Raw genomic sequence first — 236,749 nt, 5'->3', positions numbered from 1 at the left:
GCTCAGGAACTATTCCTGACACATTCCCACTTTTGTTTCAAACCACATGCTGTAAAATGGAGTGACCCCATTCACTGCAAGACAGGTAAAAGGAAAAAGCATCATCTCTTCCCTAAGGGCTCATTGTGCCAAGCTTTAGTCGAGACAGATTTTTATATTTTTTCTGGGAAATAAACCTGTGAAAACAAAGATTTATAATGAAAATGCTGAAACAAGCTTAACTACAGTGGTGCGAAGTAGCTGCTATAAATCTTGGTGAATCCTGTTACTGGGAGATAAAGGCAGCTTCAGTTATCTTCTAAGAAAGCACATTTCCCTGTAACTGTTGATAGCTCTGATTTAGGATTTGGGAGTATCTGAGGCATCCCCAGCTGGGCCTGCACTCCCCAGAGATGCTGTTGGGAAGATGCACTGAGGTGGGGACAGGCAACTAACCAGCAGAAATCCTATTCCTACAAAGCTGAAGCAATCACAGAAGATGGATGGTCTCAAAATTTGGGTCAGATTCAGTGGCACTCATTGCTAAGATTTAACCTTTATTTCCCTGCCTAGAAAAGGAATTTATTTCTACATGACTGCTACAAACTAATGTTAAATACCCACCCGTACTCCTGCAGCCCATCCAGTCCTGTGAAAATGCCTGGAGAGCAGGAACAAGGAATTGCCAGGTTGTTTAATATTTTACTCTTTGCCACTCGACAGATGGTAACTCCCAACAATTACTGATCCAAAGGAAACACGGAAGGGGATCGGATAGAAATGGGCTTTGAGAAGTCTGTGCTCCCCAGCACTGAGCACATGTGAATTATCCAACAGGTGCCATTCCCAAAGGCAGGGAAGGTGCTGGGGTGGCACCAGAGGTGGGAATTGATGTGCTGGGAGATTAGGGACAATTACATGAAAAAAAATCTGTGCTAGAGCTGGAGATAAAGCATTTCCAATCCTATTTTATATTTTGTTTCCTGCCTCAGTTCCCTCATCAGTAACTCAGGAGGGGTGATCCTGATTCCTTCAGGTTCTTTCTGAGGGCTCAATTTATTTTGTGGCAGTCAGATTTTTACAAATGCTTTGTGAAAATGTGAAGGAAGAAACATTACCCCTGTTACAGGGACACTCGGCCCACCAGCCCCAGAAAGGACATCAAGAAATAAAAGCCAGGCACACACATGGTCAAAATTCTGAAGACAAATTCCAGTTTAGATATGCTTTATCAATCAACCTACTTTTATTATCTGGTAATATATCTTTATATTATGTTTAAAACACTTGGTAGTTGAACATTACCAATACTTTTCCAAAGGACCTTTCTTGACTGGCCAGAAAAGATGGCTGGCAGCTTATCTGAGCCTACCAGCTTGCAACTAACATCCTTTGCACTTAAAACACATAGCAGTGCCATAAATAAGTCAAGGTGAGGACTGCACGTGCCCCTGTGTCACATGAGGTCCCAGCTGGCAGCACCAGCCCTGCCACCAGTGCCAAGCCCTCTGAGCTCTTCAGCCATGTGGATGTGGCCACAGTTCACGTTTGATTCAGAATTCTTGGATTTTAACAGAGTTAGGAGACCCTTAAACAGTCTCAAGAGAGTGAATGCAGCTCCAAGCAATGGATTATTCTTCTGAGGCAGGTCAGTTCCTTGCGTGGAGGGTCCTTCTCTGCAATCTCTGCTGCAACAGGCACGACCCTGCCCTCCAAAAGGCTTTGCCATCCAAAAGGCATCACCCTGGGCCCAGGGACAGGAGATGGGGTGCCCTGAGCAATGGCACTGCCAGCACCCCGTGCCCAGGCTGCCCTGGAGCTGTGGCAGCTCCAGTGGGGGGAGGCTCCTGCCCTCACCCCATGAATCAGCTTGTTCTAGGGGCAGTTTTTACAAGCTCACAAAGCTCTGGTGGATAAAGGCTCCCGTTTCAGGTGCAGGCTGCTGCAAGTTCACACATCTTCCCAACCTTCTTTAAAAATAAAGAAAAAATAACTGTTTGCAAGTCGATGCTGGTTTAAAAATGCTGTTTAGCACCATCCCCATTTAATCTGAACGACTCATGGGGCTTTAAGAATAATCAGCATTTTTCCACCATGATTTAAGAACAAATAATTAAAGTCATCCCAGATGGGCTTGTAAAAATTAAAAGTACATCATCTAACTTAAATGCTTCACCCTGTTCTTTGTAATGACACCATCCAGCCTCCAGCCCAATGCATTTGTCAGAGCTTCTGTCCCAGCAGCGGGTGCTGCTCATCTGTGGGACATTTCCAGAAGACACTGTTGTTGATTTTGGCTCCTGTGCTCTGTCACTGATCAGCTTTTTCCCGCTTCTTTTTATGTTTTCCCTGGAGACACCTCAGACGGCTCCAGGATGAGTCTGGAACTGCGAGATCTCCCTTCGCTTCCTGGGTTTGCCATCAAATTTCAGGGAAATCCAAGGCTGCTCCCTGGGCTTCGGGCTCTGCAGTCATGGAAAGGGACCCACAGGAGCCCTGAGATCATCTGGGATCCTTGGACAAGCTGAAGGACACGGGCACATCAGTCTGCCATGGCTAGTCAGGGATTGTAACATAATTTCACTCAGTGCCAGACCAGAAGTCAGGCATTTGCCTGTGCAGTCATATTTAAATCTTTCCTTTTATTCCTCACTGCAACACTCCAGCCTCGTCACTTAGATCATTACAGTGCAGTGCTATGGATAAATTCATAAAATGTAATGGAAAAGCAAGAGCCATCTGAGAAATAAGTAACCTTAAGAGTCAAATGGTGTTCAAGACAACCTAAGGAAAAACAAAACAAAAAAAACTCCACAACTCCCCAAAGCTTTGTTAACTAAACAGTTGTCCAATAAAGAGTCCAAATATTTCACAGCATTAGTCTTTGGATTAATGTTAAATCGATACGCACTAACGCAATAGGGCAATAGTTACCATGGTGAATAATTCTATATTTATTTTCAAGCAAGCCTTATTTCTAACAATTCCAGACATGGTTTCCACTTTCTGGTGACTAACCTCTCAATTTAAGTTTATTTTTCTAACTGCTTGGTACCAGAAACTCAGGTTTTCTCCCCAACAATTAGAACAGGATCTCTGCTGCCATAGAGAACAATGCCACGGGGATGTGGATGCTCAGCAGCTTTAGTAAAGGGTCCCACTGAGGAGGTTTTGTTCCCAACCAGGAGGGATAAAAAGTCACTGAGTATTTGTTTGTAATGAAAATTTCTCACTGAAGCCACCAGAATGTAATTCTAACCCATTTTGTCTTATTTGGGGCCTGATATAACTCCGGCTGACATCACTGGGAAGACTCCATCATACCTTTACATTTTATTGAGGCACTGGTAGGAAATACATCACCCTCTGAATTCACAGCTCCCTGCCTGAGCACACTTCATTTCCTTGTGCTAGAGAAACCAGGATGGCACAGGTAAAATAAAACAGCGCCGGGGGAAGAGTTCTAACTGCACAAACATAAAACCATCCCTGACTTCTTAAGGGAACAGCAGGCATATGGGAGAGGCGAATGGCGCTCTGGAAAGCACACAGAGGTGACCCTGAGCTCTGCCACAGCCAGGTGAAGACTTCAGGCTGATCCGAGGAAGCACCTGAGTGATGCTGAAGGCAGCTCTGGGAGGGAGCAGCTGCGAGAGCTCATGGCTGGAACTGTCCCTGTCTGATGCCCATCGACGCCCACCCCGTGCTCTCCCGGCACAAACACTGCACACGCACAGCTCGTGTTTGTCACAACACATTTGCTGCGCTTCGGTGCTTTCGTTTCTTGCGGTAAAGGTGAGCTCAGAGCCGGGCTCTGCTCTGAGCGTTCCCGCCCTGTCACACAGGGCTGGGCCAGGGCAGGCCCCGCTCAATGCCCCGCTCCGGAGTCACCCCGGGAGCCCCTCCGCGCCTGCCACGGGGAACTCTGCGGGAGGAGGAGGAGGAGGCTCTGAAGATGCCCCTGCCCTAAGTCGCCATTCAGCGGCAGCACAGGGCGAGCCCGAGCCCTCCTCCCGCCATCACCATGACTCGCGGGGTACCATAAGGGTATCCCCAGGAAAGCACCCTCGGTCTCGCATGGAAACCCAGCGGGACCGGGCCCGCAGAACCGAACTCGCCTGGCCCGGCGGGCGCGGCCCCTTTAAATGGCGCGGAGGCCGCGGGGCAGCCCCAGATGGCCCCGGTGTCACGGGCAGGCTCTGCCCCGCCCCCGCCAGCAAAGGCCGCGCGGGCTCAGCCAATCAGAAGTGACGGCGGCGGCCGCGGGGCGCGAGGCGGCCAATCAGCGCAGGGGGCGTGGCGCGCGGCCATGCGGGCGGCGGCGCCACGTGGGGCGGGGCCGTGACCGCGCCGTGACCCGGGGCCGCGACAAAGGCGCAGAGCGCGCCTTCCCGCGCCGCCGCCTTAAAGGGACAGCGCGGGCCCCGCGCCGCCCGAGCCACCGGGACGGGCGGGGCCGGCCCGACCCCCGGCGCTGCCGCTGTGTGCGCCCTGGGTGTGCCGCGGCACCCGCCGCGCTGCCAGCGCTTCCTGCCCCGGTCATGAACCGGCTCAGCCGCCCGTACGCGCAGCAGGCAGGGACATATGGCATCAGCTCTGCGGGGCGTCGAGCGGTGACCGTGCCCTGCCCCGAGCTGGGCACAGCCGCCGTGCCCAGCCGGACGGACCGACGGACAGCCGGGGCTCTGCCTGCACCGGCCGGGCTGGACAGACAGCCATGGCTCAGGCCTGGCAGGACAGACGGACAGGCAGGGTTGGTCTGCATCCATCGGGCAGCACAGACGGACAGGCAGACAGGGCTGGACCATGAAGTCCCCCATTCCCTGCGCAGGCCGAGCCTGCCTGCTCCGTGCCCTTAAACTCCGCTTTCCTTCAGGCTCCGCTCATTTCGCACCCTCCGGTGCCTGTGCCGGGGCTGCCCGAGCCGGGGGCGCTGCTGGCGGTGACCGGAGCGCTGGGTGCGATGGCCCGGCCGGGGTTGCCGAGTCGAGCGGGCCCTGTCCCCATCGGGCCCTGTCCCCATCGGGCCCTGTCCCGGGCAGGGTGGGCAGCCCGAGCCCCTCTGCTCGTACGGGGCACGGCTGACACCGTCACATCAACCCTGCGAGAGGGGAACCTTCCGCACCAGCGAGACAGAAAAGCAAACAAACGGCAGGGCTAGGAAAGAGGGAGGATCCTGGAACACAAATGCTCCCATAAATGTCTTTTCCATAAGTCTATTTACTCAGCTGCTGAAATGATTTCAACTGAGTGATTAGTCTTACATGCTAAAACCAAGCCATCCATTCTCTTCTCCGATGGTCCAAAACCCTACATCTGGTACTTTATCTGCAGTCTATTTTCCCCCCTTTTGTTCCAAAGAGAGCGTTTCTGCAGTATTTGATCCCCAGATGCTCTGTATCATCACAGTTTGGGCTCAGGGGTGAATCACAGATATTAAAAGTGGTTGTTTCAGTCCCACTCGGCTGCAGAGAGCTGAAGCCTCTCTCACAAAGAGACAAAACTGATAATTTGAGAGCCTACTTTGCAAAGAGAATGAAGAGAGAGTGTTTTAATTTCAGATGAGAAGACCCTTAAAACCTACATTTGACCTCCTGTACTGCCTTGGAGTGTTGTAGCCCCAAACCTGACATGCTGTTTCTGGGGATCCTCTGGTTCCTAAAACCAGGAAAAATAGAGGTCTTGAAGACTTTGTGTGAGGGCAGATCATAATCATCATCATCATCATCATCAGTCTCAGTGATTCCCTGAGCTTGAAGCTGTCTCTGCAGTGTATATTGTACATCCAGGTGATGTACAATAAAACAACTAAACGCAGGATGTAGATAAAACATCACCCCCTGTCCATTACCAATAATCTCTAGTTTTACTGGAACATTTTAAAAAGCCAATTTTTTTGCACTTCTTTCTCAAATCACGTGGAGTCTTGCCTGAGCTTGGTACTGTTTGGCACAAAGAGAAGTTACAGGCACATCTAATTAAATCGTATGAATCAGGGATATTGAATTGTTGAAGGGTTTTTTTTTTTCCTTGTTGTTATTGCAGTTTTGGATTTCTAAGGATTCTGATAATCTATGAAATTACAAATTCTAAGGTTTAAGAGAAAACACAAAAAAGACACCATTTTGGGGCTCCAGGGAGCATGTGTGAATCTGATTTTCCAAATGAAAAGAGTTATAACATCAGTTAAAACCTAAAGGCTTCACTTTCTCAAATCTTTTATGCTAGATTTTATACAGCTAATACATCGCCAATGTTTCCAAGGAAACCAATATGCCCTGTTCTCTCTGAAACAAATCTCACTATTAAAACAATTGAAAACTTAATCTGCGTTCTCCTCCCTCCCTCTCCCTCTCTGCTTTTAGTATTATCGCATGCATTTTAATTAAAAACATGAGTGCAATAAATTTTTTACACATACGTAGTCTACAGTGTAAATTACCTGAAGGAACCTTGGCTCCAGAGCGTAATAATCAGGAACAAAATATATCACAACAATTGAGCAAAGCCCAATTAACAGGAGCCCTGACGAATCAATTACAGCCCCTGCTCATCTCTGAAGGCTGCCAGCTCTAGCTGATGGAGAGGAGTTTAAAACTCAGGTTCAGGTGTTGGACCTGGGGCACACAAACCCCTGAGTCGTAGCTGGTGGGACAGTCCTGGCTGCAGGAAGCTCTGCTCCTGATTTTTCGGGCTCAGAGGGGTCTCCTGTAAAAGATGTGTAAAAGTGGTGCTTAGGGAGAGGGTTTAGTGGTGGCCTTGGCAGCACTGGGGGAATGGTTGGACTTGATGACCTTAGAGAACTTTTCCAGCCTAATCCATTCTGTGATTCTACGAAATGAATCCAGTGGGAGCCCCAACACCTCCACCTGCACCCACTCACTGCACTGTGAGAGTGCCTGGAGAAAGAGGGGGCTTGAAAATCCATCACTGACAGCAAGCTTTGAAAATCTGACGGGGCTTTAGAGCAGCTGTCAGAGCACCTCCCTCCCAAGATGGGTGGCTTGGCACGGATGGGTCAATTCCCCTTCTTTTGAGGAAGTTCTGTGTTCTGCCAGGTTTCTTTGTGTGAGATTTGGGGTGTGCAGGCCTGAGCTGGCAGCCCAGGTCAGCGCTGGAGGCACCTTCCACCAGCACAGCCCAGTCCCAGGGATGGCAGCCCTTGGATAAGCTCTGCTGCACTGCCTGAAGCCTCTGCTGGTTTGTTTGTATTGACTTTGAGAGCACCATTGCTGTCCCCAGGAGTTGGAAAACAAACAGGAGCCCCCGGTGCCAGCACCAAGGAGCTTAAAGCCTGGCTGCAAACACACAGCTCGGGCTCTGTGCTCCGAGTGGTTCACGGTTTGATCTGAAGAGGCATTAGGATCCAGCCACGGGGCTTTGGGCTCTGAGCTGAGGAGAGGGAGCTGCAGGTCAAGAGGCTCCTGAAAAGAGGAAACAGGCTCCAAGAGGAGAAGTGAATGGCCCTGGGAAGGCAGCAAACACAGCCCCGCTCTTTGTTTCCCCCTCATTGTGCTCTCGGGCCCGGCCCCTCTGTTCCCCCGTGAGCGCCACTTCCACTCCCGTGAGGGAGCCCGGGCAGGGAGGAAGGGAGCAGTCGGCACAGGGGTGTTTCATGTGGATCCAAGAGCTAAATCTGGCCCTGCCTTGTGTGTGCTGCCCCGGCTCCCCAGGGAGCAGGAGGGAAATGCAGCCAGAGCCGCTTCCTGCACCATTGTCTGAGCACTGGGACATCCTTCTGCCAGGCCAGGCGCTGGGGATGGGGTGTCTGAGGAGCTTCCAGTTTGCCTCACGCCTCTGCACAGGGCTGGACTGGGAAACTGGAGTGGGGCCCAGGCTCTGTCCTCCCTCCCTGGGATTCCCTCGGGCATTGGGTTGCCCAGAAGATTTAGGGAAATGAATCCTGCTCACTCCTTCACACACATCTTTTAGGGTACTGCGTGTTGCTGTGTGCTCTTTGCAAATGCAGTTTCCTGTGAAAAAAAATCCCAGCCTTGCTAACATCCCACATGTAATGTGATACATTCCCATTCATACACACTTCCCACCACTCCGACATGCTGCACTGTACAACCAGAGAGACAGAGAGTGTACGGCACGTCTGCACTCAGAAATACCAAATTCCTCTGGCGTGCAGGGGGTGACTTGGGGTTATTTGGGTGTGTTCCCCCCTCCCTCCCCTGCCCCATCCTTTTCCAGAAGAGTTTGGAAAATTACTTTCCACCATCTGCCCTGCCAGAGCTAGGAAATATTTGGAATACGTTCCATTCTCCTAATGAACACGCAGCAGCAGGGGTGCTGCAAATGAGAGAGACAAAATCTTTCTAATGAACAACAAATGAACTAGAAATCACATCTACATAACTTCAGCTTTTGTTGCCTATAGCTTTAGGGTGATTCATGGAGACAAAAATCAATGCATGTGCTGTAGACCCAGGTCTAGCACGGCGTGCAGAAGTCTTGTCGTGACCTAAGCCATATTTGTTTTGGATACAAATGCAGACTCTCTCTAGCTTCCTTTTCCTTTAATTGACAAAAAAGTAGGGGAAGAATTTAAGTATGGTTCCTACAACTCTTGTTAACGCTCTTCTGAATGTGTTGAATTTATAGGATACCAACAAATGCATATTAGTATTCATGACACAAATCACATTGCTTCCAACTGGTGTATAGAGCTGTATCATGCTCTTTTGTTAAAAAAATAATGTGCTCCAACTGAAGAAATTAGTGGTTCTTTCTCAGAGGAAAAGGGCCAAAAAGTTCTGATTGATCCACATTCTTCAGAGGCTGGGGGTGGATGTTGCTGAGCATGGACAGGGACAGAATTTCCAGATCCACCACAGCAGAAATTAAGGGCTTTTCTCAAGTATGGGCCATTATGAATATGCAATTAGCTGTTCTTCCTTTAAGAGTTTTGCCTGCTGCCTACCAACCAGACACAAGCAAGTTTCCACCCAAGGCTTTTGGTGTCAGAAACTTGGACATATCAAGTGGAAACCTCAGTCTGAGGCTCAGATGCTGCACAAGGGACAGTGTGACCCATCCCAGCTGTCCTTAGCACAGGAGAAGTGTGAGAATAAGGCATTCCTAGAGCTGCAACTGATCCCATCCTTAATAGCAAACCCTCTGATCAGATACTGGGACTTTTCTTCAAGCCTCCTCAGAGGCGGATTTATTTTCTTACACCAGACCACAGGCTCTAGCCCAGAATACTCAAGGAGTGACAAGTGCCAGCAGAGAACTCAGCTCCAAAGCTGAGGCATCTCTCAGCTCCTCCCTTAAAGGAAAAGCCATGGGAGCCCAGGGAATGCTTCCAGCCTGCACTGCAAGTCATCCCACTGGCCCTGGCAGGGCAAAAGCAGCATTGCCAAGCCAGCAGATGTGAGTGCTGGAACAGCTTTCTGAAAGTCTGGGCAGAGCTGCACAGGGAACCCATCCCAGGGGATAAATTGGTGGCCAGGTAGGTGCTGCTGTGCAGGGACAGCAATACTGCTCCCCTCTGCAATCTCTGCGTCCTTCCTGGGCTGCAGGAAGATTGGGATAAAAGGCTTTGCACTGGCTTTCCTCTCTGCACCTGATCTTCTCACCTGCTTGTGTGCTGAGGTGCTGATTTTTTGGTGTGTGCCCTCGTTTTCCAGGAGCCTGACTCTGCAATTCCTTCAAGCATTTAACCTGCAAGAAAGTCAGCAGTTTCCCCAACAAGACCTTACATGACCAGGCCTCCTTATTTAATACCATCTTCCACACACCCCTTCACCTTCCTTGTCTCCCATTCCTTGCAGTTTCACCCTCTAAAAGAGCACTTGGATCCACCACCTCAGACTCATTAAATAGCCACTTGCTTTCCCCTTGTTCCTGGTCTCTCACATTAAAGCATGGATTAAAAGGGAAAAAAAATAGGAAAAAGAGAGAAACAGAACGTTCCTACAAAAAAGCAATTTCTTGGCTGGCCATTTTTTTTTAAACTCCCCTCAATATGGCAGGAGATATTTATGTCTGAACAAATCCTTCTCCCTCCCAATCAATCCAGCTTCCCTTGCTTCTGCAGTGCAGTCACACTGTTTCTACCAGTCTGTTACTGTGAAAATTAATGTGACAACACAAAACGCAGCATAATGACTAAAGGTGTGTGAAATAGTCCTGGAGAAACACAAAGTGACTTCAAATGCAAGGTATTTCCTCCTTCCCCTTTCTCCCATCCTACAAGCTGCTGCAGTTCTGAAAATGGGACAGTTTTCAAAGAGACTATATTTGCAGAGCAAAGATGGATGCTATTTTTATTGCAAATTAGCAGATTTTTTAGCAGATCCAACCTCATTTGCAAGTGAAAGTGACTCTACTTACCATGCAGATATAGGTCTTATGTTGGAAACTCATGGAAATTCATGTTTTGAACATACTTAGAGAAGAAAAAAATAGCCCCTGCCTTTATTTCTGGCTGTGACTTGCTCCAGTGAAGCAACACCAGTGGGGCAGCACGTCTTGGCTGAGCTACTACATTCTGTGAGCAAGTGGGAATGAACCTGAAACAGTTTTTAGCTGTGCTCTGTGAACTTCTGGGGGCTGGGGACTTCGAGGAGTCCGCAGAGAAATGAGAAAAGGTATTCAGCTGTTAGAGAGAGAAATTTTCTATCCAGGGATCCACAATTCCCTTGGAAAGTTTTGAATAGTCTGCATATATATATATATCTATATACACACATATATATATATGCCCAGCTGGGGTTGTCCATGGTCTCTGCACTGATGTGAAAAACTACAATTACAATGTAGTAAACAGTAACAGGAAAAAACAATCAGTCAACAGTTAGTCCTGCAAAAAATGCCCTTTCAGAATGCCAAAACTTTTCATTAAATTGGAAAAAAAAAATCTGGTGAGTCATTTAAGCCAAGAAAAACGGTTGAAAAAATAGGGAAATAAAGCATTGCATTTAAGTGCACTGAATCCAAAGATTTTCAGTGGGTTTTGATTCTAAATGGGATTTTTCAATTCAAAGTCAACCTACAACTTGAGAAAGGTAAGCAAAAGGTTAAACAACTCCCAAATAAACCAGGAGAAAAAGTCATTACATCCCAAATGATGCCAGTTGTGTCAGGTCCAAATCCACATCACAAAAATTACCAAGAAAAAAAAAATTGGGGGAGTGAGAGAAAAAACTGTGCACACCTTTACAACCCTCATACACCATTGGGGCTGGATTCCCAGAAGTGCCAGTTTGGATTTGGTTACAGCCCCACCACGAAAATGAATTAAGAAGATTAAATAAAAAGTTATAAAAATCTTCATTTTAATATGGGCATTGCATGAAGAAAGTGAAAAATAGAACAGCAGGCAGGAAAAGCAGAGAGCTCCTATTTCAAGAAGCGATTTGAAGGGAGCAATTCCTACCTGCCAAATTTGCACATGCATTCCTTCAAGCCCAGTTATGCAGCAGGTGTGAACCTGTTTGTTCCTCTCCTGACAGCAGCACGGGGGGAAGCAGCGGTGCAGGTATTCAGGGATGGAACAAATCCTTCTGGCAGCTGCCAGCTTTGCAGGGCTCTGCTGTACATGGAAAAGCAGAAGGTGAGTGTCAGCCCTGCTGCTGTGCTGCAGCCTGATGGGCTCAGCTCTTTCTCCTCACGTCCCTGGGTGGTTTTGGGGGATACAGCTCCCTTTTCCATCATGGCCATTTAAACAGACACATTCCTGAGCACTGGGACTGTGGGCTTCAGTGAGGTTGTTTTCACCACAAGCCAGTTCAAAGTCAGAGGTAAAACATGTTAAAACCACCTAAATTCATCCTACAAAAAGACACAAATATTTAAAGCTGAAGTTGTGAAAAAGGAAACAAAGAAAAAGTCTGAGGGACAGCATCCCAAAGCTCCTCTGTGAATACACATTTCACATCAGGTATTTTAATGGTCCATATACCTGTCCCAGACACTCATTCCCCTTGGATGAGGACACCTTTGGACTGGAACCATGCTGGTTGCACTTTTACCAACACAGGCTGTGCTGCTACACACAGAAATTACATTTTGAAAACTGAAAAACACATTTCACAGTTCTTACAGTCCTTATTTTCCTTAAGATAGGTACAGGGGATTTATTTCCTTATTCCTGACAAAAAGATCAGAGTATTTTTTGTGAGCACGAGGCAGCTGATCATTTGTAGCAGGCATGAATTATTGCAGTGTCTCCATCCAAACAAGTGAACATCTGTATCCCATTTTCACTGGCACCACGAGATACCTGGCACGGCCCCAAAAGGGAATGTTTAGCTACAAGGGTTTAAAATATGCATTAATTTGCTGTTGTGTTATCTTCTGGTATTCTCAGCTTTTGAAAAAAAAACCAAAAAACTTTATCAGTGTAGTCCTCCCACTGCCTATTTGCCTTGCTCTGGCCCAGAATGAAATGAATTAAGTAAAACAGTTTTGAAAGCCTCATTTGTTTTCCCTCCTGAGGAGCAATGCTTATGGAAGCCAGTTGGAGCAGGACTCTGGGGAAGATGGGACATTTCATGTCCCTCCCTCTGCTGCTGCCTCTCTGCAGAGGGGGACTGTTAGTTTATTCAACCCTCCCAAGGACAGTATTGCTGGGAGAGTGATTTTCAACAATCCAAGGGTGGGGGGGGGTCTATGGAAAGGAAGTCTGAAAGCTCTTTTAGTCCAGTGTTGCATCCTTGGCTTTTGTAAATATGTTTTTGTTGAAAGCAAGGTGTGTTTTCCCAGCAGATCATTATCTACAGCCACAATCAACTCGTGTAAAACTCCAGGGCAGGAAAGCTCCTTTCTGTGGCTGTCAGCTCAGCCATAACCTTATAGCCAGAACCTGCTTGGGATGAAAAAACCTTCTGTTAATGAAATTATGTTTTGCTTAGTTGCTTAAATTTCCCTGGTCCCTCCTCTCTGCAATCCCAGCTGAGTGTGCCCCACCTCAGGCAGAAGCTCTTCTGGGGTGATCCCTATTTCACCATGACTGCCACTGGAGGCAAGGGGAGTGGGGATCACCCCAGCAGTGTCCTCAGCTGCTGGTTCCAGCCTGTCCAGCTCAGAAACCATCCTTCACCTTCCACCCTACCCCAAACTTCAAAGAAATCACAGATACCTCCTTTAAATCCCTTCTTAGCACTCCACATTTCTAATGATTTCTGTTTAAAAGGGAAACACACAGCCTCAGCATCAGTGTGTGCTGTGACTGCTGCCTGTGCAGTATTCCTCACATTCCAACTTATATTCCTTGGCTGTTTACACCCATTTGTAGCTTCCCATCAGGGCTATGGGGAAGGGGATGCCCATTTCCCCTGCACTTGTACAAGCACTGAACAGCAGGACTTTACTCCAAGCTGCTGGAGCTCTTAGATGGTTACTACCAGTTGTACTACTGCTGCCTGGGTCAGTCACGGTGGCTGCACTGCCATGATGCCTCAGCTTTCAGCTTTTATATTTTCAAATTCTGTGCTGCTTTAGTGTGTGAGTCTGGGCTTCATATCAGGGGATGGTGAGCTCTGTGCACAGAGCAGGGAGACAAAACAATTCCTGCTCCAGCTGGGCACCAAGGACAAATGATCCAAATCTCGGGCCCAAGAGCACAAACCCCGTGGGCTGGAGAGAGAAAAACAAGGATGGGACTGCATGGGCTGGAGCTGTAATTGGACAATGAACTCCAAAATAGAACAGAACTGATCCCAGTGACAGACCCCGTGCCTGCTCGTGCATTTTGGGACCATTTTGGTTCATCTTGGGTGCAGCCCTGGCTGGGCTCTTGTGCTGCCCAAGGTGGATCCATGGAGGCCTCCTAATAAATCCCTGCTTTCTTCTTTAGCTGTCCAGCCTCTGTTCTAGGGCAGCCTTCACAAGGCATCACTGACTGCCTTTCTGCAGCCACCAGGTGCTCAGTCACCACCTCATTTGCTAGAGGGACTCCTGAAATCAGAGCCACTGTCACCTCCGTACTCAGTGACAGTTCCATTACCACCTCATATGTGACTCCTCTCCAGTTTAACTCCCTGGGACAGGTGAGTTAGGCAGACAGGGACATTTCCCCTGGTAGATTAAAAATATTCTGGGTCACTTCTCTAATATTTTGCTGCACATGGAAGTCACTCAATCCTTCAGTTACATTGAGAGTGACAAAATGTGCTTGGCACGGGCTGCAGAGCAGGGGGAGCAGGGTCCCTGCTGAGGCAGCTGTTCCTGCACATCCCTGCTGGGTACCCCCTGTGCTGGCCACTCAGGAGGAGCCTGCAGCAAACTCCTCCAAGTGGGAAGATGAGAAAAGTCCTTGAGTAACAACTTGGCCTTTCTCCATAGCTGGGAAACTGAGGCACCCAAGGCAGATGACTGCATCTAAGCCACAGATGGCCAGAGGGTTTCAGGCAAAGCTGGGCATCGAGTTTTGATCCAAACTATTTAGACCACGCATCACGTCTGATGACTGAAATGATGGTGTTAGTACTCTGCCTCAAACTCTGCTTGGCTCTGGAATAAGAGACAATTTAAAAATTTAGGAAAATTCCTGTTATTAAATGTCCGCAGAAAAGCTGATCTGACAAGAAACAAATTCACAAATATCAGTAAACAGCATGTTGGGCTATAGAAATAAAAAGGAAAGAAGTAAACAAGGCCATGTCTCCATAGAAAAATAGAGTTACACCAGTACAGCAATGACTGCCCTGGAAACCTCTCATCTCAGGGCAAGGAGGCCTTTTGGGCCATGGCTTCAGAAATTAGGGAGTCTGCAAATAGTCTTGCTTTTAAGTGTCTTTACTCAGGAGGATATTTAAAAAAAAAAAAAAAACAAAAAAAACAACAAACTGTATAATTTCGAGTCACCCCTCACTTAATACTGTGTATTTTCATAGGCAAAGTGGAAGCCTTGTCACAGCCCCTATTCAATAAACTCTCTCCACTTTTTGGAGGATTCTCCGTGCAGGATCCTCTCCAGTGCTGCTCCCCCAGTGTTTAGTGGTTGTTAACTGTGCTCCCTGACAGCCTCCAGTCTCGGAGAGCATCAAAGGGGAAGGAATGCCACTTGCCTAAACGTGATAGACTATTGCTGCAGGCAGGAGTAACTTGTGCTGTCAGTGTTCAATTAGCACCAAGTTAAACTAAATGTCTTGTGAATATTTCATAACGATCTGCCAGCATCGTATCTGAACTCTCTGGCTTTTACCAAGCCATTTCCCTTCCAAAGTGACATGATGTGGAATTAAAGAGGAATGATGAGCCAATCTCGCTTGTTTGAGTATCTGCTCAAGAATTACGCTGTATAACTAAAAAGTAGTAATAATTTTTAAAAAAGCACAAAATACCCCAGCAACAACTGTCACCTAAAATTATCCTTTGATAATAAACTGTCTTTGAACAAAGTGGGAGTTTACACACAGTTCTTTTTCTGACTGTAAATTTATTGCAGCTTTCCCATTCACTTTGTGAGTTGGAGGAGCTGATGTAAGCTTTTATATTTCCCATTTGTTTTTCACACAAAGCCGAGGAGTTAAATGGGTTGGAATAGACCTTAAAAGCCAGGGGTAACTTTAACTTGAAGTGCTGAATCTGTGGCAAGCACCAGGTGAGCTGCAGGAGTGAGCCAGCCTGGGCTGTGCTGCGTGAGAGGCAGCAGCTCCTCTGTGGGATCTGGGGCAGAAAAAACCCCACACAAATGCAAATAACTCGGTGCTGCAAAGCAGCCACTCTGCAGACACGCAAATCCCAGGCTGCAAAGTAGCTGTGGGATCTGCCTCCCCTGCCTGGGGGTCCTGGGCACTGTCCCCGGGGAGCTGAGTCAGCCTCACAGCAGGAATTGGAGTATCCACTGAGCCCTGGCACAGCAGGAAAGCTCCAGGAAGCAGAGGCAGCAAAATCTCAGAGGTCACTGTGCTGACTGCTCACAGTCCCCTCCGAAGGACAGAGGCCTTCTCCAAAAAGGAAAGGTGCCACAGGGCACCAAGAGTCTTTCCAGCTGGGGCTGCCAGCAAGGAGATCAGTTGGTTCCAACACTAATGGAGCAAAGCCACCAATTCACATCAGCTCATCCATCACAGCCCCAGATGATAAATGACCCTGGGTTTGCACCAGCCTGGGCTGATGATGCTCAGCAAAACACAGCCAAATTGTCCAGCTCTGCTTGCTGAGGAGATGGTCCCCTCAAGTGAGGAAGGGCAGGCTGAGCTAGAAACTTCTGCTGGCCTGGCTGCACAGGCTGGGGTGAATGTTCCAGAGCAGTTCCTAGGCATGAGCAGAACAAGTGCTGAGACAGGATTTTAGGTTAACTCAGCAAGTAAAGAGCAATGGTGAGTCTGAAATAACCACAGGGACTGAACCATTTCCCTTGGCCAGTGCCAAGTGACCCATGGCTACTCTCACCCAGCAGTGCTGCCTTTGGGTCTGGAGTCTCATCACCCCCAGATTTTACAGGAACATAGTTACCACTTAGTAGCTATCTGCCCACAAAGAAAAAAAAAATAAAACTCACATCTCTTTTGGTAGCGAAGGCTTGGTAAGAAAAGCCTCATGGGAGCTATTTTACAGCACTGAATGCAATAGTTACCTGTTGCTGCAGCTGTATTGATGTAACAGATGAAACTTGCTCCTAGGGGCAGGATCTGGGCTTTGCCACTTTCAGAATGGCATCACATATACCAATGTACAGCAGCTCTTCCCCTTGGAGCCCAGCCCTTGCCCAGTTTGATCACGCCCTTTGCTGGCACAGCCCCTGCAGGAGCATGGCACCCACGTTGCCCATGGCAAGGGGAGCTGCTGCTGGCCCTGCAGAGCCACTCCTGTCCCAGGCAGCCCAGCTGGGGCAGAGACCTCAGCCAGCCACAGCCTCCCTTCTCGCCAGGGCCCTGCAGGGGTGCACCCCATGGCCCAGCTCCCAAGGACATGGCCCAGCTTCTAGTGAAGGGTGCTACAGCAGAGAAACACAAGAACACCCTGGGAAGAGTGAGGGAGATGGAGGGAGGAGGGCCAGGGAACATCAGAGATACCAGAGACACCTGGAGAGAGAGACCCAGACCCAAGGGAGAAAACCAGACACAGCTCTGTCCTCAGGCCCAGGGCACTTCTTTTAAACCCTACACCAGGACATGCTAATTAATGCCCCTCCTTCCCAGATAATGAGGGAGTTGGCTCTGCTGGAGAGGGAGATTGGTAGGAAGCCCCATTCCCTCCTCTCCACTCACACCTGAGTGATCTGCATGCTGGCTGTGGGGGATGGGGCCCAGTGCAAAGATGTTTAAAGGCTCCCATAATTTGTTTAACACACCTGAGGACCTACCAGCATTTAACTGCTGCAGACATCGATGTATTACAAACAGCAAACCAAACCCAAGCGTGGCTGGGCTGGAATATTAATCCACCCCTCCAAGGGCAATGGAAACAGGGAAGATCCCCCAGATCACTGGGAAGGGGGGCTTGGGCTGTGGACAGGCAGCCTCGTTAACACTGAACACCCCAGCCCTTCCCAGCTACAAACACTGACATTTACCCTCCCCAAAAGGCTGAACTAATATCCTGATAGTGCTGCTGGCACCCTTCCAGCAGCTGGTTTTGTACATAGACCTGTTGGGGTTTTTGACACAGTCACTTGTCTGAGTGCCAATGTCTGAAAAATAACTCAGGAGGCCTTTTATGGCTCTAGATTTGAGGCTTTGGGGACTTTTTCCATTTTTTTCCTTCTTAGACCATCTCAAAGAATGCAAATACTGCTTAAAGTCATGGAATAGATTTCCCTGATTGTGTGTTCAGCTGTACAGCAGTTGCCAGGGTAAATTCAAGGATGTGCTTTAAAATGCCAAAATATATTAGTAACACTTGTCTATGAAAATAATGATTATAAGAAAGGGATTTATTTGTAAACCTTACAGAGAAAACACAATTCATCCCATATTTTGCTGTGAAAAAGTCCCACATGAACTGAACCTTCAGCTGGTGAGCTGAAAATTTCAGGAGCTGGAAAACCTCCAGGGGCTGGAACACTCCCAATGTCACCCGAGCATTTCCGACCCACCCAGTCCCACTGGCTTTTAGCAGGTTGTTAGAAATAATCAGAAGGCTGTAAAAATAATATTTCTGCCTTGATTAATGTGATGTTCCAGTCTGCTGTTGGGTTTTGTCCTTGATAATCAGAGGGCAGAAGCAGATGCTGAGTGTGCAATCACCAACCACCAGTCTGTGTGTCAGCCCCCAGCACAGACAGAGGGGGAAAAAGAAAGGAAGGGGATCCAAGGGGAGAGTCACAGGAGAAATAATGATAGCACTTTAAGAGGGAACAGCACATGTGTAAGTGCTGTGAAGAAGGGACAGGGAGTGAAGAAGGGCTTTGCTGCTCCCTCACCTGTCAGAGGTGCTCATCCATCCCCAGGCACAGCGAGGAGTGTGACACTCCCTGAATTAAGGGCCCTCAAAGCTTGAGCCTGTGCCATGGCATGGACACAGCAAAGGTGCCACAGCACCCACAGGGACACAAAGGGATTCCCAGGACTGCCATTGCCCAGGCAAGACCCCTGACCTTCAGCTGCACTTGGACTCCAGAGAGGACTGGCCAAGGATCAGCTCCTGCTCCTCTGCACAGGGAGGTCCCAGTGTCCCTGGTGTCCCTCAGCCACTGCAGAGGGTCCTACAGCAAACCCAGCTTTGCCTGCCAAACACATTCCCCTGGCTCCCTCTGGAGCAGGCACTGCCAGCAGGGTGAGGTGGGCACCCCCTGCATCTCCTTGCAGATCTCTGTGCTCGGAACCCATGAAAATCCCCTATTTTTTTTTTTTATTTTTAATTTTTTTTTTATAATTCACCTGGTACCTCCAGGTTTCTGTGAGATATTTTATTGCATTAGTGTTGTCAAATGGTGACATTTCTGAGTGTAAGTCATAGGGTTGTTGTTAATGCCAATTTAATGGTGCTAAAATGATTAAATATGGCAGGCTTTTAAATAATGAGGTACATAAAAGGTGTTAATAACCTCTTAAGTGCTTTAATAATATTCTGTGCTATCATAAAATGTTAGTAATTGGACCTCTTAACTTTCATCTGCCATAAAGTAATGAAAGAAAAAATCTCAACAGAGGCGCTGAATGGCTGAAGATTTTGCTTAAATAAAAGAAAAAAATTGAACAATGGTAAAACTGAGCCCTATTTGTTAAAAAAAAAAAAAAAAAGAAAGAAAGAAGAAAAAAAAAGAGAAAAGAATTAACTGGAAATCCCAGCGGAACATGCATTTTAATATCATGCAAATTCTTAGCATTTCCAAAAAACGTGTTTGGTGTAAGGTACTGCAAGAACAAAGGATCCCAATGAAAGCACCATGGCTCAGTGCTAAACCCAACATCCAAGGAGCTGCTGAGTCTGACGTGAGACAAACCTGTGTGTCACTTGTGCAGTTAGAAACAGCAGCTTTCTTGTGCAGAGGATCACAGAATCTCCTGATAACAGAGCTAAGCTCAGCCTGGGCTGCTCTTACAGCTGAGCAGAGCTTCTTACACAGAAGATCAGAGCTTCTTACCAGCAGATCTGCTCCTATGAAAGCTCTTCTGGGGCAGGCAGGGCTGCAAACCCCAGAATTTCAGAGGAAGTGCAAATGCTAAGGGCTGAAGGATCCTTCAGTGCCCCCACAGTAATGAATTCTCAGTGCTGAGCAGCACCCACTGAAGCACGAAACTGGATTGACCGTGTGTAGAACAGCCAAATGTAATTAAAATTCTAAACAGGGAGGCCAAATAGGAATATCTAAATAAAATTTGGACAGGATCCTGGGTAAGCAGCAGCTTCAACAGAAAAGGCCAGAGGTCTGTAAAATCCCCTCCAGGCTACTGCTTGAATCCCATCCAGCCAGCAGCTAGAGGAGCTGCAGCAGTGTCCATAAAATGTGCTGACACTGGGCTGGTGCTGCCTTAAAAGGCTCCCCAGGATAATGTCCAGGGATGTTCCTTAGGTCCCCTCCTCCCAAACAGCAACCCAACCCAATCAAATTATTGTGAGAAACCTGCATCAGCAAAATAACTTTCATTAATGGATATTTGCAGGTTCCTGGCTCAATGGCTCTCAGGGAAGCCTTTTAAGGTCTCTTTAGCTGCTGCCTGATGTGCTTTGCTTTTCTTTATTGCCTGTTAACATGTGCACCCAGTTCTTTTAAAGAACAGGTGCTTTGAACTGACTCTAAAATAAAGGGAATCAGAATTTTGGGGCTAACCATGTCAGAGTGGTGTAACAGAGCCCTTTTGAGCCATGAATCCCACCCTGTGGAACACAGGGCACTGTGATTTTCCCCAGCCTCTATTTATAACATTTCGTCACACAGCAAGGAGGGGGCACAGGCCCACGTGAGCCAGGCAACCAATGCTCAGCAGGAACAACAACAGTGAGCAACAGAAGCCAAGAGTTTGCCCATAGGCATTGAAAAATTATAACGAGCAAATCGATTTTGAGTAGTCTAAATTTGCTTGGAGATAAATCAGGAGCTGAACAAATGCTCTATCTAACAGAGAAATGATTCACCAAGTACAGTGTTCCTGGAGCCACAGAGAATGCTCTTGGCTGCTCTGAATGCTGGCTTTTTATTTATTTATTTATTTCTCAGACAAGATCATTATTATTTTCTTGTTACAGGATTCGTGCTGATCCCACTGCAGTCAATGACAAATTCTCCATTGGTTTCAATGAAGGACTTGGTCTCCTAAAAGCAATATTTTCATCAATACCTGAAATAACTTCCTTGACTCTCATATTTAAGGGTGAGCACTCGTCAGCACCTCTCCCCAGCACAGCTGCAATTTGCAAAGTCCCTCCATGTCCCACTGCAGGCCCCAGCATCCCAGAACAGGATCATATTTCTTCTTACAGAGATGCTCTCTGCTTCATTTGATGTGCCCATTACTTGAAAACTGTCTCTCCTTTTGTCCATTAGCTAAATTCTGGATGAGCTTATTATTCTGCTTTGGTTTGTAACAATCCCACTGGATCCATCTCTATGCTTATTAGGATTTTAGAAATGCAGTCTAATTTGTGCTAAAGCATACAAATTCGGCTCCCCTACGATGTGTGCTGTCCAACACCCCACTCCTCTGTCTGCAGCACAGCTCTGATCTCTGCACATCAGTGGAAGGAGCAGTGCTGGGGTACAGGCCAAGCAGGGACCCCCACTGAGAGAAATTCCTGAGCTCTGGTGAGCCTTGGGACCAGAAGTGAAACCAATTGGTTTATAGGTAGTTCTGTTAAATTCCTTTTCAACTCCCCAGGAAATACTAATTTCTTCAGCTTGACTGGAAATCATCAAGCTCCTTTGGGTGGCCCTGAGAGCAATCTGTTTTGAACAAAGTTCCTGGAATCAAAACATGGGCAAAGCCAAAGAGATGCTCATGTGCTTTTTACACTCATTCTCTTGTGGTTTTTTTGTCTCACACCAGTTCAGACTGCAGCCAGTGCACGTCCCAGCCCTGCTCTGAGCACATCTTCACCAGCACAGAGAAACACAGCCAAACAGCTGGCAGGGGCTGGCTGATGGTGTTGATTGGGTAAGTTAATTAAGAACAGAAGTTATTTTGAACTAGGATAGGTTAAAAAAAATACGCAGAGCAAGTGTTTCCTTTTGTGATTTGATAGCTTTGGTTTCTGGAGAAACATCTCCAGCCATTTCTCTGAGCTTCAGTGTGGCTGCAGCACAGCACAGACATGGCACAGGCACTTCCAGTTTCTTCCTGATTTCCCTGAGAAGTCCCTCAGGCCATCCCAATACCTGCAAAGAGTCACCTCCTCTGGTTTCCCACTGAGCTTTGTCCCATTTGATCAGGGATCACTCTCGCCCCACCAGAGAAGAGCCAGGACACAGGACATGGTGATGCCACCACAAACAAGGGAAAAGCTTTTTCTGTCTTCATGAGGTCAGAGTCCAGAGTGGGCTCTGCAGTGGGCAGGGAGAGCAGAGGGATGGCCACCAGCAGCTCCTGGGGCACTCCTGGAGCCACAAGAGCCACCATGGCAGGTCAGTGGCACTGCCACAATGACAGGGCCACCCTGGCCACCAACTTGGGCAGCCTGGCCTCTTCTCGTCAAGGCTGAGTAACAAATACTTGGCTTCTCCAAACTCCCTACTAACTTCAACTAGCCTTGTCCTCCTAAAGACTCTCTGAGTACCATTTAGTGTTTAATAAATGCCCTGCCTCATGAAAAAGTAGGAGATAAAATCAATAAAGTGCCTGCAAAGTTGCTTTGTACCGTCTCACATGCATATTTAGAAACCCTCTCTTCCCTGCCACTCACCTCATGGATCTATTCTTGGAGGATAAAAACTGGGATATACTTTGCAGCCAAAAGTAAAGTCATAAAGAAGTTTGCTCACGTTCCTCGACACATGAGATATAGAGTTAATTAAAAATTGTTCTCTGTACAACAGGTTTGTTTCACTGGAAAATGTCACTGATGTAAGGCTGTTCTACTCTTGTTGCCAACTACATTGAATTGACTCCATTATAAGCTTACTCCTCCCCCCTCCCCATTACTTTTCTTCCAATAATAAACCAGAGAGGTCGTAGAGCCCACTTTTTTATTGGAAAAAGTGCATTAGGATTAGCTGGGTTGGAGCAGTCATTTTACGCCCCTCCAGTCCCTGTTTATCTGTGGCTCTACAGAAGCAGCAAATACTTGCTCCAGTCCTGCACAGTATAAATGAGATTTTTGATCCTACAGGCATGGTGCTGTTAAAAGATTTTTAATTAGATAAATACATTTTATAAAAAGATTTTGCAGAATAGTTGCCTCTAGCAACTGTAACAATCTTGAAGCTTCATCGTCTAAAAGGAAAGAAAACTCTTGCAGGAGGCTGGTTGTGTTATATAAAAATGAAAGATGGTATTCCAGAATTAATAGGAAGGGGCCAATGGAAATGCAGTCCCACTCCTGGAAACGGGAGTTTGTTTCATTACTGACTTCAAAAAGCACATGGATTTGTGCTCTAATGTTTCCAGCCAGATTGCCAAGTGTCAGCCCTGGGCTGGAGGAGAAGCTGGCCCAGGCTGGAGGGAGATGTTTCCACAGCTGCTGAGCTCTCCCTGTGCTGCCCTGGCTGTGCCCTGCTGCTTCCCCAGCTCCGGCCATCCTCACCCAGGGGATGTCACCCTAACCCCCTCTGCAGCACAGAAATTGCTTTCCTTGCCTGCCAGCCATCCTGGAAGTGCCCATCAGCTCAGGGAATGCTCTGGTGGCTGTCCCTCCCTGCCTGAGCATGGAGAACAAGGGGCATCCCACAGGCACTGCATTCCCAGGGCGCCCTGCCTGGCAGGCACAGAGGAGGGGATCCCAGCCCTCCCGATCCCACCAGCTGTCAGGCCTCAGAAAGAGCAAGGTGAAGGGTAGACATGTGCCCAGGTCATGCCAAGGTGACAAGAACTGCTCCTATGCCCTTCTGCATCCAGCTCAAAGCCGTGGCTCTGAGCTGCTCCAGGATGCCACGGCCCCAAAGGCCTCATTGCTCTGGGGCAGGGACTGCACAGGACTTTCCCTCTTCCCCTTTCACATCCCAGTGAGTGAAGCCTCACAATATGCTGTCAAGGTGGGGAGTTTTATCCCTGCAGACTCGGTGCAGGATAGCAGCTGGAATGGGAACTTTTCCATGCTCACCCCCATAGTCGTATATTTAGCCCTGACCTAGAAAGACCATCCTTTCTAGGGCTGAGTTGTGATTCAGACAGTCTGCTTGCTGAGCAGAGACTGCCAACTGTGCCGAATCATAGCTGATTAGAGGTGGGAGAGAGCCTGAAAAACAATACACCCAGGCAAATGCAGTGGGTTTGGAGCATTTCATGGAAATTATATTTAACACCATTCTGGTGACTTAAAGAAAAGTTAAAACAAACAACCCTCGCACCTTCCAAAATAACCCTACCTGTCTCTGGTGGGAGAGGAGAGACTGGCAAAGGGTTGCTATTTTAAATCACAGTGGAACGGGGTAAAGAAAGAATATACATGGAGGTAGATCCATACGTAGGTATAGATACATGCACACACATCTCCAGATGAAGCAGGGGACTCATTGTCTGAGAAAGGAAGGGTGGACAGAGAAACAGATACTTTTTTTTTTGCATTTTAAGGGAAATTCTACCTTGAAGCAAAACAAATTCAATTGTGTCTAAAGGGAAACAAGAACAAAAGAAAAAAAAACAACATGAGAAGATGTCTGGAGACATCATGCCCATACAGAAATGTCTGCTGGCAGGTCAAAAAGTGTCCCATCAGCCCAGTGTGGGACTGGAGCTTGTATCCCACAGGCAATTATCCCCTGCCTGCAGACACTCTCAGGCCATCCCTGGGATTTGAAGGAGAAATCTTATCTGCAGGCCTGTGGGAAAGCAGAAGGAGGCACACGATGTACTTACACACCAGTAAAACAAGCAGGGAGTTAAACTGGAAAACACTGCACAGCCCAGCCTGGAGACAGCAGAACAGGAGACTAAACACAACAGTTTAACAAATAATTACAGGTTCTTTATACGGCCTAGAATTTGTAATCCACCTTCATCCACTTCTCTTTGCACAGTTTAGAATTACAATGCCAAAGGGATCACAGGGAATCATGAAATAATGTCCTGCATTTGAGTGCAGAGCAGACAGTCCCGGGATGGTTTTAGATACTCTTTTCATGAAACATTTACCATGTGGCACCCAAGTGTTCCCTCCATTGTACCTTGGCAAACACAGCGGACAGGCTGCTACAGGCACTCACACACACAGGATGTTTGCAGACATTAAAAGTGATGAGGGAAAAAAAAACCCAAAACCCTGACCTGGATAAGCTCTCCTCGATTTAAATTCAGTAAAGTGTGGGCATTGAATATTATCTCCATAATAAATTTGCCACACCATAAAACAGAGTGGGGAATCAAGAAGGAATATCTTGCATTTCAACAAACACTCAGTCTCTGAGGACCCCCACCATCCCTTGGTATGTAGGAGTACAATTTATCATCTGTATTTTTCATCTTAACTGCATGAAGAAGAGGGTATTATGGCAGTGGTGCTGGACTGGTGTTTGGGGAACTGTGAATCCATTACCTGCAACAGACTCCCTGACTCCTCAGTAAGTCCCAGCTGCTTGGTTTCGCATCTGCATTTCCATTTCAGAGAAACTTTAAATGACTGTCAAAAAAGAAACAGAAAATATCTTAAGTAAAAACAAAAGATACTGTTTGACTACAAATAAAAAGGGGATTTTATATTTTAAGTGGGTTTTAAACACTTATAAATAATTCTGGGAGACATTGCAAACAGGCAGCTTACTTAAAAACACCTTCAAAACCATTTCACCTTTTAAATTTTTTTTTTCTCCTTACACAACTATTTTGTTAAATTGACATCTGGTTTGGGAAATACTGCAGGATTTCCTACTCTCCATTTTTTGCCCCCATAAATGACCAACAGCATAGACTCAGATCTAATCATGAAGATTCTTTGAACAAAGTATGTAACAAAGGCTTTACTTTAGGCACAAGCTTAAATCATTTGGTTTTAGCGAGTTAAGCACAATTAAAAACTGCCAAGTGCTTTGCTGGGGGAGTCTGGAGTCAAGCACCGAGGGAGCACTCGGGCTGAGTGGGGTGAACGTGGTGAAAAGTGAAAATAAAGCATGAATAAACAGAAAATAAGCATGGCACTTGGAGACTGTGCGCTTTGCTGGTAGGGTATTTCTAAGGTGTGTTTTGTATGTTTGAAAAAATCCTGTTATTCAGGAGCCTGGAATTGCTCTTCCATCCCCATTGCTGATGAATAGCAGAGGCACAGCATGCAGCCCTTTATTCCAAGGGAACCTTAATCACTCCCCTCCCGAAACTGCTGCTCCATTTGACTGACAGAATTAGAAGCAATCCACATATTGGAGGGGAAAAAAAAGAAAAGCAGACCCATTTGGTTGTCAGACTGTGGGTACATACACAAAGCTTTTAGCAAAAAAAAAAAAAAAAAAAAAGAAGAAAAAAGAAGAGAAAGTTGTTGCCCTCCTAAATGACATCTATATTAATGACATGAATGACAGGCTTAAGGGGAAAATTATAAATCTTTCTTTCCAGCTTTTCTTTTATTGCCCAACCATATATTTCATCTTTCCAGGGAGCAGGGCCATTAAGCCCAGAGCTGACAGACCTGAGAGCTGTTGGGAAGCTGCAGCCAGGCCCCTCTGGAGCAAGGAGCAGCTCTGGGGCTCTCTGCCCCAGGGGAGACCATGGAGCAGCAACAGCACCAACCTAAGCCAGGCCAGCATCCCTGCATGGCAAAGGAGAGCACCAGGCACTCAGGAGGGGCTGGGCTGTGCATCCCTGGAACTCCCACGGCTTGGGACTCCCCACTCCTCCATACCCTGTTTCACAGGGATGTTCTGCCCGTTTTTATGGCAGAACAACTCTCTGGGGCTGCCAGCAGCAGCACCCAGGGTGACCCCAGAGCCCCCACAGGATGTTCTCTGTGTTGGCAGCAGTGGCTTTTCTGTGTCTGTGAAGGAGCTTTGGACTCCTGATGGAAAGAGGAATGTTGGCTCTCCTTTCCCATGCCATACACGAGGCTGCCTCTGTCTCCAGAGCAGCCACAGATTTCTGCATTTCTGCTTTGTTCATTTTCTTATGCAGTCTCCAGGGAAAACAAGAGGAAGACAAAGAAACCCCAGTGTCTTGCTGGATCACAGACACAGATGTAATCATCTTCAGTTAAAAATAATTCCTTTAAATGTCCCTAGAGCAAGTTCCATTTTCCCTGGAGGTGATACATAACTAATAAAACTGATAGACCCCCTCTGCAGTTGGGTGTTTGTGTGTATATTCATTTACACATACACATATTCATTTTTCTTTTTCCATAGGAGCCTCCTGTGAAAGATCATTATGGCCATGTGGAACTGCCGGTGCTCAGACACTCTGCAAAGATACTTCCTTGGGTTTTATTGTCTGTGACCACTGTACTTATATTTTATAGCAGCCTAATTACTGACAATCCCCTTTAAATGCTGACATGCAATGCTAAGTTATTCTGCAGGTGAATGAATAGATGTAACATTTCTTTGTGTTCTCTAGAATTGTGTAGTAGTATTAACTGGATTTGTCAACAGCAGGACTGTCTGGAGAAATGATTCCATTTAAACAAGGTCCTTGATTTCCCATCACCAGTAGCACTGAATCCACAGTGTCTGGGGAAGGGTTATGTCATGGAGGAAGTGGAGGATTAAAAAATTAAATGGGTTTGTTTGAAACCTCTCACACTGCTTAGTTTATAACAATAAAAGGCAATGATGGTTCCTTAAAAATCAATTGAGGGGACAGAATTAAAAAGAAAAAATTAATAATCCAAGTGAGGCTATGTCTGGCTCTCTGGCTTTACCTGTGCTGCACAGCCCTAACAGATACAGTCCCAATCTTTTTCCAAGCACTGCTACCATAGATAATAAAACTAATTTAATTTTCTGTCACTCTTTTCATTTTAATGGACACCCAGAGATTTCACAGCCGTAGGAGAACAGTGCACAAAACCACATCTTTTCTGGAACGAAGAGACACAGAAAAAGAAAAATCTTGTGTGGAAATGCCAGAAGAAACATTGTCATGAAAAACAGGCTTTAAATATTGAAAACATATAAAGGACAACATACAGCACAGGAGAAACAGGCTGAATAAAACATGCTGCTATTAAAGCCCTGGAGCTCAGTCCTGGAGGGATTTGCAATTTCCCGGCGCAGGCTGTGATTTTTCAGGGATTCTGAGTGCCACTGGAAGGGCTGCAGAGCAGTCCCCGTGCTGTGACAGGTAGCAGCTCCCTCCCAGGCTCAGTCTGGCACATTAAAACCCAACAGGATCTTTCTTTTTTCAGCTCAGTGCCTCGGAGGCTCTCACACGTTCCGTTACCCCCTGCTCATCCCACCCCGGCGATAAGCGCAGTATAAATAGCTACCAGTAGATGACAGATAGAACATGGACATGACAACAGTGTCCTCCCCCTGCCCCCACAGTCGGCACAGCAATTTCTGTCGTGATCCACTCCTTCCTGGGACTGTGGGAGCACAGTGGTGCTGGCAGGAGTCAGGCTGACTCCAGGCAAATTCCTCAGGCTGGCCCCGAAACCCCATCCGAGGTGAACGTGCAGGTGAATATTTAGCTGAGCAAAGTAATAACCTCAGGGTTAATGAGGACTTGGCATAATTTAAGAGATGGTCATAACTAGGAATCTATGTCATTTGTTCAGTGCTTCAGTGAGCTCCCACTTTGGCTCTTTTTTTCCCTAAACCCCTGCAGCACTGTTATCCAGCTCAGGGATAATGGAGGGGATTAAAAATCCTCCTCATCTCTTGCTAATTCTGCTTGCTTCACTGTCCTATATCCAAAGGAACAAAATAGGGGCAGGATGTCCAGCTTTGGGAGCCATCATTTGGTTTGACTGGCAAGAGGCCAGGGAAGAGCAGAAAGGAGTGATAAGACATGTGGAAAACATGACCTGTAAGGAAAGGTTGTAGGAATTGGGTTTGCTTAGTCTAGAGGAGAAAAGAATGAGGAAAGATTTGATAAGAGGAAAGATATGACAAAAGTCTTCCAACATGCAGAAGTTTGTTATAAAGAGAACAATGCTCTTCTTGTTCCTTCAGAAATCACCTTATTTGCAGCAAAGACTGGGGCTGAGGCATTAGGAAAACGTCTTTCCTACATGGAGGAGCAGGGAAATCCTGGACAGGCAGTTGTGCCCTGGGGGATTTCAGACCAGGTTATTGAGGCACGTTCCTCTGACAGGCTCCTCCTGGACACTCAGTCCAGGCTGTGCCTTTGGGGAGGTGACCATGTGCAGGTGCCACATTTTGGCAACTGCCTTCACGTGCACATGGACACCCAGAGCAATGGCAGTGTCCTGGTAAGGAGTGAGCCCTGGCCCGAAGTCAGAAGAGAACTGGCTTGCAGAAGTCAATCCCCAGTCCTGCAAAGCTGCAAATATTTCACGAGGCTCACACAGCCTCAGACTCCACAGGCTTGGCAAAGCCTGCCCGGCCACTCTCCTCACGAGCTGTAAAGAGTCTGGATGCAGCCCTGAGCTGGCAATGTGTTGAGGACACATGGGGCAGAAAAGAAACCAAACTTGCTCTGTTTAGACTGACATTGGCTCCCCACTGTTGACAGCAGTCCAGATTTGGGGTCTGGTCTTTCTTTCATTGAATTCCACAGGGAATTTTTCTGTTGGCATCAGTGGGGGCAGCAATAAGCCATTGTATCTGTCAGTGCAGATTGCCAGTGGAAGACAAACTAGAACTGCTAAGTGCTGTCTGTAATGAGAGATCATTTTTCCCCTCCCTCCTCCTCTCTCTCAAGTCCATTTTCAGACCATAACCACATTTTAATGAATAAAAAGTTGTTGTTTCAAATCCTTGCAGAACTGCAGTCTCTGCCAAGCCTGTTTTTCTTCTGGAAAGACAGATGCATGTGCTCACATTATGGTAGTAGTTTTTTGCATGCCATATATTTTCAATGATGTTCATGAAACTAGAATTAGTGACACTAATAATGACAAATCAGAGGGCTAATATTGTTTAACCCTGTTAAAGAGTGTTATTACATTTACATGTTCCCACAGAGTAAATGCTGTTCAACTCAGACATATGTCTTGCTATCTGTTTATTTTTATGAATCAGAAATGAATCAGCAGTCAAAGAGTGTCCTGTAGATTTATTTGTCTCATATAACATTTTAGAAGGGGAAAAAACCCCTCTACTAGGGCTCACAGAATCATTTTGTATTCAATAGGGGAATAATAGTACTATTAAATTAATTCTCATCAATAAGAGAGAATATTGCAGGTCTGCACAGACTAACCCCAAAATGCTGGGCCATTGAGGGGCCAGCCTGTGCTCCTGCTGGTGTAACACTCATTCCTAGAGTGAAGGCAAAACTACACCAGATCTGATCTCCTGTGTGCAGCTGTCTGGTTTTCACTGTTTGTGAGCAGATGCAGAACTGCCTTTCCCTCAAGCCAAAGAGTCTTTCAGGATGCAAAAGGCAAAGGCACAGTGTAGTCTGCAGCACTCAGGTTCTATTTGTGGACAAGACCTACAGTAATTTCAGAGCTGAAAAGTGATTCTCTCTCTGCACTGCACTCAGCAGATAAATAAAATAAAGTGACAGTCACTAATATGATGTTTCTATCCTTATCTTTCTTCGATACTCAGGGACTTTTGAGGAAAGTGTTAGGATTGTTGGATAAGACTTTGAGAAGAATTCCCTGCTCTTTGAATTGTTAGTTCTCCAGCCCTTATTTGTAAGAAACTGATAACAGGTTTGATAATCTCTACCTTAAAAAAAAAAAAAAGATACACTGCTTCAGAAATTTGACCAAAAAAAGTTACGTAAGAGGTAAGAAAAACATCACACTTTCTTAAAGCATTAGATATTCCAAGAATTACAGAAGGTAATTTAAATTCAACTCAGCCACTACTGTTGCAATATTGAGGTTTTAAAGTCAGTTTATTTATATTTTAACTTTGCAGTTTCCCATAAGGCATGGTCAAAGTCTTTAACAGAATCACTGACATTAGGAATTCTCATCCTCCTTTTCCCTTGCTCCTTATCAAGTGTACTTTGTTTCCTGCAATGGTTTATTGGGACCATCTGCATCTCCTCCTGTTTTCTCTCAGGCATGGAGATAAGATTTCACCTTTGGATGTCTGGTTGAAGTCCAGCTGGCAGTGGGGATGTGTTTGGTGGCGGTGGCTCCGTGCCTGTTGCATGCACGCGCCAGTCTCACATGGTGGCGACAGAAAATCCCACGTGAGAACCACCCTCCGTGTTCAGCACAGCTTCATTCCCTCCTCAAGGCCAGGGCCAAGAGCTTTGAATCCAAATACCTGAAAAATGAACTGCCCCAAGTCCTTATCCCAGTGAAAAACAAATGGCTGGGTTTTACAGAGACTGGGCCCTCAGTGAGTGCTGGCAAGGCCTGGTGGGATGGCCAGGGCACCCTTTGCCAAATCAACACCCAAACTGTTCTCCACACTTTTTAAAATGCTTTGGGGACAAATTGTGTCCTTGCAGCTGCCCCCCAGTCCTGTCATTGCTTTCCTCCTTTCTGATCCCACTGCCCAGCTGAGAGCAGCTGATTATCTCTGCATCCCCTCAGGATTTCCAGAGCACAAACCCACAGCAGCCATCACCAGGTAACAGCAAAAGCAACAGGGCACTACCCAAAGCTGCCCAAGAAGAGGAAATTGCCACAGGAAAAGCTTCCATCTATCCCACACAGCTTGGAGAGTTTTTGGATGTCTGGCCATCCTACCCTTTTCCCCTGTTATTGCCTCCTGCCCTATTCTGAACATGAAGTGAAAAACCTTGACTTCAGCCTTTGGCAGGGGTGATTGTCTTGCCAAGGCCAGTCCAGCTGGGAAATCTGGTTTCTTTGCAGCCAAGGCCTGGTAAAACACGCCACAGCAAATGGTTGGAAAGTGAAATCAGCCTCCAGCAGAAGGGGTGGAGGACAGGATGTCCTGGAGCAGGGGGAAGGATGGGAGAGCTCTCCTTCACCATTTATCAAGAAACACTGCAGAAATGTTACAGTCTTTGAAGATAATAGAAGCAAGGACAGCTACTTTCTTCTCCCTTGCCTCCTCCTTTCCTCCCTTCAGTTTGGAGACACATCCACACTGAGGGTCAAGTACCCAGCAAATGAAATATTTTTCAAAAGCTCAGTGCAAGCGTTTGCAATGCAGACAAACAATCTCGAGCCTCATTGCACATTCTCCCAAGAAACCAAAGGAACACCTTGTGCACTGTATCTTTTGTTTCTTTCTTTTGTTATTCTATAAATATTTTTATTCTTTTTTATTTAGTATTTCACAAAGCAGAAGAAACTCCTAATCTTTGTTCTGCCTGTTTGATGTTTAGAGAAGCCAAGGAGACAAATCTGTAAACAAGCTTTCTCTGTTTGTTAGATTTTTTTTTCCTTCTTAAATACAGGCTGCAAGTCTCAGAAAAAGTCAAGGACTCGAGTTTCTCTTTGTTTTGAGTGTCTGGCTGCATCTACTGTGCTAAAGTGTCAGCTCCAGATAAATAAGGGAATGAAAACAGAGAAGGTCTATTTAAGAAAAAACGTCTGTCCTTCAAAGTCTGGAGAGATAGAAGTGGATTTATTGTCCCCTGGGCAACATCCAGGGAATGTTTTGGAACCTTGAGGCAAATTGTGGACACTGAAGCCACAGTCTTTAGTGGTTTTGTGTGTCTTTAATACTGCAATGAGATCTGAACTGCTTCAGATCCAGAAAAGTGAAATAGTGGATTAAAACTATAAAGGAAGGGGATACAAGGAGATCCTTGCACTGTGGTATACCCCATCCCTTTTCTGGGATATACTGAGGAATGGATGTCTAATTTCTGGACCTTGGGCAGAAGTGGGCTTTTCTAAAGCACCTCTGCAGAAATATCACAGCTTTTATAATCATTTCAATTAGTGCAGTGCAGTCTTGCTTATTTGGACTCATGTGATTACCTGAGAACCAAGGCTGAATTAATTTAAAATGAAAAAAAAAGGAAAGTAGGTGTCTTAGAGCTGTGGAGAAAAGTTCAAGGGAAATGTGGACTTCTCCACTGATTTCCCACAGAAATAGTTCTGCTGTTCTCTTCCTTACCAGCTCTTTATTTTACCAACGTATGGTGAAGCAGCTCTGCCTCAGTGGGGATGTGCAGCTCTCACTGAGCTGTGCTGGCTCCCTGGGCTGGAGACAGCTCAGAGTATTTTAAAACAACAACATTCATAATTGCACTACATGAGGAATCAAGACTAATACAGAAGAGTTACCATAACAACAACACCTCGACGTGGTGCAAGCACAAATACCTTACACATCCCAGGGAATGATTCAGTCCCATGTTGGGTGAAAAACATTCATCCTTTGAAGAACAGACCACTGAAAATGGTGGGGCCTGAGTCATAATTCTGTAGCAGGAAATCTGTCTATGAGAAAAGGCCTCAGAAAATGAATTAATTGATTTTTATTGCTATTTCACCTACCAGTGGCTTGTTAGCTACTGTAAGAACTGTCATCCACTTGCTGGCTGATGAGTCCTACAACTCAGCACAGCACATGTAGAAGTGCTTCATCATACAATGTATGGGAACAGAACTGAGCTTTGAGGGGTTCAACACTCCACAGGCAGGAAAAGCAGCAGGAAGATTTAAAAAAAAAATCTTCTAGAGCTAAAGCTAAAGATGACCCTAATATACAGAAGGAAGGGAAAGAAAACACAAGTCATAGTGGCAAATAACAGATTATTTTCATAAACATGTGCTTTGTTTGAGGGAAAAGTGTAGCTATCAAAAATGATCCAACTGGAGAGAGATGTAGTGGGAACAGATTAGGGGGGAATAGGGCAGGGAGGAGAGGGCAGCAGGGATTTATGGAAAATGATGAGGGTGGACAAAGGGAGGTGACTCCACCAGATGATCTAAGACAGACCTGTTCTTCCATTCTCACACCCAGCAGGGGCAGCTGCCTTCACAAACCCCTTCCTGACTTCCATGCTCCAGAGTGGTTGCACTGCTCAGATAAAATACCACATTCCAAAAGACCGTTTGGCCTTTTGAGGTGTTTGGGGGGTAGGAATTCTTCCTTTTTTTTTTTTTTAATGTGAGACCTTTTGTTGATGTTCAACATTCTGCTGTTTTTAGAAAGCAGGTAGTCAAACACCACAAAGTTCCTTCCCCTTTCAAGTTTATCCTTCCACCTCCTGGGCTGTAACAAGGTGTGCTGCTCATCAACTGAGCTGCACCAAATATTGGCTTCCACTGAAGAATGACCCAAAAGGGCAAATTCCCCTCTCCAACCTCTGCGTCTTCATCATTCCTCTTCACTTTGCAAATTATCAGGCCCTAAGTTTCCTCTAAGTTTCTGTAAGTGTTGTTTTAATGCAGATCCTGCATTTTCATTTATCCCCAGAACAACAGTGCTTCATTTTGCTTACAGTCCCTCGCTGCTATCACAAAAAAGAGCTCAAGTGATTTCTGCTGTGCTTGCTTTGATAGTGATATTCAGCAACCACATTCTTTGTGTGAAAGAAACCCAGGAAAAGCAGTTTTTCCTAGCATTATAATTTGTTATAGTTAGGTGTTAAAGTTTTCAGCTGAGCTGCTGGTGATAAACACTGCATATGCTCTGGGCTGCGTAGGTTCCCACCAGATTTTCTTTGTCCAGGTTAGAAACACAGGAGTTTTAGGTTCCCACTGCAGTTAATGGAGAGGAAAAGGGTTTTTAGGAGCTGTTATTTATCCCACTTAAGCTGCAAATCACTGTGAGGTGTCTCTCTTCACCCCCAGTGCAAGGGTTCACAGGCAGGGCTGTGCCAGCTGACACAGGTACATTTTAGGTGGGGTGCTGCCTGCCCTGAGCTGCTCAACACCTCAACAGAAGAGAAATAAGTGAAGAGGAAAGAAATGCAAGAGCAGGCAAGGAGGCTTGGAGAGATGAGGCACTATCTGGAAATCACACAGGGCACTGGGATGGAAAGAGAACCCAAATCTCTTTATGGAACCCCCTTTTTGTGCACTTTGTACCATGGGGCTTTTCGCTCTGTCAGACAAAAAGAACGTGACCCTGTATTTCCTTTTTCTCTTTCCTTCCAGTAGTTGCATGTTAATTAAGCTCTTGCATTTTTCCAGCGCAACTGTAAGACCAGAAACCTCTTAAGTCAGATGGAAAGAACTAAACATTTCAGCCACTGTGAAGCAGCCAGAAAAACAAGCATGTGGGAGGAAAAAAAACATTGTGCAAATAAAATTGCTGAGGGGAATACAAAAATCACATGAGAAGGGCAGATAGGGGCATTGTGTGAAGGATAAGGAAGGGGAGTTAGGAACAAGGGAAGGCTTCTACTTTTGCTTTGTAAGCACAGTTGGTGAACCGTTGTCACTGCCACTCCTGCCCTGCTCCCAAGGTTTGTGACACAAACATTTTGTTTTGCACTCTCTGTGAGGGTCCCACAGCCTTGGGCAGCCAGGCAGGGGACAGGAGGGAAGATGGGGCTCAGGGGTGGGAGCCTTGCCAAATGGATCCGCCACAGACAATGAGCTCTCCTGCCCTACCTCAAGAGTTTCTTGCCTCTCTGTTCCTTTTGCTCTGGAGCTGGAAGTTTCTGCCGAATTCATTGTGCCAAAGGCCAGATGAACTCTTTGTGTGGCTATGGAGGCAGAAACCTCTAAAACAAAAATTATAATCAAGGGCTAAACTGATTATTTTATATGACCTGATCTGATTTTGAAAGTAGCCCTTTCCTGAGCAGACAGTCAGACTAGATGACCCCCACATGTCCTTTCCAGCCTAGTAAAAGCTGCAAAGATTCAGGAAAACAACTCTTTTGTCCTGTGGACAAAAACAGCATTTCCAACAGTTTTTCTTTCATTATGAAAAAAAGACCTAGACAACTCTCAGGGGCCCAGCAACCCTAAACAAAGAGAGGGTCTCTACAGACACCACCAAGCTCTTCAGAGCCAGCTCAGCCTTTCATTCTCTGCCCTTGCTGTGGGATGGCATCCCAGCTTCTCCTCTGAAGAAGAAAGCCAAAGCCAAGTGAAAGATGAGCTGTGAAGGTGCAGACCTTGCTGCTGCTGCTCTCCCACTGCAGTCAAGGAGTGCTGATTGCAACACCAGACCAGTAGAGTTTCTTCACTTGTTTTGAAACTGTCTCAGCTGGGAACACACCCCAGCCTGCTGTGTCATTCCTTGGCTGGGTTTATAAACTGCTCTGCTGGGACCTACAGGTGCTCAACACCTCCACACACTGAGCTGGAACACAGCAGATCTGTGCCAGCTTGTGCACTTGAGGTTGTTTTCCCTTCCAGCTGCTTTGTTTGAAACCCAACCAAGATGGCAATCCCCCAACCCAGCCACAGTGAGGTGACATCAAGGTCCCCCCTTAAATGCTGTCTAGTGAATTAAGTCCTTAATAACACCTGGGAAAGGATCTCTGCAGCACAGAAGAACAAACTTTGCTCCAAAGAGGTTATCAACAGGATCCCAGGAGAGCAGTCACTGTGAAGCTTTACTTCATTCCAGAAATGTTTTGGAAGCAATTACTTCATCTTGTTCTTTATTCACGGGATTCACTTAACTGATGACATTATAGCTCAGTCCATTAAGTAAATGGGTTATATATTTTCTCCAGGTTTTGAGGAAGTAATGGTGCAGCGTGTGTCACTATCATTGTCAGCAGTCAACAGGGACAGGGACTCTTCATTTGTTTCATGAGGTTTACTTCTGCTGAGATCTTAAATATGAAATATCTGGCTCAGGGTCTTTCATAACGTTTGAACAGGATTTTAAAAACATAAAAATAAAAACATAAGAAAGCAAGTGTTATTTTCACAAAAATTCCTGGCAGCTGTACCATTTATTATGAGAGGAAAACGGAGCAAGAAAAATTGGCATGTCATTTCTTAAATGAATTTATATCCTCATTTCCTTTAGAAAATGAATCCCTGCTCCATCTAGCCATTTTCCATCCGTCTGCAGGGGCAAAGTTTGCAGAGCACAATTGAACTGCTCCATTCTAGCCCAGGCCAGGGTGCCACATATGCCTTTGGTAACCAGATCCTTCCTCACCACTGCTGCTGGTAGCACTTATAAAGGTTTTATTTCCCATTGCAATGGGTCTTAAAAGTCAGCAGCAGCTCAGAAAATAATCAGGGACACATGACCAAAATTCTGGTCACTGGGGCCAAAATGCCCTTCTAGGAGGGCTGCAGGAGCCCATCCGCTGAGAACTGTCTCAAGCTGCATTTGTGTCCCCGTGCCACAGGGGGAACGTGCCAGGTGTTCCCTTTTCCTTTTGTTGGTTTTTCACAAATATCCCAAGGAGGAGAGGCAGCAGGATGGGGAGGAGATTTGCCAAAAGATAAGAGAATCTGGGAGCCAGTAAAAAGCACTGCTTTCAGGAACTGTCACAGAATGCTGTCACTCAAAAGAAGTTTCACACAAAATCTCCAAAACAACCTCTTCCTCCTCCACACTCATCCGCCTCCTCTGAGGGGTGGTGGTTAATATACTAAATACAACACAACCACTTGGAAAGCACTTTTCATTTTGAATCACCTCCTTGCTATTTTTGCAGCCGAAAATACAGACTGGTGGAGCTGATGTCATTAATCTGGTACGCACAGGAACAACCTGGGGAGCCGGGGTTGGAACTCTGAGGAAAAGGAGGCTCCTGGGAAGTGTCTGCTAGGGAAGTCAGGACTGCAAGCAGTGCAAATGCATCACAGCCAAGGAAAGGAAGGAAAAAGAGGGTAATAGCACTGTAACATCATTTCTGGTTGTCTCCAGTTTGTGTTTTAAACCAATATCCAATTAGGAAAAAGGAAAGGAGAGGAGGAAAAAAGGGGAAACATTTCATTTGCCCCCAACATAAAAGGTTTTGTTTTGGATACAGACTTTTTATTCTGTTTGTCTGAAATCTTAAAAATACCCAGGAAAGAAATTTAAACCCCCAGAGTTAATTCAAAATGAAAAATCAAAGGCTCCTGTTTCAGCAAAAAGCTCGCTGGGACTGGGTGGCAGACAGGGTGGGAACGCCAGACATCAGTGCCTGGAAGCCTGACAAGCACAAGGGAGGGCCTGAATGCAACAAAGCTGGGACACGAAACCCACAGAATCTCCTGATGATTTGGGTCAACATATGGCTCAACACAACATCTTTGGCCAACCTCGACGTGTTTCAGTCTCCAGGGGAGCGCATGCGATTTTCTCACATCAGAGAGGAGAGCACTGAGAGCACTGGGGAAGGAAAACCTGCTCTCACTGTACCTGTTTTGTGTTCTGTATAAATAGGGTGCTAAGGTGCTCTTTACCCAAGCAACACCTCACCCACAGCTCCCCTGGATCTGCTCAGAGCTCAGAGGGAGTGTCCTGATGGGTATTTCAGGTGCTGCAGGAGAAAGCAGCACCGCTGGTGGGTGTCAGGGGGTGCCCAGTCAGGACAGTGTGGGTGACACACTTCCCCTGCCAGCCTGCTGGCTCTGCACAGTGGCTGAGTGCAGCCTGGTGTCAATGGGGCTATTATGATTTCACCCAGCCTCGCTGCTCTGGCTGCAGTTTCCCTGATTCCCTGAACAGCAGGGAAGGTCTAGACTGGAGCTGCAAAGATTTCCACATGCACAACACACAGACAAACACTTTTTTTCCCCCCTGTCCTGCCAGTTTCACCAACCATGAGAGCAATCCACAAAGCACATGAAGGCTCTTTTCCCCGACCTGCTTGGCTGGCTTTTCTTAGCTGGTCTGAATGGCTCTGCAAACCTAAACATGAACACAGAGAAAACACGTTTGAGCCTCTTGTAGAAGAGTTAGATTCTGGGAGAGAAGAAATGTTGGTATCAAAAGAGCAGAGAAAAACAAATATGACTCTGCTAAGGAGGAGAGTGGGATGGAGAGGGACAGTTCAAGGCTGGGACTAGATATGCAGGAAGAGAAACTTGCCCAAATATCAGTTGTTTGGTTTTCCAAACAGGAGACAAATGTCTGCACTTGTATCTGAGCTCCCCTCCTGTCCCTCTCACGAGACAAGGGACAGACAAACACACCAGGGCCAAAGCCTCCAAACACAGGGCACTGCCAGGGCACACAGCCCCACACAGGCCCCAGAGCTCTGTGCTGCTGCTGCCCTGCCATCCCTGGAGCACAGGTTGGGAAGGAGCTGCACTCAGGGCAATGTATTCATCCAGAAGAGAATGCAGCACTGGCTCTGCTCTGTGCTGGGTTGGGACCCATCCCTTTTGCACCAGAGGAGCAGACAAAGATTATTCAAGCATTACAAGGCCTGCACAGTAGTCCCTGTAGGCAGATGTTCTCCCGCTGTGTACTTTGTGTCTGCACTGGTGAACCAGAAGCATTTGAGAGCTCTCAGTTGTGCTCTCAGCTCCCTCCTCACCCAGGGTCAGGACAAGCTCTGAGTCTGCACAGCATCTGCCTGCTCCAGGGAGGGAGCCACGGGGAAGACAAGCCACAGGGGAGAGGTGGGCCAGGTGGGAGCAGCACTGCTGCCCTCGGGCCCTTGAGCAAAGCATCTCAGTCTGGTGAGCTTCAGCTGGGCTCTGCACACAGAATGAGCACAGACAGATGTGGTAACAGACAGATGTGATAACCTGTGCCCTGGCACTGCTGGGCTGGATGTTCTGAACCATCAGGGAGCTGCTGAGGCTACTCCAGCATCCCTGTGAGAGGCCATGGAGCTGCTCTGCCAGAGGAACGAGGGTCCCAGGATCTGAGCCCTGCCTGGCACTGCACCCTCTGGGTACAAGGTGTGGGACTGGGCACCCAGCTTGGGTGACTGCTCCAGGGACCTGCTTCAAAACCCCAAAAGACAAACAGAACAAGCAGCAAGGTCAGAGGCAGCCAAAGAATCCTGCAATGGTTCCTGTACCCACAACAATCTAGGAAACACAGCCATGACCAGAGGCATTTTCAACAGATGATCCATGTCAGCAGACTTGGCTGCTTTTAAGATAATTTCCTTAGAAAGGATGATTTTGGTGTAGGCAACAACACAAGTAATTTGAAAATAATCTGACTTTTATCAACCTCAAGGTTTAAAAAGAAAATAAAACAAAGGAAAGGAACAAACACTCCGTGCACAGATGAGAGGACCTTCACGAGGACACAAACAACAGCTGCATTTGTTTGTGTTTGATTTTCAATTTTTCTTAAGAAAAAGTAGGCATGTAAGAGTGAATCTTATTAATGAAATATTAATCAAAAATAGTAATACACTGTAATAGGAATAAACCATTCAATCTCCTGTTGCCACTGCTTTTAATGAAGTACTTTCCTGTTTTCAGACTCTGAAGTACAAAAGCAGAAATCAAAGATTTCTTCTCCCTGCCCTACTTGGTGTGCCATTCCAGTCCAGTGCAGTTGTTCCAGTTATTCTTAAAATACCCTAAACAAATCAAAATCCCTTCAGGAAATGAAAGTTAAAAGAATACTTATTTCTTTTAATGATCCCTCCTCCCTGATAGGTTCAACGTATTTGTGTCAGGTGTTACAGTTGGCATCAGCTGCCATTGTATTGGTGAGTATTTGCTTTTCTATTTCAGTTTGCACAATCCCTATCTCACAATGGGCCATGCCAGCAATTTCCATGCTGGAAAGCACAGAAATAAACACAGGAACAACTGTTCTGCATTACTGCATAGCGACCAGAGAAAATTATTTTTCCCCCCTCTTCTTTCCTAATGACTCACACCTTCCAAAATCACATAATCTAAATTCCATGTAACCTGCTTTTTCTCTTGAAGTCACTTCTCTCTTTTTCCCTCTCCAACTAACCAGTGTAGTAAGAAAAAATTTGCATCTTGGTCCTTTTTATTCTCTTTGATAAAAATTATCTGATCTCCATGAGGTGCGATGGAGAAAACCTCCAAAGGTTTAAATTCATTTATTTGAAGCTTAGCTGAACCTTTAAACATCCCACCCTTCTGCCTAATCCCTCAACAAGCTCACATTTCCCCTTTGCCCTCCATGGGCTTGCCTGCAGGGAAATACCTTCCCAGAACAGCTGTACTAGAATAATTAATCCACTACAGATAGGCCAGTAAAATATCCTGCCTGGATATTACTCTGGAATAAAACTGATTTTCTGGAAGCAGATCTTTGTGCAGCTATGGCTTTTATTCCAGAATCTGTGGAGGGGTTTATCCAGGTGCAGATGGCACAGGGCAAATTGTGCCACAATTATGCTGGGACATTTCCCTGCACACTGGGAAGGACAATCCACCCAGTGAGGGTTTGGGAGAGTGAACTGCAAGAACATTCTGGGATTAGAACTGGGGTGTTCTCCTCCTGTCTGGATCCTGGGATTAGAACTGGGGCCATTCTCTTCCTCCATCACCTCTGCCTTTTGGCAAGCTCTTCTCACCCTCTTGCTTTGGTTTCCATTTTTTTAGTAGAAATCTAATACTGCTTTGGGGATTAATTAATTGATGAATATAGAGAGCCTGAAAAGTGTAAAGCACTACACAGGAGTTAAGTGTTATAATTAGGAGCAATTCTGATCTTGATTACAATGAGGTAAAGCTGGAAGTCCTATACCACAGAAAGATTTAAACTGAAAAAAAAAAAAAGATCAGAATCAGGGTCTTATGATTTTAAATGTAAACTTGGGCAGATTCCCTGCTGAGTTACATCTGCAACTGTAATAAGATCAAGGAACATGACAACTTGTCATTTCAGTAACAGATATAGGGAGAATGCCCTTTAAAAAAATTAAACAGGAAGGAAATTTTTAAAGTGTTTTCTTTGGCTCTGAAACATATGCCCAGGGAGAAACTGTTCTCAGCAATGCAGTGGATCTTGAAATATTTACTGGGTCTGGCATTTAACATAATCTTTCTTGTATAAACGATATAGAAAAAACACATATTATCTTAGACTGCAATCTAGTGTGAAGATGAGATGATATTTTAATAGAGCTGCATTCATCAACTGTAACAAGAGAGGAAATGTGCTCCAATCCAACATGCCCTGTGAGCAATGTAAATAGCAGGGACTTCGACCATCAGATAAGTGCAGCAAGGGGAGGCAAGCAGAGGGACAGAGACCTGCCAGGGAGGAAAGGCAGAGTGGGCAGGGGATCCTCCCCTGGCCAGGTGTGGCACCCAGTGCCCCTCACATCAGGACCCAGCCACTCACTCCACTCATCCCAAGGGTCCTCCTGGAAACCTGAATTTCTCACTTGGCTTGCAGTGGGATTTGCATGTCTAGCCAGTGACACCACTATTTTCAGAAGTAATTAAACTTTTAATTATGCTTCTTAACAGGCTGTAGCTACAGCTTTGCAGTTCTGTTTCTGTCCCTGTTGGATGCCCATGGAGCAGCCATGAAGCTCCAACTGCTCTTCCAAGAGGGTCAGGGTGTGCCCAGCTGAGTTTACAACACTGGAATCACACTGGGCAGTACCTTCCAGAGCCACAGGAACATCCCTTCAAGATTTTTCCAACACAAGTTTGGAGAGAGAAGAGTGAAGACTGAAAGGCTCAAGATACTCAACCATTTTCAAACTTGCAGACAGATTTATTCCTGGGAACAATATCCCAACTTTCCTTCAAACCAGGTCTTCAGGTACGCTGGTAATTGTAGGAAAAAAAGGGAAAGTCATGATATACAGGCAGTAAAACTGCAATATACACTCTCCAGAGAAGACTTGTGCTGGAGCACATGCTGTATTGACAATCAGCAAGTCAGAAAGACAGTGAATTATTTGTGACCTTGGGCAAGATGTTTAATGTCTTACTAGTTCAGACAGGCAGAGTCACACTCACACCAAAACTTCAACAGCCTCCCCCATCTCCCTCTGTGCAGAAGGGCACAGGGCTGTGAAAGAATGACTGAGTGTACATGTTTGGAACAGATTCTAAGGAAGAAGGGGTCTAAATAAAACATCAAGAAGTTAAAAGACAGCTTGTTGTTTGACTTGTCTTCAGACAGGACAACTGAGCAAGATGCAGCTGGATCTCTCAAGCTTTTGGCATTCAAAGGACCCCTGACCTTCCCAAAGCAGTCCCAAGACTCCCTTGCACCCATTTGCAGGGAAAACAAAAGACCCTGAATGCTGCCTGCTCATTGATTTGCATTTCTTTTCCTGGAGCTTGCCAGCTTGTCTTTCCCTTGAGTGGGAAGACAGGCAGGGTTTTTATTATTTTCCAGTCATTGCTTGATGCACCTGCTGCAGGGGCCATGGGCAGATGATGGAGCACAAGCTGAACATCACTGAGCTCTGATGTCCATCAGTGCCAGGATCTGTGGCTGCTCCCAATCCCCTCAATGTCATTCTCTCAGAGACAGCCTTCACTCAGCACATTTCAGATGTACAGCAAACACTGAACACCTACAGCAGGGCTGATACTGCCTTCCTGAACCTTCAGCAACCTAAATCTCCACCAGGCATCACAAACCTGCATGAGAGAGGCTGCCCCTGGGGCTGGGCTGTTCTGACCCAGGTGGGTCACAAGGGCTGAATGGGCTCAAAGGCATCTTCCCTTTTCCCAGCCTGGAACAGTCAGCAGCCAGAGCACTGCCAAGCATGGTTTAGCTTTAGCTTGAACATTAATCATCCACTTGGGACTGTCCTTCCCTCCTGGCACAGCAAAGCTCTGCCACGTGCCCGCCACCCTGTCCCCAGGCACTGCCACCCCTCAGCAGCTGGGATGCTGAAGTTCCACCTCTCCATCCCAGGACTTCTCCCTTGACCTGCACCCCCAACCAGGCACCACAATGCAGCACTGAGGGGCTGTGATTGGTCTTCCAGTGACCACCAGCACTTCAGCAACTCAGTCCCCATTTCAGATTGCTGATTGCTGCTAATGCCTGGACACTGCAGCCCAGCTGGATACACAGCCAGGGGACAGAGGGCAATGCCTCCATTTCATATCCTAAATTTATCTCGCTTTTTAAAGCAAGGTCTGAACCTCCAAGGTTTTGACTTCTTCAGATTCCCTTGTTATGAAGTTATGAGAAAACATTTGTGGTCGGGTGATTTCCTTTTGCCCTAGACAGCTGTCAAGAGCAGCAGAATGGCCCAAGGCAAAATGTGATGTGGGTGTAAGAAGTGTCTTAAGCCAATAAGTTAAAGCCATGGGTTAGAAAGCCTGGGGAAAAAATGAGCCAATAATTGCTGAAAATCTTCCTATTCTGCTACGTTTATTTAGTCAAATTCAGTGGCCCCTCTCCAGGCCTTCAGCCTTCTCCATGCCTTGGAAAAAGAACCTTATTAATCATTTTGCTTCTATTGTTTAATTATCCTGAGCATCAGCAGATCAGATCAACGCTTGGCTCTTGCACACAAATCCCAGCCCTCTCAGACTGCAGCATCCCAGCAGCTCCCACTCCATGGACAGCAGAGGCCAAAATACTGAAAGTGTTTGCTGCCCTTATGTTGTTTGGAGTAAAGAGGGATTAAAAATTACACCCTGCCAGGGCTGCTGGAAGACTCATTTGATGAGTAGTCTCCATCGAGAGTGGATGAAAACTCTCCACCAAATGTTAAAGGAAAAGGAGGTGGAAAAATGGATTAGCAACTCAGAAACAATCACCACAGATCGTGTTTGTTCTTTCTGAAAAAGAAAATTCAGTTTTAATGAACACATGCACATCTCATCTCCAAAAAAATATTACCAACTGAAGGAAAATCTGGTTGAACAGTCACTGCTTTTAGTGGTATTTGGGGGAGGAGAGGGGTGCTGGCTGCCAAATTGAAAAGTTGGGGGGCAACAGGACAGGAGGGAAGGGGCATTCGGAGTTAATCCAACATTTTTTCCAGCAGCAGAGCCAGTGAAGAGTCCCTGGCTCTGGGCAGAGCTCCATCCCTTGCTGTGCACAAACATGAGCCCACACAGTGTCACAGGGGCTGTATTTGGATTGACAGAGGCTGTGGTTCAGGGCTGCCCTGGGGGCCTGGGGTTCCAGTTTATTATTATTAGTTATAACAAGAGAAGATTTATTTTTTTTTATATCTACATAAAGACTCTTAAAATACAGCTTTTCCTTCTCCTGCTAAATGACTGTGCACTGACCTGTCTCTCTTTGGGGGCCTCAGTCTGAGTCTTTCATGAGGCATTCACTGAATAAGGCTGCTTGGTTATCAGGTAATATTTTATACCGAGATTGAATCTTTATTTAATAGGCAGAGTCTTCCATTGATTCATGCAGCCAGCAATGGTGACTAAGAGAGCTGTGAATCATTGACACCTGTTGGGTTTGAGGTTTCTTTTCACTCTTTACAACCTCTTCCTTCTGCTCCCCTTAAACACACACTTTTTTCTACTTTTTTTTTCTCAAATACAAAGGAATAGAACAAGAAGGCTACTTTTTGGCAGTATCTCTACAATTGTAGTAAAATTGGTGTCTTAATACACGTCATACGTGCAGCTATTTTGGACTTGTCTGCAAATCCCTAAAGCCATCCTATTTACCTTTGTTTTTTTTTAATCAGAGAGGATATATGAGGTGAAGTCAAGCATATGGGCTACAAGAAAACAGTGTATGACTCATGACAGCCACTCAAAATTTAGCTGTTCCTTGGCCACCTTGTACATATACAGCAAGATTCATCTCTACCTTTAGCAGGAGTCTCACCCTTTGATGACCCTTTAGGAGCTGTGTATGGCAGGCAATGAAAGCCCAGACCTCCCTCCCCCTGGGGAGCCTCCCTGGCCCTTCAAACCAGCTTTGTTGCTCTCACCTTCCCTAATCACCCTCCTGCCCAAGGAGATTATGAGCATCAGGCATGAAGCCATGGCCTCGTTAAATCAAACCTGACTTTTACTGTTGGTGTCAGTGGGGCCAGGGGTTCATTACAGATGCTGTTTCCCAGGCTGACTAACAACAGACAGCTTCACCTGGGATAAAGCTGGGTGATTCCAGGATTTAATTCATTAGTGAGTCATGATTCCCCACTGCTGATTGCTTCTGTGGAACTGTAGGACAAATAAAACCTAAATATTTGAAATTCAAGCTCTAAGGCCACTCTGACCAAAATCACTATTTCTTTTTTTTTTCCCTTTATCCTTTTCCTCACAATCCACCTTTAAAATCTTTTTCCCTTGCAGCCTGTGGAAGCTGCCTCCCCAGGGCTCTCCCCTATTGTGTCTGTCCTCATGCAGTCCCTTTGTAATAGCCAAGCTGTGCAGTTGATGCTCAGGCTGAATCAGAAAGCAGGTCTGTGTCTGATCTGCAAACACACCTCCAGCCTTATTTCTCCTAATGTATTCCAGTCTGTGCCTCATAGTTAAAATCTTCAATTCTACCACTCTCTCCTTTTTACATGCCTTTTTTGCATGTTTTATTTGCACAGTCATTTCACAGTCCAGTTGTTCTTTCTGGTCAGGTGGCCTATAAAATATTTCTATTGCCAGTTTACTCTCTGAAACATCTCCAACTGCAGCCCATAATGACACAGCAGCCCCATTCCAGTCTCTCTCAGATCCCCACTTTCAAAGGCTAATAAATCCTTTTCCTTCACAAATAGCTCTCTCTCCTCTTATTCTTTTCTCTTGCTCCCCAAACAATCTAAACAATCCCTACTCTTTAATGTTAATACCTCTGTTATCTTCTCAGGAAACTGCAGCTCCATCCATACCTATTTCCCAATGGGCAATGCCCACGTGCACAGCCCAGCTCCTGGCATCCTGTGATTGTCCTCCTCCTCCTCCCATTCCCTGCACAAATAAAACCTTTTCCTGACTCCATCTGGGACTGACACCTTGCTGTTCTGAGTTGGGCAAGCAGGGCTGGTTCTTATTTCTCTCCATCACCCTGCAAGTCTCCCCTTCACCAACTGCTTCCAATTTGTCGGGAAGATGATCTGGTTAGAGGCAGGGATTTCTACTTTTTAATGCATTTCTTCCACTGTATCCCATACATACATTTAACTGATTTCCCCACTCCTATCTGCATTGTGCTGGGAAGATAAACCCAGTGCTTGGGGTTGAAACTGTCCTTGAGGTTTTCACTCTGCACCTTGACCTCCAAAGCCTGAAATTCCTCCAGCTGCATTTCCTTAGCACACATTTCTGCCTCCTCCTGTGCAAACCCTGTGCAAGGACACTGCAGCACTGACCCTGAGCTGTGCACTGCCCTCCTGTTTGGCCTGCCAGGAGCTCCACATGGGGTGTCCTCAGCAAGGTTTTCTGAGGCAGCCAAATGAGGCACAGAGCTTCCCAAACGGAGCTCAGAACGTCCCTGGAAGCTGGGATGTCCATGTTCTTTTGTCATCACTGATATGTGAAACCATGGGAAACAGCAAATCCCCTCACACTGGGGAAAAAGAGGAGCCAGGAGTGGCTTAGGGTTTGCTCTCATGTGCCAAGGTGTTTTTAAGCATCAAGCCAAAATTTGAGGAAATTTACTCTACACTAAACTTAACTATGTTAGAAAGGAAATTTGGCCTCAAAATTATTTGGTCCTAAGGTGACTGTAAAATGGGATTTAAATGATCTTGAGAAGAGCTTGGGAGAGATGCAAAGGGATAGAGCCAGCACAGTTCACAGCACCCAGCAATCCACCCTGCTCCCTGCTCCAACTTTTCACTTGCCAAAAAGGAAGAGAAAAGCAATTTCCTTCTTTTTCTCTTCTGCAGCCCTGTGACTGGAATCTGCAAAGAGCCCTGTGGGACCCCCTGTAATCCAGGGAATCAGCTGCATTCAGCACCACAGGAAAGCTCTGGTAATGCAGTGGTTGTTACTGATCCAGGCACCCACACCCACACCCACCACTGTCCTACCACACACATCCAACCAAGCAGCCAAATGTCCCCACTGAGCCTGTGATGCTTCTAGAAAGCACAAATCCCAGGTGATACTGCAGGATCTCGAGGAGCATGGCCCTGCAGGAGATCTCTGAGACACCCTTGGCTGGAGCAGCTGTTCTGCAGTGCTGTGACTGGAGGCAGGACTGGAATTACCAGCCTCTTGGCCCACTTGTGAGCAGCTGGGAACATCCAGAGCACATCTCTTCCTGTAAATCTTGGGAAAAGTCCCGTTGTGGTTTCCCCATCCCTGGTGTTGACACATGTCCTTGGGACTTAGAGCAGTTGGACTTGGTCCTAACTGGGTCAGATGGATCCCACTTTTGCCCTAAGTCCATTAACGTAACACTTTAGTCTCTCCTCTTGCAACTTCCAGTTGACATTCCTGAAGTTCTGGGAATCTGTTTTCATTGTAAGCCCAAAAAAAGGCTTGGAAGAAATGTAGAAGTTTCAGTAGAAGTTGTCTTAGGTAAGGACTGATTTGTGCCTCCCACGGGCGCATATCTTGCATTAGGGGTCAAATACAAGGCTGGGAGTTAAGAACTCTTAAGGGTTTGATCCTGATCCTGACACTGATTTTGTATGTGACCAAAACCAATTAATTTAACTCTTTAGCTACAATTTTTGTCATCTGGAAACTTGACTACTAAAGATAATCCAAACCCACACATTCTCTGATATTGAATTTTCTAACAATCATGCAGTACTGTCAGGTAGAAGGGTGAGTTTATTAGCAGCTATCTTGTCAGCCAATAAAGTAGAATTATTAAAATGTGTTTCTTCTGTCCCAAACAGAAGTTTCTGCTGTCATTGACAAGAACAGAGGCAATACAGCAGGAGAGGTCATGGAGCTCCAGTGCCCTACAGTGTCCCCACAGCTTTGTGTGACAGGAGGGGGTGAACTCAGGCTGTTCCCAGACACAGCATCTCCCTTCCCAGCTCACTGCACAGCCTGTCTCCATTCCAGAGCACTGAACCACAGCTCAGCTGCTGGAAGGAGTCGCCCCAGGACACTGCCAGGAGGAGATGCAGGGCTGAGCATCTCTGCCCAATCTGTGCCCTGCTCTTTGCCCTTCTCTTGTGCAAGGGGTACAGTTTGCTGAAAAGCACAGCACGGTCCTGCTGGGCAGGAATTCTGTGCAGGGACCCCAGCATTTGTGGAACTTGTGATATAGACACAGCTTTACTAGGTAAATGATCCAGTTAAACAAGGTAAATCAACAATGAGGGAGAGGATGAGAAAATTATATTGACTGTAATGTTTACAAACAGTCGTCACCTTCCAACTCAGTGATGAATTGGTAATAGTTTTGCTGGAAGAAAAGATCCCTCTTGCTTTAAAGACAGCTATTTGATGAGACACGAGGGAGACAATTAAACACTTAATTCAGTTTGACCTGCTCTGTCATTACAGCTCTTTGTTTCCCATCTCCTTCTTTTCCTCTGATCTTTCGGATGTGATACTTGGGGGGGTTGTTTTTTACTTTTTTTATTTATTTTATTTTTGACCAGGTCAAATCAAACAGATCCTGTTTCCCAAAGATAACATGACCACAGAATATTAATGCAGCCTCCCCCTATTGTGTCCCTGTGCCTCCCTTCCCTCCCCCGCGTGCCCCCAGCCCACACCCCACACACCCCCTGCCTCACTCTCATTTGCACAAAAGCACACCGAGTCTCCTCTCAGCAGCCCACCTTGAACAAAACACTCCAGGACTCTCGAAACAGCAGAAGTGCTAATCAAGCAGGGCCCTGTGCTCTGTGCTTCTGCAGTGGTTGCCTGGCATAGAAATGGGCTGTCTGGCCGCAGCTATGAGGTAACGTCTGGCTTTTTTGCCAAGCTGCAGAACTAGTCAGACACTCCCTGGAACAACATTTCTTCAGGAAAAAAAAAAAAAAAAAAAGTTAGGCAAGAAATGATCTTCCAGAAACTTCCTTGCATCTTTCTGTGTGCGGGGATTTTTTTTTTCTTTTTGGAAAAGTTATATAACCAAATTACTTAGAATGCAACGGGTTTCATCAGCTGATTTTTGGGCAGTAATCTTATGAAACTGATTTCTCACACTTACTAGGCAAACTGGAAATTTGGAAAGGGGAAAGAACACACATACTCAAAATATATACACACACAGATGTACCCCACTCTTTTTCCTGCAACACTGTCTAGATCCACCAGCTATTTTTGGATGCAACCTGAAATAGAGCAATACAAATTCAAGCCAGGCAGCGCTAACCTGCATCTGCAGCATCTTTTTTGCAGTGACACTGATTAATCTAATTAACCACTTAGAGGAATTTTTTCACACTGCAGCAGCAGCAGCCCTTCTATTTCCTGTAAAAATTCCTTATTTACGGATGTTGCATAGTATTCTTGATTCAGTGTATTCTCCTTTTTATAGCAGCACTGACAATTTGATTTTTTTTTTTTCCTGAAGGGCAGAAAACACACAGTTCATTTTTCTGCAGTGAAGGTTGAGAAACAATCTGAAGAGACACGGCTGTTGCTCTGGAGGTTGAAGCAAACGACACCTCTTGTATTAAATACTGTCTACATGTATCAGTCAGAAATTTAGACTTGTCCCAAGGTGACACACTTGGAAGAGTTAATTCCTGAGAAGCAGCGGCTTTGGAAAGGTGCAGGAAGGAATGTCTTGTCCTCAGGGCAGGAGCAGCCAATGGAGCCGGGTGCTGGTGATGTAATGCCTCAAACCTGGTGCATCATTGGTTCTGCAGATATTAGACTTGATATGATTTTGGAGAGTTTGGCGAGAGGAATTTTTGCAGAGGAGCCTGTAAATTTCCCTGCACCAAGGACATTTCGATTCAATCTCTCAGTGCTCCTCGGCCGGGGAGAAGTTTGCTCTAACAACACTTCTGTCCTGTGTTTTCCTGGTGCAGTTCAGCTGTTCTGTATCCTGCTATCTGGGAGGCATTTCTCTGAAGTCAGACTGTGCTGGAATCACTTCTCCAGCCAGCCCATGAAATTGAACTGAATTTTTAATAAAAAGCAGTTGTTTTTTCTCTGACTCACCTCTGAACTCTTAATTGTTTCAGGCACCAACTTCCATTCCCCCAGCTTCTATTACCTTCCTGGGGTTTTCATCTGCCCAGTCTTATTTCTTTAGCTGACTGCTGCATGAGGAGATGGCTGATGATGTTTTAAATGAGTCTCACCAGTCTGGGCTTGCTCTGGAGGAATCTTGCTCAGAGCACCTCAGTGTCAGTGAGCTCAGAGCACGTTGGGCTCCTGCTGCAGGACTCGCTGCAGCTGCAGGACCACTCCAGCAGTTTGCTTGAACTTCAGCCATGATTCAGCCACAGAACCCTCTGAGAGCCTCATCCTTTTTCCTCATCCTCCCCTAAATGAAATAAAGATTCTCACAAAACCTACAGGGGCGATTAAAGCCTCTGTCCAAGCAGGGGTGAGGAAGCAGGAGCTGCAGGAGACGTTCAGAGCTGGAGATGCAGGAACGGGCGATGCTGAGGTCAAGGCAGCAGCACAGGAAGCCCAGTCCAGCCCCCAGAGCTCGGGAATCTCTGAGCAGAGCAGCTTCCCCTCCTTCCCCTGGGCACCCCGAGGAGCCCTGCCAGTTGCCAGAGGCCAAAGATCACACAAGAGCTGTGGAGAGCAGAGTTCTTCCAAGATACAAACGACTTAGCACTTCTGAGGTTTGCTCCTTTTCCAAACAAGAACAAAAACCTTAAAATCCTGAGATTCCCTGAAAACTATGGATAATTTTTTGGTCGGGTTTTTACATTTATTTCAGTAAGCCCAAAATGTATGTTTTGATGCAGGCTTTTTAAAACATGTAGAAAAAATATGTGATTTACTCTGGAGAACATTAAAAGGGAAATAATTAATTCCAGAAATGAAACTTTTCCTATTGCCTCCCATTTCTGCCTGAAATAAAACTTTCAATGAAACTGGGTCGGGTTAGTGGCTTGTTTGAATACACACCTTCCCTAGGCCAAATACCTCCATTTTTTGGACAAGAAGAGCACAAGGATGAACTGAAACAAACTTTGCACATTCTCTCCTTGTGCTGTGCAGTCTCAGTTACTTCTACACAGGATTATCCCTCATGTACCACTGTCTTCTGTGCCTATGTAACAGCTTTAGAAACCTTTCAGAGAATGAGATCTAAAACTAACCTGGAGAGTCTGTTCCACCACCTAACTCTCCTAATAAGCAGAAAGCTTTTCCTAATATCCAATCTAAATTTTTTTCCCAGCAAATTAAGCTGATTTCTTCCTAAACTCATGTACCAGCTCCAGTGGAGAAGGGAAATAACTAACCATCACCCTCTTTAAATCAACCTCCTTAGCACTAGGCTGTTATCATGCCCACCCTTAATCTTTTGTCCCACACAAAACCAATCTTTTTTTCAATCTTTTCTTCTTACTCTTACTGGCATTTAATTTCAGCTAATTCCTGTTGTGCCTTCCTTGGGCTACCTATTCATTTGGCTGTTCAGTATGGTGCAAAGTCTCTTAAATGTTGATAAGATTGTTGTCATTGCATGGTAAAGAAGGGAGAGATTTCATAGCAACCCAGGGAAACATGAGGAATGAAGAAGCTGAGCACTGTTCCAGTGCATTGCACACTGTGGCTGGGTGAAGTGCTACCAGGCAATTTCATTGTTCTGCATGCATGGGATGCAGTCTGTCCCTGCTCATCTCAATCATCCTTCCCAGCTGAAACCTCTGTTTGTATCTGTACCAAGTTGGTAGGAATCTGCTGCCACTGGAGAGCAATGATTTGTGATGACTTTCTTTGCTCTACTGAGCAAAAGGAGGTTTTGTTTTGCTGCCTTGATGGAAGCAGAGCTGTATCATTTCACTGCTGCCTCAGCACAGGTGTGTGAAGCTACTGTACAATCTGACAAGTTTGAATCTAAAAATGCCCCTAAAAAGCCCCACTGAGCAATTTGGTCTAACGCTGTGCTCATGGACTTTGACAAGGGACGTCAGAATGCAATGGCAGTGACATCTCAGTTCTGTGAGCCACACTCACCTCTCCAAGCAGCAGCAATGCCTTCTCCCTTCCAGACCTTTCCAGCTCTCAGAGACATTTTGTGCTGGCTTTGGAAAATCACTGCTGCCACAAAGACTGAGCTGTGCTGGAGCTCATGCTCTCCCTGGATGGGGTGACACACAAACCCTTCCTGCAGCAGCCCCTGGAGCTGGCCAGCCCCATCCTAAAATCCATTCCTGCACTTCTAGGTGTTGGCAGATCCAATCAGCCATCGACCAGCAGCCCCTCCAGGAGGACACCCCAATTTCAGATGTTGAGATCTTTCACTGCCACCATCTCTCTTTACAAATTGCTCACATTTGAGAATAGAAAAATTCCACTCCGCAGGACATAGAGTGTCAATTTAAGTGTTAATTATATTTGCATATCAGAACATAAGCTCCAGTTTGTAAGAACATGGGTGTCCTTAAAGTATGTTGTAATAAAAAATTGAAAACAGCTAGTGTTCTTGAATCAATTTTCACATTTATAACTTTAAAGAATAGTTCCCTCTTCTATCTCATTTTGTCAGCTCTGTATGGCTTTGTGCTTGCCTTGTCATTTCATCAAAAATATGTCAGTCTGTAATTTGCAAATGTTTCTTTCAATTAAAACCAAAATGCCCCAAAATAACAACAATGAAAACAACAACAACAAACCAGAAACAAAGTCTCAATTATGTATTAAACTATGTGGGAATAGCAATTTGAAAAAAATACATATAATTTATTGTGTCAACTATAAAGAAAACTGTAAAGATTCAAACTATAATTGTGAAGATAATATCCTACTGCTATTAATGGCTTCTTGTGGTGGCATATACATTACTTCTAATTTTCACAGCTCATTTGCATCATAAATGAAACACAGAGAGTCCTGTGGAAGATACTGTAGATAGCACATTTATCATAATATCTGAGGGGTTTCTCTGGAATCACAGAAATTGAACCTTACATATATATGATTTACTTGATTGGACTGCAAAATTTCAAATCTTTCCAAGGTCATTACGCTAATGGGAAGCACAAGGTTAAAAGATGCTGACTACAGACTTTGCAGAACCTTTCCAATACCTTCTAAGCACTCATTTCTAATTCCTAAAATTACTGACTTCTTATTTTTAAGCTTCTCCAAACTCCCACAAATCCCAGGAGCCTGTAGCAGTCTTCCAAACCTCTAGCAGTACATTTACTTTCTTCTGAGTTAACTACTAGACCTAATTAAACAACACTGTCTCATCTGAGTAGATGATATTCTTACAGTCTGAATACAAATTAAAATTCCAGTTCTGTTAACATTCAGGTCAGTTAATCAGAATAAACCTCTTTAAAAACTGGAAGACTAAAGTAGTTTCAAAGTCAATCAGGCTCTTGAATAATTTTTAAGGATGTCTTTTGTAATATTCTCTATTGGTTTCCTTTAAATAATAATAATATAAAATAAAAGAGATCCCAGTTCTCAGGTCAGCTTAATTCAATGAAAGAAAAATAGAGAATTTTACATGAAGGGCTGCTAAAGAGCTTTGGTTTCCAAAGGGCAGGCACGCAGTCCTGCATGTTCAAAATTGCACAGACAGTTGCCAAAACAGCATGTGCAAATTAGACATCGTTCACATAATGAACTTGTTAGAAGACTAATTCAAGATTTGCATGTGGAAATCCAAATGTGGAGCTACAATATTCCTGGTGAATGCAGATGTATCTATTAGCCTGTGTATTTTAGCAGATGTTATTTTGAAAACAAGATCTCAGGTCCTCACAGTACAGAAATTAATAACCAAAGACTGCAATTTTGTGGAGGGCTTTTCTCTTACACAGGACATGATACCAGAGAACCAGAAATGCTGAGCGCTCCTCTCACCCTCATGACAGATTTCCTGTGTGAGCTCAGGGAAATTATATTCCTTTTACCTACCCTTGTTTACCTATCAGTGAAATGGCTTTAATATTCTTTATCTGCCATCGCAGGCACACTGTCAGAGTCAATTAGTGTTTGTAATTCTCTTTAAGCTCTGCAAATGATCGTGTGTTTTGGAACAGAATTCAAACTTGAATTGTTTAACCCAACCATTTTCTTACGGCAAATGCAAATCACTTGGCAACATTATTCTAGTGTTAAAGAGGGGGGAAAGAGTGAGAAGGAAGCAGCCAGAGATCCAGGTGTCCTGGAAAGCTCAGGGGTAGGCTGGGCCTCCACAGCTGGATTGACACTTTGGTGGTGAGAGGCTTTAGGTGAGGGTGTACAGGAGAATGCAGAAAGCAGAAGCTGCCCTTTCATCCACTAAGCAAGAACACACATTTGGTTTGGTGTGGTTGGGAACATATCCCTCCCACTAATCCTTAAAATGGTGAGTTTCAAAATGGACATGCCATGGTGCTGGGTTTTGGCAATGCAGGGATGACAAATGCAAGGCTCTGCTCAGCATTCCCTTTGCATATTGCTAAAATCCATATACCTTGCTGCCCAGGGTTTAGGCCCTGTAATCACTCCTTTGAAAGTGCAGTGCTATTTTCAGCTTTATCTTAATTTTATTCTCATCAAAAATAATTGCTGTGATTTAGAGACTGTCTAATGCCCTGTCGTTATCTCCAAATCTCTAGTAGCATGCTGGCATCCAAGAGTGAACCTAAAAGGTGCAGATTTTCAAGTTGCAGCATGTTAATCTCTCTGAGTATGTAGAATGATCTCTCTAATTGAAAAGATTACTGCAGCCAGGTTTTATGTGTATGTTTGCATCTGAGATCCAGCAAATGCTGGGAAAGGGAAAAAAAACCCCACCACAACACCAAAATAACCCTGATGCAAGTATTGGTTTTGAACTCAACAACCACATTGGATTTGGCCTGCCCCAATGTGCTCCCTCCATAAAAACTGAATGTGAATATTATTTAAATCACCTTGTAGGGAAAGATATTTGCGTTCAGGGAGACTGGAGCGTAAGGCCAGTGAAATCTTGATTTTGTCTAAGACATTAGCAAGCATTTTGTTGACTTCATTAAGAATAAAACATCACTGCTGGGTGGTTTGTGCCTTAACTTGCTACACTGACACAGGAGATGTAAAGCAAGATGCTAAGCCTGACTCAACTCTTATTGAAAATTAACACAGACCTTAATTTCTGATGGGGCAGGCAGCAAGAAAAGCAAGAAGAAAATGTATTTTACAATGAAAACTGTAGGATGTCTTTGTGCCCATCAATAATTTATTTATTTCTTGCACCTGTTTAGTCAGCCCTTCCTATGCTTTTTGTACTCTCCCTTTCCCAGAAGATGTCTCCTAAAGGATGTGCAAAAAGTACAGCCTAACCCTTCCTGAGAGAAGCAGCCCAGTGCCCTGCACAAGTAACCTGGCACAATGCAGCCATTGGCAATAACACCCTGAGCCTGCTTGGTGGAACACCTGGAGATGTCTCTGTGCATCCCACTGACTTCTGCTTCTCACATCCAGCCAGGGAGGAACACATCCTCCCATCTCACATCCTTGGGAGATTCCCAAGAAATCTCGTATAAGCAGTAAAAGAGAAAAGCTGTAATATGGTTTTGGAATGGGGCTACACATCACACATTCATGTGTTTTCACTTTGCTCCTACTCTGCTTTCAGCTGGTTGGCAATACCCAAGGGTGTGGTTTGCGTGTGAGATTAGACAGGTTGAGAGGCAGGCTTTTATCATTGTTCCTGCAGTGCATATGATTTTTTTTAATGTGTTCCTACTTGTAATTTTATCACTTGGTTATTATTTCACAGTGGTTTTTATAGCACGTTTTACTACAGCAGTCTTGTGGGTATTGGTGCTAGCAATCAGAGAGCAGGATCCTGCCACTGCAGCCTGCCTGTGATAAACAGGCACGTAGGTGGCCAGTGGAAATTGGTATTTTCCATCTGTGGCGGTGAAATCTCAAAAGATGCCTGGTGGCATTTACTCAAGAGCCACCTGCATGGCTGGTGACTATTGGAGACTTCCTGAAGAAGTCTCTAACACCAGCCCAGGCAGGCGGCGAGCGCTGGAAAGCGCTTACAGGCAGGTTAGCTCTATTATCCGAATTGGGTCACTCATTCCTAATTATTTATAACCTCTATCTGCAGTGTACTGCACAGCATGAGGAGTGCTTTGAAACAGGAAACTTCTTGGACATCAAACTTGCGCTGTTTTGTCTCAGGAGGAGTCCCTACGCAGAGCCCCCTCGGGCACGCAGCAACTGCCGCTGGTCCGCTGGGCCCTGGGGCAAGTCAGCATTGTGGCTGTGCTCCCTCCTGACCTCCAGCAGCCCCAAGAATAACATTGCCAGGCTCCTTGTATAGCTCCCCATAATGAGGGCTCCCTCATTACCAAGTCTAATTATCAGAGAGTGATTGTAGAGGACACAACCTTAACATCCAGGCTTTCCTGACCCTTTTCTTTCCCTGGTTTCTCTGGATGCCTCACCAAGTCGAGCTGGCAGCGTGCAGTTAAACATCCTCACTGAGCATTTCCCTTCAGTCTCACACCAGCAGTCAGTTGAAATCAGTTTGATGAACCAGTGGGCCAGCAGGAGAGGAACACAGCATGTTAGTCCTAAAGCTTTCCTGGAGAAAACATCCCAGCAAACTCCAGCAAAAAGAAGAATCTGAGTGGGACACTGAAGTTAAGGGAGGGAAATTAATGGACATTTGCTGGGTTTACTTTAAGGAAATCAATGGACTTGCTGGAGACCTGGTGATGGAACACACAGCTGGAGGAATGGACAGCCAAAGATCACTATTTTTCTTTTAAGCAAATCAATGTGTTAATTGGGATTCTGGTGGGATTCTGAAGCTGCTAATGGAGGCTGGGGCCAGTGGAGGATCATTAGTCTTTATTGTAAGCAGTACAGTTACTTAATTGGGGTGTGACTGTGGTGCTGAAAGAGAGAGCAGAAGAATGAAAAGTGATTTTTAAAAGCTGTCACTTTAAACTTTCCCTAATTAAATGAATTTGTTTCAAAAGCTAAGGGGAGATACAAATTGTTACTCCTTCAGGTCTTTGAACTTGGGGAGATCTTCACTTTGATGAGACCATTTTTTATAAGGCAGGTTTTTCCAGCTTTCCAACCCATCCTAGGGAGAAATTAAGTCATGCTTGGAAAGTTACTATTTATCAGAGCCTTCTGACGCTGATGGCAAGATGAGCTTAGGTCTCCTCCAGACACCCATATGGACACAGACACAGCTCCATCCTGTATTCCAACTTGGATTTTTTTATAGTTGTGCAGTTTCATAGGGATATCAGGGCTGTGCCTCAGACCTAGATTTCCTGCCTAACTGACAGATATCCCTTTGTCCCACCCTATGGAGACCTTCAGCATAGATTGGGCAGTAAATTGTAGAGTGTGCAGAAAACCAGGACAGCATATTTGTGCCCCAGTGTGGAACAAAAGAGCTAGACCCAAAGCTTTATGAAACTTTCACACTAATTATAATTTTATGTCGACCTTTCTGAAATTTTACTTTGCAAAGAGAGAGTTTATTTGTCTCATTTCTAAAAATCCAGCCCCAGTTTAAGGACAGCACAAACTTTTGCTTGTAACTTCTCCCCTGGCTTATCTGGCTGTGAGAAGCTCTGAGCCTGTCCATGCTCAGGGAGTCACTCAGGGCACTGAACAGCACAAAGAGGAGCAGGTTCATGCCAGCCCTCAGCCTGCCCTCACAATTCCAGCAGCTGGAATGGGGAAGAGATGGTCTATTCTTACTGACAGAGAGAGATTTCCCTTGGAGAGCAGGTGGAGGAATGGTTGTTTCTGTGAATGCATTAAATTTGCAAAATTATACTGAAAAATTGTGGAAGAAAACATTTTATGGTAGATTCAAAATTGAATCCCCCCCTCTCCATTTTAATGAAATGAAGAGAATCATTTAGGCTGAGTAAAATCTGTCACTTAGCCTTAAGTAAAAAGTGTCATTTCACTTGTGAGCATTTAAAAACTAAACCCAGGTACATTTCTGAAAGGTGTACTGTTTCATGTTAAAATGTTGAAAGGGAACATTTTGACTTGCTTAAATTTTAAGAATGAAACAACTTGTTAAGCTGAACATGAATTCACAAAATGTTTCATTTGACCCAAATCTGTTTTCTTTAGAGCAGGATGTTCTATCAGAATGTATCTCCCAGTGCTTGCAGTAAATCCCAGAAGTGCCCTGTTCACCACACAGAATTAGACACCAGTTTTTCTCCAGCCACCTCCCTGATCCCTGCTCAGAGGGTATTTGCTTTTTGTTACTGTGCAAACCATCACTGGACTTCTCATGGATTCCCAGTTTTTAGGGCAGCTTTTTCTTTTCCCACTGAAGCATGCAGATCCACGTTTACCATGATGTGATTCCCTAATCGTCTTGTTGAATGTTGAAAGGAAAGCCGGCAGACTTTGTGGTGTTGCTAAAAGCCCTCAGGCCAGGCTGGCAGATAACAGCTCTCTTATTTATTTGTCTAAATAAGCATACAGCATGATGGATAAGCTGTCAAGGAAAAATCAAATCAGTGGGGACATAGCTTCAAGGGAATTACTCACTATCTCTGCCAGTTCTGCTGCACTACTCTTAAAAAATATAAAAATTAAAATAGTTGGTGGTAAGCGCCAGAAATTACATTTCAAGAATAACAGTGATATTTTCTATGGAACATTTCAGCTGGAAGGGTCCTGAACTACAGCACACAATAATCACACAGATAATTTTAGAGAGTTATTTAGCCCAGAAGTGAAAGTAGAGTATGTGTGTGAAACTGCAAATGACTCCAAGTAGGTGACTGACAGGGAGTGAAAGCAATTTAATTGTTCCAGATCATTATATACTCTTTATATTTGTGTCTGAGTGTTTGAGAAGAAAGTATGGGGATCCTGAGAACCTGAAAGCTTTTCACAAACTCATAAAACCAGACACTGTAGGAAATGAACTTGATCCAAAAAAGAAAAGCTACTTTTAGAAATAGAGCTCCATGTCTGGCCACAAAGTAATTAAGTTTCTTACAGCTTTCCTGTCCAGATGAGTGGCTGGCACAAAAATAATAATAACTACACAGTAATAACAGCAGTGACTTGACACTGAAGGGAACAGGCAGCAGTAAACAACTTCCAGAAGAAGGGTCACAGAAAGGAGTGGTGGGAGTGTGTGGGAGGGCAAGGGGTAGGAAGTGCATGTCCCTCTGAGTGGGTGGGTGTTGGAGGAAATGTAAGGGAGCAGAACAGAGACTTCTTAACAAAACAATGCAAAACATCTTGTCTTAGAGTTCAATTCATAAAAAGAATATAACTGAGTCATATTCTTTCCACTATTCAGTGTGTGCCTGTGACATAAGATGCAAATTCCATGTGTGATTCACAGAGTTAAATGTCAGTTTTACAAAAGTCTACATGAGCCTAGGAGCTGGTTCAGGTCAGAACTCAGCCACTGCAGGGAGGTGACTTTTCTCTTCTATCTTGTCCCTCCAAAGGCAGAACTCGGGGGCTGGCACAGAGCAGGGTCACCCACCTCCTGCAGCTTGTTTAGCACTTTCCATTCTTTCTGGCATGGAGGGAAGGAGCCCGTCACATTACAGAACCGGATCTGCAAAACTCATCCAGCTCCACTGGAGTTTTCCATGAACACTGATGGGCATTGGACCAAGCCACAGAGGACAAAAAACGCTTCAAATATGAGCAAAACTGCAGAACATCTTTTCCCAAACATCTGCCAAAATTCTGATGCCTCTGTTTAGTGAGTACGTGTGCCATGACTAAAACTCAGAGAAACTGCAAGTTCAAGTGAGGTGGCATCTCCCAAAAATCCAAAGTGTGAGACTGAAGTCCCTCAGTATAAATTATTTCTGGGCTGACATTCACCTCAAATTGGGTTGCAGTGCAGTTACACTGTGAGTGAAAACACATAAGAAATGCCTGCAGCCCTTGGATGGAGCACTTAGTGGCATTTTTCATAAATTTTAAGTTATTTCTAACTCTGATGCTGATTACAAAATACTCCCTTTTTTTTCAAGAAGATGGAAATAATTTTTCTTATAGTCATATTTTCTATTCAAATATTCATCTTTAAACACATTCACACATATGTATGTTTGTTGATTGAACATGCATTCTGTCTTGCCCTCATCATATTCCACATAATCCAGCCCTATCCTGGTGGCATGGGGAACTACTTTATCAAAACAACCAGTTAACAGCTACAAATTATATTAAAGGAAATTATAAAGTCACACAACCTCCCTGCTTTGGCAGTTTTGCCTTTGAAAGATCCTTTTTAGGAAAGCTCCTGCTAAGGCCATACACATCCATTCAGTGCCGAAGCTGATTCTGAATGGGGAGATTCAGAAACCCACAAACATCACGGTCCCAGCCAGGGGCTCAGGTTCTGCTGCATGTTTGGATCTCTCTGAATGGCTGAAGGACATGGAGAAAGGCTTGGAAGCCATGGAAGAAGGCCTGGAAGGACCTGAAAAATCATCAAGCACATCTGCTGCTGCTGGAGGTGAGGACAAAAGGTACATTCCAGCAGCAGCCAGGGCAGTGCTGGGAGGCTGCTCTGCTTGGAAACCTCGAGTTCATCTGCCTGGAATCACCCAGCAAACCTTCAAGGGTCACTTTGTTCCAGCCACTGAGAAGGAAACTATTTCAGGTTCAGGTCATGGGCTGCATTAGTGAAGGGCACCCTGAGGAACTCACAGTGCCTGGAGAAGCTGATCCACAGCCTCACTTCTCTCTCCTTTTGTTTTTGCTCCTGCAGCCCTTGCTTGGTTATGATTCACCCTCAGAGGAGGAAATGAAAGTGCAGTAACTGTTGACTTTTCAGCCTGGGAGGCATACAGTTTATGGAGCAAAAACTCCAGCAGGAACAGAAGTGGGCTGAACTATAAACTGACTTCAGATGGAATAAACAAAGGAACAAAAATATCAGCAGCAAAGAGCAACAGCAAGGTTGAGCTCCAGTTTGGTGTTTGGCCATCAGAGGGTCACAAGCCAAAGGAGTGTTTGTGTGAGGCTGCAGCAGGGACTGCAGTAGAAGTACATCTAGGAAAATACCCTGATGGCAAAATCTCCTTTATTTGTCTTTCACTTTGAGTCTGGACATAATGAGGATACTTCATCTCAAAAAGTGAAAAAGGAAGTAAAACTTGTAAAAGGGAGGCCTGCTGCAATCTGTGAAAGACCAGTAGACTACCAGAAGGGAAGAGGGCAAACTTTCAGAGGGTGCAGTGTTTTACCAGCACCTTGAAATATTTGCATGCCTCCACAGGCTTTTTTGTTCTATCAGCTTCAAATGGTGGCTAGAGAATCAAACACTTCTTACTGTGTATTCCCCCATTCCCAAGCTTTTACCAAGTTTTGACAGAATTGTTAACTCACTCTGTCCTCTCAGGTGTAAAGGGGAGCAATGGCACTATCACTGCTTTGAGATGCTGAGGAGCAAGAGGGCTGGCAGGGCAGGTCTCTTCACGTGAGGGCTGCCATCTCCAAATGAGCCCAGCAGAAATGAAAGGTGCTTCCTCCAGGAGGGTAGTTTGGCATCAAGTGTCCCTCCCACAGGTACAGTGAGGAAGCTGTCTGTGTGCTAGACAGCAGCTGTCAGGAACCTGAGAAGACAAAACAGCACAGGATGAATCAAACAAAATCACCTGCTGAGCTGAGATCAGCAGCTCTCAAACTGGCTGCCTCTGAGCCTTGAGGTAAGGGGGGAAATAACTTCTTGGGTGCCATCAATAGATATTTTATTTTTTAAAAGGAATGTAATGTACCTATCAAACTGAAAACTGCCCCACAGAATGATCTGGAATATCCTGTACAAGTTCAAATGCCCCTAAAGCAAGAAGTGGCGAGTCCATATCTAGTGCTGTCCACTATCAACACTGCCATCCAAGTGATGTCCACCTTGCAGGGCTGAACCAAGGAATGTCTGCCCACGCTCCTGTACTGCCCAAGGAATCACAGCAGAGTAACAGGAATCACTTGCTGTTATGCCTGAGAAGCACAACCTTGTGTTCTGTAATGTGTGACCCAGCAGCAGCTACAGGCCCCAAACACATCCCCAAACACAGCCCCAAGCACACCCCATCTCCAGAGCCCCCCACAATCACAAACACGTTGCTGGTCCCAGATCCTGCAGGCACTGAAGGCAGTATCTGCTCTCACAGCTGCTGGGTCTGTGTACAAACCAACCCATTCATCTCTCCCATGGAATTTAGGGGATATTACAGTTCCTCGTGGCACCACAGAGAAGTATGAAATCACTGTTTGCCCTGGCTTAGAGACAGAGAACTGAAACACAGGAGGATAAAGCGTCTGGAGGACGCTCAGGCGGGAAGTCCCTGGCAGGCCGAGGGACTGAACCCACTTCTTCCACCTCCTCCTCTGCTGCCTGACTTCTGGCTGCCTTCCTCACACAGAGGGAGGCTGTCCCAAACCCACCACAGATCCCTGGCAGAGCTGGAGGTGAGCTCAGGGGCCAGTGCTCAGCTGGATGCCCCCAAAAGTGAGCAGGGCTGAACCTCCCAGTCTCTGCCAAGGCAACAGGAAAACACTGCCTGCCTTTGGTTTGCTGCTGGCTAATTACAAATGGGAGAAGTGAAATGCACTCCTTTGCCCTTAGCATCTGATTTAGAGAGAGGAAGGTCATTAAAATCATGACTGCAGTAGATCAGCCCTGAGCACAGCAAGAGTTCTCTGACATGAAACCAAGCCAGCAGTGCTGCCCAGGTGGCTCCCCAGCAATGCTGAGCTGGGAGTGCTCTGCAGGCTCAGACAATGCCAGAGGCACATCTTGGCCTGGGGAGTGAAGGGGAAGAGAAGGATGAGATTTTTAATGCAGTCAGGAATAGGATTCTGGAAGATGCCTTAAGCAAGAGACAGGTAAATGATATGGCAGAGGGTCAGAGACATAGGTGGGTTGAAAAGACACTGACACCCTTAATTTTTCTGAGCATCCCTCCCACCCCCACAATTTCCTCTCCTTAAACCTCACTTCATTCCCTGCCTGATTGGGAGACACCATTCAGTTACAGAGCTCACAGCTCAGATGGGTATGAGAAGCTTTGAAATCCTGGGAATAATAACCTTATACCATCATCTGGAAGATTAGGGCAACTTTTGTTCTTGAGCCCACTCATTTAGAGTAAATAGGATAGTGGGAAAATCCTTTAGTTGTAGATCAACAGATCAGAGAAAGTACCTCTCTATTTAGTTTGTATTTTGGAAGGTGCTTCCATTAAAATCACCACGATTGCAGCAATCATAGAAAAACTATGCAAATACTATGAAAAAATACAGAATTAGTCATGGAAAAAAAGAAAGAAACTCTTTCTGGTCTAACTTAGCCTAAAATTTCAGCTTTGTAGAAGTCAGCTTTAACAAAACTTGTATTTCCATGACATTTTGTTGTAAATTCCAATGGGGGAGGGAGGAGAAAATGTAGAACAACGATTCTCTGTAGTCCTTGCTTTGTGAGCTGTGAAGCTGAGAATCTCACAGTGAGAGTGACTTAAAGGCAGCTGGGGTGGACATGGGCAGGAATTTCTGTTCCTCCAAAGGGATGCTGCTCCCACTGCTCCCTCCAGCACCTTCCTAGCAAAAGGCACTGAGCACTGCCAGCAAGTGGAGGATAAAAGCCTGGAGCAACAATTCCTCAGAGCTGGGTTCAAAGAGTTGATTGCCAGAGCCTGGGCACACTTGCCTGAACTCTGGTCAGCCGAGGGCCTGGGGCTGGAGCTCTCCAGGTGGCCAAGAGCCAGGACCTTGCTGGGGCCAGTCCAGGCTGCCCCAGCTCCACCTCGACTGGAGCCTGCTCCAGGGTCAGGAGCTCTTGTCCAGTGAGAGATTGGCCAGCAAAGAATTGCTCACAGTGCTCTGCTCAAAGAGCTGGGGGGAGATGGGAGAAAACTGAGACCTGTCCTCCAAAAATCAGCTGAAAATCCTGGGGGGTTTCTCTTCAGCAACAACATGCCCCTCCCTCTATGGGACCTGTGGCAGAGTTAGGGACATCTGGCAGAATTTTGGCAGCTCAGAAGGGATCTCCAGGCATAAGGAAAGCAGGCATAGTCCATGTGCTCACCTGTAAACCAGGAAAGAGGGTGGAAGGATTTTTTTCCAGTGAGGGTAGATTTCTTTTCCTCAGAAGTATTTATGCATAAATGTGAATTTATGGCACAAAAAGAGGAGAAAAATTCTAAGTACTTCTGCTGAACACACAGCAGCATACACACATAAATAATGGACCCTAACACAGATGCCTATCCCATCTTTCCCTACAGATCCCCTAGCTGGGTGACCTTTCCTATACTCTGTGTTGGAGCAATAACAAGGGGTGAGTTCCACGTGGTGTGAGGAAACCATAATTCTTGGAAGATAAAGTCAGGCTGACTGATGCAATGAAATGGGAACAGGAAACATGGGACCTAAAGCTCCCACCACACAGTTCACATTGTGTGCCTTGGTTTGGGAGACTTCTTCAAAGATCAAAAAAAGATTCTCATACCACATCCTTGCAGTCCCTCCAAAATATTTCAATTAATCCAACCCCATTTTTCTGTCCCAAAAAAAGATTTTTCATGAAGTCCTAGATAAGACAATATTGTGACATTAGGAAATCAATGGTGATATTGAATATAGAATGCAATACAACACTATTTTATAGTGAAGAGGATTCTTGCCTTTATGAAAACTCTGGTTATCTCCTACTGAATCAGACTGAGAACCTCATGGCTACAGTTTGGGTAAGAGAGCTGGAAGATTTTTTTCCACATAAAAACATCCTTGCAGTTGAGTTCCCCAAAAGACAACATCTCTAAAAGTGTTTCCAAGAAATACAGGGACACTGAGGTATTCAGCAGTAGCTTTACTTAACTTGAAGTATGATTTTGAAAGTACTTTTTAATACTTATTTGGCAGCAAAGCAAGGGGTTCTGATAAGCACCGTGTCAGAACCACCCCAGCAAAGGCTCAGCGTGGGCCCCACATTGGCATTTAGTTTAGTCTGGGGTTGGACCATCCAAAACCTGCCTGAACCTCTCAACAGAACATTTCAAGGACACTTTTAGGCAGATTTTTAATCACAAGGGGGGGAAAAAACCCAAAGTATTTGAATTATTTATCCCCGCCAGTGTATTTTTAGAGAGAAGAAGTTAAAATAAACTTTATCTGTAGGAAGCCTTAGCCTGATTGAAACCCTCTCCATCCATTTGGAGTCCTGCTAATAAGCCATCCAGACAGAGGGAGCATTCTTCTGGAAAGCCCGTTTGGCACAGCAGCCTGCAGCAAGAGCTGAGCAGGCAAATCCCACGGCAGGGGAGAGACAGCACTTTTTGACCCAAACAATGTCTAGACAGCCTGAAAACAGATAAATTAACAGGCAAGCAGCAGCAGCATCACCCAGCAGCAAAGCAGTGGATATTTGTCACCTCAGTGATGGGTTAAATGAAGACTCAAGGTCCCGGTATAGGCTTTATGAAACACAATGTGCTCCAGCTGTCTCCCTCCCTCCTCCTGAGCCATTTACTGCGTTAACAGCTCCATGCAGAAAGTTCACTGCCATAGGACACATTTCCCATCTCTTACAGACTGCCCTAATGAGGCAGCAGGATCAGAACAAATTAGTGGCAGAATTCCCCCGTCCCCTGGCTCTCAGTGAAGGAACAAACATCCTTCCCTCCTGCACATGCTGCAGAATCTGAACCTGGCCATTCAGGGCAGATGAGAGGATCTTGCTCAGCCTAATGGTGTAACAATATTTTTAAATGCAACTCCTGCTCGAGGATGCTGCGTTCGCTTTGCAGCCCAGCTCTCCTGTTGGAGAAAGCACATGGTTTGCTATATATAGTGGGACTTGAAAAATCACTTCCGTTACTAAACCAAGCACAAATAGTTTCAGATGACACTTTTGGTAGAGAAGATCCGTGATTTCATGCACTGTGTTTACTGAAAATTATGCACACACAAATTACCTTAATGAGATGCAAACCTTGTCGTCTGCATTTAGTGCACCAGGAAAAAAAATCTGGTAGCTGCAGTGATAGTATATTTAACATACAGAAAATAAATAGTTTGTTACATCAATGCTGTCAAAATGAAACAAGCCAAACTGTGATTAAAGCAGTTATCATTAAACCAGAGGCTGACTTCCAGAGCTGTTGTGAAAACAGCAAAAGAGCAATTTTCCTAAGTGCATTTCAAGTGATTGAGTAAAAATTGAACTTATGGTAGACTATGTTATAGAATACTGCTTAAAGTGTTTGGATGATGATACTTCATAACACAGAAGCCTTCATGCAGTACAGTTTTAATGCTTTTTTGTTGCTGAGCTTGAAAGCATATTAAAGATTGTGAGACTTTGTGTTAGTGAGACTCAGCCCCACCATTCCCTAATATGACAGCAAGGAAGTTTTGTCCCTGTGAGGTTCCTTGTGTATATAAAGGGATGGAAGGGAGAGAGGCAGAACTTCTTATACGATACAAGATGCATGTCTTGCCTCCTGCCAAGCAATATTCTGTGCATCTTCAGTATGGCAGGAGCTGTAAACATGTTGTATAATCACATAACTGGGCTGTGACCCATTTGTTAGCAGCGTAGGAAAAATACATCAAAGTCACAGAGAGTCTCTTCAGACAGGCCTCAACAGATACCCATCTGGTAATAACCCCAGACTGTGAAGGATGGATGATTTATAGAGGTGTTAAGGAATCCTTCTTTTTTTTGTATATATAAATCCCTGTTTAAACTCTGTACTATGATTAACTATGAAGTCAAGGAAAATATAAGGAAAAACAATGCAATGTTTTAGAAACAGTAGGGACTTGAGCAATGTGTAAGAAAAGACTGTGACCACATTAGAGCCACGTGTAGTGCTGAGTATTCTGAAGATCACAGAATCCTAGAGTGGCCTGGGTTAGAAGGGACCTTAAAAATCATCTTTTTCCACTCCCTGCCCTGTGCAGGGGCACTTCCCACTGTCCCAGGTTGCTCCAAGCCCCATCCAGCCTGGCCTTGGACACTTCCAGGGATCCAGGGGCAGCCACAGCTTCTCTGGGCACCCTGTGCCAGGGCTCCCCACTCACAGTGGCTTATTCAGTACAGAATGTGTCATTATCAGCCCATTTCATGCTGGACTATCCCATTCTTGTGCCAGGCACATACAAACACAGAATGGTAGCCCCTTTCTTTAAAAGTCTGCAATCTGAGTATCTCCTTAGTAATTTAAACAAGGGTGAATACTGAAAGCTGAGGGCACGTAGATATCTTTTCTTGCCATGACTCCAAACCCACAGCATGGATTTTCTTCATAGCACTATATCCTGTTTATGATAATTGCTTTGCTTGGGGCCCTTCCCTTTCCCAAAGCTCTTTTGGACTTGGGGAGGATACATTAGTGTTGGTATCTTCTGTAGTCTAGACTTGCAAGTTCCTACTCTGTTGTTACACTGCTCTGCTGGAAGGTTTGTAAGTCACACTACTTGTCAAAGTTATGAGGATGCTGAATCATTTTTATTAAGCATCAAAGTCTCCCCCCCACCTTTCATTTCTTTAGCTGAAAGCTTCATTAGATTGCAAAATGGCACCTCTGTGCTCAGACAGGGCTGTGGGCAAATCAGGTTCTTTCCTTTGTTAAATCTGATTGATTTATTGCACATATAAAATGAGCAGTAAATGTTGAAGTTCTAAAAAGTTATTTAACAAGTGTCTGAGTGGAATGAAAATAGCTTTCTAAAATAGTGCAAATACTTATCATAAGCATATTAAAGAGACTTTTCATTTTCAGACGTTACCAAATGCCCATAAATTCTTAGATATTCAAGCAGTCAGGCACCTGAGGAAGCTTAGGATAACAATTAATTATGAGACATGCTGCTCCAGAAGCTCTTTACAGCCCTGAGTTCTGCAGCACTCTAGGAAGAAAGAAGGCACCATTCTACTTATTTAGTAGCAGGAAACAAGAGGCAGACAAGGTTTGACTGGCATGAGATGGAATATCACCTCAAGTCTCCCTCCAGCCAAGTCAGAAGGCACATACTGGACATCCCTGGACCTCCAGACGACTCCAGAAGGACTCTGGACCCTTCTCCAGGCAATTGTCAGTGATCTCTCTGATTCAGGATTGTGCTCTCCCATTAAACCACTTGGCACTCAGTGCCTCCATCAGCTGGCTGAGCTCGTGGGGAAGAGAGGGCACCTCAGAGAGAATCCCATCCCTGTCTGCCCTCTGCAGGGTGCTGCCTCTGCTGGGACAAGCTCTGGGAGTTCAGAGTGCTGCCCCTTTCCTGGCCAGACCCCGAAGCAGGGAGCCTTCCCACAGGCAGGAAGGTGGGTGTGCACCTGGGGCTCAGCTGAGCCCTGGAGGGAGGGCAGGAGAAGAGGAGTCATGGAGTCACAGCTTGGGAAGGAGCAGAATGTGCCTAACAGAGACTGAAGGAGAAAAGCAAACATGAAGGTGCAGCTGAGCAAAGCTTAGTTCCTATTTCACATTAGTTTTGCTACTGGTGCCTTGTCCAACTTCAGAGTTACTGTGCTCACAACCAGTTTCTTTTCTAATTTCTACTGACTACATAATAGAAGAAGAGAAGCAAAACAAAAAGGGAGAGAAATGTGTCAGAGATGAGAAAAGATCGAAGAAAAGAGAAAAATTCAATTGAGAGGTGGCAGAGGACATCTAGGGATTATGCTCTGGAAAAAAAAAAAAAAGCTAAGAGCAGAGACTTTCATAGCAACTGAAGGAGAAAATAATAATAAAAAAAGGCACAACAAAAAACCCTGTCTCCTGTGGTGAAACTTCAGTGAAATGCTATTAAGGATAAATCTTTTATTGTATTGTCCTGCAGGCAGTCTGGTAAAAACTGTATTCTCAGCAGAAATGAACTCTCCCATTATAAAAAAGGAAAAACTGTCTGCTTTCAGGACTGGCTCCATGTAATGGCTGCTGAGGTACCCACAAGGGGATATCTGGGAACTGTAGCAAGGAGAAGCAGGTCCAGATATTTCCTGCTGAAATAAGGTCTTCTGACTGAGAAGAGACATCAGATGTGTTTGCCACCAGCTTCCCATGGGCTGTCAAAAGACTGCAGCTCACATAAAAGATTTAGCCCATGGAGAGCATTTGGAGAGGAAATAACTCCCTTTGCAGTGATTTGTCAAGACCTCTTTTAATTGGGTCTTTGGCTGAGAAATAGGGAAAAACACTGGCCAAATTAGCCTTGGTGGAGTTACAGAAAGGAGAGATTTGACCCCCAAGCTGTGGAAGGGAGAGAAAAGATTTTCCAAAGGAAAGGAAGACACAGAGCTTTTTAAAGTGTTGGTCCAGAACAAGAAGTCTCTGTTCCAACAAGAGATGATGCAGATTTAGCCCATCCTCCCCAGCAGAGGTACCCACACTAGCCAGCAGCCACCCAGCCACCCTCTCCCCCAAGCAGCACGTGGGCACAGGGATGGAGGCTCAGACAAACAGCACATGCAGCCAAAGGGGGAACCACAAAGTCATAAAATGCCAGAAGATCCAGGAGGGGCTCTCTGCAGGCCCATTTGCTCCAGTCAGGCTCCAGGCCAGCTCAGGGCTCTCTTCAGCTGAGTTGAGACAAACCTGAAGGGTGGAGATTTCCCTGCCCCTCTGGGAAGCCTGTCTGGGTGCTGCCCCACTCCCAGTGTGAGCCATCCCCAGCCTCCAGATTGCTGGTGGAGATATTCAACAGCACAGACCCATAAGAGACAACTTTATCAGAAAATCCCTTTTCCAGCTCAACAAGTTAGACTTTTAACCCTCACTGCTCCCGCTGAAAAGCAGCACATCTTACTGCCTTGTGGTCAAACACTTTTAATCACTTCATTCTAACTTCAAGCCCTCAAGACTTCATGACAAATATTCACCTGTTTGTACCAGTTTATGCCTGTGTCCTATAACAATCCTTATTTTCCCTGGGCCATGTGAATTCCAGGCCTACTGCTGTCAGAAAGTGGCACTTCCAGACTTCAAACAGCCCCTCTTAATCACCCATTCCAGGCCTTTTAAATACATTCTTCAAATTACAGGTTTTGCACTCTCAGACTTTGAACATGTGAGGAATTTACCTGAATCAGTTTTTATCCATTGCCTCATAGTTCCAAACCTTTCCATTATTTAGGTCAATGTAGCCTCTCTCCCTCCTTCCACTTAGATAAAAGATCCATTTTCTCACTGTATTTTTTTTAACATCTCATACCTGAGACACTTTTGCTGTTGCTATACTGAGCAAAGAATTGCTTTATCTTTTCAAGGGAATAAAGACCATTTTTAAAATCTTGTGTTCATTTGAAATTGTAGAACTGCTTTGTGTTTGTGTGCATTATTATTGCATTACAGAACAGGCTCAGATCATGACTGCAATCCCCCTGCAGTTGGAAATGTTCAATCTCAAGTTTTCACAATTCTGTGAACTTTCACATTTCTTTACATATGACATGGTCCTTAAACCTCCTTTGCTGATTATAAAATACTATTCTGATTGAATAAAATACTTTTCTGATTGAATCTTTCCATGTAGGTTTTGGTTGGGCTTTTTTTTTTTTTTTTTTTGGCTTTTCTCTCACCTTGGACAATAAAAGTCATTGTTACTTTTATAGCCTGTTTCATATTTAGGGGTGCAGCAGGGATTGCAAAGCAGAATGTTGGGTAAACTAGAATTCATAATTTATCCCAAAGTAGGTTCCCTGCTGGAGCTGGGTTTAAATGTATTTTTCTGTATTCAGTATGATTAATTCTGATGCCAGGGGATTCTTGGTACATTTCCTAAGGATAAATCCATGGGAATTGCAGTCACTTGCTTAAAGATGATTGTTCAAAGTGCAAAGTACTGGGAGAGAGGCCTAAAAGTAAAACATGATCAAAATTCTGCTGTAGTTGCAGCCTGCAGAGATTTAGGGGTCCTGGATGTTTTGGAAGCAGAGTTACAATAAAATGAAACCTGCCTCCTAACCCAAAATAAACTGGGACTGAGTAACACACAGTGGCAGGCACAGACTGGCAGTAATGTGCTATAATTATATACAATTTCCTGCACAGAGAGGGATATTTCCAGGTAATTTCTGACTAGCCTTTAAAAACTATATTTTGGGCATTAAAAAACCCTCAAATTTTATTTTAATAAACTTTAAAGCTATGTGACACATGAAAGGCAAACTAAGTCCCACTTGGCACAGGCTGTCAGGTGGAATGGAGGAGAACACGTGGCTGCAGAGCAATGGTGCTGCTCCCAGCCTGGGAGCACGGAAGGGAATCTGTTCCTTCAGCAAAAACATGGCAAAAACAAAGCTCCTGCTCCCACAGGAGCCCCTGATCAGCAGCACCCACGGTGTGTCAGCATCCTGATGCTCCACAAGGATAAAGATGCCGCTTAGGCAGAGGCAGCTGCTGCTCCCAGCCCTTTGGAACAGCTGCCTGCACAGCAGACTCTGAATTCCCTGCTAAGGAAGAGCCTGTTAAAAGCCTGCAGAGGGGAGACAGCAGCAAGGAATAATGCTGGCTGTGTCTGTGTTAGCATTTTAGGCCGGGGCAGGAATGTGCTTTCAAAGCAAATCAAAGAGGAGGAAGGAATTGAAACCAAGAAACTTTTTCCAAGCCTCTGCTGGAACAGCTCTGCTCAGTGGATGTGCACAGTGGGGCCTGAGAGGCTGCTCCTATGTTTTCTCACTCTCTCAGCACAGCATTCCAATTCCTAGCACTTGAGTTCTCTCTTCAAGATATTCTGGAAGAGCCAGGTTAAGCCAAAGAGTCTTTGACTAAATGCTGGAGCAAGACAATAACATTGTTCAACCATTTCCTGAACATTTGCAGAATGACCTGAGTGCACAAAATTAGAGAGGGTTCATCCTCTTACTTGAAGGCTAATTTAGTCCCTTGTAAGCAGTATTTATATTTTTTGTATGAGGCTTTAATAACAACCTAGACTTACTAACATGTAAGTATGAGATGTAAAACTCTGTAGAGCATATTTTAAACCCTGAGAGAATTTGAGACAAATGCATTGGTCTAAAAATGAATTGTCTAAAGCCCAGGCACTGTCAGAAGCTTCAATGTGGCCTGACAGAACTGCAGATTGCCCAGATGAATTCTTCATCAGTATGGGCTGCACAGACACTGGAAGTTTGTGCAGCACCAAGCACTAAAGGACCATTTATTCTAAGCTAGAGCTGTGCTGCAGTTAGTGAAGTGATCAGAATTTTACTGGTCATACAGGTGGGAGAAGTTAAGCCCTGTGGTGTTGGAATTATGATTGAGAAATCATGGTAAAGTAAATTTCACATCTGAAACAACTTAAGGCACAGGAACCAAACTGGCAACTTTCCTCTTACTCAAAATGTTCTCACAAAAAACTTTTAGATGTTTTCAAAGACACATTTGGTCCCTTCACGCTAAAGTGGTGCCAGGGCACACATTACAGTCTTGGATTTACCCATAGCAACTGATGAATTCCCTATTAGGAAAAGAATCTTTTCAGTTCCATCAAAATTAATACATTGAAAAAATCTGTGTTTAAATGGAGAACACAGGCTCAGAGAGGCGGAATATCCTCTGAAAGTTAAGCAAGGGTATTTTTTTTTCTTTACTTACAGCTAAGGTGGATTAACAGAGGCATATGGAGAAGATCAAATATACCTTGAAATAATGGATGTATAAATCTGCAGACTAAATCTCTCTTGAGTACCGGACAAGAGAGAATATAAAAATGTGGAGATCATTTACTGAGGGAATATAACACTGCAAAGCCAGAGGGGTTCTAGGATCTTCAATATTTTATAAGAGGAAGCTTAAAGCTATTTTAATAAACCATTGAGGCCAGTTTTTAAAAAATGTAAATGTACAACTGTGCACACAATCTGCATATGCAAATCACCACAATTGGACAAGCAAATCAGATAATTGCATGCAAATATGCCTACTCACTCCGTGCCTGTGTCTACAATGGTAGTAACTGTGCATGCAAATTAGGTACACATTTTGTACACATAAAGGTGCAGCTTAAGTGGCATATGGCATGGAAATATGGCATCCAATATAACAAAAGAGGGAGAAGGAAATAGTAGGGGATAGAGTTAGCTGTAAATAATAACATGGAGCGAACACAAACACACACACATGAATCTATAAACACAACATTATCAAAAAGCAAATACATGGGTCTTTTAGTGCTTGAGGAACTGAAATGACACACGTTGTGTGGAGAAGGCAGCTAAAACAGCTTCCCAAGGGACCCCATGGCCATTCCCAGCACGGCCTAGGATGGCTTTTCAAAGCCACTCCCTGGTCTGACCCAATGACCCTCTCCTTGAGGAGAAGATGGAGTTCAGTGTCTCTTAGACTGACACAGGCTGAAGGCTCAGCTGCAAATGCTGCCAAATGAACATCAAAGGTAGTGGTGGTTTCTTGTGACACATGGACAGATGTATTCAAGGAAAAAGGCTTTGTAACTCTTTTGTCTTTCAAAAGTATTGATTTTGCTTCAACTACTTTCCTTTCTGCTTTGAAGCTAACCCAGTGTACCATCCTGGCCCTTCTGCATCAGACTCATTTGGATTCAAACTGCACAAGAGTGAGATGACTGGCAGACAGGATGGATGGATGGAGCAGAGGAAAGGATTCTAACCTTATCTGTATCCTTGAACTTAAAACCTATGTTACATTTTTAAACACACTTAGACCTTTAACTTAGTAGTTAGCAGATTAATGAGATGCACAGACTGACATTTTATTTGAAATTTTCCAGGCAGAGAAACACAAAGTGCTCAGCATGAAGAGCAGGCTGAGTTGCGATGACAGCAAGCCCCCTCAATCACTCCAGGCTTCAGCATACTCAGATATAAAACAATGAGCACAAGTTGGAGAACAGAATAAAAGTGTTGATTAAATTCTGATTCAGTCCCTTTTATGTGTGTGATTCCACATTTGTGCCAGACTCACACAGCCAGAACAGCAAAGGTCACTGCCCAGTCAGTGCCTTCAGCCCTGGGCTCCTGACACTCACGGCTTTGAAGAGCTCTTTGGAGAGTCAACCCAAAAAGGTCTTCATGGTTCAGAGACAAGCTGGAGTCACAAGGATCAGCCTGGCCCATGAACATCTGAAACACATGGCTACACAGGGAACTTAGAAGGAAGGTAGACAGCTGTCCAAAACCTCCCATCTCCAGCTTTTTCCGTGCTTTTGTTCTCTGGCTGTCCTTCACACCTCAGAAACCCAGGTGAGGTTTTGCCCTTGCCCACACAGCTCTGCAAATCCACTGCTCAGTCCCACCTCGTGGATTCTTCTGGCCACACTGTTTCCCTCATTAACTCAACTGCCTGAGGAAAGTTCCAGAAGAGGGACCTTCTGTGGGAAACACATGTACTGAAAACAACGCAATGGCTTTGAGAACCCATTGGGCATCTTCCTTTATCCTACACTAAGAAAGAATTTTTCCACCCAAATCCCATCCTTGTTTACCTTTTCTTCATTGTTCAATGCCCTAATCTTCTAAAAGCCTGAGGCAGAAACTGTGGAGGTGTTTGTGTCATGTGCACCACTTGGCTCAGTCCATCTTGTGACACACTGCAACGAGCAACCCTGTCTCCATATGACTAACGTCCCAATTGTTTTATTTCAGAGCAACTCAGAGTTTTAAAGTCTTTAAGTCAGCTTTGGCCCAGGTTCAGAGCACATATTTTCCCTCCCAGTTCTGCATAGCCTTACAAGCCACAGCAACACAAAGTTGGAGCTGCTTCTCACCCACTGAGCCTGGGTGCCCATGCACACATTAAGAGACCGTTCACCTTTCAGTACATATCTAGGCTAAGCTGATTTCACTTTCAAGAAAGAGGAAAACTTAGTGCTTAATGGATTTTTACTAAACTCCAAGGCAGTTTGGAAGTACATTCTGACATGCAGCATTAAACACTCCTGCAGCTGCACTCAGAGGAATGGGCAAATGCGTGCGAGCTCACAGAGCAGAGCTTTTACCTCACCTCAAATTGCTGCCTGAGCCTTTGGGGGCTTATCCCAGCACCCAGTGGAGTTAATGAGAGAATAACCAAATGATTTGGGAAGACTTGAGTGAATTTCTACTATAAATTTGCTTATGGAAGCAGCTACGTTGGTAAAGATAGATATTCCCAAGCTAGAACAGGTTAATTTTATACCACACCCCCCCAAAAATGTAGCAAAACTTGGTGAACAAACAATTTCATTCTGATCAGATTTTGTGTCTCTTAGTGAAATCACAAATTTATACAAGGCATGCTGGGTGACTGATAGCCAGGTGGGACTTGGAAATACATCCTAAAAAACACATTGGGCATCTTTGTTACAGACTTGTATGTGTAGGAGCTTTGTCTTAGCTGACAAAATACACTTCTTTTTCCCTGTCAAATGTAACAGTCAGGTATTCAACTCATTTGAGCAACTGCAGGTAGTAAAAATTGCACTTAAAAAAAATTAAAATAAAATCACTTAAACCAAAGTCTCTACCCAGCTTGTCCATTTCTCCCTGTCCATGCAGTTTCCCACTCCTGCGTGTATGTTGTATTATTTTTCCTCTCTTCTCTTTATAGATACACACTCTTCAGAGCAACTATTGTCTCTTTACATATTCATAATCTCTAAAATAAGGGCACCCTGCTGTTTGTAGGCATAATCTTAAGGGAAATAATAGTAAAACTCTTTGTTAGAGGCACAGAGAAACAGCCAGCACAGTGACACCCACCCCAACCTGTCTTGGAGTTAGGCAGACAGCCCAGGAGCCAACACTGTCACAGCTGCCACATGTGACAATAGAGGACAAGTTTTGATTTGGAAGTCTTATTTTATTCTATTTTTTACAGGCTTTTCCACTCAGTTGGCTTTGATACCATTTACCCTCAGGTACTTTGGAAACAATCTCAGGAGTTGTTAGCAGTTGTTTTTGAGGATTCCTAAGGGACAGGGAAGGGCCAGAGTTCTGGCAGAAGACCAGCACAGCACCCAAGAGAAAGCAGGAGATGGAGAGCTGGGAAATTACTGTCTGGCAAATAAATTTCAGCTTCTGCACAGGTACCAAAACAAAAGAATGAAACCACTTGTAAAGCCACAGAAGATAACAAGAAAATCAGCAAGCACAAACATACAGCTACTGGGAACAGATGATGTCAAACCAAGCTCTATTCTTTCCATGACAGGATTACAGGCTCAGGGATAGAGGAGAAACAACAGTTGTCATGGCTTGTTTTAAGCAAGTCTTTTGACTCTGACTCATGAGACATTCTTACAGGCAAGCTCAGAAATTTGATCTTCAAGTAACTCAGCAGTGGATGCAAGAGGCTGAAAAACTATGCAACAGAATATTTAATAGGAAATCTTTGTCACATTGGAAGCGTGTTTTGAGTGGATATCCTGAAGAGCTGTTCTAGGTTTAGTTCCATTACTTCTGTTAATATCTCAGAGAGTGGAATAGGAAAATTTGTAGAAGACAATGGAAATACTTAAGCAAGGTTGGGCAAAGATCTATCAAGAGTGATGTGAGTAAAGCTGATCTTGCCACAGGGCACAGTTGGATTTTAGTCAACTCCTTTAGTCCCTGTTTTTATGCTGTTTATGCATGTGGCTAAAAATCTTTGGGCCCAAGAGCAAGAGATGGGAAGTTAGTAGTTAACAACTTGCTTTTTGAATAGGGCAGCCACAGAAACTCTGAAAAGTATTGCCAGCTAGCCCTTCCACGGTCCCATTGTAACCTTACTAGATAATTAATAATAGCAGAAGGTCGCCCTAAAGCCAAGGACCAGGGGGCAGGTGATGATCTCAGTGCATTTCCTGCACAGCATTGCTGCCCAGAGCCAGCAGAGGTTGGGGTCAACTAACTTGGATTATGCACCAGTGTCTTTTAATTTTGTCTGCAATGAAATATGGACGTGCACAGACTCCAGAAGTGCCTGGCATGTGACACCTAGTTATCATGGGCTTCATAAAGCCTAGGTTAAATCCTCTAAGATCAGAGAAGAGTGCCTTGTCATCACAAATCTTGAGCCTGCCAGCACAGAGTGAACGATGAAGTCCTTCAATGCTTTACAGCCCAAGCCCCTGTGGGATTCCTTAATTACCCTTTGCAATAATTAAGGCACAAACAATTGATATAAGAACCTCCATTTGTTTAGAGTGTGCGGATTCCCTTCCCCCAAGGCTGGAGAAAGCTCAAATACATTTATACTCCAAAGCTGCTCTTCTCCAAAGGGGGATTGTTCTGCTTGGCTGGGAATGAAAGCCATCTCGGCACGGTGGCAGGTAGGGCTGCATTAAGGCAGCAGTTGGGGGCCCACAGGAGCTACTTGATTACACATTGGAACAGCTTCATTCTTCAAGGACTGGCATCAGGCCAATTAGTCCTATAGGAAGACTGATGTTTTAACTAAGACACATCCATCTACACTGCAGCTTTATAAACACACTGTTTGCTGAGTAGAACTGCCTGTGCAGTTCTATTTCTGATTTTCTACAAAGGTCAAAGGACATCAGGCAGATATACTGGAAACCTGAAAAGCACATCAGTGAAATTCAGACAAGTAAGATCTAAAATTATTCAATACAGCCTTCAGTTGATAATCTGCTACAGATTTAAATGCTACAAGCAAAACAGTTGCATTTTGTAAGTATCTTTTAAGGTCCTCTCTACCTAGAAAATCCAGCCAGAAAGAAAGCAGCCCCTAAGAAACCTGTAGACACTCAGCAAGGAGGGAATAAATGAACATCAGGCAAAGCAACAAACCCAGCTACCTCAGAGGAAATCACAGCCCTGAAGGCATGACCCTGGACATGTCCAGACTCACAGTGGAGAGGGAAAGTCACACAGCTGGCTCTGGGGGCAGCTGCTGGTTACAAATACACATCCCTGGCTCTGCCGTGGTGCAGCTGATCCGACAGATCCCACCCTGGGAATCGGAGCAGCAGGGAGAGGCTGTGGATGGAGGCTGCCTTGAGGCTGCTGTCAGTGCCATCAGGCTGGAACTGCCACTCCTGCTGGTGGCTCTCCAGAGCTCCCAGGTCTGCTGACCCTTCCCTTTCACCTTCCCACCCTTTCTGTGACCTGATATGAGACTTGTGCACTGGGAAAGAAGGAACCTGAGAGGCTTTTTCCAGTCGCTGACTTGACTCACAGGGTGTGTTCCAGCATGGAAGCCAAAGGCCACTCCAGGTTCACTGGGAATGGGAGGTGCAGAATCTCAGTAGAACTTTGGCAAGAAAGCTGCTTTTGTCAGTCTGTCTTGCAGCCAGCAAATGGGAGGGAACAGCCCTGAGATTCCAGATTCTTCCTAACGCGCACAGTTGTAAATGAGAGCCTCTGTAGCTTCCAACATTATGCAATCAGTTATATTACAAAAAATAAATTAATCATCACCAGTTTTAAGATCTACAGTAATATAAAGATAATTTTAAAATACCCTAATTATATTACAAAATGTAGTCCTCTTAATACCAAGCTATAAAAGTTGGTTGCAGATTGTAACTGGGCTTCAGTTTTACAAGTATGACTGTAAGCTACAAATTTGCTTCATCAGAGAAGCATGAAGACAGGATGGGGAAGAAGCTCTTGTTCCTGCAATGCACCAAAGCTGATCTGTAGCCAGGAGAAGGTTTGGACATTATTTACAGCACCAGCACATAAACCAGGAGTCAGCCAGGGCAGCCCTGCCAGGCTCTGCAGAACAACTCTGCTGTTCTTCCCTCCAGGGATAAACTCAACACTCAGATCCTAAGAGGGAAAATACTCCTAAAATTCACACCAGGCAGCTTTGAAGGTGCCAAACCCAGGACTGCCACAATGCAGCACCAGGGCCACTGCACCTCTGAGTATCACCCACTTGAATGAGCAATGCTGAATGAGAAAGGTCCTGGATGCACAGGCACCTGAGGAGGGTTAAACAGTCCCTAATTTCAGGTATATCCATCTAAATTCATTGGCTGAACTTCCTTTAGAGTCCATGGGCAATCACACTTGCAGTGTGATTCATCCAACCTCTCTCAGTAGCCAGCTGCAAGTCCAGGTATGACCTTTGAAGTGTTTCTTTCTCTTCACTGAGTACAAAAGAAGTAGAAAGGCTGTTTCATACAGGGGTGCCACATTGTGGACATCTTCCAGTAGGTGAGATGATTTCAGCCAGGATGGGTAAGAGCAAGGGGAAAACTGCAAAGCTGAAAAACTGCTGCAAAGCTTTTAGCAGTACCCAATGAGTTTAGTCTTCTAGTTTTGTACAAAGTCCTCAAAGATCCTGAGGGCAGGTCTGATTGTTATATTACTCAAATTTTCTCCCTCTGTTGGCAGCACTCTGTTAGAAGAATTACAGAATCACAATGCTTGTTCTCTGGACAAAATTTTAAAAAAAATTACTCCCTAAGTAGAGTTCTCTATCATTTGTTTGGTAATTAATTTCCTCATTAAATGTTGACCATGAGTTTACAATAAAAAGTAATTAACACAGGCCACAAGCTGCAAAGGTTGGATGAGCTTTTGAGCACTCCCTAATTGAAGGCCTTGCTGTGTGCCAAAGGGTAGCTGGAGCATCTTTCCAAAGGTGAGATCAACAACTTCCAGTGAAATGACAGCTGTCAGGACAACAGCCTCATTAACCCCAGCCCACCCAGGGCTGCCTGAGCTGTCCCAGCACTGCCAACCCATTTCCTGCTTGTCACATTTCAAATGGCTCAAGTCCCTTGGTAGTCCCATCTTCTAATTAGTCACTAGTTACACTATCAGGTATTTCATTCCCACAACTGTGTGAGGAAATGAGGATTAGCTCTTGAATTCTGCAAAAAGCAATGGTTATCATTGGTTCTGTGTCTCCTTTTCTACCCACAGCAATCCCTGTTCTAGCAGCATTGAAAGCATTCTAGAAAGCACCTGGATACCTTCCTGCATGCTTTTGGTAAAAAAACCTCAGCTTTGTAGGGAAATATGCCTCAATTCAAGACTGTTCTCACACACATCCCCAGTTATTTTCACTTTCTTTTAAACCTCTTGTTTACTCACTGATGTATCTCAACATTAGAATCTCCTAAGTTCAAAGCTTATCTATTTTTTTTGCTGATACAAGTATTCCTTCCAGTGTTTACCCAGTTCATGCAAGCCCCTATAATTTTGTCAGTGTTATCTTTTCAAAGGTATTTTGTCTGTTCAAATATACTAAATGTAAAACAAAACCAAAGGCTGCACACAGTTTGAAAAGAAGAATGCAAAAGGCAGTAAAGCAAGAACAGCCCTGCCAGGGCCTTTCCATGAGGGATTCAGGATAGCTGGGGCTTAATTCTGACAAAAGCAGCACTGCAAGCAGTGGAACTAAAAACACTCCAGTGGGAAATGTGTGTAAACTGGTTTTAAACTGCAGTACAATACAACACCTTTGATCTGAGGGTTTAGTTCAGACAGAACAAGACTGACAGATAAAACAATATTCCTCCAAATATGTAAACTGCTGCTGCAAAGGGAAAAGGAATTCTCTGTCCTCTGGTGGGATGATTGGAAGACTGGGCAACTACTTAACAGGTGAGGTATAAGGGAAAATGTTCTGCTGGAAAGAGAAGGAATTTGTAGAATTTGAGTAATGGGAAAGGGTCAGAGAGACAGTGTTGGAATAGTGTGGACTGTTTTGGGACAGCTGATGGATAAGATGATCGTGTGATGTGCAAGATATTTTCTAATCACCATCTCTTCAGCAAGTCAGAGTCTGACATATTCCAAATGTGGAACCAGCATTAATATCCAAAGCAACTCAAACCCTACTCTGAACTGAAGTCTCACGATAGTTCATGGGTTTGCTTTTCTAAAGCCCCAGCTGCCAGATTCATGCATTGCAAAGCAATCTCATCTTTCATTTTTAAAAGTTATATTTCCACTTCTCAAAGCTGTGGAAAGAAGCCTGAAAAGATGAAGTGCCAGTATCCTTAACAGCTCCAAAGAGAGAAGGCAAATAAAAGGAATTCAAAGTACATTGGTTTAAGCCAAACTCATAATTTCTTTTTCCCAGGCCTGGCTTATGATTTTTGAGACCTGGCATTTGGAAATGCTGGAAACACAAAACTCTTAATAAGGAGCAGAGGGGAGTTACTAAGAAGCTTGAAGAAAGCTGTAAGATTCGTTCACTACAGTAAAAACGTGAGCATTAAAGAATTGAAGAGGGAGATTTGTTAAAGGCTACCAAAATTCTGGTACTTTCTCACACAACAATCAGCCCCACAGTCCCTGGTGACTGAGCTGTGCCTCTCTTTGTTACAGTTTTGCCTTTAATTGTACATCAGCCTGCTGGCTGGAACATGACAAACTCATTTTGTTTCCTGGGGAAAGAGAGGGGCCTTTTGGGGCTATAGAGAGCCTGATACCTGTGACCAAAACACTCAAACAAATACAGGGAACAAACCCAGCTTTTGTATTCAGTGCTCATGGCCTGGTTTATTTTGCTCTTACCCAGCATCTCTGTGGTGAATGTTGCTATCAGAAAGCCTTTCTTTTTTACTGACTTTAGGAAGTATATTTTTTTGATAAAGGAACAATTATGGAAATAATTTGTTTTTTAAACAAGCCTTTCTTACAGGATTTTTTCTTTTTTAATGAGCTTGAATAGCAAAAACATTTCATCAAGCTTCTGTTGATGTACTTAAATATGTCCAAATAAATAGCATATTTTCAAGTTAAGTAAATACTCACATACCAAATCTGGATCCTATTTAAGCCCCAAGAAAAAAAATAATATTGTCTATCCACACTGATGAATATGCTATAATGTATTATATATGCTTTGAGATTGCTAGACAAAAACCTACATATGTAACAGAATATGACTGAAATTCAGTCAGACATGTTTTCCATTCCTTAGAAACTGAAAATCCACAGCAGATCTTCAATTCTCCCACTAGGACAAAAATATTTCTTTATTGCCTCTTGCCCATCCACCAGCTGAAGGGAGCTAACTCCACATGCACACTCTTATCTCCACACAAGCTGTACACTTTGGGGAGCATATGCTGAATAGATTAAATGAGAAAACAAGTTGTTGCAAAAATTTTTTGCCTTAAAACATCCCAGGCAGTTTTTGATGTAAGATAACCTTGCATTTGAGTAAAGGAAGAATAATGAAAAAGATTTATTAATTTTCATGAAAGAAATTTAGTATTTTGTGATCAATTTCAATTTTACTGTAAGTACAAAACTCAGCTCCTCTATAATTGCAAAATGTCTCATTGATAATACAGAGACAGAGACCAAGTGATTCCTTTCTGTGCAGTGGTGGGTGTTCATATTCCTAAAATTCCCTGCCCAGCCTTTTCAAATAGACTATGGAAAATGAAGGAATGTGTAAAATTAAGGAGGACACTGCTCCCATTGCTTGTGTGATCACCCTGTGTGTGCATGCACAGCTGCCCCAGCACTGTCCCCATCAGATGTGCTGCTGCATTAGTGCTGAAATGCAGCAAAATGCAAAATATTGAGATGCTTAAGAGGCTTTTAAAGAAAATGCTGTGACAACTTGGCCTGCACAGAGTGGTTCCGTGTTTGACTACCTGAATCAGATTTAATCTGGCTCCCCCAGCAGTAATAATAATATAATATGCTGTAAAAAGGAGTCTAAAAATCTTAAATTGAATCTGTATGTTTGCTAAGAAAGTGGCTTTGTCGGCTGTACATTACAAAATTTTAATATTTTCAGCAGGCAAGCAATACATCTTGTCTAGACACTGGTGAAATTTTCAGACACAAAATTATTTTAAATTCTAAAACAAATAATGCAGACTTCACCCCCCCATCCCTAACAGATTGTGGAATGTCATTTACTTTAAATTTGCAGCCAGACATCACATAGCCAGAGAAATTGCCTGTAAGAAAAATAGGCTGACACTTATCACTGCATTCCAGGGGGACCAGGGGGTGATGTCAGCTCTCTCTGTTTCTCCCAGACAATTGAGCGTCCTACAAATCAATAAAAACAAGGTTTATTGGTATGTTTGCTTTATCACACTTGAGCCACTTTCATTGTCCTAGTGACAAAGTCTTCACAAATTGAATCATTAAACACAGTAATTGTATTTCAAATACATTTTAGAGAGGAGGAAGGGAAGGGAGGGTGTAAAAGATTATTTGCTGCAGTATTTATGGCTGCGGAATTGAGGTTTGTAACAGTTTGCCGTACCTATATTTTGTTTTTCAATATGGAAAAAGGAGCAGGGGGAGGGGACAGGGGAGGGACCCCAGTAAGTGGAACAAACAGTCGCACTCAAATTTAGCCCAGCAAAGCTTTTAATATTTCGCTGAGCTAATGTTATATAAGGAATTTCTCAACAGCTCCTCGCGCAAAATGTCAAACTTATTTTAAAATTATTTTCGTAAAAATAGATGGTCTTGGAAAAAAAAAAATTAAAAATTGCACCCTGGAGTCGGGATCTAAGGACTGTTACCATCCTGGTGGTTAAAATAATTCCTTCCCGGGTGTTGCTCAGTCCCTTACGCAAGCCTGTAAACTCATTTCGCCCCAGCACTCTTTAAATCTTTGTCGCTCTTTGCATATGTGGTTGTGATTTACATGCCACCCACATTTAAAGAGGTATTGACATTTTCAAGGCGGCTATTTTAGCCCCTGGATTTTTAAATGGAATCAATCACACTTTATTTCTTCCCTCAGGAGCCCAGACCTGTGTTTGTGGCTCGCCCACCTCTCTCTCCGCAGCCCCAGGGGCGTCCCAAAGCCCCATGTGAACGTTCAGCATCCCTCAGTGATTCCAGCCGTGGGTTGTAGAGCCCTGGGTGCCCCAGCACTGGCTGCCCCTGCCCTCACAGCTGCTGTGCAGGCCAGGCTCGAGTGGCAGAGCAAAACAGAGGCACATTTCACAGGAGGACCCAGCATTTTGCAGCAGAATGGCTGTGACTGTGCTCAGGCCAGCAGCTCCATGTCAATAGCTTTGTTGGGCTCAATGGCGCTGACCTGAGCTGGGCAGGCTGAGGTCAGTGCCAGGCCAGGCCCATGAGGCTCACACAGCTTCCACAGCTCCAGGCTGCCTCGGGACTGCAGCATGGACTGCTCTCAGCAATGGCATTTGGATTTTTGTCTTAGCACCCCTCTGGAGCAGGGAGGGGGAGCAGAGGCTCTGTGGCTGGAAAAGCTAGGCTTAGCTGCACCCGCACAGCCACGAGGCTGCCTAAAGAGTCACTGTGCAGGTGACACTGTCCTTCCCCTGCATGAATCAGGGAACGCTTCTCCCTTCCCTCCTTTGATCTTGTTGCATTTTTCTTACTCAATTAGCCTGAAATGGAACACGGTCATGCTTCCAGCTGCAGTTCCTTTGAGCACAGTGGTATCAGACCTTTCCACACATTACACAAATTGCACTTCATCACTGAAAATCAAATCTAGGAGGCAATGATATCTATGTAAAAATACTGTAAGGATGTACAAGTGTTTCCTACCCTGCACTGTCTCCTAAGATGAATGGAGGAATGTCAGTCAGGAGCTCCGGTTCCTCCAGCAGCTCTCAGTTTTTTGGGGCCCTTCCCCACATTGCACTGATGCTTTAGGGAAACCCAGCAAAGCACACTTAGTGCCCAGCACACATCACAGCACTGATCTCCAGGCAGAGCGTCTACAGACTCAATCCTATTTTGGCCAACAGCAGAACTGTATCTTTGTCCTGATGTTTGGCAGGGATTAATTCAGGCTTCCTTCATCTCACACAGAAACAGCCTTGCATGTGTCCTGCCAGAGATTTGGTTTAAGGACAGTTAATGGTTAGTGATCTATTTTGATCCTGCCAAGTAAGGGTGGACAGGACCAATGGACTTGCTTGGTCACTCTTCTCCCTTTCTCTTTCTGAGGTAGTTGTTGAGGCAGGAAAAAGCTCCTGCTGTGTGTAGAGAAAATATTCTCCAGGAGCTCCCTGGTACTACTTCAAGTGTAAGGCAGAGCATCCTCCAGCCCATCCTGCTTCCACCCAAATCTGCTGCTGCAGCCACCAGCTGAACCCATTGCTGATCCTGCAGGGACAGCAATTCTGGTCCCCCTCTGCTATTCACAGCAATGCCACTCATGGGCACTAACTATGATAAAAGCCTTTTGGAAACTTATATATACATACATTGTTCATGTGTGTGAAAAAATTCACCTGCATCTGGGTCATTCCTTCCATCAAACCATGCAAACCAAACTCAGCAAGCTCACGACAGACACATGGGCTTACTGATGGCTGCACCTTACATTTTAAAAAGCTCCTTGTGCAAACTGGCTCCCTTGGCTGTATTATACACCGTTTATCTTGGAGGAGGTCTGCTCCAAAAGGAGAGTCTGGGTTTGGTGAGTCTGTCAGTGACGGCTCTATTTCCCAGTATATATTTACACTACCATCAGACTTGGTGAGTGGGTTTGCTGTCAAACTCGCGAAGCACAGAGCTGACAGTTTGGTTTGAAGTTCCCTTCCCCACTCTTGGGTCGCACGAGAACACTGCATAGATGCATTTGCTATAGGTTATAGCAATCCTGACAGTAGTGAATGAATGATTGCTCCTAAAAAGTACAGCTTGTTCTGACATTATCGCTCCATTGCATTCTAAAAGTGGCTAAAGCAGAGACATCCTTCCCTGTCTCTCCCCACCCAGCTGCCATTCAGCATCTCTTCTGGTTCAGCAGCCTGCATTCCCTCACTGATGTGAAGGGCTATGGATTTACACCAGTGGGACATGATGCCCAGTGGTAACATTTACAGCATAACAACCATTTATTTTTCCAGAGAAGTGTTTAGCTTATTGATGAAAGAAAAAGCATTCTACCCTCTTGTGTGTCTAAGTAGTCAGCATCCCTAGTGAAATGAATAAAATTCTCATAATCTGTTCCACTGGAGCCTATTTCTGTTAAAACTGAAAGCAAGAAATGTTGTTGCAGACTTCCATGGGAGCAGCGTTTGCTCATGAAGAAGAATTGGTCAAACATTGCATAATTTAGTAACTCCTGACTTAACAAAACTCCGAGACACGCTCCCCAAGAAAGCCACACTGTTTGTAGCTGGGAACAGCCTGGCTGGATCAGCAGCACTGGCAGCAATGAAAGACTCTAAAACATAGATATGAAAAATGATTAACTGACTTCATATGACTATTTGTGCTTAAAATTAGGGCAGGCACTTGAGAACTTTGCTGAATCAGGGCCTTGATTATTGGTGCCAGTAATGAATGCAGACATTTGGGAAGGTATGTTTCATTGCTGCCATCATGTTTTATTTTTGGAGATGTTAAAGAAAGATATCAAGAAGATATAAAACAAGTAATTAAATTCCTGTTTTGTGTAATGCAGAGCAAATATTTGCTTCAAGTTTTATGGGCATCTTGCAAATCAAAATCATAAAGGCAGATGAGCTTTGTTTAAAAAAGGCACACTGATGGCTCAGCAGAAAATAATAAGAGTTTGTTTTTGGAAGAAAAAAAAACAAAACCCTGACATGAACCACAAATACATTTCATTAGGTGACACTAATAGGGATTGTCAGGTGCCTTCAGTAGCAGCAAACATCCTCTCATATCTCAAGTTTGTGTGGAAGTCAAGAGCACAGACTTAGCTCAGATAAGATATTTGATTTGTGTTTGCTCAGGAAAATGCTCTGACAGTTTAGCTAAAAGGAATTTGTATTGAATTGGAGTAAACCTTGGACTAGATAACAGCCAAGAGAATACCAGGGCTGGGCTGGACCCAGCATTGGACAATGGAAACAAGCTGGTGAACAAGTTACTGGGGAATATTTACTGAAACTCTTTCTTTCTTTTCTTTCTTTTCTTTCTTTTCTTTCTTTTCTTTCTTTTCTTTCTTTTCTTTCTTTTCTTTCTTTCTTTCTTTCTTTCTTTCTTTCTTTCTTTCTTTCTTTCTTTCTTTCTTTCTTTCTTTCTTTCTTTCTTTCTTTCTTTCTTTCTTTCTTTCTTTCTTTCTTTCTTTCTTTCTTTCTTTCTTTCTTTCTTTCTCACATGGACCTTGCAGAAAGTGAAATTCAAAATGCCAAAACTGCCTGGTTTGGACACATTAAAAAATTTCCAAAAAGTACAATCCTACCATTTTCGTTCTTTCTCTTTTACTTGTATTAATACTTTCTTACCCCTCCAAAGTCTGCCTTGAGTTTGACCTAGTCAGAAATCAAAGGAATAAAAAATAGCTATAATGGTATAGTTTCAATATTATTTCCATGTTTAAATGAGGGAGTAAGGACAAATAAATACTTGGGTGCTGGAAGGGCAGAGTTTAAAGCTTTGTAGCTTTACCCTTCCCTCTCAGCTGAGTTCCCTGTCCATATTATGACTCCATGGTTGGGCCTTTCTGGCAGGAGATGGGAGGGCAGCTGTGGTGGAGGTTTCTGGGTTTCCAGGTGTGGGGCAATCCAGCCACAGAGAATTCTAGAAGCACAAATTGAGAGCTTTCGAATTCGCACCAGGCACTGCTGGCATTCCTGGATTTAAATATTTCCCCATTTTAGAGCAAATATTTCATGTAGGTTGATCTGATCCTATATCCATTAACTCCAAAACATTTTATAAAATAAGGGAATTACTGCAAAAATTGTCCAAGATAGAATTTTTTTTTTTGCCCTATTTCAGATTTTGCCCACATTTGATTTTTACCTCTCTGTTGATATCCCCAAAGCAGAAACCAAGGTTGGTATTGACGTAGTTTTGATATTTAACCTACAGTTAGGTGCACAAGAAAGATCCCATGAGCAATAAATTCTTTTCCTCAGATAAATTAACCCTGTGATGGAGTACAACACATCCCCTCTTTGCCTCTGAATTCAGCACTATAGATGACGAAAAGAAAAGGTGAGGTCTGTAAGAAGAGCCAGTGCTTTTATCAGGACAGCTAATGCAGACAAAAACAAGGAAATAAAACATACTAATATATTTTCTGCTGTTCTGTTCTCAGGCAGGATGAAACAATGAAGCAGCCTAAGTAATGCACAGAGCAGACATGGATTTATAGCTGAAGCACCATCCCTTACCTGGCTGCACTGCCACCACTGCACTGCAAACCCACCCTGCTGCAGATTCCTCTCACACATCACAGCACCACGGAGTAACAAATCTGGCCCTGCAGCATCCTCCCACCAGCACAGGAAACACTCAGCTGTCCCCATGGAGTAGGTAGGACAGACTCTCTGTCATAATGTCTTTTAGCATATGGTCAATGGGCAGAATTTGGGAGAGTTCCAAGGAAATTTGTACTTCCCAGCTTTTGCCATTTGTGACACCGTAGTACTGTGCCCTGGGGGCAAATAATCAGCCCCATTTTCCTAATGAGGAAATTCATCCAAGGTCATATGCTAAGTCAGTGGCACTGCAAGCCATGAAATTCAGGTCATGGGCAGGAATTACCTCTGCTGTCTGTGCAGCTTAATTGCATTTCAGAAACTCCATTTATTTGGTATGATAATACACCAGCACCTGCTGTAACGAGACAGTACAAGAACAGCAGCCAAAAAGAGGCAGAAATGCGTCAAAGAAATGTGGTAAACAGTAGTAACTAATAGGAACTATAATAAGCCTCAGGAATTAGTTGCTAAGAATATTTCTGGGAAAGAGTATTATGGCAAAATACTACTGATCAAAGCCTGTAGACTCTAATCCTGCCAGTGCTTTCTTATATGTAAAACCAAATCATCTTAGAGGAGTCTCAGCAAATTCAGTTTAGTCCCAAATTATGAGGTTATAAATAGTCTTTCAAAACTCTTTCTAAACTAGTCTAACTACACCAGTTCCAAATATGAAGCTACCAAAGGACCAAGTGATCCTGAGTCAAGACAAGAATTGCTCTTGTGTAAAACCAGCCATTCCTTCTTTTTATTTGGACTTTTTTTTTTCACTTGTCACTGATTGTAAACTTTTTTTGTGAATGTTATCTGGTTAGTCTTAAATTATACAGAGCATTTGCTCTGTCTTTTCATTATGAATACCCAAATTCTGCCTTCCTCAGTGCTCACTTTGCCAAAGCATCAAAGACCAAGAATGGAATGTATTATAAATCCAGGAGCAAATGAACAGAAAGGAGGTGGGAAATGGCACTATCAATAGCAGCAAATCTAGTGCACCTAAAAGGTGTAAGCTTTCTAAAGGAGGTATCTGGGTGGGGGTTTGCCTTTCAAATAAAAGGTACTATCATTTGAGCTATGCCACAAAGTCAACTAAATACATACTAGATTAATGATGCCGAAGTGAGTTATTAAAAAAATATAGAAAAGCAAGTCCTGAAAGGTCTTTACCCTCCCAGATCAGGCATATTCAATATCAGAGCTACTCACCAGATTAAATGCATTTTGCTGCTCTCACAGAATCTACTTACCTTGCAGAATGCAATTTAGCTGAAAGTTTGTCTGGGAGTTGAGTTTATTCTCTGGAATTACTATTTTTGTATCCTAATGGGGAAACACCCCTCCTCAGCCAAAAAAAGAACCCAGCAACCCACATTTTTTGTGTCTAGCTACAAGTAGGCCACACTTCTGAGCCTCCCACCACGTCCTGGCTCTTGTGCCTGGAATGATCCTTTGGGCTGCAGGTACAGCTACATTTAGCTCCTGACCCCTCTGTACTCAGAGTCTTGGTTTATTAATACACCTATTCTTCTCTTTCCCGCTGGCCTTATTGATTTCCCTTTACTGTGAAATACTGAGGCTATTTTCAAACCTGTCTTACACCAAAACACTTAACATTTCCCACTTGCACTGTACCGTGACAGACCTGCAAGTGTGAGATATGAATTAAAAATCAAACCCGAACGATGTACTGCACTAAAAAATAAAGAAAAGTAAAACCCTCATTATAAAATGTTTTTTCCTAAAGAGAAGTTTTTGAGTAGGATGCATGCTAAGTTCATTTTCCAGCTCTTCCTCTCTCTTGCCTGTGATAACAGATTTTAGGTAGATGAATACTAAGTTTGTTAGAAGCAGTGCCCACAACCAGAATAGTTTGATGGGAATAAATTTTTGTTTGTTACTGGAAAGGGAAGGGACGAGAGGCAAACCACAGGAATAAAACCAGGCACCAGACGTTTGAACCTGGAGGTTGCAGTTCATGTCCAACTGCAAAACTGGCTTTGAGCAGAATTAAATCCTACTCAATCAAAACGAAGACAAGAGACAAAACCATGAAAGCACAGTTCATGTACCCAGCTCAAAACTTTCTATGTGGATTTGATAAATTCCAAGCTTCCCTAAAAGTGATTACACTACCAAGTATCCTTGTGCTGGTGTTAGAGGGATTTTGAAAGTGACCTTTTTCTCAGGAAAGAACACTTGTCAGGCTTTTAGGACCAATGTGCTCTTGGAAAATTGTTATCACAGTTGCAAAAATGTCATTGTTCTTGAAATAACAGGTATATTCCATGGAATTTCTCCTTGGTGCTATAGATCACTGCTGCAGGAGGCCTCTAAGCTGAAATGCCATTGCTAGTTTTATTGCCTGTTTTAAGTAGAATTTCACAGAACTCTCTGTTCTGGATATATCCCACCTGCTGGTATATTTTTGTTCCTAATGATGGGAAGGCTTGCAGCACATTAACCTTCCAGAGGAAAAGTATTTCATCTTTCTGTACCACATCAGCAACAAGCCTCGTGACTTAGATAATTTCTCTATCAAAAAGAAGTAAAATCAGTGGTATGGATTTTAAAAGGTGGAATAATTACAATAGAGCCACTCTTGTTACCATCACAAGACATTTGTAGCAATAAATGTCACTTAAACAGGGAATGTTAATGGACTAATTGTGGTTAAAGTTGTTCCATTCCTTGGAATACTCACACTATCTCACAGATTTCTCATCCACCTGCATTAAAACTGTGCTCAAACCCCTGTTCCCAGCTCACAGCCTGCTGCAGTCCCAGCCAGCAGTGGGATTCAGCCCTGGACACCAGGAAAACAGCTGGGACCTGCTCCCCAGGACACAGAGCTCCTGCAGCAGGATCCTCCCTCCCTCTGCAGGGGCTGTGCTGGGAGCCGGGACTTCATCCCGAGCAGGGGACACTGCAGCATCCTCAGAGCCCAGCAAACTGCAGAGCCCATTCAGCAGCTTTATTAAAGGCAGCCATATCTTTTACTTATTTTCAGAGTTACCAGTTGCTTTATTCTTTTCTGTTGTCATGTTTGTGTCTGCAGTTCTTTACTGTGGTTGCAGAAAGAGGCTGGGAGCTCAGACCCCTGGGCTCTCCCTGCTGTGCCTCTGTCTGGCTGGCTATTTATAGCCTTTCTCTCACTAAATTGCAGAAGTGTTGAGAGTTTTGCAACTGCATTTTGGGAACAGAATCCTGAAATGTTTACTGACAGGAAAAATTTGAGTGAGTTAGAGATTTTTTTTTTGTCTCAAGAATATATAAGAAAATAAAATTTTAAAAAGCCTAGAATTATTTTTATCAAGTTTTAAGGTGACTTTCATTCTATTAAGTAGTAAATTTTCAGAGGAAAAAACTTGCTATTTTCCTGCTTTGTAAGAATAGTCACTAAACCCATGCCTACCAGTCCAGAGGACATAACCCCCAGGGCTTGCAACTCCTTTCCATACTGCTGTATAGGGGAAAACTTAAATATAAGAGAAAGTGAGGACACTCTGCAGTTAAAACTCTCTAATTCTGCTCCATCCCCACCACACCTCCCATTGTAACTGCTGTATCCATAAGTTTATTTTCCTTAGCTCTACTTCGATATTATTCAAATCTAAAGTTTTAAATAACAGGGAGGACAAATTGTGCTTTCAGAGAAAGGGAGTTGGGACTCCTGCTTGAACAGATGTTAAGAATGTTTCTGAGTGTGCTAGACTCATTTACGAGTCTCTTTCACACATTTGAATCTTGGGGACATCAGCAGTTTGTTCAATATTTTCAGCCTCCATCCTAAATGCCACACTGGGAAATGAGAGGAGGGGAAAAAAAAGAGAGAGGAAAAGAAAAAAAAAAGAAAAAACCACACACACACACACACACAGAGCCAATCTTCCATCAGTGTGACAAACTGCAAGCAAGAATCACAGCAAAATAGTCAAGCCAGACAGTTGGTAAGATAGAATCAGGCTGGAAAATAAGTGCAAGATGATTTTAACAGACAGATGAAAGTAGTCACCTTCTGGACTGTGCCCCTGGGGCGAGTTCACAAACAGAAGGTTCTCCCTTGCCAGGGGGGGTGGAAGTGTCCCTGGCTCAGCACTGCTCAGCCTGGCTGTGGGCTCTGCAGACGTGACGTAAAGAGCAGCCTGAGCAGCACCTCCAGCTCTGATTCTCCTTTCTCCCAGCAGATCTCAGTCACCTTTAGCAATGCACTCGGGGCTCCTGGGCTGGAGATGCAGCAGGAAGAGAAAGCATCCTTTTATACCAAGTTAATAGAGGGTACAGAAGAGAGGGGGCTCAGCTGTGCTCAGAACAGAGTGATACAAAAATATAATTAATGGCAGGGCACCAGTTTTGAATCAAAAGAATTCAGGGCTTTGGCAGATGATAAAACTCAGCCACTTGAGTCTCTCCAAACCCCACTGATGGGCACAACTCAAGGAATGGACTAGCCAAGCAATAAGAAGGTTTTCCTCTTGTTAAAAATACCAAAAGGAAGGAAGAGAGGTCTCTATGGAGGCTTTGCAAGACTTAGTTTCTTTCCTGTTCAGCTTTTCTTCTGTCCTTTATTGATCCGAGCAGTTAGACTTGTAAAAGGTTTAATATTGGCAGTTAGTATGCAATTCCTCATCAGATTACTGGAGATCCCAAAGACCAGATTTTTGTTGTTTCCACTGAGCAGACCACAAGCCATCAGCACTGAGGCTCTTTATGCTTTGCAGGGTTCTGTGCCTCAGCAGAAAGATAATCAGAAAGCCCTAATACCAAGTCTTGGTTCAGCAAGTGCTATGTCTTGGTTCCAGGCAGCTATTGACCTGCCATATCCTTTTGAAAAAATCACTTCTGTCATCCTTGCTTTGTTTCCCTTCTCATTTTCAGTGTGTTTTGTTTCTAGAATAAAGTTTCCTGGGGTAGGTTTTTCTCCACCCATGTTTCTCAAGAAATGACAGTTTAACTTTGCTTTTGTATTGAGCTACTGAAGAATCATTTTTGTTAAGCATCCTTCTTTCTTCTCCTTCTGTTATAAAGCCTGCTGGTTTATACTAGAACACTAATAAAATTCTCCTGACACTGTTAATTTCAGAAGGCTGCAGCTGCTGCACAAAAGGGACACTATCAGATAATTTGCTCTCCCTCCTACATTGACAAAATATAACACCAGTTTTATTTGTGTGTGATTTCCTGTTTTCAGCTGGAAGCAAATTCACCAAATTTAAAACACACACCAAAAGAACTTCAACAAATATTTTTGTTTGGGTAGAAGGTTTCTTGTCCCTGGTGATTTTCCATCCTACTTTGAGGGCCAGCCCTTGAGCAGTATATTATCAGTGACAAGGCACAGTGGTTGTGGATAATGGGGCCAATTTTGCTCTCAGGCAACCCCAGTGACTTCATTGTCTGGTCTATCTGATGAGAGGGTAGAGGCTGGTAGAATGACTCATCAAGAAAAAAAAGAAATGGGAAAAAAAGCAAAGGCAGCCAAGTAAAGACACAAGGCTGCCTCCTAAGGATAATTTAAATAGCAAGAGAGCTTCAAAATGCAGCAAGGAGCCAGAAATCTCTGCAGAATGGGTCTCAACAAAGAGCTGTGATGCTGTGATCCACAGAGTGGAGCCAAGGGTTATTTAGCTTTGGCTTTTTTGTTTGTTTGTTTTGGTTGGGGGGGGATGGTGGTGGTGCATCTCTTTTTGGCTTTTCTTTCAATAAAGGCAGTCTCTTCTTTCTTGTTCCCAAAGAGCCAGTTTCTCCTCTTTCCTCTGAACACCCAGGCCAAGACAAGGGAGTTGCATTTAGCCCCCTTTCTGTGCATGTTCACTTGGGACAATAGCAACTTCTATTGAATCTTGGGGACACTTGAATATAAGATAAAATGAAGACACTCTGCAGTTAAAACTCTCTAATTCTGCTCCATCCTCACCACACTGCCTTTGTTGGATACAAGCTTTTACATTTCTGCTTCATGACCAGCAGGGGAGGGGGGGATTCTGCCCCTCTCAGGTGAGACCCCACCTGCAGAGCTGCCCCAGCCCTGGGGCCCAGCACAGGGATGACCTGGAGCTGCTGGAGAGGGTCCAGAGAAGGCACCAGGATGGGCAGAGGGATGGAGCAGCTCTGCTGGGAGGAAAGGCTGGGAGAGCTGGGGTTGTTCACCTGGAGAGGAGAACATTTGGGGTGACCTCATTGTGGCCTTCCAGTGCCTGAAGGAGTCAGCAGGAAAGATGGAGAGAGACAATGTTCAAAGGTCTGGAGTGACAGGACAGTGGGGAATAGTTTCAAACTGAAAGTGAGGAGCTTCAGGTTCAATATTAGGGAGGAATTCTTCCCTGAGAGGGTGCTGAGGCCCTGGCACAGGGTGCCCAGAGAAGCTGTGGTTGAATTGTCCAAGGCCAGGTTGGACAGGGCTTGCACAACCTGGGATAGTGGAAGGTGTCCCTGCCCAGGGCGAGTGGAACAAGATGAGGTCTAAAGTCCTTTGCAACCCAAACCAATCCATGATTCTATATAATGAGTCTATTCTATTAATATTTCGTTCTCAGGAAACAGAAGGCCCCAAACAAGGTCAGGATCCCTCCTGCAATGCACTCTGCAAACCCCTGCTGGGAGAGAGCCCCAGTTCTTAAAGCATTTAAATAGATACATCAATGAAACAGAGAGGAATAAAATGGCTCTCAGCCAAATTAGATGAGCAAAACATTTAAATTTCCAGTGCTCCAAGTCTCCTGCCCAGTGGACTTTGTTCCATATCCTCCTTCAGGGGTACAAGGCAAGCTGGTGGGAGAAGCAGCCCAGGATAAACTATTCTGCCTGTCTCTAAAAACATTTTAAAATGTCTTTAGCCAGAGCTGGCTGGGAGTTGTCTGGTCACTAGGATCAGCAAAAGACTTAGGGAGAAAAGCTGCAATATTTTTCCCCTGAGAGTGGGAAAAATTCTGCAAGTCTTTCGTTTTCTCAGCTCATCCCACTACATCTATTTACTCAACTCAGGAAGATTTGAAGGAACATGAGTAAAGGACTGGAAAATTACACTGGAAAAGAATCAGAGTAATTAAGCGTCAGGAGAGCCAACACCACAAGAAACAACAACAAAAAGGGAAAAATACTTGTGGGTACTTAGACTTATTCTAATTAATGTTTCAGTTTCTGAAAAACATTCCCAAGCTAAAAGTTTGTAATGTAACCTCAGGTCCACTTAAAATTTTCACAGTACCTTTATAAAAACTTGAAAAGAAAGATTTTTAATGGGATTAGGAGCCAGAACAGAGACAACACTGCTGAAAAAGATCGACAACAGAACATTCAGAGTCTCAAAGTATCTGAGGAGTCGTGCTCTAATGTACGAGATGCTTGAGAACATACTGCTGGTATTCTGGAGTTATTTAGATAATGTTCTGATTGTGGCTTGAAATCAGTAATAACAAGCCATATGTTCACTTTTTCTGAAAAATTATTCTTTATTAATTCTATCAATAGTTACTCCTTGAATTTTAAGGCAAAAAGTATGTAATTTGTGCCTATGGCATTTGAATAAATTCCAGTTTACTTGAAAGGTCAGATAATACTATAAAGTCTCTTCAGAAGACTTCTTACTATGAATCTATTGGATACATCTCCAAACTTTATTCCATTTATTATTTTATGTACCAGTAATAGATATATAAATCTGCCTTCATTTAACTTGAACAGAGATTTCCCTCTACAGAATCCTCCTCATAAAGGAGAGAAAATACTACATGAAAGCCATAGCTCCTGCCAACCCAAACCCTTATCCACTGGTTTTAGATGGAATATCTCAGTTTATGAAGCTGGAAGTCCAGCTGTCCACTACCTTGGCTTTCATATGTAGATATAATCATCCTAAAGGATGAAGAGAATCTATCCCAACACCTGAGAACTCAAGTACTTGGACTAGGTTTGGCCATACTGCCAGCTTGGGGACCTAAAATCTCCTCCATGCAGGGGATTTTTCTACCTCTCCTTCCACCCAATTTATGTTGAGAAAGGACCAGGTTAAGTGGTTTGACATATTTTATCTCATCCTCAAAACAGAATTCTACTATAGATAACTATATTCAGTTTGAAACTCAGTCCTTTCATTTAGAACAAAACCCAAGAACAACAAAAAAAAAAAAAACCCAAATAGAAATGCAGCACTTGGTGATAATCTCTCTCTAATCATCAAGGACACTTACTATTTGAAAAATTTTGCATATCCAAAGTAATGATCCATGTAGGACAGAAACCCCAATGTTCTCAGCACAGTAAAAGACAATGCTTAACAAATAATAATAGTTATTACTAAGTCTTATGCACCATTGCACTTTCTAATACTGCCTTGAAGTGAAAAGGACATGATGATGTGATAAGAAAAGCTGTTCCCAGGCTATTTCCCTCTCTAATGGAATCCCCAAAATCCAGAAATATCAGACAAATCCTTGTTTGGAGACATTTCCTATTTGTTTCTCACTAAATTAATTTAAAATTTATTTCAGAGACATAACCCCTCACATGAATGTGACTCATAGAGTACACCCTGTGCCAAGCAGGATTGACACACTGGAGATTCCCCTTCATTCCACATCTCCAAGGACAAGGGTGGTGAGGCAACATGGGGAAACCACAGCTTTGTTCATTATTGTGGCAGCCACGTACCAGCACACAAGACTGAGATTAGAATAAGAATTCATTCAGCAGGAAAATGAAAATCCTCCCAAAGCTTTCAGGATGCAGGAAAACCAAGTGCATCTGTTCTACCAGCACAGACATTTGGTTTTTGGACTATTGGGTACCTTCTAACAGATTGGGGGAGTGCTGCAAAATCTGTCTCAGCTCCCTGTGGAAGCAGCAGGTGCCCTGGTGCTGCGCTCCCTGCCAGGAGGAGCAGGGGATGCCCTGGGGCTGCTCCAGGCTCAGATGGACACACAGACATGGGACACACAGCAGAGGGACAGCGACTGCCGGGGTCACAGGGACACTGCACAGTCACAGGGACAGGCACAGCACCCACCAGTGACAGGGACAGTGACAGGGACAGGGACAGTGACAGTGACAGTAACGAGGCTGAGCACTCAGGATGCAAACCCAAGGAGCCACGCGCTCGGCGGCACACGGGAGCAGGGTGCAGATTGGCTGCAAGGTCAAATAAACATCATAAAACATTGCCTAAGCTGTCAATTAGAGAACAAACAAGCTCATCATAATTATACAAGATAATTGTTATCTGCTGGGTGTTAATTAGATACATTTTATCAGAGCTGTTGTCACTAAATGGAGAGTAAAACTGGTCAAAGTTATTTTTTTAATTGAAATTTTTCATAACTAGTTTTGTTCTTCTTTCAGATGGGACTAGCATCTTGTTTTCCCTGAATATGTTTTCTTAATTGTACTCATAAGAAGCTTTAAATTTTCAAAATAAAATTACATTACTGTGTAGCTAAGCTTAGCAAAGAAAAGCATGTGCAAATAAAGATAGAAAACCAAAACTTCTAAGCTGTATTCTCACTTTAAAATGGATATAAAAATAATTCTTTCCTATACCGTTTCAAAAAAATAAAATGTCCTATCTAATTACACACACTCCAAATGATAAATAAGAACTAAACTGCCTGAGAGATCAGTGCAGGTATTGAGCAATGCAGGGGTAGATGAGGCCCAATCTCCAAGGCAAACAATTTCCTGAAGGATTTCTCACTGCAGGAAACAGGCTTTGGAAAATGCAGGTGAGGCAGACAGGATGGTCTGAGTCCTGTACACAAGGGCTGCAGCCTCCCAGCATCCACTCCTTCCCCTGAGAGCAAGGATGTGGAGCCACTTCAGGGTCACAAGGACAGAGCAACTGCTGGAAAACACACACATGTGGCAGTTCTGATCAAAGCCTGATTAATAAAGTATCAGGCTAAAATAAAAGTAAGGGGAGAAAGGGAGGAAGAACCTTAGAGTGTCACACATTGGCGTCCCCCATTACAGCAAGCCTCCCTCCATGCCTCATTCCTTTCCATCCTCAGAATTCACTGTTTATCCCCCCAGGAAACAGTTACCCTATTGTATCACCTTCTGGTGAGAAAAGACAAATGCCCTGTATTTATTCAATCGATAGAAATATCTAAACTTTCAGCCATCAGGGCAGGGCCCTTTTGTTCTCTGTCTGCACATCACCAAATACAACAGGAACTTCCCCACACTATTGTGTGGAGCAGCAGCAATAAAAAGGAGGGTCAGTAGGCCAGCAGAAATACCAACCTGCTTCATTTCAGGATTCATTCATTATGCAGATAACCAACATTTATTTCATAAGATAAAGAGCTTGATATAATTTGTATTGGGTTTAGTAAGAAAATACCAGAATTTTTTGAGGAGAGCAGTGGCACAAAGGTTTACCACACACAGCCTAAAATAGTGTGAGAAAGGAACTGACTTCAACTTGAATAATAGTCATTAACTCAAAACACTGGAAAATGCATTCCTTGTAAGAACAGAGCCACTGGAGCCTTGCCCAGTCCTAAACAAAGAATAGCAGTTCACAGCTGTAGGGGACATACTGTGGGTATACACTAAGCTAAGGTTTAAAATATATTTGTGGTGTGCAGCAAACCTGGGGATTCCAGGGACTGTTGGGAAATGACATTTCAGGTTGCCTTCATTTCTCTCCTTGATAACAGCATTTCTCTGGAGTTCTTTTATCATCCATCTCTGCTTAAGTTACTGAGCAGTTGCACGGTTCAGCTTTATACTGAAAAAAACTAGGAATTAACATCTTCCAGAGCTATATATGCATGGAAGAGTGTGTGCACTCACAAACTATTTCAAGCAACAGGGAGTGTTTTCATGGCAAAGGTGTTGTGGACAAATTCCAAAAAGTGCTCCTCCAATGCAGTAACAAAGTTCAACATGACTCACGTGTGCAGGTAATTGACACTATTAACACAAACAGAAAATTTGAGGTCACTACTGGCAAGCAGTATAAAAATCAGGTTTGTTTTCTATGAACACTGAAAAGGAATTACAAAAAAAGGAAAACTGAACAAAGATCAAGTTAAATATTTAATATATACATCTATATTTAATATTCATCTAACAATGCCTCATTCATAGCTTAAGCAACCCAAATGTATCACAGGTTGAAGACATTTCCTCTTGTTTCACAAGTTAAACATTATAATACAATGTCCTTTTTTCCTTCCTTCCTACACTAAATGTCTGTGTTATTGGTAGCAGCAGATACAGCTCCTATTCAAGTGAAGAGCTGAGACCTTTCATATCTACAGAGTTAAACGAACTCAGAAAAACTGGATAAGAACTCGGAGTAGAGACTATAAATCCTTTGAACTGTGCAGAACCAGACCCAAAGCTTAAGTGAAGCTAATGGCATGATCCAAAGATTATTGAAAGCAATGAGAACCTTTCTCCTGCTGGATATTGAGAGATTTTGGATCAGCAAGATGAGAAGCAGCCAGACATTCAGATTAAAAAAACTAATCTGGAGAGCAGACAGCAGAGGAGGGGATAGAAATAACAGCCAGCAGAGCCTGTTACCTTTCCAGATTCTTTACAAGTTTGGTCTAAAACAGAATTGCTCCTTCACACTTGGGCTTCTGGCCAAAGGAGATTTTCAAAACTATTTGAGATAAGAGGCAGCAGACATCTGTCACAGGGCACCTGGATGTGCCCTGGGATGAGTCACTGCTGAGGAGGCTGAGCAGGTCGCTGATGGGAGGTGCCACAAGAATGGAGGAAGCCAAAGCCATCACTGATGACTCTGCCTCCCTTCCTCCCTTCCCTTCCTGCTTCTGGTGGTCCAGTCTTCCAAAAGAGTGATACTGAAAAATGCCCTTTCTCCAGAAATGGCCACGCTTGGTACCAGAAATATCTCAGGCACATCTCTCACTGTCAGGCAACACTCTTCCCATGAAAGCCACTGAGCTCTGCAAAAGGAGCTGAAGGGTTTCTACCTTCTCCACAGAGGGTGGCACATTCCAGGGAGATGGCTGGACTCTCTCAGGAGAGAATTTTGTGTGCGAAAAATACTTGGAGAGCCAATCTGGAAGACATTCTGTATTTTTATACGACAGTAGGAATAATGCAGGCAACTGAATTAAATTCTTTGTAGCAGGGGGCCCTAAGGTGTTTTAGCATCAAGTTTCTTCCCTTTTTCTCCTCCTATTAAAAACCCCTGACTTAAATGCCATCTCTTTGACCCATTCAAGAAAAAATCAGTTGTTCTGCTGTCCAAAAAATACATCTATGTACCAGATTTCTGGAAATTCTGCAGCACTGTAATTTCAGACCAGAAACACATGAACATGCAAAGACAGAAACAAACACTTGAGCTCCAGAGCTCACTTGTAGACCCTGACATTTACAGAAGAAGGAAGATGCAGCTGTAAGCACCAGTTTTGAAGGCACCATCAGGGAAATCAATAGCAGACATAAGATGCCACCTTAGCACTGCACATACTGCAACCATGAAAAATCACCTTTTTAATGCTGATGGAAACCTTTGCAACCTAAACAGTATAAATGTTGCTGTGTTTCTGCTAATTCAACAGCAGCAAATCTTTCACATGTCTGTGACACATACACAGGATATCAAACCCTTCCCAGAGATGCTGTGAGTGGAAATCTTAGTTATCATTTGCCTGCACTGGAGGGCTTGGAGCACCTCCAGTCTCCTGCTGCTCCAGCTGAATTCCTCCTTTCTCAGTAGCTGGTGAGCTCCTAGGAGAGCAGCTCAGTGCCTGTCTTTAGAGAAAGCCAGAGTTCTGGTATCAAAGCCAGCCAGGCTGGGACAGGTACAGAGCACCTCGAGGAGAGCAGAGATCTGGAGAGTGTCACACCCAGCCCATGCTTCCCTGGTTGGTGAATAAAACCCAGAACTGGTTAACAAATGATGTAAGGGTTTTTCTTGTCTCCTGAAAGTGGGATTGTTGCAGGTTAAGTTTTACATGTTAACATTTCGGTCCACCTGTGCAGTGCTGTTAATTTTTTTCCATTGGATGTTTAACATAACACCTACCTCATGCTCCACTAATTATGATTTCATTCACGCCATTGCCTTCCTATTCATCATCGCTGGTGGCCATTAATGTAACCTTTAGCATGGCCATGCTGTAATTGTGCAATTGCTGTTATTTTGGAATGCTACTGGAAGCCTTCCCCACACAGAACTTACTTTTGCTGCAGGACTATGGCAGTGACCTGCAGAGGAGCTGGCTGATGATAAGGTGACTAAGCCTCTTTACAGCTTACAGACTAAGTTTACAGATTTAATTGAACATTTGTAGAAAATAGAAGAATTCAATGCATTGTATAGTAGATATTGTTTAGTCTAGAGCACTGATTTATGCTCAAGTGGGATAAAAATCTACATTTCGTCTTCTCTATTAGAGCTTCCAAAATACTGCCAAGAACTACTTCTCGGAATAAAAATGAACATTTGTTCTCATGTTTGCAATTTTTTTAAATTCCTTTCACTAGCAAATCATCTGGCTATTTTATTTAATTCTTTGTTCTATTTTTAGGAACATTGACAGAAAATTCAAATCATGTAAATATTTCTCCAACTCTTCTCCTCATTATATTTGCTTTGGGAATGATTTGTCTTATTGTCTTTATGACTCTTTCTCCATCTCTTCACAAAAGCTACAATTAAGCAGGCACAGAATAATAAAAAAGGCAAGAAACCAAACCAAAAGGCCCATATGGCTAAAATTGAAAACTGAATGCCATAAACCAGGCGAATGTGAAGAGCTCCCGACCAGACCAGTGATTTCAGTACATTTGCATGAAGAGCGTGCCAAACAATCCAGTAGAGGAAAAACTAAGAAAATCCAGTCGTGGGAAATACAAAAGCAGAAAAGGGATAAAGCTTTTGAATAAAGAATTTAATACGCCCAGTTCATCCAGTTCTGCTCCCTCTTCCTTATCCAGAACCAAGGCCCATTCAGATATTCTGAATACTAAATGGGCTTTACAGTTATTTTTAACTTGTCTGCAGAATTCTAAAGGACTATTAAACATTTTACATATTGGGTGTTTACTGTCTTCAGGGTTTCTCCTTTGCCTGATGAAAACATCATCAAGAAACTTTTCACTGATGTGTATTGGCACACACAGGGCACGAGTCAGTGCAAAGGACATGCAGAAATGAAGAAATTAAGTAGACAGAAAACTCCAGGTTTCTCCCCTATCAGACCATAGTCCCATGAATATAAACGTTCAGTGAGCAGAATCTATAGAGAAAATTTATATACTAAGTTGTAATATTTTTCTCTTCAAATCATAAAGTATCTACCCTAAAACATAATGAAGAGTATATAGTTTAAATAAATATATTTATAAGTGTACATATTTCCTTTGCAATGAAAAGGAAGAAGTAACAACAAGGTTGTGTGTGCCTCTACAAAGGAGAGATTTAAATTAATTCATTTTCTAAATCTAGACCCCAGGAAAATATCTGAATAATCCAGAAACAGCTTTTGGATGATCCATTGCTCAAGAGATGGATTCAAGGTGCAAAATTGGTATTTGAGTCATCATGTCCAAAGAAAGCCCATCTGAAGCATTTGGAGCTTTAAGCCTCATTTAGGGTCTCCCCATTGGGAACAATCCCAAGTTTCAGTCAGCTACTCCATTGCCTATCACCCCCTCTGAGGTACCTTAATTGAGGTGCTTAATGTGCATATAAGCATGTTCCTCATTGTAGCTGAGCATTTTTGAGACATAAAGGCAGATTAAAACATTGTACAACTTCCTCATTTGAGTTTTGTCCTGAGTCAGTCAAAGTTTGTCCAAAGAAAACCCAGTTTTTTTTCTGAGTCACAGCCAAACATCCTTCCCACAGGAGAGTCATAAAAAGGGGGTTCTCATCATTTGCTGGGGCGAGTGACAAGAATTACGTGACTAAAAGGGGATTTGCTTTCTGAAAAAGACCCACTTTGTCCATTCCTCTTGAAGGAACAAAGAATGCATGAGCCTATTTCTTTGTGCTGTTGCCAAAAAGTGGAAATTTATCATCATAATTAAAGAAACAAATTGGCAAAAACAAATAGTATTTTCAGATTGATTTCTCTCTCTTCTGTGAAAATTCTCTTTTTACATTTCAAATGAGTGTAAAAATCAGATTATACATTTGAAAAAGCCCCAGGGCAACTATTAGGAGAGATAGTGAAGCTCTGAACTTTCTCCTGAAAAACACACCTGAAAGACTTTTTAATTTCTCAGTATGTTGACAGTATTAAAATTCCTGTCTTACTGAAATATAGGCAAAAGCTGAAGTTCTAGCCTCCAGAAAATAAACTCTTGTTTAATAATGTGATGGGTAAATGTATCCAGGAAATGTCACAAAATCAATCTGAGATAAATTAAACAAAACTGACTTCCTTTCTATGTCAGATGCCTCTAATTTTGGCAGTTTGGGCTAACAAAGGAAACCAAGCAAGTACTTAGAAATGAAAATGTCTGTTTAGCAACAGAGCTACAAAGAACAAGCAGCACATTTCCAAGTCTGTAACAGAACCCAACAACACCCAACCTGAGTCCTCTGGCTGCACCCCACACAAATCCCCCTTGGTTTCTGCCAGAAATACATTATTATTCCTCATTATTTACAACATTCCTATTGCTCATGAACAGGGGTGCAGGAGGGCTGTGCAGAGAACACCAGGGGTTGTATTCACCCTTCCCTCCCATGCCAGATTCTTGCCACCCCCTGGATTTCAGAGGAGTTTCCTACAAACCATCTGCTGAAAGAACAGAATGTTGGGGTAGAAGATAAACTGTCACCAACACCAGATGTGTGGAGTTACAGATCACAGAGCCATTAAAATCCTGGTAGCCATGGTTCTTCATTAGCAGTGAATGCAGAGAATTGGCAATCAAGACTCACACAGGCTGCTGATAAACAGCCTTTTAAAATAAAACAGATTAATATAATATATGGGGAAACAGAAGCATTTAACAGGAAGGGTAATCTGGGGTCAGAGCAAAATATGGAAAATTGAGACTGCAGTCTTTATCTCTGTGCTAACCAAACTTCTCCTGCTCCTTGTTTTCTCCTGAGGTGCCTGGCTCACTCTCCTGAGCAGAGCTGCACTCCCTCTGCCCAGTGCTCTTCACTCTGGGTCACACAGGCTCTGTCTGAGCAGGGCTGGAGGCCACCAGAGCTCCAGAGGTAGAACTTGCAGGCTGCTACCTGAGCCTGTCACCTTTTACAGATGAGCCTCCCAGATGGCTGAGCAGATGTTGCCTGAAATAAGGAAACAATTATCTTTGCACCTGGCTGAGTCCTTTAGATCTTGCTAAGAGACAGATGACCAAGCATGAAAATATGTCAAATAGTGGCCAAGAATATTTAAGGATTAAATATAAAATTTGTCTGAGTCCTATGGGTGAAGATGATTTTTATTTTTTTGCCAGATTCTCTCTGGATATTGTAGGGATGCCTGCTCATGTACCACTCTGAGCTTACTCCCTGCTCTGGACTGGGGTTTCATTTCTTTCCAGCACCAGTCACGTGCCCTTTTGGGTATGCCACACTCAGCAATACATTCTGGGGGAGGGTGGGGCAAAAAAAAAAATTCTGTCAAATGAAAAGATAAGTGGGAATTAAGAGAAAATACTTAAATACATTGAAACAATGCAGGGTAAAAAAAGAACTCTCAGCCAAGCTCTGCCCCTCTAGAGATTTGAAGAATGTGCTGTTTGTGTTTAGTTCACTGCAATTGCCCGTTTTCTAAAGAATAATGTGATTTCAAGCCTTTTCCCCACTCACTGCTTTCCTCTAACATCTTTTTGAGTCTCCACTCTTACTGCTTCCCTGGGAGCACAGAGGTGATGCTGAATGCTAAAGAGACAAATAAGTACTGCAGTCCTGGACCAACAGGATGCAATTCCATCCATTCAGCTGGCAGGTATCTCATCAGGCTCTGGATGATTCCAGCTGTCCAGCCCTCAGTGGGGCAGTCTGGAGGTAATATTCCCACAGCTCTTACTTTAACCTGTGGGGCTGCTTTATCAGGACCTTAAACACAGCCATAAATGGGATGAGGAAGATACAAATAGTAGAAAAACAACAGCAAATGAGAACAGCCTTTCCAGCAGTTTACTTGGAGAGGAAGGGTGAAAAAAGGATCTCTAAAGTAGCATCAGCTTTCCCTTATAAATAAATCAATTACAGCAAGATGCTTTGCTCCCCCATGGAACCCAACATCTGGTAGGGGATTAAAAAAAACCCTTCATAATAACCCTCGAGAAAGGAAATATCACCTCCTTCACATGGATGAAGAAACAAAGGGGGCAAAGAATGATGTCCTCAGGATCACAGAGAATAGAACAAAGACTAAAGAAAAACACCCAGATTGTGCTTGTTCAGCACTGGAGGAGTTCTTGGAAGCCTGAGATAGTTTCATGTGTTATGATCACAGAGCATCACATGGGGGAAAGGAGGGGATGGGAAAGTCTCAGTGCTTCCCACAAAAACCCCCACAGTAATAAGCCTGGGGAAGGAGTTTTCCCAGCAGACTTCTTCCCACATCACTTATTTGAGAGGGTGGGACATCAAACCTCAAAATATGCAGCTTGACCTGACATACTTGTTTTTGCACAGACAGACAAGGCAGCTGCCTGCTGAAGGCATCCTGTTACTGCCATGCAATTCCAGAAGTTTATTTGGAGGGTTTTCTTAGCCAGCTATCTCCATACCAATCTCCCAGTGTCTTGTTACGGGAGGAGAACTAGGGCAAGGGAGCTTTCCAAAGGGAGGAAAACCCCCTAAGGCCTGATTAGTGGAAGACATTGCATGCCCCATGTGGTTTCTTCCTCTGTGGGAAGAAAGGAATGCAGTTGCCTTATGCACCAAAAGTAGAGTCCCGAGGGCCAGGTAATCTGTGTTTATCCTGTATTTGACACTGACACCTCTCCCAGGAAATAGATCCCTGAACCCCAGGGCAGGCTCTGTTAGAACAGAGGATCCTTAAGGTCCCTTCTAACCCAAACCATTCTCTTATTCTACGACCCTGAGTTTTCTCTTTGTCATCTCCATCAGCTGCTTCACTGCTATGGAGAAATATAAGAATAACAAGAATAAGAATATAAGAATAATAAGAATAATAAGTGGTAAAGCCCACTCAGAAGGGGAAAGCATTAATCATTATTCTGAACCTTCTGTTCAGTTCTGCAGTTGCCCACGGTAGGTCACAAAATGCCGGTTTCCCAAAGCAAATGAAATGAGGAAATTCCTCATCTCTTTCTTGAGTAATGATACCAATAAATGCAACACCATTATGTACTAGATCAGCATAAACCTTCACGGCTCATGTGTCTTGAAAGTGTTTATTGAACCTGTTTTGAACTGAAGAGGACTGCAGCACCTTCGAGAAAAAGAAGGGAGGAAGGAGAGCTAGAGAGGCCAAACAAATCCAACTCATTTTAACAAATAACTGCTCTAATCTCACAATGATGGAAAATTTCAGGAGAATCTCTTCTTGCTCCCTATTTTGGCTCCAAGTAAGAGGCAGAAACTTTGAGAGAGAAGGAGCTGTTTGTATGAATGCATGATTTCTAAAAGCCCAGCCAAGTGCGTAAGAGAAGCAAGGCAACTTCAGCCTCCAGAGAAATAACCTTCAAATCGCAATTTGACAAACAATATCAAAAACTATCAGAGAAGCAAGAGATCTCGCTGACTGCAGTGTTTTCATTCCCTTCTCAGCAGTGTGACCTCATCACAGTCGCACTCGCACAGAATCCTATTACTGCTGCCTCAGCTGCAGAGCTGCAAGACAAAGGAAGGTTACAGACATCACTCCCCTCTGTGCCTTGCTAATCAATAGTTTTTATCTAATTTCTTTGCTTCAAGATACAGGAAAACAAGGTGCTGCATTTGAAATGGAAGGCTGGGAATAACTGAGCTTTGTGGAAATCAATACAAAATAGAATAGCTGACAATGTCATCCTGCTGAAACACTATGAAGACAGATTTGAAGTTCCTCTAATTATCTAGATGTTTGTATTTTTAAACACTGACTTAACGTCTGCAGAAAAAAAAAATTGGCATTATTTAATAACCATTGTGGTTTCAGAACTTTTTGTGCTACTGGTAAGTCTGCTCGATTTCCTTATATTTCCAGTCTGGATGGAAGTTTCCCCTTTGGTGTCAATTTAGGACTCAGCATGGAGCAGCTCTGTTAGCTTGCTGCATTTAGGGAGGTAATTTGCACATGGCAGCACAGTGGGCTGGACCCTGCCTGGCAGGGATCCACACAGCCCAGGTGATGGACAGGAGTTGCTGCAATGGACACACTTTTTTCCCATTCATCTAAATTCTGGGTAATTTTTAATAACCCCACATTACTCAATTTCCTCACATTAGCTAATAAGAAACATGAAAGCCTTGCACTATTTAAAGCAGAGCCAGGAGGATTAAGAAATCCCCTAAAAGTCAAAGAAGGAACCCACAGATAATTAACTCCAAAGAGGGCAAGAAGCCAGACTTAAGAGATGTAAAACCATCTCCATTGTGAAATGGGAGTGCCAATATTAAGCCTACCCTGCCTCTTCCTGAACACTGAGAGGCTTCTTTAAGCTAAAGCACACCAGAGAGAATAGAAATGAGAGCTGCTCAGCCCCCTCCCCTTGCTTTAGTGCCTCTCCAGAGTTTCCCCCCCAATGGCACCAGAACCCCTCTCCCTTCCCCTCTCAAACTCTCACAGTGCTCCCATGGGAAGCCACCAATTCCTTCCATCCCTGCACTGAGGAGAGGCAGCAGAAGGGATCTTGGAGTAGAACCCAGGCTGTGCTCAGCTAAACCCCTCCCAAAAATGCAGTGCAAGCACCAACTACTCCATGGCACTGCTCCACTGCAGATTCCAATCTTATTTTGGAATGTTGGGATTTTAGTCTGGAAGGGGTTGTTTAAATTTAAGAATTTAGCTAGAGCAAACTCTAAAACTCATTCAGGGTTATGGACTTGCTTCTGTTTAATGGGTAAACCATTTTTTCTGTAATGAACTTTCATAAATGTGCCACTAGACAGGCTTTTAAATAAAAATATAATTTTAATGCAAAGGGAAATTGTTCACTTCTTAAACAGTAATTTCTCTCCTCTCCCTTATTTCTTTGTGGACTATAGAACTGCTAAGCTGGACATTGTACAGTGCAAAAGTGAAAGATAGATAGATAGATAGATAGATAGATAGATAGATAGATAGATAATCACTAATAAGTCCAAATCTGAGCTGCAATAAGGCAGAACTGCTTTACAACCTGCTTGTGCAGTTCCTTGGCTGATGTTTCATTGCTAGCCTGGCAGGAAGATTAGCTGCTTATCCAGGGAAAACTACCAACGCAAGCAATTCTTATTTTCTAGACAAACAGTAAATTCAATTTAAATTTGGTGAAGTTTCAGATTGAAAAAAGGGAGACATTTTTCAAAGTGTCAAAACATTTCATGTTGTCATTTTTTATCTAAATGTTTGTTTCAGAAATGCCAAAAAGTTTTCATTTTGACATTTTCCCAATTGAACTTTTTTTTCAAATTGGCATTTTCATGTGAAAGTTCAGGTAATGTTTAAAAAATGAGCCTCCTTTAAGGCAAGCTAAAAAGCTCAAAATTTCAGTTCAGGTCAAATAAAATATTTCTCATTGATCAAGTAGAACTTTAGGGTTTCCCAGAAAAGATCACTTTTGTCTGAACTCACAACAGTTTTTCTCTAGTTTTTCATTCATAAAAGAAAGAGAAGTTTTGCCTGAATTTATAAACATCATGTTGATTTTTAATAGATTCCTTTGGTTTTTGTAAATGTTATGGTCAGGTCCACAAATGGTTACTTGCATCTTAATAAATCATTGTGAATTGCAATTATTTTAGAGGTTCAGGTACACCTTTTGGCCTATCACAAGCATGAAATAAATCAGGTAATTTCATCCTCTTTAGTGAATGTTTAGGCAAATTTATTTTGTATTTGCAATGGGCTAAAATTTTTGCTCAAGATCCTTCACCAGCAGAGGGTTCAGCTCACACACATATCTGGGACTTGGTCTTGGCTGGGGAACAGCCATGATTTTTTTATTTATGAAGCTTTATTAAAACTTAGAAAAGGATCCTAAATATTTTTCCTGAAAGAACATCAGCCAAACAAAATTACAAGCTGGAGATCTGGAGATGGATTAGACCAATTAGGAGATGAGCTGGGACAGTGCACTGAATGTTGAGATTCTGCAGCTCCAGCAAGTTCAAGATCAGTCAAATATTTCCTATGCATTGTGTCTGATTTATTTTATATTAGGGTGTGTTATGAGCTGGCAAAAGCAATCTGAGAGCTCTTCCTGGGGATCCTGGACACATTGCCCTCTGTGGAGAGTGGATCAAGTTACAGATGTTTGCAAAAGGTTGATCCCAACTTTAAATGGGGGGTGGGAGGGTGAGGAGTGCCAGAAAATAGGAGGTCAAACATCTTAAATCACCAGACAAATATTACTATAAACTATCAAATACGCTTTTATAAGCATCTAAATGAAAAAAGAAGATGAGGGTGAAATTTAACATCATCCAAGGATTTGTCAGCATCAAAGAAGGAGCTCCAACTATTTTCCTCCCTTCTCTGAATTCCTACTGCTCACTTTAGAGTTGGCCCATCTCTTATTGATGGACCAGCTCTGCTCCAGATAAGGAAAAAGGTGCCAATTCCATATTTATTTATATTAATAACTTCAATATTTCATATAGTATCTCAAAAATAAATGAGGAAAACATAGTCAAGATCTATAAAATTAATTTATAACTGGTCATAAAATCTTCTGTAGGTAGTGATGATCAGTGGAACAATAAGTGTGGTGCAATTGTTCATCTGGCACTAAGTCAATGTTTTCATCATTGATTTTGGTGATGAGAATACACCAAAAAATGCTGCAAAGACATGAGAATGTAAAAGGATTTTGACAAACTGGTGAAGTGGAATGAACAAACATTCAATAAGGAGAGGTGAAAGGCTCTACAGGTGGGCACAAACACAGGTAGAAGACTCAGTGGGGGAACCAAACAAGCATCCAGGTATTCCCAGAGAGCACCAGCTGAGCAGAACCAACAACATAACATGAATTTTTGAAAAGTGGAATAATTTCTGGGACATGGGAGGCAATCCCTCAGATCTAGTGATTATTGGAAAGGCCTCACCTGGAGCCCTGCAGTTAGTATGGCACCTCCAGGAGGCTGTGGACACTGGCAGAGAACACAGAGGAGCCCATGAGAGAACCACATGAGGAAACCTTGATGGAATGTGGAGAGGGTGGGATGGAAGATGCAAAAGCAGTTTAAACAAAGGTAGATCACCAGAAGATAAACAGTTCCTCATGTCCCTGTTTAGCCAGATGAGAAGTAAATTGCAGCAAGGAATGTGCCACATGAATGCAAACTATTATTAATTAATTCTCATTACTAATTTACTAGTACTATACAGCATGTCTGCCAACATTCCATTAAACACTGCCAGGCTGTGGGTACTTATGGTTAGTTACCACTACTAAAGTCCTCCCCAGGGACCAATTCTGGCCATCAGCCAGCTGGTGTAGTCTTTCTTTAATTTACAAGTTGTCCCACTTGTCTAGACCTATAAGGAAAGCATTCTACATGTTTAATGTTGGACTAGGAGTTTTATGTCCCTTTGGTTGGCTATTTACTGAAGGAGAAGCAGAGACATGACAGCTGTAAAATTCTTCAGGAGTTGGATGAAATTGTTTGGTGCATCCTAGCCAAAGGAAGCAACACAAGTGGCTCAGGATTTGGGCTCTGCTGGAGCAGTGGGAGCACTTTGAAACTGCAACTTGATCGATTGTAATTTACTGATATTCATTTTAATTAATGGGCAATCTCAACAGAGTAAACTTTTGTTTTTCCAAAGAATGCCAGTTAAATAAAAATTGGTAACAAATATTTGGCTCACTGCCTCCTCTGGTAGATGTTTGAAGCAGAGGAAAGAGAGAAGTAACAATTCCTTGGGCCTGAGCAAAAATGAAGCTTTGGGAGACAGAGTGTCAGAAGCCTACCTAACTCTCAGCCTGATTTTATTGGTAGCTCTGACCCTCAGGAAGAAGAAAAGATAAGAATCAAAAATCCAAATCCAGGAGTTGCATTAACACTCTGACATATTCTATAATTAACTTGTGGCATCCTCTGACTCATGGAGTCAAGGGGTCAAGAGCCTGTGCAGTGTAACAGAGAACCAGTTCTATGGATAACGCAAACATTAGTCAGGATCAACATCTGTAAGGAACATCTGTCCCAGACACTGATTGCTTACACCTTTCTCCCACACACCATCCTATCCAGAAACAAGATACTCTAAGTGGGAAAATTTTTCATGTCCAACCTCTTTTCTGTGAAGAGGAAGAATCCAGCAGGAATGACACATTAATTTTTAATGACTGTTTCATCTTGAATAAAACTTCAGAGTTCAAAAAGGATCATTATAAATGTCTACAGGAAACAGTCCCCTTTTCTGTTTGAAATCAGTTTTTGTTTCAAAGGTTTTAAATATTGGTTTAAAATGTACTTTTCAAAAAACTCAAAGTAGAACATCAAAATTACACTCTCCAAAGAAACGAAAGCTTAAAATTTTCATGCCAGGGAAAATTTGAAAAAACAATTTCAAAATACCACAGAATTTAATTTCATTCATTTCCCATTCAAGTATTGCCAGGAAACCAAAACCATCAGATTTCTACCATCTCTAAAAATACTGGAGAATTCTCTGTGGTTGTGATTCATTAAGGCAATACCCACATAGCTGTGGGCAGGACTTGTCTCACCTAGTCTGAGACACTGACAGTGTTGAAATCCCTGTCTGAGCGAGTCATCACAACTTCCTTTAATATCAGTGGTAAGAGCCTTGGGTGATGCAACTCTGTTTGATGGTAGGCATCTAAAATAGGTCAGAGCATTCAATTTCTCTCCATTGACAATAACAGGAATCTAGATCAGATGGAGAACTTCTGCTTGTTGATGTCTTACACTGAGCATTCACGTTTTATAAATGAAGCAGTTTTCAGATTGGGAATCAGACTCAAAAGGGATCACACAGCATCTGTTAAGACAAGCACAAGGAAGACAATATCTACAAGAGACACTGCAGAATGGATTCTCTTCACCACCTACTGAGTGTGACCTGGAGGATCTTCTCCAGGGCACTTGCAAGGCCATCTGCTTTCTCTTCTGTTGTGTCTGCTTTTTATTTGTTGCTCAAGGCAAAGATGTGTAGGTGTCTTTGATAGTTTTGCTTTCTGTAGCCCCAAAGACTTCAGCACAGAAAATAGATTTCACTTAGACATTGAAAAGAGAAAATGTGTGAAAGAGATTGCAATGATGTTCTCAAGGTTGTTGGATTAACTTCCTGTTGCTATCACTGACAGTGATTTATCCTGGTTGTTTAAATTCTGCTGGTAAACATGACGCACTGAGGTCGGCTGTGCCTCACTGTGCTGAGACAGAACTTTCCAAAGCCAAGCACAAATCTCTTTCTTTCTCTCAGTGCTCTGTGGACCATGTTTTTAGTAACATGTCCACGGAAAATAATCCTTGCTACTTGGACAAATATGTGTAGGTCACTTATTATTCCACCATAATTCTCTGGTGTAACTGTTTGAGTTCCTTAATCACAATTAGAAGAATTCAGCTTGTGCATAGGAAGCAGGATCTCCACTTAATAATGGCAACTAGTAACATGGACTCTTCTGCCTCAGGGTCATTTACTGGGCAGAGTGTGCTTGGACTTCCCAAGAAACTAAGGATTCTGTCCTATGAAGTTACAGCTGGTGCCATGGAATATTTGATGTCATTACTTGGGATGTACGAACACAGCATTTCACAATTCTGTGAAGATAAGTTATTTCTTTCCATGTGATGGGTGTTAGTGGCTAAAGCAAAAGGAAGGAAAAGCTGTAGTGAACTGTGCTACAAAAATACACCCTGAGGATGCAGCAAAGAAAAGAACCCAGTGAGAGATGGAGTGGTGAAAGGCAGGAGTTGGCAGTGGAGAGGACACTGGTTCCACAAAGCACAATACAGTAAAAATGTGGTTATCCTGCTGCAGACATGAGCTGGCTCAGATGGAGACAGGTTGGCCACAGCTCCTCCTGTGAAACAGTCAATCCACCACTGTAATCAAGATTTATTTATCTGATGCCCAAATTCTATCATCAACATCAGCAACAGCAAGAAGTCAAAAAATCCCTCTAAAGCCTTTTGATGGTTTTATCATCCACAATATCAAAGAAGCTATTGACAAGGAAAACCTTCAATTAAAGCATTGATGTGATACAGGGGCAAATTATTAAACTCATCAAAATAATTCAAAAAAAGCTTTGGGTTTTTTAAAGTTTATGAACTAAAGTTTTTTTTAAACCTCTCATTCTTCCTATCATTGTAGTACCTATAAACTCAGGCAGAGGCAAATTGCCCTCTGCAGGAAACCAGAGCACAGAGTTCTCCAGTGATCAGTAACTCTGGCACTCAGTAGTGCCAAGGAATCTGAGGGGTGGATCAGAACTTGTGTCCTGTAAAGTCATACAGCAAAATGACAAAAGTGCTCCAAAAAATCCTTGTCCTGGAAGGATTCATACTCAATTCAAGTCAAATGGATTATCCAGGTTTCAGGGACTATTTCTCTGGAATGCACAAGTCCTTTTCAGTCCAATTGTGGTGATGGGAACTGGACCTGCAAGTCTTGGTGTGTCCAAGGTCACAAGAAAGGCAGAAGCTGCTTCTTAAATTTTTCCACCCAGAATCCCGGAGGGATCATTCTGTCTTTGGTGAATTATAAATTATGTTTGGCACCATTTCGAGCAGGACTGAGCCTAATACCCACAATCAGCCAAATCTGCCAGCAGACACATCACATGAATTTGCATTGAAGCTTAGTTGCCTGAGATTTTTTTAATGGAGAACATAATCAGCTCACTATATATTCTCCTTGTGTAACCATCTATCCATCATCTACAAATGCACAGCTATAAAAGCACAAACCAGATTGTCATTGTTATTTTTTGAGAAAACATTTCTTTGTTCAAGTGCAAAGCTTTGTCTCCTTCAGTTGTACTGGCTTTTAGTTATTCTAAAACCTGACTTTATAAAACCCTTCTGCAAAGGCAGATAAAATGAAGGCTCTCTCTGTGTAGGAGTGATTAGTATTCTGTAGTGTGGCAGTACATTTTCATACTGATTTTTGGTGTGTTTTTCCCCCATCAGAATAGTACAATTGTGGGCTCTACATATCTTAATATAGATTGAAGGTAACATTTTTTAAAATCTACACTTGGGCCCTTTAATTATCCAACTTTTTTGCAACTTTTGAAGGAGTATTATCCATTTTAGGAAATAAAATATGAGTGAGCACACAAAATCAGACAGTGTTTGACAGGAAGACTGAAAATATTTTGTCCATATATACTTTCCTCATTACAGGTGGAGAAGCGCTTGGGAATGTAAACAGTGTATGGTTTAATTCTTTCTGTACATTAGTGCAAGCCAGATATTTCCTAATTATCCAAAGTTAACATGCTGACAAGGACACAGCCCTGCAGCTACACCCAGGCCTCTTTAGCAGTGCTGAGCACCCACTGCCCCTCTCCCTGCAGTCCCTGGGAGCTGGGGTTCCTCAGCTCCCTGAAGAACTGGGATTTCATTGCCTTGCAGGGCATAAAATGCCCCAGAAGATGTAAGAGGCAGTGCCAGAGCCTGGGCCTCACGTACATCAGTGGAGCATTTGAGTGAACACAGCATCAAGACCTGAGCAAATATTTAAACCAGAAACAACTACAAGCAAATGCACAAAAGGATGTTCAAGCTGGCCTGGGCCAAATGTCAGGGAAACAAATTTGAAAAGAAAAAAACCCACGAAGACAAAAAACCATTTTAATTACTTCACTACCTTTCAAACCAGATGTGTCTAACACAAAACATCAAATCTTTTCCTTCCCTGTGTGTTTTACTGCACAACTGAAAAGATTTGTATTTTAATTCTTGTTGCCCTTGATCAGTGACTTCCTTTCTTATTTTCTTTATGGATATTTTATACATAAGCAGCTGTGTTTCACCATTCCACTGACTCCAGTAGTATTACTAATATGCTTAGTGATAGGCACGTGCTTAATTACCAAGGAGAAAAGAGACCTTAAATAGTTCCCTGATATGGGAAAACTGGTTTAGGTTAACTACAAATGTGATTTGCCTTTTGGGAACCTTGGTCTCACTTCCATGATTGAGGGCAAACCATAATGGAGTAATGGACAGATAATGCACTTAACTCCATTTTTTAAAACAATATTTTATTGATTTACCTGAAAATCTCAGGTCTGTGGATTTACTCTCAAAAATGTCAGCCAATAACTGTGAAAAAAGAAAAAGTGGGGGGATACAACACTGACATTTCACACTGAAATTTTAACCCCTTCCATTTTTTTTCCTTTCTAAACATCCTTTGTCTCAGAAGATGGCACAAAACAAAGCCAGAAGCATTTCCTTGGCAGACCAATGGGAAACACAGAGAGAGAAGAAAGGCAAAACAGGGACAGCCAAATTTGTGTCACAGCTCACTACATTAGAGCATGTCTGAGCCCTGGATTTTCTCTCTGCTCATGCCAGTACTCCTTTGATGATTACTTTATCTGAAAAAGATAAGACATTATGAATTTGATTATGGCATCACTCCATGTGGTTTGACAGGGCCTCAAGCACATTGGTAAATTGCTGTCTGAGCAGTTCCATTATTATTACATGGCATGGCTTGCAGTTAAGGACTAAGCTGGAATAAATACAGAATTTTAAAGAACGATAACAGTCACTCTTAGCCTTTAAAGAAATTACTCCTTTAGAGTTACAGTGTCTTCTCATTACTTTCAATGTCATTCAGTTAAACATTAATAATTGCTGGCCTGTGCATAACCTGCAAGCTCAAAGCACTCCCTGAGCCCAGCCAGCTCTACAATGTTGAAATGTCATTTTTGACCATCTTTGTAGAGTTTAATCAGTACTTAAACTGTACAGGACTGACAAGGAGAACTGTTGATGGCACTTGCTTTGAGACTGCTCATATAATTTTCAATCTGAATTTTATGACTGCAGTATTTTAAGCAGAACAGTACAGCAACTGTAATTTTAACAAGAGGAGAATTTTACTGGGTTTTTTTCTATGCATTAGTCTGGAATTCTACACACTTAATAGTCTCTTAGTTTAAAGACCTCAGTCTTGGTACAAAGAAAAATAATGCATGCTACAGCTCAGAGTAGGTCATCTGAAGAGCAAGCAAATACATCACTTTATTGTCACTACAAGTTCAGAAAACCCATTATTATTATCATTATGCCTTAAAACCACAGGATTTTAGTCATAGGGGACACTAGAGAATTCTGAGGTGGGACTATCACATTTCCTTCTGACTGCTCAGAGACAGTGGAGCTGCAGGTGGGGGAGAAAGTTTGTGGAAGACCTTGCAGGATAAATGGGTGGTGTCCCACTGGAAGAGGGAAAACTTTGGAAACACACTTGGAGTGAGTCAGAGGTGTTGTAGCAGCCTCTATGTAGGGTCCAGTTGGGCACAGCTCCCTCCCAGAAGTATTTCCAAGCTGGGCAATTTTCCTGGGACTGAGTTTGTGTCTCAGGTTCCCAGAGCTCAGGGCTGGGCTCGTTTCCTCCTCAGCTGACAGGGTGTGCACTGAGCCAAAGCAAAGAGGGGCCCCTGCTTTGATGTGCCTCCCTAGAACCCAAGAGAAGTGCATAGAGAGTCTTTTAATAATTAAGAGTTATGGATTTGAAAGCAAAGCTACCACCCTTGCCAAGCTCGACCAAAGTCTTTGAAAAGAACTCTGTCAAAATGCGTTTCTAAGAAGAAATTATGTTATAAATTATTTTTATGGAATGTTCCAGTGTTAAATGAATATTTAGGTTGCAGTTCATGAAAACCTCCCTCTTCTGAAAAAAATGTTTTCATTTTTTAGATTTCTCTTTGTCAGCATTTCTAACAGTAAAAATGACAAACTTTCATGGGTAGGTGCCAATGGAGACAGCTGTATTTTATTATTGAATACTTCTGGTGCTTAGTTTGGCACCAGTCCTGTTTATATTGCTAGTAAGATTTCATGCAAGCCTTTGCAAGGTCTTGTGTTTAAACTTAAATGTCTGATATGGTTTGTAATTGATTCCACCCAGTTCCCTCCCTCCTCCTTCTCAGTCCAGTTTGTAAAAGAGAATTTATCACTGTGTGGGGAACACAAAACTTCCAATGCTGCAGATTCAAAGACAAAAATTCCATAGCAAGATCCTAGAAACCTCTGGTTCTATTATGATTCTCTTCAACTGCTAGGAAAATGTATTAATCCCTGCTGTTCTTGCCCTTGGATTCTTTTTTTTTTGTGTGTGTGTGTGTTTTGATTAATTGACTTTGCTCAGGGTTGAATCAAACCAATCCATGTGCTTCCCATCTTGGAACAAAAATTGATTTATTACCAGAACATCCCAGTTATTTAGTTATTACCAATGCATCCTTTATTTCCCTGGTTTTTTATGCCCTTACCTGGGTATACCAGGCAGTTTGCTGAATGCTTGTATGAGAGTGAATATCAAAAAGCAGCTTCAGAACAAAATTCCTAAACTGGGAAGGTGGATTTGCTTTGGTGCCTTTCCACAAAACACTACAAGGGTGGACTGCACTTCTGTCAGGGCTCAAATTACACCAACATGAAGTCACTAAGATCAGAGGAATTGTTTTATATGAGTGAACTCCAGAAGGCAGCAGAGGAAGAGAGGTTTTTAAAACCTTTCCACTGTTCCATAATGATAAACAAGGCAGGTTCATCTGCCTTGGTCTATGCAGAGCTAAATATAAACCAAGAACAAAATACCCACTGGCCAATTTAGCATGTAACGAGCTACTCCTAATGGAAATCAGTGAACTGCAGTTGGCCTTGAGAATCACTTGTCATTGCCAAGACCTCTGCAATAGCCAGTCTGCTCACACCTCTTTTATCACTGCCATGTCTTGTAGCAGATCCTGCTGGGCCTGAGATGCTCTTTTTGGCGTTGGCCAGTATGGTCAGAATTACAACATCCATGTCTTTGCCTGGGCTCTTCAGGGTTATTGCAGTACAAGAACTGACTGTGTGCTCCATTTTGCAGCATTCTGATCTTGCCCTTATCAGATCACGCACGGAGTTTCACAATATTTGAAATTCGGCCCTGCTTTTGCATTGTTTTATATCAGAACAGCTTTCATGCCTTCAAAACTCATTCTCTATGTGCTGCTGATAAACGTTATGCAGATAGATAAAATGGTTATTCACAATCCACTCAGGTTCCCATGTTACTCTGTATTCTGTGGTGGGCCCCTGTTAAAACTGTAAATATACTCCCTTACCTCATTACTTTAAATTTTGTTACAGTGAACTACATGTGCAGCTTATCTCAGCATAACAAATTTCTCTATAGCCATGGCTGGAAAGACAATGTGTTTCTGTAGAGGAAGAAAAACTATACAGAGCTTTAAAAGTCAATGTTTCTCTCCCACCCACCATAAAAAAAAAAAAAGAGTCTAGAAACTTCCTGTAGCCATAAAACTATGAAAAGACTTGCACAGGGTATGATTGTCCTTCAAGGGAAATGAAAGAATCCTCTGTAGATTCCAATATGGAAAGAAGACTATAATTGCATGTTCTGCAGATATCATTCATGACAGAATTACAACAAATATCATATGCCAGTAACTCAGACGAAGAGCTGTCGTGTTTAGCTAATCCCTCTCTCAGGGGGTGAGCAGAAGATGGTGCATCAGTAAATTGGCACCAGAGTCTAATTAGTGCTCTCATTCAGCGTACTAAGTAGGAAGAGATGGCAGAAAAAGTAGATAATAGTCAACAAGCAGAGGGGCAGGCAGGCAGATCTGGAGTAATAGAAATTGCAGACCCAAAGATCTCCAGAGAGTGCAAAACACAAGCTAAAATTTTATCCAGCTTGATCACAGTAGAATGCAAAACAGAATTCTAACTTCTTTTGCTGCAATGGGTACGAAGCCAAATGAGCACAGGTTTCCTCTAACTGTTTATTTCACCTTCTGCTGTGCAGGAAGGAGGGGAAGCGGGGCTGGGGCAATAACTTATCCTGAAACATTTTTGGAGCTAAAGGTCAGGTAGAGTTCCAGGAGCAGCGAGTTCCAGAGGAATGTAACTCTGAGTAAGAATTCCCATGTCCAGCTCCCACTCCCATCCTGATGGGGATGATTAGCTGAGGTTTCCTGATGAATGTAGGTGTATGTAACAAGTCAGAGGGAGAGAAGTGATAGATTAGGTCATTTAGCCCAGTCCAGAAGCTCTATACAGACAGGTCAGCCCTGCAGATTTGACACTAGACTTGTAGGCAGCATGAGGCAAATAACACCAGATAATGAAGTTCTCTTCCAGCTGGAAGATGCTTTGCAGCAATTCAGCATTTGTCAAAGGTGCTGGACAGGATTCAAAACTCCCCTGGTACAAAAGCTTTGCGCTACAGGTCTGCCTAGAAGCTCATAAGCTTTTTGGTTTTAACATCTGAGGAAAAGAAAAATATGTCAATTCTTGACTAGGGGCAGATAAAACAGCCATTTTGCTGGGCTGGGATAGCATTTCATACTCTTGGGCTGAAGGTGCTTCGAGTAGAACCTTGACATGATGCACATTTTGACAAGAGGCAGGTTTATTGATTGAACACGAGTCAGGTAAATGGAACTTGTTAAGAATTGACTCTAGTAAACAGAGCTTGCTCCAGTGCCAGGCAAGCCTGTGTTGCAATCAGCTAGATTTTATGATTATAATAATCTGCATTAGATTTAGCATCCCTTTAAGTGGAACTTTAACTATGATTTAGAATTTTCTATACAAGGGAAAAAGTAAAAGAACTACAAAATCACTGAGATGGAGTGCCAGCTGGAGCAACCCTTGTAGAAATCACAGTATTGCCGGCCCACAGACAGTAAAAGGTTTTTCTTCATCTCCCTATTGATTGAACCCTATTGACAGGATCCTACAGACTACATCTAAATCCCACTAACACATCAGCAGGTGGACCTAGAAGAAAACAAATCTGGCTCAGCCCAAATTGAACCAGAGACTGAAGAAGTTCAAGATGCTTTTGCTCACTCTTTCTTTTCCCACTTTCAACATTTTTAGCTGTTTTTCATTCATAGAAACAAAAAAAAAAAAAGGAACAAAAAAACAAAAAAAGGAACAAATATCCACCACTAAATTGACCTTCCAGATGCTCAGTTCCAGTCTTGATCCAGCTTTTATGAGAAAGATTACAGAGCTTTGAGAAAGCAGGTTTTTAATGAAAAGGCTTGTGCAATGACATCTTTAAGCCAGGCTCTGGAAAAAAACTCTGAGTTGCACATTTCAGCAGAAACGCATCTGTTGTCACACTACAAAATGTAAGAGGTGCCATCCTTCAGCCTGCTTATTCAAGAAATGCAATGAAAGGAAAAAGACTCATCAACATTAATATCTCCAACAGGGAATACTCAGTGTCCAGGAATGTGATAGGTCCAGCCGATTTTAACCCCAACAGGGAACTAAAGCAGAAAATTATATAAATTTTAACAATCGTTAGAGTAATGTGGCTTCAGAAGCACAAGGAAAAACCTCTATTGGACTTGCTTTGGGGCCTTAGCAGTTGGAAAAGATACCCAAATCATTCATGTTCATTCAATTATATATCACTGATTTATACAATTGCCCACCAAAAATGGTTTCTGACAATTTTCACTTGGGCAAACATGACAGCACTGCTCCCCATCCGTGCTCTTTCCCTCACTGCCTCCCCTGGCTTCCGAGAGATTTACTGCTCTACTGACACAAGTTTTTCAAAATCCACGGTACACAGCATGGAAGCTGTAAGGGCTCTTAATTCGTTTGGCAAAACCCATTAAGATTTTGTGAGTGCTGTAGAAGTTTAAGAGCCCTCCCGAGGCGGCGATGGCTCAGAGGACGACAAACGGCCGCGGCTGTTGTCACCAGCGGAGGCTGCTCGTGGCTGCACTGAGGGAAGGCTCTTAAAAGCAGAGTCAGACTGGATTGATTCTTGACTTTGCCACACACTTTGGGTGACCTTGAGCTTCTGAGCTTCCATGAGACTGAGGGAGGGTGGCACAGATCAGGATTACAGCTGCCAGCAGCCTCATCGTTCACAAATAAATATTGTGTGCTCTGCTCATTTCCAAAACCCAAACCAAAGGCTGGTCCAGCTCCAGTGAGGGAATTTGCTCTCAGAGAAAAGCTCTGATCTGAATGCAAACTTTAGGATCATTGCGGCCACAACTCTCCATAAAACAAAAACTTCTGGGTCTGGATATAAAAAACAAGTAAAGATCATCCCAGTACCAAGACTTTTCCAACCCTGCTGGCAAGGAACCTTTATTTAGACCACTGGACAGGTATAGATGGTGGGTTCATCTGTTACTCAAATAAATCAATTTTGGAAACCTTTTTAATTCCTACGAAGCATTCCTAAATCATCTGTGCACCCATCAGCAGAAATTCATTATGACAATTTGCTTCAAATTGGAAAAAAAGTAAATGAAGGTTCCAGAGAAACATGGGACAATTAGCATTTCCTCAGCTCCCTTCTCATTTTAATCTGCCTGGATACTTCAAACTTTCCAGAGAATGAGAAACAGCACAAAATGGAACATTAATTCTAGTGCTTGCTGCAAGATAGAACACACTTCAGTGTTCCTTGCATGCTGAAAGAGCTCTGCATTTTAACTTGTTTGATGCCTAAATTAAACCCAGTAAAATATTCCTTGGTTTATAAAGCAGTATTAATTAACAAAGTGCCTGATTTCCTTTCTATGAGTAGGTTAAAACCAACAGATTTTAAGGGAACGTTTCTTCAGTTTTGCTCCTGACTAGACACTGAAAACTGATAATGCAACTCTCTCATTACCAGCTAGAACAAGAATGTTCAGAGCAGGGACACCAGCATGGAAAGGAATCATCAATGTTTTAATTACATGCAGTAGACTTAGATCACCCATGCTTTGGGTGCTGCCAAGTTTCCAGGCCCTGGTGACAGATGTGGAGTATTTAAAGAGTTTATTGAAGTGGGTCAATATACTGTCCAGAGAGAAACAAGAATTTATTACAGTTTATAAAAAGATTGGTGATGCCCTATATCTTTCTGAAAATTTTCCTGAATAAAGACTGTAGTTTGAAGGATCTCTGAGTTTCATGGCCATGAACACAAAAGTCTAATCTGTGTGAAGGTTTTAAAGAGATGTTCAGTACCAGTAAGGCTGCACAGTGTGCAGAGAAATTTAAATATTCCAAAGCCTTGTACAAGTGAGAGAGAAACTGCAGTGATCTCCCCTCTCCCATCTCATATTTTTCTGAAGCAGAAGAATTAGCCTCATCCAGATTGAGATGATTTTCTTCCTAAAGACATCAGTGTCCTAAAGGTTTACAAAAAATCAGTAACTATCTACTGGAAAGTTTGCCAGACAGAATCCTCAGTTAAATATATGATGTGGTTTCTACCTACTAGACAGAAGACCACATCACATTTCATTTTGGATAAACCTGCTATTAAAATGGCAATTCTTTTGACAGAGCAGGGATGGAGACTGTTTACCACAGAGACGCCTCAAAGTCCCCTCCAGGACACAGCAGACAAGTGTGCTCTGAGGTTTTGTGCCTCAGAAAGGTTCAGTCAGCACTGAAAAGGAAAGCCCACGAGTCAACAGAAAATTTGGTTTCTCTCAGTTGCCAGTTCTTTGGACTCTGCAAACACAAATATTCCCTACAGAAAAGAAGTGCATGAAAGAAAGATACTGTGGGCTGCCTGGAGTTGTTGCTTCCATACCACCCACCATACTAACTCTCAAAAATAGGACTGCATTAAAGTAATCCCTACACATTTCCTTTACGTAATGGTGGTTGGGCACAGGTACCCACATGTCCACTCCTCTTCCATGGCATCCTGTTTTAAATTACAACCACCTGATGTTAATTTTCAGCCCTTGCAATTACTGAACAATTTCTGTGTTTTATAGAAGTTGCAGCAGGAATATTCCTCTTGGGGTGAATCAATGTCAGTGTATGCCAAGAAAGAGGTTGTTTTACAGGAGATAGCTACTCTTTCTTTTTTTTTTTTTTTCTGCCTCATAGAGAGTCATTAATTCCGTGGGTGATTCTAATATTAAGTGTATATGCATGTGGTAAGTGGGTGGCAAAGACAGTTATTGATTATTATATGGACATATCTGCCAGAGCTCATGCCAGTGTAATTAGAAATCCATGGCAATGAATATTGGAGTATGCACAAAGCTTAATAGCAGCTTTTGGAACGGCATAGCAGAGCAGATATCCATGGAGAGGGAAGATCTCAGCTCACAAAAGACAGGATATGGAACAACCAGCAGCAGAGCAATGCAGTGTAATTGGGCTGGTTTTGTAACATACATGTACTGCTTATTTGTTTCGATAGAATTGATGCAAAACTTTGTAGGGGTTTGGATGTGCATCATCCCAAATCTTCCCCTTGAGGAACAGTCTATAAAGATAATGGGGCAAATTAAATCTATGAGAGTTCATCCCTCCTCATGCAAGAGAAATGAAGATCCACTACCCTTAGAAGAAAGGGCTTTGATGCACTGGACACTAAAGTTTGGGCCAGAGATGATTTTCTGACAGTTCTGGGCTACATCTGCTTAGAAGGTTCTTGTTTTGTTAAAAATTTCCCAGCTTGCCAATCTCCTTTGCTACGGGGAACAATTTATACATTGTCTTGCTGTGATTGTGGAATTAGAGATGCCACCAACAAGCTCAGGAAGGAATTGTTTTGCTATTCCTACACCCTATCAACATATGTTCCCACTTGCCCTTTAAATTAAATTACATTTCAGACACTGAGGTGAGAACATACACATGGAAGAGTCGTGTGAAGGATAAACACCCTTGGACAACAGCTTGGACTGTAACAGCTCTGGAATCTCTTCACTGGAGAGCAAAAATGAGTCTTGAAAAAGGAACTCAAAGAGTTCTTTAGGAAACAAATCCTTCCTACAGACGTTTCTCCTCTACAGAAATTACGTTGCACAGAAATCCTCAAAGTTACTAAATCCTTCTGAGAACCACTAATGACCTCCAGTATCCACTGCTTTTGGCAGATGTTCAGGGTACAAAGCATCTCACAAGGATTTTACCTTGAATCATTCACCAGAATGAAGCATCTAAATTAAGCAAACCAAAATTAATTTACTGTGCTGCAGTCTGCAGCAGCCATCTCATGAGACAGAATCCAAGCTCCCAAGAAAGAGCTGGGAATGCAGCATTTGGAAACCCTCAGGGCACATCAGCAGGGCCCAGCAAGGTACAAAGAGCAAGATTTGCAAATTAAAATGCTTAAATTATTAGTAAATATCCAAGTACATGCAGTGGCCATGAACCTCATGGTTGATATTCTAATGAACTTGGAATTGGAATATGAGCAATTGCCTCAATATTGGGGATAGAAAGCTTGAACAAAGAACAGAGTTGGCTACAGTGAGATTTGCACTGGATAAAAAACTCTTGTGAGCATGGCATGGAATTCTATATATCCAGCAGTGAAGAACTATGTAAATCCAGGTGAAACTGTGCAGGCACAAGGTTTTAGCCCTGCTAAATCCACTTTCTAAAACTTCAGCATTCATATTCTAAAACAGTAAATTCTACTTGTCTCTGTCACTTGTAAAACGCATACTATTACCCAGCAAAGAACATCACAAAACATCCATCTTTGGATGGAAAATTGCTTTTCCCCATTGTTTTTGGTTTTGGTTGGTTCCTCTTTTTTTTTTTTTTTTTGAAAATCTCTCCACTGGGTTTTCATTTAAAAACAAATAGGGAAATGAGAGTGGCAAATGTTTTTCTTTTTTTACAATAGGGAATTTAATTAAAAAAGGGAAAACTGTATTTTTACTGCAAATATACATATATATTATAACTTCACTGAGGGCATGAAAACTGTCTTGAAATTTGGTGCAGGAGAAAAGAAAGCAAGCATGACTAGCTCCTGTATTTGTAAAATGTTCTGAAATCCATGGAGACTGAGCCATATCCTGACAGCCTCCTTCCCACTCTGTGTCACGTAGAGGGCCCTGAGCACGAGCAAGGCCAGGAGTCTCTATCAGAAAATTACAAATGGCTCCATGTGCAATTTTAATTAATGAACTGGTGACCTGATGATGTAGATTTCAGGAAACACCAGCTGGTAAAACTCTGTACAACAAACTGAGGCCAAGCAACTGGAAAATCACTGACAGCACAGTGTCTTTTAGTGACAGCTTCAGCAAAGAAATCCTTCTACTTTAAAAAGAAGCACAAAAGCAAGTGTTTAAATAAAACGTATGAGAGAAACATCTTCATTATCAGTCTTTCTCTCACAGGAAATATTCCTTTTCTGCTATGCTGAGTTGAATTGTATTAGTACCAATGTAAGAAATCACTTCAAAGTAGTTAAACACAAGAATGAGTTAAGGCTGATCAAAGTCTTCACAGAGAAGAAAAGTGAGCCTGAAAACACCAGAGCTGGGGTTGTGCCAGCACTAATAGCAGAGCTGTAGGATTGTTTAGGGTGGAAAAGACTCTCCAGATGATTGAATCCAACCTTCCAGCCACCACTGCCCCATGTCCCCAAGTGCCACCTGGCTTTCAAATCCCTCCTGGGATGGCGACTCCACCGCTGCTCGGGGCAGCCTGTTACAATTTCCTGGTCTTCCATTTTTAAACTCAAATACTGTTATTTCTGAGTAGATCAATTTTAAATGTGAGTGCAATGTATTAAACTTAAAAGTGGAGTTTAAATTATTAAAATGATTTCTATTAGCTTCAAATGCCCTGGCTCCATTTAAGCAAACGAATTAAGGACATGCTTAAGTACATTTCTATTGAGTTAAGCTGTGTAGCAAATGCCTTCCCTGCAGGCCTACTGAAGCCAAAAGCATGGAATCATATGCAAAATTTGGGGATAGACTTAACTCCTCGGTTTTAGTAGAGGTGCAACACTGAATTTGAGATTAATCTTGGGCCCAGGATTACATTTCATATGAACAAGTAAGTACCTGCATGGCTTTGTTTTGGGTTTGCCCTTAGCAGTGTAAAATACTGTCAGTAAGGAAAAAAAAAATTCAAAATCCTTTCCAAGTATTTACAGAAAGGTAAATTCCAGGAATGATGAATGAGGTGGTACCAGAGGCAAACAGACCCCAAAGCAGGGGAGAAGAGAAACCCCACAAACACTGGATCATTCCATTCTCTGTCACAGCATAATAAACACCTTGCTCTTCCAGGCTATAATTCACCAGATTCAAGATTAGGTCATCTAAGAATCCCTGTGTGACACAAATAGAAAAACAAGTCAGCAGCAGAAATGTAATGATTAATTTTACATGTAGCAAAGAGATTTGCCTGTTCAACTCCCCTCGACAGCAGATTTTTTATTTTTAATTTTTTTTTCTTTTTAGTCTACAACTGACACAGTGCTGCTGCTGACCTGAAATGGGGTGGTCAGGGGGAATGAGTATCACTTATAAGGAGGTTCCACTGCCCATGGGTACTAAACCAGCAGCAAAACTATCCTGCAAAACCAAATCAAACAATCAGGGCAAAATTTAAAAATGCGCAGAAAAGCATGAAGTTAAATGATCATTTACAGCAGCACCAAGTCTGCTCTAGTCCCAGAACCTGCATATTTATTGGTGGCTGTGATATGGCTGAATGTGAGACTCTCAAGGACAAGCAGACTCAGGGCACAGCTCAGGTCAGCTGGATCAAACCAAAATGATGCTGTTTGTACCAGCTGGAAGGAGTGCACCATGGAACACATATTCCAATTGATAAGCAGTGATGATACTCTTAGAAGCTGGAACAATTGTGGAGTCATAGGACTAGTAAGTGAAAGAAAATGTTGTATAATTTAGGGAAATGCTTTATATAATGTCACAATCCCAATGAATATTTGCAGGGAACAAGAGCAACAGGCCTAACCCCGTACCTGACCACAAGGATGGGAAAATCCCACTAATAAAAGGTCAGGAGAAAGGGAAAGTTTTGTAGGCCGTGACACTCTACAGACTCCTATTTGTGAAAACTTCTCAGTATTGAAGACTTTTAAGTTTCTTTGGCTTGATTAAACAATACAATCATACAATTAACATTAATTACTAATACTACTGTCTATTGTGAGTAGATACTGTGCTTGCTCACAGGCAGCATGAGGCATGTGAATATTCTTTCTCTTTCACTTAACATTCTGCTCATTTCTGTTCTGAAAATTCTTTTCCTGAGATCAAATCAGATTTTCCTGAGATCAAACCAGATTCATTTTTCCTGTGATCAAATCAAATCCATTCAATTTTATAAAGTTTATGAAGGTGGAGTCCTTGATTCCAATTGAATCCAAGGGAGCCCCACATTCCCAGAAGCAGGCTTGCTTTAAATTTGTAATTTTTATCATGTGCTATAAAATAAATGCCAGGATGATGGAGAGCTGCTTTTCTAGGTCAAACAGTTGTAGAAGAGTCAGGGAGAGGCTGGAGGGGCAATGCCTGTTCAATCAAGAAAGTTCACTAATGATTTCTAAAATGTCTTAATTGCTTCAGCACAATCTACAGGCATCCCTTTCATGCCTCAGACAGGACAAGTAACTGAGTCTAATATTTCAGAATTAGCAACTTGCTGAAGTAACCAGACTATAATCTTCCTAGTCATGGGTTAGAATTTTTGAGGTCTCATCAGCACACCACAGCTTCTTTCTTTAAGTGTTTTGTGTAACTGCAGGCTTATCTTCAAAGAGCAGATGTATGAACTATCATTTTTGATTAAAGCCATCCAGTCGGAATTAAAAAAAAAAATCATCTGTTCACTGCAGTTAGAATCATCTATTTTAAATACATTTACATATTCCCTTAGCTGTCCAACTATTTTTTTCCTCACTCTCCCTTCTTTTTGCAGCTTGGAATCCTGCCACATTTATATTTTGTACTAACTACTCAGGGTCCTAATTAGCAGAAATGGGATGTCAGCAGGGTACCAGGCAGCACGGGAGGGGTTTTGCTTCATTGGGAAGATGTGCAGCATGTGGCATGGATCAGAATCTCTGCAGCCCATGCAGAGAACAGCATGACGTGAATTGCAGAGCAAGGTAAATGGGAGAATTTGGGTATCTTGGAAATCTGTGAATTGACAAAAGGTACCAACTCACATGTTTTAGCTGTAGACAAAATGAAGGGGGTTTTGCCAGCAATAAGGCAAATTATTCCAAAGTTTAGTATTTCAGCATGTAACAGACTAAAAAATAATCTGCAGTTTCTGAACTCACGCTGTTTGGCACAGCCCAGTCCCAACGACATCTAGGACTGGATAAAAATAAGAGATCTGGATGTAACAACAGATATCACACATTTTTCAATACATATATAAATATATATAGATATATATATATAAAAATTTGCTTATTATAACTAGCCTTCCAGTTTAAAGTCTGTTCTGTTACCAGAATTTGTTTTATTTCATCTTCTGCTAGTTTGTTATTCCTCACATCTGCTCAGCACATCCTGCCCAGCTCCTGAAGGGAGCTCAGGAGGCCTCCTCTGGCTGATGTTGAAGGACAGAAGTGGCACAATCAGGGAGTCTGAGTGCATTGCACAAGCCACAGCATTTCACCAGGGGCTTTCTGCAGCATTTCTACTTAAGCTGTGCTTTCAGGAGAGCATCTGGTCTTGCAGCAACAGCTCTGAGAGAGAGGTTGTGTCAGTGGTAAATTGCCTTCATAGTCTGTGAGTAGATGCTGATTTTCAGTTGGTCATAGGCACTAAAAAGCTGTTTTTTCACAAGTTTAAATGGAAGGTATTTGTCAAAATATCCAGACTCAGTGGAAAACTGAGTGAATTTTACCACTGGTCAGACTGATGGCTTTGCTGCAATTTGCTCATACACACTCTCAAAGGGAAATCTAATCCTTGGAATTACAAGTATGGCCCTTTGAAGTAGGAAAAGTGGTGCTGTCAATGGCTTTTGAATGGAATGTTGAGCATCACTCACTAATGAAGCAAGAGTTACCATAATGTTTGGTAATGATAATTCTTAATATGCTAACTGTATATCCAGTATTAAAATCTTATCTAAGCACTGGAAGGCACTAAAAGGTGTCAGACTACAGGGCTGAGGCTTTAATCTGTGATGAGGTCTGGTTTTATTGTAGATACAAGAGGAAAAGGAAGAGAAGACAGGATTCTGCTGACAGTAAACAGTAAGAATATTTTTTCTTTGCTTTTGAAAAGTTTTGGGTTTGCTTTAAATTCTCTCACCTTCATTTTTCCCTTTTTTGCTCTCTAACTGCAGAGTTTATGAAGTGACAGAGGTTAGACTGGCACTGAAAAGGGAAAGGAACTACAAAATAACTTACACTCACTCTTCCTTTGTATTCAGGGAAAAATAAAAAGTCAGTGGGAGGGGAGAAGCAAAACTCAAAGCAGAAAAAAATACCAAAATATTGAAATAAACCCCTCAAAAATTAACAAATTAGAAGAGACTTCACAGTTTTGAACACATGACCCTTTTCCCAGTGTTATTTGAGAAAATGCCAAAAGTGCTATTCCACCTCTGATGCTGGAGTGTCCTTGGCTTCAGGCTGCCAGAACACCAGGAGGAAGGTGTTACATCTGAGCAGGGCTCACAGTTCGAGTGCACAAGGGTGGGGAATGAGTCATGTGGGTCACAACTATGAGGGAAAGATATTAATGAACACTCGGAAGCCACAGGGTTTTAATTAAAAATTCCAAATGACATGAAAGCCAAGATTTATCGACCTGAAGCACAGACATTACTCAGCAGAAAGGATTTATTTGACCCATTTGTGCTGGGCTTGCTTCATCACTTCTCCCTGGAATTGTGCTGGCAGGATATTGTTATCCCCGACCACAGAATTCCTGGTGATGGGGGGTGGTGATGAAACACTGCTCTGTGTCTGCTGTATTTACATTCAGTACCATCAGCCAGGTGGGTTGCAAAATAACAATACAGATACCTAAAAAGGTTCTGTGGTCTGTTTATTACTTTCTTCCTAGTGACTGTGGACACAGTAAAAAAAAAAAAAAAAAGCAAGGCATAAAGATTTCTCTGATTAGAAACTGAATATTCTGATAAGAGCTCGTGGGCAGTTGTTTTTATCTGCCCAGTAGGATGCAGCTCCCAGCACTGAATAATCTCAGGCACCCTCCCTGTTTCCTGATCATTTTGTAGGAGGTCAGATACTATTTTGCTGTCATTGCTCTGCATTACAGCAAAGCTGAAATATCTTTGGATTTTTTCATGGAAAAGTTAGTCTGTGGCAAAGGAAACATGTCCTTGCCAGTGTGGAATAATCCTCTGAATGACTAAATAGTTACAGAGAGTAAAAACAGACAAAGCCAAGTAAAGACAGTCTGCAGGTTGCCCTCTCCTCTGAGCTGGGGAGTGAAGGAATAAAGCTGACCAAAAGCACCGTGGCCAGTGACAGCTCTGGCAATGCCCCACAGGCTCTCAGGGCCAGCTGAGGACTGGGTGGAGGGAAACTTCTCAGAGCCAGTGAAACATTGCAAACGTGAGGCTTTGACCAAAAGGTGGGCAAGAAGAATTTGCTATGGATTAGCAACTCCAGCATAAACTGTCTTTCTTGGAACAATTCCTTGACAATTGCTGTTTTTCCCAGGAAAAAGAAATCTCTGGGCTCTGCTCTGGGAGGACACAGTGAATCAAGAGCACAGGCACTTGATCCTGGAAGAGTCAGCCCAGTGCCTTTCCTGTGCAAGTGGAGTTCTTTCAGTTAATGTTACACTGCAGGCAAACCACAGAGCTTAAGGAAGAGAGAGAACAGGTCATTGCACTTATTCTCTTTTTTATAGAAGTAAAAGCACAGTGCTGCAAGGTGTTCGACACCCCTGATGCAAAGCAGAACAAGTTAAGTGAACATCTTACAAGAAGTGTTGGTGTCTGCAGTGCTGATTTCATCCAGGGCTCTGTCTCCTGCCCCAGGGTGTGAATAACTCTGAGCAGCATCCATGTACTGCTCCTGCAGCATCACCAGCTCTGTTCTGTGCACTGCTGTGACAGGGGCTGTGGGACAAGGTGACCAAAGGCAAAGCTGACCCTAAAAGTTGTTGTTCCCCTTAACTATTGCACAAAACTGTTTTATCAATAGGTTACATCCAGAATTATCCATATGCTTTAACTCTGTACCTTAAGGATCTGTCTCATTAGCACAACACAATGTTAGCATATTAACCATACTCCAGCAGACTGGGACTATTTATTACTGAGAGAACTCCTACCAGAAACCTTGGAATTTTTACAATACATTTTTGTCCATACTTTTTGGAGCAATAATAATGTAATGCCATACTCCCTCCCCAAATAGCTGCAGGGTCCCTTTTAATGAATAGGAACAAACAAACTATCCAGCTAAGCCTAGAAACATGACCCCTATCAAAAGCAAAATCAAACAATACCCTGAAACAATCTACATATACAAAGAACAAACTTTTCTTGTTCTTCCAAAGATTAACTCAGCAGGTATTTGGCATTCAAAAAATTCTACAACAACAGAAATGATTCTGTGTTTGAAGAGGGTTTTTTTTAGAATTATTGTTGCAATTATTTGGAAAAAATTTTAAAAGAGAAAAGGTTTGAGAAAACATTTTTGAAATATTAATCTAGGTAACATTCTGTACAGGCAGTACTCCTGTGCTCTCTCTCAATGACAATTTGTAAAGTCTGTTATGTTTTTTATGTAAAACTTTTTCAAATCTCTTGGCCATCCACTACCAGCTCCTGCTCAACATTCATTGTTCAGTTAACAATGGCGGCATTTTCCATTTCTCCACAGAATAGTATCTGGTGACCCTGCACTGTTCTGGGCATGGAAGAAACTACACTTCTTTAGCCAATTTTATGGGAGGAGATGGAATGGCAACAAAAATATTAAATAACCTGGTCATCCCTTTCAGACATGGAGTTTCAAAGCAAATATCTGCAAAATTTCCAACTTTCTATTAATAGAAAATTCAGCCTCCATGTCAGTAATTTCCAACAGAAGGGTTTTATTTGGCTTATTATTAATATTATGGATATTAATATTTTCACTAGGAAACCTGAAATGACTGCTCATCTCAGTTCAGATCCAAATGATCCCAGCCCTTCCTGTGAGAGAACCTTTCTCTGTCTGCCATGGGCAACTGCTCCCATTCCCTTCACCACTTTGATCCACCAGAATCTGGGATTTTTAATTCTGTTCTAAAGCCTGTACTGCTCATGGGTGCTCCTGAGTAACAGGATGAATATGTCTTCAGCTTAAATTGGGGGGCTCGTTCTGTAGAGGATTTATTGATTTGAAACCAATCCAAACATGAGTCACCGTGCAGAAATGTCACACGGAGATCCTTACTTGCAATCTTACAAAGCGCTGAGGGCCCTCGAGTGTTGCAAACACCCCTGGAGCGAGTTCCTTGGGCACAGTCCCGATGAGCTGAGCTGCGGCCGGGGCGGCTCCAGCTGCGCCGGGAGCTGAGCCTGGCTGGGAGCGCTGCCCCGGCCCTGGGCAGGGGAGCGCTGCCGCCTCCCGACCGCTGCGAGCCCTGCACGGAGCTGCGAGACGGGACAGCCTGGGACACGGGACAGCCTGGGATATGGGATAGTCTGGGACACGGGATAGTCTGGGATATGGGATAGTCTGGGATATGGGACAGCCTGGGACACGGGACAGCCTGGGATATGGGATAGTCTGGGATAGGGGACAGCCTGGGATAGGGGACAGCCTGGGATAGGGGACAGCCTGGGATAGGGGACAGCCTGGGATATGGGATAGTCTGGGATAGGGGATAGTCTGGGATAGGGGACAGCCTGGGATATGGGATAGTCTGGGACACGGGATAGTCTGGGATATGGGATAGTCTGGGATATGGGACAGCCTGGGACACGGGACAGCCTGGGATATGGGATAGTCTGGGACACGGGATAGTCTGGGATATGGGATAGTCTGGGATATGGGACAGCCTGGGACACGGGACAGCCTGGGATAGGGGATAGTCTGGGATAGGGGACAGCCTGGGATATGGGACAGCCTGGGACACGGGACAGCCTGGGATAGGGGATAGTCTGGGATAGGGGACAGCCTGGGATATGGGACAGACTGGGACACGGCACAGCCTGGGACACGGGACAGCCTGGGATATGGGATAGTCTGGGATAGGGGACAGTCTGGGACACGGGATAGTCTGAGATATGAGACAGCCTGGGATAGGGGACAGCCTGGGACACGGGACAGTCTGGGATATGGGACAGCCTGGAATATGGGACAGACTGGGACACGGGACAGTCTGGGATATGGGACAGACTGGGGTATGGGACAGCCTGGGACACGGGACAGTCTGGGATATGGGACAGACTGGGGTATGGGACAGCCTGGGACACGGGACAGTCTGGGATATGGGACAGACTGGGATAGGGGACAGCCTGGGACACGGGACAGCCTGGGACATGGGATAGTCTGGGACACGGGACAGTCTGGGATATGGGACAGTCTGGGATATGGGATAGTCTGGGACACGGCACAGCCTGGGATATGGGACAGCCTGGGATATGGGACAACCTGGGACAAGGGGCTGCTTCAAGGGCATCCTCAGTCTATGGGGATAAATGAAGGGTGGTGATAAGAGTTGATCACTCAAAGTAAGCATTTGTATTTTTACCATTCAGTTGAAAAGAGAAATGCTCAGTCACAGAGTGTAGAGCTGCTCCTTTAGCACAGGAGTGATGTGCACACCTGCACCACTCCTAGACCATCCCTACATCACCCCTACACCATTCCTAGACCATCCCTACATCCACACACAGCACTGCTTGAGCACCAGGAGCATCCTCCCCATCTAGAGCCAGCAGAGCAAGCTGGCAGTGCAGGGTGAGTACCACAGGGCACAGGGTTCCTCATGGACAAGACACTTCAGTCACACAGGTAAATCCTGCTCTGACCCACAGCCACCAACCAGAGGTAGTTTAAAATTATTTTATACCAATTTTGAACTCAGCTTTGCCTTCTGTCTATGTCATTAGCCCGGGCTGTGCATTTTTTAGCTCTGTGACTCTGACACACTGTCTGAACACTGCTACAGGAGGGATGGAGCAGTTGCAGTTCTCGAGCTTGAAGCTGATCACTGAAACACAGAGGCCTGTCATTCCTGAACACAGAAGGTGAAAGAGTAACTAATTCTTCCTGGCTGATTGTCTTTCCATTCCCAGCCTCCTAATTACTTCTCTGCCTTGGTTGCCATTCAACTCCACTTGATTAGGCTGTTGTAAAGAGCAGCTATGGCAAAGGAGCATATGAGGTAGGACCCTCCTCAGAAAGCTGCAGGTGATGCATTTTCTGATTGCACAGACTCACGTTACTTTACCCGCAGATGCAAAGACTATTTTGGATGTCGAAAATATTCAGCATCTGCTTCAGTTTTGGAAGGATAAAGTATTTTTTTTTTCCTTAGTTACCAGAGCACACTACTAAGCATATGTCTTTCTCTCATTAATGTGAGGAGATTTTGTGTTGGTTCCAGTGCCCAACTGTCCGGTGTGATTAGAACTGCCAAAAACAGTAACCCAGGAAATTTCATTTTCCACAATATTTTAGCTCTGGCTGACTCAGTAGAATCCCAGCAGTGAGCTGTGAGCAATGATATATGAAGTGAAAAATGTTTGCCCTCCTTCCCAAGCCTCTCTGCACTCTGCATAAACCACTCACAGCCCATGCTGAGGTCATGGGCTCTGCTGTCAGACCCAGCTCCAAAGGAGATGCTCCCTGCCTGTTTGCCAGGTGGTTTTGATACCACTGTGGCTTGATAGAAAGCAAATTTCCATCTCAGGAGAAGTTCTCCCTATTGCCAATATTACTTTCAGATCAGAACTTCCCATGAGATAATACAAAAAGACTGGCTTGAGGCCCAGAGTTCAGCATAATTTGCCTTAAATTTGTGTTTGCTTAGTTCATGTTATAAGGAAATAGTTTTGTATCTAGTCACTGCATACTATGTAGAGCAGCCCTGAAAGGAGCCTCAAATGCCATATTCCAAGGGAAGTAGAAAGGCTATAACAAAGTTTGTCTGGCAGTTGGAAAGTTGGTGAGTAATGTGAAAGTGTGCCTGGAACAGGAAACAATGCAGTTTACTGTAGTGGGATCTGTGCTCAGAGATCCTTCTGAAAGCTGCTCATGTGGAAAGAATGAAAAACTAGAGCAAGGCAGGCAGGTAGAGTTCATAACAAGCCATAACAGGCTTTCATCGATGGCTTTAGCAGCTTTTCACTGCTCAGATGCTATTTCTGCATCCAGAGGTTAGGATATAATGGGATGTGCAGATGCATAGATATTTTCCCTTCTTTTGACTGACGGATTTGAAGAATATGAACCACAAGCTCTGTGCCATAAATGGGAAAGGCAGTTCTTCAAGCTTTCATGAAAAGTTGCTTAAATTATTAGTTTCAGCAGTAAAATGTTGGCTATATTTATGTTTAGAGAAGAAAAAGTTGGGTAAAAACTTTCCAACAACTATACAGACTCTGAAAAGTTTTTCTGTTTCCTCCCTCCCCCCTCTGGCATGGCTCTATTTGCTAAATATGCTGTAAGTTTATTTTTTACTCTTAAAATCACACAAGAAGGTCACCAATTAAACTACTCTTCCCATATGGAATTAAGTAGAAGCAGATTAGTAGTTAAAGCAGAGACTCTCTTGTGGGTCTTCTCTAGATCTTAATGGATTACTATTTTAATATTTGAAGTTTACTCTGAGTATCCAGTTTAGCTGGAAAAGAAGTCACAGACCTCACAGGGTTTTCAAATTTGTCTGTGCTTTTTATTTCTCTTCTTTGAGGACACTGCAATCCTGTTTATTCAAAGGTCACTGTGCTGAAAGCAATATCTGCAGATAACAAGAAATCCTGAAGACAGTCACAGAAGGTAGAAAAATATGAGTTCCATAACCCTTCACCTCTCTTCCTTTTTTGGTCTGTCTATTGGTTTTGCAGATGAAAACAGAGGGAATTCTATTGTCTTGAGTTTGCCTGTGCAAAATAAATTAAATTTTATTCTTGGTTCCCTCCCCCTCTCAAAAGAACACACTAGATTCTTCAAGAAGGCTTTGGGTTTGTTAACCCTTCCATGGCTCCTGCATCCTCAGCAATCTCTGTTCTCTACTTTCCAGTCAAATAAAAATTTCCACACATTTTAAGTGAAAGCACTGTGAGTAGGAGGAAATATCCTCCAATGGTAAAGAAGCACATTTATACCCTCTCAAATGTTTTGATTAGATCATAATTCAAAATAAGATTTGAGTCTCACAAAACCACTGATCTATTAAAAAACTCCTCCAAGATATATTCTTCCATGGCAAACACGGAGCACTTGTGTACATGGCTGGAAAGAAAACCTGAGTCCCCAGAGTCCCAGCTTCTACAGCTCAAGGCTGTTCCAGTGGTGTCTGATGTCAGGAGGACATCACTACACAGGAATTAGCCAAGGGGGTCGACTTGTTGGCATCACTTCTTTTCCAGAGAAATGTCCCCCATGGTGTGACAGTGACCTGAGGGCAGCCAACAGCGCCCACAGTGCCTGGGACAGAGGTGCCACTGAAATCAAACAGGTCAGCAGGACACAAGGTGACAACACCCAGCTGCCGCATTCCAGATTTTTCTTTTTGACTCTTGGAAGGAGTTTCAGGAAGGGGGCAGGTGAGGTGGCCATAGCAACCAAGCAAGGCCCTGCTGTGAGGGTTCTGTGACCTCCCTTGGGCTGTGCAGGTATAGGAACAGATCCATACAGTGTGCACAGAAATGTGTATATAGGTACATCTGCAATATCTTTTCTGGGATTGCTCTCTTCTCAAATTCTGTAAACGTTACATAATCCTCCTGGAGCAGAATCCTACTGAAAAGAAATGTAAGGAAAACTGTCTATCCCTTCAGAAAGAACAGTGAAGATTTACAGACAGTGCACACTGGTAAACTTTTTCCATTCATTACACCAACAAAAACGTTTCAAGAGAAGTAAAATTTCAGCAAGCACAGAGCTTGGAAAGCAGAACACAGGAAGCTGACACGTGCAGCCAATTCAGCCAGCGGAAACTGGACATTAACATCTTCAGACTGGATCTGGGGCCCACAGCTGATCATGTACAATTCAATAGCCTTGGTAACCTGCAGATTTCCAGTGGAAGCCAAAATCTCATCTTTGGAATTCAAGCAGAACAAAAGCTGTTCTACTGACAAGAAACACGTGGAGATTGACCATAATCTCATCTTGAGGCAGCCTTTTTTTAGGTGTATCTGTCCCACAGCCTCCTCTGAGGTCTTTAGACACACCAGGATTTCCTTTGAACTGCAGAAAAAGGGCTGCAGCCAGGCTCACCCTGCAGAGGGATGTGGCACTCTTCCTCTCCAACCAAGGACTGATCTTCACCACTTCTGTGAAGGACAAGCTCCCAGGCAAATCCCTAGAGCAACCTGCATTTTTTCCATTAAGCCTTTGTCAAATGAGAACATTGATTTTCTAGGAAAGAGTCTGCTTTCGTAAAACATTTTTGTTATTTCATCACAAAGTAAACAAACATGGTCTAAAAAAGTGAATTATCTTGTGTTCCTTGGCAATTTTTCAGCCAAAACAATTCATAAGGTTTTCAGTTTTTGACCTTGCAAGAAAAGCCTCATTTTCCCACGTGAAGGAAACCCTTTCCCAGTTGTTGCTAAACTCATCAGTTAAGTAGCAAATAATTAATCTGTAAAAGGCTAGCCTGGAAAATGTGGGTCTGCTGCTGACAGGGGCGGGGGTCCTGGAGAGGGGGAACACGGAACACACCAAGGTCCTCACTGCCTCTCCCATCTTGGGACCAGCTTGCCAGGGGCTCTGATGAGAATGCACAAGAACAAAGGGCAGCACGTGTGGCCGCCCTTTATTCCTGTGAAGGGAAGGTTCTCCCTACAGGCATGGGGATTCCTGAGGCCAGAGCAGGAGCAGCACAGGCTCTGGGCTGCCCTCACACCCCAGCACAGCACAAACCTCCTGCTCCTTGGAACTGAGGCTTGTAACACAATGGGTAGTACACAGGTTCAGCTCTAAAGTTACTAAAATGATAAACACCTGTCTATCTAATCACCAAAAATGCCAACTTATAGCACCTATTAAAGCTCTTTTTAATGCAAACATCTCCCATTTTTAGCTTGAGACAAGAAGCCTGCTGCAATTCTGTAACCCAGCCAAACCCCTGCCTCTTTCTTCCATTTGCTCTCTCTCGCCCTTCCTTCCTTTTCCCACCCACATATTATTTACTCAGAATACGACCTAATTACAGTTTGTGCTTATCTGAACGACCTGCACTCCTCCATTTCAGCTAAGGGGGATCTGAATGAGGATGGACAAAGGACCTTGCTTGTGAGAGAGGGAAAAAGGGATTGTTAGACTTGGTGGAATAATGAGCAGAACCCCTGGGGGAAGGTACCAGAGGAAAAGCAGTACCTCCTTGAGACTTGGATCTAAGGCTCTCACTGCAGGTCTGGAGCACAGCTTATTGTTTCAGCCAAAGTCAGTTTCTCCTCTATTAAACTCAGTTGGGGTTTTTCCTGGCCTAATCTCACCCACACTGAAGTAAGTGGTGATTTTGCTGGAAGCGATGCCGTGTCCTTTGTTGCTAACCATAATGACAGTGCTTGCTGTGTTTCTAGCCAAGATGCTGAAGAAACTCCAGAGAATTTTTTTTTTCTCCCTGTAGTCTCATAGAACTAGTTTTACTTTTCTCTTTTTTTAGGACAAATTGAAAGAAACAAGCAGAGCACAACACCGGAAAGTGGATGAAGAAACAAAGCCCTGCCTTTGAAAGAGATCTCTGTGAATCTCTGGCACATAGCAGCAAAAGGGAGGAAATGGGAGGCTAAGAAGGACAGAGCATCTGCTCACATTGTGGCTGCACTCTCCATCCAAACATCAGGCTCTGCAAGGCCAGAGCTCAAGTTCTGACTGTGAATATCTTGGCTCGTGTCAATGCTCTTCCTGCACCCACCTGACTTCAGCTGGATTTTTGCCACTGACTTCTTTGGGGGTAGCATTACCAAAATCTGCACTGGTTTAGTGTTAATACCTAAGGATTAATAAAAATTATCCCTAGGACATACTGGAGCAAGTGAATTGAGTAAAACATGAGTTAATGTGCTGGCTAACATGTTTTCCAGCAGCTGGCCTCCAGCAAACAGCTAAAGGTCCTCACTTGGTAATCAAAGGTGCTGCTGTGCTGAGAAGTTCTGGCCACCACCAAATCCTACAGCAGCTTGGTCAGCAGCCCTCTGGGATTCCTGCCAGGTAGGGAAACACCTGCATTTGCACAAGGGTTTATTTGTCACATGGGTCAATCAGATAAACTGATGAATAACCAAGGAAGCCTGTCTGTGCTGCATCCATCTCATTGATCACTCCTCTCACACAGACCTCTGCACAACTGGGACAGGGTTATCCTTGCATCTGAAATATTACTCAGTGCAAGAGTCCCAAGAGATTTTTACCTTATGGAAATGTAAGGAAATGTGAACTGCCCAGAAAAATTTCAATTTGGAGCCTTATGGTGCACCAGAAAGCTGACTGCACAGAGCTGGAAAAAGTTAAAGAACAATTGGAGATGATACAACTGAAACTCAACCCAATGGGAAAAAGGACAGGAGAGGCCACTGGGAATAAGTGAGGATGTGAAGATTAGCACCAGCTAATGTAGAAGTTTTTCAAACATAAACAGTCTGGGAAGGAGGCAGACTGGGGAGAGCTTGTCTGAAAAAAAAAAACAACCCAGCCTGAGGCTGGAGCAAGTTAAAAGAATAGTTAGAAGACAAAAGCAGATATAGAACTGCTGATAGCAGCCCTGCACTATGAAAAAGTTCTATTTTTGCAAGCTAAAGGTAATGGGTAAGAGCAGGAGAGCCTCATGCCTGGCCTGACCACCAGAGCTGTTCCAAAGAGATGGGAAACATCTGCGTGGTAGGGACAGTCATTTACAGGGATATCTGCCTGGATGCAATTTGAGACATATTAAATGTTGTTTGTCAGGTTTAGTGTGACAGCCTAATCTATTATGTGAGTCAGGATAGCTTTATTGGTGAAGGATGACTTGGCTGTAGAAATCTTGGGAGTTTCCATCCACACAGCTGCCATGACAAAATGGGAGAAATGCAGTGGACAGGAAATAATAAGGACTCAATCCTGCCTTCACTGATATTTATGCAGCTGAGCTGAAATCCACAGGCTCTTTGTCTCTCATAAAATGTTTGGGGTATTTCCCCCAGTAATCCTTCAACAGGCTGACATGGAGTTACCTTCTCAGACCAAGGAAGTGCAAAGGAGAATTTTGTTCACTGATCTGTTATGAACACATAAACAAGGGAAGAATTTGGCAGGTGGCATTTTGCGTTACACTTTACTGGAAAGAGTCATGAGTTGAAGAGAAAAATGATGCTTTAGGGAATTAAGTGTTTCAACACACAAGTGTTGTCTAAGAAACTGAAATTAGCTGCACCACCAAGTCTTTATGGCCAGGACAGGCATCTCCCAACTTTCTTCTTCATCAGTCACAGCACCTGTGCTGGTGCTTTACAGGCTCTTGACATCTGTGGGAAGATTCCCACTGATGTCATTGTGCCTTGGATCGTTTCCAACAGACTTTTTTACCTTTCCAGCCCAGGTAAAATCAGAAGTTTTGCACTCCATGAATTCTCACAGATTTTATAAAATACCACAGATTCTGAGATAAACTCATCCGTTATCAGGAATTCTGAATGGGTTAAATAAAAATATCAAATGAAGATGTTTGTGTGTACTGACAGCACTAACACTGCCAATATGAGGACAGACAGAAAACACAGAATCAGAGATATTCTGGTCTTTTGGAAGAATGAGACAGAAAACTGAAAGTGCTGTTTTCCTGGGGCAATGATCTAAGCTAGAAAGGTTCATTAAATTAATCAGCTATTCAATTTATTCCTTCAGAGAAAGGAAGATTTAGAGTGCTATAATATGAAAATCTTTGTCTGTCCAGTCTATGGCAGTTATAAAATCAAGAAATAAGAAGGATGTGATAAGAATAAGACAGAAGGAATCAAGGGAATTATATTGTTGCCATATACAAGGCTGTGATTCATTCTTCTGGAGAAGGCTAAGCCAAATTCAGTTCCAAGTCACACTGGTACCACTTCTTTGTCCCCAAAAGCTTTCAGTACTATAAAAAATGTGGAATCTGTTTCTGGGTGATTTTAATTTTTTTTTTTTTGAAGAAAGTTTATTTCAGTTGTGCAAAAGATGTCACATGAAGCTAATAAGAGAATTCCGTGAATTAGGAGTATTTGTTGTGAGAAAATGCTTGATCATGCAGGTAAGAATTTTTCCAATGGATCAGAAACACAGCTAAACCCAAAGTGATTTCTTGAGATAAAAAAAATAATATGCTCATGAAGTTCCCTCTTCTGTTGGCTTGTCTGAGAGTGCATCCTAGAAAAGTGAAGAGTTTTGCAGTAAAACAGAAACGTGAAACTCACAGCAAGGTTTGCTAAAGTTTCCAATAGGTCTGCTAGTTTCCAGCACAGCAGGAACAAACACAGCAGCATTATCAGGAAAAACCTGCAGGGCTGTGGGATGTAATCACAGACACTCTGCCCTACAGGACTCACTCAGGACCAAGCACTGCAAAACCTCCAGTTTCTGGCTGGCTTCTGCAAGGGGTAACAAGCCAATATACAGCTTTTCCAGTCTGTAATGAATAACCTGCATTGTCTGTTCCTTCTTTATAAGCATTCAAATTGCAACAAATGGTTCTGATAACAATTACAGCACTTCTTTATTTACAGAAACATATATATAAATCCTGTAATTATCTCTGGACTTGTTGAAAATGCACAAGCTGATCAGGAAAACTGGCACTATATTGTTTGTTAAAGTAAAAGAAGAATATCTGTTCATCCTGCTGGATCCATTTAGAGTTAAGTTCTCTGATCTCGTGCTTGGAATGTGATGCCATCCTTTGTCCAAGGAACACAGGGAAAGCCACTGAGCTTTAGAGAAATCAGATGCATGAGTAAGGCAAGAAGTGGAGGAGATATGCACAAAGCCAAATATTTGTGAGGAAATTTTCAAGGAAGGAGAAAGCACTGTGTCAGTCACACACAGGAATGGATGGAAGGCAGGAGTGAAGGGGCAGGAATAAATCCAAATTCTTCCTGAGACTCTTGGAACACAAATTTTAGTGAAAAGGGTTTATTTGGAACATGGATGAGCCTCAACACCTCAGCATCTAGTGAGTTATATGCCCTCTTAAGCCCTCAAATCAGCACTGAAGGGATACACAGGTTTATGCAGACTTTCTGCAGCCTGACTCTGCATCACAGTCCAGACTACAAGGCAAACATTCTGTCAAGCAGTAACATTTCTCCAGAGCAGGGTTGTTCCAGCAGAACTCAGCTGGATCAGAGCATGAGTCAGTTCAAGTTGAGATTCCATGATTTTTCAAAAAGAAGAGGGTTTGTTCCCTACATTAAATATTCAGTGGCTGGATATTACCTCCTTGCACAGTGAGACAACCCAGTGAGGTGTTCTCTGCGTTTTGTCATGTGCCATTTATAGAATACAGGAAATGGTGCTTAGGCTCCTAGAAATGCTGGAACATGGAATCACTTGCCATGAGCTGCACCATTGCCCTTCTTTTCTGCACCTTGGCTGGCAGGGGAGAGGTGTTGTAAAGAGAAAAGGAAAGAGTGAACAGTGTGACTTTCCTCCAGCTGGGGAAAGAAGCAGAAGGTGCTGAATTAAACAAACATCTGCCCTGGCGAACAGCAAACAATGTGTTTGTCTAGTGAACTGAGCAAAGAGGACTTGGAAGTCAGAGAGAGGGGAGGATGAGACAGAGGAAGCCAAGAGGACCATTTTGCCAAATGACTTTTTTCATGCTCCAGCAGTCTTTGTTGTAATTACAAGGATCTCTAGGGAACTGAGCAGTCTCGATCTTCAGTGCTTTAGAACATTGCCAATAAGATACAAAAATTGCTAACACAGTGAAAACATTCGTATGCAATGGAGTTTGGGTTTTTGCTGGGTTTGTTTTTTTTCTTTTTTAACCAGCTAAATGTCTATTATGCAAAAGAAAAGTCTGCTATAAGTTCTTTCATAACACAGAGTACATGCACATCAAAAGAGCCAATTAACAGTGTCCATTCAAAGGTGAGGCACAGCCATTAACAGGGAAGGTTTTCCTGCCAACACATCCCAAGCCTGCCAGGGATGGCAGATCCAAGGTCAGCTCAGTGACTCTGCCCGGACAAAAAGCACTTCCAGCCAAGGTCACAGCACAAGTAAGGGTATGAGCAAATGAGCACAAGGCTGTGAGGAACACAGAGAACATCTCAGCACAGCTGCCTCGGGTTATGTGCAGTTTCTAGATTTATTGAAAGATCAGGAACACACAACTGCACATTTTCTGTTCATGTGGGACACCCAGCTAATGAAATTACACAGACACATACATAAAACCTGAAAGCTCTGCCAAAGGCTGTGTCACTGGTGTGTTCTCCACCATGTGTGTGGACATCACAGGCAAATCTGCACCTTTGTAGGAGGAGGTGAGGGTGGAAAGAGCAATCCCCCCTCCTCACACTGCAGAGGTTCCTTCCCCTCTGACCTTTGATAGATGCAGAGTGAGCACATCATTCCCAACAAACCCTCAGGCCTCCACATCCACCAGCCCTGTCAGACCTTCCCACTGCAGCCCTGAGCCAGGGATCTGCATTCCCAGGGCAGGCACTTGGCACTCAAAGAAACCAAATTTTTCCTTCTTTCCTTCCTTCCCCCAGACTTTTCCCTTCTTTTTTAAAACCACTTCTATGTTGGGTCACAGCTTTTTCTCTTCTGTCTTCAACTTTCGTGAGAATTTGTGCCTTATTTTGTGCTTAGGAGCTCTAAATATGGATGCTTAAATCAGTTTTTAGCCCTGAACTCGGCTCTCAATAAATGATGGCAAGTGCTGAACATATGGCTCCCATGTGCCATGTTTCTGATCCCTCAAGAGCTCCATATAAGGTGCAGTTTGAGACACCACATTCATTCAGGGTGGCAAGAAGCAACCACTGACCCCACAGACACTGAAGGAAAGAAACTAAACTTGGAATTTCCTGCTTTTATTAAATTTTTCCCTCCCCATTTTCTTTTTTCTGTCTCACAATTATTTTTCCACCACTTTTATATAAGAATGTTGCTTTTTCTATGTTAAAAGCAAGGCTGGGCCTTCAACCATTGGTCTTGTCCTTCTCCAGGAGACAGGAATGTGTATTTTATTGAGACAATTAAACCAGTTAACTCTCAAAATGTGTGCAAGGCTTTTCCTAACCCTGTAAATGCCGAGCACTGCTGTAACCTTCAGTGGTGGCTGACAATAACTCAGCAACCATTGCCTTTGATTCTAATGACTACAATAGTTTTTGTAATCATTTTGTTGCTATGCTTCAATGATTTAAATTTATGGCATGTAGGGTACATTTCTCATCTCCCTTGTTTCAGAAAACCTCTGCAGGGACCGAGAGGACAACAAAATTTGCAAACTGGGGGAAGCAGGACCAGCACCATAAGCTGGTGGCTGCTGTAAGATATTCCAGTCACACAGCCTTTGGTGGAGCAGACCCAGTGCAGTGCAACAAAAGAATTTCATTTTGTTTTTGAAATACTGTTATTACATTCAGGAAATTTGCAAAGGCACCTTGACAGAAAATGATCAAATATCTGAACTTCCAGTGCAAAAACATTTACTTAGTAAATGACATTTTAATGCAGAAAGTCAAATTTGCATACTAATTAAAATTTTCCTTTAAAACATTTAGACTTTTTGGCCTTCCCACCTACCCACAGTGACAGAGATTAAAAGATTTTTTTATTAAGTCCTGTCAAACAAAACACACTTTCATAAAGTGCTACAGTACAAAGTGGCACTTTTAACCTATTTTCTAGTCATTCAGAATTTAGGCAGAGGAAGCATTTCAAATGCTCCCTGATCTCAGAAAGGCACTGATGGCAGAGCAATGGGGAAAATGGAGTTTCCTCCCTCACTAAATTTATACATTGTGGGAAAGCAGCTTCATGTACTGCATGCTGGGTAATAAAATAAAAAGTCATTACACTTGTAAAACTACCCTGGTGCTTTACTAAGAGATTTATAGAGGTGCTGTGAGTTAGAGTAACACTGAGCTGCCTTCACCTTGTGTGACTTCCAGGCAGGGCTGGAGGGTAGAGCAGCAATGAGGAGTGTGAGGTGGCAAAATGAGGATGACAACAGCAGAGTGGAGCTGGGGGAAGAGCTGAGCAGCTCCTGCCTCTGCTCTTCCCAAGCAGGGAAGGACCCATCCAGGGTCTCGCAGGCCAGCCTTGGGTTGATAGTGCTTTGTTTTTTAAAAAATCAACCACTGAAGTAAAATTCCTCCTCTTCTAATTTCATGGCCAAGCGGTTTCTTAACAGCGAAATGAGCATTTCTGTATCTTTTAATGGAAACAAAAATATTTCAGGAGGATCAAGCAAAACTTGTTGCACCATTTTTTCCCATCTCCTCTTTGCATGTGCCTGTTACCAGCAATAACTTCCTAAGATGTGGCCTCCCCACAAACCACGAGGATCACTACAAACAGACAAGCAATTCTCCTAAGCTTCAGTTGGTTTTCACTCTTTTGTTCAGCCAGGAGCTGAAGGCTTTGCCTCTATTTTGCTTGACATGACAACTTTCAACACTGTTCAAAGGCTGTTTTCTTTGAGACATTATGAATTTCTGTCTGTGATCAGGCTGAGCCATTCTGTGCTCTAGTGTGTCAGTAAAAGCACATTTACACCAAGTTTACACCTTGGCAGGATCATTTCAAAGACACCTGAGAGGCAGATCCTACAAGCACTGAAAGGCTGCAAACATTTAAGTCATTGATGTATTACCTGAACATCACCCAGACCCCATTCACAGATTCCAGAACTGCACTGACTTATTTTCCCTGACCCTAAGGATAAAATGATGTTCCTGGTCTTTTCTCCCATGGACACTCAGGCCTCTTTTACTGCTCTGCCAGATGTCTTTAAGTGCAGCTAAATTGCATTTGGTTTAAGTGCCATCTGAGGCTTTCCCCACACAGTGGAACAAACAGGGCAGCTCCCATCATATGAAGTTAATGTCAGACTATTAATTAATGTCTCATACATGGTTTATGTGCAGAAACAAGGGCCATTCTGGACCTGGAACAGGAGTAATTTCTGATTCTCACCCCCACCTAATAGCCTGGCCTTTGCATCACTGTCCTCTGGGTGCACCCATGCCACAAACAGGTGTTCCTGGAGAAAGGGAAAACTCCATAAAACATAAGGCACTTTGTAACTTGTGTAAGCACTTACACAAAAGGAGTTCCACTGATACAAATCATTCACTGAAAATTATAACTCTGAAGGCAAATTATACCCACAAAATGCACTATCATAGTCCAGCCCTCATCCCAAAACAAGAAACAATTCTCTGCTGAAGCACAAGCTCTCCTAAGCAACAGTTTGGGGCCTGTTTCCCCATAATGATGAGCAACCCATTGCTTTCTTTAAAGTCTTTTTGCAAAGTTCTGAATATTCCATTTAAAGGTACCAATAATCTCCACATCCTCAAAAATGCTCAAATAGTTTCACTTGAAACCCTTACTCTAATTTTTCCTTCTTTCTTCTTGTCATTGATTTGAGGCTCTGAAAGGATATTTCAAACACAAGCACCTGTTCTCCTTTTTTCCTTCCACACAGTAGATCCCTTTCCTCCTCCTCCTCCATCTTCTTCTTATTCCCCCTTTTACAAATTTAACAAAGAAATCCCCTCCACCCTTTGAGGACAGTTCTCTGTCTGCAGGGGACTGTAACAACTTGCTTAATTTAACCCTTTAAAAAAAAAAAGCCTTGATATGAAGTCCCAGCACATCAGCTGCAAGCAGAGCAGGCACAATAATGGAATATCACAGGAAAAACCAGAAAACTCTAATTTTTGTCAAAGAGCCCTAGTTTGTCTTTAAAATAGAGGGAGAGAGGAACTTAGCAAATGCTCCTAAAATGTCGATACATTATTTCCACATAGGGGGATGTTCTTAACTTTGCTGTCTCTGGAGGGGACTTGAACATCAAGATCACAGTCTGATATCAGTTGCAGCAAGGCATGTGCAACCCTTGGGCCTCGAATCTTAATTATATCTGCAACTGTTTACAGCTTATAATTATTGATGTTAATTTACTGGGGGAAGTTACACTTCTCGCCTCAAGTTCTATTTTTGGCATGTTAATCCTTTTGCACACAGACTATTGCATCTGATTGTGCAGACTGAAATTAAAGCATATTTTTCATTTTCATTTCATTGGATTTTACCATGGTCTATATGATTTTAAAAAGCAAAAGTAATTTGACTGTTTCTAGTAATATTGTTTATATTGTTTAAATAAAGCTCAGCTTCCCACTGCTCAAGAGCAGCAGGATGTCAGAGGCTATGAAGGACAGCAGAGCAACTTACATTTTCCTAAGATCTTTGAAATCCCTAAAGCAGTGGAATTATGACCATCTGACAGCAAAACCAAATCATGAAGTTAGTATTGCTGAGCTTCATTGCTCAAGAGCTATGTCCTGCCAATACTCCCTGCTACACAAGGTTCAGCTCTCTCTGTGTAAACTGGAGCACTTGCAGAAGTTTTAATGGGATCAGTATTAATTCTTTGTAGGCTATAGCTTAGTGATACCTCAATTTGAGATATTCTGAGCAACCACCATCATTAAATTCAGTGCTTCTTCATAATCCTGGGCCAAGCCCTTTCTCTGCTCCTGTCTCCAGGAGCAGAGAAATGGTAGAATGGCAGAGGAATTTGTACAACCATTACAGGAGGAAGAAATATTCTTCTAGAAGGAGTTCTAACTCCTCAGGTTCTCTGGAGTCCATGATGTGGCTGAGCTGCCTCAGGCAGTCCCACACATCCATCCAGGATGAAGAACAATATTCCTGATGCTTCTCTCCTCCCAAACACTCACCAGGAGAAACCCCCCCTCACACAGTTCATGTTGCTCTATCACAGCAATTCTCTGCAGTAACTCAGGCTATCAGGAAGAATGATAATCTTCATAAACCAAGGTATTGAATACAAGTCAAAGGGAATATTCTTCCCATACAGAAGCACAAATTTATTGCACACTCCTAGTTCTCTTATCAGGTAATTCTAAGCTGATGTGATAGAAATGCAAGGTACAGGAGAGGGCAGACAATGATAGAGGGATGTTGGATTTTTTTATCTTGTCTAGAGGATTAGAAAATCTGAGTGCTAAGAGGTTTTTTATCTGGCAATACTCACAACTGAAGACATAAGCTATCTCTAGAGTAGGCAAAGCAAAGCTATTCTTAAGACTACGGCACTGGGGATGTCCTACAGCAGAGATGTTTCACTGTGTGCTGACTGGGAGACAAGCCATTAAAAAACCACCCCACTTTGAATCATCGCTATTGCAACAGCAAATTAATTTATTCTCTGCACCCTTTTTTGTTTTCATCACTATAAGCCACTGGGAAGGTTTTATCAACATGAAATTCTTCTTATTATTAAATTTTTTAAACCCTGATTTTCCTGGCTAGGGAAATTCTGGTTGTTACAGTCAGTGCATCCAGAATAATCCCTAACATGGAGGCACAGATGGAGACATATGTCTACATTGCATCAGCTTCATCTACATTACATCTCTCAACACCACAGGAACAGTTTATCCCATAATATACACTTGGCACTTCTGAAGCAGCAGTTTTGTCATTCCCAGGTGTTGGTGAACTGTGAGGCCCTCTGAGGTGGGGATTTTATGTGTCACTTAGGTGTAAACCAAGGCATAAACCAGTTCCATGATTTAACCTGTAGTCATTAGGAAGGATTGGAAGATGAATCCAGGACTCTGAACTGCTTTTATCCTTCCTACCAGGAATCATTCTACACATGAACAGGCCTGTGGAAGAGGAGAAGGAAGGGGAATGTGCAGAAGTGCAGCCCAAAAAAATGGCAACAAATGTGGATTTCCATAACATTCAGCACTATCCAGAGCTTCCTAAGGCAAATGGGACTGTTACCATTGACTCCAGCAGAAAAACATTTGGCTCAGTGGTGAGTGATTTTGAAAATGCTGCTTTGACATTTTAGGCCTGAAACCAGACATTTTCCCTGACATTATGAAACACAGCGAGGTAATATTACAAATAAGTGTAAAAAATAAATCCAACTTGGAAAACATAAATGACCTTTCAAAGCCTGAAATCATGTAATAATAACTGGCCTGGCCCATTCTGAGGTTTTATTGTTTGAGCTTCACTTATGTTTCTGACTTTCTCCCTTGGATAAAGTGAACAGTTGGGGACTGAAATCCCAGAACAAGTGCATGCCTATTTACCAACAAAATCAAAAATGTCTGGAAAGAGTTCCAAATATCTAATCTGCTGGGGAGATGGACAGCATACAAAGGAAAGAGCCCAAACCTTCTCACCCTGCTTCCTCCAGGGTTTGCCTGTATTGTTTGCTTCAGACAGCCCATTTCTAATGAATCCAATAATCAGCTGGAACTTGAACCTGCTCTGCCATCTCTCACTGTTCTTTCAGTTCCAGGAAAGCTGAAGCAAATGATATTTTTCTTGCCTAGCAATAAAAAAGCCATAATAATACTGATGTGGACATCTGGTTCCAAAACCAGTTTTGGGGCTTCAGTCAAAACAGAGATGAAATTTAATACACACAATGTTCAATGTTTTGGGAACACATCATGTTTTTCCTTGGTTGGTTTTTCAAATCTTTTTCTTCTAAGAGCTTCTCTGTCCTACCTTACTCTGTTATGTCTCTAACAACTCATCCTTGACAGTTTCCCCAGGCTGCTCCCACATTTCCCAGATGTTTGGATGGACAAGTACGACCATCCTGGTTCAGACTGCTGACACAGAATATCCTTGTTGAGGCCAACAGGTCTGACCTGCTCTCCAGCCTGAAATGGTTGGATCCAGTTCCATCTCCTTTCCTGTCCAAGGAGACCCTCTGGGTCTCCTCCTGTCTCAGTTGCCAAGTTCTGTTAACTTTGTTGGAATTTCGTGTGTTTGAAAACTCTTCTCTTTGGTCATTTTTCCTTGATAATGGCAAACAGATGAATAAATTAATAGGAGAGGACAGATGCTGACAGACAGAAAGGCAGAAAGGCAGACAGCCTCATTTCCTTAGGAAACAAGGCTGAAAAATGAACACACTCCCCAGAGACTTCGGCAGCAGTGACTTAGGTACAGTTGCACAGAGCTACCTTTAATTGAATACTGTTGGATTATTATGTTCCATTTTTCCTCGTGTCCTGACCTGCTCGTTGAGTAAATAGAGCCATCTGCCAAAGCAATGGCTCCTGGATTAGAGAAGTGCACCTTCCCCTGGGACAGCAAAGTAGGCCAGCCATTCACCAGGGCTTTCTGCAGCTCAAATTATTATTCAGGTTTCCACACTGCAGGAGCAAGAGATCTGTATCTAGCTGAATAATCTGGCAGGAAATGTAGCTAAATCACAAAAACATACTGCCTGGGAACCATAGGTATCTTATAGAGAGAGTTAAAGTGACATTTTCAGATAAAAGTTTGTCATTCCCTTTCCCAGCTCCTAACTGGTTTTTTATTCACTTCACCTTAGAACAAAGTGTTTGCTGTGGATCCTTGACCAAACAGAGAAGTCAAAAGTCCTTAGCCATAAGCAGCCAAACTGTACCCTGACTGTTGTTTGAACTCTAGATGAACAGGAAAGCAGTTGTTTATCATGGGAACACATGGTGTGGCTTTATCCTCTTCATTTTTGTCAATAAAAACTAATTTTATTTTTATGAGTAGTCCTACAAGCAGAGCAGTTTAGATTCCTCCAACTGCTGTCTTTAATGAAGAAGGTTTGTATTTCCAAGGACAAGCATTTTTATAGTAAAACAGAAAGAATTTTCCTAGAATATATCTTTTAATGGTTGGAAGTTTCTTGTCAAAAGTGTTTTTTTCTATAATCTTTACTGGTAAATGTGGTTTGGCTTTTTGGCAAAGACAGGAGATGACTGAAGTCCATAACCTCCAGGCATTTCTGTGATGATCTAGAGAGCTCAGAGCAAAAAGTAAAACCCAGTCTTAATACAGTTTGGTAGAGAAGGAGGTATTGCACAATTAAGCAGCCACATCTCAGACAGGTTTGTGCCAATAGGAGAGATAAGGCAATGCCTCCCTGCCCAGGAAATCCACACGTCAGAAGACGTTGCTGAACAAACTTCCCAACTCCATTTCACCTCTGAGACAAATCTACTGAAAATAACGGATTAAGATTCATGTTTAAATGAAATTTTAAATAAAGATTCAGTCTGCCAACCCTTATCACTCTCCCTTTTTCACTTAAAGAGCTATTCTTCAGTTAAAAAAATTAAACTTTTTTTTTCCTCAGAGAAATACTCCTTTGGCATCCTGAGTACCCTGTGTTCTCCTACAATCATGTCAGACTGTGGGAGGCTGGCAGAGGAGAGCAAGGAGTGCTAATCCCCCTGGATCCCACACAAACCAGCTCTGCAGACTCATCTCTGCCTTTTAAGAACAGCACATCCTTGACGGATGTTACTGATGCCTCCACAGGGACTGTCTGGGCACCTTCTCCCCGCACAATGATCTTGCCACATTATTACAGGATGCTGTGGGAGCATCTGGGAGATTATCCCAGCTCCCTGCTTGGATGGACTCTGCCCACGTGCAGGGGAGGTTCATGCCCCGAGCACTGAGCCAGAGCTGGAGGTGTTTGCATCATTTGCTGTCTCTGCCATGCTTTGGGCAGCCAGGTGAATTCTCCAGCACGGGGCCTTCCAGGTGCTGCAACCTCACAGCAATGCTGGAAAAGCTCAGGTACCCATTCCTGGAATCCAGAATTCAGGAGGACCTGAATGAATCTGTTCTGCTAAACCAGTACAAAGGAGCTATGAGACACCATTAAATCAATATAGACTTAGATGATATCAATTTAAATGCAATTCATTGGGAAAAAATCAAAACCGGTCTAAAATAATCCTTTGCTAAAGCACAGTAAGAGTGGCTTTCTTTAAAATCATTTAACTAAATCCACTTGAAAACTAATTTAAGGTATGGTTCTGACATATGTAGGAAAAAACCTGCTGTGAACATCACAAACAGCTACTGAGGGCTCACATTAGGGCTCTGAAGAGAGATGCTTCTGGAAATTAGATGTGTTCAGAAAAGCTTCACATTCTGTAGGGTTATTTCAGCCCTGATACAAAAGGGACCATTCTAAGATTTTCCAGTTCAAATCCACCAGTTTCCAACTGTTTCTACAAAGTTTGAGAAAATTTTGTTCAGTGATTTTTCCAAGACTCCACAGGCATTTTGGTTAAAACAAAATAATTTTTTTAAACAGTGAAGCTGCACTTTTCAGTTTAACAGCAAAGCAAGGACATCAAGAAATGAGCCTCTCAAGCAGAATGAGACATGAGTCATCGAGCCACTATTTCAAAAGTGAGGGAGCTTCCCACCTCCATGCTCCCACCTGCCCTCAGGACACTCAGAAATGAGGAAAACTGTGGCAAGAACATCCAGAAACAAACCATTTAGGCAGCAAAGTTTGAAGCTGTAATGAACATAAATATGAAAAGTTTCTTGAACATGAGGTGCTTTTTGTCTTTCTTGTTTGAGTCGGCAAAGCACCTAATGGTGTGTGATAAAAGCAAAGCCAGGCAATTATTTTCCTCTGTTCTGCAATCTGTGAAAAAGGATGTGGGGAAACGTCATGTCTGCTTGCAAGCATCATGCTGTAAGGTCTGGAAATCCACGTTCTCCCAGCCCAGACAGACATGAATTGACAAGCACTGGCCATTCCCAGAGCACATGTCAGGTTCAGAGAGCCCTTTCCTCAGAGAAGTGCCCCAGTTTTCCAGGCACACACGCAAACCGGGTCCTGATCCTTGACAACACAACAAGCAAGCACATAAGGAACCTTGAAATGCTGATTTTTCCTCTTTCTGGCTGCTGGACTGGAAGGCCAGTTAAGAAAAGTCATAGAAAACATTTCAGGAATCAGGTTCTCTGAATCACATATCAGGATCTTTGGTTCCTTGACAATTAAACCAAAAGATCCCAGTCTACCAGAAAATCAGCCTACAATAATATTGCTAAGTCTTACAAGAACAACGTACTTAAAAAACCAGATTGACTTATGTGAGAGTGCCAATAGCTGCTCTGGATGATGTTTACTTGTTGAAATTAATTTTAGTTTGGGATGAATTGTCAGACTTTATTAATCCAGAATTATAGTCTAGCTCTCTAAGGCACACACAGAGATAGAGAAATAAAAAAGGAGCCCCCCCTTATATAACAAGAATTAGAGAAAAAAAAATTATTTTTTCTGTTAAGTCCTTTAACCCATTCTGGCTAGATTAGGAAGTCCAAAATATTAATTATAACTAGATATAATGTCAGCGTTTTTAGGTTAGTAAAGCTAAATTTGAATGTTAATATTTTCAGCTAAGAAGTTTCCTATTAGTTTAACCTCCGAGTTTTCTCAGGATCTGTTTTCATGGTACCCAGGACAACCTTATCTCTCTAGCCATATTCAGGGTATGTTATTTTACACTTACCTCATCCTAACCAGGTAATTATCTTGCACATCTTGTTTCTGAGAAATAATGAAATAAAAGATTTGCTTCCCACTAACCCACCCACTCAGAAGCAGTGTCTTCTCATGCTTTGCTTGATAGGGCACATGTGGTCCTTTCAAACAGTCTGATTTGACATCTCAAAGAGATTAAAAGTCATATCAAAAAGCTATCTGTTGAGTGACAACATAAGTACTTATTTAATAAGTATATTAAATACATATGCATGGCAATATACTGTACATGCAAGGTTTTAAATATATACCCTAGCTAACTGCCATATGGATATGTTGTTGTGGAAAAAAATATTTATAAAATGTTTTTTCCAAATGTTTAATCTACAGCAGATGCGCCTTGCATTCATCTGTTTGGCTTGGCATTCACTACAGGGAGATCTTATTAATCATACAGACCTCCTGTAGTAGAGGAAACAGAGGCTATTATGGGATTCATCTGTTTATGACTAAACAGAAAAAAGGATCTTCATCAAATGAGAGATCCCTTTCTGAAATGTAGAAGGTTGTGAGGAAGCCACATGCTGCCTCTCATCTCCCAGCATTGTACCCCTGCTCCTCCTCTTGATGTTGCAACAGCAAAGCAGGACAGGCTGTGTGGGGCTGGGGCAGAACAGAGCAGCAGGAGCTGCTCTGGGGATGGACCTGGGGACCTCCAGATTGCATCTGCTCCCTTTCCATACTAAGATTGTGGAAGTTTTTTTCTCCTGACCCGTTTGGAAAAATACATAGGATTTATGGAAGGTGCTTCAAAGTCTCATCTTGCTCTCCACACCTCCCATACCCATCCCTCCCTCCCAGCACCGCTTCACAAGGCAAGTCAGTGCCAACACTTACAACAAAAATCTTTTGACTTCACTGCAGCCCATGATTTTATTACTCTTCAGTAGTTGTGACAAAGGGAGTAGCTGTAGGTGACCTTCTGAACTGGGCAGGGAAGAAGCAGAGAAACCAGTGAAGAAAAAGAATGAATCAGGTTCTGCTGAGTGGAGAAGGTGAAGTACCCTGGGCACCTCGGCTGAATGGAAACCAAACAGGAGGCAGCAGATCCCAAGCAGGTCCTTCAAGAGCCTGCTGGGAAACAGGGAAATTTCTTAAACCTACTTTCTACTTGCCATATTTCATAAGTAAACCGTGGGTCCTTACAACAACATGTTCACAATTTCTTTTCCTTTTAAACTTTACTGCTTTGCAGACATGTTATTAGAATTAAATATCTTAATTATAACAAGTCCCATATCTAACAAATTGCCCTTTGTCCTTATTTTCCAGAGGCACACTGACAGATCACCATCTCAGCTTGTCTGCTCAGCCATTTGAAGACCAAGTTATTCCAACTCACAAGGGTGTGTACACCTGGAACATCATCACAAAATTGGAAATAAAATGTATTCAGGGATAAAACACTTAGCTAATTGATTTCCAACAACAGTCTCCAAGTCATTAAATGAACTGTGGTAGTTTTCATCTTTGTCTTTCGAGTATGATTAGCATTACCCCATTCTTAAACAGACGTCCACTCAGTTGCTTCCACATGAGCAAACTTTCCGAGCCCAGTATGAAATTTGGCCTAAACACTGGCAATTTACAAGTCTACACCAGAATATATCTCTAAAAAGGATAATCCTAAACCCCTTTTGATACAAAACCCAGAGAGTTTTTATCAGCAATCCTTGCACAGTAAGGAAGCATGTCAAGTAACATGCCAAGAGCAGGTGAGTTGTGACACTGACAGGTCAAAGTCAATTTAGTATTGCAATGTGCACATCTCTTAGACTCAAGTCAGAACAATTCTTTCCCAGAATCCTTTTGGATGTGAGTGAAAACTCTAATGAGGCTCTTAGAAGACAGACTCATCAAAAGAAATTGCCATGACATGCCAGCTGTCATTCCTAAGATGCTCAACCTGTTCAAGATGGAAATTAGAGCTTCCACAGTAGCATTAGCTTTTCCAGATATTGACCCTAGGCTCAGTTTGAACTGAAGCTGGAATATTTTGGGAACTCAGGTCACCCTCATGTAACCCCCCTCAATCTCAGACTCACACAACACCTACACTATCAGACAGAAAATAAATGTTTATATCTGTTTTATACAAAAGCATTCAAACAGACAAGTTCTTTGAAATGTTGCAGGTTCTCACAAGTGCCAGCATCAGAAACAGGATTAACCAAGGTTCTGATGCTACTTCCCACTTCCACACTGTTCTTGTGGATATATTTTTCTCCATACTCATGAAATACCATGAAGGCACTGTCTGAACACAAGGCTTTTTTTCTCGACATTTCATCATTCTTTGTGGGGAAAAAAAAATTACTATGGGAGGTTTAGAAGTCATTTTCTCAGTCACATTGGAAGGCATTGGATGAGAATTTAATTGTTCTCTTGGCCTCCTCTAGTCTTTGGCTCTTCCTCAATTTCAGTGACCAAGAGTTAAACCTATCTCCTGGTTCCCAGCCCAGGGCCCTATAACTTAAACCTACTTGGAAAGGTTCTTTAGAAAAGAACCTCTGTCAATTTGGATCCAAGTTCACAGGCAAAATAGTGTACGAGAAGTGGAATCTTATCCCAAAGCATGCCTGGTTTTAAATCTGACTGTTGTACATAACATTCTGTAATTCCAGATGCATTTGTGCCATTCATAAGGTTAAACTGAAAGCACCCATGGAAGGACCCCAAAAAGCAGCCAAGTGAAGGGAATGAGCATTGTGTCCCCAAAGTCTTCACTCCTTCTGGAAGATTTTCTGGTTAACACACTGTTGTCTGAATGCTAGGCCAAAACCAGCACATGATGTCATCTGCACTTTTGAATTATTATGATTTGTTTTAAAATACATCATATGGGCCAAATACCCCATAAATGCAGCTCAGTGAACTTGCACCAGGTTATATTATCAGAGCAGCTGTCCCACTGAATCCAGATTTCCCTGCTCCATTTTCCTGCTTTAAACCCTAATCTGCCTCTCTCCCAATATTAACTAGATCAAATCAGCTTAATTTGCTGGTAATGTTAATTCAAGTTCATGCAGCATCTTTCTAAAGTGGGTACAATACATTACAGTATCTGAAAAATGGCTCAGCTTAACAAACTGAGGGAAGAAAAATTCTTTAAAAATAATCAAGGGACAACTCTTGAATCCAGATTGCAGCATTACCCAAAGAACATCTGCACAAAATCCTCCTTCAAGGCAAGTGCTTGCACGACAAGCAATTCACCAACAAAAGAATTCCAATGGTATTTGAAATCCCTTTCTGGCTTCTGCAGTGGAAATCTGCATTCTCCTCCACACACGAGAGCTCAGAGCCCAGACAGTTGTTCCACTGGGCAAGCACTGATCCTGCTCCCTGCCCATTCCACGTGCTCTGTCTCTCTGTGCAGCATCTCTGTCTGTACCTGCCACCCCTGTCACCTGGCTGGGACACACAAATGCTGTTCCAGGGCATGAATGAGCCTGCACACCCTTGGAAGCACGGCATCCTTTCAGGTTCATTTCCTGAAACACGTTAATAACTTTGTTCAGACACTTGATATACACATTTCACTGAAGATGGTTAAAGCCAACACCAATATTTAGACCACTTGTGTCTTTTCTAATTTGTTCACACTCATGTATTGTAACCCTATATATCATATACAGCATTTAATGCCACATTTTGAACTGCATGAAGCAAATCAGCTTCAGCTCTGTTTTTCATGGTTCAGACATGTCTGAAATATAATGAGAGCAGGGATTTGTCTGCCCTGATTTAATTACTACAATCCAGATAACTCTGTCAATCAATTTTTCTCCTTGTGACTCCTGGCAGGGTGAAAAATGCCTTCATTATGAGGACTGATCATTAGTGGATGTGAAGTTGAGAAGATGATGAAGATGGGTTGTTGGCTCTGGCAGAGAATTGACCCATCAGTGTCATTTAGTGAACTCTGGCAAGCCCAGCAATTCCCATGGGGTAAATCATTGAATTCCTCAGGAGCAAAGGTCTGTGTCTGTCTACACCAAAGCACTTTGAAAAGTACACACATGCAGTTTGCAGCAATCTGATGGATAACCAAACAATTACACAGGCAATAACTGATTTGTCCTTCCCTTTCCACCACAGAAACTACTTTTAAGATGCCATATTTTAGATTCCATTTTATGTGACAGTTTAAGTAACACCCAGTTACATCCATTGCCCTTTCAACTCCACATAACAAAAGTTCAGCTCAGAGCTGCATCAATGTCCCAAAGCCCAAATGCTCTGTTTCCTACATAAATCACAAATCTAAATCCATTTCCCTGCAAATATTGAAGGACAAGACTGAGCCACTCCAAGCACTGTATTAGGGTGGATTTTTAATCAGTGTTTTTCATCCAGCAGTAAAGACAGTACTAGAAGCACCTCACATTTACAACAGCCCTGAGTTATAAGTAATTCAATGACAAATGAGCATTATCTGCTCAATGTTTTTTCTAAATTATGCTTTAATTGCAAAAGCTAATTTCACATAATTGACTAATTAATCATTAATAAAATAAAAATAAGATAGATGCAATGATCACAATGCCAAAAAATTGCTAACAGAGCTACCCACACAGAAAAAATTCTGCTGGAATCAAGGACATACCCAAGAGACCTGCAGACAACTCTGGTGACCAAACTAGGAACCAGTGTGGGTGTGAAGGTTACAGGCACAATGCTGCTTTCAGAATAAAAGATGAGGCACATCCTGAGGGCATCCAGGCCTGGCTGTGTGTTCAGACCCCGGTGTACCTTGGTCCAGCTCTGCAGCTGCAGTTTTGAGACTGCAGGGTTGTGCTGTCACTAGATCAGCTCCCCTGGCTGTGTTAAACAAACTGATGTCCTCCACAGCAGCATCTGTCTGATCCTGAAAATTGTCCCAACCAAACACCCCTGGACTGTATTTCCTCTGGAGAACTACAAATATTAACAGAGCTGATTTGATTGCAAGGACTTGGATTTCTAGCACAGGCTCCAGATTCTGGTTTGAAGGGAATTTAAACATGTAGGTGTGCAAGTAGGGCAAGGTGAAACATGCAAACAACCTTTGGGTACAGAAGGGAACACAGCTTTGGGTATTTCTGTTATTGAAGTTATTGAATCAGGTCTTAAAACTGAGAAAGAAGGGAAGGTGTTACTTTGATGGGAAAGGTGCTGGCTGAGCTAATTGATTCAGCAGTGAGACTGGAGCAGCTTTTCAGTGCTGTGAGTCAGAAGATCTCAGCATTAATTTCACTAAATAGTTGGAACTTTTCCTCCAGCTTACAAAATCTCTGAAGTATTTTTCCATCTTGATGCCTGGGATGTGTTTAACCACTGAGAAGGCTCTTGGGCACTGCTGTGACACTGACATTGCTCAGGGTCTCGTTCTCTCCCAGCCCACAGCTCTGAGAACAGAGCATTATTAGCTCTTGGGCAGGCATTATTCAAAAGAAATTCTCTTTTCACTGCAGAGGGTCACAGCTGGAACCATAGAGGCTCTCCTCTACTTCACACAAAGAGCTATCCAGTTCATGCTGGCCAGACTAATTATTGATAGTGTTTACTGAAACAGTGAGGCAACTTGTATCAATGAGGCATCCAGGGCCTTAGTAAATCACAATATAAGAAAAAAATGCTTTCCCAAATATTGTCAAAGCATAATAAAAATGGAGGAAGGGAGAGAAAAAGCAGGGCCATGGAAAAGTGACAGTTAAATCTTCATTCTGTCATTTCATGTAAATCTTCAGTGTGACAGGAACTGGGATTTCCACAGCAGCACTGAACAAACAGTGCTCAGAGCTTTCTGTGGCAAGCACTTCTAACAGGGAATTCTCCTTCACTCCTGACCACTCCTGCCATATAAGAGGGCAGGCTGGAAAATTATTTTAAAAAGTCAAATTTCGTTTTTCTTCCCACCTCCGTTAACTAATGTGGGTTTCTTAACCAATTTTCTTCACACTTTCCAAAGCAAGTGGCATTTTGGCTGAAGATAGGTATAATAGGCTTGGTCCCAAAATATTTTTTTTTTCCAGAAAGCTAAAAAAGCATGGAAATGTTCCTTCCCTAACTGAGCCTGATATTTGGCCTCATGACCTATGTCACTTCCAGCTGTCCACTCTGCACCTTTCTGTAGGTAAAATATTAGAGAAAAAATAACCTGACAGTGAAATGAAAAACGGTCCAAAAATTAAATTCCAAAGGGAACTAATCCTGAAATCTGATTGAAATGGAGTTGTGACTCAGGCCTAGGCTCCACAAGCAGTTCCATGGAAATCACCAAGGCATTTAGGATCAGCACCCCAAGGGACTTACACAACACAAAATTTGGGAGAATGTTGACAAAACCAGGAATGCAGGGGTAACAACATGACAGAGGTGTGATACTTTGTGGAATGTGTGAAAGACAAGCTGGCCAAATTGACCATTCCTGGATTCAGTCAAGACAGCAGGAGCCTTCCCTATTTCTGCCTGCTCAAATAGCTTCGATATCCAAATGTGTGGCTGCAATTTGAGATGGCATGCTTAAAAGCTGTTCCCTAAATCACTAATGAATGGAAAGATCAGAACCAAGAGATTCCTAAAGCAAGCCAGTAATCTTCAGTAATCATGAAAACTACCTATAATTCAATATATTTACATTAAACAAGTCAAGCAAGACAGAGCCATTGAGCTCAGAGCACATGGTGATACTTCAGGAAGCAGTTGTGATGGTGGCTCAGATTTAGCCACGGAGTCATTCCACCCGTTTCAGTGAAGTTACAGTGGTGATGAACACAGCCCATTTCTGAAGGCACAAAGCCAGTAAGTAGTCTGCAGTGGGATTCTGATAAATGCTGCCATCTGCAAAATGTTATATCAAATGCAGGGCAGAAACAGATGGAAAAGCTTTTCAATCCAGAGTACCAACTTAAAATAAACATCCTTAAATGTATCTGTTCCTTCAATGGGTATTGAAGAACAGGCAAAAATAAATGAATGAAATGAAGGAGGCTTATGAATTCTTTTTTTCACAGTGACCAAAGTAAAACCTCTTGAGCTCACATAAATCTTCCACATGCAGGGATCAAAAGCTTCTTGTTTTCAAGACAAAATGAGCATGTAAGTCATAATGGTTCCTGAAGACAAACAAACCACATGTGTGCCCATTCTGGTTTGTTCTGATGAGAACCCCCATTTCCACCCAGTCATCTTCACCTCAGCTCCTTCCAAATACCCAAATTGTTGCCATCCTCTTTACAGTGGCTGCCAAATTTCCCTCCTGAGCCATCACTGAGATCTCCTGCATGGTCAAGGTTGGCCATTAAGCACTACAAGGCCTCTTTCTTTCCATCAGGACACCTTAAATATGCTGCTTCTACAAACCAGGAGCCAGATTTGAACTGCAGTTTCTGTTGGTCACTGCAGAGATCAGCTCCTGAGCATGGGAAATAGCAGAAGATCTCAGGCTCAGTCCAGCAGGCTCTTTGAATAAGAGCAGGGAGGAAATATCCTGCCAAATGAGGAATGGCTTTGCTTTTTTCTTCATCAAATACTAAGGGAAGACTTTGTGTACATAGATTGGAGTCAGCTTTGAGCCCAGGAGAGCAAGCAAGCAAATATCAGCTATCCCTGGTTTCCAAAACAAACTCTGAGTTTGGTTGCCCTTCATTATAAGACACCTTTCTGCCTATAAAGTCAGGATCATTTTGTTTAAGAGCTGCACGTCTCAGAATGCAAAATAAATGGCTACAGTCACAATGCTGAAAGGATTGACTTGGAAAATTGCAAATTGAATGAGGAGAATTACTTTGGCTAGACACACACGTCATTAAGAATTATTGGCACAGGGGTTTCAACAGCGCTGGATGCCTGAATGAGAGAATTTCAAGCTTACAGGAGACAGATTTAAAAGGCTTTAAGATAGACTAAATACACTGCAGATTGCTTTATCTGGCAAATCAGTGTGCCATGGAAACATGCAACACACAATGAAACATATGTAACCAAGCCTAATTTTATGGAAACATTTAGGAAGGTAGTTTGGACATGCTTTCAAAGAGGTGGAACTGAGCTGAAGAACAGATGTGGTTTTTTTACCTAGCAAATTGTATCCTCAGGATTTAGGAGATAATGAACTGGTGGTTGGCATTTGAGTCAGCAAGTCTTAAACTCTCCCAAAAGAAAATAGGATGTTTTTCTCCTCAGCCCTCTCCAGCAACTTTCTCCCTGTGCCATTTGCAAAAATAAATCTCAGGAAAAATCTTCATTCAGTGTAAAACTGGTGTCTCTCCAGAGCAGTGATCTGATTTGAACCAGCTGAGGGTCTGGTTCCTGCTTTTCTGAAATAACCTTGAGGCTTTTATTATTACAGCTGTATTTTGGAGCTATCTTTGTGCTGGTGTTGTTCAGGCAGAGCAGTGGGACAGCCCAGAGAAACTGGGGTGTAATGGAACTGCACTGAAATAAACTGGAAACTATTTTCAAATTATGACCCAGAGGCATCCAGACCAATCCCTGAATCAATGGACTCACACCAGAGGAGCAAGAAAGCAGAGACAGCCTCAGTGAGTATCTCCAGCAGTCTACCCTTTTATGTTGTCTCTCCTCATGATCAGTACTTTTCCTTCTCTGCAGATTCTGGCATAAATAGGAGTGACTTCACAGAAACCAGTGGCAACATCTGCAGTTACATGAAATGTGAATCCAAGAGGCCAGGAGAGAGAAGGAAAAGGAAGTTTGAGAACTGAGGACAACAAGCAGGTTTGGGTAGGGAGCATTCCTGGAAGCTTCTCCTTCAGATTCCCTGCAGACTCATGTCCCAACAAGTCCTCACTGCAGAACATCAGATCTCCTTTTGAAGACACAACGGTGCCAGTATCAGGCCTCAACTTTCTGAACCCTCTCAGCTGCCCTTCTTAAAACACTCAAAACCATCCCTTTTTTGTCTCCTGCATTTCTCCCCAACATCTAACAAACATCTCCAGCTCTCTGTCTTTCTCTGCAGGGCTAAACTTTTGATACACTGTCACACATCATGGATATTCTTCCGTGCTAGGAGTACTAATGGAAAAAACTGTCCTCTTGGAGGAAACTAATGTGGGCCAAATTTTGCTTTCTATTACACCACCATTACTCAAGCTTTTCCATCCTGAAACTGTTCCCTTCATCCTGGCATTTAATATGCTGCTTCCTTTTAAAAAATGTCAGCAGAAGGTGAGAATGGCCCCTTGGACAAGTGCTCATGAAAATCCAGGGCCACCAAGCATCTGCTCAGACTGAGAACTGTTGTGTATCTGCATTGCAAATGCAGAATAACGCATTTATTCTGCTGTAACTAAAAAACGGAAGCTGGTTCTGCAGATTCCTCCCACTCCTCCTGGTGCTTGTTTCCATCCATAACATTTTTTCCAGTAAGCACCTGCCTGACTCCTATTTAATACATCCACAGCTGCAGTTTCCATAGCTGCCTTTTAACAGCACAGTCCAAAATGAATCATTCTCTCTGTGAGGAAATTTCTCCAAAATGCTTTTTCTTTCTCATCTCTTCCTTAATCATCTCTGGATTCCCATTCTTTCTAGAAGGTCTATGATTAAATTCCCATTAGAAGATGACACCACCCACTCAGAGTCAAATCGACTGTCATGGCACTAAGCTGTCTGGTCCCTGCTTTAGCAGCCAGGCTCTTACAACTCCCCACATTGCCATCTCTCATGAGCCACCACTGACAATTGTGCTACAGCTCCTTTATAGATAAAGTATATTCTGTCAAAAAATGCTTTGGATGAAGCCGTGGTTTAACCCCAGCCAGCAAAAGCCCCACACAGCACCTCACAAAAGCACAAAATGTGTTTTGTCAACTCCTTCAACTATTGTAGAATATTAATCCTGACAAGTATTTTAAAACATTCTGCCAACAAACCTCGATCTTTTCAAGAGGAAAAAGCACTGCATGGCAAGATTTCTTGTGTTGAAATTTATTTTTGCTATGTGAGATCATCAGCTCATCCTCAGCAGTTGTTATTTCTTCCCTACGTTTTTGAGAAACCCAGCATTAAACATTCATCAGATGCTCAGGTGGAGGAATTCCTCCCTGTTCCCTTCAATCTCATGTTGCACCTGTCCATTTTCAGCTGGTCAGGAAACTTCTACATCACTTAAACACACACAAATCTCTGGGGCTGGATGGGATCCACCCAGTGGAAGTGTGGGAGGGAAGTTCACAGAGCCACTCTCAATCATTTATCAGCAGTCCTGCCTAACTGAGGAGGTCCCAGTTGACTAGAACTGGTCAAGTGATCCTCACTGGAGGCATTTAAAAGTTTTGTAGATGTGGCACAGAATGTGTAGATGTGGTAGAAAAACGGTTTAGTGGTGAACCTGGCAGTCATGGGAGGACTCAGTGATCTGAAAGGTCTTTTCCAACTGAACCAAATCCATTCTGTTCTGTAAGGAACCAACACAAGATCTCAGATGCAGGCAGAAAAACTTTCAGAACATGGTTTCACTTGGTTCTCTCTCCACATTAGTGAACAGCCTGTGTTACTCTATGCCAAGGGAAAGACTTGAAGCAGAAAGCAGACAAAAGTGAATCAAAAATGAAGAGTTTAGCATGGAGATTTCTCCCAATCAACTGTACCCATTTCTCACACATGCCCCACATTTCCTTAGGAATGTCTGAAATTTCAGTGATGTGTTCACTAGGGACACGTGCTCGCCCAGCAAGGAAATCAGTGCCATATGAATAACACCCTCTTATTTATATCAGTGCCCAGCACTGGAAATTAGGGAAAAGAAGGAGCATACACAGGCAAAGTATTTGTCCAGTAATTAAAAATCCAGTCAGTAACTACAGCAAATTCATCACTATAGTAATAAGTCATTCATATAGATTTGCATCCAGGTGCCACTGTGGGATATTTTTTTCCAGTCTTAAAAAGTTCCTTAAGGAGACTTTTCAAGGACAGAGATTCCTCTCAGTAGTTGTGCTCCCTGCACTGCAACCTTCAGGAGTGGCTGAACCAGAGATGAACAGACAGCCCCCAAGAGCATTTGATCCTGGCTTCCCTTATGGAGGGCCTGATGCCAGTGGCAGGGGTGGAAAGGTCATGGCTCCTGACAGAGCTTCCAGTAACACAGTTCTTCAGTGGGGAAAAAAGGCATGTTGAACCAAATGATGCTTTCCTAGAAAAAAATCTGATTTCCCCCAAAACAATAGGATTTCATTTGAAGACATATGGCAGAAAAACCATACATTATTCAGTTTCAGGGCTGGAAAATATTAACATAAGCTACAGAAAAAGTGTTACAGTATTAATCTGAGTTTTAAGTGCTATACAAATACCATAGTCACTTCCAGCTACAGGGGGGTTTGATCCTTAAACCTGGAGGTGAAAGGTCACCATTCAGGGCATTACAGTTCCTAAAAAAATATTAGATCAGAAGTCAAAAATCAGAGGTCCTGGTACAACAACCTGCAATTGAAATCACATAAAAGCAAAAAAGACTGGCCAGGAGCAGGAAATTAGAAAGGTGACACCTGAAATCTTAGTCCCAATTGATGTAGATTCTAAAGTGCTCTTCCATATTGAAACAGCTGAAGTTGGGAATGCAAACAAAACCATTCTAGTAAAAATATTTCACATACTTAAAAGGATTGCCATGTCAATTTACAGAACTTCACTTTCCAAGTAATTTTCTTAGGTATTTTCTTCCCCCAGCTGAAATAATAACAATGAGATACTCTCACTAGTCTTTTCCTGTAGCCTTCCCACAATCAAAGCAAACCAGCAGAAGAAACAATATGGAAAGAACAAGGCCATGGTCATCAGGGTATTTTGAGGCTTCCTCTTGCTGAGACGAGGACCTCACCTGGCTGTGCTTTATTCCCTCTAGAGGAATGGCAGAAATGAGAGGGAAGGGGTGGGGGAGAGAAGTGCAAGATTGTGAACTCCTGTTAAATGGCACAATCTGTTCTCCTGCACTGGGAGAGTGTCCCAGAGCTCCCTCTCACCAGACCTTGACACAACACGAGCCACCAGGACAAGCTGCCTCCCATTGTGCTCTGCCTTTTCAAAGCAAACACTGCTCATAACATGCATGTTTTAAAAAGGGTGTGCTCCCTTCACAGAAATGTTTTGGCACATGGATTTGGGCCAGAATCAACACAGATGAGTCTCCTGAGTTTTCTGCCTTAAGAATTGTCACACACATGGCAAATGCTGTCAATCTGCTCATGAACATCACTCCCTGCTCTCCCCTTTGGTGCCATGCTTATACCAGCACATAAATACAGAGCACAGAGCATCTGAAGTGGGAAGGGACCCATAAAAATCACCTTGTTCAACTCCCTGCTCCTCACAGAACCACCTACAACTAGAGCAGAGAGAAACCACCTGCTCAGTGAAAAACCTTTTCCTAATGTCCAACCTGAATTTTCCTGATGTAGTTTCAATCCATTTTCATGTGCCCATGATTTAGATTTCAGCATTGAGCCCTGCTCTAGATTTGCCCAAAGTTTGAGAGAAAGGATTGTGTTCCATCACTGAATACTGCATCATCAAAGAGAGCAGAAAATGAACAAACAAAGGGCAGAAAATGAAAGTCTATTTGGAACAGACTGAAGCTACAGGAAGCTTTTTGGAAAACAGCATTTCCCCCTTTACTTTCTTCGGGCCTGGATTAAGATCAGCACTCCCAGAGCAGCCGATCTGTTTCAGTGGCTAGAGAGAGATTTCCCCACATCACAAGTGGGCACACAAAGTTACACACACAGCAGTAGCTGCATGGGAGAAATCAGAAATGTGAGAAGCAAATCAGGATAACAAAGAACACCTTCCCAGAAGATTGGTCCTGGCCTGGTGGCCATGTCTGTCTGCCAAAATACAAGCTCTTCTCATTATCAACTACTTCTCTGGCTGGACCAGTCCAGGGTAAAGCTGCTGACAGCTGAGCTCTTTGCTCCTTTTGGGAGCAAAAGGTGCCTTGCATCTTCACCAAATGAAGCCAGTGGATCCTGCAAGCAGCAAGATCTATTATGAATTGTAGCCCATAAAAATTTCTCCCTTAGGACAATGTCAGGTGCCAGCACAGCTCCACGACAGTAATTCTGAAGATAGTGTGGCTTTTGCAGCCATGATGAATAAACAGTGGCAGGCCAGGAGCTTCTGGTATTGATTTTTGTGATAAATCTGCCTTTGTGCTCTGTGCTTCACCCTGACAAAGATGTCTGCCAGCTTTTGCCAAGTCTGGATAGTGATTTTTCTGGAAGCAGCCACCTCAGATGAACATCACTGCCAAACCACAATTAGCCAGAGGCACTGTCAGATTCTCAGCAGCTTTCTCTTAAAAGGGAGCATGTCAAAAGGAAACTGGCCAAAGAGGTAATCTCCACAACAATGGAAAAACACTCCCAGGAAGAGAAGTTCCCTGGTTTCTTCTACAAGCACGTTGCTGAAGTAGCACCATGATCTTATTTCCAGTCACAATCAGCCCCTGCAGGCCTTTCTCCCAGATGAGGTGTCACCTCATCCTGCTTTGCTCCCACCCTCGGTGATGGATGTCACGCCCAAGGAAACCAGAGGGGAGGATGCTGCTTTCAAACAACTTCCCCAGAGCTGCAGTCTTTGCCCAGAGCTGTGTCATGGAGCTCCTGGGATAAAGCACAAGCCCCTGCATTTATACACATCTTGGTGATTCGAAGCATTCCACACCTGCACAGTGAAAATGAACTTTGCCTGTCATATCAACTTCTGTGGATGTCTATTCCCATTTCCTGATCTTGGGTTCCACTGATGAACATTAGGTACTGTGGAGGGCAGAAGGAAGAGCAAATGCAAATAAAGGAAGACCTTTGTTTACATCCCCAAAAGAGCAGACAGAAAAGGTCAGATAACACATATTAAAAACAAATAGCTGGAAAAATAAACAGGATGCCTTGAAAATGAAACAGATGAGTCAAAAGGGACAGGAGGAATCTTAAAAAAAAAAAAAAGGTAACAAAAGGGAATGTAGGAGAACATGGTTAAGCAAGATTGCAAGATTGTTCCAGCAGGAAACTCAGCTCCAGCAAAAAGCAGTAACACACCTCTACAGAGGAAAAAACAGCTGCACAAAAATAATATAGGGGAAACAAATAAGGCCATAAATTCACTCAGAGGTCCAAGATTCCTTAGAGGAGTAGTGGAGAAACATTCTATAAATGAAAGATGCTGTTTTCACAAATCCTGATCCAGGGCTGGGGGACTTGGGGATTTCTGTTTCTCACCATTTCTGTTTGTCTCCTCCATGTCCCAAGCCATCTGCATTGCCATATTTGTTTGACAAGGTGTGTATATACAGCAACCTCTCTGGGTCACTGAATACAAGGCAGAGCTGGTTTCCCATGAAACCTTTTACAAGAACTAGAAGATTTTGAGGAAATATGACAGCTTGAACAAAAATGTTGCTTCATGTCAGACATGGAGATAACTGAAGAAGCTGCAATCCCAAAGCTGAAATAACACTCCATGGGACTAAATCTCCCATTGTCCTGGCCCTGGTAAAACACACAGCCTGCTCTCTGCTCTGGGGCCTGTATCCACCGACCTGTCTCAGGGAATTTTAAAAGGCCTTGCTGTCATTTCCTGTCGGAAAATAAATACACTTCAAGACCTCAGAATCTTTTGCTAAACAGAATGGTTGTTTTCCCAGTCCAAGAGCAATACTCTCCTCTCTGCTAAATTCTGTCCTGCTTTGGAACCCCACGGCTTGTTCTCTGGATGTCGATTTTAAACCAGCTTTCATGGGCAGCTGCAGTAAATAAAGCCCTCAGCTGGTTTTCCATTGCACAGGGGGTGGGAGGGCCAGGTCAGGTCCCACGCTGCAGAGATCCTGCTCCAGCAGAGCCAGGCACTCTGAGCTGCCTGTGAACCCCTCAGATCTCAGCTGAGCTGCACGCTGCCACTCCAGGGCCTGAAAACTTCCATATGCCTGAGCTGGATTCTTGCCCTAAATTCATGACACACGTTAGCCAGGGCAGCTGATGAGAGTGTGATGAGGTGAAGAGGCACTGGGACAGGAGCAAGACATCTCCAACACTGCTATAAACCAAAAGTGAGTGGAGGGTACTGCAGTAAATTCAAAGGAGGAGAAGGGAGTCTGTATTATCAACAGAAAGCTGGAGTTTAATAAGTTAGACCTGTCAGAGCCTAACCAGTATAGGGCCATGCTGGTAATCATCCTGAAGTGTACTTTAATGTTAACATCTGTATTGTTTGCATGTCTTTAACATAAAACTATAGTTCAGCTAGGGGTTTATGGCAGAATTGTTATTTTCTGATTGTTTTACTTAGTTTATTTGCAGGCTGCAAAATAGTAAACTCTTCCAAGAAAAAAATGTTATGACATTATGAAAAATCTCCATGCCTTTAAAAATGTACTTTAGAAATGAGTAAAAGGCAAAAATGCAATATACCTAAGTAAAAGTAGAAGGTTAATGCTGGACAAAAGGCAGTAATTTTGCTCCACGTTGCACAAAGACTCACACAGAGTTTGGAACATCCCAGACATGAAGTTGCTGAGCTCATCCCTTTCTGCAAAAACCTGTTTTGTGGGGCAGTACCCAACAGGGAGGTCCAGTTGTGAGAATTGGAGCTAACAATCTAACAAAAGTCTGAGCTGAAGGCTTTAAGCATTTAATATGAAGAAATATCCATGATCAAGCTGAGGTAATCATTTTTAAGTTATCTAAACCAGATATTGCCCATACTTGATAAATAGTGACACATAGAAATAGACATATTAACCCCAAAAACCTAATCAAAATTATATATTGCTTTTGATGAGAAGTGGATTTAAGGGCTCACAATGACCAGGAAAATGGGACAACAGAAATACACTGCTCTTTTCCTTTCCTATACATCTACGTGGGGCAAATTGAAAAACAGAACAGCCATAGCACACCAGGAATCAATGGTCTGAATCAGGCTCTGAAATAACTCTGGAAAATGCCCCAGTCCAGACCAGCTAGCCTAAAAGGAGAAAACTCTAGTGACTTCAAGTAGTTCTCAAATGAGCTATTTGAATTAGCTGAGATACCATTTATAAAGTGTCTGTCTTCATGCTATAAAAGCATCACCATTTCAAAATTCAGACAAGAACTGAGATGTGAGATCCACAACTTTCTTTCCAATCTGCTTTGCTTGTGGTCTTGGGGACTAACCCACATAAATATGAATATAATTATATATTTAGAAATAGCAAAGAGAGTTCATTTGTTACAGAAATCTACAAAGAACAAGAAAGGGTTTTATAATCCAGTTTTGGATTTTAAATTGGATTCTTCATTGTCTGAAGTCTGTTAGTCATTATTCCCTGGGTGCAGTGCTTGAATTGACGTCTGCAAGGGTTTGTGTATGTATATGCCTCTAAGAAAACATTCTGAATTGTGAGATTCCCCAGGGAGTGCTGACACAAATAAAGGACACAACATATTTTATCTATTAGAAACACTTCAGGCTTTTATGTAGTGCCAAAACCCACAATTAAATCAATATTAGACCCATAAGAAGAGATGATTCAGAAAAGTTCTTCCCAGTAATGCACAGGTGGGTATTTGCATTGTGGGAACAAGCCAAATGGAAATTATTTTAACTCTGAACATGCAGAATGTTTCCTGGGACTGACAATGATCCAAAGCTATCTTATTCCAAAATTACAGCCCAGTTCCAGAAACTCTTAGGTGAAAGTAATTCTTTCCCAAAATAAAGATTTATAATAGAGAAAAATGCAGTGAAATCATTTTCTGATCATGTGTGTTCTAGGTGTTATTCAGAAGAGAGACGTACAAGCATCTTAGCTCCAGAGAAATCAGGAATCTACAAAATGTGTAGATGTAGTGTGTTGAGAAATCCACCTTTCTTTTAACAGAAGGAACTATTTTCTAAAGAATTTTCCTTTTATGTCTAATTTCCACATTTCACCTTTCAGCTTTTCACTTTGACTTGAGTTTTGATCACTTTTGCAACAATTTTTTTCTTCATTCTGGCCATGAAGGTGCTTAGAAGATGGGGTTTAGTATTATGGGAAAAGCACCTGAGTGCTCTCTGTGCCCATGGTAAGACACCTTTGGGACAGCATTTGGCATTCTATGGAAAAATTATGCAATCTCAGTGATTTCTGAGAAAGGGAAAATGAAGAAATTATCTGGCCATTATTATCTGAAATGTGGCACCTACTTCATGAGTCAACAATGTCCCAACTTCCCTTCCCAGCTTGAGCTGTTGCAAATATTATTCTGCAGCTCTCTGCAGCCAGGCTTGTCAGTGCTAAAAGGCAACTGTGCTCATTCTTTTGTTCAAAGAACGGCAGATGCCACCAATAATCTCATATCTCTGCATCAGCTCCTGAAAGCAGGTGCATTTATTTTTTCCTGCATTTGCAATGATACATGCAAGCATGCAGGGACTGGAAAAAAGCATTTTTCAAATTTTATGAATTTAGAAAAACCCTGCTCCTTGCAAATTCCTGTCTCTAACCAGGACAAGGCCCAGATCAGTCTTGGCTTTGTTCTGAGAACAATTTGCATCATTACTTGCCCTGAAATCGCGTCTATCCCTTGGTGCAGACATCTGCACAGTCCCTTATCTCTAACTTGTTCTTCCACTCATCTGACACAGAAATTTCCAACATGCCCGAAAACCTCTGCAGTGCCAATGAGCCTCGCTTCTGATCCACATCTTCCCATCTGCAATTTTGGCTTCTCCATTTTCTCCCACTCATGGAAAAAACACCCAATTGTTTGTTTGTTTTGCAGTGGAAGTGCAGAGCCCCAGGTATGGCCTGCTGCTATAAAAGCACAGCCAGCAGAGACCACACCAGGCAAGGGAGAGCAGCTGACGTGAGGACAAGTCCCACTGTGGGCCTTGATCCTTCCCCTTCCGTGGAACAGAGGAGACACACAAAATTAAACAAGTCTTGTTTTGACCTCCACAATGGTATTTAATGTGCCTGTTCACTGAAACTGTTTGTGTTTGGTCCTCAAACTGTTTTTAATCAGTATTTAGTTTGGAAATGTTTGCACAGAAGACATCTGTAAGAAGGAGAAGGGCCCGTCCAGGGGTCTGTGCATGTCACGGCACTTGTCTATGGATTGGTCTATCAGATAAAGTTGTGAAATGGTAGTTTATGTTCCATTTAAAAGAGATAATTAAAAGCAAAGCAACAGAAGAACAAACAGTGGAGACAGATGTTTTCCAGATTTCCTTGACAAATTAATGAAATATTTAAAGCCCTATAGTCTCCTTCACATCACTGGTTATTTGCAAATATTTCACAAAGGCCAAGTTTCCCAGCATCCTGAGCAAACCTGGGTCTGTAAATATGAAAGCACGGTTAGAGAAGGAGAAATATCTACAGCCAACTCACAGGCAGCCCCAAGGAGACTGAGAGAAGGCTAAAACACCTACCAGAAACCCCATGTTTACTACATTTACTTTTCATCTTGTCCCAGCATTCCTTATGCACCAAACTCCAAATTTAAACAGATATTATGGGCACACAAATATTTTGCCAACTTAAAAATAAATTTGAAAGCAATCCTTTCATTTCTGTATCCTGCAAATGTAAAACAGCTTCTTGTTTCTGTGCATCTGAATTATTAATAAGATTAGGGGTTAGACTCCATGGGTTTCATTAATTAAATCAACTTTAAATATACATATACAAATAATAACATTCTTGTCATCAGTTTGGCATCCTCAAAAGAGAGACAGACAAGATTGCCTTGGAAAATTTACCTTCTCCCTTGCTTTAATTTAAAGTATTTCTTTGTATAGCAAATGGAGATTACAGTGGAAGAGAGGTTTGGAGGCTGCAGGTAGAAGTCTAAATTGCCAGATTTAGCTGAACAAGTTTATTTTAACATTCCTCTTCCTGTTCCTCTTTTCAGCTGGGTATGCTGGAAAATCTGGTGCTCAGACTCCACTTTGACTCAGTTGTGATCTTTACAATTCCTTCCTCTCTTACTACAAATGTTTCTGAACGCTAATAAAAATGCAGACAGATTGAAGGACAAAAGAATTGCAAAGGATACATGCACAGAAGAGAGAAAAGTTCAGAGGGAAAGAGATGTCACCATATTCTAAAATACCTCAGAATACAGAAGTATGCAAAGGAATTTTGCCATCAGTCTCTATAACATTTGATTCCAATGGAGATGCAAAAGTGTGCCATGAAAACACAGCTTTGGGAATCATTCCCAGCCTTGGAACACAATACACAACACAAAGCAGTTTCAAATTAAGGCATCAAATTAGGAAAATGTTCTTAATAAAAAAGAGAGAGAGAAAGACAGCAAATTCCCCAAGGGACTAGACATCATCACTGCACAAACCAGAGAAGGGACAGACACAGAAATGATGTCAATAATCCACCAGTACAGGGCTCCAGACCAGCCTGGTCCAGATCTACCAGCTGCCTTTCACTCTTGGATATTAAATTCTAATGTAAAGGTACATACATGAACCATAGCAAACAACCCATCCAAAATAGTTCTGGGGGTTTTGTGTTAAAATGACAGAGATCTTTGAAAACCAAGTGGAATCATATTGATGTGGAAGGGCCAAGCAGCAGTAAAGGCAAGCTGGGTGCCTCAAAAGAATCAGTGGTGTGGGACATGTGAAGAGTTGATGAAAGGCAGGATGAACAATTAAGGCTGATTTATAACATGTGACAACCATAAATGGCTCTGCATTGGGCTAATCTAAAGCAGCAATGAAAAGATGACACAGAGACAGACAGGAATGTGAGCAGTGCATGAAAAGGCATGGATCACATGGAGTCTGGCCTATGCTGGGATGAGGACTCATTTGAAATGCAGGGAAATAGGATACATAAATTAGAAATGCAGTTGTGTTTTGTTTGGGGGTCTTATTTGTTTATTTGTTTTGCATTTGAGAACAAATTGGGCTACAAAAAGACATTATGTGACTGTGGTTTGGACCTCATTCCAAACACAAATTAGCCACAAAATGGTAATAAACAAAACCTGCACGTTCATGGATCAAATTCTAGGATGCTCCTTTGCCAACAGCAGGAGGAGCTTTTATTTAATTGACCTTCTCCTTCTCAGCATCTTCTCCTCCTCAGCATCTTGGGGCACCTTTTCTCTCCAAACTGCCAAAAAGCAGGGAAGCCAGTATCACCAGACACAGGGATCCTGGAGTCCCTCTAGGGAACCTTGCAGTGCTATTTTTCACTTGCAGGGCTCACTGCCTCACAGTCCTACAAGATTTGCCAGGTCAAGTTCATTCACCATTCTGTCACATGAAAATCTAAACCACCTCATCAATATATCACACAGGTAATGCTTTAGGAATCTGCTGCCACAAGGGCACTGTGAGTATCAGGTACTGCATATATCATTTCCCATAAGTACTAATTTTGAAGTGAGAAACAGCCTCTAAATATCCCTGTATTGCAGGAGCATGTGTGCACACACAGTAGATGAGATGTTTATTAGCAAGGAGATTTCTGCACAAAGCCAGTGTATTTTCCCTGCATGTCATCCATGCCTGGCACTGCCAGCAGTGTCACTGGAAATTCTAGACAAAGACCAGACTCTGGTCTACTGTTTAAAGGGACTAGAAAAAAAGGATTAATCTTCTGATTGTGACTGGCAGAGAAATTTTGCTTCATTCTTTGTTAGGCTTCTTTTCCACTTGGAAATGATCTGGAAAAGTGCAGTGGATATAGCCAAGGGAATGCCTGTGTTTACATTTGTAGCTGTTCTTGGGCACATACAGCAATAAATTACTCTAATTTAAAGAGTGGCCTTCTGACAGCTTCAGAATTATGATTTAGCTCTACAAAGGAAACATATGAACATGATGCTTCCCATGGTAAATCAGCCAAAACTTCATCTCTTTTTGCATGAGGATCCTGCCTGACATAGCTATGCACAGATCCTTATATGGCTTGAGAATGAAGAGGAATTTCAGTCTCTATTTTTAGCTGTGCCATAGTTATACCTTTTAGCCTTTTATTTTAATTTTGAAGTCAGCTCAGTTAGCTCAGCTCCTTGCAGTGACGACCTTTCCTCAAGGATCTCAAACATCATCTGACTAAACCTTCCAAGGAAGCCTTTTTCTGGGAGAGGAGAGAAATATCAGACAAGGTCTACTGAAGAGTAAAGGAAGGTCATAGAGAACCAGTGCTCATGGACACACACAGGCTTTAGGTTTGCTTGGAGCCAGGGAGCATTTATTCTAAACCCAGCATTAGTATAGGCTGAAACCCAAGACTTATATGTTCCCAAAAGACACACAGCTCATTTGCTAGTACAAATAATTTTATAACTCTTCCTCATAATATTTTGAATTTACACTAAATACGCAGGTGAGGACAAAATTATCCAAGGAAAGGTGAAGAAGCAGCAGAATATGCAGAGGAAGGAGGCATTTCTGTACTGTCCTGTTTCCTTTTTTCAACCCTATTTAGAAACTTTAAAAATAACCCCAAACAGGCCACAAGCTATTGCAGCACCTTATTATACCACCTTAGAAACCAACATTAGAAACAAATTTTTGGAACAAAATCTACCTAAAATCTACCTTGCAAGTAATTTAGTATTTTGGCATTAAGAGAAGGAAAAGATCTGTTAGATATTAAACCTTCAGGCATGGAATTATTCAAGAGGAAACAGAGAACCCTGTATTCCACCTCACCATAGATGCTTAATTCTTACTGGTGAATAGTCTGCCTTGGATGCTTTCTCACAGCTTTCTCACTACAATGAAAAACAGACGCTCATGAATTTACAGTGAGACCCAAGATGTCTCTATACTAATCAGTGAGAAATACTTCCAAATACACATTTGGTATAAGTTTAATAATACAAATATTGTTAGATTAAAAAAAAAAGCCTCATGTAAAAATACTGAATTACATTTTTAAGTGAGTCACAGTTTATATTTGAGTATACAGTCTGGGGTGACTTGAGGGTCCCTTCTTTTCACAAATGCTCAGATTCAATTTTCTGAAAACCAGGCCTGGATGTGCTGTGGGAAAATGAGCATTCACAAATGAAGGCATCCCAAAGCAACAGAAACTTCTGAACATGCTGGGCACTGCATAGTCCATAGAGTGACCTGGGCAGACTGCTGGAACATGGCTCCCAAAAGTTAAAGGAAAAACTAACACTGCTCTTCAGCACAGGTGCGGGTGCAAGCACTGAGAGCTCACAAGCAGAAGTTTTGTGTGCAAAGTAGTCCCTGGCCAAGTCATTTTGTTCCTTTTTCTACACCCTCTGCTCATAGGCATAGAATGTCTCAGTGGAAGTGATGGAGAATCCCACCTGGGTATCTCACTCTGATATGAAGATCTCTGGCAGAAGACAGTGCTTGAGAGTCATCCTCTCCTAGTCCTTCTCTGGGATAACTTTGGGAATGTCTGAGCAGTCAGGATACAAACAGGTCTCCATCAACACCCTCTAAATCAGTGGTGCATTAGTGCACAATTCTACCAGGTCTCTAAATGTGTAACTACAATGAGTTCTTAGATATTATTCATTTCCAGTGATCATCCTGCTTCAGTTTCTCAGGATGACTGAACAGCCTGTGTCTGGATCCAGCCCTTAGGAAGACACCACTTCCAATTCTGAGCTCCATTTCCCAACCAAGACCTTTCTATGTCCCAGTCTTGGCCTTGTTTTCTTCATTTCTTGCCTGGACCCAGTGTCAGAGACCACCACTGAAACACACCCACCACTTGAAATCTGGTGTTCCATCGGACTGAATGGAAGTTATCCAGCAAATAACAGCAGCCTCTGTTAACCACAGCAAAAGTGTGGCTTTCTGCACTATTCCTCCTTATTCCTGTTCCTCCTAATGTGGGATTGGTGGCTTATTCAGCCTTTTATGTAATCCAGCATTCAGTTTCTGTGTAGCCTCAGTTTCGGCTGCATTCAGCACAGCTCATTTTTCATCATTTCCTCACTGGAGATTAGGATGCTGAAGAATACATGTCAATCAAATGACCTACTTTTTTTAAAGATAGAAATTCCTAAGGGTGAAGTGCAAAACTCCAGTTTAATTAGCAGGCTTGCATAGCTCTGTGATGAGGCTTCAAGGGGATGAGGGGAAAGGGAGCCCTTGTTTCTTGCCTCTGTCTAGACAGTGGCATTGAATCTTTTCCAAAAGCCTGATCCTCAGCAGCCTCTTCACCAACACTTAGTTGAATGAGCAGTTTGCCATGGCCCTGTCAGTGTTTCCCCTGAGATATAAGAATTATAAAAAAAGGTGTTTGCTCAACATGCTGCACAAGGCATATGGCTGAGATACAGTTAAAGCTACAACAAACATACAAAGCTGCTCCACAGATCTGAACTCCCTGTTCTGCAGTTCTACCTGCACATTTACTGCACCTAGACACACACAGAGCCCCAAAACATGGAAGTAAACACCAGGTAACTTTAGCAAGATGTTCTTTCACCTTTAAATATTCATAAGGCCATTGGGAAACGCCAATTTCTTTCATATGCTTGTCTGAAAGACTCAGGCATTGCCAGTGCCTGTGTGAGATGCAGACAGCCATGGGACATCCAAACAGTCCCAGTGTGGAGCTGGGCTGAAGAATGCACTGCTGTTCTCTGCCATAATTAGCACAGCTGCAGCTCCTGTCACCCACATAGGTGTACTATCAGCTAATATGAAGCTAAAAAAACCTTACTGAATAATAGAAGCAGCCAAGGATAGAAGACTCAAAGCTGCTCTTGCTGATAGTAGTGAGTTTAGAATCCCAGATTCAAACTCCTCGCGTCTGTGTCAGGCTTTAATTTGTATAACACATTCTCTCTTTGATTTGATATTCTCCTCATCTTTAAAGTCTTCATTCTCATAACTCATACAGGCAAAATACTTATCAATACTAGCTGAAACTTCATTTGCACACAAAGAATGAGATGGAGTTTGAAATACATGATCCCTCTAGCAGTAGTGTCAATGAATGGGTTAATTTAAATCAATCACATCATTTTATATGTTTATTAGTTCCTGTTACCTCCTGGCTGTTGCTGGGTAGTGGAGAGGATCAAACAGAGATGCTGAGCTAGGATTTAAGATTTCTTCATTTTGCATTTATATGAACTTCCCTCACGTCAGCTGAGGGTTTTAGCAGGCTTCAGAGCCATACTCAAAATATGCCCCAAAGACTATAAATTAGGTAAAGAAAAATTGTAATGTTATTGTTATCTTTGTATTACATTGATATCCAGGGATGTGGGCCTCACTTTAGGCACAAAGCCCTAAAATACTTGGGGAGATTTACTACATGAAATATAATCAAGATGCTACATGAAAGAAAATTGTCAGAGTTTTTCATTGATACAAGCATGCAACATTTAAATTGTGTAATTCAGTGGTTATTGTGTCTCTCAGGGTGGGCACCAGGTCTGACACTCGAGTGACAAAATTAGCCTTTTGTAAGTCCCTACAGGCCTGACCTTTGAGAGAAAACATTTATAAGCCAAATCAGTTATTGCAGAGGCATTAGAAAATAGTTTTCCATCTTACTAATTACAAAAAGTATTGTATCCACACCAGAGCAAACAAAAACCTCATCTGAACAGGCTGAGAATACTTATGTTGGTGCCTGTTCAGTTCCAGTGCTCTCAGCAGATGTAAAGCAGCTGTGTTTTTCTGCTTGTGTGCCAGGAACGTGACTGGAATGGTTTAACCAGAGAAACCCTGCTTCCCTCCTCCATATTTTCTCTTCCTCTTGGCACCACCTTCTCATTCTTCTGTTCAATCGTTCCTTTAATCCATGAAAGCAGTGCAATGATGAGGCTCTTTCATGTAGATCTCATTCACATTGGCAATGCCCTTCGTCTCCTCACTCCCTTCCTGAGGCACATCAGAGTTTGTGGCTTTTGCTCTTTCACTATTGATCTTCAGCGGCTCAGGCTGGTGGGCAGGGGTTTGTGGCCTGTGGTGTGGTACACACAAAAAAGGCAGTCTGAGGATTTTTCCAGGCTCATTGAGACTGAGAGAACCAAAGGGATGTACCCAGACTGCTGCCTTTCTGGAACCACAGCTGTAGGAAATCTGCTTGGGGGTGTTTGTTGAGTAGAGCCTGAAGCTGCAAAGAAGACTTTAACATGACCATGAATCTGTGGTCATGTTGACTGCGGTCACTCTGATCCATACCTGGCCTGTTCTTTGTAGAATAATTCACAGAATCATGGAATGGTTTGGGTTGCAAAGGACCTTAAATCTCATCTCATCCCACCCCCTGCCAAGGGCAGGGACACCTTCCACTATCCCAGGTTGCTTCAAGCCCCATCCAACCTGGCCTTGGACACTTCCAGGGATGAGGCAGCCACAGCTTCTCTGGGCAATCTGTGCCAATGTCTCACCACCTTCTGAGTAAAGAATTTCATCCTAACATCTAATCTAAATCTCCCCTATTGGAGTTTAAAACAGTCCTCTCCTGTCCTGCCATCATCTGCCCATGTAAATTCAAGCTGAACTGCCCAGAGAGCAGTGTACTGAAGATCCTCTCAGAGTCAGGTACTGTGTTCCACATGAATTTTCCTCCACAATTCTGCTCTCTGGAACAGCCCTCCTCTCCAGGTCATCAGGGCAGGGAAAGGGGGAAGCAAGGAGGGGCATTTGTTTTAACCCTCTAAGAGGTAAAAAAAGATCCTGACCTGCAATATTACTTAATGGAAAGACATATGGAGCTCAGATTTTCATTTGGTCATTTAGGCATATCTGTGTTCTCCCTAGTTTTTCTGCCCTGAGAGTCCATTTCCTATCATCTGTCTCTGATGTCTCACGTCTTGTGCTTCCACTGTCTGCCTAAAACACAGCAAACAGGTCAGGTTCATTCAGCAGATCAAAGCCTCCTTCACAAAGACATTCTGTGCACAGTCTGTGCACTGCTAAGAGAGCTTGAGGGAGCAGTTCCTGTGGTGTGGGGTAGCCAATATCAGTGCTCATATCCACTGGTCCTGCTATCCTCTGCTTTCCTCTTCTCATTAATGTCATAACTTGCTTTGATTTTAGCAAATGTAAAATAATTAATTCTTTGAATCAGCATAATCAGCAGGGCTTTTGTACAACACTTTGATGCTCAGCCAGGCCATCAGTTCAGTGTCAGTTCTCTCCCAGATAAAACTACATGAGGGATGGACTGGGTCCCATGGAACAGCAGATGAGGATTTTATGACTGACCCCACTGAAAACAGATATCTAAAATAATGTGTTAAATTCTGTGAGATTATTTGCACATTTGCCATAATTATCCTCTCATTCTTCTCTTCACCAGCTACCAGTTTGATTCCACGTGTTTGTTCTTTAGACCACTGTGGGTATTGTACCTTGTGTACTGTTTTCAAAGCACAAGACACTCTAATGCACTATTTGCATATGCAAATGTTATGTTTCCATGTGCAAATGACAACAAATCCAAGAACTATGAGCATAAATGATAGTGCAAGTAAAGTGATTCTCCTGTTAATCAGAGGCTAGATTTGCTTCTTCATTGAAAACAAAGCTCTGTGATGTTTGCCAGAAATTTGCCATTTAATCTCCAGCACCACACTTGAAGACTTTTGGCAGCTTGAAGGAGAAAGTAACATGAGAATCAGAGGCAAATATAAATACAATTTGAAATGGGGGGGGAAGGAAAAAAAGAGGATAAAAAAGAAAAAAAAGACCAAGCATAATCACTTCTCTGCACTTTGAAGTTTTCCCTATGTTATGCTATAAGCAGTTGTAAAAAATCCACTATTTGCTTCCTTTTCTTGGTAGGGGCATTGGTAAAGGAAACTCTGAGAAATAAAAAGTATTTTGAAGACAAAGTCAAGATCTCAGCTATAAATCCATGAGATCCTTCTGTGAAAGATTAAGTTGATCACAAAGGAGCTTGACAAGTTCTGAATTTCAGAATTGTTGAAATCAAACCCACACTGAGGAAATAACAGCTCATGTATCTGTAGTGAACTGAGGCAACAGTCAAGCCACTGTTTTGGTAAATCTGAAATCAAGAGAAATCTTGATTCTGTTATGAATCAAATTCAGCTTCGTTACTGTTTTGTTATTATGTGGGAATTGCTGAACAGAAGAGGCCAAACCTTAAGAGAAAACAAAGTCAGTTCTACTGTTGTTCACCAGAGGAACAGCACTGAAGGATCTTGACCACTGTATTTAGAATAAACCTCTCTGCACAGAAACCTCCAAATACCATTTATTCTTCTTAATTAATATTCATGTAATCGTAATGAATGCTCTGATGTTACCTCAGCTGTTTTTTCAGCTTTAGGTACTTTTTCCTTATAGGCCAAAGTAACAATAATTCTGATCTTTGGATGCTGTAAGATGCTGCGAAACTCCTTATAAAAGGAGAGAGGAATTAAAAACAAATCTGTGCAGACCACGAAGTCCTTTTCCCAGGGTATTTTACCCAGTTATGGTGTAGAACCATCTATCTGCAACACAAACATGCAAATGTTTTGAATATTGACAATCTCATTTTAAACTCTGCACCTGCACAAGTCAAGCATGATTAGGCTCTTCATAGCATAAACCAGCACTGGCTTTCCTTCAAAATGAACTTTTGCGCCTGAGTTTGTTTCTATCTGCTTAGAAGTGGCTCCATGGAAACACATAGAGCCTCTAAGCTTTAAAGGAAAGTAGGGGGAGTTTAAAAAGTAAAGCTGTTTGAGACTATTGATTTTACAAGTAAGTACTGTGAAAAAGAAGGTGGAAAATGTACTGGGAAAAATGTGGAATTTAAATGAATCCTATAAATAACTTTTACAGCATACACATCTGTACAAAGGCAGAAGGAACAGGGAGAAGTAGATCTTTCAAATTCACTCTAGTTATGGCATTAGTAAGTCCTCATTCAAGTGCAGTGCAAAGGCTTAGATTTCTCTATTCGTATTTCCAAATTAATAAAGATTTTCTAGATTACACAGAAGACCAGTGCAACCAAGTCCCCGCAAATTTAAATGAAACCTAAACCTTTTTAAGTGCATTCTTCTCAGCTCTGTATTTCATGTAGTTTAGAAACCCCAAAGAAATATCATTCAAGATCCCTGTAGCAAAGGTATACATAGCCAAAAAACTTCTTTACAACCAGATGAAAAGGATGACACAAGCTCTGCTGAGTGAAGACCACACATATGAGAAAAGCAACTGGAAAAAACATCCTAAAGAGGAAATAAACTGTAACAGACTAATCCATAACATTAAACCCCAACCCACAGCTCCTGTCCCTGGACCAGATTCCTCCTCTTTTGCATATTCATTTTGTTGCCATCGCTTTTCATCTTCTCCCCTCTTTCACTGTGACACAAAGGCAGAGCCCAACCACCCCTGCACACAAACAGAGTCCACATGGGTGCAGTTGTTTACAAATGGGCTGGCAAGCTCCAGACTTCCCAGTGGAGTTTCTCATCAGCAAATCTGCCTTTTGCTCCAGGATTTAATTTTTCCACACTCATTTGTTGTCATGTTGATGACAACAGTTTCAGAAGTACAGTATGTTTATCAGAAAGATGCATATTCAATTAATATTGCTTTAGGCAATCTTCACTAAAAAGCAAAGCTTACAAATCTCTCCACAATTCTCACAGATCAGCCCCCTCCAGAAGGATGTTTCAGCAGGATTCCCAAGATAATGCTACCCTACCCTGTAAGACCCTGCCTTGCTCATTTGGAACTTGACTAGAACTTTATTTACAGTCAATCTAAACTAGATACACCAGGAATGGAAACCTAAAATGCTGATCCTTTGATCTGTCATCACAGTTTCCCAGACATTCATTATCAAGCAGTTTGGTACCAATAACTGTTTGAGCCACCTTAAAATAGTCTGTCACTGCAAAAGCAGATATATATTTATAATTGATACATACACACAAGAGCAACACACAGCTCCTGCAACAGAAATACAAACCCAAAGCATTTACAAGTTCAGCTTCTCTCCATTATGTCTCTTTACATTTTCAATTAGGAGAAGAGATGAGGATTTGGTTGGGGTTTTTTTCATTAAAATCTTCCATTCTCTACATTTTTAATTTTAGTTCTAAAGGGCAACCTGATGGGTCATGCCAGGAAAGCAAATACAAGCAGATGTGTACTCATCTCTTCCCAGACCTTCACTAATATCTCATTTTTCTTGTCATTATGTAGCAGAATGGCTTTGCTGGAACCAAATGCCATTGGGTTAATTACGTGAAAACAAATACCTTTATGGGGTGGCCTTTTATTGGAGGCATCCTATCTGTGGCTGATAATGTATCCAACTCACCATGCATCCAACAATTACCCTTTCAGAGGAGTGAACATTTCCAAATATTTATGTTGCAGTGCAGAAGAATTCAAATGCATCAAAATTATTTTCATTGGTATTTCAAAAAAGTACAAATTTCTACCTAAATAATTTGGAGAAGAACCTCACCACAGACTTACAGTCATCATTAAATACACATAGGGGGAAATTAAATTTTATTTCATGTTTTATGAGTTTCTTTTCAAGGTATTAGACTGGAATTCTGCCATTTGTTCAATTCAGAATTGATCCATCTCTCTCTTTTGCTCCTGATTTTAAGAGAACATGCCAGCATTCACACCTCAGACTGGATCAGTCCAAAACTACACCTGCCCTTACCACAACAGAAACATCTTAAAACCAAGTTTCCCTTCACCTGTTTTAAGTCATGCATTTCGTTGTAGCCCATTTCTTAATCTTTAAAATGGAGAATATGTAAAAGTTACTAAAAAGACTGATCTTGTACTATAGGTTAAATGTCAGTTTTGAACTAATGATCTACTGGGTTTGCCAAGGACGTGATTAAAATCCAGGACCCGAGGTGGCAGGTAGGGAACCAATCCCTCAAGGCAAACAGCAGAACTGGTTTCATCAGTGCAGACATAGCCTGATAAGCATTCTTAATTTAATGGAGCTCCTGCAAATAAACAAGCTTAATGAAGATTACTCGCTTCCTGGAATTCATTGTGCTGCTCCAATTTAATGCTATCACTTCCATAAGAGGCTGTGACAAAGTCTCTGGAAAAAAATAAAATATGCAAATTCAGACACTTCAAAGGCTTTTATTTTAATTGTGCAGAAGGCAGAACAGAACAAGAGCAACTCCACTAAAAAAGGAAAAAGCGTAAGAGAGGAAACTGATACATTTCCATCATTGCTTTCAGCTCTTTAAGAACTACTCTCAAGCACACAAGTTCTCTGAACTACCAGTTCCCCTGAACCAGTGCAGTTCTCAGGGTGGGTTTGCTGAACTGCAAGAAATGTCCACAAAAAGAAATTAAGACCTCAGGATACTCTCTCAATTTTGGTTTTATTGCAACCACCGAGTTCTGCCTCAGTTTGCTGAAGTTTCTAAATACTATGATTCAATTTTGGATCATGTTCAACAGAATCTGTGACCAGTTTTTAGTCATTTTCAAACAAACCTGGGCTGAACTGTGGCTTGGCACTCCAGCCAGGGGAGTTTAGTGGTTTTGATAGAATTTTGCCCAGAATTTGGGGGTTCTTTTGAATCAGAAATGAACTCAACATGCATAATTCAAATCTGGGCCAGGATTTGTGGGTATTTGGATCCACAGCTGTGGTTCTGGCCCAGTTCTAAACAGAGTCAAAACCACAACCCAAATCAAAACTGAAAAAAGTACATGTAAAGCCAGCCAAGTACAACAACCAAATTTTACACAATTCCCTTAGGTTAACCGTTTTACAGGGGATGTTTTAGGCCATTTTGCATGTACTCATCTCTCTCAGTCTGCCACAGGACTGTGCAATGACTTTGTATCAAATGAAAATTCCTTTATGAGCGCAAAATAAGTTTTTAGAACTTCACTTTATTTTTCCTGCACTACGCTTGAATTGGGTGGGGATTCTTCTTCTGAATTTGCTTTATTTAGCAAGTCATTTTATCTCTGCAAACAAGTTCAGTTTTAGAAACAGGACTAAGAATAAGCTCCTCAATACTGCTGAAATAGCCAGGTGAGGAACTGTAATGTTAGATTTAGGGGAGTTGATAAAATCTAGTACAACAGCAGTAAAACCCAATAAATTATTCCTTAGTTTCTAACCTCAGTTTCCTGTATCATTTTGGACAAGTTATCTTGTCCAAAACTGACATTGAAATACCAGTTTGCTGTGTAATCCACTCCAGTTTCAGCTGGAGGCATAACTTCTGACTTTTGAAACTAACCCTCTTTGTCCTGAAATATCTGGCCCCTGCACCAAACCTAAAAAATGCCTGTAAAAGCAGGTACTGAAGGCACGTGTGTTGTTTGGGAAAATATAGATTGGAATATAGCAGTAATTGTCACTGGACTGTGAATTGGTGTCTTAATGGAGTCCCTTCATTAAAAAGATATAAAACCAAATCAGACACAGTGATTTCTTCCTGACACAGGCCAGTTTCTAGGACAGCAGAGTTCCCCCCTCATCTTCAGATCCATTCCTTGATTTCTAAAGAGTACTTTAAAATTTAAGGGGGTGTGGAGAAGGTATGTTTTTCTAAAAGTAAGACTTTTCTGGCAGCCAATTTTTAAGCAGAATTTTTCTAATATCCTTTTAGCACCAGGGCACCAGAAATTTCTGAGACACCTGAAGGGAGTCCAGGGGTGAAACTTTCCCTGCCTACAACATCTCAGAAATGCAGCTGTTCTGCAGTGAATTTCTCAATGCACACTTTGTTTTTACTTAAGGCTGTAGTTTGCACTGAGTAACATCATGTCTAGGGAAAGGAAACTGATCTCCTTCCAGTATTCAAAAATATTTTCTTTTTAGGTTCTTAACTCCCTCAGTGGTTAATACTTATAAAACAGCTCAGGAAAAAAAAATCATCACAGAAAATGAGAGATTCTTTGCTGAAGGGCCTCAGACCCTGGGCTTTCTTGGTTTACAGTTCATGCTTGTATAAATATTTATCTAAAAGAAATGAAGTGCTGGTATTACTGAGCACCAAAAAAAATAATTCCGAAACACGTTTTCCCCAAACATTAGTTTGTAAGATGATGATACAGTTTTGTTTGGCGTGTAAATTCAGCCATTGGATGTAAGATAATGAAAAGCAGCTCAAACTCCTTTGCTTCTAATTTATAGGTGCATTCATGAGGAAGAGGCCCCAGTTCTTCAAGCTATCCTGCACAGCTTGTCAGGCTGAATTAGAAACAAGAAGATGAAAGGCAATATCAGGATTCCTTAATTTTGTATAGTTAGCTCCTATATAGCATTTTTAAAACTCATTTAAAGAGAATCATTACAGAGTGGAAGAAATTTCAAGAAAAAAAAAATAGGAGCAGGTATGAAAAGGATTCAGGAGCATCTATAATTAAAGCCACATGCAGAACTAGAGCACAGTGTTCTTGTGCTTCCTTTCAATAATACTTCATAACCCTAAGGATATTATCCCAGTCAGGGGTCTGCTGAGCAGGACAAAAGAACATCCACATCCCAAACCTCTTTAAAGTTTGTATTTGGCAGGATAAGACAAGGGAGTGATCTTCAACACTATTTTGTGTTCAGGGCGTGGGCTTATAAAGACATATGGAACTAAGAGCCAAGCCTTGTGCTTTCATGAAGGGAGAATTAAGATCTGAAAATAAGGACCCTGGAAAAAAAATTAAAACTCAACAGCCTACATCATAATATGAAGAATTTGGAGCACCTTTTAACCAGTACAAAGCTCAAGGAAGGTTGGCTGTATTTATGGTTTGTGGATTGCCTGAGCAATACAAACCATGTAAGATCCAGTTTATACCCATCAGCTATTGCTGTGCCTGCCCTGTTTTTTTTAAACTTCATGTGAAATACTTTGATAAATTCTAAATTCTGGCACTACCTGTACATCCATTGATGTATCAGCAAAACAAAGGGATACTCTCACCAGAGAGGATGGGAACAACATATAGGAAGAAGGATGGGAGAGAGAAAACTTTCTGGATATGAATTTGAGTGCAAAACAGGCACAAACACTGTGACTCTGCTGAAATATGTTTGGTGAGCCAAAAGAGATGCAAAAAGGGGAAGAAAACAATCCTACAACTGGCAAATATGAGAGGACACAATAAAGAGACACAGGGCTGAAAAAACAGATGAGGATTCAGGATGCTTGGATATCAAAGATGAATGCATCTCAGGAAAGATTCAATATTTACAAAGCCTTTTTGAAACTGCCAGTTCACAGAGAGAGTTAAAGCCTTCAGAGCTGAGTTAAAGACCCCAAAGGCCAATGCAGCAGCTCTGAAGGGTAAGGGAGCTGCCATCCAGCCCAAATGTCCCTGCTCCAGGGACCCTCCCACACCGCGGAGCTCCTCCCTGGGCCGGGATTCTGGGAACAGCAGAGTGTGGGCTCAGCGCCCTGGGGTGGGCAGCAAGGGGTGGAGGGAGCAGATCCCTTCTGAAGGCTTCAAACAAAAATCAAACCTTGGTGTTATAGTATACATTTGATCAGTCACGTGGGCCAAAGGCTTTTCCCAAGGAATGTCTGTGTACACATCTTTCAAAAGGGATCAGTTCCCTTTCAGAGACCTGTGGGAGAGCCAAATTTCCAAAAATGCTTCATGTTATCTGATACAGCCAGTGTTTACTGACATGTACTCAATTAAAAATTTGGACATTTATGTGGGTTCCTAAATGGAACACAAGTTCTTTATCTGAATTTTGGCCCTGGAAATCCCATATTTCCATGATTCAGATACAGTGGGAGCAGCACAGTTACTCACTTCTGCATTCTAATCCTTGCCTACAAGCAGTGTATGATTGATATCTCAGATATGCATTAAAAATCAATGGAATGTGACTGTCTTGAATTTCCTTTTGGAAGAGGATCATGTCACTGGAACTCCTAACACCATGTGTTTGTGTTAGCCCAGCCCTTTTTCTGTTATCAGCAGAAGGACATGTGGACATGGAGCTGCATTAGCTTTCTATGCCTGCTCTTTCTACACCTTATCAAGATATTTACTGGACAAGGACAAAAGATTCTTATTCACTAATCTGGCAAGCTCTAGAGTTTGAGCTATAAATAAAGAGAAATACAGATCTGTACAACTGGAAAACTTCCCTGGCTTTCATTCCATTTCTGAAACTCCTTTTGTCTCCTTATCTCTGCACTTTTAGTGTCAGAAGTTTATGACCTATCAATCAATGAAGTATTAAGAGTAACTATTAAGGACATATTTATGTGAGAACCATGTGTAGCTCTTGGCATCGTGTACGGCCTCAGCCTCCCTTTGAGCCCACTCATTTTTCTGGGAGCATTTTACTCTTGGAAGAATGGCCTACTGTCAAATTAGTCATTTAACCATTGACAGAATGCCTGCTTCTCCCATTTTCAATTTGTGATCTGTGTAGGAATAACTGTTTGATCCAGGCACTTCTGTGGGCAGACAGCTTTATCAAATGAATCATTAATGGAGAATGAAATTTAAGCATAAAAATCAATGGAGACACACCAGAATTTGGTCTGGTATTTCTTCCTAAAATGAGGGATAGACCCTTTGGTTCTACAGCTGGTCCTGCCCATGAGATGAGGGGATCTTGCAGCTCATGGCTTCATTCAGTAATATTTTTCTCCTAACCAAATTCTGAGATTACTGCTCTTCCCATTAAAAAAAAAAGCAGATTTAATTCCTGGAGCTAATGCAAGTATGGCCATAAATTTCAAGGAGAATAAATTCTCAAGACTGTCATCGGATTATTTGATTCTTTAGCTCAGAAGAGAGCAGAAGTAGAGAAGCTTGACACAAAATCTGAGATGTAAATAGGAGAGAAAAAAGGGATTGAGATACTAGATTGAGATTCAAAAGATCTAGTTTCAGATTTCCTAGCTAATCTAAAGAATTAGTAATTATTATCTTCATAATCTCTAATCTCCCCATTTTACCTATTCTGTCAGTTTTACTTCTGAAGGTTGATTAAATCTGAAAGGTGAGAACTAGTTTTACTCCCCAGAAGCACAGCACACCCATAGGCACTTCTTGCTGTAATACTAACAAAATAACAAAGATATAAAATCAGATCACACTGTCCTCACATGTTTGAATATTCTGAACGTTTTAATTTTGCATTTACATTTCAGAATTCCAACACTGATTTTAAATGCTGAAAGTCTGGGGACAGCTTCAGGGTTGTAAAATTTTCTGAGAAGAGCAGACAAGAAATGCAACGCTGACTGATTGGCACAAATTATGCCAATCACAATGAAAGTAATTAATATTTAACTTTGCTTTCTTAGTGTTTTCTCCCTGTGTTTTACCTTCATAACATCCCTCCTATCTCATACTCTGCAATTAGCTCAGGCTGGAACAATCTGTTCAAAGGGCCCGAGGAGAGACAGGAGAGGAGGATACGGGGAACATGAAAGCAGCAACAAAGCCGCATCTCCTCCTGTGATTACAAGAGGCAGAAGATCAAATATGAACTTTAATAGTAGCAAACTCAGGACTAGACTTAATAGTTGCAAATTGTTCCAAGTGCTCAGCACACCAATGTGCAGCAACACTCAGAAATTAATCTAAGGAAAAGCTCATAAAGGTGGGGGAACCCACCAGAGTGATAATGCATCATGGAGAGCTGTCACAAGAAATGAAAGTACAGCAGCAATTAGCAGACACAGTACTAAGCACTGTGCCATTTTCCCCATTTTAATTGCACTTCATCTTAGTCAGAAGCTAAACTCAAACTGAACTCTGTTGGAGATGGCAGAATTGACTCGTTTTGAAGAACACAATGGCCTAACAGTTAACTTCTACTTTTCTAACAAAATAAAGAGTAGGAGTTGGAGAAAAAAAATGCAGGAAGAACTGGGAGTAGTGACGGCTCAGAATGATTTGCTGAGAACAGTGCTCATGTTCTAAAGGTAGTCCTCAGAAAACTCTAATATCCTTCCCATTGCTCTCTATTAAATTTTCTTTACATTTCTACCTTAAACACTGTCAAGAACTCAGCTGTTCCCAAGGAACAGGTACTTTTGATTTGGGTCCTTTCCTTGTTGGCTGGAGAGCCTCCATCCTCTTGTCCCTCCTGGAGAGTCAGGCACAGACCCCATGGCAACACCCTGGAGCCAGTCTGGCAAGTCCCTGAGTGCAAAGGGCACTTTGGGAAGGCAGCAGCACAAATAAATCCATTGGAGCTCCATGGGCAAAGCACTGGAGCCCTACCCCTGCCCTACAGCAGGGGTGAGACTCAGCCCTCCCCCATTTCTACCCTCATTGTACTTGGCCTAACTTCATAACTCACAAGGGCTTTTTTTTTTGGTGGTGAAACACACAGTTCTCTTTCTCCAGCCTGTTTTTCTCCTTGTTTTTGAGGTTGCAAATGTTGGGAGACAGAGCTGCTTCCTGCACGGCACCTGCCACTGGGTATCCCAGTATTTTGTTCTGCCTGTGGGTTTCTTTGGATGAGTGGATGTGAAGTGGAAACTACACAGGACAGCTCTGAGGAGCAAGATTCAGTTCCATATATTTACAGGAGTTCCTCTGCAAAGTGTTCTTCCCAACAGATATCATTTTGATGAAGAGGTAGCTTTTCCTTTTGCAACGTGACACTGATCTGCTGAAGTTTTTAAATCCAAGATTACCAATCATTCTTCTTGACACGACATTCTACTTTTTTTAGCTTTCAATGAGCTTTAATAACATGAGAAGAAAAGAAGAGAAAGAATTTTTGGCACACTCTGATTCTTCACACAAAACAATAACTGTTTTGGCATCCAAGATGTCGGCTCCATACTGAAATATAATTTCTCTTATTTTTACACATTGCTGGAGGAATTACCATTAGCTCTAACAACACAATAAAAAATAGTGCCAGTATGAGACCTACCACTGAATAGAGAGAAGGTATGTAAATGATGTTCAGTGTTCACATACACATCATCACATTGCTCAGGAACACATCAAACGAGTGACCAAGAATGATAAGCCAGATCCTGGCATGTCTGCTGTGACAATGAGCCTACATCTACATACTAAACCCTCCTTGCTATCTTTTTCTTCTTATTTCTTTGTCATTAACAGACCTTAGGGTCTCCACATATTCTCTAGCAGAAGCACTGATAGTATGTAGCTTCTAAACCAAATCTGTTTTAGTGTAGTGATGTACTGCCAAGATTCATATGACTGACCAGTTTGATCAAAGAGCCATCGCTATGTGAAGTCCTGTGGATTTTAAATCCAACACCTTGCCACTCCTAAAATCACACACAAGGTAAGTTCATGAATTCCTAAATACAAATAGTAAGCACACAAACAATAGAATTTGTTATTGATGCCAACACCTATTTAAAACAAGTCTTGAAATTAGAATAATTTCTTCATTATGACTTCTGCTACCCAGAGAATGCAGAATAAGACAACACAGATCTGCCATCCAAAGTCCATCATTCTCTCAGTATTTAATAGCCCAGGACAGCACCACAAAGAAGTACTAATTCTTCCTACTAACCATTCAGAACCTAATTTGTCTGACATAATGTTTCAACCCTGAATCATATGATGTTTATCACCATTATTTTCATACAAGAACAAAATACCAGGTATCAACAGAGCAAAGAAGGAACATTTCCAATAACAGAATAAAGAATGATTCAGAGTAGAGGGTATTTGAGACTGGCCCTATTCAGAGCCTTGTGAGCAACCATTTAATGGCAATAACATGAAGAAGCAGTAAAGGTCAGACTGACCGTCAAATGTCAGTCCCAGTCATTCCACTGGACCAACTCCCAAGGCTCCTGACTCATTTTTTTATTCAGGCAAAACCAAAGTCCTGTGAAGGGGGGAAACTGAAAATTTATGTTTCCAGCATAAATATCAGACTGAGACTGAAGCACAGGTTTCAACTCACTCCTCCCCAAAGAGAATTCCTTTCTTGTTTCAGGAGAATTACAAGAGATCACAACTAGAATCAGGTCCTAATGATTATGAATGAAAAAACCCATTTGAATTGTACCTTTACTGTCTTTAACTGAGGTCCATAAGCAACCTGACTGAAGTGGAAAAAACTCACTGCACTTTGAGCTTTTTGGATAAATTCTTCAATCAAGACTTAAGTCTGGACAGGATAAGAAATGTACACCAAAATGTGAGACATCACTACCTGCAGAAGAAAAGCACCCACTGTACAGTTAAGTAAACCCAAAATAGTCCCATCATTACTAACTGCTAGACAGCCTCCTTCAGTGAAATTATTGCTATTGTGTTTCCCATGGAGAATTCAAAGTAAGAACCAGATGTCTCTTACTTTTCTGTAAATTCAAACCTAAGTGAAGTGACAGCTGAATAACAGTAAAGGAGCTATTCTGAGATCTCCCATACAGAGTATGGAAACCACTTCCTTTGCCTGCAGGTGCTTGCATTGATTTCTCACATGGACTATGACCAGTAATTATGCCACTGTGAAAAGAAAGAACAAAAGCACACAACCCTCAGCAACCTCAAAGTACAATTTTAAAGCAAAGAGAAACTCTTTTTACAGGTTTCTCCAATGAAATCCCTGGAATTTTGTCACTGTCACACCAATAAAGTCAGCACTGAACTACCACCAGTCCCTCCGGAACAGTAAATTTTTAGCAGGTGTCAAGAGTAAGAAGATTAAATATGACCATGGTATGCTGCAGTAGCAAGTCTCCAAATTTCATCCAAATTGGATTCCTTTTTTTGTTTTTTTTCTTATATTTGAGCTCTAACTCCAAAGTGTAAACCTGTTCCATGTCAGGCAGCAGGAAGACTGAATCATGGATATCAGGGACAAGTTGCTGAGCCCAAAGTTAATTAGTCAGCCAAGGGAAAGATGGGTGGGGTTGGCCACCTTATCAAACTCGTTAAGAAAATTAGCAAGAGAAATAAGAATCAAGGAAGTAAAAAATTCTATATCCTTTTAGAACTTTCTCCCTCATCAGAGTGGGGCTTTTGAAGAGAAATATACAACCAGAGGGTCAAACACCACGGTGGTTTTATAGAGATAAGTGCATATGATGAAGAGTTTGTTGTCCCCAAAATCCTTGTTTATGTAGCAGATAAAAAGCATCCAGATGTCACCAAAAATAAATGCCCTGCTCCGTACGCTGCACTGTACGTCACTCTCACATGCTGCCGAGTTTGACATGGATTCAACAACCAGCAACAGATGGTTCAGTTCTCTGCTTCCAGGGTGTGAGTTTAATGCTTTTTTTAGGAGGTATTGGGGCAATTTTTCTCTGCCTTTTATTTAGGCTAAAAATTAAATTAATTCACTGCAGAAATACTTAAAAATACAGAGGATATCAGAGATTGGAAATGAGATTTTTTTTAAATTTAATTTTTAATTTATTAGAATTTTTCTTCTTTTAATTTAAACCTAGCAGCCAGAATTCATTGTGGCACTACCCTTCCAGGGACTAGAATTTATTTCTGGAGTGTAAAACAACCTGTAAATTTATGGGTGCTATATAAATAAATAATCCAGTATTATTTTTGTAACTCCAAAGCATGTTGGCTTTTTCAAGTTCACATGATGTATCTGGAGTTGGGCCCAGGATTTTTGGAACAACAACTTACATATTGTTACATTAGTGCAAGATAATTCTGTGGGTGCAAAGATATTGAAAACTTAAAAAATCGTTGAGAATTATGGTGGCTGAGACATTTAGTATGGAAGGAAATACCCTTCCCTGAACAATGTGTTCTGGGGTTTAGGCTTTAGGAGGTTTTTTCCCCCTCTGTTTGAGGTTCTTTTTATTTAATTACAATTGGTAAAGGGTTTTGGGACATCATAAGGTCACTGCTTATGGCAAATCATCCTTCTCTGCATAAGAGGTCTAACATAGACACCTGGATTTAATTTTTGTTGTTGTTTTTGTTTATTTGTTGTTTTCTGGTTGGGGTTTTTTGTTGTTGTTTTTTAGTGGTTTGGGGTTTTTTTATACAGAGATAAGCATTTAGATTTTCTCCTTCATTAATTTCCACAACAAAATAGCAAACCTTTCTTCACAGATATCATGGGGCTACATGAATTGGTACCAGTGCCAACTTCCCCCAGCAAATCCTGAGAACTTGATTCTTTCATAATCCATAACAGTACAAAACAGATAAAGACAAGAGTTTCAGTGATGTAAAAGTGATCTTGGTACATTTAAAAAAACTATTACCTATGCAATGAGATGTGAAAAAATAAATCTGAGAATTACCAGCACTGTAAGAGACCTTCTGAATCCCTTTCCTTTTGTTGTAAATACAAAATGCTGAGTTTATTTTATTTATTTGAATATTTTCCTTCCAGAGTGCACAGCTAAGGGACCAAGAGTGCTTTCTGCTGAGCTATGAATATCTCAAATTAATATTCCTCTTAGCAACATTCACTGACCAAATTAGAAGACTTGCCAAGTTTTCTCTGGCAGGTGATGTTGTAAGTGCTCATATTTCTTTACAAGGTTACTATCATAGCATGCTTTTCTCAAGTGTTTGTCAGTACCTTGCTAAAACTGTCCAGTTCCTTTAAGGAAAAAGACATATCAACATTTTTGTAAGAGTAAGAATTCAGACTCAACAGAGAAATTCAGGACTTAATCCTAGAGATTCCACTCACATTAATATTCTGACTGGCTTATTGGATTTTCTCTGCGACTGAAATACAGCTACACAAAGTACTGTGGTCTTTTGACAGGAAGTAAGGGAATTTCTCTAAACTAGTCCCATCTAAACGTCAGCACCCACTGTGCAGATTCCTTCTGCAGGAATAAGAACATCTGGAGAAAGTCAGCACAGATAAAGTATCTCTGACAGTAATCCCAAGATACTTTAAAATATCCCTGTACCCAGGTCTCTGTCCTTGACCTTAAGAAACCACTCTGACAGTAAGGACACCGCCTCATCCTCCCCTGTCCAGCGTCAGCTCCCAGGTTTGAGGTTCCCCATTCATCATGTCAAGACATTATAAGGCACATAAATCAAAGAACAATTCTGAACTGGCTGACATTACAAGTAAAATAATTCTCTACCTGTTTACCACACAAGGTGGATCTAAAACATTTTAAGGAAGCCAACACAACACATCACCTGGAGACCTGTAGGTAAACCACTGTTTCTAAATAATTTCACTTTCCAGACAATGCATTTCACTACCTACAGTAACTCTTGGGTTGCATTCATCTGTTTCAGAAATTCTTGCACTCACTTGAAGTTTAAAGCTGAAACACCATTTTTTCTGTAGTCAGTGTTGCCTCTGGCTCCATGTCATACTGTCTTACTCAAAAGCCGAATCAGATGTGAAAAACAACTTGGTAATTAACCAGCAATTTGTATACAAGATAAAATATCTTCCTAGTAGGGGTATAATGGAATCATTATTGAAAGCTGTCTAAAAGCACTATGTGAAAATAGAGAGAAAGATGTTTGACCTCAGCTATACCAATTTCACAAATAAAGCCTTAATAATAGGCTGCAATCACACTTGGCTGGGCATTATTTCCCAGACACGCAAGGTCTGCATTACAGGGCCAGAAGCAATGACTCACTGCCAGCTGCCGTGATGGCACAGGGCAGCTTGCTATTCTGTCATAAGTTGTTTTGTGCACATTGTGAAAGCTTCTAGACATCTGATCCCTCAAGAAAAACAGTCCCTGTCTATAAGCAAGAAGGTAGGGAGCTTTCTCCATTTCTGAGGCTTCATTTAAAGTTAATTTTTTGAAGGTGAGGGGGAGAATCGAATTATCCTTTGCTTAAAGATGCCTCAAAAGGTACCTTTTTAAAGACACAACTAATAAAGGAGGGTTGAATGCTTTCCACCCAAAGGCCACACAAACTCGTGTTTGATGTTACGTGGCCATTCACATCCCTCAGCACCACAGGCTGCGATCACCAGGGCAGTGCTGCACTGCAAAACAAACCCACAATGCTAAAAGGCTGCACAGCTTTTCTGCCCCAGTCCCTGTCTAGGATCCTCAGCTGTCCAAATTCCCACCAGCTGCCAGGAAGAAGTGGAAAGCCAGCCGAGTCTAGCAGTGCTAAGACAGCTGATGATCTGTGTCAGTAAAAGCCCTTATGATCACTGCCGTGCTTTAGAGACTTTCCTGTGTTTATGTTTTTTTGCCCACGGAGTATCTGCTATTTCCTCTTGTCTTACAGGCATGACAGTGGTTACACCTTTAGCAAAAGGCACAGGGTTTATGTGACTCTCCAAAAGTTTGGAAATGAATAATCGGAATTCAGCAACTGACTAAAGCTTACACAACTTGTCTGAATGTCTTCATTTTTGCCAATGTATCTGAGGTTCTTAGAGATTGGCTTACCTCATGAGATTTCTAGGATTCCTCATTTCTGAACTTCCTGGAGATAATCCTGTCTCTTACCATGCTGACACTGCTGAGTCTGCTCCTGGAGAGTGCCCAGACTTTTAGAGGAGCAGCCAATGTTGGACATATTTTGCAATAGTTTCTTAAACATTCAGAGGGAAATCAGCAATATTTCTTGTTGTAAAGTGATGAGGGTCTTACTTTTTCTGACATGTATCATCTGGTTCTCCAGTCTGCTCTCTACAATAAGCAAGACAGGAGTCAAACTTCAAACACACACTGCTGTTTTCAGTAGTTTTTACCATTTCTCATTTCCCACTGACACTCTCTGCAGATCACATACGGTGTTCACACCTCTTCAATACCTTAGAAAAACCGAGGGAGCGAGATCAAGTTGAAAAGCTTGTACATAAATTTTTCTACAGAGGGAAAATTCACAGACAAAAATTTCCTGCTTGAGGGTATAAGGTACCTTCTACATGCCTGAGGTTAGGACAGATGGGCCCTTTTGAGCATATAATAAATCCAGGATTGTCTGCTGTAGGGCTTCCTTGCAACCTTTTCATGTGGAACTGGCCACTGCCAGAGGTAAGTAGTGGACTAGATGGCCACAGCCATGACAATATAATAGTACACTTCCTGTCTTAGCATTATAAACAATTGTTAGTTTAATCTGATATGCTGTCCCCTCACATCATAATAAAGTTCAAACTTTTAGTTGCTACAAGAGAAGTTTGTCTCTTCAGTCAGCAACAGTATTTGTCCAGTAACTAAAGCTGGGCTTCATTTAACATCAGTTTCTCTACTACCACAGAAAACAATTACACAATGACTGAGTCATATTTGGGGTTTGAAGACTGAATTTCTGCTTAAATTCTTCAGAACTATGGAACCTGAAGCAATAGTTTTGCAGATTTCTGGAACAGTACTATGAATGTTCCAGCCTGAAATTCTAGCTACATAAAGGAATCCTGCTTTACTTTTAGTGCATCTTTCATAGTGTTCAGACTGAAGATGCAGAGGAAGCAAGTTGAGGAGGAATGGTTCTCACAAGAAAGGACAATTGTATCACTGCAAAATTGCGTGTGACCCAATTCAGAGCACAAAGCACCAGGAAAGGCAAAGACAGCTGAGACAGCAAATTCTCAGTCTGAACACTTCAGAGATTTTCCTGTAGGTAAAAGAAAGAATAAGACACAATGAAGGAGAAAAAGATAAAGAATAAAATTACATAAATTGTTTGTTTGAATCCTAATAATGAAGGACTGAGATAGATGTTCATTTAAACAAGGACCTCATGCTGAAGAATCCCATGTTAGCTGTTCACAGAAGCTGAATACCCCAAACTGTAAGTACAACCAAGTCTATGTAATAACAATTATCACACATTATTCAGTCAGTCAGATATCCCAGTCTCCTTCTGGGATGATACAGAATAGTACAAATCACATTCCATTACAAACACTGCTAGAATGTGGAAATCCAGTCACAACTATGTAAGTATAAATAAATATTGTGAACGGAACAATTAAAGAGCAACAATCCCTAAGCTTCTCCACATCAAAAATATAGTCAGCATCTGTTTGTATTTGAACACACACTGAAAGCAGCTCCTTAAATCCACAGATTTCACGAGTATCTGCGTTAGCAACTCTCTAAACTTTCATACTGTGATGTTTGCTGTGTTTAAACCTGGTACTGATGCACCTAGAAACAATAATGAGAAAACTGGGGCCCATACTGGCTGCTCACCTGCTTCTGACCTCAGGGGGAGCTCAGCTGGAGTAGGGTGAAGCATTTCAAGGTACGAGCCAGTTTGAGTCTGAAGGTGCCTTCATGTCACATAGGCACTCAGATAAGGTTCTCAAAGATTGTAACAGAATTTTAAAAGGCTTTGTGGAGTGAATCCATTGCCTACCTGATAGATATGACAGATGATTGCACACCATCTTAACATTTACTGTCTTTGAAGTGATTTGCAGAGCCTAAGATAATAAAGTGATCCCCAATAATGCTCCAGAATCAGAGCACAAAAGAGTCTGCCAGAGGCCCAGCTCCCCTGCAATGCAGGGAAACACAGCCCAAGCAACATCAAACAGGAGAACAAGTGAGCAACTATTCCTTGCTTCCTTTGGTTTCTTAATTACCAAATCAGCCTAAGCAAAAGTAAACAGTATTTGCTGAAAAGCATCAGTCGAAAACATATAGAAATGATAACTTTTTGTTAGAGTTGTGCTAATTCTTCAATGAATATGTTAAAAGACTGATCATGATTTAATCTGCCTTTAAAAAAAACTTCAGCCAATCATTGCAGTTATACATCCCTCATAGCTGGAAAAATACTGAAATGCAAAACATATATTGATCAGTAACATTTTACTTTTCAGAAACATTAACAGTAGTTTCAGCTTTAGAAGAAAGGGCTGTAGCCCACAGTGAATGTAAAATATTCTAGTATACATGAACTAGCAATGGCAAAGATGTGCTATGATTACCATTCAATCAATTTTTCTTTTCATCCCTATGTCCCATTAACCTGCTCTCCCATTCCCTGTGGAATGCTGTTGGTTTATACCACAAACAAGATCTTTCCCATAAGGACAGAGGTGTGTTTGTTTCTCTAAACTGCCCCATGAAAATATGAAGTATCTCTTAGGCAAACTTCTGCTTAGGCTGATGAGTACAAACTCATCAGAATTTTGTGTTCAGACAGTTGACAGTTCTTGTTTCAGACAGGGGTAGCACCTCACTGCTGGAATTCACATTCTGATTCCTGATAAAACCCTTCTGTGGTTGCTTTGCTGCTTCCAGCACTGTTAGCCTTTTTATTCTTTTGTTTTGTCTCTCAAATGTGCTGTCCTTTGCCACAGTCATCATTGTTTCGTAATTTTAAGATTAATTCATGAAACTTAAAGTGATTCATAAGATCCCCTCAAGGTCAGAGCTAAAAGGAATCATGAACAGTATGATCCTTCAGGACAGACATGGCAGTGAGTGTCTCAGTGCTGTGAGAGACAGGGAGTAATGGGAATTTTTATACTTCATGACAATACTGAAGGTTACTTCACAAGCTCCAAATCCAGATTTTCCAGCAAAAAGACTGCCAAGCATAAAAAAAATATTTCTGCTTCGGCCTGGTGTCTGGTGTGGTAAGTCAGGGTGAATGGTCCATTAGCCCCCGAGAAGTCCAGTGGAACGTGGTGGAACAAATCCCGAAGGCGGCGCACAGATGAGTAATGGTGTTACACTGGATCAGGGTTACACGAGGAGAGGTGAACAATGGCAACTGGATTTCCAAAGCCTGCAATTTCTCTCCATGATTTTTTCTCTTCTAGCAACATGACCTTCTCAGTTTCCACTTTTCTTTGGAAAAAACACTGTATTTATCATGCCAGTGACCAGACTGATCACAACCCAGATAACCACATTAAACTAGTACAGATTTTACCATGACAAAGATGTATCCAAATTACCCTGTGCATGTTTATCTATTTTCAATAAAGCAAAACCAAAGTAGGTAGCTCAAAAATAGGAAGATGTGGTGGTTTCAGTTTGAAAACTGAAAAACCAAACAAAACTGAAAAACCAAACAAAACTGAAAAACCAAACAAAACTGAAAAACCAAACAAAACTGAAAACTGAAAAACCAAACTGCAAAACCATGACATTAAACATTATGATGAACAGATTTTCTGCATCATTTATGTAATGAATAAGCAGTAAATATTATTCTCTACTACTTTGAGAAGAAACGATAGTGGTAAGTAGAGGAGAAAAAAGGAATTTAAAACTCCAAAATAAAAGTAAATTCTAATTCAATACACACTACAGCTAAATTTGATCAAGTGCTGAGCACTTCATAACAGAAGCAGCATCTTTATCCTGAAGATTATCCTCCTCTTCTTACATATAGTTCTCTTCAAGGCACCTTTTTTTCCCCACAAAAATGCCTTGATTGATAATGAAATTCAGTGACAAACCTGTGGGTTCTCCAAAGACAGATTGCAACTTTTGGAGAATTATTGTGTCTCCTAAAATGTGAACACAGACTGTTTTGCTCAACAATTCCAAGAGATGTCAGGAACATGGTAGGTTATGCATACTGTTTTCTTTTGCATAACACAGACTTCTGTAACATACAGAAGATCTCTCATCTTAAAATTCCTCTTTTAATTAATTTTTCCACAATTCAGCACCATGTTCCAAGGAATATAAAAAAAAACAAGGCACTGAAATCCCACGAGGAACTCCAATAACATAATATGATACCTTGTAATTTATGAGATTCATATGAGACTCTTTGCACTGTGGAAACAATTTTACCAGGATTGCATACGAAGTGTGATCCTTCAGTATGACAGTGTTCTAGTGTTCTCTGTCAGAAAGCAATGTTTGTTTGGGGATTTTTCCTCAGCACTAAAATAAAATTGACAGAATACAGTGATGCAAAGAATAAAAAAATCATCCTTTTACCTTCAAAGAATCTTCAGTCTAACCCCTAAGTCTAAACTTCTGACAAGGAAAGGGAAAAGGTAGAACATATCCTGGTGGTGACAATGAAAGGAAATGGATTTTTAATATGAAATAGGTCACCTTTATGACCAGGTGTCAGCTGTGAGTGAATGATGGATGCCTCAGAGAGATGTTTCAACCTACAGATGTATGAGTGACACATGAAAATTTTCAAGCAGAAGCTGCTTGCATAAAAGACAGAGAACATAATGAAGAAGTGTTATCTGACCTTTAGAGGGGAGAAAAATGGAGAGGGATTGTGCAGATCACTGATACTTCCACAAAAACAAAAGTTAAAGTTCAAGCTGTACTACAGTCATACTGGGGCTTGTTCTCTCCCTTGCACAAATTACTGCTCTCCCCATGACCTGGGGAGATAGATAACAAGATAACATTACCTGAAGAGGTACAGAAAGAGGTACAGGATTTCCCTAGGACTCTGCAAGTATAAACATTTAATTATTCATTTTTTCATGAATGGGTTCATCATATGCTGTTTCTATAAGCAATAGACAAAGGTAATTGTGGTTCCTTCTTTCACATTGCTTATCGTACATGTGTACATCCTGTGCTTTTTCTGACATGGATTTCTCCCTAAATTTCATACACAGTGCATTCACAACAGTTCTCTCCCACAGAGTGCTGAAGGGTGGTGGGTTGTGTCTGGAACTGGGAGATGCTCAAGGAAGGAAGGATAGGGAGCACTTAGGGCAAGTTCCTCTCGACCAGGCTCTTTATTGCTCTCAGATTTAAGGATGGTCCTTTCTCCTCAGAACTTAATTTATACAATTTGTCAAGAACAAAGAATGTACAGATTAGTAGCTCAGAATTAATCAGCTGAAATCAGCCCCTGTCACTCTACTCCCACAAAATTGAAAGCCCTCTCAAAGAATCAGTGCCTTGGAGCTCTGGATAATCATCATTTAATATTTGAAACCACCACTCAGGAGGTACCTATCTATCAACATGTCACTTCACACACTAACAAAACAATTCTTCTTCCATTGTACCTGAGCTTAAGAATCTCAAGGTGTTTTGGAAGCAGTAAGCCTGAAAAGTCTTATGGAAATCTTGTGATTCCCAATGAAAAGGTTGAGTTGGGACACCTCAGTGGTTGTTGGATTTCTGGGAGGAACTCAGTTCGGACCAATGAAAATTAAATCTCTTTAAAACCATGTTTAGCTTAATGCTTAAAACTTGAAACACCAGAAGTGGCCATTCACCTTTAACTTAAGTCAGAGTCTGTCAGTAGTTACTAATGCTGCTGGATCCCCTATTAGATCAGAGCCATCATAGAACACAAAATCTATCACATGCAAACAGAATTTGTAAAATGTTTTATGCCTCTTGATCATAACCTCAGAAAAGTATTGATTAAATTTAAGATATAAAGAAAAAAATGCTAATGACAGATAGCAAGGCTGCTGACACATCAACATTTAAAAGCACTTGGCTGAGTTGTTTCTTTTTATCTATCAAGAATGACTTTTGCATATTTTTATATTCTAAAAATACAGAATTAACTGCATCTGTTAGATCAATAGCATAAAGTATCAATGCTGTCATCCATAAACACCCAGTCAGTTTTATGAACCAGATTATTAGTAGTTAAATATTTAAAGCTGCTTGCCCTTTGGATCTCACTTTGATGCTTGCAGCCAGACCATACTATCTTCCAACACCACATCCAGGCTCCACAGTGTGGGAAGAAGATTTTGAACCAGACCAAGAGCAAAATTAATTTTCCATCCTTCCAGACATGAAAAGAAAACCAAGAATGGGTTCAAAACAATACCGTACATTTTGGCTCATTAGAGATTGTCTTCAAGGAATGATACAGAATGAGCCATGTGAGAAAAGGCACAACAAATTTAAAGGGGCAGAGTTAGGAATAAAGGTTTGGTTATTGCTGTGAGTCCTGCCACACACAAAGCAATAGCCCAGCAAAGAGTGAATCATCCAGCCACACTTGCTTTGTCTCCTTTTGTTTCATGACTTTCTCTTTCCTTTGCAGTGTTGTCACCCTCAGCCCTCCTCTGTTCAAGTCCATCTCATTCCCCATAATTTGCTCCCTCATCCCTTGCCTTGTTTGGTTTGAAAGCTTAAAAAATAAATATATGCCAGAGACCATCTATTACAAGTAACTCACTGAAACAATATTTCAATTAAATCAAAATTACTGATGTTCAAAAACTGGGAGGGCACAGGCAGCAGCAGAATTGGGGCTGTTTTTATCAAGAGTATTCCAGGAGCTGATTCAACAATCCCTGGCATGTCCATGGGAGAGAGGCAGGGAGAGGTGGGCAGGGAAATGGCAATGCTGTGACATGGTCCTTGCATCCAAAATAGGGTCAAGGCAGCAGCAACCACAGCACAACACATTTAACCTGGGAACGAGATTGTCTCCCTGGAATTGTGCCCATTTCCCCAGGGTACTCGTCAGGCTGTGCACTGAAATGTAACAGTTGGTTTCAAACAAACCCACAGTTATATGACACTGAAATTTTAAGACTGAAATCCTGCTGGTTTCCTTTCATGGTAACCAAGGAACAAACTTAGAGCTACAGAGTAAAAATCAAAGGAATCCAACAAAAAAAATACAGTATTTTGCTAATTCTTGGTGTCCAGTTGTATCTAAAATGATTCCTGTTTTGTCTTTTTTCAGTTCCTCCAATTACTTATTCTTTCTGTGGGCTGACCAAGATATTCTGAGCTGTCTGTGGCAGGTGGGACAAAACTCACATTCTATGGACACAAACAGGGTTAAACCTTAAAGGAGCACTTCAGCATCCAAGGCAAGGGGAGTGGGCACTGAGGTGTGGAAAGGATGCTCACAGAAATAAGTTTACAGTGAAATTTGGGACACCTCTGCTAGACAACATCTGTGCACAAGCAACAAGACAGTATAATGTGTGATTAGCCCAGGTATGCTGAATTGTCTCCTGACTCTGGAGGAGATGCTCTGCTGGGACCCGGCAGAGATGGGACTGATGGAATTCAGAGAGGGAGAAAAGCACAAACATTAATTCCAGCCAGAACAAGGCTGACTCCCAGAGTCACCAAGCACAGACCTGAATTCCAAAAATAAGGGATAGATTTATCTAGCACACTGGCCCCACGATTGCTACTTAGCTGCATCACACAGGAATCCAATGTGTTCAGAAATTTGTATGAACTGTACTGGTAAATGAAATAATAAATGTCTTCCCAGTGGATTCCCATTGATTTAGAAAATACACTGAATTATTTTAAATTAAAAAGTGGATGTTTACAGATTTCACAGTCAAAAAGGTAGTGTGGCACAACCACTTTGCTTGCTACTGCTAATAAGTCTGTCATCATAACAAATTAGCATATCTGTGTAAAAATATACATGTATTTGCATATATTCATCTGCAGACATTTCCGTTCCTGTTTTAAAAGTACTTCACAATGTCATCTCAAACCCTGTAGTCACTACTAGTATTTATATGAAGTCAGTTAAAGTTAAGATGCCAAAATAGTGCTTTTGTTTCCAGGAGACCTCTCTGTCAATTTATTTCAATTTAAATATAGCATATTAGTTTTCTCTAAAAAAGAGGGAAGAAACAGAACTGAGCTTTTTGTCACTTGGAATCACATTATCTCCTAAGTATAATTCACATAAAACAAATTATGAGACTGATCAAATGCTCTGTTAACATAATTCTTTAATAATAATATCACTTAGATCTTAAACTGCTTAATTAGATTTCAGTCATTGCAATCAACAGCCTCATTGAAACTGTTCATCTATAATTTATACTCTTTGCATTTTACTGTTCATTTTAAAAACAGCATTAACAATAAGAGCCAATCGTAAGAAGGAAAAAATAGTAAAAATTAAAACCCTCTAGGTTTTGGGGTGAACTTAATTCCTGATTCACTGAAGATAAGTGAAGATATTTCAACTGGTTTGAATAGATTCATGATTTCCCTTTAGGAAAAATACATTTGGACTTCAACCACACATCTAGATACAGCTTTTGCATCTGACCACAAATCTGAACTGAATAAAGTAAGTAGTGCTTTTATTGGAAAGTTGATAAATTAAATAGAACTTTCAGACACTTGAGGTCTAAACACATTCAATTTAACTTCCAGTCATTAAGCAGATTTTTCTAGATAATGAAGGTGTAAAGAACAGGCATAGACAATGCAACATTTGCTGAAGTCATGTTCTTTACTTTAAAGAAGACATGTTTACTGGGAACAATGCAGAAGTGTTCTGTAAGGAAGTATTTGTGCATTTTTGATCATTAGAAAACAGCCATGCCCAAAATAACTTTTTTTTTTTTTGAGTGCAGATAGAAATAGGTCATCCAGGAGCAGATGACTTACTGTCTTAGAATAAATTACAATTATATCTTCTATGGTAAAGTACAACCTTTGGGTCTGGCCTGCAGGAAACAGAATTTGCCATCTGATACCAGCGCCCTGCACAGCACAGGTGGGATATTTCAGCTCCAGGACTTTAGATAAGATTTGAGGATTTTGGTTCCTCTTTGAACAGAGAATATCTTCATGTTAACAACTCAGGAGTTTTGCTTTTATTCGTATTATTTTAAGATCCAGATGTTTATCTGTTGTTATTGCAATATGGCATATTTATATACTTCCAGATTTATAAATATACTCCCTTTAAACACACAGTGATCAGTCAACACCTTGGTGTTTCTTCAATAACTATTTTAGCTGCTTAAACTGAACACATTTCAGTCGCTCCTTCCTAGCAGTGCCCACAACAGACCCCAGCAGGATTTTAACACCCATCCCTCTAGAGCATTCTGCTGATATGCTCAAAATATAAGTGTAAACTAGCAGGCATCTGCTAAGCTACTAGGGAAGTATCCAGTAAGTAAATAAATGCATCTGGGTTGCAGCCACTGAGATTTATAGCACTTTTCCCCGATTTCCTTTTTCACACTACAGTAAATACAGTAATGGTGCTGGCTAATAAACAGCCATAAATCTGCCTTCCTGTGTTTATGATGTTTGCTGATTGAAAAGTAATGCTGTGAAACTGATGAAGTCAGGGACTATGAATGCAGGAAGGCGTTGGGTGCTGGGGGGAACATGTTTTTAGTACATTTGAAACAGTCCATTTTGCAAGAGGTCTCCACTCCCACATCAATAAGTTGGGGTTTTCTCATAACCTTCACCCCCTCTATTTTCCACATGTTGTAAACTAGATTTTTATTCCTAATAAATTCAACAGATCCAGTGCAGATGTAGAATAGAAGAGGAGGTCTGGAGTTTTGTGAACATGGCTTCTCATCAGCAACTTAATTCAGTTCCCATGAAGTCGTCGGAAAAATTCCTGGAGACTTCCATGAGAGCTGAATTGGGCTTCTGTTACTTCCTTCCTTCCACACTGTTTCTTTTATCCCCCTCTTCCATCCTTGAGGGCAGTTTGGGAACAGTAGTATAGAACACAAAGCTGTTCTTCCAACTCAGTTAATGGAGCCCTGCACCAAACTTCTCAAAGTGCAGCAAATGTGGGCCGCAGGATCTCTGCAGGCAGAGAGCATCTTCCCAGGAATATCCATACTGATTCTCTCAGCATCTTACATTCTGCTGACCCTGATGGGGCTGTCCATAAAAGTCAGACATTTCTTTTCAAGTAATGACACTGATGAGAAAAGTGACAGTGGGGGGTTTTTCTCAGACATTTGTAGGTGTTAGTTTGAGAACTAAATCAGAAGCAAACAGAAAAGGTGACTTAATTAAATGATTTTATCTTTAGAAACTCTGGAAACAACTTATTTTATCAACTAAAGACTTGGCACTTCTGTATGTTGGAAGTGCTATACACTTGTGAAAGGTAGCTCAAATATTAATTAAATCAGTTTGCAGATGTCAAATCTGTGAGATGTCAAGTGATAGCTACAGGGAATTAACTGTGGTTATATTTAAAAAGAGAGGAAATATTTTCCTTTCTACCAATGAGAAGATAGACATTGTTGGCATTGAGCAACAGAAGTGATAACTTCTTTGCAATCCATCTCCTCTTGCCCATGTATCCCCTTTGCTCCTGGCAGATGTGCTAATTTCAGCGAAGTTTAAAGTGAATTCCTTCAAAGAAAACAGTCAAGACAGGCCTAGCTATGCTGACCTGTAAAAGGTCTCTAAAGAGGAAGCATAATTTAATTTTAACAACCTTTATCCCCTCCAGCAGTTACAGCTACCAATGCTGCAGACTGATATAAAATCCCCAGGGCTACAGGAACCTCAATACAAAGGAGGAGGTGAGACTTTATGACTGACTGAACAAGAAATCCCATTATTTTCCTTCCACAAGAGCCCATGCAAGACTCTTCCTCATGCCCTCACAGTGAAACCTGCACTACTGCCAAAGGGGGAAACCCTCAAATTCTCCCTTGCTACACAGGAGAATTCCCTCAGGAATTGCAATGGACACTCTCCTTCCCAGCTGTTATTGACTCCTCAGAACTGCATAAAGCCAGGACAGGTGAGCTGTCAGGAACTCATCAAAGTTCACAGATTGGGGGTAACATCCATTTTTATTCCTGTTTTTGATACACACAAAATGCACAGACCAAGCAGATTTAGGACTGACGCAGGTGGGAAAAAAACCTTTTTGAACAGGAGAATATTTTACTTTCCGTAACCAAACTATATTTTGCTCAATAATATTTGAAATTTGAGTTAAACTGTACACCAGGACTAGCATAATTTTAATAGGTATTTTGCAGTAGGAGAATTGAAAACTCTAAATTTCAAATGCAAAAGAAAAAAACAAACCCTGTGCAGCTCTAACACTGAAAGGTCACTGCTTATCTTGCTTTATCCCTGCTATGCCCAGTTTATAATTTTTTTGCCATATATGAATCTCCGGACCCATTTTTATTAGTGCTAAAATAGACTGTTCTCCCACTGTCACACCATCTGTCTTTTCCTCCTGCCTGCCAGTATACAGAACATCTAGGAGTTGTTCTGAAAGGACAAAAATGGGAAAGAAAGAAAACTGTATTGTTTTGGTCACACACTCTGCTGGTGACAGCCTGTTTCCAGCAGCGACTGTCTCCACAGAGGGACACATTCAGCCTTCGCCAGCCTGTGACACACACTGAGTTTAAAAAAAACCCAACAAAAACGCAAAACAAAACCCTCACTGGTCTGAAATGAGGAGAAATGAGATTTGCTTTCTGCTCTCCCACTGTGTGATTCCAGAGAAGGGCAACTCCTCCCAGTATCAGCACTGCCCTGTTGACATTTCAGGTTCTGTCTCGGAAATTTGTCCTGACAAATTTCTGATTCAGACTGAGCCTGAATCAGCACCAACAAGACCTGTTCACAGCACACACCAGGAATGGGATTTTCAGAAAGTGGCAGCAAACACAATATGGGCTGTTGCTGCCTTTTTAGAATTGACTTTGACTTTAAATGTAAAAACTTTTGGGGGCACTTTTTGATAGAGGTATCAAATTCCTTTTTTCCCCACATAACAGCTCTTGGTATGACTGGCAATCCAGGAGACTGCAAGCTGCACTTATACCCAAGACAAGGCAGAAATGAAAAAGTACTGAGTGGCACAAGTGGGGCAACAGGCTGTTATTACAAGGAGTGGCCTCACAGATAATTTTACACCTGCCTGACACAGCAGCCACATCTCATGAAACGAGCTGGATCACTCACGTTGTGTTACGTGTTCGAAATAGCTGCAGACATTTTTCCAAGAGAAGCACATGGAATCAATGGTCTGTCAGCAGAAAAAGAAAAAGGTAGAGTGAGAATGCATCATTCAGACCAGATCATCAGGCTGACCATCACCCAAGTTCTGTGAGGTTGTACCAGGAGACTGAGAAGGACTGAGAAGCACAAGATTCCTGTCAGTGTTCAGTCTCTGTCCACCATATTTAATACATTCAACTCCTACTTGGAGAGAACAGTCAGACTTGTTTAGTTCCTGCATTGGGAATGAACGGTCACCTCCCTGTCTGACCATAGGATATTTCAAAAGCAATAAAAGAGTGGGTGATGACAAAGAATGAGGGATAAAATAGATTCAGAAATACAAAAGCCCAGAAAGTTCTGGAAGCCATATTTTCCACTTGTTTGCATGCATGAGCAATTAATAACAAAATTTAGTTTCACAGAAATAAATCCCAGCACTGTATGAGCCTATTCCAGTATGTGACAGCACTTCAGAGCTCAGATTGAGAGGCTGGTTAGACAAAATAGAGAGGGACAGCTTTGGAACTGGGGAGCTTCCATTTCCTTTCCATCCACTACCACAGCAACACAGCTTCATAGTCTAACAGTTCTTGCAGTAGCCTGGCTTTTTTCTTTGGGCTAAAAATGAATTGGCATTGAAGCCATTTGATTTTTCAAACTTTTAAGATTTTTCATGGGAAAATAGCACCATCTGTAGGGAAAAAACGGACCAAATTTGATTAAAATGTGTGTCTATTTTCAAGCCATTAAGCAAAAGTTAGGACTAAGAATAAATACATTCTTTAACAAAATTGGACCACATTTTATCCTCAGAGGAAGCCAAATGGACTTTTGCTGGTCTTGTGAAGGAAGGACAATGCCATTCCCATCCCATGATAAGAAAAAAGGTGCTATGACAAAAAATTTTCTACTTAATCCCCTCTAACACTGTTCAGAAGGACAGTCATAAATAGCCTACAAACCCCAAGTTCTTCCCCAAATACCACCATGACAGCAAAGTTATATCAGGCTTCTGTTAGAACTGTTTTTTAGTTATTGACAGGAAAAAAGAATCAGTCTTTTCAGTAAAGTTCCCTGACTGTTGGCCAATTCTCTTTCTAACATATGCATCTTTTATCCTAAAGCACATATATGTACTAGAGAATTTGGCTGCCTGGTGTGAATGAGTAAAACATTCAACAAGAGAAGGAGCTCCATAAAGATATAACAGACTTCTAGTTGCATGTTCTTCTTTAATGAGAAGATGAACATTATCTCAATTGACATGACACTAATAGTGGTAGTAACTATTCTGTGAGCCATTTCCTCTCTAAAGAGAATCAAAAAGCTCCCATTGCTAAATACTCCCTAGAAAGAAAAATCATTTCTCTGGACTGAGTCCTACTTCTACCCTCACCTTGCTGGGAAACACTGTAAAATAATTTAAATAATTCAAAACCTTAGTTTAAAATACAAGGAAAGTCTACTGGCTTAGGAAACATTCACAGTTTTTCTCACAGTGCTTGAAATGTTTATATAGACTGTACCTTATTTCCTAGCATGAATGTCATTGGATTCTTTGAAAGCCTTTAAGATGTATCATGACATTTGTCGCTTTTAAAGGTAGCATTTCAATTAGCCTAATGATGGTTTCCTAGGAGAACTGAAGATCCACTTAAAAACACTGCACAGATCAGAAAAGCAAATGTGTGCATGTAGACATGCTTATGTCTGTCTTCATCAGACAGTCAGAACAGTGTTGTTACTTGCCTGTGGACCTTTCTCTTAATTTAGCCTTCACATTTCACTCCAGTTTCTATAGTGACCTTTATTTCTTAGTGACAGTTGAACTATGCCTGAATGCAAAATTTAAGAGCCATCCTTGTCCATATTGCCTATGAAAATCCTCAGGGATCTTCCATAATAGCTGTACCACAGCTGCACAAACTGATAATTCAAGAGATATTCCACTTGGCATGGAACTGATAGCTGCATCACATAACATTACTAATGCCATTTTATTTGTCCAGCCTTGAGGTGAGATGTGGAAGAGCAGAGTGTTTACAAAGCCCCAGCAGCAGCTTATTCCAGGAGCACAGCTGTTCCACTGGATAACAGAAAAGCATGGCCCTGCTGATCCCAGCCCAGGATGGGCAAAGGGCTCACAGGAACAAAGCCCAGTTCTTGCAAGAACTACATCAACATCTCCCTGGGAAGTCTCAGGGGCATTTAAAATCAATCTCTCACCACTGCTGGTTTTGAAGCTACAGAAGAAGATGTGAGGAGTCAAAGAGAAACCTCTAAGTTCAGCTCCTCCCGAGAGCCAGCTGAGGGCTCATCACACATGAAATGCCATCCTACTCCTTTTGGAAGCATTGCTTTCTGCAGTTCATAAGAAAAGTTTATATAATCAACTGAGGAGGGGGCACTCAAAAAGCATCAGCAGCTGCAAAATCAAGAGTTGAATGAACTGAAGAAAAGCTTCAAGACAGCACTGATGCCAGGTGGCATTAGTCTGCAGTGAGATCTGGGCATAAAAATAAGATACATGCTGTTCTCATCAATGAAGCACACCGAGCTTGTATTTCGTAAAAATTGCAAATTTGTTTGAACAGCCCAGGAGATATTAATCAAAGACTGATTTGCTGCAATCTGCCATTCCCTCACTTGTCTTACATATCTGGCTTTGAAGCTGGAGAGTGACTTTGAGTCTCTGAAGTTATTTTCCATTTTCTGACATAACACCACCAGCTGTTGCTGCCTTCTGGGATGAGACAGCCCAGGTAAATTCACCCATATGGAGAGAGCTGGCTAAGGGGAGCCTCCACTGCAGTTACACACTCATTCAAGAGCACACAGACACATTCTGCAGGGTATTCTACTCCAGGCTAAATTTCATTTAATTTCATTCACTTTCTGAATCTGAAAACCTTAAACAAAACAGTGAGATTTTCTTAAGGTCTTCCATGTATGCAGAAATCATGATGCTTAAGATGCTCAGGTTAAAATGTTTCAATAAAGCAACATTTGTTTATTTCACTCAATATGTTTTTAGGACCTGATTTGAATTTGCAAATTGAATTTGCCCCATCACCACAAAGCAAATTTCATCAAAGTGAGAAGTTTGTTCTTACTGTCTTCCATTCTTCTCATGCTTTTATCTGCAGCACCCTGAGATCTGAACAAATTGTGCTTCATCAGAAAATTTCCACTTTGCAGAGCAGCTTTTCTGCCCCCCTCAGGGAAAACTAATGTAAAAATGTGTTTTCCTCCAACTTTTTCCTGTGCAGAAAACTTAGATTTGAGCCTCCACACCAAAATGTGATGAGTAGGAATGGAATAAATGGGTCAGGTTTCAAGAGATGTCTAGCTGCAGTGATATTTGAGGCTCAGGAATGTAACCTGGCAGACAAGCTGTCATGGGAAAAACGTGGAAGATCTCAGCATATTAAGCAAAAGTCTTACCACAACTCTTTCTGCAGCCTTCCCTTGCCTCACCTGCAGCTAACGAAACACAGGGAATTCTAATAACCTCAGCAGTTTCGTGAGTGTAATTAAACCTCCAAATTATGTGACAAACCCAGAGTAAAAAGACTTCTAAATTCTGCAGAGCTTTGTGCAGGTATGTGACATAAGCAAATTTCAAGGCCTTAAGGGTTTGTGCTGAGTCTGAAATTCACGCACGCAAGCCTTTCGTGCAGAGTCAGATGAACACTTCACTTCTCCGCTTGCACTTGACTCTGAGCCTGGCTCCACTAGAAGCTACAAATGATAACAAAACTTGGGGGTGGGAAGTGATACAAAAGGAATGAATTCACATAACACAGGAACTGAAGGCAACATTTGCACGAGCCCCTGCAAAGCCCAAATGCCAAACAGTCAGCATGTGCTGAGAAACACAAAATATTAATGACACTATGACAAAGCTCACACATTACAGCTCAGGAACAGGAGTCCTACTGCTCATGTTTGTATTTGATTTTTAAAAAGTAAGAGCATGCACCACAGATGTTGGGATTTCTGCAGCTCTGATTTGACTTGGAAAGCCATGATACAAACTGATAAGTGAATTCCCCAAGAGTGACTGTCCCACAGAGACTTTTCATCTTTCAAGACCTATCACACTTCATGGGATTACACTGTGTAATGTAACAAGATGATGTGTCTGAATACAAATCACTGTCTTCCTGCTGAACATGTAAAGAAATAAAAAACAGACCTTGCCTTCCTTTTTCTTTGGTACATATTCTGAGAGAAAATTTTAAGACAGTGTCTGAAGTCAAAGGAGTGACAAAACTTCTCTGCCAGCATCCAAATCACCAAGGCTACAAATGTTTCATTTGTTTCTCTGTTCAAACAAGGTGGGCTGTTTTCATTTATTAATGCCAGCAGAGATGTCTTTCCCTGCAACACTCTCACATGGCTCATCAGATGCATGCTCTACTTCCAAAACTCTCTTCTGATGTTTAATACTGATGTCTCTGCAGACAGCTCTCATTGCATCAATTAGGAAAGGAAGAACAAAGCATCCCTCAAATCACAGTATAAGGAATCCTAATGTATTTTAAAGGTAGCCTTGTGTAATGAGCCAGTGTAAATGTAAACTGAGTCTCTGGAATAGCAGAAAACAGCAGAGCAAAAGGAGAGTGCACAGAACTGAGACAATTACAGGAATCAACAGCATGGTCCCACCCCAGCGTGCCCAGGGGAAGCAGAGTTGGAAGGCTGTGCAATCAATGTGCTCTCAGCACTACAACCTCCAGTACTTCCAGTGGCACAAAAAGGAGCTCAAGCATCTCTGAAAACTGAATGCCATCTTACCTCAGATCTGTTACTCTTGAATACTTAACTCGTGATTTACATCTTGCCCTTGATTACCATCTTCTTGACAGCAGTGTACAACTCCCTGCTCTCCTATTAAAAAAACAAAAACAGAAAACTGAAAAACAATCATGTTTCACTGAACAAACCTTCCTCCAACTTCTATAGTTGCAGATGAGAGGACAAGCTTATTTGAGTCCAGATAATCTTCCAAACTAAAAATATTAACAAAATTTCAATATATCATATTCTTCCTTCAGTCCACAATACCCTTGCAAGCAATCACTTTTTCCCTATAGATTACACCGAGCAACTCTGTGTGGATATGAAGCCAAACCTCCAATCTCTGCTCTCCTTCCAAGCCTCTCTTTGAAAGGTCTTCAGCCTAAAATTTATTATATGGCTTCATCCCAGCCTCTTATGAAAGCTTAATCTCTTAACTGAGCTGCTTGGCTTTTCCCCCTCTACTCAGTTTTCCTGTTTCAAACAAGGACAAGAAAATAACTTGATTTATGCCCACAAAAAGTCAACCAAGAGGCTTCTTATTGTCATTATAGGGATAAGCAACCAGTGTGTAGGGTCTAGATGTAACTGGGCTGCAGTTCCTGACTGCTTCACAAGAAAATACAACAAAGACTACCTTTTCAAAAAGCAATGTACAGTCAAACTGACTTTATTTGCTCTGGCCCAGTTTCTAAAGGCCACAACCAGCCTTTAGGAACACCAGTAATTATGCCAGTGATTTATTTTACACAGTGGGAACAGGATTAAAGGCATTCAAACAAAATTACAAAAACAACTGCCACAGAGAAAGTCTTTAAATTCTGATTTTTTACACCAATCACTGCTTTAAAAAACCACCACTCTTCACCATCTGATACCACATAGAACATTAGGATTCTGTTACTATTACTGTGCTGAAGTATTTTCTTCCAAGGAAAGATACTGGTTGAAGAGACAATTTTTGGAAAAACCCCAAATCAGAAGAGGCAGAATATGCCACTTTCATGATCATCTAGGATATTTTTCCAGCCCTATGACCTTCATTAAAAAATTTCCTACCCAGTCAAGTGATTAAAGTGATGAAAGGTCATTTAGCACTCTCTAGTCCTTAAAGGCATTCAGTCACTCTTTGTGCTGCAGAGTGTTTGTCCTCTCTCAGTGTTTACCAGCCCCGAGATGGCAGCCAGCAGGGCCACGATGGAAGAGTTGTTCATTTCTCCTACAGCAGTTACACTTTAGTACTAAAAGCTTCTGTTGGCTGACTCTCTTCTTTTGCTACATGATCACAGTGAAAGAGAAATCTTAATAACTCAGGAAAGGCTTCATGGATTGGGGCAGTCTGACACTCTTATCTTCCTCTTGGCATGAGCTGCCTTAGGGCACTTCCAGTCGCAGTACCTGTGCTTTGATATATTTTTTACAAATATTGACGCAAAATTCAGTTTACCTTGCATTGGTGTTAATTGTCAAAGTTATTCTCAGCAATAGTTTATTACTATAACTACCATGCTATTTAAAAGAAAACCTCATTTCTTATTACAGAAAAATCACAAGTGTTTTCCAAATCACCTGGTTCACTTTGCCAAATTGGACAGCAAAACTATAAATAAATTATCTTAGGACCAGAGTAAGCTGCTGAGCTTACCTGGCTGCTGGAATAGGGAACTGCCAACATTGAGAGGGCTGGAAGGTTTATTTGTTATTGATTATTACAATTATACATTAACACCCAAATGTCCCCTCTTTCCCCTCACAACTCCTTGAGTTTTTGATTTTACAAAACAGAGATCAACACAGAATTCCTCTCCTGAATACCTAAGAAGGTATCAGGTAAATGACAGAAGTAAGGAAATATTGCTATACCCTCTCTCTAGAAGAGAAATGAAACCTTAAATAATTCAACCAGAATAACACAGCAATTACTCTAAGCTCCAAGGAGATCTCAGCTTCCCTGAAGTTGATCCACAGGATCCAGACCCATAATTTAGGTGCAAGACAACTTTTCCACTCAAAACACAGATCAGTCATGATTTCCAGGTGAACTTAGATGGCAAACAGAGCACTCTTCTCTCTGGACATGTCCTTCCCAGATTACAGAGAACTGCAGCTTTAGACACTAAATGAAACCCAATTCTATCATGAATTTGAAACTGGGGACAGGAAGAAAATTGATCTAGAATGCTTTTTTCCTTGATCTTTCCTCTTTTAGGAATTGTACTACTTTTTATATTTTGTTTACTATCAGATTACTTTAAAGCTTATGTAACTATTTTTTTTAAATCTTGTCACTGTAGACTATATGTGGGGCATAAACTTATTCACCTTAAACTTGGCTTGGTCAAGCCATCAATCTAATTGGTTTGTGAAAAAAAATAGGTTTATAAGATCACAGAAGCTGGTAGTTACATGTGCATACTGGTAGTTACATCTTTTCCCATACAAATTGTTCTATTCCTTGGGGAAAAAAAATTAATCAACAGATTACTGGGAAAAAAAAATTCTAAATCCATGCTTGAGTACAAACAGTTTCCTAACAACAACCACCACCAACATATGCGCACGTACTCTGATACAAAATTGTGATCTCCCAAAAGTTTCTTCAAATTGGCAACACTGCCTCTCCTTATCCAGGACACACTTATAAATTCCAAATCAGATAACTTAGGGCTCAGAGGCAGCACCTGTGTTCTAAGCCATTTGAAATTTCATCTTTCTTAGACCAGACACTAAATTTATATGATCTATACTCAGCTTGCATGATGTGTTTGATGCTTTTATATAAAAACTTCCTTCAATAATGGAGAAATTCTTTTCTCTGAAAGATGGAATTCATCTCAGTTACACAGTAAAAAGCTACAGTTGAATGAATAAAGTACCCTACCTATCAGTGTCCAAAATAAAAAAAGGAATTAAAAGCTAATAAAAACTCCTGAACTGGCAACAGCCTTGCAATTTGGTGTTTGTTGGAGAGGCAAAATGTACCTGACCTTCCAAAGATTCCTAAAATAATCACCCATGATTAACAGAGTGCTATGAAAAGCACACGAGGAAGAAACAGTCAGCAGGACACAAACAGCACCATGTCCATAAGGTTTGGGCTTGAAATGAAGGCTCATGGTGGATGCATTCCCACATACAGCAAAGCATGGACAAAAAAACTCTGGAATCACCCAGTTTCTTAAATGGCTTGAATCCTGAAGAATCTAAGTAATTTCCACTGCTGCATTTCAAGGCAATTTCCCTTAACACAGACTTCACCTTATAGTTTTCTAGAAGATTATCTTAAAATAAAATGGAGAATTTTTAAAAGAAAAATAGGTACCAGAAAATTTGAAAGGAAGGAAAGAACTGATACCAAGCAGGGCATTTTCATGTTTTCAGATATTTCCATCCTTTTCTGTTTGTTGGCTGATTTGAGCTGCAACATTAAACACTCTGGCAGAAGAGAACAGAGAAAACAGCATCTCTCTCATTATTGCTGCCACCCCATGGACCTCACCTCACAAGCATGAAGAATCTCACCCAGATGAAGTTCTGTCACCATAACCAATGACAAAGAAGCCACATCACTCTCACAAATTAAATTTGGCTGGAAGAGTAGCAAAGAAGAAGAGAGTGCCAAGCATATTTTTGTTTTGCTAAATGAAAGGACGTTCTATCATTTCAGCTAGAACCCATATGTCACTCATACCAAGGGATATCAGTAACACATTTCCTTCTGAAGAAAGAACACAATGAACCAATTAATCAAACCTTGAAATGAGGATGAAAATTATTACAGCCATTTGTTAAAATACAAAAGGGCATTAAGAAAATAAACAGCAATATCTGCTATGGTTAATGGAGTGATATTTTCAGTATCCCAGGCTTGCAGAAAATTGGCACCTCCTTTCTGGGACTTGAGTGCTTCTGAATGCAGGAGTTTCTTAGCCCTCTTTCTGATTCACTAAAAATCAAGAGATAAAATTTATCTCTACCTAACATGAATTAGGGATAAGACTATTGAAATAAATGTGTCTGGTCCTGCACTGACTCAAGTCTTTTTCTACAACTTTGTGAGGACATTTTGAAACCCTCCTATTTATGTACTTAGATGACAGGCAGCAGTAGTGTTGAGCCCACCTAACTACAGCCTGAAGCTATGAATTTATTTGAAGCTGGCAGCCTAAACTGTCATCAAGTGAAAGAGGCACCTCCAAGGGGTTGTGAATCCTATGATGGTTGATAGCCCAGAGCAAGAGTCTCGTTATTAGACACAAAAAACAGGCAATGTAAGCTATACAAAATGGCAGGAAATGGAGAAGCAGTCTCTATTAATAAGTTTACCTAATGTGTTTCACTAATTTAAGAGTCTCAAAGAGGTCCATGACATCAAGACTGGAGTACTACAGAGATGGAAGGAGATGGAAGACAGAAGACAACACAGCTGTAGAACCATGGCTCCACCTCCTTCCCCATTTCACCAAGAAGTGCAGGTGGGGCATCTGCGAGGACTTTCAATAGATTTTCCTGAAAAGCCCTAATGTGATAACATTGGCCCAGCACATTTCACAGGCAGAGATACATCCCTCATGTGAGCAGTGAGTAAATCCTAGCGTGTGATATCTGCAATCAAGGATAAATACACAAATAAGTGAAGCACAGCACTGCAGTCATTTCTGATGTACACCTCTATCACCAGAGCTTTTTCTCCAGCAAAAACTAAAACTGAAACTCTGGAGCACTTAGAAAAGTTTTTCTGCCCTTTTCACTGTCATTTAAAATTTATTCAATGACAGACTGAAAAGCTCCACTAATTTCATTAACAATGAAATATGTTTCTCTTGAAATCTTTTTTCTCAGCAGTAGTAAAGTAAAACTGAAGTGAACCACAAAGGATGGTGCTGTTCAAGCAAGTCCTGGACAGTTCACAGCCTGGAGCAGATAATTTCATTTTATCACAACACTTTTGTTGACAAACAGAATGAGAATGAATGACCCTTCCACAAGCAAGAGCCCTTCTCCCTAGTGTTAGTGCCAGCAGCTGGGCAGCTCCAGGAGTACTGGCCTGGCCCTTGGACAAGGCTTTCCTCAGAAGGGGGAACTTTCTCACACAGACACCCTTTAGTTCACTCCTGTGAACTGCTGAGGCATTTCAGACTCCCCGAATGGGTCAGGCCAGAAAGGACCACACTGGGTCATCTGCTCCAGCAGTGTTGTCCCAGAGCTCAGTGCAAATAACCAAGAGACTTCAGGATTTTAGCACAGAAAGGTGTTCCATTGCTTTCAGCAGAAAATCCAGGTGAGTGCTGAGGATTCCAGTCCAAAAGAAATTCAAATTAAAGCCCTCATTCCAAACAGTTAAGCATTAGCATTGCCTGCTTGAATGAACAGTACAAGTGACTAAATGAGATTGCTAAACCTAAAGTTATACATGAGCAGAACCTTAGCAAGAACAATCCCCCAACAAACTAAAATTATCAAATTGGAAAAGCAACACTCAATTTCAATTACACAGGACAAAGCACTGGTGGCTATTGGCCTCCTAATTTAAATGGTGTTTATTTAAAGCCATTAATTAATAGAACCCTGAAATCTCACATAAAGTTGCCTGGGTAGAATTTCTGTTTCCACACCATATACACATGAAATTCAAAGTGAAAGGCTTAAAAGCTTAATGCAGTAAAGACAGAAAATATGAAACCTTTCAAATCCTCATTTCTGTGGCCTTTTGCTCACCCCAGTCTCCTATCACTTTTTTTTTCCTTAAAAGACATTATGTGTTAGGAGAGCAAAGCAGCCTGGGGAGGTGATATTTTACCATTGTCTGTGCCATTAATGCAGTTAAAAAATCCTCAGACTGGAAAAATCAGACAGATGCATCTTCCAGGTTCACATGTGCCAACTCCATCTGTTAAATCATTAAAACACAGGCTTGGCAGATTCTGGAGAAAAACACATTTGTTTTCACTATAAAGAGGAAGAGTAAACTTTCTTTCTGTTCTTACCACTCCCCCCTCCCCCATAATTACTTTAATGTGAAAGTCTGCATGAGTGCATACTATTTAAGATGCCACTGAAAGAGGTTTTGATTGAATTGGGATGTGTACGTGTCAAATTATAAGTCATAATCCAGGTTAGTCAAAGCACTATTAAACCAAGGTCTATAGATACATTAAGGTGCTTCATCATTTACCATTTATTGCATATATCATGTTACATCACCTATTTAAAAACTGATTTTCCTTACGGCAATGAACCTGTTCAGGTTAGTTTTAAAGGTGCAGTTTACATAAGGAGCAGCAAATCTGATCAAAGAAAGCTACCAAACCTTGAATGAAGAAACTAATAAAAAAACCCCTTTTTTCCAAATCTATATTGAAAAAAAATATTTTCTATCTTCAGTATAAAGAAAAGCAACATTAAGGTGCTTCATCATTTACCATTTATTGCATATATCATGTTACATCACCTATTTAAAAACTGATTTTCCTTACGGCAATGAACCTGTTCAGGTTAGTTTTAAAGGTGCAGTTTACATAAGGAGCAGCAAATCTGATCAAAGAAAGCTACCAAACCTTGAATGAAGAACCTAATAAAAAAACCCCTTTTTTCCAAATCTATATTGAAAAAAATATTTTCTATCTTCAGTATAAAGAAAAGCAACAAGACCCTGACCTAAATTTAATACTAACAGCCTATATTTTTCCAATATCAATACTACTGATTCTGGGAAAAGAGATTTATGCTGTTTCCTACTAGAGCACTGTACAACCATTTTCACTATGGCGACATTACCTATAGTGCATACATCAAACACCAGAGCATTTTGAGTGCAATAAGTATAAAATAGGATGAACCTAGACACGAGTATGACAGTGTGAATAATTTAAACCCCAAGACCTCCCATAGCTGCTATTAAAACAACAGATTGCTGCTGAATGCATTTCTTACTCTTTGTATTCTACAACAGAATGGAATTTCATTCTCCATGCTTGTTACTTGAAGTAAAAGGTATCCTATTTAAAGCAAATGTTTGGAATTTTTGTCTTTTTTGTGTTTGCTTACAGTTTTACAGCTATTTTCAACCATCATCTAAACAGGGATTTTCTCTGTACTGTTCTTAATAGCAGAGTACAGAAATTTGAATCTATTGGAGCTACCTTTGCAAAATAAATACATTTTCATAAAGGATATTCCATTGCAGTACCCTGAAGTTTCACTGAGTCATCATCCCTGCCATTCTGTGCAGTAGGGCTCATAAAATAGCCTGGAAACTGAGATCACACTTTGTGTTATGTAACTGCAACCTTTCCTTCTCCCAAAGTACCCACTAAGGGGCTGAAGGAGCTGCTTCTTTCCCAAGAAGAGGTTGAAACATTTCTTTGACTGGAACTGGAAACAAACATTTCTTTGACTGGAAATTTGTTGTAGTCTTATTGTAAAGCTCCCATATTTTCCCAGTGATTTCTCATGGGCATCTCCTTACAGCACAACCAACTCCATCTCTCTGCACAGCACAAGCAGCTACCCCACTCTTTTGTAGCACTCTTCTTCTTATTGGACACAGCTGTGGCCTATTAAGGGCAGGCCTGTTCCTAACCTTAGGGGATTGGTACAGCTGCAACTCCTCAGGTGTGAGACCACCTTCTGCACCATCTTTATTTTCTCACATTCTATCCCCCCACAGAAATTCTCCTGCTTTTGGTGATGGGTGGACTGCACCCTCGTGTTTCACCCTCCTCCTCTTCCAAACAACTTCTGAAAAACCTGATGGGATTTATTCCAACCAGCTCTCTCTGCACAGAACTGATGGTGCACTCTGTACTCCACTCCCAACTATTATGCAGTCCTAGAAGTGTTCTTAGAACCTGGGAAATTGCAGAACCATTGCTTTGAGTCATCCAACACTTTCCCAAATGTCCTCTGTCACATTACCTACGCACCACTCCCATATGGCTGGGGTCTCTTCAGGGAACTGGCTGCAGCTTCTCCACTGGAGATCAACTTCACTTCAGATTTAGTGGAACAGAAAATTTTTCCTCCAATATTGAGCAATATAATATTTACAATCTTATCATTTTTATAGTACCAGCATAATTTCAGAGCTGTTCTCAGGCAAGACCAAGCAAGCAGAGTACAACCTGAGTGCACCAAAGAGAAGAAAGAAAACACAGGCATATTACAGAACACAAAACAGAAAGGGAACTTAAAGAGCTTTCCAACAAAAAGCTGTTATTCCAAGTATGTACTTTCTTTCTAGCAAGTGTTTTAATGTATATGCTCAGAGAATGAAGAGGAAAATGTATCCAAAAGAGACAATAACTTCATCATGTGATGGCTACAAATAGAGAAATTTAAACTTATAACAAATACACTCTTAAATTAGAACACACTTAGATGCTGATATCCCTCCACTGCCTGCAGTCACCCTCAAGGGAAGTAAAATTGCATGAGACTAACAGAACATTCACTTGTTTTAAAATTTACAGGAGCCTCAAGAAAGTTTCACATGCATTTTACCTCAGAAACAATGTGCTACTAATTCTTCCCAGCAATGATTTTTTACATAGCATTCTGGGATCAAAATGTAATTTTCAACAATAACATATTTTCTGACATTCTCTAAGGAAAAATTACTGGTTTCTTCCCTCTAAAAAGATTTTGAAGGAATAACATCTGTGTTGAGATTATTGTGAATATGTTAAACTGACAGCAAGTCTCTAAGGGGCACTGCTCATTAATGATCTGTGCATAAAATTAAAACTTGAAATATATTTTCCAATCTTTTTTGAATCATTTAAGCAATTCTCATGCAAAGAAACTATTGTGCAGCAATCATATATTTGCAGAGTAGGCTATGAAAGCCATTAAAATGTCCCAGACCCCCTGCCTTTCAGGCAAAAGGAAAAAAGGAGACGCTTTCTGATTTCAAACATGAGCTGTATTGAAACAAAAAAATACTTTCAAAGACCATGAAGAGTTTGATTTCAGTTTATACAATGCAACAAAATTTAAAATTGTGTCTTTCTCCTTCATCTTTAATTCATATGGTGCCTAGGTAGTTCTCATACCAGCAGGAGAGTTTTGTCAAGTGTTGCCCATTGGCATTTACAAGAAATTTCTGCAGTGGCTACAAGTGGTGGCTGTATTATTTCAAACTGCAGCAGGGCAGCATTCTGCAAACTCCCTGCAAGCACAACTGGGGAGCTGTGTCTGAGACAATGCCTGGGACTCAGGGATTTTAATGCCAGCTCCTTCTCCAGCAAGAAAGTGGCAAAGGTCTCCATGTCCACAGAACAAACAATTCTGTTTGGAGGGCACGTACACTTCTTCCACCCAGCACAACAGAAATACAAGTACACCCCTCAGGTTTACTGTAAAGCAGTCTCTCATGCAAATCTTTAGTTTGAATAAAAAAGGAATAAATCTGCTCAAAATCAAATAAAATTCAAGGAATTGTTGAATGTTTCAAGCACAGAAATCTGCATAAAGCTGTAGCTGTAAGTGCCATTTTATGGATTAAAAAAAGGAACATATTATCATTGGGAAAACAAACATGCCCTCACTGTTTCAGAAGCCACTGGATAATTACAGCCACAATAAGATGAGAGTTCTAAATTTTGCCACAACATATAATGATTCTAACCAGGCTGTTGGATTACGTTCATAAATGGAAATTCAGGAACTCCAATTAACATGTTCTTGATGTGATAGACTTTAGCAGGGCTTTTTTAAATGAAACCAGTCTGTGTCAATGGGACTTCATTACTTAAATCACAGCAATCATAACAAGGCAGTCTCAGGCTGCCTACACCTGAAATATTATGTAAAAACATTACAAAAAGACACTGAAGTTATGCTCAAATACTCCTTTATAGACTTCCACACCTCACATTGCAAACTGTGCAGCAGCAAACACAACACTGCCAGTACTACCTAATGTTTTTTGGTAAATACTTTCAATGAAAAGCCTAAGCACAGATACACATGGATCTATAAATAAAAATATAAACACCTCAGCAGAGAGCATCACTTTCAGCGGTTCTGACATTGCTGATGTAGAGGGAAGATTCCAGATTAGAGCAGCTGAAAGAAAATAACAAAGCTGCTCTTCAAATTTTAGATGTGAAGATGGCACCTTGAGAAACACAGGGAACACAGACTGGTGCACCCCACTGCACCTTTCCTCAGGGATATTTCATTCCCCCTCCCTCACTGCTATGTGCCATCAATGGAGGGCTTTTATTGTCCTTTTCCACCCCAAAAGCCCAGGCAGAGCCCTGCCAGCTCCTCTACAGAGCTGCCAGCCAGGTACACATGGATCTGCCCAGCCAGAGCCAAAGCACCACAGGAACGTTTGGGACTCACTGCTCACACACTGGACTTGAACACCACAAAGTTCTGTTGCCACATTGTCAATATAAGAAGTTTCATCTCTCATTTCTTCTTGACAAATGCTGGCGCACTTTAAGCCCTGACACAGTAAACTACAGATTTGTTTCATTAACAAAGTATCTTTTTCAAGGAAAGCATCAAAGCAATAAGAAAACTCCTGAGATAAATGTGATAAAGCAGCAGGAGTTAATTAAGTAGGACAATGAGTAAGCATTTATGGGTGTGATAGGAGACCCAGCTGATTTAATTGCGAGCCTAATTATCAATTAGAGAATCAAGAAATGGCGTGTAAGTGAAATATTCCATTTGTTGATACTTTAATGATTTTCAGAGACCCAGAAGAGCAGTATTAATTGCTATTTTAGAACTACAGAAGGCATTTTTATTTTCCTCTTACTCAGACATTCTTAGTACTTCTAAAATAACTAAGAAATGCATATAGTCTTGTACTCAAATATTTAAGTAGTTTAGGTACTCTGGATTTTTTTTAAGAAGTCTAGTAATTAAACATTCAAACACACCGCCTCTAAACCACTCAGCTGAAGTCAAAACCTTTCTGCATTTATTTTCTAATAAGGATAATAAGTGCCCAGTAGTGTGAGACTCCCATTAACTATTTCCAGGGTGTTCACACAAGTCAATATTTCCAGACAACACAAAAGAGATTGGGGAGCCATTTAAACCCACGGGGGCAAAGAGCCAGCTGGCTCCACTCATTGTTGAAATATTTTATCCAGCAAATACAAGAAAATAAAATTACCGAAAAATTAATATATTGGAAAACAATGAACCCGTTACAAGCTGTAAATATATTCTAGGTTCTCATATAGAAGCCATAAAGTATCTAAAGATCTTTCTCAGAACTTCTGACATGTAGCTTGTAAAGGACATTTATGAGAAAAAGAGACCCAATAGACACCGTTTCACTGCACTGGTGTTGTTCCCCAATGAAATTATCAAAAAACAATTTTGGTGTGTAGCAAGAGGAACCCAGAACAGGACAGCAGATTAAAAAGAAGCTTTCAATCATCTTCACCCAAATGTGTTTTCCTTTCATTTAAAGACACACAAAAAAAATTACCGAGCACTTGCCCTGGCCTCCTGAGGGGCCTCAAGAAAGCAGGGAGCAGGAAGTTTTGACTTGATTTTCCCCCGAGAAATGGCTGTACTGCCACTAAAAGCTTCCAAGAGACAAGAAAAGGCAATCTTTCCCCCCAATAACTACATATGCACTTCCCGACATTAATTTATTACGCTTTTTGACACGCCTCCTCATTACCTTGGGACCGCCCCTCCGCCATCTTGTGCCGCCCACACGAGTTCCCGCCCCTTCCGCCCAGCGGGGCTCCCCCGCCGCCATCTTGTGCCCGCCTGAGGGGCCTGGAGGAAGCAGTGAGGGGGAATTATTTCGCTTTTTTCCCCTGCGACATGGATGTGGTGCCACCGGAGAGCTCCCAAAGCACGAGAGAAGGGGATCCTTCCCCTCGGTGGGTGTGAGGGCACTTCCCCACATTCCATGGAACACGTTCCCGCCCCTTCCGCCATCTTGTGCCCGCCCACACGAGTTCCCGCCGTTGCTCCGCAACGCCCGAGCGGCCGTGGCGGAGCGCGGGGCTGAGGCGGCGCGGCCCCGGCCCCATGGAGCCCCCCAACTACATAGCCCAGGACAACAACTGGTAACAGCCCGCCCGGAGCGGCAGCACCGCTGCTCTGCTGCTGCTGCTGCCGCCCAGCTTCCCCTCCCGGCCCGCAGCTCCGCGCTGGAAGAGTTCGGTGTTTAAAGAGCGGTGCGCTGGGTGAAGCGTGCCTGGGTATAAAGTCATTCAGATTTAGAGGTGGCTCCAGTGCACCCCTCATGCCCCGCCGGCTGTGGGGTCGGGGCACCTCATCAGCCCACACAGTAAATGAAAGTATATTTGAAAGCATCATTGCTGCTTACTTTCCAACTTCCTCCGCTTCTTAACATAATTTAAAAGCAGTGCAGTGTTCCATGCAGTGTTCACTGTTTCGTATACAGCGTTTCAAACCTCTGGAAAGTATTTTCCCATTAGCTCCGAGTCCGATAGTGATAATTTGTATATAAACGCGCTGCTTTGAGATGGAAGTTTAAAGCTTCCAGCTGAAGTGCTGTGCTTTATGACATCGGTAGTTGGGGTTGGCATGTTGGGGTTTTTTTAATGAAAATTTTCAAAGTAATTTTAAATGTTTTGTGTTGGTTTCAGGAAAAACCGTGTTGAAAACGAAAGAGATGCTGCAAAAAGATGGGCTGAGAAATGGGGATTTTTGAAAACACCTCTTGAAGAGGTAAAATTGAATGTCATGTAATATGGCTTATAAGATAAGCAACACATGAGCACAAATTTACTGGACACAAAACTTGAGCACACATTTATCTGGACACAAAATTATGAGAGCACAGAAGACCAGAAGTGTACTGAAAATGCTTTGTTACGCTGACATCCAAGGTAGCAACTACACTACTTTTGAAATGGTTCAAATATTCCATTTTCTTCTGAATAAAATACATCAAGTGGTAATTTATATGCTGTGCATATTCTGATATATTTCTCCTGAGAAGCATGACTCCTAATAGTGCTAACAAGTACTAGATGCACACTGACAGGAAAATATTTCCCCTTTGTCTCTCCATATGGTATTTTAAAAATCTAGGGGAAAAGGTTCCAGCTAATTAAATTGTCAGTGGGGGAATCTACAACAAATGAAAATATTTGGAGTGATGTCTCTTCTCAGTGATGTTTAGATATTAGAATACAGTAGCACATGATGTTACATTTGCAATCACAGTATTTCATTGCTAAAGAACAGGATTGATGCAGCCCCTGCATAGTTACAAAAGAAGTTTGCATGTCTTCTGAAACAAAAAAAAGTCCAGTAATTTCCAAAGCACTGAAATAAATAATCCTGCTTGAGGGGGAAGGAACAGGAAGGTCATCTGCAACAATGAGGGGAATGGTGTGGATTTCACATATTATAGTATATTTCCAAAGATGAGGAGTCCAGTTTTTAAATATGTTTTGGTTTTAGTTGCTTGGACCTGAAAAGAAAGAAGCTGCAAAGCCCAAGCTACAGCTTCCAGATCACCTGCAGGTTCGACCTGTGACACCTGTGGAAAAATACATTAAGGTTAGAAAATTAGATTTTAAAATTGCAATACAGCAACATCTGTTTTAAGAAACCACACAAGCTCTGGAAACAAATTGTCTTATAGAGGGGGGTCTTTAACTAAAGGTCAAAGTAAACTGCATTTGCAAGCCAAACTATGCTTTAAAAGCATTTGTTTAAGACAAGGAATTGCCCTTTGGATATGGTTGTAATTTTTCTGTCTTTATTTAAGAGTCTGCTTTTTGTCAGAGACAATACCACTGTCCTCTTCAGTACCACAAATTAATAAGAAGCCATTTCTAATAATCCAAGTCATAATTATTTTGTTTTGTATGATTTATATGTATATTTGGGGTCTTAAAGCTGTCAAATAGCTGGAGAGTAGAATGTGAGTGATGGTAGGATCACCAGTGAATAGGGGGAGTCCACTGGCAGCTAAAGCAGTGACATTGGGAGAGGAACTTACAAAAGGGGAAGCAGAATATGCTAATGAAAAGGAAGGTTAGTCCACTTAGAGAAGATTAGGGAAATAAAGGAGATTGGAAGTTCTTACTTGCTGAACTAGCTTTCTTTCAAAGGATTCCAAGGGTGGGGAGATAAGGTATGGAGGTAGTAAAAGCTTTTATTGAGATTAAATTAAAATAAAAATTAGGAGCTAGTGCTGAGTGTGGTAAAGCAATGCAAGGCATCGTTTCTGCCAGTACTGCTCCTTGTTCCTCAGTTTTGTCCCACAGCTCCAATGTCAGTGCAGTTACAGTCCCAGCCCCTGAAGGTGTTGGTGCATTAACAAATCCTGCAGGTTTCAGCTGCTCCCCAGGCGTGCAGAGCCTGGTGCACGGTGGAACAGAGTTTCCATTTCACCTCAGAACTGGGAGGAAGAGAAGGGCTGGCTGTGATTTAGGTCACCTTTTACATATTCAGAGTGAAGTTTCATACATCTTTTCAGAAGTGTCTTTCTGCACATTTACCTTGTGGTAACAGTCAAATCTGTTCTCTCTAGGTTAGACTAATAAAAGCTCCTGCAGTCCCCTCCCCCAGAGCAAAAGTGGGACATGATTTCCTTCATTATCCTGCTCAGTGGGTGGCACTTTTGGCCATAAAAATTATCTTTTCTGAGGAACTGCTCCACCTCAATATCATAAACATTTTCTAATCTTGGCCAAAGAACAAAGTGAAGCAACTCTGGCAAGAGAACTGAAACATTGTTCTCTTGCTGTGTATTTCTGTGCTAAGTCCCCAGATGCTGAAATGATAGAACGTGCCCAATTGAGATGATTCAGCCAAAGTAAGCACAGCAGTCACTGAACAGAGTCTGTTGGCTTTTGTTTTGTTTCCTTTTTAGCTAGATTAGTTGCAGATTAACTTGCTGCTCACCCATCTTTTAGAGTAGAAGGAAGGTAGTAGTTCTTGATGTAGAAGCCAGCTTGGTCAGTAATATCTTCAGCATTTGGATTTAAAATTATTATTCCATAGCTGCATTACCAAATACATTACAGCAAGGAGGAAACACTATTTCTCCTGTTTACTGAAGTTAATTAGTTTTAAAGATGATGATGATGATGATTATCTTCTGCTTGAGCTTTTTCCATACATAACAATAATACAAAAATTCTAATAATGTTAAGCAATTAAAGCCCTTAGTATTGAACCAACCTTGGAAAAAAAATAATTCCAACATACACTACTAAACAATGACTTGATTGTTGATTTTAGAACACAACAGTACAAAAGGCAGTGTTGCAGAAACTTCAACCAAAAACCTTTTCATCATTCAGTTTTACATGTTACTTTGATTTTAGGTGCTTCCATCTCCTCCAGTACCTAAAACGACCCAGGGATTTATTGGCTGGAGATCAGGGGTTCCAGCACTGGCTCTTGAGCACGATTATCAAGTCCAAAGCTGCAAAGGATCTGTCTGTAGAATGAAGTGACCATGGGAGTCTTCTAAGTGACATTATGAAATAAAGAGGCACAAAGATTCATCTGCATTGCTAAGGAAATATCCTGGAGTGGACTGTGTGACTGTTGTGCATTTCTGCTCTTTGTAAAAATCCACAATCATTTTGGTAAAGGGTGAACATTTTCATTTCACTTCATTGAATCTATGGCATCCAGGCTGCTAACTCTGCTTCAGAGCTTCTCCTTGTAACTTAGAAATAACAATGAATAAACTCAGGTAGAGATCACAGAGCACATACTATTTTTATTATCACTAATAAGACTATAATTCAAAAATATTCATTGGAAATTGGAATGACAGTGCAAATTTTTATAATTGTTTCTCCATGAGAACCTCTACTCATAAAATACTCATAAAATACACTGGGTTTTGTGTTGGGTGTGCCTTGCAGGTATTTTGTGCAGTTACACACATAAATGAATAGTTCCTAGTACAGAAATAAAGTACAGAAGGGCCACAGTGACCAAGAGTCACTTTGAAAAATCAGTTTTGCTGTCAAGACAGGGCTTTTCCATTAGTTGATCAGTATGCAAATGGGTTACAAAGGATTTCTATTGCTTCAGTTGTGTGTATAGCAGTATTTGCACCAGCCAGGGAAAGCTGCTCAGAGGCAGCAGGTGATTGCTCTGGGGTTACTGGAGGGGCCCCCTCAGTGCCCTGGCTTCAATCCTGCTCTTCCCTGTGCACCTGAAGGTTTGCCAGGATTTCTGGAGACCCAGGAGGAGACTGAGCTGCAGCAAATGTTTGCACAATGTAATTCTAACTGGCCAAGGTGTTCACACCAGAAGGTTGTTAAAGCAAAAAAGAGCCTCCAGGAAATCAACACAGGCAGCTCCCTCCAACTCCTTATCACTTAGAGGAGAAAGGTTTTCCTCTTGAACCCTGCTGCAGCATCTCCTTGTGTTCTGCAGCCATCAATATCTACTGCTTGAGTCAGCACTAAGTCCTTGGCCTTCACAGCAGTAAGGCAGCAGCCAGAGTTTGTTCTTCCCTTCTTCCCAAGAAATGACTCACAATGATCAACATCCCACCTTTTTTTTTTTACATCCATTTCCAAATGCCCACAAAATAATAATATTTTACTTTTTTCCATACTCTTTACAAATAATGGAGAAGTGAGTCATATCCTTTGGAAAGATTACCCAAGAAGGAGAACACATAGCAGAAGTAACTTCAGACACTTTATTTAAAAACCAGAATAAAGAATAACTTGGAATCAGACTCTGGAAATTGAAGTTAAATTGTAGTTTAGCTACTAACCATAACCTGTGTACACTGTTCTTTGGACAACCAAGACAATTGTAAGAAAAATATTTAAATTCAATGTGCTTTCTTGTCATTGCCAGGTTTGTATCTCTTGCTTATTTTAATCATGTGGTATGTGGTTCTTCAGTTTATTTTAAGGTCATAAGATCTTATTCTTGTCTGATTTATATAAACAGGTATAATAATGATTGATATGGCATTTAGTAGCAATTAAATTACATTAATTCAGGCCAAATAAAAGGGGAATTCCACTGGCTTTAAAGAGTTATATTAATAAATCAAAGCACCACATACCCATTGGATGTTTGTATGAAGTGAAATCCAAATCCAGATGAGCATGGTTTGATTTTGAAAACCAAAATAAATTCTTTCTCCAGCATTTACAGTTGGACATTCCTGACTCTTATTCCAATGTCTGAATATTAACTCTGGCCTGACATTAAGGGTTTTGTATTGTACATTCTATCATTTAAGGTACCTTTACTTCAGGGGATACTTTGATAGACACTAATTTGGGATGTGCAAAGAATATAATCTAAAATTTTAAGTCATTTCTTCATCATAAATCTGTCAGTTATTATTTGTCCCGTGTATTCAGGGTTTTGGTGTTATATGAAACTACAAACCTGACTATTTTTTCCCAAAACTTCTAACATTTTACATGAAAAAATTTGTAGAAGTTGTGAATTTGCAGCTGACAAAGGACTGCCCAGTCATCTGCCCCAGTTTTGAATCCTAAAGGTCATTACAGAATTTTGTATCACCTTGTTATGTTTGAAACCCGGCCTTTAATTTGTGGAAATTAACCTATTTATTGGAGCCAGGCTGGGTACATAAATGCCACTGCACACTGTAAAATATCACACGTCTCCAAGGTCAGGACAGTGTCAGCAAACTCTGCATACACCAGAAAATGCTTCAAAACAAAATTAAATCACTTCAAAAGTGCAACAAAAGCCTAAACAATTTTAATTCCGTATGAAAGTGTTAGACCTGTGTTTCTGTGCAAGTCAGAGCAGAACCAAAATATGAGAACAAGATGGAAGTGTATTTAGATGTCTTTGATGCTCCAACCAAAATTTCATTTGGTCTTTTGCAAAGTTTCTGGGGAGCACAGGGAGCTGCAGAGCAACTCCTTGGTTGACAGAACTTTCTCAGAAAGCTGAAGCCATCTGGCCTTTGGTGTTGTTTTCAGGTGAACTTTGCTAACAGACTCATTTTACAGAGCTGTGGATGGCCCCTCAGAACTGCACACACAGAAATGTTACTGGATCTGAGACAGGCACCAGAGCCAGAGGTGGAAACAGGTCAGCCCCACGTGTGCCACCAAGGATGTGTCCTGCAGGTGCTCTCCTGGGTGGGTGATGAAGTAACAGCAAAGGCTTAAATGGCAGCTGTGTTTAAGTTGAAGAACAATGAAATCAAAATTATCTTTTTCACAAGCACTCACTTAACAAACAACTAAACTGGGGGACAAAAACCTGGTGTTTTGCTCCACAATGTGTTCTTTTCCATGCTGCTAGAACTGGCACAGAACTGGCACTTGCTATTTATAATTTCATTAATATAAGATACTTTACCAGGAGTTCAGAGTCAAAAGACTGCTATTTATTTAAAATGCATTTTATAGAGAATAAAGTTTTTATATTAGATCATAGTTGCTGGAGATTCTGACTAAGTAGCACTGCTGAGGTTGCAATCACCATGCAAGGGTTGCTGTACATTTGGAAAGAACCAAAGTGCAAAGCAGCCACAGCCTGCACACAGACAAGTGATCCAGTGCCTAAAAGGGTGCTTGGAGAATAAACCTCAGTGCTCTGCATGAGACATCTCTGCAGTGACATCTGTGACAGCCCAAGGACACTCAGTGCAGCCCTAACCTGAACAGCAAACTCCTGTTTCCAGCTCATCCCACTGGCTGCTCTCTCTGCCTGAGGTAACTTCAGTTCTGAGATTGTTTCCTTACAAAACAGAGGATGTAGATTACGTTATTAAAATTTGCAGAGACATAAAGCTCCCCATTCACACACATCATTTTCCTCCTTTAGTGAAGGATTCTTTTGGGTTCCTTCCACGCTGTACAAGGTAGCAAAGTGACAAACATTGATCTAACAGAGTCACTGGCAACCAGAGCAGAAACCTCTGCTTTCCTGTGAAACCCAGCCCAGCCCCTTCTTGCTTTAGGTTCCTCAGTGCTGTGTTTTGTTCCCCTTGAAGCCAAGCCCTTGTAGCAAGACTGATAAGGGCTGCTCACAGACTATTACCTTCTTCCTGACTCCTGTGGTTTTCACATCCCATCAAATTGTCATTTAGCTGAAAGCATGTCAGACCATTTCACAGGACCATACTGGAATAAATTTAACTGTACTGGAAATTGATGCTGTTGCGCTGTGAAGCTGATTGGGTTGGAAGTGAACAAAACATCGTTCCTCAGTCATACATGGAAAAGACTAATGGTATTGAGAAATAATTTTAAAACATAACAATTCTGTTCACCTCGTGTGTCCTGTGTTAGGTGAGCTGCACTGTGCAGTTCCAGATGAGACCTAGCTGAAATTTGGAAGTGATGGGTCAATACAATGTGCTTTTATTAATGGAAATTAACACCTTTACACCTTGTGGTCACAGGTTGTGGATGTGGCCCAAGTGACTCTGAATTTAGCCCCTTTCCTCATAATTTCCCCTTCACTGCTTTATCTGCCTCACTAAAGAAGTGAAATAAACTAAAAATTCACTAAATATTCAAATAAACCTGCGGACTTCAAAGCACAAAAACAGATGCAACCATGAAGAAATAAACAGAACAAAGAATCTTCACTCCCCACCAGCACCACACGTTCAGTTTGCTGGCTCCATTGACAGCAGCTCCCCTGGGTGCAAAATCAGATTTGCAGGTACCAGATTGGAATTAAATGTGGACACAATTCTTGTTAATCTAGGTTTTTAACAGCTCTAAAACCAGCATCATTTAGAGTTCCAATACAGGGCTGAAGAAGTGGCCGTTTTCTCTGTTTCCTTGATAAAGGAAGGGCTCTTTATTCGGTCCATTTTCCTGACTGCTTTCCCAAAAGATCACAAACGTGGAGTGTAGCCCTGCACCCAAACAAGCCATGGCAGCCCTCGCCCCCAGCCCTGCGCGCACATTTCTGATTTCTGTCTGCGGCTTTCCCAGCGATGCCTGCAGGCAGCCGAGTGACACCCGGCTAATCCGCGATGCTCCAGCCCGACCCGAGCCTGGCAATGCCTTCGCACCTCCCGCAGCCCCTCCTCCTCCTCCCGAAGTGAGAGACGGGCGCTGCTTTTATTCCTCACCGGGGAGCAAGACGAGCCCGGCTCTGCTCGTGAATCTCCTCTGCTCGCTGACACGCGTCAGACACAACATTCTCATCCTTAAAAGCTGGAGTAAAACAAAAACAAAGCAAGAGCCCAAAAAAACACGCAGCGAGCTCCAGGTCCCTGTCTGGAAACAAGAAACAGCCATCATGCTCCTCTTGCCGGAGCCCAGCCGTGTCCTTTGTCTGATGAAAGCTGTGTGATTTCTCTGCTCCCACCGCGTGCGTTACAGATTCCATCTTGGCACTGCACTGGTTAAAGAACAAACCCCACATATTTACAGTCTCTCAGGAGAAGTGAGATCCAACTGACTGCCACGTGAGGAAGCATGAAGGGACAAGGTTTATGGACATGCAGATCCTCTCCCCCATCTCATTTCCTCCCTGGCTGTAGTCACAGGCCAAGTTGGGAGCTCTCTGTGGCAACAAAGCAGCCCTTGGTGCTTAAGGCCAAGGCCTGAGAAGTCAGGCTGGCTCTGCTGCTTCTGCACAGTGGTGCTGCTGGCTCAGAGAACTCTGCTCCAGGAGATGGGCCCCGAATATTTAAAGTAGGAAAATTCACTTTAACCTACAACTTTTGGGGGTCTTGAGCCAGGTGCCAGGTAAAGGGAACACACTGCAGTGCAAACTGGACAATAACCTGGTTACCAAAGAGCTCTGCTGATGCTTTTGCTCTCCCAGAAGCTGTGTCCACAATAAATCCAGTTACTTATGTGCAAATGAGAAAAGCTCTTGCCATAGATTTGACCAAACCAGGTTTCTCATTATGTTTGTTTGCCCTTCTGTTTGTTTAAGGTAGGAGTGCTGAGCAAATCAGTATTTTACTGGGATAGCCACAAGCAATGGGCAGCTTGAGCCTTACTCCTTCACCTTGGGCCAGGGCTGTTTAACTTGAGAGGGAACCACCTTCCTCATACTCAGCAAATCTCAATTAAAATGCCCTGCAAGCATAGACACAGAATTCTGCACTTAAAGGACTCCCAATGGAGAATTTCCTAAATCTGCTTTCCATTTTCCTTTCATTTGCACTGCTGGAGTCACTGCTAATCCCTCCTCAGCTGGCAGCAGTGACAGGCAGGACCTGGCTGGTTCTGCTGGGCAGCCAGACCCTGGCACTCCCTGTGCCCCTCTCAGCTCACGGCTCCTGCTGGGGTTAACCAGCTGTTGAGGGTCTCTGGAACACACAAGACACCAAATTACATAAATACTGCAATTATTTGGAATGTATTTTACATTCATCTCATGTGTGTGTTTGGCAGCCTTGGTGGACTTGTTTTGAAGCTGAATAAAGCACATGCAAAGTGGTCATAGATGTGTAACAGCATCCAAATATGAGAATGGCTCTTCAAACCTAGTGAGCCAAATCTTTCTCTTTTGAAGAAGGGCTCTATAATGATGATTTATACATTTTTACTGTGGAAAAGTAGATAAATACACAGCACTGTCCTGTAAGCCTCCTGAACAGTCCCCATAAGGGCAGATTGCAAAGTTTATCCTATAGCTCAGGTTCCAAAATGTTGATTTGTTCACCTGGTCTTACCCAAACCCCGTGAGACATAAAAATACAAAGTCTTACAAGACTCTACTCCCAGTTCAGGTCTCTCAAAACAAACAAGCTTCACTTTCTCTCCTGATGACGACAGCCTTCCCTGAAAAATTACAGCTTTATTATGCATAATTTAATTTCATCAACTGCTTTTCTTTATTGTCCCTCCTAATTATACACACATATACTTGTTATTTAATGCAATACATAAATTATGCCCCAAGCATAGCACAGAAGTACACACACATTTTTTATGCAAGAAGAATGGAAAATTCAGTTAAGCCAATGAGGAATTTATTTACTCCCCTGTCCCATTCTGGATTTGTAGGTGTTTGTACAGATTCAGAAACCACATCTGAATTCTGTCTGAATTCTCCCTTTGGTTGTTACAAGGGCATTAATTACCTGCATTCCATAATGCATCAGACCAACTTTAAATGCTTTTTTATTTCTGAAAAACAGGGCCAGATACACAGAAGTTTTTATGCTTCTGACAGCCCAATGATGACAACACAGTAACTCAATTTGTTGCCTGATTTTGGCTGAGAGAGGCTCAGGTCAGAGGTGTTTGATGTGCCACATGCATTACTTTTAAACTCTGGTCATGATTCAGGACTGCAGTCCAAATTCAGACTTTCAATGATACACCACAGGATCCTTGTTCTCCACAAAGCTACAGAGGGAGCTTGGGCAATGAAATCTTAACTTTAGACTTCAAAGGTATTGTCTGAAAGGAGTCCCTGTGGATAAACCCCCTCAGGGCAGGGCTTGCTCCTCCTGAGCCCACTTTGGCTGTGCTGACCACTCACCTTCCCTGCAAGAACATCTGCATACAAAACTAAGCCCAAGATGTCAGGTTTTTACCAGCACATATTGAAGCACCTATGGAATAGAATTAATCTCAAGGGTACATTCCCTCTGCAAGGTGTCAGGAGAGCACAGGGTCCAGAGGCATCTGTGTCAATGAAGAATGGAATGCCTGCAGGTCTCCCTTCTCCCCCGGAGGAGAGAGACTTGAGAGCCCCCTGTAATGGATGTTTATTTGTCTGTGGTATTGATTGATTAATTTGCTACACACTAATCATTAATCAGCCTCTGGTGCTCAGACAGTACAAGGGCTCACACAATCAGCCCTGCAGCATCACCCACTGCCCTGCCAGGCCTGTCCAGAACCCACAGATGCTAAAACACCAAACTTTCATTTCATAAAGGAAATGCCAGCACTGCTGTGCAGTCCCTGGATGAGCCCAGCCATGGAAGCTCTCCTACCCAGCCAGGGAGCACTCCCCTCATGTCCCTGAGGTCACAGTTTGGCCAAACATATGCAGAACATGCTTGGCTCATTACACATGTGCATATCAAATCCACACCCAGCAGCAAGGGAAGACAAGACAATATATGGTAAAATACTGGAACTGCACTTCAAAGATCAGGATGCAATTCCAGGGACTCCCAGGGTGACTTTGGCCACAACAGTCCCTCCCCTGCTTCAGCTCCCATCTGTAAAAAGCAAAATAACCATCCCTCATTTTTACTTCATCCATCTTTGCAATTTAAACTCGCAGTTCTTTGTAGTGGTGTCTCTTTCTCAAAATACATCCAGCTCCGGGTACACAATGTCCTCCTCAGAACAGCCTTATGAAAATGCATCCAAAAAATAAAATAAAAAGAACCATATAAAACATCCACTGATGAGATAAGACCACCAGCATAACAATGCAGTGAACAGCTGTAATCTGTGGGAGGATTATTTCTCTTTGCCATAAATGCCATCTATTTT

The 236,749-nt window shown here is 42.2% G+C and overlaps 1 protein-coding gene and 1 long non-coding RNA gene across 3 annotated transcripts; one reads left to right on the top strand and one right to left on the bottom strand.

Annotated features, from left to right (window-relative positions):
• Positions 1–25,008: 25,008 nt before the first annotated feature.
• On the bottom strand, positions 25,009–213,438 carry LOC136564060 (uncharacterized). Its single transcript, XR_010784676.1, has 3 exons — positions 213,363–213,438; positions 61,603–61,829; positions 25,009–25,092 (listed from the first exon to the last, which is right to left on the bottom strand). It is a non-coding gene; the product is annotated as an uncharacterized lncRNA (long non-coding RNA).
• Positions 213,439–225,097: 11,659 nt separating this feature from the next.
• CIMIP1 (ciliary microtubule inner protein 1) lies at positions 225,098–230,476 on the top strand. Of its 2 annotated transcripts, none has more exons than XM_066561611.1 (4): positions 225,098–225,229; positions 225,965–226,046; positions 226,788–226,886; positions 228,665–230,476. In XM_066561611.1, the coding sequence occupies exons 1-4, from the start codon at positions 225,171–225,173 to the stop codon at positions 228,794–228,796; spliced, it is 372 nt and encodes a 123-aa protein (XP_066417708.1). In that variant the 5' UTR covers positions 225,098–225,170; the 3' UTR covers positions 228,797–230,476. The 2 variants fall into 2 exon arrangements, with proteins under 2 accessions (XP_066417708.1, XP_066417709.1); XM_066561612.1 differs by lacking the exon at positions 225,098–225,229 and adding an exon at positions 225,318–225,418.
• The last annotated feature ends 6,273 nt before the right edge of the window (positions 230,477–236,749 follow it).

The sequence above is a fragment of the Molothrus aeneus genome, chromosome 17, assembly GCF_037042795.1.
Source record: "Molothrus aeneus isolate 106 chromosome 17, BPBGC_Maene_1.0, whole genome shotgun sequence".
NCBI classification, from domain to species: Eukaryota; Metazoa; Chordata; class Aves; order Passeriformes; family Icteridae; genus Molothrus; species Molothrus aeneus.
The sequence above is the reverse complement of the archived record's forward strand: the minus strand, read 5'-3'. Positions and strand labels throughout refer to the sequence as shown.

Excerpts from the sequence above, each read along its gene's own strand:
- CIMIP1 (XM_066561611.1), top strand. The coding sequence starts at position 225,171 with ATGGATGTGGTGCCACCGGAGAGCTCCCAAAGCACGAGAGAAGGGGAT. Across the intron at positions 225,230-225,964 it reads GAAGGGGATCCTTCCCCTCG|GAAAAACCGTGTTGAAAACG; the intron begins GTGGGTGTGAGG and ends TGTTGGTTTCAG. Across the intron at positions 226,887-228,664 it reads CTGTGGAAAAATACATTAAG|GTGCTTCCATCTCCTCCAGT; the intron begins GTTAGAAAATTA and ends CTTTGATTTTAG.